Source organism: Vulpes vulpes, chromosome 3, assembly GCF_048418805.1.
Source record: "Vulpes vulpes isolate BD-2025 chromosome 3, VulVul3, whole genome shotgun sequence".
In the NCBI taxonomy this organism is placed as follows: domain Eukaryota; kingdom Metazoa; phylum Chordata; class Mammalia; order Carnivora; family Canidae; genus Vulpes; species Vulpes vulpes.
The window spans coordinates 114253712-114523840 of NC_132782.1; the positions used below are offsets into that span (position 1 = coordinate 114253712).

The 270129-nt window shown below is 59.1% G+C and overlaps 14 protein-coding genes and 1 pseudogene across 102 annotated transcripts; 8 read left to right on the forward strand and 7 right to left on the reverse strand.

Moving 5' to 3' along the window:
- Positions 1-307: 307 nt before the first annotated feature.
- IFT140 (intraflagellar transport 140) lies at positions 308-81959 on the forward strand. Of its 31 annotated transcripts, none has more exons than XM_072754120.1 (33): positions 504-932; positions 1739-1846; positions 2434-2450; positions 3816-3922; positions 4570-4747; positions 8943-9164; positions 15332-15453; positions 15624-15766; positions 17615-17790; positions 18858-18949; positions 19530-19636; positions 20288-20433; positions 23570-23773; positions 23892-23964; positions 25824-25915; positions 34686-34813; positions 37055-37172; positions 39223-39353; positions 40695-40863; positions 42266-42397; positions 45811-45998; positions 68910-69087; positions 69586-69776; positions 70019-70114; positions 70424-70556; positions 70632-70775; positions 71540-71668; positions 71743-71925; positions 74687-74893; positions 75159-75371; positions 75452-75618; positions 76668-76809; positions 81511-81959. In XM_072754120.1, the coding sequence occupies exons 5-33, from the start codon at positions 4601-4603 to the stop codon at positions 81715-81717; spliced, it is 4380 nt and encodes a 1459-aa protein (XP_072610221.1). In that variant the 5' UTR covers positions 504-932; positions 1739-1846; positions 2434-2450; positions 3816-3922; positions 4570-4600; the 3' UTR covers positions 81718-81959. The 31 variants fall into 31 exon arrangements, with proteins under 31 accessions (XP_072610225.1, XP_072610243.1, XP_072610244.1 ...); XM_072754127.1 differs by having other exon boundaries at positions 1739-1841; XM_025984852.2 differs by having other exon boundaries at positions 1777-1846.
- Positions 48658-64162, reverse strand: TMEM204 (transmembrane protein 204). The gene is made up of 3 exons (XM_025984863.2): positions 63271-64162; positions 59384-59539; positions 48658-49419 (listed from the first exon to the last, which is right to left on the reverse strand). The coding sequence occupies exons 1-3, from the start codon at positions 63548-63550 to the stop codon at positions 49175-49177; spliced, it is 681 nt and encodes a 226-aa protein (XP_025840648.1). The 5' UTR covers positions 63551-64162; the 3' UTR covers positions 48658-49174.
- On the reverse strand, positions 65753-65860 carry LOC112909155 (small nucleolar RNA SNORA72; annotated as a pseudogene).
- A 323-nt stretch (positions 81960-82282) lies between the features above and the next one.
- On the reverse strand, positions 82283-93292 carry TELO2 (telomere maintenance 2). 4 transcript variants are annotated; one of them, XM_025984862.2, is made up of 21 exons: positions 92995-93292; positions 91952-92329; positions 91042-91319; positions 89634-89702; positions 89303-89450; positions 88910-89012; positions 88614-88682; positions 88299-88440; positions 88078-88214; positions 87601-87680; positions 87287-87388; positions 86917-87005; positions 86675-86766; positions 86413-86529; positions 86237-86308; positions 84941-85105; positions 84467-84558; positions 84039-84138; positions 83875-83939; positions 83519-83634; positions 82283-82567 (listed from the first exon to the last, which is right to left on the reverse strand). In XM_025984862.2, the coding sequence occupies exons 2-21, from the start codon at positions 92284-92286 to the stop codon at positions 82461-82463; spliced, it is 2478 nt and encodes an 825-aa protein (XP_025840647.2). In that variant the 5' UTR covers positions 92287-92329; positions 92995-93292; the 3' UTR covers positions 82283-82460. The 4 variants fall into 4 exon arrangements, with proteins under 4 accessions (XP_025840647.2, XP_072610263.1, XP_072610260.1 ...); XM_072754162.1 differs by having other exon boundaries at positions 91952-92358; positions 92995-93259; XM_072754159.1 differs by lacking the exon at positions 82283-82567 and having other exon boundaries at positions 82589-83634; positions 92995-93271.
- A 2617-nt stretch (positions 93293-95909) lies between these two features.
- On the forward strand, positions 95910-100160 carry PTX4 (pentraxin 4). Its single transcript, XM_025984864.2, is given in 4 exon segments — positions 95910-96078; positions 96693-97148; positions 97150-97336; positions 99174-100160. Coding segments are annotated over 4 exon segments (1425 nt in total). The 5' UTR covers positions 95910-95937; the 3' UTR covers positions 99815-100160.
- Positions 100161-104029: 3869 nt separating this feature from the next.
- CLCN7 (chloride voltage-gated channel 7) lies at positions 104030-129246 on the forward strand. Of its 2 annotated transcripts, none has more exons than XM_072754163.1 (25): positions 104030-104253; positions 110739-110810; positions 114736-114807; positions 114917-114982; positions 115398-115530; positions 115818-115927; positions 116507-116587; positions 117502-117564; positions 117654-117737; positions 118295-118388; positions 118608-118672; positions 119076-119192; positions 119860-119914; positions 120576-120636; positions 121122-121260; positions 122373-122466; positions 123836-124005; positions 125372-125423; positions 125680-125807; positions 125994-126079; positions 126316-126445; positions 126997-127056; positions 127126-127302; positions 127470-127550; positions 127809-129246. In XM_072754163.1, the coding sequence occupies exons 1-25, from the start codon at positions 104101-104103 to the stop codon at positions 127893-127895; spliced, it is 2430 nt and encodes an 809-aa protein (XP_072610264.1). In that variant the 5' UTR covers positions 104030-104100; the 3' UTR covers positions 127896-129246. The 2 variants fall into 2 exon arrangements, with proteins under 2 accessions (XP_072610264.1, XP_025840476.2); XM_025984691.2 differs by lacking the exon at positions 104030-104253 and adding an exon at positions 110153-110382.
- Positions 129247-130041: 795 nt separating this feature from the next.
- CCDC154 (coiled-coil domain containing 154) lies at positions 130042-137379 on the forward strand. The gene is made up of 15 exons (XM_025984692.2): positions 130042-130308; positions 130402-130591; positions 130692-130744; positions 130993-131088; positions 131445-131568; positions 133065-133166; positions 133243-133371; positions 133462-133586; positions 133815-133941; positions 134028-134165; positions 134912-135031; positions 135108-135184; positions 135427-135544; positions 135854-135940; positions 136233-137379. Exons 1-15 carry the CDS (start codon positions 130139-130141, stop codon positions 137229-137231), a joined length of 2655 nt encoding a protein of 884 aa, XP_025840477.2. The 5' UTR covers positions 130042-130138; the 3' UTR covers positions 137232-137379.
- PERCC1 (proline and glutamate rich with coiled coil 1) lies at positions 137348-138272 on the reverse strand. Its single transcript, XM_072754188.1, has one exon. It carries the CDS (start codon positions 138238-138240, stop codon positions 137470-137472), a length of 771 nt encoding a protein of 256 aa, XP_072610289.1. The 5' UTR covers positions 138241-138272; the 3' UTR covers positions 137348-137469.
- A 7466-nt stretch (positions 138273-145738) lies between these two features.
- UQCC4 (ubiquinol-cytochrome c reductase complex assembly factor 4) lies at positions 145739-146440 on the forward strand. The gene is made up of 2 exons (XM_025984913.2): positions 145739-145892; positions 145969-146440. The coding sequence occupies exons 1-2, from the start codon at positions 145861-145863 to the stop codon at positions 146318-146320; spliced, it is 384 nt and encodes a 127-aa protein (XP_025840698.1). The 5' UTR covers positions 145739-145860; the 3' UTR covers positions 146321-146440.
- A 264-nt stretch (positions 146441-146704) lies between these two features.
- On the forward strand, positions 146705-179032 carry UNKL (unk like zinc finger). 17 transcript variants are annotated; one of them, XM_072754173.1, is made up of 16 exons: positions 148691-148794; positions 149418-149524; positions 155386-155562; positions 155932-156065; positions 157954-158089; positions 158579-158696; positions 159568-159652; positions 160073-160164; positions 160339-160420; positions 164312-164374; positions 166902-167079; positions 174681-174773; positions 175157-175381; positions 175851-176053; positions 176155-176412; positions 176838-179032. In XM_072754173.1, the coding sequence occupies exons 7-16, from the start codon at positions 159590-159592 to the stop codon at positions 176991-176993; spliced, it is 1413 nt and encodes a 470-aa protein (XP_072610274.1). In that variant the 5' UTR covers positions 148691-148794; positions 149418-149524; positions 155386-155562; positions 155932-156065; positions 157954-158089; positions 158579-158696; positions 159568-159589; the 3' UTR covers positions 176994-179032. The 17 variants fall into 17 exon arrangements, with proteins under 17 accessions (XP_072610271.1, XP_072610272.1, XP_072610268.1 ...); XM_072754172.1 differs by having other exon boundaries at positions 148697-148794; positions 149315-149524; XM_072754170.1 differs by lacking the exons at positions 148691-148794; positions 160339-160420 and adding an exon at positions 146705-147494 and having other exon boundaries at positions 149315-149524.
- Positions 179010-195716, reverse strand: GNPTG (N-acetylglucosamine-1-phosphate transferase subunit gamma). Of its 10 annotated transcripts, XM_025984757.2 has the most exons (16): positions 195534-195693; positions 195392-195459; positions 192022-192151; positions 191841-191918; positions 188677-188746; positions 188411-188524; positions 187272-187354; positions 180678-180812; positions 180388-180442; positions 180230-180273; positions 180069-180162; positions 179863-179977; positions 179707-179789; positions 179499-179627; positions 179336-179417; positions 179010-179241 (listed from the first exon to the last, which is right to left on the reverse strand). In XM_025984757.2, the coding sequence occupies exons 7-16, from the start codon at positions 187352-187354 to the stop codon at positions 179144-179146; spliced, it is 918 nt and encodes a 305-aa protein (XP_025840542.1). In that variant the 5' UTR covers positions 188411-188524; positions 188677-188746; positions 191841-191918; positions 192022-192151; positions 195392-195459; positions 195534-195693; the 3' UTR covers positions 179010-179143. The 10 variants fall into 10 exon arrangements, with proteins under 10 accessions (XP_025840542.1, XP_072610285.1, XP_072610284.1 ...); XM_072754184.1 differs by lacking the exon at positions 180678-180812; XM_072754183.1 differs by lacking the exon at positions 179499-179627.
- A 47-nt stretch (positions 195717-195763) lies between these two features.
- Positions 195764-198001, forward strand: TSR3 (TSR3 ribosome maturation factor). Of its 4 annotated transcripts, none has more exons than XR_012000691.1 (6): positions 195764-195912; positions 196085-196304; positions 196397-196590; positions 196962-197138; positions 197287-197439; positions 197634-197765. XR_012000691.1 is itself a non-coding variant. In XM_072754185.1 (6 exons), the coding sequence occupies exons 1-6, from the start codon at positions 195801-195803 to the stop codon at positions 197812-197814; spliced, it is 948 nt and encodes a 315-aa protein (XP_072610286.1). In that variant the 5' UTR covers positions 195764-195800; the 3' UTR covers positions 197815-198001. The 4 variants fall into 4 exon arrangements, 3 of the variants coding, with proteins under 3 accessions (XP_072610286.1, XP_072610287.1, XP_072610288.1); XM_072754185.1 differs by having other exon boundaries at positions 197287-197350; positions 197634-198001; XM_072754186.1 differs by having other exon boundaries at positions 197287-197332; positions 197634-198001.
- Positions 197812-215010, reverse strand: BAIAP3 (BAI1 associated protein 3). 22 transcript variants are annotated; one of them, XR_012000681.1, is made up of 36 exons: positions 214615-215010; positions 212135-212226; positions 207266-207405; positions 206904-206991; positions 206696-206776; positions 206260-206367; positions 205809-205868; positions 205622-205688; positions 205320-205515; positions 204970-205014; positions 204760-204837; positions 204543-204645; positions 204147-204254; positions 203960-204055; positions 203728-203831; positions 203336-203456; positions 202889-203013; positions 202722-202812; positions 202540-202596; positions 202349-202446; positions 202197-202248; positions 201977-202107; positions 201595-201718; positions 201376-201519; positions 201173-201265; positions 200888-201079; positions 200749-200817; positions 200581-200660; positions 200405-200513; positions 200023-200094; positions 199870-199950; positions 199671-199791; positions 199465-199588; positions 199183-199388; positions 198751-199108; positions 197812-197985 (listed from the first exon to the last, which is right to left on the reverse strand). XR_012000681.1 is itself a non-coding variant. In XM_072754155.1 (35 exons), exons 3-35 carry the CDS (start codon positions 207394-207396, stop codon positions 199005-199007), a joined length of 3459 nt encoding a protein of 1152 aa, XP_072610256.1. In that variant the 5' UTR covers positions 207397-207405; positions 212135-212226; positions 214615-215010; the 3' UTR covers positions 197812-199004. The 22 variants fall into 22 exon arrangements, 6 of the variants coding, with proteins under 6 accessions (XP_072610256.1, XP_072610255.1, XP_072610254.1 ...); XR_012000677.1 differs by having other exon boundaries at positions 197812-198133; XR_012000678.1 differs by lacking the exon at positions 214615-215010 and adding an exon at positions 213026-213459 and having other exon boundaries at positions 197812-198133.
- Positions 215011-216812: 1802 nt separating this feature from the next.
- UBE2I (ubiquitin conjugating enzyme E2 I) lies at positions 216813-228952 on the reverse strand. Of its 6 annotated transcripts, none has more exons than XM_072754191.1 (8): positions 228802-228933; positions 226746-226993; positions 224396-224472; positions 224118-224201; positions 222955-223027; positions 219584-219693; positions 219388-219467; positions 216813-217413 (listed from the first exon to the last, which is right to left on the reverse strand). In XM_072754191.1, exons 3-8 carry the CDS (start codon positions 224459-224461, stop codon positions 217350-217352), a joined length of 477 nt encoding a protein of 158 aa, XP_072610292.1. In that variant the 5' UTR covers positions 224462-224472; positions 226746-226993; positions 228802-228933; the 3' UTR covers positions 216813-217349. The 6 variants fall into 6 exon arrangements, with proteins under 6 accessions (XP_072610292.1, XP_072610291.1, XP_072610294.1 ...); XM_072754190.1 differs by lacking the exon at positions 228802-228933 and adding an exon at positions 227195-227929; XM_072754193.1 differs by lacking the exon at positions 226746-226993 and having other exon boundaries at positions 228802-228952.
- A 24785-nt stretch (positions 228953-253737) lies between these two features.
- Positions 253738-255699, forward strand: LOC112908975 (mastin). The gene is made up of 5 exons (XM_025984640.2): positions 253738-253849; positions 253960-254140; positions 254282-254556; positions 255145-255302; positions 255424-255699. Exons 1-5 carry the CDS (start codon positions 253738-253740, stop codon positions 255592-255594), a joined length of 897 nt encoding a protein of 298 aa, XP_025840425.2. The 3' UTR covers positions 255595-255699.
- Positions 255700-270129: the final 14430 nt, after the last annotated feature.

Consider the following 270129-nt stretch of genomic DNA (forward strand, 5'->3'; position numbering starts at 1 on the left):
TCTGCCTCTCTCTCTCTCTCTCTCTCTCTCTCTCTCTCTGTGACTATCATAAATAAATAATAATAATAAAAAATTTTAAAAAAATGGGATCTTCCCTGTGCCTATATGATCCAGCACCCCAAACTGTCCGATCCAGTAATATCTGCACTTTCCTCTTTTATCGTTTCATCTATTTAACAATGGTACCTTTTCGCCGTAGCAACTTTTTTTTTCCTTTAATGACAAGACGCTCCTTTGTTATTCAAAGTCAATTTCGAAGTTGAAACCACCTGACGGAAAAGGTCAGGGCACACCTTGCAGCGCCTCTGGGAACGCAACCCGTCCCCGGAGTCAGGCTGGTTTCCGACCGGGATGCGATAAAGCAGAGCGTACCCTCCTGCCACCTTCTCGCCGAAGGAGTCCCTACACGTCAAGTTACCTGGAATCCGCTGGCTTTGCTCAGAAATACTCTCCAAGCACACCCTCCTCCTGGAGATGAGACAAAGTGCAGCCCAGCCAACGGTGTGCGGCGTAGAGGCCCAGCACGAAGGTGCACCTTGAGCTTCTGGCTGTCGGCGCCTCCCACTCGCTCGGACAGGTGTAGCTGCGGGAGCCGGTCCTCATCACACCTGCAAGGACGCCACCCGTTCCCGCTGTGCGCAGACAGGCGACTCCTGACCTCCTGGCTCCCGGTTCCGACCTGGCATCGTTGATTCCAGACAGCGGCTGCGACCCGGGGAGACGCGGGCGGCGGAGCTAGCAGCAGCCGGGGACCAACCCGGACGCCCGGGCCCTCGGCGCCTCACGAACACTCCCGATCGTCTTCGGCTCTTTCCGGCCTCTCGAGCGCTTCGGGCGGCCTCGGCGTCCGCCGCGCTCACCTTCGGCTGTTTCCGCGTCCGGCGCGCAGCCGTTGTCCCGGCAACGCGCGGCGGCACCTCCGCGCGGCCCGGGTGAGTGCGGCGGAAGGGCCCCGGGCGGCCCCGGCGGGGGAGCGCGGCCACGGCGCGGCGGGCGGACGCCAGGCCTGCGGCCTCCCGGCTCCTTTCCCCTCGGCCACTCGGCCTCGGCCGGGCGGGCGCTGGGCGCGGCGTCGGAGGTCAGCGCGGGAGGACGGCCACCGCGGGCGCCGTTGGGGGCGGGCGGGAGGGCAAGAGACAGCCGCGGGCCCTGCAGCCACCCCGGGGACAGCGACCGCGTCCGGCCGAGGCCGCCACCCTGCGCTTCCGTGCCCGGGGGCTGGGGGGCCCGGGGCGGCGAGCCCTCGTGCCCGCGCCCTCCCCTCAGGCGCCCCTCGCTCAGGACCCCCGCCCCGCGCCCTCCTCAGGCCCCGCGCCCTCCTCTCAGACACCCCCCCCGTCCCGCGCCCTCGCCTCAGGCCCCCCCACCGTGCGCCTTCCTCTCAGGCTCCCCCCACCCTCTCCTCTCAGACCCTCCTCCCCGCCGCGTTTTCCCAGACCCCCGCCGCCTCCTCTCAGGCCCCCCCACCCCTTCCTCACAGGCCCCCGCGCCCCTCCTCTCAGGCCCCCCACCCCTTGCTCACAGGCTCCCGCGTCCCTCCTCTCAGCGCCCCCCTCCCCGCCGCCGCCTCACAGCGCCACTGCCCCCGCAGCCCTGCGTCCCTCACACCTTCAGCCGAGTTCCTCAGGGGAGTCCAGTGGCGCTAAAGCCCTGGTGGGGGGGGGGGGGGGGGCGCCCTGCTGGTGGGGAGTTGAGCAAGTTGCTTAGAACAAAGGGAATTTTTGTCTTTTCCCCAAAGTTTATACGTTTGCCGAATGTTTTTGTTTTCTTCTGGAGACCCTGAGTTTAAGGAGAGGAAGAGCACGGGACTCTGCTCCGCCGCCACTAATCCGTGTGGTCAGGTGAGGTCAGTGTTGCCAGTCCTCTCTTCACGTTTGCTTTGGTAGCTTTTGTTCTTTGATCATGCAGGTGGTACTTCTTTGTGGTAGAAAAACGTTAAAACACAAGTAAAAGGAAGGACGAACAGTCGACTGCTGTGGACTCATGGGGCCTGGCAACTCCTTACAAAAACCTGAAGAGCATCCTTCCTTGCTAGTAAACGTCTTTATCATATTCGCATATGGGGCGTCTGCCCTCCCTCCGGGGATGCGGCCAGGGCCAACCCCTGCGGGGCAGGTAGTCCCTGCAGGTGCAGGACAGTCAACCACACTTTTGTGTCCCAGCGAAGTGCAGGGGTCTATGGGGACGCTGGGGAGAAGCCTAGAACAACCTAGAAGTGAAGTCACAGGGAGGCTTCCCGAGTATCTAAAGGTGGAATGTAGGGGGGAGAGCCTCTGAGAAAACCCCAGGCCGGAAAAAAAGTCACTTAAGGTCTGTTAGCATACATGCTTACTATAAAATGATGTTGGAGATTAAACCAAGTTTAACTTCTTTAAGCGCTATTGCAATTCTTTTTCTATCAGTCTAACAAAATTAACTTTACTTGTTTTTCAGGTGGATATCTGCATAAGGTAAACTTGTTAAATGTGAATACAAATTTCCCATAGCTCAAAATGTCGACCCTTGGTTGCCTGCAACACGTGAAATCTCGATTTGAAAGCTTTCTTTTGCTATATATAAGTGTCCAGGTTTTTGTGGGGTTTTTTTTCCATTTTAATGACTTTATTTGAAAGTTTGCATAAGTACTCTACTCCAAAGTGGGAGCTCAGGCCAGTGTAGCTGTCCCCTCCCACTCCAGCCAGTGCCTGGCTGCTCCACCAGGAACTCCCAATATGTGCCGTTTACTCTGTGGCCGTGAGAACACCACCTCAAAATGTGTGCCTTTGTTAAGTATTCAGCATATATATTCATAAGAAAAACGTCAGTGTCTGAAAGGTACTTGTTCATCCTTATCTACGTGCCTGTAGCTTTTCACTGAGTGAGCCTTCAAGGCCTCCTCTGGTAAAGTATTGCATGGCTAAAAGCACAAGTTTTTGTTGTGGTTAAATATACGTAATATAGGGATCCCTGGGTGGCGCAGCGGTTTGGCGCCTGCCTTTGGCCCAGGGCGCGATCCTGGAGACCCGGGATCGAATCCCACGTCGGGCTCCCGGTGCATGGAGCCTGCTTCTCCCTCTGCCTGTGTTTCTGCCTCTCTCTCTCTCTCTTTCTCTCTCTCTCTGTGTGACTATCATAAATAAATAAAAAATTATTAAAAAAAATATACGTAATATAAAACTTACCATTTTAGTTTTTTGTACCTAAACAAATCAGTGACATTAAGCACACTGACATGCTGTGTAAGTATCCCCCACAATCCTTCAGCAAGACTAACATGTTCTGAACAGAAACCCTGTCTCCATCAATCAGCAAAGTCCTATCCCCCAGCACCACAGGCCCTGGTACTCACCCCTTCACTTTGTGTCTCTGCGCATTTGACTATTCTAGGTCCCTCCTATAGGTGAAAACACACCATATTTGTCCCTTTGTGATCAGCTTATTTCACTGAACGTAAATATCTTCTCCGTTCATCCATGTTGTAACATGTCAGAATTTCAAGGTGGATGGTACTCCATTCTGTGTATGCGCCATATTGTGTTGATTCAGTCATCTGTCAATAGACATTTGGGTTGTTTCCACCTTTTGGTACTGTGGATAGTGCTGCCATGAGCATGGGTGTACAAGGATCTATTCAAGTCCCTGCCTTCAATCTTTTGGGGATATACCCAGATCTGGAATTGCTGAATCATATGGTAATTCTGTGTTGCAGTTTTAAGGAACCGCCATACTATTGTGCATGGCGTCTGTACCCCGTTTACACTCCCACTGGCAGTGTGCAAGAGTTCCAATTTCTCCACATCTTTGCCAACAGTTATTTTCTCTTTCTCTAATCACAGGTATCCTAATGGGCATGACGCTGAAAAATTTTAAATGAGAGCAAAGCAACCTACAAATATTCTCCTCTGCCAGTTAGGATCCCCAAAGTGCCTCCAGGGTATGAAAGGTGGGCAGTAGTGACCATTCTGTCACTCACCATCCTACCCCTTCTGCAAAGGGGCAATAAGCACATCTTTTCTAGGGAAGAAAGATGTTAATTTGGGGAAACTAATCAAGTTCAGCTTTCCTACAAGTGCCACGTCTTTGTTTTCTTGATTTTCTAACAAAGGAACCCTGTTGCCTTCTACCATCTGAGAGCCAGAGGTAGTAGATGGGCTTTGGTTTTCACGAATTGAATCCTAGCTTTTCCTATGTATTTCTGTGAAGCAGTTTTGCTTCTGCTTGGTGTGAAATTTTTGCTTAAAGGTCAGCTATAGAAATGCAAATTGTCTTTATTATGGCTGGAATGAATAATCAAGGTTTATGCACTAGGTAAACCTAGTGGACTAGGTGACTAGACTTTTTCTTACTATTTTGATGGCAGTGTTTTATTCTTTTCCATCACACCCTGCATCATTCAGGTCCAATTTCTTGATTCTAATTATACATTTTTAACCCTGTTAGAGATCTCTTCCACATCATCTTAAGGGGCATTTGTAAGTTGCAGTGTGTTATGATGGTAGGTTTGTGATGCTTCTCTTTCCTAATTCTATGTACAGTCATTTCTTCTTATTGTTCAAAAGCAACAGGACTTAGCTGTTTTCTTCCCTGTAGGTTTCAGCCCTGACTAGATCCGAGTTTCATCATGGCCCTCTACTTTGACCACCGAATAGAAGCCCCAGACTCTGTCGAGTCTCCTTCCCACATCCATTGGCACCCTGTTCATCCATTCCTGGCAGTTGCCTCCATCAGCAGGATCGCAGGAGGCAACGTGGATATATATCTGGAACAAGTGAGTCCTAGGAAGCCATGTTTCTGACTTCTGGGGCTTCTGGCTCTTATGTTCTTTTTGTTCTCCCATGTGTGTGCATGTGCATTGTGTGGTGTGTTCATGTGGGGAGTATGTACGTGAGTATAATGTATTGCAGTATGGGTTGTGTGCGTGTTGTGTGTGCCTTGTGTGTGGAGTACATCCATGCATGTGTGTGATGTCTGTGTCATGTGTGCCATGGAGAGGATATATTGTGTGTGTGCGCCTGTGTGTGGTGTGTAGTATGTGGTATATGTGTGGTGTGTGTCATGTGTGGTAGGGTACATGTGTGGTATGTGGAGCTTGTGGTATGTAATGTGTATAGTGTGAGGGGTATGTGATGTATGTAGTATGTGCTGTGTATGTGTCCTGTGTGTTGTATGTGGTATTTGTGGTGTGTGTGTTATGTATCATACGTGTGTTATGTGGTGTATATGTGTGTGATATATGTGCATATGGTCTGTGTTATGTGGTGTCTGTGGTAGGTAGTATGTGCCATGTATGTGGGATGTGGTGTGTGTCGTGTAGTATATGTGGTAATATGTGTGTGTCAGGTATGATATGTGATATGTGTGTGGTATATGGTGTGGTGGTATGTATATGTGTGGTATGTGGGACGTGTGTGGCATGTGATGTGTGTGGTATGTAGTATGCATATGTGGGTATGTGGTGTGTGTGGTATGTGTGTCATATGGTAAGTATGTATATAATGGGTATGTGGTGAGTACGTATGTGGTGGGTATGTGGTATGTACATCATGTGTGGTGTGGACAGTGGTATGTGTCACATGTGGTATATGGTATGTATGTATGTGGTGTTTATGTGTTGTGTGATATATATGTGTGTGGTGTGTATGTAGCATGTGGTACATGTGGTTTGTTTGTATTTGATGTGTATGTCACGTGATTTTGGTGTGTATATGTTGTGTCATGTGTCTGCTATGTGACTGTGTGGTATACATGTATGTGGTATACATGTGGTATGTGGTTGTGTGGCATGTGGTATGTCTTTAATGTGTATTTGGTGTGTGTGTGTGCCATGTGTGGCATCTGGTGTGTGATATACATGTGTTGTGTGTGTGGTATATGATAGGTGTAGTGTGTATAGTATGTGGAATGTGGTGCTTGTATGTGTGAGTAGATGGGGTGTGTGTTTCATGTGTGGTATGTGGTGTAATGTGGTACGTGCATGTTGTGTGGTGTCTATGGTACTTGATGTATGTGTGGTGTGAGTGGTATATGTTCTGTATGTCATGTGAGGGAAATGTGCGATATGTTTGTGCATGTGTGTGGTATGTAGTGTGTATGCATGTGGTATGTGTGTCGTGTGATGGGTATGTGATGTGTATGGTGTTTATGTATGCTACAATTTGTAGTATGTGATGGGTGCATCCTGTTGTATATGGTGTCTATGTGGGGGCTGTGATGTGTGTGACATGTCATATGTATGGTATGTGGTGTATGTGCCGTGTGTTATATGTGTGTACACTAAGGGGTATGTGATGTGTGTGGTATATATCATGTGTGTCCGCATGTGGTGTATGTGTATATTGCATACGTGTGTGTGGTCTGTATGTATGGTGTATGTAGTACGTGGTATGTGGTGCATGTGTGGTATGAGGTGTGTATGTTATGTGGTACATGTGTAGGTATGTGTGTGCGGTGCATGTATGGTATATAGTGTGTGTTGCATATGTGACATGTGGTGTGTATATATGTGGACTGAGTATGGTGTGTGTTGCATGTGTGGTATGTGGTATATATATATATATATGTGGTGTGTATGGTATGTAATATGTGGTATACATGTATACGTGTGGTGTGAGTGTGGTATGTGTGGTGCATGTGTGGTACTTGGTGCATGTGTGTGTTATGTGTATCACTGCTTCCTGAGGTAGAGTCTCAGTATTATGAGTCCTATAAAAAAAAAAAAAAAAAAAGAGTGCTGTGATGTAGATAATTGTTTCAGCCCTGCTCCTTAGCCTTGGGGCCATATTTAGGGACATAAAATAGATTCCACGATCAGTCCCTGCCCCTAACCAGAAACAGCCCCTCTGTGCTGTCTGTGCACCCTGGTCCAGTCCTATTGGCCACACTGGCCATTGGAAACTCCTGGCATCCTGTGGCTGCCGTAACAAATTACCACAAGGCAGGTGGCTTAAGACACAAATGTATGGCCTTGCCATTCTGGAAGCCAGAAGTCTGAAGTAAGTCAGGGCCACGCGGTCTCTGAAGGCCCTTGGGGAGGACGGGTGCCAGGCCTTGTCCTGGATTCTTGTGGCAGCCGGCTCTCCTCAGAAGTCCTCAGCTGGTACCTGCATCACCCCGTGGCCTCTGTGGTCCCATGTGTCTCCTCTGTGTGTCCCTCTCCCTTTCCTCTCCTGATAAGGACGCGAGCCATCGGGTTTGGGCCCATCCTAATGATCACCTACAGAGACTCTTTCCAAGTAAGGTCAGGTCACAGGCACCAGGTTAGGACTTCAACACATCTTTTTTCTTTTTTCTTTTTTTTAAAGATTTATTTATGTACTGGGGAGGGGGGAATGAGCAGGAGGGGATGAGGGAGAGGGAGAGGGAATCCCCACCAGCTTCTCCACTGAGCGTGGAGCCCAATGCAAGGCTTGATCTCACTACCCTGAGATCCTGACCTGAGCCAAAACCAAGAATTGGACCCCTTTATTTATTTATTTATTTTATTTTTAATTTTTATTATTTTTATTTTTTAGTTTGTATTTTGTTATTTATTTATTTATGATAGTCACACAGAGAGAGAGAGAGAGAGGCAGAGACACAGGCAGAGGGAGAAGCAGGCTCCATGCACCGGGAGCCTGACGTGGGACTCGATCCGGGTCTCCAGGATCGCGCCCCGGGCCAAAGGCAGGCGCTAAACCGCTGCGCCACCCAGGGATCCCCTGGACCCCTTTTTTTAAAAAAAGATTTTATTTATTTATTCATGAGAGACACAGAAATGCAGGGACACAGGCAGAGGGAGAAGTAGGCTCCCTGTGGGGAGCTCGACGCAGGACTCGATTCTCAACCCTCTGCAGGCTCACTGTCACCCCTGCAACTTCAGCGAAGCAGCTAGGGTCATAGTAACACCCGCCTGCTCTTGGATCTTTATCTGATGTCCTCCTCCCTGCACACAGTTCCTCACTCTTATAAACTCTCTCTGGAACAGTCTGTAAGTGAGAGGGGGCTGAAAATAACTTCGGCCTTGCAGACCCTGAAAAAGCGCTGGGGGTCACCCAAGAGATTGCACTTAGAACCTTGGATCAGGGCAGCCCAGGTGGATCAGTGGTTTAGCGCCGCCTTCAGCCCAGGGCCTGACCCTGGGGGCCTGGGATCGAGTCCCACGTCCGGTTCCCTGTGTGGAGCCTACTTCTCCCTCTGCCTGTATCTCTGCCGCGCATGCGCGCTTTCTCTAGCTCTCATTAATAAATAAATAAAGTCTTAAAAAAAAAAAAGTATCTTGGATCAACAGACTTGACTTTTTGGCCCACTGCTTGTTTTTGGAAATAAAGTTGCGTTGGAAGCCATTAAAATGGTAGTTAATGGGCAGCCCGGGGGGCTCAGTGGTTTAGCACCACCTTCAGCCCAGAGTGTGATCCTGGAGACCCGGGATCGAGTCCCACACTTGGGGCTGCCTGCATGGAGCCTGCTTCTCCCTCTGCCTGTGTCTCTGCTTCTCTCTCTCTTTCTCTCTGTGTCTCTCATGAATAAATTAAAAAAAAAAAAATGCTAGCTAGCAACCAAGCCCTTGTATGAGGTCATACTCCTTACTAAGCTCGTCAGCGCGGTAGGTTGAGTGTTAACCGTGTGCCTTCAGAGCGTAGCTAAGGGCCAGCTTGGTGTTTCTGTGAAAATTAAGTTCAACATTTCTTAGTAAACAACTCTTTATAGGGGCACCTGGGTGGCTCAGTCAGTGAAGCATCTGCCTTAGGCTCAGGTCGTGATCCTCGGGTCCCCTGCTCAGCAGGGAGCCTGCTTCTCCTTCTGCCTCTGCCACTCCCACTGTGTGCTCACTTGCTCCCTTTCTCCATCAAATAAAACAGTAAGATTTTAAGAACAAAACAAAAACAGCTTTTTATATCTTCTAGCTGATTTCAATATTGATTAGCCAGAAATTCCCAAAATAGCTGTCTCTTTATAATATAGAATTTACCTCTTGCCTGTTGTAGGGTGAGCATGTGTCCGATACACATATTGAGAGGTCATTCCGGGTCACTTCCTTGTGCTGGCACCCGACACGACCGATCCTTGCTGTTGGCTGGGAGACTGGGGAAGTGACGGTGTTTAATAAGCAGGACAAGGAGCAGCATGCGGTCCCCCCGACACATACCACCGATATCACCGTTCTCAAGTGGAGCCCCAACGGCAACTGCCTTGTGTCAGGGGACAGGGTAAGCAGACGTGATTGATGCTAATGCCAGATCTCTACGCTTCCCTTTCAGTGCTCTTTGGGACACTTGTTGGGAAGGCTGTTAAAGACCAAAATTTTAGGAATATGTGGTTGCTGAGTTCAGTTGATCTTGCTGTATGTCATGGCAGATTCTGTTTCATATGGAAGCAAGGTTTGCAAATTGCAGTCTACCATCCCATGCTGTAGCAGAGGTGGGTCTGTAATTATTTAAGTTAACTTTTCTAGGAAACTATATTCATAAAGTCAGAGTGACTGTTTCAGGTATTATCACTTTGATGGCTCCCCTGAATCACTAGCTTCCCTAAGCTTGCTTCTTCATTCCTGGGAGTCCCTGGTCCTTGCTGTATAGCTCAGGGCTTCTTCCCCATGCCACTTTGCCCCCAGGGAACATTTGAGCCAAAACCAAGAAGATATTTTTTGTTGTCAGAGTGGTGGCGGGGCAGGGCATGTCCTGGCATCTAGTGGGTGAAGACCAGGGATACTGCTCAACATCCTGTAATGCGTAGGACAGACCCCACACCAGAGAATTTTCCAGCCTAAAGTGTTAATCATTGCCAGGTTGAGAAACCGTGGTCTCTAACTAAATTGATTCACAGACCTAGGGCAGAAATTTTACGACATGCTGATTCGTGTCACACGTGCCAGGTAGCACGTTTATGTGTCTCAAAGTCCGAAAAGTATGAAAAGGAATATATATCGTGACGAGAATCTCCAACCCCGCCCCATCCACTCCTTTCCCCTCCCACCAACTCTCTAGTGCCCACAGCTTCATGAAGCTTCTCCTGTTTCTTCAGATGCTCACCAGCACATACAAATGCATTCTTTCCTCAATTTCCAGTTTTGAAAAATTACAAACTTTTACAGTTATTGAAAGAATAGCATAGGGAACACCGTATATCCTTTATGTAAATTCACTAGTTGTTAACCATTTTGTTACATCTGTTTTCTGTTTTTTACCCTCTATTTTTTCTATTTCTCTCTACTTTTTCTATTTGAGTTTGTAACAGATATCATACTGCTCCCCACCCCAGTCCTTTGGCGTTGCTCTCTTAAGGACAAGCATCTCCACGTAGCTGTGCCATGGCTTTCACTTTCTGGAAGACTGGCACTAAAGTCGGCACCCAGCGTGCAGGCCACTTCCTAATTTCTCCAGTTGTCCTGTCACATCTGTGGTGGATTTTGTCCTAATCTGGAGTCTGGTCAAGGACCATGCCTTGTGTTTCACTGTCCATTCTCTTTAGTTTTCCTTAATTATGAACTGTTCCCTGGTCTTGTCCTCTCCTCCTCTCTTGTGTTTGGTCTTTGGTGACCCCAACATTTGGAGGAGTCCAGACTGGTTATTTTGTAGAATGTCCTTCAGTTGAGACTTGCTGGATCGTTTCCTCGCAGTCCTCTTTAGACGAGGCAGTTTGGGCTGGAAATACCACACGGAGGAAATACCACAGTCTCCTTCGTCTTCACAGAAGTGACAGTGCATGATGTGCACTGCCCTGTTTTCTGGCTTTTTCATTTTACGCCTACCTTGCACACATCTCCACATTTGTTCACTGTGAGCTTCCTTCCATCTGAGTCTGTATGTCAGTACGTGAGCCTGTTACCATGTCCTTTGCCAGCTCTTGCTGATAAGCACTTCGATGGTTTTCAGTCTTTTGCTAAACAGAGGTGCGGTGGGTAAACTTCTACTTATGTTGTTTCAGGCATGGGGGGAAGTTCAGAGAAACTCCTCAAAGTGAGGTGGCCGGGTCCCAGGGCATGAGCATTAGTGGTGGGTGCCCAAGCCTCCTTCTGTGGGGCTACTTCCAGCTCCCACCTACACACTAGTGTGTCCCCCACAGACAGCTGGACCCAAATTCAGAATCTTACAAAAGTGCCATGTTAGAACGTCCTAGTTTGCATTTCTCTTGCTATAAAGAGCGACTATTACTTGGAAGAGCCAGTTATGTATCCTTTCTGATCAAATTACTTGCCCATTTTGGTATCAATTTGTTCCCCTTTTTTCTAGATTTTTCTTGTTTTTCAGTTCAGTTCCCACTAATGACATTGCCTGCCCTCAGACTTCTAGTTCCTTGGTGATCTTTCCCCTCTCCCTGCTGTGGGACACTGAGCAGATCCTCTGTAGGAATGAAAGAACTCGATATCATCAAATTTTATCTTAATCTTGACTATATTAAGAAATCGCTTATAAAGCAGTTTCCTCAGGCATGCAAGTAAACCCAGGTTTGTGCTCTCGAAGCCCTTTGAGTCAACATATTTAAGAACAGAAATCCTGGTCCTTCCAAGAAAATCTAAGGTGGCACTAGTCCTGATTTAATAACAGGTTCAAGCAGGAAGAGAAGTAACAAATTAATGAGCACTTAGAGTGCTGCACCGCCGAGAGCCCTCCTTACCAGGCTTGACTGAAGGTCTTCATCTCCCACCAGAGACTGTTTTGGTTAGGGTGTGTTTGGTTACCAGTGAAACCAACCCAAACTACCTGAAGTAAGGGGGGGACACTTAATCTGAGGCCAGTGGAATGTCCCACAGTTTCCAGGACAGGAGGACAGCTGGCTTCAGGACGTCTAGACCAAGAGTGGGGTACCAGTGGGCATACATGTTCCTGCAGTGTGCCCCTTGTGCCACAGCCATCTCTCTCCCCTGTCTCACCCCGTTCACAAGGCAGCACCCTTAGCTGCTGGAAACTAAGGCATTCACCCTACCATCCACCCAGAGACACCATCCCCTCCTCTGTCCCAAACCCAGCTTGGGGCCAGTGACCACATGGACACAGTCAGCCTGGAAAAGGGGCACTGGGAGAATGCTGTCCAAAGTGTCCATTAGAAGAAGCTCCATAGTAAAGGTGAAAACAGCACCTGGAACAAGTCTTGTTTCCCTGCACACTCACAGAGCTGGTTGCGAGCATCAGGACACCTCGTACATGGCGATATAGCTCTGGACAGCTTCAGTGTAAACTATTAAAGAACTTCTTTTAGGTTCCCAGAGCCAGTTCCAGCATGGTGGCAGTTGGGATTCCTCAGATACCACGGGGTGCCCAAAGTTCAGCTCAGTCCTGACACCGTGCACCCAGAGACAGCATCAGCCCCACAGATGAGGGGCTTGGCCCCACCTAACCGCCCCCACCGCCACCCCAGCTGCCAGTCCCCAGTCCTGTGCTTCTGACTACAGGCTACAGTGGAAGACCCCCTCCTTAGGCTCTTCCAGTTGGGCTAGAGCGGCTCAGGCTCATGTTATCAGTTTATCAGAGGGTGGGATAGAGGAGACGAATCTACAGCTGGATGAAGAGATACACAGGGCAAGGCCTGGGGTGGGCACAGAGCTCCCAGGGGTCTCCAGGCGCCACTCCCCCCACACTGCCAGGTGGTCAGCTACCTGGAAGCTCTCTGAACCCAGTCCTTTTGGGTATTTAAGGAGGCTTCACTGTGTAGTCCTGATGGACTAAGTCATTGGTCATTTGCGATGGATTCAATGGGATGGGGTAGGGGGGCCGTCCCCTCCCTGGAGGTCAGGGTGGGCCTGAAACTTGAGCCCTCTGATGAGCAGTTGGTCATCCTGGCAGCCCACCCTGCCCTTGGGTGGAGCCCCGAAGTCCTCTTCAGTTGCTCTTGCATAGGGCTGATTTCTTGCCTTCAGGAGTAACTTTCTTGCCTTCCGGGGGGACTTGTCTAAGTCTGATTGCATAAAATTGTGTTGAGTAAAGTTGCCGTCAGGAGGATGAGACTCAGGGTTTGTCTCAGCCTAATCCTGGTTATCTAGAAACCTGAGGTAGAGCACATTCGACTCATTGTAACTTTTCTGAGAGATTTACTGTGCAAATTGCTTTTTAAGGCCAACGTTACAGTTGATTCTCATAGTTAATTCTCAAACAACTTGGAGGTTCAGGGTATCATCTCCCTCCCGGTCAGAAATCAGTAGAACTCTGCCCCCCCCCTGAAACTTACCTACTAATGGCCTACTGTTGACTCGAAGCTCTGCCAATAACATAAATAGTCAATTAACACATATTTTGTGGGGACACCTGGCTGGCTCAGTGGTTGAGTGTCTGCCTTTCGGCTCAGGTCATGATCCTGGGGTCCTGGGATCGAGTTCCGCATCTGGCTCCCTGTGAGGAGCCTGCTTCTCCCTCTGCCTGTGTCTCTGCCTTTCTCTCTGTGTCTCTCATGAATAAATAAAATCTTTAAAAAAACAAACACATAATTTGTGTGTCGCATGTATTACGTACTGATCTGACGATGAAGTAGGCTAGAATAAAGAAAATGGTAAGAACCTCATAAGGAAGAGCAAATACATTTAGAGCATTATACTGTGTTTGCCGCGAAAATTCCACATACAAGTGGACCCAGGAAGTTCAGACCCGAGTTGTTCAAGGATCATCTGCATTCGGAAACCACAATTCCTATCTGCGATACAGTCGTCCTCCCTGGCCTGCCTGTGGGGATGTTGGAGTACCTGCAGATTGAAAGAAGGGTAGGAGGGAGAGTGCAGGCACTCCTTTGTCCACTGACCTTGAGTGGGAGGAGCACCTTGAGGATCGCTTGAGCCTCAGAGCAAAGGGCCCCTTGCAAATGGATTCAGATGGAAGTAGTACTCTTTGGGAAAGTGTAGCTTGCATCCCAGCCGGAGGCCTCCCGGGCCGGTGCTGATGGCACTGTCTCTCCACCGTTACCTCTAGCGCTGGTTGGCATCCTCAGTTTGAGAACTTCATGACTTAAAAACTGAATGTGTGGTATACCTGGCACCCAGATGCTGGTTTCTTTGGGTTTCCTCCAATAACAGGAGCCAGGGCTCCTTGGAGAAATGGCTGATTGTAGGACTGGGGCCAGTGAGCCTAAAAGAATCTGTAGCACCAGAAAATTAGGAAGTGCTCGCAAAACCCTCAGTACGGGGTGTCAGAGGCCCACAGGAGCTAACGGAAGACCTCCAGTGGCCAAAGCTGGAACATCAACATAAACAAAGCAATGCTAGATTGTAACCTGAAGTCAAGTCAACGTCTGTGACATCAGTCATGCTATAACTGTGTGGTTTAATAATTAAGTCAGTGGTGGAGAAGAGACAGATCTCCATGCTGAGGAACCCCAAATGATTTATGTAGATAGTTCATGCCCGAGGAGGTGACTTCCTTCCAAACAGTACAGGACTGAAAGGAGGAGAAAGAAGAAGGACTTCACTGGGGCCAAGGTCACAGATGAGACCTCAGCCGGGAGGGGAGGGACAGCAGCTGCACAGACACGTCATGGCAACGACACCGATCCTGACATGCCGTGACAAGAAGGGCACGTGATCTCTGGCCTTCTCCCCAAACCCACAGCCCAGTCCAGTCGCGTGAGAAGAGCATGAGCCGAGTCCCAGTAGAGGGACGTCCGCAGCAGCCCTGTGCAGTCCTCAACGCCGGAGGGTCAGAGACGCTATCTCTGCCCAGAGAGGCCTAAGGAGATGTGACACCCCAATGTTCTGTGGCTCCCGAAGGGGATCCTGAGACAAAAAGCGGGCATTAGGGAGGAACTGAGGAAATGTAATTAAAGCACAGTTCTAGTTAATACAGTAGGTCAGTATCGGCTGATTGATCCTGAGAGCTGTACCACATAAGTACGGATCTGCTAATAAGAGAAGCTCAAGGTAGGCAATGGGACTTCTCTGAATGATCTTGCCACTTTTTTTTTTTAAAGATTTTATTTATTTATTTGAGAGACAGAGTGAGCGAGAGAGAGAGAGAGCAGATGAGCAGGGACAGGGGGAGAGGGAGAAGCAGACTCCTCGCTGAGCAGGGAGCCTAATGTAGGACTTGATCCCCCCTGTAGGACCCCAGGATCATGACCTGAGCTGAAGGCAGATGCTTAACATACTTAAGCCACCCAGGTGCCCCAACCTTGCCACTTTTTACAAACCTGAATCTATTCTAATATTGAGTTTTAAAAGCTGGACATGTGACTGTTGTTCTCTCCAGGGAATAAGGATAGCAGAGGGCACACAGAAAGGCTTCTGGTTTCTTCGTGGAATATTTTTTAATGATTTGTAGTCAGCAGTGCATGTGTAGCAGTTTTGTAGTTTTGTTGAAGAGGAACGAGCCTGTGTGCAGTGGCACAGCATAACTCTTGCTTTACACTGGTCACTCTGTGAGAATGTGTCTCCTCCCCACGGTGTTGGGTTTTCCAGCTTGGTGTCCTGCTCTTGTGGAGATTGGACCAAAGAGGTCGAGTACAAGGGACGCCCCTGCTGAAACACGACCATGGAAAACCCCTAACTCACTGCATCTTCCGGCTCCCCCCTCCTGGCAAGTAAGTAGAGCTCCTGTGGTGGCCTTATCTCTACTTCCCTCGGTGCTGGTGCGGGGCAGGCCGTGGCTCCTCCTTACCGAGTCATAGCCTCCTGCTGCTCTGAGCACATCTGTAGTGACAACACCTTCCTAGAAGGAATCCTGACTTCCCGTCATGTCTGCCTTTCAAAGGGACCTTGTTCAGTTGGCGAAGGCAGCTGTGAGCGGTGATGAGAGAGCCCTGGACATGTTTAACTGGAGGAAAAGTGGCTTTGGAAGTTTCCTGAAAATGGGATCTCAAGAGGGACTATCATTCTTTGTCAGCTTGATGGATGGTGAGAGACTTAGGTGGGGATTCTAGGATGAAGAAGCATTGTAGGGTCTGGTAAGGATTTTAAACAAAGAGATGATGTTTCTGCATCAAACAGAAGGCTGTGTGTGTGCCCGTTGTGGAGCGATGCGTTAGCAGCCCTCGGCGGCTACTTATCCAGTGTTCAAAGAAGGGCCTCACTTTGTCCTGATAGAGACGAATGGGCTTTGCTTGCATTCAAAGGGCTCTCATGACGGGGCTGCCCGTCAGCAGACTCCCTGACTGCTCACGTGGGCAGCTCCCGGCAGGACGGACAGTGCTGCGGTCCTGCTGCCCACTCTGCGTGATGGGGAAGCACCCTTACCTGTCATTGTTTGGCTGAGCTTGGGAGGGAGAGCGGCGGGCGGGACGGGCGCCGGCTTCATCTGCAGCCACCAGCCAGCCTTGGCGGATGGTCAGTGTCGAGTCCACCTTCTGGACTCAGAATCCTCAGCGTCAGCAGAGAGACAGGCCAGTGACAGCCAATAAGTGCAGTATGGGGTAAGGGGACAGAAGAGTGGTTTACGCTCGTGGAGGACACTCACACGTATGTGTGCTGCAGAAGCGAGATTAAGGAAGTGAGCTTCCCGAAGATGCTGAGCTTCTGGAGGATGTGCTTCCACGCAACTCAGCCCTGATGGGAAAAGAGAGCAGAGGATAGCTGCCAGGGGCTGGGGCTTTTGTCACTTTTCTTTTCTTTTTTTTTTTTTTTCTTTTTTTTTTATTTATTTATGATAGTCATACAGAGAGAAAGAGAGAGAGGCAGAGATACAGGCAGAGGGAGAAGCAGGCTCCATGCACCGGGAGCCTGATGTGGGATTCGATCCCGGGTCTCCAGGATCGCGCCCTGGGCCAAAGGCAGGCGCCAAACCGCTGCGCCACCCAGGGATCCCATTTTGTCACTTTTCAAATAGAGATACCTTTGTTTCTGGAGATAAGGGGACAGCTGGTGGAGAGAACTTTGAGGAAGTCCTGAGGGATAGGAGTGGGCATGGAGCCTCGGGCAGTGTGGGGAAGATGCTAGCACAAGGCCCCCCTGGCAAGGAGTCAAGAAGATGATGTGCGAAGAGGGCCCAGCAGACAGGTGTGCAGTGGGGACAGGCCTGGCTCTGGCGGGGTCGGTCCTGTCCCTTAGGCAGCAGCTGTGGGCTTCGGGGGCAGATCTCCCCTTGTCAGACCGCTGCCTGCAAGCTCACTGCAAATATCAGCTGCGTGAACACGTTGAGAGTGTGTCGCCAAGCCTGCCACCGATGCTCACTGAGGCAGAGGCAGTGTCGGCGTGGTCATGTCGTGCCGACCATGGGCCCCTGCACAACCTCGAGCCTGCCAGTTGAATGGGAAGCCAAGTATTCCCTGGAAACAGATAAGAGGAGGCCGGGAGAATGAGGATGTTTGAAAAAAACAAAAAAAAAAAAGGAGGTTTGCGCAGCCGAGATGAGTTGTTTCAGGCACTCCCAGGAGACTCCCCCCCAGATTCAGAAGCCCAAAGGGAACCTGGAGGGCAAGGAGGACCTGGCAGGCCAGGCAGGGCAAGGGAAGAGAGGCCTCTGGGGTGGGAGACGTGCCTATGGATACAAAGAGTGCCACCAGGAAAGCCAGCCGTGTGGGAGGGCCATCACTTGGGCCTCAGCAGGTGGCAACCCGGAGAATGGACAGCGGGGTGAAATGGTGGAAGTGACCTCAGAGACGGCCTGGGAGGTCATGTGCGGATGTTTTTAAAATGTTTTATTTGTGAATTTTTATGATGAGGATGTTTATTTTGCAAAGGTCTGTAAGTAGATATGAGTGCCGCAGGCAAGTGCCATGCCCCCTGGACTGACCCCTTTGCCCTTAGGGACAGTGCTCTACGTGGATGAGAAAGGGAAGAGCACCCAGGTGGCATCCACAGACAGCTCCATCCAAACACTCTTCTACATCGAGAAGAGGGAGGCCCTGGTGGTGGTCACGCAGAACCTGCTGCTGTCTCTGTACGCGGTGAGGCCCGAGGGCAAAGCAGAGGAAGTGATGAAGGTAGGTGGGACAGTGGGCAGCAGGCCTCGGCCAGGGCCAGGCCAAACCTGCCACACCACGCCGACAGAGCTGTCCAGTGGCATCACCTACACGGCGCAGTTGCCAGGAGCTTTGCAGGCGTCACTGGACAGGGGTGGGAGGTTCTGGGCTCGCTCAGGCCTGCGCCCCCTCGAGTGGCTGGCTCACAACCTGTATATTCTCCTGTGACACAGAAGAACCGCTTACCTTGCCATGGCTCATTTGACCTCGGGGTGGAAATAGGTGGGACGGGGACATGATCTGGCTTCCCATCTGTGCGTAGATGAGCGTCCTCGCTTCTATCACAGCTGTCCCTGGCCCAAGCACACACATAGGTGGTTTTGCCCGAGGGTCAGTCTCCCTCCTGGGTAGCAGATGTTTGGCTGTGGCTCCTGGGAAACAGTGAGACCCCCGTGCAGGTGCCTCTCAGCTCCGCCCTGGGCTCTTGCTGATGGGAGGATGCTGTGGGGCATGCCCCGGCACTGGATGCTGCTCGAAGTGTGCAGCTCACCAAGGACTGGTCCTCCCTGCCCTCCTGGTTCCCTGGTTTGTACCAGAGGAATCTGTGTTCCTCTGAGAATTCTGGACTTTCCCTAAAGATACTCTTGTAGATTACAGAGCTGATTGATTTTTGTAAGTCGGTGTTCACACTGGCATTTCTGTGTTCCTGGCACAATAGTTGGAAATAGAGTCCCTGAGTCCCGTGGACCTGGGTTCAGATCCCCTTGAGCCGCTCACTGGCCGGGGGACCCTGGGCAGGTTTGTTCTCTGCAGAACGGGGTCGAGACAGCTGCTCGAGAGATGTGGCCAGGCCCTAATTCGGCTCAGCTTGGTGGTCACTTACCAGGTGCCATGCCCACAGCAGCTGTAATTATTAACCACTTAATACCCAACAAAGTGTAGTACTGCAGAGTCAAGGCCACCTTCCCCATGTCCACACCCACGCTGCACCTGCCCAGCTGTCAAGTCTCCACCAGGGCACCACACACATCAGAGACACCGGGCTGGTGAGAGCAACATGCTTCTTTTGGGTTATTTCTCGTTATCAGGTGAAGTTGAGCGGGAAGACAGGTTGCCGGGCAGACATTGCATTGATAGAAGGCAGCGTGCTTGTGACCGCCATAGGGGAACCTGTTCTCAGGTAAGAGCCTGGCTCCTCAGTGAGCACTGCCATTAACATCCAGTCTCTTTGGAGTAATATTCTTATTGGAGTGTAGCATACATACAGAAAAATATGGATTATAATGACCTTTCACAAATTGGACACGTCCATATAACCAGGTCTGAGATTGAAAAGCAAAGATACCACAGACCCCAGGCATCCCCACTCTGCCCTCACAGTGTAGGCTCCTCACTGTCCTGATGTCTGTGTGTGGATCTTTGGCCTGTTTTTTTTAGCTTGGTGTAAATGGAATCATGTGTTGTGTTTACTTATCCAGCTGCTTCAGTTCTGTGTGATGTGGGGGGGAGGTCCCTCGTGTTACTGCATGTGGTTGGAGTTCCTTCATTCTCGTGAGCTGGTGTCACACACCAGCCCCCTGCTCCCTTTGATTACAAACATGGCATTGGATAGATGTAAACATATTGCTGGCAGTCCGTTCATATCAGAGTCCCAAGGGCGTGCTTGCTTCCGGATGGCTCTGCAAGTTGAGCAGGACCCTCAGGGCTGAGGGCAGCCACTGACGCGGTCCCTGAAGGGAGCTCTCTTCCTTTCATTGTAGATTCTGGGATCTAGAAGGTGGAGAGAATTACGTGCTGAGTCCAGCAGAGAAGTTTGGTTTTGAAAAAGCTGAGAATATAAACTGTGTTTCTTACTGTAAAACCAAAGGTGAGACTTCTCTGGCAGGTGCAAGAGTGGGAGGGAGGTGGCCTCAGCCTCGCTCTGGGGGCTGCAGAACGATGACAGGACTGCAGCTCTTCAAAGAATGGCGAATCGGTAGTGACTGTGAGTCACTTGAACAGAGTCACTCGGAAATGAGAAAGTGACAGTACAGCTTTGCTTGCATACATGAAGGCCAAGGGGCTGGCTCGAAAGGGTGACCAACCTAGTTACATGCAGTTGACCTCTCTTCTCTCTGGAAACCACAAGAAAAAGTGTGGGAAACATTAAAAATACTTGTGTATGTCCTCGTATGCATGGGTGTGTGCGCGCGCACGCGTGTATGTACAGAGGAGGCCAGAGAAACAGGAGAAGATGTGCCTGCTGAGCGCTAAGTGCCATGTTAGCCCTGGGGAAGCAGCCCCGAACAAGCGGACTGCCCTGGACAGGCAGACAGGCCCCTGGTCTCCTGGAGACTGACAGAAAATAGCACCAACACCCCCCCAGCACCATCCTCCCAGGTGGGAACAGGTACAGAACTGGAGGTCACTGGGCAGGGGGCTGATGCCCGGATATTTCAGAGCCATGGTCAGGGAAGAGAGATTTCCTATTGCTTTTAACCTTCCACTCAATTCCCGTGAACTTTGTTTTTACCGATAGGTCTTCTGGCAGCGGGCACCGATAAAGGGCGAGTAGCCATGTGGAGAAAACTGCCAGGCCCCCAGAGCAGCCGAGTGGCAGAGGGCAAGGACAGGTGGATTTTTCAGACCCCTAGTGAGCTCGAAGGCAACATCACACAGATTAAGGTACAAGCCACCAGGGTGCAGGGCGCTCTCATTCTGCAAAAGTAGAGGAAGTGATTGGTTTTTAACTATTTTTGTCAGTTATGCACCTTAAGACTATGTAAAAATAGCAACAATAGAATAAAGGGCTTTGGGCTTTCAGATGGTGGGTCTGGGATTGTGGCCGTGTAGTCATCTGTATCTTACCTGTGTACCCATCCCTTTATCACCTATCTACCTACCCTGAAAGCAGCTTTATCGAGCTCTGTAGCATACCTATTTTGCTCAACCACTGAGCCACCCAGGTATCCCCCAATTTTCTTTTAGTATATTCAGAGTTTTGCAGCCATCATAATGCCTCTTAGACCACTATCAGCGCCCCAGAAGGAGAGCCTGTGTGATTCAGCAGTTCCCCCACCCCCACTCTTCCTCTGTGCAGACACTCCTCTGCTTTCTGTCCCTGTGGGCTCACCTATCTGGGCATGTTGTAGACATGGATGCGTGCAATCCGTAGCTTTTTAGTCGGGTCTCTGTCACCGAGCATCATGTTTTCCAGGTTTGACCGCTCAGCAGCACATGGCAGCAACGCGTTGCTTTTATGGCTGAGTAGCACCCATGGCAGGGACAGGGATGGGGACAGACTACCTTCTGTTATCCTTCCGGCTGTCTGCAGACACTTGGGTTGTTTCCACATTTGGACTTTGTGAACTCTGCTACTGTGAACATTTGTGTACAACTTTAATTGTGGACTTAATGATTTTATTTCTCTTGAGCATATGCTTTTTTTCCTTGTAAATACTGTCTTTCTGGTGATGGTCCGTATTTGGGGGCCTTGGGCATGTGGATGGTCTCCTTTGGGGCATGTTGCCGCTGTTTGCTTGTTTATTTGTTTAGTGACTTGGTGGGACCACTGTAGTGGTGTTTCTTTCCTCTGCAGTGTGAGCCTCTGACATCACTTCTCACAGGGCTGGCCTTGGGCATGTGGATGGTCTCCCCAATGGCTCTGGGGGCTGACTGTCCTGTCCCCTGAGCTGCTAAGCTTTCTGCTTCCCCAGGTGCTGGCCGATGGCTCTATGGTTTCCTGCAGCACCCCTGGGCATCGCTTGCACCACAGTCCAGTCCCATGAGATGTGGGCAGGTGTGCTCTTTGAGTTCAGGGTTTATGGTTTGTTCTGACTGAGGAGGATTCCTCCTAGGTGTGTCCTTCTCCAGAGCCCTCTGATCAGTGGTCTGGCCTGCTGTGGAGTTTGTAGCGCTCAGGAAGCTTCCAGCCTCCTCTTCAAGCTTACCACCATTAAAACCTCCAGTCTCTTGAAGAGCATCCTTAGGTTTAGACTTATCCACATTGTGTTTCAAATGAGGTCACTTTCTTTGAGGAACCTGTCAGAGCTCTCTATTCCTATGGACTGCATCTCCCCTTGGGGGAAAAAAAATCTGAGTCACTGCTCCAGAGCTTGGGTATGGGGACAGTGGCCACTTGCCTCTCTGTGAGCAGGGAGCTGGACGCAGCAGCCTCTGGTCTTCTCAGGTAGCCTCTCCCAGCACCGAGCATCTGCAGTGTGAGTGAGCTGGGGCAAGGGCATGGGGGCCCAGTGTTCTCAGGCACCCTGTGAGCCCAAGGGACCCCACCCCCCACAGCATGGAGTTGGGGGAATGAGAAACGCTGCCCAGGAAGATGCTGTAGCCCCACCTGGGTGCTGAACAGGGAGCCGATCTCTTGGCCATGCCTGCCCAGGGGAGCTCCTGCATGCCAAGTGGGAGAGGCAGGACAGCGAGGGTCATAGACACTGTTCTTGCCAGATTTAGCAGATTTTCCTGAACTGTGTTGCCTCACACGTGATTTCTGGAGAACAAGGTGACTGTTTCCTCCTACTTTCCCCCAGTTCTGCCTGTTGCCACCTCAGGGTCCTCACCTGTCTCTCACCCCTGCTGAGTATAATCCTCTAAGACAGAATCTATTTAATCCTGCCGAGCCATGAAAGGAAGATGTACCTAGCAAATCACTGAGGGCACCGCAGAGCACTTTGAGGGTTACCTTTAGAGCCTCCTCTCAGGCCACAGGTAAAAATAGCTTCTGGACGAATTAGTTAAATATCTTAACTAAGTCAAAATAAATAGCTCAAAATAGCATAGAATATTAACAGATCTGTAGAGAAAGTACAACTTTCTCAGATGTGAAGTAATAGGAAGAGCCACACTAATTTTCCTAAAGGACATAAATGAGAAACCAAGTACAGGATGACACATGCATACCGTGTTCCTTAAAGAGAAGCTTCAGTTTTATAAGAGTGTTATTTCTTCCCAAGTAAATGTACAGGTTACTATACATCCAGTAAAAATAACAACCCTTTTCTTTTCTGGGAGAATTCAACAAAATAAACTCATCTAGGAGGGCACAGGGCCAAAGAAAAAAATGTATAGAGAATCAGAACGTTTCCGAATTACAAACCAGAATATATCTCGAAACTGTAGCAATTAATTAAAACAGTATGTGCTTACTCGGGAACAGATAAACATATCACTGGAATGGAGTAGGAAATCCCAGAACAGACTGAGAAAGATTTGGAAGTTTAATATGAAATTATGAAAGAGCATTTCACATCACAGGGGAGAGCCAGATAATTTAATACGTCATGTCCACTAGCTCTCCATTTGTAAAAAATAAACATCCCTAAATTAACAACCAGTAAGAACAGACACAAGACAGGGGTGCCTGGGTGGCTCAGTCAGTTGGGCATCTGCCTTTGGCTCGGGTTATGACCCCAGGGTTCTGGGATCAAGCCCCATGTCATTGGGTTTTCTGCTCAGTGGGAGCCTGCTTCTCCCTCTCCCTCTGCCTGCTACTTCCCCTGCTGTGGGTGTGCTCTCGCGTTCTCTCTCTCTCTCAAATAATTAAAATCTTTTTTAAAAAAAAAGACCGACATGAGACAGAAGAGCCATGTAAGTGTTTGCCCATTGCATTACAACTTGGGTGTTAGTATTATAAAATTTTCTAAAGTATGTATTTTATGCTAGTAAATTTTTAAATCAGTTTACACTGATGAGAGGAAATAGTGCCAGGAAAATTGTTGATGAACCCTGTGTTTATAACACTTTCCTGCCTGCATCTCCCTTCTCTTTGTTCATACCTTTGTCTCTGTCCCTGTGGCATGGAATGAAGTGGGGCTCCCGGAAGAGCCTCCTGGCAGTGAACAACATGAGCTCCGTGGTGATCCTCAGCGAGCAGGCCATGTCTTCACACTTCCACCAGCAAGTGGCCGTGGTGCAGACTTCCCCAAGCTTACTTAGCGTGTCCTTCCTGTCCACGGGGGTGACACACAGCCTGCGTATAGACATGCACGTCAGTGGAGTGTTCACCACCAAGGTGACTACAAGGGTGGCCATGGGGTTGACAAAGGACCTGGCCGGTTTTCTGGGTTGTTCAGGGTGGTAAAGGGTCTGGGTGGCAGGTCTCTTCTTAATTTCCATGATTTTTTTTTTAGGATGCCATTGCTGTCTGGAACGGAAAACAGGTGATGATCTTTGAGCCTTCTGGAGGCACATTACGGAATGCAGGTAGGAGTCTTGTTCCCTAGAGGGGGCTCATAGCAGCCTGCTTTATTTTCTGACCATCTAATAGGGGTATTGGTGCCAGTGCTGTGGGCAGGGGGTTGACAGAGGACCACCAGGAGCCCCTTGTGTCAGTCCTTCGACCTGTGCTCTGGCTCCATGCTGCTGGGCATCACCTTACTGAAGCCAGTCAAGGTGGCCAAGAAGCCCTCCCAGGCGCTGGGACAATGAAAGAGTCGGGAATTAAGGCTATATGAGCATAAACATCAACAGTGCTTGCCAAGGAAGGGGGTTGCTACACACCCAGCTTCTGAACTGCTTCCAGACCACGCAGAACAGCGAGCCCCATGGCATCTTGACTGAGGCCAGCCTCTGTCTGGAAGTCTGAGGATAGATTAGTCAGACATGCTCTATCAGCTTGCACCTCCTGTCTCTGTGGGCTGCCCTGACCCTCCCTCTTCAGCACATGCCTACAAGAGTGGCAGGGGCTGCCATACTGGGGGCGCAAACCAGACAGACATTTACTTTCTCACAGCTGTAGAGGTCAGAAGTCCAAACTCATGGTTCCCCAAATCATGGCATCAACAACTGCTCCACCTCCTGAGCTCTGGGAAAATCTGTTCCTCACTTATCCCTGCATTTGGTGGCTGTTGGCCATCCCTGGCTGGATCACATTCTTCCAGAGTCTACCTTCATTGTCACCTTGTTCCTGTCTGAAATGTACCTCCCTCTTATAGGGGCACTTGGGGTTGCATTTAGGGTCCACCTAAATAATCCAAGATAATCTCCCCATCTCAGGGGAGATCTCACCTTCCCATCTTTGGCCAACATAATTTTTTTTTTAGATTTTATTTATTTATTCATAAGACATAGAGAGGGAGGCAGAGACACAGGCAGAGGGAGAAGCAAGCTCGGGATCGTGCCCCATCTTTGGCCAATATACTCACATTCACAGGTTCCAGGGACCAGGACCTGATAGCTCCGGGGGCCATGTGCAGCCTGCCATAATGACCCTCCAGATGGGCCCCTCACCCAGCGCTCCTGCACAGTTGTACCATTCACCCACGTTGACTCCACAGGAATGGTCATCCGTATGCTCCAGGGGGCTCCCCCCATGGGTTTACAGAACAGCTCTCACCCCAGGGGTGCTTCTCCACTGGGGGTCCCTCTTACCATCCCTCCCTCCTTTTCACCTCTAACACTTCATTACCTACACTTGTCATACTTTTCCTGCTCTGCCTTGTGTTATGTCCATAATTAGTGTCTTCTCCTGCAGCGTGGACCCCCCCTGAAGTGAGGGTGAACTTCTAATACCCTCAGGAGGATAGCACAGCGGGTGCTCAAGTGCTCCCTGTCTTGTGTGTGTGATCATCTCCCGGGCTAGATAAGAACCCATCTAGGGATGGCTGGGTGGCTCAGTGGTTGAGTGTCTGCCTTTGGCTCAGGGTGTGACCCTGGGGTCCCAGGATCAAGTCCTACATCAGGCTCCCTGCATGGAGCCTGCTTCTCCCTCTGCCTGTGTCTCTGCCCCTCTCTCTCTGTGTCTCTCATGAATAAACAAAATCTTAAAAAAAAAAAAAAAAAAAAAGAACCCATCTAGAGAAAGACAACGGTTCGAGGTCTCTAGAGCACCACTGAAGGGGAACAGACAGCCACCTAAACACTTATACTGCAGTGCTGTAGTGCTGCGGCCGCACCAGACCAGAGAGGTGGCCGCGTCTGTACTCCAGCCCCTGGCCCACATGCTATTCCCATCCCTTAGGGCCTCACTGTCCTCACCTATGCAGAAAACGCAGCCCTCACAACACTCTGAGCGTGTAAGAAGAGATGGGCCACTACCTCATTATGTCCCTCTCTCGTCCTAGGAACTTTCCTGTGTGAGACTCCAGTGTTAGCCATGCATGAGGACAATGTGTACACTGTGGAGCCAAACCGAGTTCAAGTTCGAACCTGGCAGGTAAATCACTGCTCTGGAACGAGTGGGCTTGATGATGAAAGTCACTAGAACAGTTTAAAAGGCCATCTCTAAATCAAGCCAAAGCTGCTTACTGACCTCACGCAGCCAGATCACAGCCCCCCCTGGCCCGGTACTTGCCTGTGAAACTGGACTCTGGGCTAGTCTGTGCGCTGACTGCTGAGACCTGTGGATTCGGGAAATGGGGCAGGGCCTCGCAAGTGATGAGCGTTGGATTGCTGGCCCCTGAATGCACAGACTGGGAAGGGGGAGGGCATGTTTGCTGGAGTTCATGTGATCTTCAAGGCTGAAGGGCCATCAGTTCAGGAAAGGCCTTTCCCACTGGCTCTCCTGCAGCCTCTGTTCCCCCTGGTGCTTGGAGTAGGAGGCCCCTGCCTACCGCCATCCCAGATGCTGGCGGGAACCTGGCACAGACAGGGTGTAACAAAGGACCACACACTGGGTGGCTTAAAGCAATAGAAATTTATTCTCTTGCAGTTGGGGAGGTCAGAAGTACAAACTCCTGAGTGTAAGCAGGGTTGACCCCTTTAGAGGTTCTGATGGAGCATCCATCCCCTGCTCTCTAGCCTCTGGGGCTCCAGCCCGCTTTGGCATTCCTTGGCTCATAGATGCATCACTCCATTTGAGCCTCTGTCTTCTCCTTGTGTCTGTGTCTTATAAAGACTCTTGTCCTTGGATTTAGGGGCAGCCTAATCCAGAATGGTCTCCCCTTGAGATCCTTAATTATATCTGCAAAGGCTCCTTTTCCAAATAAGGTCACATTCACAAATTCCAGGTGGATGTGCCTTTTGGGGGCCACCACTTGGTGCAGTACCCACAGCAGTGCTCTGTTAAGGTCAGGAAAATCTTCACACCCCAATTTCAGGTCTTGGTGCCACTGCTCCCTCAGGGTCTGAATTGTGGGCTGAGATCTAGCCTTCACTTCTGGAGGCTGCTGGACACGTTTGCTCTTGTCCTCCTACCTCACATGCTGCTTCTCCTTCCTGCTGCCCTTCCCCAAGGGGCTTCCATGGAGTTCTTCCTGAGGGGGCTCAGTGTGGGTGGGGAGTGTCACTGGGGGAGCCCTAGAGTAGAGGCCTGATGTGGGGAAGGTGCCAGTTGGGGGCAGGCCAGGCTAGGCTGCTGGCCCCTGAGGTCCCCAGTCTGTTTGAGGTGGGAAGGAGGCTGGACCCCACTGCTGCCAACACTTGGTGGGGATATCTGCTGTGGACGTGAAGCTGGGGCCTGGCGGGCCCATGTTAACAACCCATGAAGGATGTCGCTATGTGAGCAAGAGCCCGCTGCAGGGCTGGGGAGGGAGGGTGAACAACCTGTGAGAAGAGGGCTCTGAACCGTAGATTTAAAACTACCCATTATTTTAGCTGCAAAAAATGGGTTTATCTGGGAATAGGAGAATTGCGGTCTGGAACAAGCAAGCTAAAGCTAAATCACAGCAAGACTGCAGAACCCAGGAGAGGAGGCTCTGCTGTGGAGGAGGCACCCTTCCTTCCTCCTGCTGGGATCACACAGGTGACCCCCATGCAGTCAAAAATCCACGTATAACTGGACTCCCCCAAAAACTGGCAGCTCGAATGTTTGCTGATAGTACAGTTAACACATATTTTGTATGTTTTATGCATAAAAAATATACATATTTTATACTATACTGTCTGTGCTGTCTTCTGACAATAAAGCAAACCAGAGAAATGGAAATTAAATCATAGGGAAGAGAAAATACTTTTACAGTTCTGTACTGTATTTATGAAAAAAAAAATCTGTATGTGAGTGTGTAAATGGACAGCGTAGCTCAAACCCTCTGTTCAAGAGCCAACTGTAGTGTCCACTTGCGCGGCAGGTCTCTGCAACCAACCGACAGGGTGTTGCAGAAAGCGCCCCCTGCTGGCCCCCCCAGCTCCATCTTCTGAATGAGGTTTCCCTTTATTAAGTTTCACATTTCCCCTTTTATGATCAAGATCTTTCTTTGAAAAAAAAAAAAAAAGATCTTTCTTTGAAAGCATCACAGATTAAGTCACGTTTTCCGTATTTAATTGTGGTGTCCCTCCGTGCCAGGAAGGGCCTTTTTTATGTTGTCATGTCCTACGTCAGAGGCGGAGTGCATAAGCTGTTGCAAACCCCTTAGGGCCACATTTGAGTAACAGCAAAAGTCAGGAGAGAGAAAAATCTCGGGTACTCCCACCTAATGGTTGTGTCTTTCCAATATTGTAAGCATTAGAGGGCAGCTCCTTATTGGGTACGTCCTTTTTTAAAAAGTTTGAAGAGGTAACAAAATACAAACCTTAGAATAATGATACGAAACAAGAAGTAACGTGATAATGCCAAATTGTATGATGGATCAGAACTAGGTGTGAAGGTAGCCAATGGAAATATTTACTGGCACTTACACTAACATAGCGGGGAGAGGGTCTCCCGGTGAAAGCAAGCCTGGAGTTGCATATGCCTCCTAAAATCTCCAGTTAAAGCAACCATGAGAGCAGAATAGTGGAGGCTGCAAAAGCAAACTGAAAGATTAACTGAGTGCATTTGGGAAGATCCAGTGCAGGTATTAAAAGGAAGCAATAGATGGTAAACTCTGCAAAACAGCAAAACTTCAAAGATGTTTTAAAACAGTATTGTTATCTCAAAAGAACTGTGTGGAACAAGATGTGTTCTCAGTAATACAGCTTATAAAGTTGTAAATTCAGACAACGATGAATTTGGATGGTAGTTCAGATGAAAAAAAGACTTTTGTAAATTCTGAACCTTCTAGCCCTTCAGAAAAAAAACAAGTGAAAGATGTCTGTCACAGAATAGTAATGAGGCTGTTACTGAAAAGCCATAACAGGAAAGGGTTTGGGAAATGCAGACAAGAGTATCTCTCTCCACGACAGAGAGAGAAAAGGAGCAGCATTGAGGAAAAGGCAGACGGGCCTGGGCTGGACATCTGGGGAAAGCGATCTCGTCAGATGTCATCTGCTTCAATTCCAGGAAATCTGTAGCTTCAGGTCACCAGATGGCGTGCGGGCCCAATCAGGGTTTGCCGCTTTCTTTTTTTTTTTTTTAATTTTTATTTATTTATGATAGTCACACACAGAGAGAGAGAGAGGCAGAGACACAGGCAGAGAGAGAAGCAGGCTCCATGCACCGGGAGCCTGACGTGGGATTCGATCCCGGGTCTCCAGGATCGCGCCCTGGGCCAAAGGCAGGCGCCAAACCGCTGCGCCACCCAGGGATCCCTGCCGCTTTCTTTAGATGCATCCCCTGAATCCAAGAGTCTATTTCTTGTAATTTGGCAGCACAGAGGTTACTGACCAGTAGCTGAGAAGAACCTTTTCAGTAAGGACAAAGAGAATCTCTCTGGAGACTTCTTTTCTAACAGACAAAACCTCCAGGTTATGAGGTTGATCTAAAATCATGGTCTCCTAAAAAGATTGCTTTACTATGGCCCAGGGCGCGATCCTGGAGACCCGGGATCGAGTCCCACGTCAGGCTCCTGGCATGGAGCCTGCTTCTCCCTCATCCTGTGTCTCTGCCTCTCTCTCTCTCTCTCTGTCCATCATAAATAAATAAATAAATAAATAAATAAATAAATAAATCTTTAAAAAAGAGATTGCTTTACTAAAAGCATGGTTATTTTTAATAGAAGCAGTCAGGCCTTTACAATGTTGAAGCGCATCTCCCTTGATCAGCTGTGGGTCAGAGGAGATAGGGGCCAAGTGCATTGGGACATCCTGTGACTAACTCAAAGGGTAAGAATCTCTATGTCCCCAAGGGGGTGGATCTGAGATTTAGGACTAACAGCAGTGCTTTAGGACAAGATAGTCGGAGGGTTTCTACACATTTTACCAACTGAGTATTGCTAGTGCTGTTAGGAAATTCAACTGACTGATCGCCAGTGGCATGTACGATGAGGGCCATAAACCAGCCAGACAGGCCAGGCTTACTGAAGCACGTGGTTCCCTGCTCACTGTGTCATTTGAGAGGGTGTTCCCAAGTAGGGTAGTGTCTTCTAACAGATTTTTAGCCACAGAGAAGCAATGGTCTGTCTGCAAGGGAAAACCTCAAGCCAGTGACAAAACATACAGACCATGACCAAAACCTATTTAGATCCATGAGATGGGGAAGTTTTATGAAACCCATTTGTATAAACAGATTTCTCTGGATTATATATTTTTGACAGGCAGGACAAGTGAGGTGGGCCCTTTTTGTGGCCTCATTAACGTTTTCCCACCAATGCTGGTTCGTGAACGCTATCATTTTGTCAATAAACCAGTGGTTTAAACATATGTTTGGTGGTAAGTAATGGGATTTTGGAATTCCTGGTAGGGCCAGATTGTTATTTGGTCCAAAGCAGAGTTCTCTCTCTCTCTCTTTTTTTTTTTTTAATCAAACTCACAATTGTTAGATTTCCACCATTGTCTTTTCTGGGACCAACTGTTGGGCATCTCTGGTCAATTTTTCCAAATTTGAAAGAACATTTCTTTGGAAAATGGCAGAGGTCTATCTATTGGTCTCCTTGACAGCAGCCTTTTTGGTGGAAATATCAGTGCTGTGGTTTCCTTTGGCCTCCAGAGAGTCAATTCTTGAATGTCCAGGAACCTTAATAATAGCCAGAGCTGTTGGGGAAAGTACGGCAGCCAGGGGTGCCTGGGTGGCTCTGTTGGTTAAGGGTCCGACTCTTGGTTTCAGCTCAGGTCGTGATCTTCGGGTCCTTGGATGGAGCCCCACATTGGGCTCTGCACTCAGCAGAGAGTCTGGCTGAAATTCTCTCGCCCTCTCCCCTCCTCCTTTCTCTTTAAAAAAGCATGGCATCTAATAAGTTTTGGACATAGGAACCATCTTACATTTATCCCCATTGGAGCTAAGGAACCCTTGTTGCTTCCTTAATATCCCCAAATCATGGACTACCCCAAAGGCCTACTGATAAATGTTTGCAGTTTTCCCTTGGCTGAGGTATGAGCTCCAGTACAGGCACTTAGCAGCCTATTGGGCTCAAGTCGCCAGGAGAAGAGGCGCTGCCTCAATGACCTCATAGGGAGTTGGGATAACAGACCCAGCAGAGTATTTACCATTTTTCTCCTTTAAATATGAACCATCAATAAACCATGAAAATGAGCATTGGTTAGAAGAGCATCCAGTAAATTGTCATGGGGAGTCAAAAGGTAACGTGGCAGCGTTCAGGGGTCACAAGGGCTTCCATCTGCATACGGATATAGTCCTCGTTCTGAGATTAGATGCCCAAAGCATCAAACCTGAGTTTAAGCAAAAAAAAAACAAAAACAAACCAAAAAAAACTGCAGTTTTTCTTCGGAGACTTTGTCTCTTTAAGGCAGAGTCTTAACAGGTGGATGCTGCCTCCTGGGAAGAGGTTTGGGAAGCAGGAACAAAGCAATTCATTTATCTCTTATAACAACCTAGAGTCTGCAGAAAGCTTTGTAGCATCCACATTGGCTTTTAAGTTTTGTGAAAAGAAGGACACCCCAGGGAACACGGGGGCGTTGCTGGTTATCTTTATCAACTGGAATATACTAGGAATGCACTACATAGGTCCTCTGTGCTGAACATGTTGCTTGGAATGGATGTTGGTAGCGCGAGAGGGTTGGGAACTACGGGAGCTGAGGGATAATAGCGTCAGTTACTGCTCGCAGATCTTCGGCGGGCCTCCGTCCCCAGCCACTGGTTTTTCTCACGGGTGAAATGGGGATGTTACAGGGACTAGTGCAGGGGATCATGAGGCCCTGAGCCTTGTAATCTGTTGTGGGCCAGATGCCTTAAAGAACATCTGTATTTAGAGGGTATTGTTCCGGAGAGAGCTTTTGAGGGATCTGTTTGAATCTCGGTGGGAGGTGCACTGTGGATTCTCCCAGTATCAGTTGAGGACCTTGCTTATAAAGACAGTAGCTCATCCAATAGGGACAAATAACCAGTGTCCCCAGACTCAGCTATGGTGCCATCAGAGAAGAAGCTAATAAAAGATGCCAAAGGGTCACTTATTTCCTCTTATTGGCTACCTTGATTACTATTGTCCAATTCTAGAATTATTTCCCCTTTTTGGGAGAAACTGTGGCATGATGCTTTTCTAAGAAATATTGACCCAAGAAATGAATAGGTCAAAGAAACTAAGGAGAAAAGGGTATGTATCTCTCAAAGGGCCTAGACCAAAGGGAATGGGTTCAGGGACAGGAACCTGTTAGGGTCTTGTAGGGGCCCCCATTATTTGAACTTAGTACTCTGAGACAGGGGCTGCTTTACAGCAGTGAAGTTGAGCAAGTATGTGGCTCTGGTGTCAATAAGGTCATAGAGTCATTCCCAATTTGGAGACTAGTTTCTCTCAGTTAGGAGGGAGGATTGAGAAGAGCTCCTATAGTTTCTCCCGAGTCCCATTAACTGGGAATTGGGAGAGCAGAGCGCAGGAAAGGCTGGCGAGGACACTGAAGGTGCCTGTGTGTAAGTTGGTAACAGTATTTTCCAGTGCCCTGACCCTTTCCAATAATACCAAAAAATAGGAGTATTTTCATTTTCATTTTATTTAGAGGCTTTAATTTGCAGTAGTTGAAAATTAAGAATTTTAGTGGTTTTCTTTTAGGTGACTTATCCAGGATGCAAGCTAGCTGGCTTGCCAGACTATTTGTGGAGTGGACACAGTTTCCTATTCCATTCTGGTTCTTTTAAGTAAGGGGAATGCCCCCGGCTCAATCCTTTAAATCAGCATAGAGTTAAATGCTACCCAGGTGGACTCAACATCTAAAGAAGACCAGAATTTTCTTTGAAAACAACCTGAAGTCAGTTGTAATAGTTACAAGCAGGTTCATCAGCCTTTTTTTTTTTTTTTTTGCCCCTTCAAATCTGAATTTTATTCTAATCAATAGGCTTCGGAAAAGTTAATATAATTGCTTGATGGAGATTTCCAGTGAGTGTTCTAGCACCTTGCAAAATGTTAGTTTTGTTTCTCTAAATCCCTTTCAGGATGTTCCCACTGGGCTAGGTTTATGTAATATTTGGCCTGGTCCTTACCAACAAGCGTGTGGACTAAATGAAATAAATGAGAAACCAGGTTGTTGAATTTGAATGAATGTTAAATTCTTCAGTAAACCTGTATGAGGAGGGTTCCCAGTCACGTTAGGAAACTCTCACTGTGGCTCACAATTCAGCCTTAGTCCAGGGAACATAAGAAATTCAGGGCTTACTTTATCTTCAGAAGGCCTAACTTTAAAGGGGTGGGTTTTAATAGCTTTGGGAATGGAGGGAGATTCAGAGGAAAAAGAAAGTCTGACAAAAGAGTTGGAATGAGGGAGCAGGAGTATAGCGGAGGCAGGGCAGTACAGAGGGAATTAGGGACAGTGGTGCCAGAGCTGGGGCCCAAGCAAAAGTGGCTGCACATCTGGGGATAAAGACCACAAGGGAGGGATCCCTGGGTGGTGCAGTGGTTTGGCGCCTGCCTTTGGCCCAGGGCGCCATCCTGGAGACCCGGGATCGAATCCTATGTCGGGCTCCCGGTGCATGGAATCTGCTTCTCCCTCTGCCTGTGTCTCTGCCTCTCTCTCTCTCTCTGTGACTATCATAAATAAATAAAAAATTTTAAAAGAAAGAAAAAAAAAAGACCACAAGGGAGAGGAAAAAGGGGCCTCAGAGCCATTTTGACTTATTTCAGTCGTGTATTTGCCTCAACTAATGGAGAAATGGCAAAGTTAGAATTGTGAAAACATTTGGAAGGCTCAAGGTATGCATCCCTATTCAGGTGTTTTGTTTGTTCTGAAGTTATTTTTGGTTTTTTGGAGTTGAGGCTTTGTGATTTGAGCAAAACAATTTGGGGAAGATGAAAAAAACCCCATAATGGCTTCTGAAGTCATGAATTATTTTTGGTTAAATTCCCTCCATTTAGTTAGAAATGCCTATTAGGAGGGGCCATTGTTTTTTATTTATTTTTAATTTTTTTAAAAAGATTTTATTTATTTATTCATGAGAGACAGAGGCAGAGGGAGAAGCAGGCTCCCTGCAGGGAGCCCAATCTGGGACTCGATCCTAGGACCCTGGGATTATGCCCCAAGTCCAAGGCAGATGCTCAACCGTTGAGCCACCCAGGTACCCTAGGGCCATAGTTTTTAAACATAAATCCAAGGGGCTCCAAGCCCCGAATGACAGTGACAGCATCCTGGATTGTTTCTTGGTTTTCTGTTATTTTGTCGTAGAAGATAACTTCATGTCTGTGTAGTGGGAAAGCCTGGGGAGGTGGCCACCAGTGAGGTCTGCAGACGTGGGCCTGGGCATCTGGCAGCTGAGGCCAGAGCAGAGGGGGGACAAGGCCGTGCTTGGGGGTGGTGAGCGCTGGGATGGCAGGTGGTACAGAGGGCAGAGCCAGTTCTCATGTGGTTGGGGCAGGGTTCCTCAGATACCACAGGGTGCCCACAGTTCAGCTCAGTGGTGATACAGGCCACCCAGAGACTGCGTCAGCCCCACCTGACACCCCATGCCAGTCCCCAGTCCTGTGCTTCCAACCCTTGAGCGGAAACCAAAAGTCACCTCAGTCACAGAACCCAAAACACCTCCGTGGGCCTTGTCCTGGAAAGTCCCAAGGGTTTAAGCAGCTGCGACCCCCAGGTGCTCCTGAGTCCCATGGAGCTTTAGAACCTGCAAGGTGCTGGGCGCACCCCGGGCCCTCGGTAAATGTTGAGTGCCTGCTTAGTGTACCCAGATGACCCGTGAGGAACATTCAGTAACAAAAGTGAAAGGCTGCACAGGCTGCTTTCCTTAATCCTCGTTCTTTCCTTTTCCTCAGGGGACTGTGAAACAGCTCTTACTGTTCTCCGAGGCGGAGGGGAGCCCATGCTTCCTTGACATCTGTGGAAATTTCCTGGTTGTGGGGACAGACCTGGCTCACTTTAAAAGTTTTGATCTTTCCCGAAGGTACAATTTTGTCTAAATAAAAGTACAGGCCTACCTTGGAGATCATGTGGGTTTGGCTTTAGAGCACTGGAGTAGAGCAAATATCACAATGAAGTGAGTCAGGTGAATTTTTTGGTTTCCCAGTACCTATAAAACTCGTATTTATACTTTACTGTGGTCTATTAAATATACAGTGACATTGTGTCTAAGCAAACAATGTCCATGCCTTGATTAAAAATTCCTTTTTTTTTTTTTTTTTGCTAAATAAATCACAGGTCACCATGGCAAATACAACAATAACAAAAACATCTGAGATTATGCAAAAATTACCAAAGCATGACAGAGACACCAAATGAGCAAATGCTGTTGGAAAAATGGTGCTTGACTTGCTCAACACAGGTTGCCACAAACCTTCAATTTGTTAAAAGACATAGTATCTAGAAAGTGCACTAAAGTGAGGCATGCCTGTGCATGTATTAAAAATTGCCTGAGACAATATGGTAGGTTGAAAAAGGATAGGAGCCAGAAAACTGTTGCTGTTCCCATTTTTACGATAACAGACCACTGAATTTTTTTTTGTAATGCCTTATGTTTTGGCATAAATCCTTTTTAAAAAAATATTTATTTATTTATTTTTAATATTTTTAATATTTTATTTATTTTTAAAAATATTTATTTATTTATTGAGAGAGCGAGTCAGGGGAGGGACAGAGGGGGAGAGAGAATCCCAAGCAGACTATATGCTGATCGAGGAGCCCGACATGGGGCTCGAACCCAGGACCCTGAGATCATGATGTGAGACAACACTTAACTGGCTGAGCCATCCAGGTGCCCCTTGGCACAAATTCTTAATCTTTACATACTGGGGGAGGAAGCAAACAGGAGGAGGGTTGAGCAAGTAGAGCACAGGGCAGTTTTTAGGTGGTAAAATTTTGTGTACAGTAGATAGAAGGCACAGTTGTTGTCAGAGCCCATGGAACTTCATAGCACGTGAGCCTAAAACATATGCAAATTCAAATTTAGGGGATCTCAGGATGGAATACAGAATATGAGAATAGTCTTAAGTGTGCTAGAAATGTGTGGAATGGTGTCCCTGGAAAGGCGGTGCTGACTGACATCAGCCCTTTGGGGATGGTGGCGATCTTGACAGTGGAGGCAGAGGGGACGCATACAACACTGCCCTGCAGTGCACAGAGCTGCCCCACACAGGGCACAGGGTGACCGTCCCACATCGGTGCCCAGCTGCACAGAAGGAAGGACTGAGCAGCTGATGCAGGTTTGGGGAGCTGGGACTTCACCATTGGGAGCAGGTGACATCAGCAGAGGGAGGAGGTGAGGAGGAGCCTCATGGTGATGGGTGAGTGGAAGCCACCCGGGTACACACAGAGGCATCTGCACATACACGTACCTACAGCAGTCGGTCTGTGCACCATGTCCTTGCCCTGGGTGGCGGCCGAGAGCCAGCAAGCACGCCTGGTGCCCAGATGCGGGTTTCCACAGCATTCTCTGTCAGAAGGACCAGGCTCCCGGGAGAAGTCCTAGCACTGAGGCAGGAAATGTGCACATGAGCCTGGAGTCCCAGCCCAGAGGAGCCAAAGGAGACAGGACCGTGAAGTGTCACGTGGGGCCTGGAGGGCCTCCTGGGACAGAGGATGTTAGGGAAACACAGAGGAAATGGGAATTAAGAGAAAACAATCGTGGCGAGCCACTGCTGTGCCCCCAGTACCGTCCATAGCAGCGATAAGCTAGAACCTGCTGGACGGGGGCTGCTTAAGTGCATTTTGGTTTCTGCGAAGCTCTAGCAAGTATGACAGCAGCACAGTCTGGCAGGATGAATGGCCAAAACCTGCCACACAGAGAGGAGCTGGGAGCAGAGCTGCTGCTTTTTGTGTCAGAAGGGTAGGGGAAGGGATATGCTTTCATATTTGTTCATTAAACCTAGAAACTTTAAAAACTCACCCAAATGTTGAATCATTGTTTACACACTGAAAGTAATACGATGTTATTGTCAATTATATCTCAATTTTAAACTTTTAAAAGTAAGATCTTAGCCTGAGTTCTGAGCTGGCCCCTCTCCCCGGGTGCACAGACCCCCAGACTGAGAGCCGCTGGGCCTTCCCAGAGCCCCGAGTTCTGTGAATGAAGGTTTCTCATCACTGAGACAGCCGGTGCTGGCACTGTGAGCTGCCCGCATGGGTGGGGGTGGGATGGCCCATGGATGGGCCTGCGCTTTGCCCTAAGCCTCTCGTGTCCCCCCTGCAGAGAGGCGAAAGTGCACTGCAGTGACAAGAACCTGGCCGCACTAATCCCGGGCGCAGCGGGTGTGGCCTCACTCAGGTGTAACGCCAGCGGCAGCAGGATCAGCATCCTCCTCAGCAAGGTGGGTGCAGGTGGGCGGCTGTGCACTCAGGACGCCGTCCTCCTTGGCCTCTGCCTCTCCTTTCGCCCCCAGGCCCAAGCCCCCACATGTGCTCAGCTCCTAATTCCTCTGAAACCGCAGTTCCTCTACGCACGACCCTGGACCACTTCTCCTTTCTGTCCCTTTTCATCAGCCTGCTGTGTTTCCCTTGGCACGAGGGGGTAGCAAGGACCTCTGAGCTCTGGCTTACAGAAGTAGAGGATATGGTGACAGCTGCAGGGGGGCTGTCTGCCTCTGCCCACCAGTGCTTGCCCGGGAATCCATTCTTTCACAGCCTTGTCACTGGTTACCTACCATGAACCAGGCACCCCTCTGGGTGGACGCAGGCCTACGGTCAAACAGGAGAGCTTGGCACCTCCCTGTGGGTGAACAGACACCCGTCTAAGAATGAGTCAAACTGTGGCGGGTGGTGCTGGGCGACCCACTGGTCGGGAGGCTCCTTCAGGAGGTGCAAACCCTCCAGACAAGCCTGCGGCAGCGGGGCAGCAACAGAGGCACCCAGGGTGTGAGCAGGTGGCAGAGCTGGGCCTGGACAGGGGTCTCCCGTCCCTGGAAGGGGGCGAGCCCGAGGCTGGCACAGTCAGCGGTCCAACACACAGGCACCAGCCTTGGCAGAGGGGCGAGGCAGGAGCATAATGGAGCATCTTCCTGCAGGGTGCTTCTCCGTGGTGGGGGGTGTGCAGAAGTCGGCTTGGTGCCCATCACAGCCACCCTGAGGGTTGGGGATGGGCTGGCGTGGGCCAGGATGGGCAGGGGCTGGTCCTACGCCTCGCAGCAGTGTGGATGTGGAAAGGGAAACCCGGGAAGAAGCCTTTATGGAGATGATGGGGCGTCCTGTTTCGATGTTGAGTTTGAGGCATCCGAGGGCAGCTGGTGGGCCGATAAAAAGGAGCCTGAGCCTCTGAAGGGGAGTCTGGCTGGGTATGGAGATCCTCGGGAGGAATAGAGCCACCTGTCAGTCTGAGCACCCAGGAGGGGTGTGGGCGGTGGGAGGACATGGGGAGGGCGCTCAAGCATGCATGCTGAGCAGCCCTGGGTCACTGACCGGGTCCGCCAGAGGGTCACTCGTGGGAGAAGTGGGGTGTGCAGTAGGAGAGGGCATGCCGGGACCTGGCACCGTCTCTGGGGTGCTGGCAGTGAATGTGCAGTGGGGGCAGGGACCGCACGGTGACTGCTGGCTCCGGAGGCCCGATCCTCCAGAGCAGTGACACTGAGGGATCTCGCCGTTTTGCCCATGGCAAAAGAAAAAAACGATGCAAAGGAATGGTTCAGGTAGCACAGGGGAGCTTGCGGTGAAATCAGCTGCACCCCCAGCCCTACCCCTTGGTGGGAGGTGTGCTTGGAAAGAGGGGTCTGCTGCAGGCCACCCGCCAGCCCACTCTCATGGGCAGGAGGCTGCGCCTTTGGTGTTGCTGAGGTGTCCCCAGTCTGTCGTGCGTCTTTCGTTCTGCAAAGGGTGTTCACAGTGACTAGAAGGGTGTTCGCAGGTACCCAAACCTACGATGCTTTTGTGATTCTGCTGCTGCTATTAAGCTTATAGTATGTTTTTCTGCCTAAAATTTGGACATTTGTTTCTTTGCCTTTCTCATGCTCAGGCTCACTTAGCATTCTACTCTCTCCCAGAGTAAAGCCTCGAACGGTCTATCCAAGTTCTTGGCCTTTGTTGCCCTGGCAGCGAAGCTGGCTCCCTTTCTCTCACTTCAGTCACCTGCATGAGAACTGGTCTGTTGGGATCCGGACTGCCCCATGTCCCCCGTGGTCAGTCCGCCTCACCGAGATCACGTCACTCAGGCCAGCACTGACCACGGCTGGACAGTGGGAGTCAGGCTTTCACGATGTGTTGGAATTTATAAAGTAGTGATTGATCGGTGGTCTCATCAGGATGAAGGTAAGTTGATGTCCACGTTAGAAATGCCAGGTGGCCGGCAGGTGGAGGACACCAGACGCTTGTTTTCAGACCCATGGCATGTCAGCCAGGCAGCTCTGTGAGCTCCGTTTTCTCTGCCCCCAGGTAGATAACAGCCCTGACTCCAAAATCTGCTTCTACAACGTGGAAATGGACATCATGACCATCCTTGACTTCAAGACGGGGCAGATCAATCGCAGGGAGGAGTTGTCCTTTAATGGGCAAGAGACCAAGAAGTAAGACTGTGGTTGGGAGGATTTCATTGAAAGAACACGGACACTGATGCTCAGTTAGTGGCCAGCTTCTGGGCAGGCTGCTGAGTTACACTTCACATGTCCGGGACCTCAGCAGCTACCAGTGCTCAATGCAGGCAGGAAAGCCAACACCCCTAGGCAGTTGGGGTGGTCCTGAAATTACCCAGCAGAACCCAGCTTCTGGAAGGGCAGTGGCAGCTGTGGCCACACGATGGCCCGAATCTCAGGGTGGGAGTGGCAGTAGCTGAGCTCTGTCAGCACCTGGGAAGGGAGGGCATCCATCTGGGGAGACACTGTATTTCTAGAGAATAACTGTCACTCTTCGGGGAGTCCGTGTTTGCACTTCCTTCTACTGCCCAGCGAATGCTCATGGACTGGAAGTGCTCACCCTGCCCCACTGAAGGTTCACATTTGATTCTGGCGGAAGTGACACCCGAGGACCAAGTGTGCTGCTCAGGACATGGGGTGGACGCCGCAGCAGAGCCCATGGCTGGCCTTGCCGGCGTCTGCTCCTTTTGCTCTGTTATAGCTCCCACCTCTCCACCCAGCTCTCATCCTTTTCCAGAACCTTCTTTCCCCCGGTAACTTAAACTGGTCACTGGGTAGCCCCACCTGAACACACCCATCCTCACTTCTTCCCAGCCTCACTCTGCTTCTCTGACTCCAAATGTCCCCTGGAATTTCTTGCTGTCACCTGAGCCCCATTCCCCAGAGACTGTTCCTGTCCACTCTGGTCTCTCGTCCTGGTCGCCTGGTCTCAAACCTCACAGCTAACCTTTCCCTTAGTCCTCCCGTCTGTGACTCATCCCGTCTTCCTTGTTTGAATTGTGTCTCAGACTCACACTTTTCCCTCCGCCCTCCACTTCTGAGCCACATCCAGCTCAGCCTGTCACTTCTCTGGTGGTGGTGGGACAGTGCGCAGCCACCCCTCCGATGCCTGTCCTCTTCTGAGGCCCGGTCCTTCCTCTGCCTCTGGACCCAGCTTGTCTGTTGGCCCCATATCACACACGTCATCCCGGTGGGACACAAAGTCCTCTCGGTGGTCCTGGCAAGTGCCCTCCGTGGAGTCTCCAGAGCCAAAGCCTCACGCGCTCTCTGACAAGACTGCACTGGGCCTCTAATTTTACTAACTTGCTTCAGTCTGAGAATTTCCTGAGGCAGGCTGGTGCCGCGTGCTGCGGGGAGGGGCTCCAGAGCCAACAGCCCGAGCGATGCACACCGGTCTGCTGATGCTGACCCAGCCCCCTGGCATGCATTTGCAGAGGCAGCAAACGCAGATGCACCTGTCAGTTCTCAGGACTCAGGACGAGCCTTCTCTTTCAGGAGCCACGCCTTTGTGGATGAGAGGCTGATGGATCTCATTCCTGTGAACCACTTCTGGGACCAGAACGAGCCCAGGCTGTTTGTGTGTGAGGCCATGCGGGAGGCGCCAGGAGCCCAGCTGCATTTCGGGGACAAGAAGCCGCCCACTGAGGACAGCCCAGTCCCCACGGTACCGTGGCCGCGCCGCGTTTATATCTGGTCACGGAGGCTTGGTGCATTCACTATCCTGCTGATGTGTATGGGCAAGTTAGAGGGAAGTTGGTGCCTCCCGCTGTGGGGCCCAGGACTCCCAATATTCTCCAAACATGTGGTTGGAACGTCTGGTGCTCCCTGGGAAAGTCCAGTGGCTGGCTGTGCCTCCTTGTGATGACCTTGCTCCAGGAGCAAGCTAGAGTAGGTTCCCAGCAAGGCAGCAAGGCAGCCAGCCCACTAACAGTAGCCAGACTTGTCTCCCTACCAGGGTGGTGAGAATGGGGGCCCCAAGATTATCAGCAGTCAGTGTCCATGTCCTGAGACTCTCAGAAGCAGATCCACTCCTTGCTTCTGACAGAGTGGTAAAACGCACAGAGGTGACATCTCTGTGACTGGAATCAGGGAAGCGACGTGTGCAGAGTTTTCTCAGGGTAGAGGGTGGCGACCCCCGGCAAGCGATGTGGACACTTCGCAGCACTCTGATCAGATGCCTCTTCTGGGCTCTTGTGAGGATGATGGGCAGTTGCAAGAATTCACACAGCAGGGAAAGGCTCTGGCGTCCTTGACCACCTGCTCGTTCCCGTCAGAAGGCGCTGTGGATGGTGCTGTAGCTCCAAATGGCACGCAGCGGGCCCCAGCAGGTCACCCGGCCTCTCGGCTCTGTGACCCCTCTCCCTTGAAAGCAGGGGAGAGAATCTCTCTGTTATTGTTGATTTTTTTTTTTTTTTTTTAAGATTTACTTCTTTTTAGAAAGAGTGCGAGCAGGGGAAGGGAAGTCTCTTAGCAAACTCCCTGCTGGGTGTGGAGCCCCAGGGCGGGAGGGCTCAGTCACACAACCCGGAGATCATGCCCTGAGCCAAAATCAACAGTCGGACGCTCAACTGACTGAATCTCCCAAGAGCCCCTTTGCTATTGTCGATTTTTAAGTCAGAGTCAAGGACCTGAACAGGAAAACTTTGAACTGGGATGGGAACAATTTAGTTTTTGCTGCAAGAAACTCCATCAATGAGAAGGGTCTAGCAGCTCTCAGATGCATGAGGCACATCCTTCCAGAAGGGGGAAGTTCATGTGCTCATCTTTTTTTCTCTATTGTATGTAAACATACTGGCATGGAAACAGGAATTTTTTTTTTTTTTTTTTTTTTTTTTATGATAGTCACAGAGAGAGAGAGAGGCAGAGACACAGGCAGAGGGAGAAGCAGGCCCCATGCACCGGGAGCCCGATGTGGGATTCGATCCCGGGTCTCCAGGATCGCGCCCTGGGCCAAAGGCAGGCGCCAAACCGCTGCGCCACCCAGGGATCCCTGGAAACAGGAATTAGATGCAAACTAGAAAATTTATCGCCAAACTAGAAACAACAGTGTTTCCCTTCTCTCGCAGGCGGACGTGCTGATTCTGTCCTTCTTCATTACGGAAGAGCATGGCTTCTTGCTTCAGGACAGCTTCCCACGGCCTCCCGCCTACCAGAATCTTCTGGGGATCGAAGCGCCTCATTATTACTTCATGAGAAAGGTGGGACCCCCGCGAGTGCAGGGCTGTGTTCTCGGGTCCTCTCCCCTCTGGCCAGGGGTCAGCAGGGGTCTCCTGGAGCTTCCAGGGCACCACTGCTCCCCTCCCCTTCAGCGAGGCAAACCATCTGCTCTCATTTGTTTCCTGAAACTCCAGCAGTTATGAGGTTTCCAGGTCAGGAAACTCTCAAGACTTGGCTCTGCCGTGCAGACAGAGAAGTGCTGATGTGGCACATCCCGGGACAAGTGACGATACAGAGGTGGCCACTGGGGATGGGCTGGCATGTGGCCTCTCAGGAGCATATTGCACACACACGTGTATGTTTAGTTGCGGCAGATGGGGTTCTCAGCACACAGGTGCACGCTCCCAGCTAGGTTGTGCTGGGAGTGTGCCTGCGTGGGCTTGGCCTCCGCATCACCATGGACCCTTGGTGTGTGAGTGTCCTGGTACCAGGCTATGTGGTGCTGCGGCTCTGTCCTCCTGCCCCTGCCGTCACACTGCCCCTGCCATCAGGCTGCCATGTGTCTGGACCTCATTCTTACTTAGTGCTCCTTAGGTTCTTTCATTTCTCCTTGGCTTGAGAACTCAGAAGGGTATGAAAGAGCATGTAAGGTCCTTTCTGTGGAGTTTCCCCTTGACTTTCCCTTCACAGACTGGTTTCTCCAGATGCCGATGGGCCTTCTCTTTCCCTTCTCCTTCTGGCCACCTATGTGCATCCACCATCCTCCTGGTTCCAGAGGGGTTGTGCATGGGGCACAGCTGTCAGCACTATGCCCCACTGACCATCTGTCCCTCGACTTTGCCATTTCCCAAGGTCTGTTTTTATGTGTTCTGAGCTGCAGTTGCCTGCACACGGGCCCTTTCTGCTCACAAGCCTCGGGTACCAGGCTTGGTGGGGAGCCTGATGTTGCAATGGCCCCTGTGCGGAAGCAGCAAGCCCACATCCCTCAGCAGCGCCCTCATCCTGGCTCAGACTGTGGGAGGAGCAGCTGTTACCTGATGTTTGTGATGCCAGAAGTAGTTTGTTTCCCTGGGTCAGCAATATAGGAAGTCTTATTCATTCTACCTCTGATGTGCTTGTAACAAGTAGCCGGGAAGCGTTGTGTGTCTTTAAAACCTGCCTTCTTCAGATTACTGACCTGTAGTCAGGGCCCTCAGAGCCAGGTTCCCCACCTGCACACTCAGGGGTGTGGACACAAGTCTGACCACCTAGGGTCCCCAAGTGAGGGCCCTTCTCTCAGAGATGAGGCTCCAAATCGAGGGCAGCGGTGAGTGCACGTGGCAGGTGACCCACAGACTCTCCTGTTTGTGAGAATCCCCAAGTGTGGCCACAGTGGGCCAGGTTCTGATCAGATCCCCAGCATGGCTGACCTGATGGAAGCAGGCCTCTGCCTTGCAAGCTCTGCAGCATTCAGCCTCCCTCTGACATGACCCTGCTGATGTTTATCCACGAGCCCTATATTCAAGCCACCTAGACTGTGGGCTGCCCCATGTCCTTATGTTCCACCCTGCCTGCAAGAGTCTTGCCATCCATACCTGGGTCTGACAGATCCTACCAGTGTTTTAAGGCCCAGGTCTAGTGCCTCCTAAAGTTGGGGACTGCAGGTGAACGTCAGACGGAGCCATGAGATGGGGGCTGCTGGGAACTGAGAGTGAGACAGGGGACACACAGCAGCAGCAAGGGGGAGATTGGGGTTCCTGGGCCTGATTCCACCGTGGTGAGGGGTTCCCTGCCACACCATGTAAGACTCCGCTATCACTTAGATATCAGCTGAGTGCCTGACAATTCTACTCAATTCTTTTTTTCTTCCCCTTGAAGTACAGCTCAGTTGACATATGATGCTGTATTAGCCTCAGGTGCACAACATAGTGACTTAACACTTGTATCTACAGCTCTGTGCTCAACATGATTAACTCAGTCCTGACACCGTCCACCCAGAGACAGCATCAGCCCCGCAGATGAGGGGCTCGGCCCTACCCAGCTGCCCCCACCGCCACCCCAGATGCCAGTCCCCAGTCCTGTGCTTCTGACCACAGGCTACAGTGGAGGGCCCCCTCCTCTGGGGGCTAGAGCCCCTTCCAGTTGGGCTAGAGCGGCTCAGGCTCACGTTATCGGTTTATCAGAGGGTAGAATAGAGGAGACGGATCTACAGCTGGATGAAGAGATACACAGGGCGAGGCCTGAGGTGGGCACAGAGCTCCCAGGGGTCTCCAGGCGCCACTCCCCCCACACCTCCAGGTGGTCAGCTACCTGGAAGCTCTCTGAACCCTGTCCTTTTGGGTCTTTTTGGAGGCTTCACTGCGTAGTCCTGATGGACTAAGTCATTGGTCATTGGCAATGGATTCAACCTGGGGTGGGGTGGGGGGGCTGTCCCCTCCCTGGAGGTTGGGGTGAGCCTGAAACTTGAGCCCTCTGATGAGAGGTTGGTCATCCTGGCAGCCCACTCTGCCCTTGGGTGGAGCCCCGAAGTCATCTTCAGTCACAGAACAGAAGGCACTTCTGTGGCCCTTCTCCTGGCTGTGAGCCATGAACCAGTGGTAAAGACTGGGTGCATGTGAGAAATATCTATTTGGTTATCTGGAAGACCAAACATATGCTTATAAGCCAATATCCCACCAGACCAGTGATGTGCTGGGGAAGCTGGGTCCAAGGAGTGACCATGACCCCCCCTTTACAGCAGGAAGCAGAACCTGCACAGGGAAAGGCAGGTGCTGCAGGAGACAGGGTGGTATGTGTGGACTCCAGTCCAGAGGAGACCAGCACCCAGCAGGGGGAAGGGACCAGAAGTTGAGGAGGATGGGTGCACGGGTCCTCCCAGTAGGCTGGATTCAGGCTGCTGGATAGAAAACAGCATCGAGGCTGGCTGGCCAGCACAGGAGTATGTTTTCCTGGGCTAGGACTGGGAAAGGGCTCTCTTCTTCTTCATATGCCTGTTTGGGGAGCAGGGCACTATGTTGATTCTTGTGAAAAACATCAGGGAGGTCACACTACTAATACAGGTTATTGGTTTGGAAAATTCTACCTGAAATCATATTGGGTCACTTAACTACAAGACTCTGAGGCTGTGTGAGTGTCCAAGTGGGTCATGAAACTTCTCTCCAGGCTTCAGAACAGCCCTGGGAAGGGGGTGTCTGCAGAGTCATTTCATGCCTGTTGAGAAGGTAGCCTGAGTGAGCTAGAGGCTGAACATGGGTCCCTACCCATGGACAGCCTGCGCTCTCCTGCAGCCTGAGCCTGGAGCCTGGGCTCTGATGACCTCGAATGCCCACACACTCGTGCAGCATTTGGCAGGGTCAGTTCATCCATGCCTGCCTGCAGACAGACCCAAGGCTGACATAGCTCCCGAGGCAGCGGCTTAGCGTAGGCATGCTCCTTCTGTGAGCTGACAACTAATGGTGTGGCCTTTGTCATTCAGCCAGGAGAAGCAGACAGAGAAGACCAGGTGGACTCAGGGTGCCCGTGCGTGGTCAGGAGGCCACTGCGAGACTTCATCGGGCTGGAGGGCTGCGATAAGCCCACTCGGGATGCCATGCTTCAGTTCAGTTTCTTCGTCGCCGTCGGAGACATGGATGAAGCTTTCAAATCTATCAAACTCATCAAAAGGTGAGGACTCTGCTCACTGGGATGGCTCGAGAGTCTTTGTGTCTCTCTCCCCTCCTAACGAGGTTCTGAGAATCAGTAACTCTTGTGTGAGTCTGTCATGGTATATTTCATGGTTTGTCACCCACGGAAACACTGCAACACATGGGGACACCACGGCAGCCTTGGCATGTTATGATGCAGAGCAGGTGTGTTACGGCGGCGGCGGGGCAGACGGAGCACGTGAGCCTGGCTCTCCTCTCGGGGCTCCGAGTCTTTTGGGCTGCTGTTTTTTTGTTTCATTTATTGTAAAGTGTTCTGGATTCTTCCTAGTGGAAAGTTCTGTGGTTGCTAAATATTTGTAATACCTGTTCCTCTGGGAATAGTTGCTACTAAACAGGAAGGTTTGAATACCAAACACTCAAAATAGTACAGTGAATATGCAATTAAAATTGCTCTAAGTGGGACACCTGGGCACCTCAGTGGTTGGGCATCTGCCTTTGGCCCAGGGCATGATCCCTGGGTCCCAGGATCGAGTCCCACGTCGGGCTCCCTGCGGGGAGCCTGCTTCTCCCTCTGCCTGTGTCTCTGCCTCTCTCTCTGTGTCTCTCATGAATAAATAAACAGAATCTTTTTTAAAAAATTTCTCTAAGAGAAAACTTTTTTCTAAAAGGAATTTTTAAAAAGACTTACTTCTTTTAAAGTTTTGTTTATCTGAGAGCAAATGAGCAGGGGAGGGGCAGAGGGAAAGGGAGAAGCAGGCTTCCCGCTGAGCAAGGAGCCCAATGTGGGGCTCTATCCCAGGACCCCGGGGTCATGACCTGAGCTGAAGGCAGATGCTCAACTGACTGAGCCACCCAGGTGTCCCTATTTATTTATTTGAGAGAGAGAGAGAAAGCATGTGTGTGCATAAGCAGGGGGAGGAATAGGGGAAGCGGACTCCCCGCTGACTGCGGAGCCTGACTGGGTCTGACCCCCACACCCTGAGATCATGACCTGAGCTGAAACTGACTCTGCCACCCAGGCACCCTTTTTCTGAAAGAAGTTCTTACCCACAGGCTGTCTACAAGCAGCCTCCCCTCCATTCCTGAGAGAATTCAGCAATTCCTCTCAAGAGCATTTGACAGATTTTAATCTCCAAAGGATAGAAAAATTATTGCAGAATAAAACTGAAATGAGAAGAAAGAGATGAGAAATTCAGTCACCTAAAACAGGCGTCCCTCCTGCCCCACCAGGAGATGGCCCCTCCTTGGCAGTGATCGTTTCTGTAACATTGAAGCACCTTTCAGAATAGTACGGCAGCCCTAGTCCCTCGTCTTTTTTCTAAAACAGTGAGGCCAGACCTTGTGTGTGGGAAGAGCCTTGTGCACACTGGCGGTGGATGTGGACAAGAGGACTCTTAGTTTGGGAGGTGTCTGGATGCACAGCCCAGCCTTCCTCTGGTCGCTTTTCATGTGATATAAACAGAGGCCATGATCGACCACAGGGTCAACTTGAATACTGTCGTGTACTCTCAGATGGTTCTAAACATAGTACTGTGAAACGGCATATCCTAAATACTTCATTACTCTTTTAAAAGACTATTTTTTTTTAGCATGTGATTCAGAATCGGGAGAAGCAGCTCAGAGGGAGAAAGGTCAGACTTGAGTGTGCTGATATCAGACATAATCTGATTATTTCTATAGCATGTGATGGGTTTATTATAAATGGTCAGGTTGTAGCTGCTCTTCAGTCATTCTCAATTCTTTATGTTTTTTAAAACACCAATCCCAATCCACTGTTCTTACTAGAGACAGGCTCTACGCTGACCACTTCGCACTCTCTGGGGGGGAGGCAGCCAGCAGGCCTGGGATCTGACCCACGGGCCCCGGTGCCACGTTCCTGGTGATCACTGTCACCAGGTGGCACGGGGCCAAGCACTGTAGCATCCAGGACGCGTCCAGGCAGCACGTCCTCACAGATGTGCTGAGGCATTGTCAGGGTTCTCGGGGGTGGGGCTGGCTTTGAGCCCCTGAGATACAGCTTTCAATGCTCTGCATTCTACCTGGGGCGTTATAGCTGATTCCCCTTTTCCAGATTTAGGACCAGGGTTGTTTGGAACCCATGTAGTATCACGAAGGCCTTCTGTACACTGCCCAGCATTCGGCTGAAGCTAGGTTGAAGATTTTTTAAAAATATTTTATTTATTTATGAGGGACAGAGAGAGAGAGAGAGAGAGAGAGAGAGAGGCAGAGACACAGGCAGAGGGAGAAGCAGGCTCCAATGCAGGGAGCCCGACATGGGACTGGATCCCGGGTCTCCAGGGTCACGCCCTGGGCCGAAGGCGGCGCTAAACCGCCGAGCCACCCAGGTTGCCCAGGTTGAAGATTTTTATAGGGGAAAAACATACAACAGTCTCTGAATTTTCTTTAAACAAATAGACATTTTCCCCTCTTATGCTGCCAGCTGTTGGTCTGCTGTCACTCGGCCACAGTGTTCAGTCTGTAGGAACATGGGCTTCAGAGACTTGGTCGAATGGAAACGTGAGTAAGGGCATGAGTGACCCACAGCTATATTCCCACCAGGTCTTGAAAAATGCTTCAAGCCTTCTCTTCCTGCCAACCCACAAAAATGACAGTAAAATACCAAATTCTTTTCACCCATGTGGCAGTGTGATGGATAAAACACAAGTTTTACGCAATAGTGAGAAGTTTACATTTTATTTTAACTTAGAAAAATAATCAGGAACAAAACAGACATTACTAACACGATCCTGTCATAAAGCCGTAACCTTCTGGTTGTAGATTCTGAGTCACTCGAGGAAGATCACAGACAGTTCTAGAAAATCTCCCCAAGTATTCTGCTTTACCAAAGTAAATATGACCAAAGACCCACTGCTCAGCAGATACAGAATAAATTAATCCGAGACCAAGGTGCAGAGTGAGCTGGCCACCGCCGTCCATACACCTCAGGCACTCGTCTCCTCCTTGGAATATGCGCAAAAGTGAAGCCGAGTCATGGGTACATCAGAAGGAGGGTGGTGCAGGCAATATATAACCACGTAATATATTTATATATAACATAGTAAACATAGCTATGTATCGTACATGTATATATAGGAAACCATACGAATCGCCCACACAGACAGCCGACAGCCCTTCGGTCTCTGTGCTGTCGGGTTATAATGATCAAGTCCGGAGCAGGCTTCTCCCCAGCAGCCCTCAGCATGGTGACTCCACATACTCGTTGTCCAGCCCACGGCGAAGCCGCGCAGTCAGGGAGCGGCTGATGACAATCACCCGGGGTGCAATGCAGTCCTCTCTCCTGTGAAGAATGTTCCAGATGAGCATGGCAGCTGCCAGGGTGGCCAGAAGGCAGGCGCCAATGTTCAGGTAGCAAGACCAGGACAGGTTGGTATATGGGCCAATTCTGTAGAATGTCACCAGCCCAATGACCAGGACAAAACCTGCAAATGAGAGAGGAGTGTTCAGAAAGCCTTACCTGGAGCCAGGAAGAGGCCAGCAAACTGGCTGTAGAGCCCTACAGAGGCGCAGCTCCCATTTCTTCCTGCCTCTACCTTTGTCAGGCCCTGCGGTGGTGGCCCAACTCCGGGCTGTGCTTCAGCACCGAGCTGCCTTGCTCAACTGACTGAGCCACCCAGGTGGCCCTATTTATTTATTTGAGAGAGAGAGAGAAAGCATGTGCTCGATGCTTTCTGTGGGCTTTTGTGACCTTTGGGTGGCTGTGGAGGGACAGCGTATGTCTACTTACTCCTGGCACAGAACAATATCTGGGAGGCGCTCCATGAGAAAACAGCCCGGTCCCAGTGTGCTCTCCCTTTGGTCTACCAGGGCTGGGCTGTGTTCTTAGCCACCTTCCTCAGGGAGGTGACACTGCTGCTGCCTGTCCCTCACCTCCAGAAGAACCCAGCAGCAGCTCTGTGTGAGCTCCTCACAGGCTCACCTAAGTGCTTAATTCACTCAAGTGAAAGTAGATTCAGGAATTATCTAGATCTTACCTAGAAACAGCTCAGATCAGTATCTACCTCAGTCCTGTTCTTACTGTTCACGGCTGGAGCAGATAGAGATTTTCTCTCCATACTCTGGTGCACCCAGCGCCCACGTTGGGGAGGGGCAGACTCCGGGGCTGCAGGCACATCCAGGTCTCCTGCTGTTGCGTCCTCTCACCTCCGCACCCTGTACCTGGTCCTACACTTTCCCTCGCACCCCCACGTCTCCTCCTCCTGCTTGATTTCCCTCTGTAGCCTTCTCTTCTGACTGCAGACAGAGTCCCGAGCGGACCTCAGTGAGCACGGCTTGCTCACGTTGTTAGCACATAGCACCATGGTGTCATTTCCATTCACGGTTTATTAGTTCTTACAATAGGAAACCCAGGATTTCGTGCCCAGGACCTGTCGGCTAGGATAACAGGACATTGATGTTTGATACAGTTCAGGGCTGAGTCTGGGCTGGGAGCCCCGACTGGGAGAGAAGAGAGGCCCCACCATCCCACTGCGCAGGAGGCTGGTCCAAGGCAGCCCTCCAACCCGTCAGCCAGGAAGAGCCGGACGAGGCAGGAAGGAGGCGCAGTGCCGAGCGGGAGCCCTGGCTGGCGAGGGTGAGGGGGCCGGGCAGAAGCAGAGGCCAGGGAAGCCTAGGGGGCCCATCTTCTCCAGCAGCACCCCACCTTCTGTGGTGGTGACCTGGGGGGAGATGTCTCTTGGAACTCAGGGTACCTGAAAAGGACAGAGTCTGTCACAGTGGTCCAGACACAGGCCTCCAGCTGGACTGTCCCTGTCCCCTGCTCTGGGCTCTGGCCAGGGCAGCCTTTCACTGCAGTCCCTCCCCCTGCCCTGCACTGTGACATCCATCTGTCTGTTCATGCTGGTCCCTCTATTCCCCACGGCCTCCCCTGCTTTCCTCAGGAAACCAGATCATGCACAACCCCTGTGGCCCCAGAGCTGGGCCACAGTGGTGCCAGCTTGTGGTTCTGGAAACTCTTATAAATTAGTGCGGGAGTGAGGGGTGGAGGAGGCCTGAGCTTCCACAAGCACAAGCGGTACAGTCTCGTCATCACTGCACCTTCCAGAAAGTATGAATTAAACATTTATCCACCTCAATCGTGTGGTAAACAACAGCGGCAGTGACTAATCTCCCTCTTAATGCTCTGCAGTCCTTTGTGCAGCTTTTTACACTCAGAAAGCTTCTGGATATTTTTTGTTTCTGTAAAAAATAACTAATTCTTGTCACACACGTTGACTAAAGGAAGCTCCTGGCATTTCTCTCTCTCCCAGTGAAGAGCATGTCCCTTGCTCACAGTTCTGTGGCACCAAGTTTTACATTCATGGAGAAGGGAGTTACAGTCTGTTGTGCCATGAAAATGAAAATACTTTGTGTGTTCCCTCATCTTTCTGTGTCCTCGGGCATGTGGTTAGCCGAGGAGCTCGTTGTGCCTGTGTCAGCAAGATTCAGCAGGACGGGAGGGCAGGGAACAGCACGAGAGCCTGCCAGCTTGCTGCCCGGGCTTGATGTTTCAGCAAGGAGGCGCAGACTGAGGGACAGGCATTCGCCGCAAGGCTGGCAGGAGCCTCTGGGCAGGGAGCCTGGCCTAGCAGAGGGAGGATGCCAGCAGGGCAGCAGCCGTGGAGACCAGAGCAGTGGGAAGGAAGTTACCCCAATGGCGGCCAAGCATCCTTTGGAGTTGTCGGGTTACAGGAACATTTAAAAATCTGATATGCGGCCTGAGCCCCAATTCTGCAACATCATCGGTTGTAGGGGGCATGGAGGCCGAGTGCAAGGTGGACAGCCTCTCCCCAGCCCTGCAGCTTATGGGGGTCAGCTGACCGCACTGCCGAGTATATACAGGGGACCGGGAAGTCTGTCATGGTCATAGGGACCATGAAGAGTGGTGCAGAGTGGGCCTGCAGCTGGAGGGAGCTGCGCACCCTTGCTTGGCAGAAGGGAGAATGCCCCTGTGTCACCCAGGTGTGGGGCGCCGTCAGCTGTGTGCCTTTGCCTGGCCTCGAATCTCTGCCCCCACCACTTGTGGCTTCCCATCTCCATCTGTTTCACGGTGTGGCCACGCTGGCCACCTTGCCGCTCCTCCAGGATGCTAAGCTCCATCCTCTCTGGGTCTTTGCTGCTGTTGCTGCCCCTGCATTTAACCAGCCCTGGGGAGGAAGGCTGCCGATAGCACTTGGCCTGGACGTCCAGTCACCAGTCAGGCTGCCCCAGCTCAGTCTCCACCGCTGGCGTTCCTGTGGCTGGAGGGTGGCCCCCCATCCAGCTTGGCCTCCCAAAGGGTTGTCCAGGAATCACCTAGTGAATTACTTGAGACAAACCCAGATAGATCCCAGGGTAGCAAGTTGAATGTAGTGTGGGCCTCTGGGGAAGGAGATGTGATGAACAGCAGCTTTATAGTGACCAAGGCCATCAGGCGGACAGGGCCTGTTAGCCATGATTGTGTCGCTCAGTGCTGGAGCCGCAGCAGGATGTGCAGGTTCCCACACTGTTCTCTGGTTTCCATGCGCATGTGTTCAGCAGAGCTACTCACTCTCCACGGGAGGGCTCCAGCATGTGCTTGGCAAAGGCATGCTTAACCCATCCTTGGGGAACTGACATTCTTCTTGGAGTGGTGAAGATGAAATTCATCCCCACAGGGTGGTGCTCCAGGTAACGGAGGCACCCAGGTCCAGTGTGGTGAGCACAGGTGGAGGAGCACAGGCGGGGGAGCATAGTGGGGCAGGCCTGTGTAGACCCTGATGGGGAATGGTGTCAGCTGGGTTTTGACACCGAGAGACCCCGTTGTATGGACACTCTGAACTCCAGGCAGTGAAAATGTTAGCTCATGGGACCAGGCCACAAAGCATGTGGGCAGAGCAGCTGCCAGCTTCCAGAACTCCATTCAGCGCCACTCACCATCCCAGCTCCGAGTGGCAGAGGGACCTCAGGCCCACACAAGGGTCTGTCCACAGGCAAGATGTGGGATGCACCTATTTTCACCAGCACCACACTGTTACTTAATTGTCTTGTTTCTTATCTTCTAAAGATCAGTATCATATAATGGAATATTTCTGAACACAGGGTAGGCTATTATTTTGTTGCCGTCTTAGTCTGTTTATTACTTCCTCCCTTATGTGTGGCTCTATTGCCTGCAATATGCACGGACTCGGGTATCAGAGCGTGTCGTTGCTTCCATGTTAAGAGTAAGATATTTTGTATTAAACATGAAAGAACGTTCAAAGGGGTGGTAGATCGATGAAAGAATGTGAATTCACAGGTGCACAAACAAGCTGAGGTAGCTACCTACATCCCGCAAGGTGATGGAGCCTGACAGACAGAGCTTTAGAGAATCTGTCTGTCTAGAGAACAACTGGCCGTCTGACAGTAGGTGGCCCTGGGCAGGTTTTGAGCACAGCCTAGGGTGCGTCTCATTTCTCTGGCCTGGTTCAGAGGCTGCACCTTACTTGGCTCTTTTTCTAGAAGTGGGAAAGAAAGCTGAGCTCTGCATCATTGTGTGAAAAAAAGGTTTAAAAAAATTCACATTTCCGTGGCCTATTCTGTGTTAAGACTAGTGTTGGCTTTTGTTTTGTTTCTGTTCGACTTAGAACACATGTGGTCACAGAAAGGGCTTGATTCCCCAAAATTGAAAATATATATAGTTAGGAAAAGCCTCTCCTCACCAAGAAGATACAAGGGACCTACTAGAACAGTGGCACAGGCGTGGAATTACAAGAAGAGCCCTGGCTCCGCAGGTGGATGTCCTGTCAAGGCCATGCAGGGACAGGTGGATGCCACCCAGGCCACTGAGGGCAGTGGGAACTGCACAGACACGTGGAACATGATGACCTCTCGTGTGACCTCTTGTGTGTGCTGTGTGTCAGCAGTGATAACCCGCAGACACACTGACAAGCAGCAACATGTTCGGGCCCATGGCCTAGCTGACTGCCTCCAGCCTCCACCCTGGCGCTGGGTGATTGCCGTTATATAGACAATCTTCTTGCTGTTTGCCTTCATGAAATTCTCCTGCTGGGGGAGAGAGGATGGCCGTAGGAAGCAGACCCGAGCCAGGCTGCCTTAAACCTCGGGCTTGCCCGTCTCTGGGATCCTGGTGTGGAGACCCCCTCAGAATTATCCCAGAGACTTCTCTCCCAAGACTTTCCAGTGATGTTTGTTTTGTCCAGCAGCAAATACAAGGGGAGACTTTGAGCAAACACCCTGGATTCGGCCTGTGGACTCAACTCCACCTCATGAATTTCTGTTTCCAAAGCAAACAGCCCCTTCCTGTGAGCTGGCCACACGGGCGCTGTGAATCACAGCTCAGCCTGCTGAGTGTCCCTTTCCTCTTGCTTCCTTCCTGCCTGCTTCCGAGGGCTTCAGTGCCTGTCACAGGGCTTCCTGTTGGAGTGACGGTCAAGCACACGCAGGTGGTCCAAGGAGAGACCGTGGGGCTGAACCCTGAGCCTTCACACAGCGTGTCTGCCTTGCATTGCACCTGTACTCAGGTGTCATGACCACTTCCAGAGTATTCACAGAGCAGACTGGGACATGGCCGTGCTTGGGATGTTCCAGCACCTGTGAGCAGCAAGGTGATTCTCCTTGTGTTCCTCCCAGAGGGAGGGATTCTGGGAAAGGAAAAGCTCGAGGGACAGCGGATCTGGTCATGTTTCCACAGAGCTCGAGCTCCCAAGTGCTGCCTGACATGCTGTCACTCTGAGCAGCACAGAGGACATGGAAGTGAAGGGAATAATGCACGGTGTGGTTGGGGTGCAGACCGGTGCTGGGGAAGCAGGCACCAAAGAAAAGCATGCCGTCCAGACCAAGCTGAGTCCCGCCTTATTGTGAAAGTTGTGTGTTCCTATGAGGAGATCCCTGAGCCTATGAAACGCGAAGCTCATGAGACACCAAGACACCTGCAGCTTATCAACCTGACTACCCGACGAGTGCTGATGACATGAGCATTCTCAGGGCCACAGAGTACCTCGTATGTTTGTAAGTTTTGCCATCATAAGAAAAAACATCGTGACCTCTAGACACAGAGAGAAGCAGCCAGAGATGGAGCCCCCTGGAGCTTCTGCAGTGATTCTCCTCCACAGTCGTCCAACTGGAGCTTGGGAGGCTTCATGCCAGGAGGAGCGCCAAGCTGGGAGCAGACTAGCTCCAGTTGGCATCTTCTGGCAGTGGGACGGGTGTGCGGGGATGGCTCTCTGAGGTGCCACGTGCCAGCGATGAAGAGGGTGAGGGCCAGAGCTGCACGCCTGTGACTTCCCTCGCTTGGGAGTGTGGTGTGAGCTCAAGGCTGCTGGTCAGCCTCCCCAGAGGAGGTGAGGAGTCATGCAAGGGGGTTCCCAAGGAGAGCCTCCTGTCACCTCAAAGGTACTGAGAATGATGCCAAGCAGAGGCCTCTGGTGAGTTGGCTGTATGTTTGTAGTTGAACTAAACCAGTTTTCAGTTGTGATCGCACTTCAGAAAGAACCATGAGTCTCAGCATGCTGCAGTGTCACTCAGATGATTGACAAGGAGCCAAGGCTAAACTTCTGCAAAGATGGAGGTGAGGGGTCACTTGAGATCAGAGCTGATAAAGTGTAAAGCCGGACACTTGAGAGGCAGGAGAAGCATACCTCAGTAGGTTTGTCACCAGCAGACCCAAAGCCAGGTTATAAAGCAGGTGGTGCGCTTGGACTACCAGGACCCCACTGGGACATCACAGAGGCGACTGGACTTCTCCTCAGTGCCCCAGGTGACCCAGACACAGGTGGGCACATCCTGGAACACCCCTAGGGGCCCTGGATGCCCTGGTGAGGTCGAGGGGAGCGGGTCTGGAGGAGGGAACGGAGGAGAAGCCTGGCCCTCAGGACCCACTGCAGGCAAGCCACAGGGCAGAGCCTGCCAGCCAACAGGCATTGACGGGAAGCCACGTGGGATGCCAGCTGCATCACCAGCCTGAATGTGTGTGTGTGGCCATGGTGCTCTGGGGCCATGTAGGCAATGGCCCGGGAATTGCCCTTCAAAGATGCAGCTTGACCCTCAAACAGAGCCCTGAATAACCATGAGATGGGCCCACCTAAAATTGTTATCCTGGGACCAAATTTGGTTAGTCCTATGCAGCCGACAGCCGGGGCCCAGGGCCTGTGAACCCCTGAAGAGCCACAGGAGGGTCACACTTAGGAAATTTTGGAGTCACCCACTGGGGCACTCCTCACACCTGCTGGTGGTGCAGTGGGGAGTGCTCAGCTCTGACCCTGAGCAGTGATGACACTGTGCTGTGGGCCCCCCCAGCAGGCCAGGGTTCGAAGTCAGGATAATCACAGCAACAGGTGTGACGCAACCAGCACCTGCAGGTTGGCAACCACCATCCAGCTGCGTGAGAACATAAGGATGGCGTGGCTCGTCCAGGGCCTCAGGACCTGCTGCATGCCTAGATGCCCCAGGAAAAGCCCCGGGCATGCTCAGGAACCCTCCAGAGCGAAGAACCCTCATCCCAAGTTGCCCACCAGGCAAGCTGCCTGCCAAATCCACCGTCCACTATCATCTGTTCCAGGCGTCACTCAGGTGTCTGACACAGGGCCCGGCGGCATCTGCAGAAATCGGGCCAGGCTGAGCATGCACCTTCATTTGCCCCATGGTGAGACCGGACTCGGACAAGCAGAAGTTGTCCAACACATGACAGTAAAGGACAGGGGACCCGGCTGCAGAGCCAGTGACCAGGAGCCTGTACAGGCACATGGCTGTGGGACGGGGTCAGCTCATCGGTCGCCACACTGGCAAGTTCTCATCACAGATCCTCCCGGCCTTCACAGCCCAGATGGGAGCTCTCATCACAGGGACAACATGGGGGTGGCATGGGAACGTTCAGCTTGCGGAGGTGGAATGAGGGACGGCAAGAAATGTTTTCAGCTTTATGGTCAATTGAAATTACACTTGGAAGGTTGTGCGAGGGAGCCAGCGGCCACTGGGTGTGACAGCGTGAACGGGGCAGAAGAAAGCCGGTGGAGTGGCTGGAGCTGACCTGGCTGCGAACCAACGGCAGCTCCAGGCCCCCATGGCCCTACGGCAGGGTCCTTTGCAGGAGCAGGTGTGAGGAGCAGGGCCCAGTGCCCCGAGGGGAAGGGTGGCGGGCAGGGCGGGGCTGTCCCTGCTGGTTCCGGCTTGTTCAGCAGCACCTTCTCTCCCCACTGCCCACCCTCTGGCCCCGGCACTGGGGACTGAAGTTTCACTTGCATAACAGGTACCAGCAGGCATTTCCTCTCCTGGGACAGGATATCCCGGCGCCCTTCAGTCTCCCCCTGACTGTTTAAAGCAGACCGGAGCACAGGAAAAAACCTAACTCTAAAATTAGCAGTGTGGTGGAAGAAAGGCCCACGGCTGCATTCTGTACTGTTTGTCAATGAAACAAGTCTAAACAGGGCCCAAGTGCATTTCCTTTTTGGGCAAAACAGACCTTTGGGCGTGCCGGTGGGACTCCTCGGAGAAGCCTGCGAGGCGAGGGGCAGCCCAGCGCTCGGTGCTCCTGGGCCGCCCGTGGCCTCTGCCCGTCTGCTGGCCTGGACGCCGCCAGGCCCCAGGGCGCCCTGGGGTTGCTGCCAGCCGACTCGGGCCTACTGAACATATGGCTCCCCCATCTCGGTTTGTTCAAAACTGTTGTTTGGAAGCAGCGCTATCTTGTTCTGAGATGAGGGTTCGCAGGAAGTAAGATGTCCGTTTGACGCCAAGCCCACAGTCTCTCTCCCGATAATTCCATACAAAAAGCGCCACACTCCCATTTGTTCTGCTGCAAGGAGCTATTTTCATAATCCAGTTCTGTTCCTTTCATGTCTTTAATGCCCGAATATCTGAATATCTGTTCCTAATCTTCCACTTCCTTCTGGAAGGGATGTAATTTCAGATAAGCCCATGTGATACAAATGGGCAGCCTCAGTGCAGCCGAGGACCCATTTCTGCTTTATGGTCCTAAGGTCAGCAGAGGGCAGAGGAGTGATTTTCTGAGCGGTCACTGTCCTTTGTGACAACCGTGTTTTTATTCACAGCCAAGGCGGTCAGAGATGTCAGCTCACCCACCTCCTTAATTCTCAGGGCCAGCCTGGTGGGGACAGACGGAGGTGCCAGGGGGCTGGCAGTCTGCCCCAGTTCCCATGGACTGCAGGTGACAGAGCCAAGGTGCATGTCCGGCTCCCTGGGCCCCACAGCTTCTCTTTCCTGGAAACTGGTCGGCCCTTGGCGCTCCCAGTCCCCACAGGTGACCGGGCTGTGGGGAAGTGACTGGCCCAGGACCACCCGCCTTCTATTAAAAGGCATAGGAAGGCCTGTTTCCAATTCCTGATTCCGACCCGGGTCACTTTCCAGCATGTGAATTCCTGCCAGTCTGTCGGCCTCGTTCTCCAGAAAGATAAGGCCGGGGGCCATTATTCCCGGAATGATTCACTTCAGACTTCCTGCCATTTCCTTTACTGGGTCTGTGGAGCTGTACCTCAAGTGTTGGGACATGCTGCCGTTCTCCACCAGCGGGAGGGGCAGGTGGGTTGGCTGATAACATCCCCACACCCTGGCCCACGTCATCCCCGTCATCCCTGGATGGGACCGCTGACCAGATGTTCCCCCGCGCACAGCAGAAAACCTGAACTACTCAGGTTTCCACAGTCGTAAAAACTGAGCCGGTGAGAGGGAGGTATGGTGGAGAGGCAGCCGGCAGAGAAGCCCCTCTGCTCCCGGGGTCACGTGGACAGCTTCTGTGGCTTCCACAGCCACTTGTGCAGAACTTCCCAGAACAATCCTGTTTCTCGTTTGCGCTGCCGCTGCCGCCCTCTTAGCCTTTCGAGACCATGCACCCATGTCTGCGCCCTTTCTCGGGTCACCCTACTGCCACCCCGAGGCCTGGCCACTCTGTGGCCTCCCAGCCCGCTCCTCTGGCAGCACCGGCAGCTGTGTGGGAGCCAGGACAAGACGCGTTTGCTCCGGTGCTAATGTGTCTTCTGCATGTTGTGTCACTCACGAGGAAGGGCCTGCCTCTGACCCCAGTCAGGTCCCAGGAAGCGGCATTGGTCATGGAGCCTGCAGATGAGCCAGGCTGGAGCCTTGTGCTCACCCTAATGTCCCCGTTCACCCGCGTGAGCGAGGATCGTGGCAGAGGCAGTCAGGTGGGGGCTCTTCCTGCCCGGGCCGCCAGCCACATCGGCCACAGACGGGCAGAGAAAATACCAGATACACATACTTTGGAAAGCCAGCTGGTGAGCCTGGAGCGTGTCTTACAGTGGGAGAGGGCGGAAGCCCGGGGAGCAAGTGGAAACCACAGCCAGGTGCTCCCTACGTTCTGTCTTGCTTCTGCCCCGTGAGAGGTGGGAGGGGGAGCCTCAGGGGTGCAGTGACATCAGAAGACCAGCTCCACAGAGCTGAGGGGAGAGTCGCCCCGCCCACCCGCGGCCACAGAGCACTCACTTGCCAGCTGGAACGCGGCAGCCATGGCCTCCTCCCAGCACTGAGAATCGGGCGACATCAGCGGCAGGCCCGTCAGCCCCAGGACGTAGGTGAGCTGCCCCACAGCAAGTGCCGCCGTGGCCACCAGGTTGCAGGCACGCATCATGTCAAACTGCACTGAGAAAGACGGGAGAAGACAAGTGGTCAGCTCCTGCCTCTGCCTGCACCCTGGACCTCGTGGACCTGCTCTCCCTGGCTCCTTGCTCCCTGCTCCCCTCCCACACCCCGCCCCAGAGCTGGGCACACGGGAGATGTGCTGCCAACATTGGGGAGTCGGGGCTGCTGCCACAAGGGGCCCAGGGAGACACACAACTTCCCCGCTGGATAGCAGAGCGCCAGGCTGCACGAGCGCACCTGCCGAGAAGTCAGGCCCTTCCCCACAAAGCCCCTGCCAGGAGAGCAGGGCGGACCCTGGCCTTCAGGCCTTCCCCACCCAGCCCCAGGTTGCACAGTGTCTGTGACTGTCGCCCATAGCCAGGCAGGCCTTCATGCTTCGTGCCAGAGGAGCCCAGAGTGAGCCGAGGTGGTCCACCGCGTCCTGCCACTGCGTGCGAGCAGCTTCCTCCTCCCTGTTGTCTTTCAGAGGCTGAGGGGTCTTGCCTTTTGCGGATCCCAGGCCAGTCCCTGAGGCCAGCACTGACACGGGAAGGGCTGCAGCAGCAAAGGCCTGGTTGCTAGGAATCAGGGTGGCCTTGAGGGCAGAGAGGGGCTGCTGGAGGATGACAGTCCCCACCTGCTGAACGTCTTGCAGAGCCAGGGGACTGGCTGACCTGCCTGCCTTTGGAGGCCACGCTCTTATGCTCTTTCTGGGGTCTTCCCATCCCGTTTTCTGCGCAGTTTTAACAACATGTGATCACATACAGGTTCTGATGCCCTCAAAGATGGTCGCGCTGGGGAGGTGGATGTGACCTTAGAGACGAGGGGTGGTGAACACAGTGGGGGCACTCAGGTTCAGAGCCGGCCCGAGAAGTGCAAGATTCCCCAGCGCAGCCATGCGGGCAAGGAAAGTCACCCACGTGCACGGAAGGGTCCTGGCCCCGGGGCCAGGACCCCGCCCTCCCCCTTCCGCCCAGCTGTGTGTCCTTCCTGGTGCTTTGAGCACACACCCCAAGCCACATGCCCTGGCCACCCACGGTCCCCCGTGGCATTCCCCACCCCATCAGCCTCCAACCCCGCGGACGTGAAGATGTCGGAGGGTGAAGGATAAGCACTACTGCCCACAGACCCACCACCTGCCTGAGAAGACTGCCCTGTGAGCCACGCTACCTCTGCCAGTCACCTGGAGGGGACCAGCTGGCGGAGCATCACCATGCGCGTTACGGGCTGTCATCACCATGTGCGTAGCCTGGGCAGTAGCACCCCACGAGAACATGGCTAGGGGCTCTGTGGCTGCGCAGAGCGTGATGCACACCCTCCCTCCCTCAGCCCCAGTGCTCTTGGCCTCCTTGGTGAGACACCTCGCCCCCCACGGGGCAGAGAGCAGTGACGCCCTCAGGGCAGGGCACCCAAGGTTGAACTACATGTTTACTCACCCCCAACCTCACTTTAGAAAAGGAGGTTGGGGTGCCCGATGGAATGTCTGGAATCTGGATCCGTGAAGAACGCCTGGAGGGTAGGACTGACGGGACAGGGTTGTGAGGTCTCCTCCGGAGCCAGAGGGAGCCAGAGGACGACCTCCCATGTGCCTAGTCCCCACCCCTCCTCCAGAGGAGAGCCACCTGAGCCGTGAACCATCCCCATGGCCACACGCTGCCCAGGGCGGCAGGCAGGAAGATCCTTGTGGTCCTGGGGGACAGGACCGCCTGTGCCTTGTCACTCGAGACCCCTCCTGCTGAGTTCACCATGTCAGCTGGTGGTCCCTCAGCACGCTGGCTCCATGAGCACGGGGTGGCTCTGACTCTGAGCCTTCGGAGTGCTGCCAGGACCCCGGGGGCAGTGCAGACAAGCACGTGCACCATCCCCGGCTGCTGGTCCCACCCCCTGCCGGGACCTCACCAGTCTCTAGGACAGCCTGACTCTGGGGCCTGAGACGGGGAGCTCGGGATGGATCGTGTCGGGCCTGTCACGGATCAGGATGATTGTGGAGCCTGCGGCGTGGTGTGGACGGGTGTTCAGTGCTGAGCCAGCACCACCCACTCCCTTCTCCCCCGTCCCTCCACCCAGCCAAGTGGCAGCGCACCAGGGGCTGGGGTTTTCCCTGAGAGCCGGAGACTGCATGCTGGCCTGACGTGAAACGACAGGTGCGGGCCCAGAAACAAGATGTTGGGAGTCCCTGCGCCGGGAGGACGGGCAGCGTGCAGATTAGCCCAGCTCACAGCTCCCGTGGTCCTACTGCTCACACTACACGGACCAGGTGAGGAGTGTGTCGGCAACTCCGTCTCCCTCACGAGAACCTTCCATAAATGTGTCCCTCAGTTGGAGCAAATGTCTGATGCTCTGAAGTTCAGGAAGGATCAGCTGCCACAGATGTGTTACCAGTGGTGAGGACATTGTAGAAGTCCTACAGGGAGCTTATCACATGTTCAGGGAGGGACAGCGGGTGGATGGCCAGGACACGTGGCTGGCCGGACAGGAAGGAGGGTCACACCTCTGGCGGCGGAGCACATCCCGACCCTCTATCCTCCTGGCCTCAGCAAGGGGCAAAGGGTATGGACACCTGGGGAGCGCACCTGCTTGACCGTGACCCCCGGGCAGGGGCTGGGCATCTCTGGGACAGGGTGACGCAGAGCCCACCCTAGAGCCAGGGTCACTGGCTTTCATGACTCCTCGGGGCGGTGCCAGGACCCCAGGCCACTGCTCTCCACCAGCAAATCCCCCTGGACCCAAGCTCAGCTGCACCGACTTTTGAGAGTGTGTGGAAAAGTTTGAAAGCACTTCTTGCCAAGGGGGTGGGGGGGTGCTGGTGGGCACAGCCCCTCCCCGACAGAAGAGCCCCACAGTGCAAGGGGCTCTGAGTGGACAGACTGGGCTTGCCTCCCCCAGGGACCTTGGCCGAGCACGTGTGTCCTGCAGCCTCCACCTCTGTGGAATTGGACGCCACCCTCCCCACCAGCCCCACCCCCTTGAGGGTCAGGGCTCCAAGCACATGGCAGGTGGGGACACTCACGCACCGAGCACAGAGCTCACATGTGCTAATTGAGGACTTTGTTGACACTCTGTGAGAGCAGTTAGCAGTGCCCCTGCTATGCCCTCTGGTTCTCTAAAGGACAAGCTGTCTCCTGCTGATCTGTGAGTTAGACCCTCATCCACTGCTTCAAAGGGAGACCTCTGCCTGTCAGGCACTGTGACCATGCAGATGACACGTTAGGTGACAAGGGCCTTACTGTGAGCCTTCGCACTTGCACCCTCAAACCTGACCCTGCGGTCAAAGCTCAGTTCCCACCTTCCAGAGCAGTAAACAGACCCCCCGTCAGTGACCAGCCGGGGCCAGGACAGGACAGCGAGGGCCTCTGCTCTCCGGAGCCACTGCCCTGAGCCCCTTGTCTGCCCCCGTGGCTGGTCTCCTCCCGGAAGTCCTGCCTCGATGACCCTGGCAACTGTGGAATGAAGTCAGAACTCAGCCACGTGTGTTTAGGCTTCTTGGTTATTGTATCACTAACAGGGTGTCTCTTCCCCCAAGAAAAGTGGATCTTCCTTGATCTGGTAAATGTGTCTGCCCTCTGCTGTGTGTGGAGGCAGAGAAAAGCCCCACACCCACACAGAAGAATTCTGTCCTAAAGGAGCCAGGCGCGGGGCTCAGGGCCTGCCCGGTTGCCCATCACCAAACTCATGCCCCACGCCCAACCTGTGCTGTCAGAACTAGTGGGCCCTGACCCCCCTAAAGGAGGCATAAAAATAAGCAGACTTACGTTTGACGGTGCCTCGAGCTTCCTGGAAGCCTGCCGCCTCAGAACCCCAGCCCAGAGCCTCACAGTCCCGTGCCTCTGCCTGCCCTGGCCGGGGCCCGGGGCTCGGCCCTCCCCGGGCCCTGTCTGCCAGCCAGCAGGACTTCCAGAGCCCCACGCTCCGCTTGCGCCCGTCCTCCAGCGTCTGGTATACCCAGTTTGGGGTGAAGGCCGCCACGTTGTTGAGGACAAGAGAGACCAGGGCCACCAACACTGCTGTGGCCACCAGTTTCTGGACAGTCATCGCTGACCACTGTGCTGTCTGCTTGTCGTGGAGAAAGTCCCAGCCCCGGTCAGCTGCTGTGGCCAGGGAGAGCCGAGACCAGCTAGGGGCTGCTAGAGGACATCACCGCTCATTCTCAGAGGCATCGGGAAGGCCCACGTGACAGGTGCAGGTGAGCTCACCTCGGGCCCTCCTTACCCTCCCTCCTGCACCTGGAGCACAGCCAGGCCTGAGCTGCAGCCAGCCTCTCGGCCCATCCTGGGGACGAAGCCGGGACACCAGCGACAGCCCAGAGTCGTGCGTGCGCCGTCTTCCTGGAAAGCAAGGCCTCTTCTCCCCACAAGAAACCAGAGAGGTGGGTGGCAGCACGGAGATTTGTGCCGCGTCTCTCCTTTGAACCGGCTCCACGAAGCAAACCAGCAGCCAGGCTCTGAGCAGGGCCGGTGGAGCTGTCCTGGGGAGCCGCTCAGCCTCTCGCTGCAGGAGCCCCTGCCCTGTGCCTCTGCCACGAAACAGCGGGTCCTGGAAAGCAGAGAGCCTGCTGCGGGGAAGCGCGCGCGCGCGTGTGTGTGTGTGTGTGTGTGTGTGTGTGTGTGTCTGTGCATATGCGCGCGCGCGTGTCCCCCCCCCAGCAGAGAGGAAATGGTTGTTTTTAAGGCTGTTTTTTGTGAGCTGGATGGAGGGCGTAGCCAACTGCAACAAATAGCGGCTGGGCCGCAGCAGCCAGACACTAACAGGATGTGTTTCCTGATAGGAAAGCAGGGAGGCCTTCTGAAGTCCTGCTCCAGGACCCTCCTCCCCTGCCCTCCCCACCTTCCTTTCAGAAAGGGAAGGCCAGGGCTGCCAGCCCAGAACAGACCATGGTCCCACCTGCCTGTCCTGGGCCCACCAACCTGGCCCTCGGGTACCAGAGGAGCCGCGGAGGCAGGCATGGCCCCAGGGCCTGGGCACAGCTGCGTGCCGCTCAGAGTGGGCAGGGCGCTGGCGGCTGGTCACCCACAGCCATCCTGTTGTCCCCCCAGTGCATGGGTGCCGTGGGCCTGCCCTTGTCGCAGGGCTGCACAGACAGTGCAGGAAATGGCTGGGCACGGTGGAGAGGGCCCTGCTTCCAACCCAGACATGGCACATCGGGCCCACACCTGCACAGCTGCCAGGCCAGGGCGTCACCTGGGGGTCCTGGATGGCGGCACAGGTTCCCTGGCGAGGTCTGAGGCCCGAGGGAGTGTGGTTTGTGCTGACTGCATCCCCCCAGCCCTTGAGCACATATACACTGGGGAGAGGCCGTGCCGCCCACTCTGAGACCCCACGCCCAGCCGGGGCCCACAAGCAGCCGTGCGCCTCTTTACCAGCACACACACCATGGATGTGTGCAGTCAAACCTCGTGGGCCCCGAGCTGGCTGCTCATCACCGGGCGCCCCCATCTCAGGGGAGGAGGCTGGGGTATGGGGAGGCTGTGCACCTGCCCAGGTCACAGAGGTGGTGAGATAAGCCCAGCTGTGCAACCGGCCTGGTCCCCTCAGCTGGCCTGCCTGCCTGTACCCCACTCACCCCCCCGCTTCTGGAACTCCAGAGAGGTCTCGTGACTTTGACGCTGAGCCCTGCGCCCTAGAGCCTCTTTACTTTGTGGGTTTTTCGTTTGGGGCTTTTAACTTTTTTTTTTTAACTTTTGCAATACATTTAATGACAACTGGTAATCAGATTAACAAGTTATCTCAGGTTAATGACGCCTGCTCTAGTGTCATTTCTCAAGAATGATATCTAGAGTCACAGACATCTTCCTCGTAAGATGCATCAGAGGGGCGCCTGGGTGGCTCAGTGGGTTGAGTGTCTAGCTCTTGGTTTCAGCTCAGGCCATGATCTCAGGGTCGTGGAATCGAGCCCCACATCAGGCTCTGTGCTCAGCCCAGAGTTGGCTTGAGAATCTTCCATCTTCCTCCACCCACCCCAGCCCCTGCGCATGCATGCTTACACTCTCTCGTGCACTCTCTCTCTCAAGTAAATAAAACCTTAAAAAAAAATGCATCATATAAATCAGACTTCATCTATCACCAGTGTTGATAAAACCAGATGCAGGGAAAGAACTAGGTGTGTGGACACATAAGTGTTCTTTTCTTTTTTTTAAGATTTTATTTATTCATGAGAGAGGCAGAGACACAGGCAGAGGCAGAAGTAGGCTCCCTGCGCAGAGCCCGATGCGGGACTCGATCCCTGGACCAAAGGCAGGTGCTCAACTGCTGAGCCACCCAGGTGTCCCACATACGTGGTCTTAATTTAGTGAATGTTTACCTGCCCAGATTGTTACAAAATCAGAACAGCAAGAATATTCATGGCCCTCCATTACTTTTTTTAATTTTTATTTATTTATGATAGTCACACACACACAGAGAGAGAGAGAGAGAGAGAGAGGCAGAGACACAGGCAGAGGGAGAAGCAGGCTCCATGCACCGGGAGCCCGACGTGGGATTCGATCCCGGATCTCCAGGATCGCGCCCTGGGCCAAAAGCAGGCGCTAAACCACTGCGCCACCCAGGGATCCCCCCTCCATTACTTTGGATCACTTGTTTGTAGGGGGCTCTGCAATTGCAGCAGGCAAGGTGTGGCTCCCTGCCCCACCAAGCCTGTGTCCCCGAAAGGCAGGGGGTCTTTGGAGAATCATCTTCCCTTCCAGTCCTGGAGGGATCTGGCCTATTTCAGCATTTTTCCCAGCCGAATTTGTAGCAGATGCGTCAGCTGAGTTCTTGCCCCCGCGTCCTCTCCTTAGCCTGTGTTCCGCTCTCCTGTCTCTGCTCCAGTGTCCTGAGGGCTCCAGGGGGACACCCATAGCCCTCTGCACATGGCCCCCTTCTCCCCAGAAGACTAGGACCACTGAGTCCCTAAGCACAGGGTGCAGCGGGTCACCTCTGCAAGGAGGCTCTCCCAACGCCACCACCATAATTTATTTAAATCACTTATCTTTGGGGGGGTCTTTGGTGCCTGCTGGATCAGCTCCATCTAGCTCCCTTGCCAGGTGAGGCCGGGAGGCCCTGCCTACAGAGGAGAGAGGTGACCCCATGTGGGCTTTCACTCATATGTGACCATGGGGCCCACCAGGACACCAAACCTCCTGAGGGTCCTCCCCGTCCTCCCGAGTTGTGCATGTGGGGCACCGGGCGGGCACAGTGCAGCTGCAGCACCAGGGCGCCTGCCCTGTTCCTGCACAGGCAGTGGGGCGGGCAGGAGCTTTGTCTCGGGGCAGAGACGCTCTGGCTGCTCGGTGGACGGGGAAGCCGTGACCCTGCAGGCCTGAGATGAGGGGCCTCCAGGGCTGGTTCTGGCAGCTCTCAAGTCAGAGCTTTCCAGAAAGGGGGCCGTCTTCAGGCCGGGCCCCTCGGCAGCCTGCGTGCTCTGGCATCTGCAGCTCTCACGTTGATGAAGTGCAGATGTGAGATCGTCGCCGGCAGGACGACAGGAAGGGCTGGAGCTGTGGGGGTGGCAGCTGTTCAAAACCCCATCCTGCAGCGGCGGGTGGCGGGGGCCCTTCCCCGGTCCTGGGTCTCTGGCTACCGCTTCAGGGCAGGCTCCCTCCAACCCCCCACCCCGGGCGAGGGGATGGCCACTGGTGGTTCAGCTCGGAGGGTGGCACGGGAGCAGCCGGGCCGCTCCTGCACACCGCAGGCCCAGGGACACACAGGGAAACTGAGTCAGGGAAGGCTCTGGGATGGGCTGCTGAGTTTCTCTGCTTATTCCAGTTTTCCACTTGAAACGCATGCAGATATCAGCCGTCTGTTTTCTGGACTGTGCAGAGGGTGGGGAGAGGGTGTGGAGGCCTCGTCCATGCCCCCACGTGGATACTGGGGCAGGGGGCATCTTACGGTTCCCAGGCAGAACCATCTGGAAAGGGAGAAGGGAGGGGCTTGTCCCGGCAGCGCCTGCTCCGCAGCACTTGCCCGCCCGCCCGCCAGGGGACTGGCAGCTGTACATCTGTTCTGTGAGCGAAGAGCCACCTCCTGAGTCCAACTGTGACCAGGGCACCCTGCTGCCCCCACTTCCCCCACCAAAAGCTTGCTGCTGGGGAGGGAATTGAGGGCAGAGAAGGTGATTCTTGCCCAAAGCCTTGGCCGACAAGGGCAAAGCCAGCCACACAGGTTTCATGGGGCTTCTGCTCTCAGCCGCTGCCGCTGCCTGAATTCCCGAGCGAGTGCCAGGGAAGGAGGCTGGTACCGGGTAAAGTGCCCACGGGGCTGAGGGGGGCCCTGTGCTAGGTCACCAGGGGCATTGCCACCCAACGGTGCATGGGGTCCCCTCACCGACTGTCTTTGCCAAAGCCCACCGGTCTCCCCCGCACTTTCCTGCCATCCCTCCTGTAAGCAGTGAATTAAAGTTCTAGCAGGACCCAAAGGAACCTACCACCGTGTACGTGCGCTCGCGAGGAAGGGTGCCTAGATGTGCACTTGGACCATAGGCGCGCCTGCGAGTGCTCCGGGCCAACTCCTGGGGCTGTCTTCACCTGGCTCCCATGTGTCAGGAAATCTGAGAGGAGGTCTGTCCTGCCCCAAAGCCTGTCCTGGCCCTTCTTTGGCCGTCAGGCTCGTCAAGGCTGCTGGAGCCCAGGGAGCATCAGACCCAGCCGCCCGTTGTCTTGACTGCATTGTGCAGAGTCCACACTGTTATATTTAGAGAGCATCGGGTCTGAGCACAGGGTCTGCAACCCCAGGACCCCTGAATTTTGTGGAGCGTGGTTTCCCAAGGGGTAGCAGCTCTGCAGCAAAGGTTTTGAGACTCACAGGAGACTGCGACCTTCAGGGAGGTCGCGAGCCCCCCCATCCATGTTGGCAGCAGGCAACTTGCTAGAAGGCTAATACCGGGGGGACGGACCTGTGTGTCCAAACCTCCCCAGTGGGGCTGCGTGGAGCCCTGCGGCAGCCCGTGAGCACAAGAACAAGGATGGAGTTCTGGGCATGTGTGGGATCATCCCCAGGACCCCCACCTCTGTTCAGCCCAGGTCAGGGGCACACCAACAGACCCCATACCAGGCATCCTGTGCGGGTCCTCAGGGGCATCGGGGCTGGGGCTCTGCTGGGGTGTGAAGGCCCTACGCCCCTTCTCCCTGTGGGTCCCCTGCCGGAGGGTCCAGCAGAGGGTCCAGGCAGGTGTGGTGCAGAGGAGCATTTGCCAGCCAGACAGCCATCAAAGCAGGGAGGCAAGTGGTATGTGGGTGGCCTGTCTGAGAGGGTCCATCCCCATCAGCTGCAGGGGACCCACAGTGGCCCTCAGCCAAGGGGGGAGTGGGAATCTGGTTTGCCGTGTTGCTGTGCCAGTGACGCCCATCTGGCACATGTCTCAGGGGAGCTGGGAGTGCAAGGGCTGTGAGCTCACAGAGCTGCCGTGTCCCTGACACAGTGAGGCTGTCTGGGAGAACATGGCGCGCATGTGCGTGAAGACCCAGCGGCTGGATGTTGCCAAGGTGTGCCTGGGGAACATGGGCCATGCGCGTGGAGCCCGAGCGCTGCGGGAGGCCGAGCAAGAGCCGGAGTTGGAGGCCAGAGTGGCCATGCTGGCCATTCAGCTGGGCATGCTGGTGAGTCGGGTGCCGCCCTGGAGTGGGCAGGCCGGCAGACGGCAGAGGGAAGGGCTTCCCAGCCAGTGCTTGTCTGGGCCATTCGGTAGCAGAGAAGAGAAACCCCCCTCAAGCTAGCTTGAGCCAAAAGGCAGAGCAAGCCCACTGCAGCGCCAGGGGCCCTCTCTCCTCTACCCGAGTCCTCCCCGTCTCTTGCACATGCATGGAGCTCCTGACTCATGCACCCAGGGAGTGGGTGGGATGGGGGCAGACCCCCTGTAAGAAAGGGGACAGGCAGGCACCCACCCATGTCAGCTCCTGCGCACCAGGCCCTGCAGCAGGGGGGTCTCCTTGCCAGCATGGAGGGGTGGCCCCCCAGCCTTCCTGGCTGACACATCAGTCAGTGTTGCCTTTTCACTGTGGGACAGTGCCACGTTGGCGTGTGGTGTCCCTGCTCACCGAGGAGCACGGGCAGCTCTCCTGGAGCGCAAGTGCTGATGCGGGCTCTCCCATCTCCAGGAGGACGCCGAGCAGCTGTACAGGAAGTGCGAGCGCTACGATCTCCTGAACAAGCTGTACCAGGCCTCTGACCAGTGGCAGAAGGCCGTGGAAGTCGCAGAGCTCCATGATCGCATTCATCTGCGCACCACCTACTACAACTACGCCCGGCACCTGGAGGCGAGCGCCGACCGCGGCCTGGCCCTCAGCTAGTAAGTGTGGAGCCCCTTTTGGACTAGGGCACGGGCTCAGGACAGGTGGCGGCCTTCCGGGCCTGCAGGTGACCTTGAGCCCAGTCTCCTCAGGAGAACGTCAGACACAGCCCCCCTCCCAGCCATTTCCAGGTTGCAGCTCTCTGGGGAAGCTGGTGTGCCACCTCAGTGCCATGAGCAGCTGGGCACTGCCACAAGTGCTGAGAGCATAGGGAGGAGCAGCTGTTTCTTTCCTCTTGCAGCTATGAGAAGTCCGACACCCACCGCTTCGAGGTCCCCAGGATGCTCTCGGAGGACCTGCAGTCTCTGGAGCTCTATATCAATAAGATGAAGGACAAGTGAGTGTCACCACCGGACCTCAGATGGCCAGTGGATGGACGGTGGGTTTGCTGTGGTGCCCAGGGGCCTCCTTCTGTTGCTTCCATGGGAGCAGGTGAGGCACGGATCTCCCTTGGAGCTGGTCCCCAGCCTGCTGGGGTGGGGCCTTTCCTGTAGACCCCAGGACCTCGCTCCTGGCCCTGTTACCCAGCTAGCACACTCTCTCCTGGCAGCTGGCCTCATGAAGGCACTATGAGGGTGGTGCTGGGGACCCAGGGCTCCTTTCCAGGGGGCACAGGGCCTGAGTGGGGCATGCGGGCTCCTCCCAGGACCCTGTGGAGGTGGTGGGCCCAGTACCTGGAGAGCCAGGCTGAGATGGACGCTGCCCTGCACTACTACGAGCTGGCACAGGACTACTTCTCCCTGGTCCGCATCTACTGCTTCCAGGGCAACATTCAGAAGGTAGGAATATCCCGGGGCCCCACTGGGTGTGGGGAGGCGGATACACAGCCCCAGGGCTCCCTGCTGTCTTTCTAGGCTGCTGAGATAGCCAACGAGAGCGGAAACTGGGCCGCGTCCTATCACCTGGCCCGTCAGTACGAGAGCCAGGAGGAGGTGAGGCAGGCCGTGCACTTCTACACGCGGGCGCAAGCCTTCAACAATGCCATCCGCCTGTGCAAGGTAGGCGGGGCGGCGGCGTGCAGCCTCTGCTGGTTAATGCGGGGCAGGTGGGGAAAGGGACCCCTGCTGTTGTCCACATTCTGACAAGAGCATTTCAAATAGAAGAAGAGAACTATATGGTGAGCGCCATGTCCCCCCCGACCGCTGAGGGCCTGTTTCCACCATGCCCCTCCTCCCACTGGTCTCAGTCCCCCTGGGTGTTTGCCGAAGAGCAGAGTTCTCCCTGAGAAGCCCTGTAGCCGCCGCGGCTCTCCAGCCGGCACTCAGAGTGGCTCCTTTCTCATGGCCTGTAAAGAGCAGGAAGGACCTTCTGCATACGTCAAAGTGTTCCAACCCGGAGCTTGGAAAGCCCTCATGTCACACACTTCCTGCAATGTTCCGCTAACACAATAAGAAGGAAGCTCCCCAAAATTCTGGTACACAGACCACGTGAGACATTCTGATAGTGGTTAGAAACCATAGTCATGGGGGCATGTGAATGGCCCAGTGGGTGAAGCATCTGCCTTTGGCTCACCTCATGACCCCAGGGTCGAGCCCCACATCAGGCTCCCTGCTCAGTGGGGAGCCTGCTTCTCCCTCTCCCGCTGCACCTCCCCACTTCTCACTCACTCTCAAGTAAATAAAATCTTTAAAAAAGAGAAAGAAAGAAAGAAAGAAACCTTAGTCACATGGACCAGCGGTGTGCCAGGGTGGAGGCAGTGGGCTCCCCCAGGGCACCCAAAGCAGACCTGCACAGGAAGCCCTGGGTATCCCGTCCCCCACAGGAGAATGGCCTGGATGACCAGCTCATGAACCTGGCTCTGCTGAGCTCCCCCGAGGATATGACCGAGGCGGCGCTCTACTACGAAGACAAGGGGGAGCACATGGACAGGGCAGTCATGCTGTACCACAAGGTGAGCCGGGGGCCACTCGGGTCTTCGCGGGACCTGGGGCTCGGGCAGCTGCTCAGAGTACCCGCCGTCCTCAGGCCGGCCACTTCTCCAAGGCCCTGGAGCTGGCCTTCGCCACCCAGCAGTTCGTGGCTCTGCAGCTCATAGCAGAGGACCTGGATGAGAGGTCGGACCCCGCCCTCCTGGCCCGCTGTTCGGATTTCTTCATCGAGCACAGCCAGTACAAGAAGGCGGTGGAGCTGCTGCTGGCCGCAAAGAAGGTATGGTTGGCAGCACCCGCTTGGCACCCACTCGGGCCCCGAAGCCAGGGGGCCACCTTTTCCAAAGACAGTACATGTGGCTTCACCATCTCTCATGGTTGCAACTTCACGAGAAGCCTGTGGCTCCCACCTGCCCTGGTGAAGGAGCACTAGGGACAGGCTTGCCTTATATGGCCAGTCCAGGTGTGCGGTCACTGCCCATTTCATGAGTGTCTTCACACCATGACCAGGGAGGCAAACTCACCTTTTCTGTATATGTGGTAAAGTACACACTCTGAAATGTGAGAATGCAGCTCAGTGTTGTCAAGTACGTTCACGCTGTGGTGAGAGCCATCTCTAGGCACCTCCTTTCATCTTGTACCACAAGCACTGTCCCTGTCAACCAGCTCCCCAGCCCCTGGCACCCTCCACCTGCCTTCTGTGTCTATGAATTGGATGACTCCAAGGACTGTATATAAGTGGAGTCATACAGGATTTGTCCTTCTGGGTCCCTCTTGTTTCCCTGAACGTCCTGTTGTCAGGGTTCATCCATGTGGTAGCAGGTGTCAGGATGTCCTTCCACGGCCGTGGGCAGCCTCCACCTCTTGACTCCTGTGAACCACGCTTCTGTGAACACAAGAGTACACATCTCTCTTCAGAACGCTGTTTTCCATTCTTCCGGGTGTTTACCCAGAACCAGAATTACCACATCGTCTGGTAACTCGGTTCTAGTTGTTCGAGGGACCCCCAGACGTCCTTCCACCCAGCTGCCCCGGCATATATCCCGACCCTAGTTGCACCCCCTGATGCCACCACATCCTCACCGGCACTTTCTTCTAGCATTCGAAAGAGGCTGTCCTCATGTGCGGCCCTGACATTGTTTAAGTAGATAGATTCTCCCGATAGGCACTGAAGGAAGACATAGGAGATTGTTAATCATGCAAAACTAGCCTGTCAAAATTGTAAGGTCTTTCTCCTGAAGCCAGAATTATGTTTATAGTTTAGTGCCTCACTGTTGAGCAACACAGAATTCTTGAGCACGTGTTCCAGAAAGACCTGAAAGATACATGTGTCTACCCTCCCTAAGGCAGCCCCAGACCTAATCTGACCCCAGGAGAAATACCACAGGGCTTTCTCTAACCAGATAAGTGGATTCTATAGTTTTGCAGTGAAAACCAGATAAGCCACCACAGCCAGGAAGAATCTGGAAGATTAACGACATGATTAAGCCTCCAGATTGTAACATACATGACAGGTAGAACGATTGGTATGTGATCAGCCCTACGGGTGAGTGGGAAAATCTTAGAAAATTCAGACATAGAGCCACTTACACATGCACGTCGAGTATGTGAAGGGGAGCATTTCGCAGCAACGGGCAGGGGGTGACCCGTCCAGTAAATGGACTTGATGCGACTGGGCAGCCGCTTGGGAAAACACAAAGGTAAACCCCACTTATCTCCTGCATCCCAGTAAATTCCAGCTGGGTCTGAGACTTAAGTGTGTCAGCAAAACAGCAGCTGTTCCACCAGAAGCCACGGATGTCTTATACGATCTCAAAAGAGGAAAGGTGTCTTCTAAATACGATTCAAAAGCTAAACCCCCAGGGGAAGGACTGATCCATCCGGCCAAATGTAAATCTGAAAATAGCACCTAGGAAAAGCACCATAAAAAAGTTAAAGTTAGGGATCCCTGGGTGGCTCAGCAGTTTAGCGCCTGCCTTTGGCTCAGGACATGATCCTGGAGTCCAGGAATCGAGTCCCGCATCGGGCTCCCTGCATGGAGCCTGCTTCTCCCTCTGCCTGTGTCTCTGCCTCTCTCTCTCTCTTTCTCTGTGTCTCTCATGAATAAATAAAATCTTTATTTTAAAAAGGTTAAAGTTAAATAATAAAATGGGGGAAAAAGGTATCCTACCTCCGTCCCAAATTCTAATTTTCCTAACATATATGGTGTTCCTATGAACCAGTAAGAAATTTGCCAACAACTCAAAAGAAAAGGACAAAGAATATGGACAATTTATTTTAAGAAGAAAATGTGGGCGGTTCCAGAACATCAGATACTTAGCCTCATCCGTAGTAAGAGAACTACAGATCAAAACTCACAGAGGTCCAATTTGCCCTAAATTAGGACAGTAAAGGTGAAAAGCTTGGCAGACCTGCCAGCCTGTCGTGGGAGCAGACTCTACAGGCAGTGCCTGTCTCCATAGAACTTACACATCCCTCCACCTGGCGCGTCCCATCCTTGGGATCCGTCTTCTGCACATTTGCACGCGTGGGGTGGCACACACTCGATGGCTGGACCAGCTCTCTGCTGCAGGCAGGACCACTGGGGACGTCCCTGCTCTCGCTGTGGCGGAGCACCAAGCAGCCTCTTACATACGGAGATGGGATTGCCTCCAGGATATATGTTTGTTTGTTTTTTTTGTCTGAGACATGTTATTTAGTGGAGGGCATAAAATTTCTCTTACATTTTTAAGAAGATTAATCAAAACCCTTAGCCTAAAAAATAGAAAAGCAGTGTAGGAGAAAATTGGTTTCTAGTTTCTTTTCCTCCCACAACCAACACAGTATTCTTTTGAGCTCCACGTTCCCCTCATTGCATCTCAGGGTGTTAAGAGTGTGAATCACATGGCTGAGTGTCAGCCTGTGCCCGGTGAGCACGTCCCATCCTTGCCCTTTCACGTGCACGGCGGGCCGCAGGCAGGGGCTGCCCCTGGGCTGAGGGCCTGGCCTCCCCTGCCGCCCGGCGGTAACTGCCCCTTGCTGGCTTCTGTGGCGCCCTGCAGTATCACGAAGCCCTGCAGCTTTGCCTGGAGCAGAACATGACCATCACCGAGGAGATGGCCGAAAAGATGACCGTGTCCAAGGACTCCAAGGACCTGTCTGAAGAGTCCCGGCGCCAGCTGCTGGAGCAGATCGCGAACTGCTGCATGCGCCAGGGCAACTACCACCTGGCAACCAAGAAGTACACGCAGGCGGGGAACAAGCTGAAGGTGAGCGCTGGCCCAGGCGGCCCGTCACGTCAACCAGCGTGTGGCTTCCACCACCAGTTGGGAGCAGTGTCCCCACGGTTGGGTTTCCATCTGCCCTGAGTGCAGCCCTTGGGCATGAGTTTCCCCAGCCAGGGCTTCCCAGGACACAGCGCACGGAGGAGCCCTGAGCTCCCTCTTGTAAAATCCTGTGTGATCCTTGGGGGAGGGCTGGCGGACCTTCACCACAGGCTCTGAGCCCAGCCCTGTCTTCCTCTTCCTCGTCTAGGCCATGAGAGCACTGCTGAAGTCTGGGGACACGGAGAAAATCGTGTTCTTTGCAGGCGTCTCGAGGCAAAAGGAAATCTACATCATGGCTGCCAACTACCTGCAGTCCCTGGACTGGCGGAAGGAGCCGGAGATCATGAAGAACATCATCAGCTTCTACACCAAGGGGCGTGCCCTAGACCTTCTGGCCGGCTTCTACGATGCCTGTGCCCAGGTACAGAGCCTCCTCCCAGAGCCAGGACCCCCGGGAGGGTTGTGGAGCCCTGTGGGCCCTGACCGGCCTTCTCCATGTAGGTGGAGATCGATGAGTACCAGAACTACGACAAAGCCCACGGGGCGCTGACCGAGGCCCACAAGTGCCTCTCCAAGGCCAAGGCTCAGAGCCCCCTGGATCAGGAGACCAAGCTGGCCCAGCTGCAGAGCAAGATGACGCTGGTGAAGAGGTTCATCCAGGCCCGAAGGTGTGTTCACAGCAGAGCGAGGAAGCGGGGATACAGAGTGGGCTACACCTCGGGCCCCGTGGAGCCCCCGGACCCCTCTGTCTGCCGGGGACCAGACCGGTTTCACTTCTAGTGAGTGTTTCCGCAGAGGAGCCCCGTGGACCCTAAGTAGGACACACGGACATGATGTTGCCTCCTTTGTGCTGAGCTCCTCCTGGGGAATCCCCCAAACCTGGGCACACTGCCAGGAAGACCGTTCCAGAAAGCGAAGTCTGGGGTGGGAGCGGTGAGGCAGATGCAGGTCAAGAGAGTGGATGTCTGAGAGGAGCCCGGGACCTGCTCAGGTGTGAGCGGGCCTCCAGCTCAGTGGTTTCAAGCAGGTGGGCCACTATGCCACCTGGGACCACAGGACGGAGGAGGCTGGGGGCAGCACGGTGTTGCTATTTCAGGAAAGACCATGCATCTAAATTTGGACATGAGGCCAGTTTTTATCTATTGGCAACTCATTCAGCTTTTCCAATAGCCCGCTGTGTGGGCAGCAGAGCTCAGCTTCTGCCTAAACCAATGAAAGCATTTTCCTTATCTGGGAACAAGCTTTTGGAAGAAAAGATCCAAAACTATATTGAACTCTGTTGTATAAAGTGGGGCTCCCTGCTTGGAGGTTTAAGTCCTGGAATATCTGCTGAGCTGGGCTGCAGGAGGGCTGGCGGGGAGAGGGCCGATGGGCGGCAAGGACTGCTCACCCTGTGCCTGACTACCTCGGGCAGGGTGCCCCGTGTCCCCCCTGCCTCACAGTGTCCCCCACCAGACTGGTAACCAGGCGGGGCCTCGGGTGACGAGCTGAGTCTAGCGCAGTACGAGGACTATGATTTATTAGTAAGTTTTTATTAAATGAATCAGTGAGTTTATGAATGAACTCATTAATGAATTCATTGCATTCTCGGGAATTGACTTTACAAAAGTTTGGTCCCGCCAACCCCAGAGCTGCTCATTTGGGCCACAAGGCCTCTCTGAGCCTTGACACACAGCAGTGTTCTGGGTTTGGGCTTCACTGACTCTGTTCTCGACAGGATGTACCCCGAGGACCCCAAGGAGGCGGTGAAGCAGTGTGAGCTGCTCCTGGAGGAGCCGGAGCTGGAAGGCACCATCCGCGTGGGGGATGTCTATGGCTTCCTGGTGCAGCACTACCTGCAGGGGGAGGAGTTCCACGTGGTGAGGCTGCAGCCTCTGGCTGCCTGAGGGCTTCAGGGTGCTCCAGGGTGACTGTGGGAAGGCTGCACCTACGGCCGTCCCCACTCTCTGAGCCCAAGGGAGCTGGGAGCTCTTGGTGAGGAGGTGCTTCTCCTGTTCCTGTTGGGCTTTGAAATCATTTCAAACTGAGAAGTTTCAAGAATAATAGAACCCAGATACACCCTTTACTAGATTTGGCACTTTTTAACATTTTGCCACACTTATTCTATATGTATGCTTTCATATTTCTATTTTATATGTAAAATGGGTATTTTTTCTGAGCGATATTTGAGTTGCAGCCATCTTGCCTTCCCCCTTAGTTCACTAACACTTGGTTGGACACCCAGGGCTGGGACGGCGGGGTCATACGGCTAGTGTGTTTCACATTTTCTGAAACTGACAGACTTTCCTCTAGTTTCTCTCTTGTAGAGTCTCCTTTGTTGTTGGTGTCAAGGTTATTGTAGCCTTATGGTGTGTGCTCGGGAGCGTGCTTGCCTCCTGTATTCTCTGAAAGAGTTTACCTAAGATTGTTCTTATTTCTTTCTTCAGTTTTGATAGAATGCATGAGTGAGCTGACCTGGGCCTGGAGCTTTCTTTGTAGAAGGATTTCTTTTTTCTTTCTTTCTTTCTTTTTTTTTTTTTAAAGATTTTTATTTATTTATTTATTCATGAGAGATACACACACACAGAGAGAGAGGCAGAGTCACAGGCAGAGAGAGAAGCAGGCTCCATGCAGGCAGCCCGACATGGGACTCGATCCCAGGGCTCCAGGATCACGCCCTGGACTGAAGGTGGAGCTAAACCGCTGAGCCACCCAGGTTGTCCCTGTAGAAGGATTTTGATGATTCATTTCAGCACAGCGGTGCCCAAACATTTTGGTCTCAGGACCCCTTTGCACTGGGACACCAAGTAGGAAAAGTAGCATTGTTTTGCACGTTTCCAGGTCTCTGTAATGTCTTAGAGGACAGCTGGAAGGACTCTCCATTTCTGCTTCTGCTCTCAATTTGGTCAAATGGATTTTTTAGCTGAAATACATGAAGAAAATCTAGCCTCACACCAGTATGCAGGTGAGAGAGGCCGGGCCCTCAGATAGTCGCAGGCCACTTTTGAGCCTACACCAAAACTCAGCCAGTGGGGCCTCTTAACAGCTGCCAAGTCAGGATGCTGTTGTAATACTCTTACATTACAGCTCGCTGGTCCATCTTGAATCTTTTACACACACATCATTTTATAACAGCAAGTTGCTCATCTGGAAAATATGGCTTCACCGAATTAGCAAATGTTAACATGTTTCATTATAGAAATCAAAAAATCCTGTTTGCTGGTATCACCATCAACCTCATCAGAAAAGTCTTTAGGTTTTGGGAGGATATCCAGCTCTTGGTGGCTGATACCTAAGGTTTCTGAAATTCTTCTTGTGAAAGCTCCCATTCTATCCTGAGTGAAAACACGGCCCATTACTATTTTCCTTGAAGTGGTGGCTGCCTTTGTTCATTTCTGAGAAAACATCTGCCACAAACCCAGGCCTGAGTAAAACCACAACTGAACTTCAGTCACATTTTCAAAGATGGTGTCCCGTGCGGAAGGGACGAGTTGAGCTCACACTCTGCACTGGTGTGCTCCCTCATCTCTGCCCACACTTGGTATGATGGGCCTTTAATGCCCACGGTCCCAGTGGGTGCAGAGCGAAGTCTCTATGTGGCTTGAGTGTACCCTCTCAGGGACTAGCAGCGTTGAGCCCCTTGTCATAGGCTTATCTCCTCCTCTGAGTGTCCGAATCATCCCCCATTGTTTTGTGCAGGGTTTGTCTTCTTCCATTGCTTGTGGCCCTTGTGAATTCCAGGTACTTTTCCGTGACTGGCAGATGCCCTGCCAGTGTTTTCTGCCCATCTGTGGGAAGTCCTCTTCTATCTCTGTGTCCTCTCTCTATGGAACTCCAATTATCTGTGTAGATTGTGTCTTGGCTCAAATGATTCTCTTCTCTCTCTTTTCATTTTCCAGAATTTTTTCTGATTTTCATATTTGGCCCTTGCTTTTACTTCAAGTTCACAAGTCTTGGACAGTATCCACTCTGATGCTGCTCCTGTCCCTACTTTTCACCAGGCATTAAAACTTGCCCTTCTAGTAGGCTCTGGATCATGTCCAGTTAGTCTCTATGATTTGTCTTGTCTTTCGAGTGTAGGTCGTGGTTTTTCTGTTGCTTCTTGCATCCAGCAATTCTTTCATGTCCCGGACACTGTGGACAAACCAGTGTTGAGACTCTGGATTCTGTTATGTTCCTGCAAAGAGGATATTCCTTCCTTCCTTCCTTCCTTCCTTCCTTCCTTCCTTCCTTCCTTCCTTCCTTCCTTCCTCCCTCCCTCCCTCCCTCCCTCCTTCCTTCCTTCCTTCCTTCCTTCCCCTCCACTCAACTTAGAGACCTAGCTCTCCCCCGTGGCAGCCAATGGCAGGACTCGCTGCTCAGTACATTAGCTTGAGTGGGACTTGAAGTCAGCCCCCATCACTCTTAATTTTGCCAGATTCCTTGCTGTCTTGTTTGGATCCTATAGAACTTAGCAATCTTAACCTAAAAGAAAGAAACAGATTTGTGAGTGGAGAGGAGGTAGGCACACCTAAGTGTCCTCTGATGGGGAAAGAAGGTGCCTGTTCCTGCTCCACATCTCCCACTGCCCCCTCGCATTCACCTAGCCACTGCCACCATGCCAGAGCCCAGCCCTGATGCCCTGACCCTAGACAGTGGGTGTCCTCAGCAGCCAGGACAGCCAGGAGCACTTCTGTGTTCATCACCCTTCATCTGTGTCTGATGACCACGCCTTCCTTCTGGAAACTGCTGCCTTGCCCATTGTGAAACCAGCTCTGCACATGGGGGGGCGGGGGATACGCCCCATGCCATGGTACAGCGCCATGGTCTCTGGCAGCTCCTTGCTTCTCCATCCCCAGCCCTGAATTCCGCTTGCTCCCCGCAGCTCCAAGCCTTGGCTGTGATCCACTTTCCTATGTCCTGGGCACAGCACCTGGCTCACAGCAGCTAGTCTCTTCCTGTGTGGGTGTCCCTTCTCCCCCGCTTGAGAGCACCTGGGGGCTTGCACTCTGCCCGTCCTCCGTCCTTCCAACAACCATAGCTTTTCTGTGTTCATCTTTATCTCTTACTTTTCATATCTTAGTTCTGTTTGCCCAAAATAAAACTGCTCTGGAAATTTTATCATCCTTAAGAATTATTAAGATCTTAATGATAATCTTATCATTCCTTGTGTAAAAAAAAAAAAAAAAAAAAGTTGAGCTCCTAGAAATTTTAGTCACATCTGAACTAATATAAAGTGTACTTTGGCAGTAAGCCTTAGAAACCACACGAGACCTGCTCCTCTCCTCATGCTTAGGTGTGGGCAGGTATAGCAGGCATGGACACATGTGGGCAGGTATAGGCAAGTGTGGACACATGCAGGTAAGTGTAGGCAGATGTGAGCCAGACAGCAGGTGTGGGCAGGGGTAGGCAGATGTGAGCCGGGACAGTGGGTGTGGTCAGGCTTGGACAGGTGTGAGCAGATGTAAGGCAGCACAGCAGGTGCAGGCAGGCATTGGCATGTGTGGACAGGTGTGGGCAGGTATAGGCAGATGTGAGCCAGCACAGCAGGCATGGGCAGGTGTGGTCAGGTATAGCAGGCATGGGCAGGTATGCGCACACACAGACAAGTGTGGACACATGCAGGCAGGTGTAGGCAGATATGAGATGGCACAGCAGGTGTGGGCAGGCATAGGCATGTGTGGACAGGTGTGGGCAGTGTGGGCAGATGTAAGTGTGGTGCTCTGTGGGAGGCTCAGGCTATCCTGCCTTGGATCCCCCGACCCCAGCCTCTCCCACTTATGCCCACTGGCAGAACCAGAGAAAGTTCCACAGGAAAACCACTGACAGTACCATGGTTTACTTCCTTAAGTTCAAGAACCACACAGATATGGGAAGCCTGGGTAGCTCAGTGGTTGAGCGCCTGCCTTTGGCCCAGGGCATGATCCTGGAGTCCCAGGATCGAGTCCCACATCGGGAACCATACAGATAAGTTCTTTTTTTTTTTTTTTTTTTTAATTTATCTATTCATGAGAGACAGAGAGAGAGAGGCAGAGGGAGAAGCAGGCTCCCTACAGGGAGCCCGATGCAGTCCTGAGCCCAAGGCAGACGCTCAACCGCTGAGCCACCCAGCGTCCCGCACACATTAAGTTCAATCACAGGCCCACCTAGCTGGGGTAGATATGATGCTCTGTCAAAGTAAACAAGACAGACCATTTACATACTGCCGCCTGCCCTACTACCCGACAGGCAATCTCCAGAGTGAATGCATCCTTCCTTTAGGTCTCCCTGGGTGCGTCCAGGTAAGCAGATCTACAGGGAGCATGGCCCCCAAACACTTGGGTCCTCGTACACAGGCCGCTCACAGGACTTCCCAGGGAAGCTGGCTGTACCTGCTCAGCTGTGAGTGCTAATCACAGCCGACAGCACGGACGGTCAGAGCCTGAACTTTGGACACCACCAGCCCTTGGAAAGGCTGGGCGGTCACAGCCAGTTGCCCCCAGGTCCCTCTTGTGAAGCTGTCCTTCTCATGGCCTCGGGGGTGGGCGCCCAGTCCAGGATCAAGGGGGTGGGCTCTGGGGTTTTCGCTGTGAACTAACCTAGTAACGGCTGTCCCGACACAGGCCTACAAGTATCTGGAGGAGATGCGGAAGCGAGTGCCCTCTGCCAACATGTCCTACTACGTGAACCAGCAGACTGTGGACGCCGTGCACCAGGGCCTGGGCATCCCTCTCATGCGCACTGTACCGGAGCGGGTCCACCACAACAGTGCAGAGGACCATAAGGAAGTGGACGAAGAGGTGCTAGAGGAGGTGGAGAACGACCCCTGAGAGCCACTGCCTTCAGCTCCTTTGGAACTTTCCAGGGTTTGTAGCAAGAGCCCGACTTTCTTGTTGAAATAAAAACTTGGGTTTGACGCTCCAGGGCCCTGGCCACCCTGCTTAGAAGGGGCCAGTGTATGTCCTTCTGGCATCCTGGCCCCTGAGGTCCCTTTACTATGAAGGGTGTTGTCCCATTTTTTTCCATGACAGTCTCCCAAATCTCCCAGATTATAAAGCCTAAAAAACTAGAACTCGATGTTAGCATATCACTGTGCCTCGTCCCCAGCACATGGCAAGCACCTAAGCACACTTCTGAGTTTCCAGCAGGACGCACACATAGGGAAGGGGAGGCTCTGCTCAGGTGACATGGTGACCAGTCGGGGGCCAGGGCCTCCACAAGGCAGCCTCATGCAGCAGTGTCACCAGCTCCCGCTGAAGGGCCAGCCTTGTGGCGGGTCAGAGCCAGGTGGGACCTTCCCACCCCAGCGCCTCCCAGCAGCTTCCAGCATCTGTGTCCCTGCGGACCGTGCCGAGCAGCTCAGAGCCCTGAGGCATGGGGTTGAGCACCTGCAGCTTTTTCTTCTCCTTTTTTATTTTTTTTAAAAGTCTCCTGCATTTGGGTGAGGAAGGGGCTTGGGGACAGTCAGAGAATCAGCCCACAGGGGCCCCAGCAGCTCCCTCCCTCCGGGGATTCCGTGTCCGCGGGGGCAGTGCCAGAGGCCCTGGCGTGGACCACTGCTGGAGCACTCAGGCTAAGGAGGCGTCAGCGGGAGGAGTGTGTCTTTGAGCTTCTCCAGGAGCAGCAGTGCTTTCACAGCCAGCACCCTGCAGTCCTCGTCGGAGTCCTGCTCCGCCACATCTGCCAAAGACGAAAAGAAAGTGGGCCGCAGCAGTGTCACATGGCTGGGCAGGCCTGCCGTCTGTGGTTTCCTCAGGGAAGTCTTCCTGCACAAGCTCATGGGGCCCCGTGTGGCCCGGTGATCCCCACCCCCTCCCCATGGAAGCGAAGGGCTTTACTCTGTCCCTGTGCGGGGGCAACGTCCCGCTCCCGCTGCAGCGATGGTGGCAGGGAGGCAGTGGGATGGAAGAGACCCACTGTCTCTGTGGGGAGGACACATGTGCCCAGGACAGTGCGACCTGTCCCAGGACGCAGGATGCTGCCACACACCGGCAGCACTGCCCACAGCCGTCCTGACACGTGATCAGAGCCCCATTGAAGGGTGCTCTGCAAACCCACCAACATGACAAAAGGGGCCCGGGACAACCCGCACTGGAGGGGCCCTGCCTGGACCCAGGTCTGGTAGAAAAGACAGAAATAGGCCTTCATCAGACCCTGGGCATCCACGCGGGGCAGCAGGTCAGACCCTAGAGTCCCGGCCATGAGCCCCGGGGGTGGAAATGCGTGCGCTGCTCTGGACAACTCCAGTGCCTGCAGACGGGAGGTCACGCTGGCTCCAAGAATGTTGACGGGGGATAGTGTCAGAACACTCACCGGCCGACCTGGTTCCGTGGTGCTCGCTGTATGGTTCTTGTAACCGTGACAAAGTGTTGGAATATTCCACAAATACAGACCTCATCCCCCACCTCAGAACGCCTTCCCTTGCCCCCCCCCCCCGCAAAACCCCCCAAAGCAACCCAGTAACAGCCACGTCCCCATCCCCTGCCAGGGGCCGCTTCGTGCGCAGACAAGGAGCGACAGGACAGCCCCAAGGCCTCTGCCATCCCCATGCCCTGGCCCATGACGATGCTCCGGGCCACACCAGCCTCCTCCCGCCCGCCTCGCCAACGCAGCTGGGGGCCCGGTGTTCACCCGCCAGCCAGGGCCGGGCTTCCAGCAGCTCGTCTGGCAGGTCAGTCAGCAGCCGAGCAGTCGGAACGCTGAGCAGGACAGCGGAGACCGCAGACAACAGGCCTTGGCGCACGTAGCTGAAGGCAGGAAGGCCGAGTCCTGACGGAGCCCCGGGCCACAGAGACCCCACATCTGCTCAGGGTTACGGCAGACCCACAGGCCACCAAAGCACACCCAACCCCACCCTCCCCTTCCCACTCACAAAGTGCCAGGCCAAGCTAGGATCGCCCCCGCCTCTGCCATCCACATCACAGCAGGATTTGGAACCCCATCTCTGTCCACATGGGACCACTGCCCTCAGCCCCACAGCCACTCACGCATCACCGTGGAAACGAAGGGTCCACACAAATTCCAAGAGGGCCTTGCCCATGGGCACAGCCACCTGAAACAGCAGAGGCCATAGGCAGGGGTCGTGGCACCCAGAGATCCCCACCCTGGAGCCTGTGCTGCGTCCCAGGTGAAGCTGCCACTTCCAACTCACCGTGGTGTTCACAGCCAGGTACATCAGGGCTCCTAAAGTGTGGGCCAATCTCCCAAGGACCAGTTGGTCCTCTCCCAAAAGGTCAAAGGTCACCAGAGGCCTAAAACAGAATCCTGTAATGTGCAGGCTGGGCCCTCGGAGCTGGCTCCCAAGACCTGGGCCACCGAGGGCCACCCAGTACCCGGACGCTCCTCACTGCCTGTCCCCGGGCAGCACCCAGAGCCATGTGAGGTGTTGGACAGACGCAGCATGGCCCCTGCCCGCCAGCCAGAACCCACCACCTGTGACAGGCTGTGGCTCTGGATACCCTCACTTCACCATTTAAGCTTTAGACGGCCACCACCCAGATTGTGACCCGCTGCTGGGACCGCAGACCCCACCCCGGGGGAAGCCACTCGTTGGCAGGGATGTGCAGGCCTCCCGCTCACCTGTCAAAGTGCTGAATGAGGGGGAAGAAGAACCAGCCAGCTACCAAGCTGAATTTGTTGGGGCCAGCATCCGGTCCCTGCCGGGCAGAGCCCTGCAAACATACAGTGCTCACAGGCACCAGCCCTCCCCCGTGCGGGACTCAGCTGTGGGCACCCGGCCGTCCTGTGCGCCGCTGGGGGTGAGCAGCACCCGCCCCCCATGACAGCCTGGCCCGAGTGGACCCTGATGACACAGCACACACCCCGTCACTTCTTGCTGACCTAGAACCTCTAGGGCCTTTTTCACACACACGTGCACAGTCACGTTTTGGAACCACTCCACTTTGAAGCCCCACGGCACCCGTCCCGTCGCTCAGTTTGTACCCAAACCCCCTTCACAGGAAGGACCCTAGTGTGGGCGCCATCCTGGTCCCGACTCGGCCCCGCTCAGTGCAGGCGGCAGCTAGAGGTCACTGAGCACGGGTCCTGGCTGACCTTAGAGAACCGCCGGGTCTTGTTTCTGATCCGCTCTTCCACGACCGCCCGCCAGGCGGGAGCCTCAGTGCTGCTGGACGGGGAGGCGGGACTCGGGGAGCTGACCTGGGCAGCCTTGGGGAGGCGCCCCGGCCGAGACAGCTCCTGGGCCGCCAGGGTCAGGACCTAAAGAAGGGGGAAGACCAGGACATTGTTGCTGCTCTAGGGAGGCATGGTACTTTCTAACACTCCGGGTAAGCCAAGTGCCCTTGAGCCCTCCGCTCCCTGGGCAGTCAGCCCTCACGGGCGGCGTGGAGGACGCTCAGGGACCACGCAGAATGTCAGTTCCAAGCATCACAGGATCACTTCACGCATGTGCGGACAGGAGGGAACGTGGCCGTGCTCCCTGGCAACAGGCCAGCGGCCTTGCTCCTGCACCCAGAGCCCCTTCTAGTCCAGAACCTCATCCAACCTGGCACCCAGCCACCTGGGAAAGGGAATGAAGTTCTGACCCAGACTGCACACGGGGGCAGACGGGCCCAGAACAAGTGCAGGAAGCACTGGCAGGGTGGCAGAGAGTAGCCTGGTGCTTGCAGGTGCCAGAGCACGGGAGCGCGCGTCATGGGCTGTTCCTCTGAGGGCAACACAGGATGTAGTCACACGACACTATCCAGGCACCAAGTGCCACTAAACTGCAAGCACCGAGATGGTGACCTGTGCAGTGCCATCTCTGTCTTCCTGTTTCACCACATAAGATGCACACACTGTCACACTTGCCGTCCTGACTGTTGTGCGTGCCCAGCTCAGCCGCAGCACGTCATTCACATCACGTGGCCATCGCCACCATCTCCCAAACTGGAGCACGGTCTCCGTGAAACACACCCTCTCCACCATCTACTTCCTGCCTATATTTTTTTTTTCTGTCTGTGATTTTGATGACCCTAGAGACCTGCCTCTCGTGACCAGCTTTTCCCACCGAGCAGTGTCCAGTAGGTTCACCCACACCATGGCAGGTGTTAGAACGTCCTTTGTTTGTAAAACCAGATAATGTTCTGTCACATGGACGGGGAATCATACGGCAAGGGAATTTGTCTTAATAAACCTTTTGTCTGAGGCAAAGGACACAGCCTCCACGGAGTCCCACGCACTGCTAAGAAAGCCCCAGACAGGTGCCAGTCCCAGGCCCTTGGGTCCAGCAACAAGGGACCAAGAGAGGCCTCTGGTTCCGACCACGTGGCTTGTGGCAAGTACCCGCTCCCCTCCCCTTACGAGGGCCGCTTGGGCCTGGCAAGCGGGACACGGGGCCCAAGCACTTACGTCCAGGATGTCCATGCGCTGCCGGAGGCTGAAGTTGATGGCGTAGAATTGTGAGGTCAGATACTCCGCTACCTAAGCCAAGCATGCGAGAGGCTGCTATGAGCCGCCACTCGGGTTGGGCCCCAACGCAAACGCCGCCCGGGCGGCAGGACCATAGCACCGCCCCAGGGACTCACCGGGGCCGGGTCTGTGACCACGACGGCCACTAGGGCTCGCTGGCGCAGCTCCTCGAACCCCACCACGCTCATCTTCTCCTCCAGGTGCAGCAGCACCTTGGCCAGCTCCACGCTCACCTGCACGCAGGGGTCAGAGGCCTCAGCCCCCGCCTGCCCTAGGCCCCCGCAGCCCTCTGCCTCCCCATCCCAGCCATGGGCCTCCTGGCCAGACACATGACCACTGAGGCACATGCCCCTCTTCGACATCACCTGCCCCACTCACCTCGCGAGTGGAGGCTGGGCGCCTGACGATCAGCCCCTCAACAGCTTGCAGAGCTGCCTCCCAGCGCTCCCAGTCCTCCGAGGAGGTCAGGGCTGCACAGAACAGACGGGCCTGCGCTGGTCCTCAGCCCTGACCTCGTGCGAGGCAGAGCTGGCGACCAGGGACTGGGAACAGGCCGTTCCCGCGGTGCAGCCACCCCAGGGCAGGTGCTCGGCGGGGCTCCCGCGGGGGAAGGGGCCCACCTTCCACACAGTCCCGGAGGTAGGCAGGCGCCTTACTGCTCTTCAGCTCTTGGTCCCCGGACATGTCATAGGGGACAAGGTCGTCGTCACTGAGGAAGCAGCAGAGGCCCATGGGGCCCACCTGTCACCCAGGGGCAGGCAACAGGCGGGCCGTGCTCCTGACTCACTGGAATTCACCCTAAGTCCCCGAAGCCTCAGGAGCCGCAGACTTTGCTATCAGGGCGCTCGCAGAGAGTGGCAAGGCTGCAAGGCTGACCCGCGACCTCCAGGCAGCGTGGGCTGTCCACTCCCATGCTCACGTGTGTGGGGCTCTGAGACCAGCCCAGGGCTGCTCCCCCCTCTGCCGTTTCCACCTGAGATCAGCCCCTACCTGTCCAGGTCAGAGCCCGCACCCTCCGCCTGGGCCGGAACACCACCACCTTCCGTGCTCCCTCTGTCAGGAGCCTCTGCAGCCACTGGAGCAACAGCCGGGCTTTGGAGAACAAAGAAGGAACCCTAGGGGAGGCCCCACACAAGCTTCTGGCCCCAGGCAGTGCTTCCCCTGCCCCTACCCGATGCTTCTTTACTCAAGTCTCAGCAACTAGAACCCAGGATAAGGTAAGGGAGTAGCATGCGTGCAGGAATGGGCCCTGCCCGGCCCCCCGAGCCCAGAGCGCAGGGACCATGGGGCTTAGGGACCCTCACCTCGCTTCCGAGGGGCTGTCAGCCGCAGGCTGGGCTGCCACCAGGGCCAGCAGCTCTCGGCTCAGTTCATCATCTTCATACTGAAAGGCACACAGGCTGGAGCTGGCGGGGAGAGTGATGAGGGGGCAGGCCCGGGGCCCCCAGAGCCTCCACCACGGCTCACAACTTCACGAGTCTCCGCACAACAGCGGGCAGCGCTGGATGTGCAAGGTCAGGGGAGCCCACCCTCCAGAGGGGCTGGAATCCCAAGACATCCCAGGGGCTCAGCAGGTGGACAGGAAGGGACGCCTGTCCGCTTTGTCCTGCCCAGAGAGAACACTTCCAGATGCCCCAGGGAATCCACCTGGGGGCATGTGTTCAGGACCTGCTGAGGGGCTATGACCCCGTCTCCTTGGGGCCACCAGGGCTAGTTCCATGCCAACACACAGGTTTATGGGCCCCGGGCTGGGAGACACTGAGGGTGCAGGCCTTGTTCACCTGGAACCTCAGGGGAGGGCCCTTGGGGTGGATCCGGGCACTGGCTACTTCGGCCACAATCATGCCCAGGTGGCGCACGGCAGGCAGGCTGCTGTCCAGGCGACTCTTCACTCCCGCCATGAGGCTGGCCAGCAGCTCTAGAAGCAGTGACACCCACAGGCTGAGTGCTGCGGGCGTGCTGGGCAGGGCGGGCATGGGGCAGGTGCCCACGTCCTGCTCACCGTCCCGGCTGTCCCGGAGCTCTGCCTCCCGCAGGTGCGCCAGGCAGATGAGGACAGCCTTGCTGACGTAGCGCTGCTGAGGCAGAGGCGCGTGGCGGATGGCACTGCTGCTGCCCCACGTCTCCAAGAGCTCCTTCAGCGCCTGGTGGGTGGCACAGCCCGGCCCGGTTAGACAGCTCCACCGACCTCCCCAGCAGGGCACGGGACCGCGTGGCCCTCGGCACCACCATCCTCGCCCACGACCAGCCCGAAAGGGGCTCTGTTCCAGGCAGAAGTGTTGGGAGCGGCAGGGATGGTGGGCCGGGCCACGCTCACCTGTACAAGGAGTGGGCGCCGTTGGCTGTCCATGGCCAGGTACCCCAGCAGGCTCTGTAGCATGGGTGTCTGTGACAGAAGCCGGGCACCATGTCACCTTCTACCGAGCCAACACCCACTGGCCACATGATGGGCCAAGGACCGTCTGGCCGGGGGCCCCAGAGCAAGGTCTGGGATGAGGATCAGCAGGGTTTCCTGAGCGACTGAGCTCCGCTCCGCCTGCTATGGTCACGTCTCCCAGGCCCTGGGGCCACCCTCAGCCCTTGCCCTCGCCCTTGCCCTCACCACACTCTCACCGAGTATCGATACTGTAGGAACAGAATTTTTCGGGTCATCACAAACCGGGCCTTCTTACTCTTCATCACTAGGTTCCCCAGCAGCCTGGAGAGGACTTCAGACCTGTGAGGCACAGTCGAGGAGAGAGGGCAAAACGTGATCTCCAGAGACCTCAGCAGGCCGGCCCCCATCCGCCGGGCTCTGTGCTAACCACCAGGAACCCAGTGCCTGCGCCGCAGCTGAGCCGGACCTGAATTCTCCCTCCCAGTGAACGTGGAAACCAGAAGAGCCCCGCACCTCAACACAAGTGGACTTCCCCTCCCTGGCCTAGCCGACCAAGGAGACAGCCTCTCCACGGGAGCTTGGACTCGCTGTCCCTGGAACCCCCACCTCCTGCCCTCCTGGCTCCTTACCCCGAGGTAGCCTCCACCAGTCCGGTTAGCAGAGCCTCCATGGCCCGGTCGGGCACACACTCCACCAGGCGCCAGCAGACCCGCTGCCAGAGGCAGTTGCCCTGGGTGAGGGCCATCAGCTGCGGCACCAGCACGCCCAGGATCTCCTCTGGGGGAAGCACATGGAAGCCTGAGCTGGGGGCCCAAGGGCACCCAGGGTCTACGCTGGGGGGTGGGGGTGTAGGCCCAGGTGACGGGACCATCCTCCCGCCCCCTCCAGGATGGCAGACACAAAGGATGGGGAGACAGCTAGAAAGCACTGGGGGCTCCTCCCAGGACTGGAAACACTCACTCTGTCTCCCATGGACACAGGCTTTCCCCAGCACCTGAGACAAGAAGGAGATGGAGCAGTCCCAGCCACCTGGCACGAGAAGGAAAGGGGGCAGTCAGGGGCAAGGCCACAAGGCAACTCCCGACTAGGTGCAAGCAGACCTCCTATCTGGACAGGGCATCTTTGTGTCATAAAAACACCACTCGGGCAGCCCCGGTGGCGCAGCGGTTTAGCGCTGCCTGCAGCCCAGGGCGTGATCCTGGAGACCCTGGATCGAGTCCCACGTCAGGCTCTCTGCATGGAGCCTGCTTCTCCCCCCGGCCTGTGTCTCTGCCTCTCTCTCTCTGTCTCTATGAATAAATAAATAAAATCTTTAAAAAAAAAAAAAAAAGAAAAACACCACTCCTCTCCATCTAACTCCAACTGAAATCCCAGTAGCACTGTTTCTAACCGGAAGCACCCATCATAATTTCAAACAGCCTTTCACCCTCCTGCTCGCCCAATCACCACGGAGTAGGGCCCAGTGTGGTGGCACAAGGAGGAGGCACCGAGGGGTGGCCCAGGCAGTCAGCCACATGGTGCGGGTGGCAGGCGTCTGAGCCACCTGCAGGAAGCGACAGGGCATGGGGACACGTGAGGATGGGCGCACCAGCTCCACCAGAAGCGCCAGGAGGACGGTCCCCAGCATGAGACAGGACGTGCATGATGCAAACGCAGCATCTGCCACCTAAAGAGGGGGTATCCGAGGTCCTACAAGGACGAGGATGCAGCCGCCCAACGGAAGCACATGTGGTCTAGATCTGCTCTCGACTCATTCAGAACATGCTGGGGGCTTCTCCCAGCACAGACGAGGAGGCGGGGCAGCCCGGCTAAGCCGAGACAGACCCCGTGGGCTCAGCAGACACAGGCATGCCTTGCCTCAGCCTGCTCCCTCACCCAGTACAGTGGCAAGGCCTCCCTCGTGGGGTGGCCACGGGGGCCACGTGAGCACAAGTGAAGGGAGCGCCCGCGCATGGCACCCACTGCACAGCCTCAGCTGCTGGGGCACTGGACACACAGGGGCAAGACCCTGTGCTCACCCCACAGCGGGAGAGCAGGTGGTCCAGACACCAGGGCCCACCTGGGGCGGCGGAGACTGAGCGATGTGGTCTTTAAGCCACGCGGTGAGTGGCCCAGCAGTGAGCAGCCCCACTGGGTCAGCTTCACCAGCAGCCCAACCAGGAGCTAAAGGAATCAAGGTCATCTCCATCTCCAAGGTCAAGAGCCAAGAAGCTCAGCCACTGTGACCAGTACAGGTCCCTACCAGCCCGCAGACCTGCCAATGGCATCACCCAGAGAATCCCTTCTCCAGAGGCCGTGAGAAGCCACGGGGGGGTGGGGGGCAGTGGCCAGAGAAGAGGGCTGGAGGACAGCGCGGAGGGCCCCGCACCTCGCAGAGAGTCCACCACGGCCTGCAGCACCCGCAGGAGCTCCTCGCCGAGCAGAGGGAAGTAGTTCTGCGGAAGGAAGGCAGCCAGGTTCTCCCGCTGCAGGCGGTTGCCTAGGTGGTCGGGCAGGCCCACCAGCTTGGTGAGGAGCGTCTCCTGGAGCAGCGGGAAGGCCGGCTCGGCCAGCTGCCGACACTGGCCCTCCATCACGGCGGCCACCCTGCCGGCGCCCAGGAACCGGGCCAGCAGCTGCGCCATCTTCATCAGACGGAAGCTCGGGCTGAAGCAAGAGCAGGCGTCATGCCCACAGGAGAAGCCGTCATTACACCCGCGCAACCCACAGCTCACCCCGCACCTAAAACCGATGGTTTAAATCCCCCTGGCAGCCAGCCATTGCAGGGCGTGAGCACCTGCTGAGCCCAGGGAGCCGCCCCGCTGGGACACAGGACGCTCCACACCAGCTCTGCGCTCCACACCAGCTCTGCGTGTATCTCAGCAACCGCAACCCAGCTGTGCCACGACCCAGGGCCACGTGCAGCCCCGCACGACGCAGCGTCTGGGAACCGCCTCGAGGAAGGTGTCCCCATGAGTTTGCTGTAGAGCCGGGTGGCTCACTGCACAGCAGAGAGGCACGGAGGGAAGGAAGGGGCCCCACGAGGACAGCAAGGGCCACGGCCTAAGCCACTGGGATGGGAACGCTCCTGCTCCCTCCCTCCACCAACAGGGCAGGACCCAGGGCAAGGGCCTCTTCATTGCCAAGGAGATTAACACAACCCCCTTTAAATCCTCCGGTGCGGGCAAGTCCTACTCTCACCTTTCAGGACACCGAATTCCCGCAGCTACTGGAGAACCTGCGGGCCCGCAATCCTTTGCATCACAAGTGACCACATAATCAGACCGAGTCCCACTCACCCAGCCGTGCCCTCGATGGACTCCATCAGCACCAGGAAAGCTTGGTCTGCAGGGCCCTCCAGAAAGAAGCTGGCCCACAGCGCCTCCAGCTGGCCGCCCGGAAGGAGCTCCAGCCAGGCAGGGCTCAGCCTGCCCACCAGACACCGGAGCAGGGCCGAGAAGTGCATTCTGGCAAACTCCTCCTGTTCCCCAGGAAGGGCCGGGTTCTCCGCTCCACCGAGATACCGCTTCAGGGACCCCAGCGTGGAAAGGATGTGGTCGCCATCCTCGGAGGAGGAAAGGGTGTGAACTGCTTCCCGGACGGTGAGCCGGACTGCAGAGACAGCTGGGTCCATCCTGGAGTCCACAGGAGACGCAGGGGAGAAGGCCACGGAGCCCCTGGCAACCACGCGGGACCCGCTGTCAGACTAGAGTGGGTTCCACATTCTCTCAGAACCCCCATCCCCTGGCCCCTCTTGTTAGGCGGCTAGGGACCCCATCTCTCCGCACCCGCAGGATCGTCCCCTGCCAGCACCAGCCATTTCTACCAAGAGTTGGTTCCCAGCTCAGGGCCCTCCTGGTACCCTCTACAGTAGGTCCACTGGACCTCAGGGTCACAGCTGGGGTGCTGCTGGCATCTAGTGAGGGGGTGGGAGAGGCCCAGGATGCTGGTCAACGTCCCCTATGTGCAGGACAGCACCCACCACAGGGGATTATCCTAACTCCTGCGTCGGCGGCGCTAAGGCCGGGGACCCTGGACCCCCGCATCCTAGCTTCTCTCCCAGGAACCCGTGTCATCTGCAGTATTTCTGGTCAGGCCCCTCTGCGGGGTTCAGTACCACTAGGTAGGTGGTCTGTCCGCGCACCCGGCCACTAGCTAAGGCTGCATCGGGGCGGGGGGGGGGCACCTGGGGGACGGGAGGGGGGCCTCCGGGGCGGGCGGGGGACCTCGAGGCCGGGGGGGGGGGGGGGGGAGACCTCGAGGCCGGGAGGGAGGGCCTCGGGGACGGGAGGGCCCTGGGGGGGCCTAGGGGGGGGCCCGGGGGTCTCGGGGAGGCGCGCACCCGCTAGGTCCCGGAGTCTCCCCACGCGCTCCCGGCCGCCCCGCCGCTGCTACCCCTCCGTCGATTCGGCACGGCCGCCGAGGCCCAGTTCCGCATGCAGTTCGCGGCCTAGACCGTGAGACCGCGGGGCACGAGCTCCCCACGCGCTGGCAGAGCTGCCACTGAATTTTTTCGAGTCCGTGAGGCCGGTGCCCACCGGCACATCACGACGAATCTGCAGCGAAGCCCGGGACCCGGAAGAGGCGTGGGGCGGGTGGCCGTGTCTGCGCCTGCGCCGGGCGCGGCGGGGCGGGGCCTCGGGTGGCCGGGGCCGTGGGTGGGCGGGGCCGCCAAGGCTGGGTGTCCCCGCCGCAGGTGGCCGCTTTCCGAGCGCAGCTCCGGGTCCCGGCGGCCGTGCGGGGGCAGCAGCGCCGCGGGCGGCCCGGGAAGGCCTCGCAGCGAGGCGCCCGTCCCGCCTCGGCTGCCCCCCGGGGAAGTCTGGGAAGATGCGTTCCCTCCGCGCGCACTCCTTAAATGCCTGCTGCGTACAGCCAGCCTCTCCAGGCCCCCGCTCGCGGGTCAAGGGCTCGCATGAAGGACAGGCGCCATCCGTCCGCGAAGTCGGCAGGGGCGTTAGGCAGGGGAGCCTGCGGCTCCGGCTGTTGAAGCTCGGGTCACGGCTTTGGGGCGCTGGGGGGGTCCGGGGGGACCCCGCGCTGGCGGGGAGCCCCCTGGAGACGCTCCGTCTTCCCCTGGTCTCCCTCTCAGATCCCGTGCGCTCGCGCGTTCTCGCTCTCTCTCTTCCTCTCAAATGAATAAATAAATAGAATCTTTTTTAAAAATGTAAGCAGAATGAGGAGCTCCGATTTGGACGTTGCGCCCGGCGTGCAGGCGGGAGGAAGGGAGCAGGGGCGGGAGCATAGGTGCAGGGCAGGGCTGGGCCAGGCGGGCCGCCCCTGCGGAGTGGGTGTGGGGTGCGACGGGTCGCGGGGAGTCCAGGACGATGCCCTCCTGGGCCTCTGGGAATCCCCCCGAGTCAGCTCCTGGATTGGAGCCCGGCTCTGGAGCCCGGACTGCAGCTCCGTTGGGCCTGGATCCCTGTGTTGAAGCATGGGAGACACACCCCCAAAGCCTTTAGGTGTCCAAAAAGTGCCTTTGTTGTTTGCTCCAGGCAGCTTCACATTTGAGCTAAACAAACAATTTTAAGTGATAATAATTTTCACTCAGAGACGTTGAGGTTTGCTCCTGTATTTGGCAGCCAGCACTCAGTTCTGGGAGGAGAGTCCAGTCGTTCCCGTGTGACCCAGTTCTTCCTCCACCGACACTTGGAGACTCCTCAGCCATGGGGTTCTGACACATGACAAGTGGCCCTCTCTGGCACGCCGTCTTGAGACTGATGCCCTCGGCCGGGAACCCTTCCCAGACTACCTTCCCGTTTTCTCTTCTCTCACTCTGTGCTTGCTCTTCATTGGATTCCCCTTGAAGGCTATACTTTCTCTCTCTCTTTCTTTTTTTTTTCCATCTCTCTGTCTTTTTGCCCTGCTTTCTGGGCAATTGCTTAGATCTTGCCTTTCAGCTTTCCTGATTTAATTATTTTCTTTTAAGATTTGTTTATTTGTTTGAGAGAAAGAGAACAAACGGAGTAGCAGAGGGAAAGGGAGACACACGCTGCCCGTAGAGCAGGAGCCGACGCCGGGCTCAATCCCAGGACCCTAGGATCATGACCTGAGCAGAACACAAAGCCAGATGCTTAACCCTCTAAGCCACCCAGAAGCCCCTAATTATTTATTTGTTTGGAAAATCCTTATTCAGAGCCTTGGGGAGAAGCGGGGCCCTGGGACACCCTGACCTTGGACCTGTACTGGTTACGGGTCATTGGTTGTGGCCTGGGGACACTGACACACATCCTGCCCCTGCAGGTGGGGAGGCTCTCTCTGCACCTCCACCTGCCCTGCCCTTGACCTGTCACTCTCCCAGGCCACATTGGATCCGTGCATTCAATGCTGTCTCCCTCCCCTAGAGTTCTCCTTGGCCCTGGGTCCCTTCACCTTTGTCCTTTTGCTTTTGCTGGAGTCACACCTGGGAGAAGAGGAGCCATTCAAGACTGTGCACGGCCACTGCTATAACCAGTGACTGCTGGATGTCCCAGGGCCACCCACTCCCCAAGGCCCCAGGGGAGGACCCTTCCTGCCTCCTCCAGCTCCTGGCTTTCTCTGCACCACATCACCCTGGCCTCTGCCTGTCTTCCTACGGCCTTCTCCCCTGTGCCTCTGCTCTTCTGTCTTTTGTAAGGACACCCAAACTCAGCATGGTCTCATCTCAAGATCCTTAATGATATTTGCAAGAGCCCTTTTTTTCCAAATAAGCTTATATTCACAAGTACAGAGGAATTCACAGGGTTGGGATTTGGACCTACTATTTCGGGGACCACCATTCAGCCCATCATACAACCTATACCTCAAAGTAAGTTAAGGTGGCTCCCAACCCCATTTCCCTTGCCATATCAAAGGGAGAGGGATGGGCCTCACAGGACCCTCTGTGCATGGCCTGCACCCTGGGCCCCACGGCACACTTGGCTCTGGGGGCTCCTTGGCCCTGGCCCGGCCCTGGCCAGCTTCAACTTCTGTCTGGTGGGAGCATGAGTCCATGTGCCCCTGCTAAAGCAATCACCTCCTTCTGCCTCTGAGCCAGCCAGACCAAGACTCACACTCAGAAGAATTGTTTTCCAGAGAAACTGTTTGCATCTGTTTTAAACTTGTGTCCTTGGGAACCTCCATCTCTGCAGAGATCACTGGCTGGAAAGCGAATGCTTTTCATTAAGGTGGCAGGAAGTACCTGAGTCCCAGCCAGTGTGGAAGAGGGAAAGGTCCACTGGCTAGCGGGGAGTGGGGGGGTGGGGGCGGGAGCGGCGCAAAGCAAGCTGCCTTCTCCTGCCGTCCGGGCCGCTCTCCGTGTGTCCTCAGGATGGGCTGCCCGTGGAGGAAGACCCTGTGTCTCTTCCTTATTTTCGCGCCTGTATATCTGCATGGGGCTTTGTCACAGGAAGCCAGCCCTGCAGGGCAGAGAAAACCATTTTTCGAGAGGCTCTGAAGGCTAGAAGAGCAGGTGAGTATACCCACCACTCGGGGCAGTTGTGTGTGTTAAATTCGACAGCCCATGCAGAAACGGCGTGGTGAGCGCCCACGCTCTGGGGACACAAACATGAAGTGTGGGGTGACACTACTGTCACCTACAGTTGGCAGCCAGCTGGGCTCTGCTATGAAGTCAAACCAACTGACAGTGAGGACTGGCTGGGAGGTGGGGTGGAAGGGCTGCGGAGTGCCCCGGAGGGGTGCTGGGTGTGCTGGGCATGGGGCAGGAGGCCTCAGGCCCATGGGGCTCTCTGCAGGCGCTCCCCGCTTTGATCCCCACAAACCACTCACAGAGCCCACCCTGCCCTACATCCACTCAGGGGTGAGGGTCACGGGCGAGGCCGTGGCAGGGGGGCAGGGGGGCGTCGCAAGCCCTCAGCCCACAGAGTGCAGCCCAGGGACCTTGGGTTCCTTGCCCACATCTCTGAGTGAGGCCACAGTGGGCTGGTTGTGATAATGGGCCTGGCCCTCACGCAGCTGCCTGCAGGTCAAATCCATGGGGATCACGGCCGGTGCATGGGCAGGAAGGCTTGTCCTGCGTCCTCCCCAGTCTTCAGCCCCTGTGCCTGTTGTGTCTCCTCTCTACAGTTCCGGAGGTTCCAAGAGATGACCTTAACATACCTGCAAGGCCTTGCCAGTAACTACAACCTGTCCTACAACATTGACACTCGGTTCCAGAGCCTGGCCCAGGACACCCAAGCGGTGGTTCTGGCGGTGAACCAGTCGCAGGCCGCCCTGCAGAGTGACTTGAGCCACCTCAAGACCTGGATGCAGAAGACACGGCGCAGAAGCCGGAAGGTGGACTCCAGGCTGCTGGCCTTGGGTGCCGCCCTGAGTGAGAGGGACAGGCAGCGTACCCAGGAGGGGAAGGAGCGGGAGGCACAGAGGGACGCCCTCTCCAGCCTGGCTCTGGACCTGAGGGCTCTGCAGGATGCGCTGGCTCGTCTCACACACCTTGTGCAGGGCCAGGGTGCCGGGCTGGCTGCTCTCGAGGGGCGGCTGCAGGTGGCTGGCCCTGGCACTGTTGCCCCGGGGCTGACCCCAGCACAGCCCCCCCCTGCCTGGGCACCCAAGCCCCAGCTCCCCAAGGCTGCAGAGGGGAAGGCAGGTGCTCAGAGCTTCACCTGCGACTGGGGACCCACCTCAGGACTTTGCTGGCCATCCGCAGGGGACACGGGCACCTCCTGGCCCAAGCAGCCAGTGGGCATGGCCCCCCGAGATCCCAGGAGAGAGTAAGTACCACAGCCTGCCCTTACCCCATTGGCCTCCCCTCTCCCCATTCGGGCCTCCTTGGGCCTCTGCTCCCCTCTGAACAGCCTTCCCCCTGGAGCTGTGTGGAGAGGACGCTGGCTTCATGGCCCCATGTACCCCCAGAAGGAAGAGGGCCCATGCAGGTCATGGCCCGGCATTGGGAGTGGATGTGTGCGTACGGCTGAGGTGCCGCAGGGGCGGAGCAGTAGATGACCCCTCCAACTTGGTGGTCACTCGTGTCAGGGCTGGCGGGATATTACTACGTCCTCAACCGTCACCAGCACGAGCCTCCCAGGCAGGCCTGGACCTCAGCCGCACCCCGTGGGGCTTGTGCCGAGAGTGGAGGCCCCGCTGCGAAGCTGACTCTGCTTTGCCATCTCGGATCTCCCAGGACAGGGTCTCTGGCTGCAGCCCTCCTGACATTTGGGGCCAGTGCGGGTGTCCCCAGTGCGGTGGGGGTTTAGCAGCAGCCCCTGCCTCTATGCGCACAAGGCCAATCCATCTTTAACCTGCGTTTTAACTAGGTTGTTTCTGTGTCTGGATCAGCAGCTCTAGGGCCCCACTAATCTGAAGAATGGTTTCCCTCCACCCGGGTGGCTCTGGTGGCCTCACCAGTGAGGCAGGGCTGACCAGCTGGCCTGTGAGGAAACACCAGGGCTCCCAGGATCCCAGGAAAGATTTAGGGGTCCCCAAAGCTCTGACAACCAGAACTACAGATATTTCTAGATGTCTTCAAGGGGGGGGGTTGATCATCTCTGGTGGCATCTGCCCTACGTTATCATCATATCATCATCATCATCATTTTAGAGAGAGAAAGAAAGCAAGCAGGGGGAAGGGGCAAAGGGAGAGAGAATCTCAAGCAGGTTTCCCGCTGAGCACGGAGCCCGACATGGGGCTCGATCCCATGACCCTGAGATCATGACCTGAGCTGAAACAAGAGCTGGATGCTCAACCAGTGGAGCCCCTGCAGGTGCCCCCTGCCCTGCATTAGGACAGGGGTCCCTGAGGTGAAGACAGGGGCTGGGGGCTGCCCACAGAACACTCTCCATCCTTGAGTCCAGTGGGCAAACAGGTTAGAAATGTAGGTCCCCAGCCTGCCACTCGGAACCTGGGACCAGGTACAGCACCCCCAGGCCTCCCAGCCCATGGACCCTCTGTCAGGCAGACCTGGAGAGGGCTGGCCCCAAAGACATCCACATCCTGATCCCTGGACCCTGTGGGTACCCTCACATGGCAAGGGGACTCTCCAGCCACGAGCACAGATGCTGAGATGGGAGGGGATCTGGGATTAACACCGGGGTCCTTGTAGAAGAGGCAGGGAAGTCAGGGTCCGAGGAGCTGTGCCCAGGGATGGAGGGAGAGGGATGTGCTTTGAAGACGCAGGAGGGGTTGTGAGCCACGGAGCGAGGGTGTCTGTGGAAGATGGAAGGGAGGGAAGGATTCTCCCTGGGGCCTCGGGAGGGAACCAGCCCTGCCTGCCCCATGATTTTACTCAGGGGCCCCGTGTCTGCCTTCGGACCTCCAGGAACAGGAGATACTGTACTTGTGTGGTTTGGGGCCTGCAAGCTTGTGGGGCTTCTCACAGAGGCTCGCTCCCGCCTAGGCTGTAAGACTGCCCTGGCTCCCAGTCTTCCCACCTGGAAGATGGGCTGATGGTGCAGCAAGGACCATGGGGACCCTGCACGGCCAGCCCCACGCTCCGTGCTGATGCAGGTCAGCCACGGGCTCTGAAGCCCACAGCCCAGAGCAAGGGCAGTCCTGCGGCGTGGACGCTCGTGCCTCTGCATAGTGCCGGGCCAACTGTTCCCTCTGTTGCAGCCTGTGACGTGGGCCCTGTGCTGGTCTTCCCAAACGCCTCCACCCAGAACGTCGCCTTCCTCAGCCCTGGCTTCGCCTCGGGCCTGCGAACCCTGTCTGTGTGCAGCTGGGTGCGCATGGCCTCAGGCCACTTGGGCACCCTGCTCTCCTATGCCACTGAGGAGAATGACAACAAGCTTGTGCTGCATGGCAGGGACTCCCTGGTCCCTGGCTCCGTCCACTTTGTGATTGGAGATCCAGCCTTCAGGGAGCTGCCCCTGCAGCCGCTGCTGGACGGCCGGTGGCACCACGTGTGTATCATCTGGACATCCACCCTGGGCAGGTACTGGGTCCACGTGGACCGCAGGCTAGTGGCCACAGGCTCCCGCTTCAGGGAGGGCTACGAGATCCCTCCAGGAGGGTCCCTTGTGCTGGGCCAGGAGCAAGACAGCATGGGGGGTGGCTTTGACAGCTTTGAGGCCTTCGTGGGGAGCATGGCAGGCCTGGCCATATGGGACCGGGCGCTGGTCCCTGGGGAGGTCGCAAAACTTGCCACTGGGAGGGAGGTCCCGGAGGGCACCATCCTGACACTGGCCGATGCCCAGTGGGTAGGCGGATTCGTGCAGCGGGCGAACTGCAGCTGCCTGGAGCTGTGTCCCTGAGGCCTGGGCACGCCGGCTGTGTCACGCTCTGGGCCGGACAGGAGCAGCCTCAGCAGCACTCAGCACCCTGACCCCTGCACAGCCCCTAGAGGGCCCCTCTTGCAACTGGGGAGGGGACCAGGCAATGCGGGAAGGGAATGGGCAACAGGTGGAGTGGGGCCGGGCAAGGACGCATGCATTGCCTCGTGGAGTCCTACGGGCTGTGCCATCATTCAGGCAGGGAGCGCAGGACCCCATTGGGGCCTCTCATCTGCGCTGCGTTTGCAGCAGAGAACCCCATTTTCCTGGAAACCATGTGGGTGCATTTGAGCTGCTGTGGCCCTCCCCTGGGTGGCTCGTGAAAGTGTCCCCCTTGCTCTCACATCCCTCAGGAAAGGGACCGGGAATCCATTTCCTGCCCCCAAAGCTACCACGCTCTTGGCTGGGTGCCCTGGGGGTTCCCCTGGGGGTTCCCTCGGTGGCTCAGGAGCAAGCTATTCAGAAACAAACATGGCCAGGGGGGCAGTGCCCTCAGCTGCCCCGCGGGAGCACCACTGGAGCACGCACCCTAAGGCCCACCCGTGAGACCCTATAGCGCATGTTTTAGCAAATTTACCGAGTTGTGCAACCATCATCACAATCCAGTTTTAGAGTGTTTCCGTGTCTCCCCCCCCCCCCCAGTCATACCTGTTAGGGGCCGCTGCTGTGCTCCCAGCTCCGGCGACCCCTGACGGCTCTCTGGGCTAAATGGCCTGTTCTGGGCCTTGGACGGTTCACCTAATGGAGTCACATGCTGTGGTCTCATGGCGCTTCATCCCTGGTGGGTATTTGGGTTGCTTCCAGTCTCTGGCTTTTGTGAATAAAGCTGCTCTGAGCATGCTCGTTGCAGCCCCTTGTGTAGACACAGGCTCATTTCCCTTGGGGTACCTGGGAGCCGAGTTTCTGGACTCTCAAGGAAACCGCCAAACTGGTTTCCAGAGCAGCTGCCTCCCACCAGCCTGTGTGAGCACACCTGCTTGGCCGCGGCCTTGCCAACACTACACGTCGTCGGTGTGACATGTATTTTGACAAATCCGCACGGTGGCCCGTAAAAGAACAGGCACCGACAACAGAGGCTAAGTTTCGGGGCGGTGAACAGCTGCGGTTTCGGGGACTCCCAAGGAAGAACCAAACACAAGCTCATGGGATCAGGAAGGAATGGGGGCAGGCAGGACAAGAGGGTATTCGGGTGGGGGGAGGGGGCAGTCACGGAGTTCAGAAATAGGCTCAGTTCTTAGGACTTCCCCCTCTGTATTTTTCAATTTATTTTTATTTTTAAGGACTCCCCACACCCAACGTGGGGCCTGAACTCACAACCCCGAGATCATCACATGCTCCACTGACTGAGCCAGCCAAGTGCCCTGAGAACCCGCCCCCCATTTTATTTTTTTAAAGATTTATTTCTGTATTTATTAGAGAGAGAGCGAGGGCGTGTACAAGGAGCCTGGGGAAGGGCAGAGGGAGAGAAGAGTCTCAGAATCTCCAGCGGACTCCCGGCAGGGCGCCCCACATGCGGGGGGTGGGGGGGTGGGGAGGAAAGGGCCCTTGATCATCTGACCCTGAGATCACGACCTGAGCTGAAATCAAGGGTCAGAGAGGACACTTAGCCAACTGAGCCACCCAGGAGCCCCTCCTCCCCTTTTTAAAATCCAGAAGACAAAAAAAGAAAAAATCCAGAAGACAAGCAAGAAAAGCCCCACCCCGGCCTGCCCAGCCCTGCCCAGCCCTGGTCCTGGTTTCAGCCCTGCAGCTGCCCCATTGGGCAAGTGCTCTAAAGGGCCCCCTCGGTCTCTTGGCGCCTTCCCATCTCTGCAGAGCTGTGGCCCCAGCAATCCGGAGCCTCCCCCCACATGTATTCATGAGTCAAGGTCAGAGGAGGCATTCTAGAACTGAAACCCCCCTCGGTGGCCCCATGAATGCTCCCTGAATCATGGACTTCTGCTTCCTCCTGCACTTCCCCAGGGCATGTGCCCCCTCTTGGCTCTTCTTTCCTGGGCACCTGGGCCTTTCTCTGGAGCTCTTCTCTGTCCTACTCTGCAGTTGGAGGGAGGGATGACGTGCTTCTGTGGGGAACACTGGTAATCCGACTATTTCTGCAGGGCCAGCAGGATCCCCAACATAAAAGGACCATACAGGGCATCATTTCTGACCCCTCCCCTTCTTTGGGGTGCTTATAGCACCTGGGCAACCCACGATGGCCCCCCATTCATAGCAGGATTCCCCTACAAGTCCACAGACCCTGGAGCCACAGGAACATGGCAGAGACTGCATTGCTGTAGACTGCCCACATCCACACTCAGGAAGCTTCATGGGGTGTGGGATTCCAGGAGGGCAGCGCAGCCTGGGGATAGGCCTGGAGTCAGGGCTGAGAGCTTAAACTTAAGGGGGGGGGCTCTGGTCACTGAGACTTTGGAGCCTGGGCTCTGTCCAGCCCGACCAGGGAAGCCATGTAGGGTTTGAAGCAGGGCAGTCTGAACACGAATCTCATGCGATCGGCCGTTCCTATGGGGTCAGTGACAAAGTCCTCCCCTGTGCATGAGCCACCTGTCATCCATCAAATCCCACCTATGCCCTGAGTCTGTTGTGTTTCTGGATAAGGAAGACAAAATTAAAAAAAAAAAAAAAAAAAAAAAAAGGAAGACAAAATGACTCAGAGATGCCCTTCTCATGGGGGCCGAGGCCTGACCCGGCCTGGGGTCGGGAAACCTGACTGGTTTCTCCTTTCCCCATCCTGCCCATTCGTCCTCTAGAAGGGCCACTGGTCCAGCAGGCGTACAAGTTCATGCACCACACAGTGCTGGCCTTTGGGACCAGCCTTGCCCTGCCTGGCCATAGAGCTGCCCCCACCCCCGGCAGGACTCCTTCATCCCACGGACTGTCCTCTCTTCCCTGTCACCCTGCTGGGCACTTCTGCCTGCCTGGATGTCTTCACAGGAACCCCATCATCCACTCCACTCCGTGAAACACACCCAGTCCCCACAGGGCCTGCTCCTCAGGTGCGCACCAGCCCGCGAGCACCGGCCCACAATCTAGGCTCTCGTCCATCACTACAAAGGGCGAAACCAGGTGACACTTATGAGAAAACACCGTTTTCGAAAGAAGGTTGTTTTTAGAATTTTCCAAACAGCATTGCACAGTACTTGGGAAAATTCCACACCCTGCCAGACTTCTCTTATTTTTATTTTTAGTTTTGTTTCTGAGTTATGTGGGGGGAGGGGCTCCGTTGTCTTCTCAGCCTCAGAGCCTCCAGAAAACTTTTAAAAATCGCTTCCTTTTCTAATAAGGTATTTGGTAAAAGGTATTTGGTATTTTCAAACCAAAAATAGTAGTTGCAAGACAGATACACTGCAGGTCATAGGTGTTTGGCCTGGACTGCCGGGGTCAGCCTTCCGCCACATCTCCTCCCCTCTGGCGCTGGCCACCTGTCCTGATGGCCAAGCTGCACACATCACAGCCCATCCACCTGCACCTGCCGGGTGTCTCCTGAGAATAAGGACCTGTGCTGCCTGACCCCAAGACATGCTGGGCCTTGGGCCATCCTACCACCCGGCGCGGGCGTGCCCAAGCTCTGCAGGTTGTCCCAGGGACTCCAGGAGCCTTCCGGTGTCCTGTCCCTTCAGTCCGGTGCAGAGGGCAGCCCGTGACGGCCACGCAGCTTCTGCAGCGATGGGCCAGGAGCCCCGTGTCCTCGGCACAAGGGCCCGGGACGCCCCGGGGTGCTGAGCCTGAGCCCGGCTCGGGGGGCGTCCGCTGGCCCCCCAAGATTTCTTTCCTTTCCTCTGATAGGGAACCTGCAGGGGGACGACGAGGCCGCGCACCGGGTCCGCGCGCAGCAGGCCCGCCCCGGCTGCAGCGCGCGGGGTGCTCATTCCTCCGCGGTGGCGGGGCGGCCAGAGGTCCGCGCGTCCCACCTCCCGCCGATCAGGCGGCCGGCACGCGCTCCAGGGGGGGCTCCCTGCCCGCCCTCCTCCCTGTTCCTCCTGTCCCGTCCGCCCGGACCCCGACTCCCTTCTCCGGTCCCGCCGTGATCCGTTCTCGGAGACTGGGCACCCGCAGGTCACCCGAGCGAGCGGCTGCCGAGTCCCCTCCGCCCTAGGCAGCGCCGGGCGCCGGACTACAACTCCCAGGAGGCGCCGCGCGCGCATACCTGCGCGGCCGCCGTCTTGCGTCACGTGGACGGGCCTCGCGGGTCACGTGGCGGCGGCGAGGGTCACGAGAACAAACACGGGGCCGCCGCGCTCGCCGGGCGGGTCGGGCCGCAGCGGGCCATGGCCAACGTGTCCAAGAAGGTGTCGTGGTCCGGGCGCGACCTGGACGACGACGAGGCGGCGCCGCTGCTGCGGAGGACGGCGCGGCCCGGGGCGCCGGCCGGCGAGAGCGCGCCGCTGCTGAACGGGGCCGGGCCGGCGGCCGCCCGCCAGGTGAGGCCCGCCGCCCCGGGGAGCCCGCGGTCAGCCTCGCCGCCGCCGGGAGCGGCCTCGCGGTGCGGGCCTGGGCCGGGCCTGCTGTCCGCTCCGACCCGCGACGCCCGGCTCTGCCGGGATCGTGCCCGGGAGGCGGGGGATGGGCCCTGGGCCGTGCCTGGTGGGGTCCGAGCGGCGGGCCGCGCTCGCCGCCGCCCTGCCCTGGGCCTGGCCCTGCCGAGGTCTCTGCTGCTCCGCGGGCCGGCCCCGGGAGGTCGGGGGAGTCACAGGCGTTTGCTCCCACGTTCCCTCCGCGATTAGTTGAAATTGGAGCGTGCGGGAGGCCGGCGCGTGCGAGCAACAGGTCAGGGGGTCGCGGCGTGTCCCCCGCGGCGGGGCGGTCGGCGTGTCAGCGAGTGTATGTGGGTCGTGTTAATTTTGAGTTAATGAGCTGTTTTTATTCCTCGCCGGGTCTCGGTCTCCTTTTGCTCTTTTCGTTCCTGTCTTGTTTAAACGTTAGAACAGCCTTTAAAAATTAGGAAGGACGCCAGCTTGAGGCTATTTCTGGGGGGGCTTATCTTGAGCTTCCCCATCCTGTCGAAATGCATCAGAGACTGACAGCCCATGTCCGCCCTTTGAGGGAGATCTCATGCCGAAATGGTTTCCGCATCCACATGAGCAGGGATCCAATCTGGAGGGAGGCCTTGGGAGCGCTGTTACTTTCTCCTTGGAACATATTTTTTCTTTTTTTAAAAAATATTTATTTATTTATTCATGACAGACATAGAGAGAAAGAGAGAGAGAGAGGGGCCGAGACACAGGAGGAGGGAGAAGCAGGCTCCATGCTGGGAGCCGGATGCAGGACTCGATTCTGGGACTCCAGGATCGGGCCCTGGGCTGAAGGCAGGCGCTAAACCACTGAGCCACCCAGGCTGCTCTTCTTAAACAATTTTTAAAAATGTATTATGCACCTATTGTGCCTGGCTGCGTGCAGTTTGCCTGGAACACAGGTGCAGAAGCAGCTTCATTCCTATTGGCTGCGGGCTCATGGAGAAGCATGCCTGGCGCTCTGTGAACACTGTTTGCAGGGCTCCCAGGGCTGCGGCTTGGAGAGTGCAAGACCCACAGGTGGGCCAAGAGATGGGAAAGGATGGAGAGTGTGTTTGGGGGACCTTCTGTGGGTTTGGAAAGTAGATTAGAGTGGGGTGAGAGGTGGGTCAGACCTATCGCAGACAGCTGCTGGCCTTGAATTTGCCTTTATCTCAAGGAGAGCCCTGCAGGAAGCTGCATCAGAACCTGCTGTGTGTAGACTTTCTGCGGCGGTGGGGGGGCAGAGACTGTAGGTGCTTGAGGTAGGAGTCCTGCTGCACACCCGAGGAGGCAGGCCTCGTGGCCTCTCATGCCTCAGGGTCCTCCCCAGCAGATCAGTGAAGGTGTGCGCTGTGCTGAGCTCAGGGCCTGTCCCAGCTGGTCCCACTCTCAGGGGGTTAGTATTGGAAACAGTGGCATGAAAATGACTGGATCGTCGTTCACAGAGTGACTCTGCTGGCAGCTCTCCTGTGGGGAAGGTGTGCCCTGGGCCGGCAGGCTGAGTTCAGTGTTGGGCTCCGGGGGACACCCTGGCTCTGCAGCAGAGGGCGGCCTGTAAGCTGCTCTCAGTCCAGGCCCATTTGAACTAAAATGGCAACCCAAGCAAACGTCCACCCTACGGGAACGTTCTAGTGGATCAGACGTGGGAGCTTGTCGTGGCCATCTCCTGGGCCTTTGGAATTTGTTGCATGATGTCCAGAGTTGGATCGTGGTGGTGTGGCCACCTTGGCACAGGCACAGCCTACCAAGCTCCTGAAGTAGTTGCTGTGGGCAGCGTGTGCCATGTGGCTGCCCTGCCAGACTGCTAAGTGCCCAGCGGGGAGTAGGCACAGCCCTGGGCAGGATATGCTGGTCACCACTGAGCTCAGCCTCCATCTGCCCAGGAGCAGGCCGTTCCCTTTGTCAGGCCCCTGGGCCTGTTGTGCTCAAGTGTGGGGTGATGCCGAGTTATCAGCGAGTCACCCCATTCTGCCGCTGGGACAAGGAGAGGGTGAGGTCAACCAGCAAATCATGGTCATATGTATGGGCAGTGGGAAGCAGGGCATTTTAAGATCTCAAGGGAACTCTGAAGCAGAAGCAGATGCTCCAGGGGTCGGGGGTGGGGGGTGGGGTGTGTACAGTATTTGTAAATGCAGGACATATCCAGGGACCTTGGCTTTGAGAAGCTCCACCTCGGGGTCAGGGGTAGGATTCTCAGGTTAGCGTTTAGAATCAGTTCTAGGGATCTTGCTTTTCTGGGAACTGGGTTTCCTCTGTGTCCTGCCCTGATGACCTGGAGCCACAGACCACAGCCTGAGAGTGCTAGGGACAGGGGAGCGCGTGTTCAAGAGCCCCTTGAATTCTGCTCTACACAAGTGAGCTCCCCATCTTTCTCCTAGGTGGCTCTTCGCACTGGGCTCAGCCCACCTGGAAGTTCCTCTGCCTAAGTGTCCTTGACCTATCCTCCTCTCTCTGTCCACCCAGCCACAGCCCTACTTTGTAGGGTTCAGGCTGGCTGTCCCAGTGCCCTCCCGAGGGCTCCCCAGATCTGTGTCTTTCCTGCCCCTAGTCCCACCGGTGTAGGGTCAGTGGGGATGGGACAGATCACCACTGCAGCAAGGGCATCGTGGACTCTGGAGCTGATGGACTAGACTGGGCCCAGGCCTAGACAGAGGGTGTTGGGAGCCCCCACCCCGCACAGCTCACTTCCCCCCCTCATTGGGGTTCAGCCCCTACAGGCATTGTCGTCCACTTGATCCAGTGTGCCTGGCCCCCCCAAGCTTCCTCACGTTTGCACTTACCTTGTGTACGGGCAGCTGCGTGCCTGGCCTGGAAGCCCCTGGCTGCTGGAGCCCTCTATCCTCCGTGCTGAGCCCTGAGCCTGGCGGCTGCTAGAACACACAGCAACAGAATGGGGCAGCATGCAGCCTTTAAATTGTTTTTAAACTTGGTTTTGCTTTGAGTGAAAATACAACAAAATTTACCGTCTTGTCTAGTTTTAAGCATACAGTTCAGAGGGGTTAAAGGCATTTGCATTGTTGTGTAACCCCACCACCGGCCAAGGAACTGGTTCGTCTTGCACAACTGAAATTGTCTCCGTGAAACGCTCAGCCCTAGACCCTGGTGCCCACCCTTGTACTTCCTGTCTCTCTAAACTTGACTGTTCTAGAAACCTCATACTGTGGTGTGAGTGGAATCAAACAGTGTTTATCTTTTTGTGACTGGCTGCTCTCTCTTAGCATAACGTCCCTGAGATTCGTCTGTGTTGTAGCATGTTGCAGAAGTTCCTTTTTTAGGCCAGACGAGCTTCTGCTGCACGGGTAGACCGTAGTAGGTTTATCTGTTCATCTGTCAGGGGATACTTGGGTCGCTTCTACCCCCTGACTAAGGTGAATCATGCAGCTGTAAGCATGGTGTACAACGGTCTCTTTGGGTTCCTGCTTCCAGCTCTTTTCAGGACACACCAGGGGTGGACTGCTGGCTCACATGCCCTCCTGTGTTTAATTTTCCAAGGAAGTGCCACACTGCTTTCCACTGCTGTGCACCCCCACCCCGCTCCAGCTTCCCAGCCTCCCCTGCACGCCTGCTGCTCTGTGGTTTGGTGGGGGCCATTTGGACAGGTGTGAGATGCTGCTTCACTGTGGTTCTGACCTGCATCTCTAATCCTGATGATGCTGAGCATGTTTTCCTGTGCCTGTTGGCCATGTGTGTGTCACCATTGGAGACATGTCTTCAGGTTCTCTGCCAACTTTTTTAATCGGTTGTTGATTTGTAGGAGTTCTTTACATGTTGTGGATGTTAACTCTTTCAGATATGCGATTTGTAATATGTTCTCCCATCGTGCAAGCTGCCTTTTCCCTCTCTTGTCTCCTGTGATGCATAGAAGTTTTTCAGTTTGATGCGGTGGTTCCATTGTCATGTATGTAAGGTATTTTGTATTTATTCATGAGAGACCCAGAGAGAAAGAGCAGAGACACAGGCAGAGGGAGAAGCAGGCTCAAGGCAGGGAGCCTGATGCAGGACTTGATCGCAGGACCCCGGGGTCATGCCCTGAGCCCGAAGGCAGATGCTCAACCACTGAGCCACCCAGGTGTCCCGCGTGTATGTTTTTTACATGTTTACAGAGAAGTATGGATTTATGGGACCTTGACAAGGCTGTACAAAGAAGGCCCGTGCACCTTCCCTGGGTTCCTCCGTGGCTTCCTCCCACAGGACGATAGTGCCAGGCTAGCACCAGGACGTCGACGTCAGCACGTGTGTGGCTCTCCACCCTTACATCATGTGTCTGCATCCACCTAAGCGCTACCGCAGCCAGCATGCCGAGCACGCGCATTAGCACAAAGCACTCTCATCCTTCCTCTTGTGGTCACCCCTCCCTCACCCCGATCTGTTCGCATTCCCCCAGGCCTGGTGTTTTGAGTGTCAGGGCAGCTGTGCAGTGTGTAATCTATGGGATTGGCTGCTTTGACTCAGCAGCATGCCCCAGAGATTGCATCTAGGCTCTCGTGCATGTCCATAGTTTGAGGAGCTGGTACGTAATCTTTCTCTGCTCGAGAGGAGAGATGCTCGTGTCAAGTAAATCATTGAACTCTAAGTGGCTTGTTTGACCGCGAAAGAGATTTCCTGGAAGATGTGCTTAAAGCTAGAAAAGAGAAGTGGGGAGCTTGAGAGGCCAGGGGAGGGAGGGGCTGCCACCTGGCAGCATGACCTCGCATTTTCAGCCAGGAGTGCTCTGTTGGGGCGCAGCTGGCATCCTCTAGTCGGGCGCTGAGCACCTGCGTCACCTGAGCGAGTGAGCCCGTGCCCACAGGACCATTCTCGTCACACCTCCCCTGAGGCGACATCTGCCTGCAGCCTGGCCCTCGGAGACCGTGCAGACGCCAGAGGAGATGCACGTGGGCCCTGACTTGGGGCCCCTTCCTGCAGGGGGATGCCTGCCCGGGTAACCAAGCTTCCCTGCTTCCCTCCTGATGGCTGGTGGGTGGGAGGGAAGCAGGCAGTCTGCCAGGGCAGAGGGCACACCTCCTCCTCCCGTGCCTCGCACGCGTGGACGGTCGGCACCACCCTGGCCTTTCTCTGCGCCTGTACGTCTGCACACGTGTCTGTTGTTGCTCTGGCCAGGCTTGTGGCCGCGTGGTGGCCGGAACTCCTCCTGATCACGTGTCCTGTCTGTGGAGCCGAGGCGGCAGTGGGCTTGAGAACTGGGGTCCCTCGCCAGGCCAGCCCGGTGGCCAGGGGGGCCAGCGCTTCCACCCCAGGCTCGGAGCTCAGAGACCCACCCTGTCTTCCTCAATGGATCAAGTAGCTTCGGGGCATCGTCTGTGTTTTTAGAAAGAAACAGACAGGGACGCCCAGGTGGCTCAGCAGTTGAGCATCTGCCTTTGGCTCGGGGCGTGATCCTGGAGACCCGGGATCGAGTCCCATATCAGGCTCCTGCATGGAGCCTGCTTCTCCCTCTGCTTGTGTCTCTGCTTCTCTGTGTCTCTCATGAATAAATAAATCTTAAAAAATAAAAGAAACATTTTTCTCCATAACCCCCATTTTACTGGTGCTCAGTGCACACACATGGAGAAAAGTGCCCGGCTGTGCATGTGGCGCGGGAGGACCGTCCTGTGAGCACGCTGCACGCTCCTCTGCCCTCGTCCTCGGAAGCTTCCACCTGTTGTGGGCGAGTGTGGGGCCAGGAGCCGGGCTGTGCGCTGTTTCCTACAGGCGCCCATCTCGGGGGGTGGGGGTGGGGGGGGGACTAGGGGTGGTGACTAATAACAAGGTAGAAGTTGTAACGATACAGTGTAACAGGTTGTGGGAATGCACACCCCCTCCCCTGCTCCCGCGAGACTGAGGCCCCACCTTCCCACGTGACATGTGCAGAGGATGTGCAGTGGGGCAGTGGCCCCTGGTGACGCAGCACTAGGCAGCTGCTGAGCTGCTGACCAGTCGGGAGAAGGGTCACCTGCTGCCTCCTGCGTTCGAAGCCGCAGAGAAGGGGGAGGATCATAGACACTGCTCGTCCGTGGGCCCCCGTCCAGCCAGCTTGGGGGTGACCGATCCTGGAACGCGTTTCTCTGAAATGCAGAGGTGGCTGGGGTCTGTTCTGTTCCCGTGCGGTGCGCAGAAAGCAGTCACGGGCCTGCTCGTCTGTCCCTGGTGGCTGATGGGAGTGTGGCCACCCTCCGTGGCCCGAGCCCTCAATCTCACGATAGGACGTGGGTGGCGTGGGGTGTGGGATTTGGCAGATGCTGGTGTGGGCGTCCTACAGAACTTGGTCCCCAGGGCTGGCGGCCGTCCAGGGGCTCAGGCCGAGGACAGCGGGGCCTCCGGGCTCGTTCGGGGGCCGCGCGCCCTGGGGTCTGGCGCTGGCCTGCGGGAGGGTGGTGGCGCCCCCGCAGCGCGGCCCGCGGCTGAGCACCCTGCGATGTCTCTTATGCTTCTAGTCACCACGGTCAGCATTGTTCCGGATCGGACAGATGAGCAACGTGGAGCTGGACGATGAGCTGCTCGACCCGGTGAGTGTAGACTCGTCCCCAGCCTCTCCGCTCTCAGTGCTCACCCGCCCCCAGGGGGGCAGAGGCCAGCTGTCGTGTAGGTGCTGCCTGGCAGAGCACAGGGAGTAAATGCTGAACAAGAGGGTGGCGGACGGGGCACGGGTGGCTCAGTCGGTTGAGCATCTGCCTTCGGCTCGAGTCATGATGCCAGGGTCCTGGAATAGAGCCCCCCCCCTCCCGCCCATCAGGCTCCCTGCTCAGCGAGAGGTCTGCTTCTCCCCCCCTCTGCATCTGCCCCTCCCCCCTCTGCCTCTCCCCCTGCTTGTGTGCACATGCTCATTTTTCTCTCAAATAAAATCTAAAAAAAAAAAAAGGTGGTGGATTGCAAGCAGGGCCATGCAGAGTTCTGGGACAGGTGTGGACAGTTTTGTGCCAAGCAGGAGGGCCGGTGTGGACAGTTCCTACAGAGCAGGAGGGCAGGTGTGGGCATTTCCTACAGAGCAGGAGGACTGGCATGGGCAGTTCCTACAGAGCAGGAGGACAGGTGTGAGCAGTTCCCTACAGAGCAGGAGGGCAGGTGTGAGCAGTTCCTACAGAGCAGGAGGGCAGGTGCGGGCAGTTCTGTGCACAGCCCCGGGGCAAAATTGGAACAGACCTCGGGGCCCCAGAATGTGAGCAACCAGGAAGTCAGCTCTTTGAGTTGGTGTCCCCTTAGGCTGAGCCACATGAGCAGAGGAGGGGGTGTGCATCTAGGAAGGAACAGTGAGCGTGTCCCGTGGAAGCGAGGCCAGGGCAGCAGGGCCCCTCTGGGGTGAGGGGCCTTTGTTGTCCTGTCCTCCTGCCCCATGCCAGGCTGTCTGGCAGCTGCTGGGGAATGTTTCCCGAGCCTTCCCTGCTCCCCGACCTTGCCTGTGAGCTCCTCCTCTGTGTTGTGTGGTTCTCACCTGCATTTTTCTGATGGCTGATGATGGCCAGTCGATCTTTCCCTTGCTGGTGGCCACCCTGATTTCTTCTTTGCAGAAATGTCTGTTGAGATCTTGTGCCACTTTAATTGGGTTGTTTTTATCATTGGTTTGTGAGAATTCTTTGTATATTAGACACATGTTGCATATCAGGTGTGTATTTTACAAAAATGTTTCTCCCTTCTCTGGGTGGTTATCTATTTGACGGTTTCCTTGGAAGCACAAAAGCTTTAATTTCCTTTTTTCTTTGTTTTTCAGAGACATGGAGGTGGGGTCAGGGCAGAGGGAGAAGGGAGAGGGAATTGTAAGCATGCTCCACACCTAATGCAGAGCCTGATGCAGGGCTTGATCCCATGACCCTGAGATCACGACCTGAGCTGAGATCAAGAGTCAGCACTCAACCGACTGAGCCCCACCCGGGGAGCCCCACAAAAGCTTTTAATTTTGATGGAGTCCAGTTGGTTCTTTTTTATGGTGTTGGTGTCACACCTAGGAACCCACTGCCTAGTCTAAGGTCATAGAGATTTTCTCCTCTATTTTCTTCTGAGCATTCTGTAATTTTAGATCTTTGATCCATTTTTCACTAATTTTGTGTGTGGTGAAGATAAGCGTACCACTCCATTCTTTCACGTGTGGGTGTCAGTTTCACAGCACCATTCTCAGAAAAATCACCTTTTCCCCTAATGAGTTGGAAAGTCACTTGGTCGTAAACGTGAAGGTTTCTCTCAGGCTCTGTGTGTCTTCACCCATCCCTGCGTCTGTTGTTGCGCCAGGGCCACGCTGTCTAGAGCTTTTATGGTGAGTTTCGAAACTAGAAAGCGAGAGTACTCCAGCTTTGTTCCCCTTTTCAAGGTCGTTTTGGCTGCTGGAGACATGTTGCCTTTCTGTGTGGGTTTTAGGACCAGCACGACAGTTTCTCCAGGGACGCCGCTGGGGTGGCCCGGGGCTCGCTGCTGCTCCCTGCCTGGGTACCTGAGTCTCTTTATTCAGATCTCCTGTTTCTCTCCACAGCGTTTTGTGGTTTTCAGCACATACATTTTACACCTCTTCAGTTACGCGTTTTTTACGCTTTACTTGTCATTGATGCTCTTGTAAGGACAGTTTTCTCAGTTTTCCTTTCTGGCTGTTCCCTACGGCACATAGAGAAGCCTTTCATGTTTTTAATTTTTTTTTAATTATTATTTATTTATGATAGTCACAGAGAGAGAGAGAGAGAGGCAGAGACACAGGCAGAGGGAGAAGCAGGCTCCATGCACCGGGAGCCCGACGTGGGACTCGATCCCGGGTCTCCAGGATCGCGCCCTGGGCCAAAGGCACGCGCCGAACCGCTGCGCCACCCAGGGATCCCATGCCTTTCATGTTTTTAAACCAATTTTCTATCTTTCAATCCTATCGAATTTATTAGTTCTAGTATTTTTTTTAGCGTATTTTGGGGGATTTTGTGTATATGAGATCACGTCGTCTGCAAATAGTGTTTCATTTCTTCCTTTCCACTCTGGATGCCTTTGATCTCTTCTTGCTGGCCTGCCCTGGTAGGACCTCCAGGATGGTGTGCAGTGGGAGTGGCCACAGCAGGCATCCTTGCCTTGTTCCTGATCTTAGGGGAGGAGCTTCAGTCTCTCACCATCAAGTGGGACACCTGGCGTGGGGCTTTCATAGGTGCCTTGATCAGGGTCAGGAGATTCGTTTCTTTTTTTCTTTTTTTTTAAGATTTATTCATTCATGAGAGACACAGAGAGAGGCAGAGACACAGGCAGAGGGAGAAGCAGGCTCCCTGCAGGGAGCCCAACACGGTACTCGATCCCAGGACCCAGGGGTCACGACCCGAACCAAAGGCAGACGCTCAACCACTGAGCCACCAGGTGCCCCAAGGAGGTTTTTTTCTGTTCCTAATTTGTGACATATCTTTGTCATGAATGGATGCTGAATTTTTATTAGATCCTTTTTCTGAATCCATTGAGATGATCATGAGGATTTTGTCTTTTATTCTGCTGAAATGGTATTGAGCTGCTTTTACTCACAACACGGGCTCCAACGCATGGGGTGTCCTCAGCCAGCGATCCTCCTTCTCCGCGGGCACCGAGCATCCTACGATTCCACTCAGTCCTGACACTGTGTGCCCGGCTCGAGGGCAGGCCCCCGGGCTGAGGGCCCTGTCCCATGAGCCCGCCCCCACCTCAGAGGCCACCCACAGGTCCAGGCTGTCAGCCGTGCTGCTGGCCGCCCCAGCTGTAAGTCGGGGTTCTCACGACCCCCTTCTTGGGCCTGTAGTTTGCTGACGGCTCTCAGATGTCAGGAACACCTCACTTAGGTTTCCTGGTTCATCATCAAGGGTACGACTTGGGAACAGCAGCTGAAAGACACCCATGGGGGGTTGGGGGGTGGGGAAGGGGCGCCGAGCTTCCAGGCCCTGCCCCTCCCGGCACCTCCACATGTTCCCACCCGAGACTCCCGAACCCCTGCACCTTGGGCTTCTGTGGAGGCCCCGTGGTTGACCAGGCCCCTGGTGCTGGGCAGGGGTCTCTAGCCCCTCCCCCTCTGCAGAGGTTGGAGGTCAGGGGGTGGGAGCTGAGAGTTCTACCCTCTAATCTAGATTTTTTGGGCAAGCAGCCCCCACCCCTCAGGAGCGGAAGATACCCTCCAGGGAGGCCGTGTGCCAGCATGTGGGACGCAGACCAGAAGTCTATTTCCCACAGTTCCACAAACACGTCACTTGGTTTTTGGATGCATCCCTGGGATAAACCTGACCTGGCTATGGTGCCGAGGGCGCCGATCTGCTGGTTCCTTGTCCAAGCTTTGTGTCTGCGTTCCCAAGGGCTGTGTGCCCGCACTTCCCTACCTGTGGCACCTTGTCCAGCTCTGGGGTCCAGAGACTACGGACTTCATGGGACAGATGGACATGTGGCCTTTCCCCTTCTCGTTTGTGCTCCGTTCTTGCATGTTCTGGGTTGTCAGGTGCGTGGCTCTGCCTCTTCCTTCTGCAGGAGATGGACCCCCCTCATCCCTTCCCCAAGGAGATCCCGCACAACGAGAAGCTCCTGTCCCTCAAGTACGAGGTGGGCCTCCTCCCTCCGTGCCCCCACCCCAAGCAGCCCCTGGGCACCTTGTCCCCCCTCCCCACCTTTGCCCAACGTGAACCTGGAGCCGGGGTCCTGTGTCCTGCAGAGCTTGGACTACGACAATAGTGAGAATCAGCTGTTCCTGGAGGAGGAGAGGCGCATCAACCACACGGTGAGTCGGGGCTGGGCCGTCCACGCTGCTGCTCGAGGCGTCCTAGAGGCGTCCTAGTGGAGCTGCTCCTGGCCTACATGCGGCCCTCTCACTCCTCTCTTTGATTCTGGAGCCACCATCTGTTCTTGTGGGTTTTATCCTGGAGCAAGAGACACCTATGCAGGACGTGGCGCGGGAGTGGGCCTGTCGAGTCAATGTGATAGAGAAGTCCGCTCAGTGCTCGGCGTCAGCGCCTGACTGTGGGCGAGTTGGGAAGGCCCACCGCCCGTGAGATGTTGGCCAGAGGCTGCTTCCCTGGGATGCTGTTCATGGTGGTGGCCCACGGAACGCCAGGAGCTGTTTGCACCAACTCAAGTGGCCTGTGAGTGGAGGCCTCCCCTCCACCCTCACTTGTGACGGTTGCCCTCCCCTACAGGCCTTCCGGACGGTGGAGATGAAGCGCTGGGTCATCTGTGCCATGATCGGGATCCTCACGGGTCTCGTGGCCTGCTTCATCGACATCGTGGTGGAGAACGTGGCCGGCCTGAAGTACAAGATCGTCAAGGACAGTATCCTTTGTCCATGGTACCCATGCAGAAGGGAGCACAGGCTCCACCACAGAGCCTTCAGGTCCCACAAGTGGCCGTGCAGCTCTCACTGGCCAGCGGTGAGGCCTCCAAACCAGGCACGTTTGCCATCCAGGTGGGGGAGGCGTGGCTGCCTGCGTTTTTGCATCTCTGTCACAGCTGGGCTGTGATGTGTCTGGGGTGTGCGCGTGCCCGGGGGGATGCTCTGGGCTTAGGAGTGGGGCAGGTAGGCTGGGGTGAGGCTGCCAGTCATCCTTGATGAGCACCAGATATCGACAAGTTCACGGAGAGGGGTGGGCTCTCCTTCTCCCTTTTGCTGTGGGCCACGCTGAACTCTGCGTTCGTGCTCGTGGGCTCTGCGATCGTCGCCTTTGTGGAGGTATGGCTGCCAGGGGGTCACAGCAGGGGTTCCTTTGGGTGGGAACCCTGAAGATCCTGCCGGTGAGGTTTGCATGGGGGCCGCGGGTGCCGGCGTTAGATGTTCAGTCCAAGTGGAATGCGCCCGGGCCCCGAGGTGCCACTCCTGCCCCATGCAGCGAGGACTGCGGGGCATGCCCAGCGTGTGCAGGGCCTCAGCAGTAGGGCTGGTCCACCTGGAAGAGCCCCCTTCTTTCCAAGACTTCTCCCAGTAGCCTCCCTTCCTGTGGCCTGCCTTTGCTTTGCTTCTCCCTTGTCATGGGTGTAGTATCCAGAAGCATCTATCTGGGGTGCATTGTGGTCCCCCCCGGGGGGGGGAGGCACTGAATCTCCTTCCCACTCCATTCCTGGCCCCTCTCATGTCCTGCCCTCCCTCCACTACCCATCATCACTGGCTCTGGAATGAGGAGTGGTAGGAGCTATCCATGGGCAGCTGTCCCTCCCCTGCCTTGGGCACCGCAGGGCCGTGTCCTGGGCCGGTGGTGGCTGTAGTACCTCCCTTACTCGACCTAGCTCAATGCTGGTCTTTCTCTCCTTCCAGCCGGTCGCCGCTGGCAGCGGGATCCCACAGATCAAGTGCTTCCTCAACGGGGTGAAGATCCCCCATGTGGTTCGGCTCAAGGTGAGGCCGGGGGTTGCTGGGCTGGGAGCTGTGGGTTTGCCTCCATGCCCCTCTGCAACTGGCCCAGGTCCACTCTGTGCTGCCCACAAACATGTGTTTTGAATTCACATAAAATTCCTTTGGAAGGTGGTGAAATTTTCTTGTACGCATTATAAATCACACACAAATGCTTAAATGGGGCGTCTGCTGTGATCACGGCCACATGGAACACATGGGGTTAATATTTCAGGCTGAGAAAAGCCCTGTTACGGTGGTAGGTACACTAGCCATGAGTTTTTTCCTGTTTTTAGGGTTTTCCTTGATGTTCCTTATACTTTACATTCTCGATAATGCTCTGCATCTGAGATGGGGCTGTCAGGAGCGTGGCTTCTCCGTGGCAGTGTCCAGGTGTCGGGTCAGCTTGCCTCAGCCGGAGGCTTCTCTGGGCCCGTCCAGGGAGGGGTGCTCCCAGGGGCCTGCAGCTGTGCGCCAGGGGTGCAGGGCGGGTGGCGGCACCCTGAGGGGGCAGAGCGGCCTCGGGGAGGGTCAGTGCCCTGCCATGGACAGCAGGGTCCACCCTGGAGCCACTAGCAACAGCATCTGCCCTGTGCGCCCGTGCGGGGTAGCCAGATGGTGGGCCGTGAGCAGACGGGTGGGCGCAGGGTTGGGAGATACACCTGGGGTGTGTGCAGAGGAGCAGGGGCTGCTGCTCTTGGCTCTCTGGAACACACACCTACTTGGGGTAGAAAATTAGAAGGTTCATGAAGGCAAAAAAGAATTGGCCAGAAGCGCAGCACCAAGGATGCCCCCTGCGGGTGCCCTGGACCTCCTGGACACCTTGCTTGTCACACGGGTTTGGAGCTGGGTGCATAACCAGATTCCCGGACCGCCTGTGGCCTTTATTCAGAGACAATGTACCTTCCTTTGTGTTCTAGACCCTCGTCATCAAAGTGTCTGGCGTGATCCTGTCCGTGGTGGGCGGATTGGCAGTGGGGAAGGTAATGGAGCACGTGTGGCTCTGCCCACACCCGATGGCTCTGTGACCTGAGGCCACGCTGGTCTGAGGACGGCTGTCCTGTGCTTATAGGAGGGGCCGATGATTCACTCGGGCTCCGTGATCGCCGCCGGCATTTCCCAGGGGAGGTCAACGTCACTGAAGCGGGATTTTAAGGTGAGGCGACCCCACCATCCTGGGGAGCTGTGCGGGGACCACACCTCTCCCATGGCCGCCCCAAAGGCCCACAGGGCCTAGGTCAGGAGCGGCTCACGTGCAGACTGAAGGTGCTTCAACTTCAAGATCAGTTTCAGAGGTTTTGTCATGTTCGCCCCAGAAGCCACCAGCACGTTCTGACTGGTGCTGCACTGGCTTCACCTGGGGACTCAGAGACGCTTGTGGTCTTTACATCATGAACGTGTTTTTAGTGCCTCATCCGTTTGGCTTTTGTCCCATCTTCCACGGGCTTTTGAGGTGTCTGGTGTGTCTCCTGCGTGGTCTGGAAGGTTAATCATCATCCCGTCAGTCTGCGAGGGCGCCTTCAGGGTGCGCTGCTGCGCCAGTTCTGTGGTCTTTGTGAATCCACATTGGTGGGCGGTGCAGAGATCCCTCCATGTCCCTGGTCCATGTTGCTCGGACCCTGTCTCTGCGGCCCTAGCTGACCCTGCCCTGTGTGAGGGGCGTGCCCCTGGGGAAGCGGGCTGAGGGCCTCTCCCTGTGTGCTTCTGTTGCAGATCTTCGAATACTTCCGCAGAGACACAGAGAAGCGGGACTTTGTTTCTGCAGGAGCTGCGGCCGGCGTTTCTGCGGCGTTTGGAGCCCCTGTGGGTGAGGAGGGCAGCGTGGGGGGGAAGCTGTGTTCCTCCTGTGTGGAGGAGCAGCCTTGCTGTTTGTAGATGTTGAGTGCGGGGTGTGGGCACAAGTCCCCAACAGGCCCCGTGGCTGCCTCGGCCAGGCTTGGCGCCTGGGGTCGTGAGGTGTGAGGCTGCAGTGGCATGGGGTCTCCTATGGCCTGGGTGAGCACGTCAGGGCTGCTTGCCGTTCCAGGTGGAGTCTTGTTTAGCTTGGAGGAGGGCGCCTCCTTCTGGAACCAGTTTTTGACATGGAGAATAGTAAGTGCCTGCAGAGGGCCGGTGCCCTGTGCAGCTCAGGGGGTGCCTTCCCAGCCCACACCCCCCGTGGGGCTCTTAGGGCCAGCTCTACCTGGCATGGACCTGAGCTGCTAGCCCTCCTCCTGCCATGTGCACCTCCCCTGCCAGTCATGGGCCTCGTGGGCACCCTGTTACCCTCATCGGGCCCTCTGCGCTCCCCCCGCCCCGCCCCACATACCTCCCTCGGCTCCATCACTGGCTCGGCCCCAACCCTCATCCAGAGGAGGCTGCGACACACTGGCCCAGCCTCAAGGGCCCTGGCACCTCCTCAGTGTTGTGGGGACCCTTCCCAGCACCCCCAGCCTCGGGGCTCCTGCCAGGCGGGCTTGGTTCTGATGCTGCTTGTTTTTCTCTCTGCCCATAGTTCTTTGCTTCCATGATTTCCACGTTCACTCTGAATTTTGTCCTGAGCATTTACCATGGAAACATATGGGATCTGTCCAGCCCAGGGCTCATCAATTTTGGAAGATTTGATACAGAGGTAATACACTGTGTTCCCTCGTTCTTTCTGGTTCTTTCTCGGCATGAGGCCAAGGCCGCGTACATAAGGTCCGTCCTGAGAACGTGTATTTCTGGGAAACAGTCAATCTTCTCTACAGGGTTTTGCTCTAGTTTGTACGTGCTGGGGGCCAGGAGGTGACTCAGGAGAAGCCACGTCTGACCTACCCACCCAGCTTGGGACGCCTGACACCTGCTGGGTCCTTTGGGGGCACCTGGCACCCTGGCATTCTGTGGACTGTTGGCCGGGGTGCTCATACAGTCGCTTCCACAGGGCACATGGGTGCCTCGCATTGGGGCTCTACCCCCAGGAGGCACCACACACGTGGACACAGGAGCCCTCAGGTCACTTGGGGTCACAAAATGTGTTCCTGGGGCTCTCCCTCACTTGTGCCCCCCTGGCTCCCATCTGCCAAAGGCTCAGGCCGTCCCCACCTTTAGGGGGACGGAGACACGGCCAGGAGCAGGCAAAAGCCTTGCAGGGAGCATGGTCTGCTCAGGAGACCCGGTCCCTCTCCCGTGGACTGCACACTCGGGTGCGTGGTGCCCGAGGCCTGTGCGCTCCAGCTGACTGCAGCTCTTGTCCGTACTTGAGTCTGAGTGGAGAGTGCTGGTGGGGTTCTCACGGGATGCTCCTTCTCTTTGTGCAGACGATGGTGTACACGATCCACGAGATTCCCATCTTCATCGCCATGGGCGTGGTGGGTAAGGGCTGTCCCGTGAAGGGACACTTCCCGTCCCCCTCCAGGTGGCAGTAGGTGACCTCTGACAGGGTCAGCGTGTGGTGGGGTCAGGGCCTGCCAGACCCCAGGCCTGGCCTAGCTTTGAAGCGGCCGGAGAGGGCTGTGGCTCCCACACCTGGGTGCTGTCCGCCTACATCCTGCCCTGTGCATGCACCCCCGGGGGGAGCCCACGGCTGGGAGGCCGGAGCTTTACCTCTCTGCTGGAGAAGCCCCTCGGCGGGGAGCTCTTCCAAGAAATAGAATGAGTGGGGCGCCTGGGTGGCTCAGCGGGTGATGCATCTGCCTTCAGCTCAGGTCACCGTCCTGGGTCCTGGGCCCTGGGATCGAGTCCCACATCAGGCTCCTTGCTCAGCGGGGAGCCTGCTTCTCCCTCTCCTCTGCCTGCTGCTTCCCTTGTTTGTGTTTGCTCTCTGCCAAATAAATAAATACTATCTTAAAAAAAATTAGCATGAGCTCCGGACAGTGCTTTCTACTCTGAAAAACCTTTTTTGCTGGAAGGCAGGCAAGGTGTTGGAGCAGTCAGCCTGTCCGCGAGCCGGGGTGTGCTGACTTTGAGCCGCACACAGCGTTGCCCTCCTCCCCTTCCCCCCCGTGTCCCTCACGCTGCCCCTTCCTGCTCGTAGGTGGGATCCTTGGCGCCGTGTTCAATGCCTTGAACTACTGGCTGACAATGTTTCGAATCAGGTGAGAAGCCTTCCTTTAGTGGACCTGGGGCCTCTGAAAGTGGGTGTGTTCTGGGCTCTGGGCCCGTGGGGCTGCGTGGAAGACTGGGTGCCAACACGCGTCCTTCGTGGTGGTTCGTGTGGGCAGGGACAGACCAGCCCTGGCCAGGGCCATGCGAAGCCGGGCTTGGCTGGAGGCCGGGAAGGTCTTGACCCAGGGGACAGTCAGGCCTGCGGAGGCCCTCTCTGCAGAGCACTTAAGGGAGCTTTCAGGTTTCTCTCGGGCAGGTCATAGGCTTCGGGAAGCACTTCTTCCTCTTGTTCTCTCACCCGGACGTAAAACGCTGTCGGGGAGCGCCCAGGAGATGACCTGGTGATTGCGTGTGCTGTATCACCACCAGTCGTGTCCTGCAATGGGCTATCCTGAGGCGCACGCTCCAGTTGCCATGGCAGCTACTCAGCCATCCAGCCATCCTGAGGCCCGGTCCATCCTGCTCTTTGTTCCAGATATATCCACCGGCCCTGCCTCCAGGTGATTGAGGCCATGCTGGTGGCTGCGGTCACGGCCACAGTCGCCTTCGTGCTGATATACTCATCTCGGGACTGCCAGCCCCTGCAGGGGAGCTCCGTGTCCTATCCCCTCCAGGTAGGAGGCCCAGGCGCCGTGAGCGGGTCCCCCAGGCAGGATGTGGCAGGAAGATGGCTGACACAGCTGAACTCTGGGCCCAGGCGGGCTTCATGGGCCTGCCGGGCACCAGGAGAGGGGACGTTATGCTGGGCGGGGTCTCCCCTGTCCTCCTCCCAGAGCGGCAGCCTGCCTAGGGCCACATGGGGACTTGAGGAGTTGGGCTCGTGAGTGTGGGCCCGAGAGGCACAGAAACCCGCATACACGTGCTCGCTGCAGCACGGTCACGGCCCACCGTCCATCAGCCCCAGTGTCTGCCGGTTGGCAAAAGGTTCAGCAGAACAGGATTTGTCTGTAAATGGTTTTATTTGGCCGTGAAACGAGTCACAGCCTTGACATACTGCTACGTAGGCGAGCCTTTAAACACGCCATGGGGGACGGTCCCAATGGCCCAGCGGTTTAGCGCCGCCTTCAGCCCAGGGTGTGATCCTGGAGGCCCGGGATCGAGTCCCACGTTGGGCTCCCTGCACAGAGCCTGCTTCTCCCTCTACCTGTGTCTCTGCCTCTCTCTCTGTTTCTAATAAATAAATAAAAATTTTAAAAAATATAAATAAACACGCCATGGACAGGAGCCAGACACAAAGTCGCTGTTTTGTGTGATGCTGTGTGTGAAATATCCAGAACTACCAAATGGGAGGCAGAGCAGACCGTGCTGGCCGGGGCAGGGGGAGGCACCAGTCAGTGAGCACCCACAGGGGTGGACATAGGTGTCACGGAGTGGGTCTCAGTCTCCCATCGGCTGACTCTGGCCACCCCACTGGGGCTCGGGCCGCCAGAACCATGGTCTGCTCAGCCTGGGAGGGCTGGGCCCGCCAGCACCAGTGCTTGGGTGCCAACTGTTGAGCCCCAGAGTTCTGTGCCCCCAGCAGCAGAGTCACCATCTGGCCAGTGTCCTGTGGACTGGCCCCTGCAGACTGGACCTGCCTCTGGGGCCCTTGCAGTCCCTGGCCTGGCTCTGCCTCCTGCCTCCCCGAGGCCACAACCTGACCCACCTGTCGTACGATTGTACCCTGGCGCTGCGCAGGCTCTGACCAGTCTGCCCCACCGGCCCATTTTCTCTTCCAACCTTGCAGCTCTTCTGTGCAGATGGCGAGTACAACTCCATGGCTGCAGCCTTCTTCAACACCCCAGAGAAGAGCGTGGTCAGCCTTTTCCATGACCCCCCAGGTATGTGTCTGAGCCCCGTGCCGTCAGCCACTCGTCTCCACGTAGGCCTCGATCCCTGCAGGCTACTCTGTGACCCACTGTCCCTGGGCCTGGGGATCCCCTCCTGGGCAGCTGTGCTGAGGGTGGAAATCACCACCCTTGCAGTGGCGGGCCTGGTGGCACACGGGGCTTGCAGGCCCAGAGGTGGACTGGTGGTGAGCACCTGGGAGGGGGTGGGCGGCTTCTGGGGCTGTCTCCCTCGGTGACGACGTTCCAGTCTCCCGCGGAGGTTTCCTTCTGGTCGCTGCCAGCACAGGGCCTCCTCCAGCCTGGTGACAGCACTGCCATGCAGCCTCTCCTAACCACACGTTTGTTTGTTTGTTTGTTTGTTTGTTTTTAATATTTTTTAAGTAATCTCTAGCCCCACCATGGGGGCTCAGTTCAAAAGTTGGAAAGCTTGTCCAACTGAGCCAGCCAGGCGGCCCCAGCCACATCCCATTTTTAGTTAAAAAAAAAAAAAAAACAAAAAAACTGCAGACTGCTGGTTTTCCGCACACACCTTCCATGGCTCTGATCTGGGCACCACGTGGGCAGCAGCCTTACCCCCGTCCACAGCACACAGGCCCACGAGAGCGCCTACTGTATGCACCTGTGGAAGCCGGTGTGTGGCTGTTGTGCGACACACTTCACATTTTCCATTTGGGGGTCTTTTAGGCCAGCTCTCATCTCACAACAAGGTCGCTGAGAACTCTCTAGTCTTTTTTTTTTTTTTTTTTTTTTTTTTTTATGATAGTCACACAGAGAGAGAGAGAGAGGCAGAGACATAGGCAGAGGGAGAAGCAGGCTCCATGCACCGGGAGCCTGACGTGGGATTCGATCCCGGGTCTCCAGGATCGCGCCCTGGGCCAAAGGCAGGCGCTAAACCGCTACGCCACCTAGGGATCCCAGAACTCTCTAGTCTTTATGCTCCTTTACACTTACAACAGGAGTCCACGCAACTCCGCAGGAAGGCTTAGTAACCGTGGGGCGAGGCTGAGCCATTGGTACAGGGCACAGGAGCGGGGGCCTCCTGGACGTTTTGGTCTCGGGCTCCGATTGGTATCTTCCGGCGTCTGCAGTGGCTTAGTGGCTGGCGGCCTCTCTCCCTGACACCCAGGGGTCTGCACACCCTTCCCTCGGCCTCAGGTCAGCGTCCTGCTGGCGGCACCAGGCCCCACCTGCCAGGCGGCCGTCCTCTGAGAACTATGCCTCTGAGATCTGCGCCGTGGCCCCGGAAAATGGGGCTGCTTCTGGGGGCCAGGGTGCGACCAGGAGTGACGGGGCAGCGGGGAGGGCGGCCCCCTCACGGTGAGTGCACGTGGCAGGCCCTGGCCAGCCCCCTCTCCTGTAGGCTCCTACAACCCCATGACGCTTGGCCTCTTCACCCTGGTCTACTTCTTCCTGGCCTGCTGGACCTACGGGCTGACCGTTTCCGCCGGTGTCTTCATCCCGTCCCTGCTCATCGGGGCCGCCTGGGGCCGGCTCTTTGGCATTTCCCTGTCCTACCTCACAGGGGCCGCGGTGAGTGTGGGCTTCCCCGGCACCAGGACCCGGGAGCCAGGGTTCCCAGTGTGGGGAATAGGTGCATCTGAGCACCTGGGCGTGGCTGCTGCTGCTCGATGCAAGCATGGGATCAGCATGGCTGTCCGTGGATGGAGCAGAGAACCGTGCATCGGGACTGATGCTCAGAGTTCCCAAGGTGCACAACTGAGGCACGTGTGCGTGGCCTCCAGGCGCTAGGCTTTCATTTTTTTGTATTTTCCTTTCTCATTTGAGTCACTGAAACAAGATTTCTAAAACTGTGAGGGCCCGGGGAGGGTCTCCCATCCGCCCTGCTCCCTTTCCCAGGTTCTGGTCATCCCTTCTGCGTGTTTCCTTCCGGGCGTGGCTTTGGGTTTTTCTTTCTTTTTTTAATTTTTTGATTTTTTTTTTTTTTTTAATTTTTACCCATTTATGATAGTCACAGAGAGAGAGAGAGAGGCAGAGACACAGGCAGAGGAAGAAGCAGGCTCCATGCACCGGGAGCCCGATGTGGGATTCGATCCCGGGTCTCCAGGATCGCGCCCTGGGCCAAAGGCAGGCGCCAAACCGCTGCGCCACCCAGGGATCCCCGGGTTTTTCTTTTTTGGATGAGAGCCAATTCACATATCATCAGCCTTCTCTCCCCCCAGAAGCGTGTGGTGTGGCAGTTCTTTAGCGCACTCCCGGGGTCGTGCCATTGTCCCCCGTGTCACCACGTGCCTAGTGTCCTGCACAGCGTTCTCCTCTCCCCGAGGACTCTGCCTGCTGGTGGCCACTGCCACCTCCCCCCTAGCCCCCGCAGCCCCTTAACCACCTTCCGTCTCTAGATTTGCCCATCCAAGGCCTTTCCTTTTTTAAAAAAAAATTTTTTTTTTTTTAAATTTTATTTATTCACGAGAGACACACAGAGAGGCAGAGACACAGGCAGAGGGAGAAGCAGGCTCCATGCAGGGAGCCCGATGTGGGACTCGATTCCAGGGCCTTTCCTGAGTGGCGTCCACACTGCGTGGCCCATGTGTGGCTTCTCTGGCCGAGCACCGTGTTGTGTGTGCCGGCTTCTCTCTCTGCACCCACCTGTCCCTCTTCCTCCTCCACACGTGGAACGCTTCCTCCTGCCGTAGCTGCCAAGCTGTCCAGTGTGTGGATGAACACTGGAGCCTTTGGAGCCTTCCTGGGCAGGGCACCCCTAGGCTGTTTCCAGGCTTCTGTCATTCTAGGTGCTACCACAGGTCATGCTGACTGCCTGTGTGTGTGAATTGTAGGATTGGCTTCCGGGGCTGGAATTGCTGGGCCCAGGGGCCCCTGGTGGTACCCCACATCTCGGTGGGCTGCTGGCCCTCTGACACCTCCTCTGTCGTCCCCACAGATCTGGGCAGACCCTGGCAAATATGCCCTGATGGGAGCAGCTGCCCAGCTAGGTGAGTCCTGATTACCACTTGGGCGGCGTCCCAAGGTCAGGAGGGGACTCATTCCCCTCAGGGAAGTGGAGGCCGTGAGTTCACTCCATTGTGGCGTGCAGGGTCACTGTGCCCACTCGGTGCAGCCTTCAGGGCTAGACCCCCTGGGTGAACGGGTGGGGGCACAGGAGCGCGCAGAGGACTCGGGCAGTGGGGGTGAGGGGGCGCACAGAGTGGCCTGCAGAGGCTAGACCCTACGCCCAACCTCCCTGGGCAGGTGGGATCGTGAGGATGACCCTCAGCCTGACGGTCATCATGATGGAGGCCACCAGCAACGTGACCTATGGCTTCCCCATCATGCTGGTCCTGATGACTGCCAAGATCGTGGGGGACATCTTCATCGAGGTGTGGCTTGTGGGGAGAGGCCTGCCTGCCCTACCCTTTGCTCCGTGCAGCTCCCCCCGTGCCCCTGGCTGGAAGCCTGAGCCTAAGGGCTGGGAGACGGCCACAGAGGCAGAGGGAGGGGGGTCCTACGGAGATGCGGCCCCAGCGGCCTCTGTGTCTCAGTGTCACCCGCCTGCCCCTACACAGGGCCTGTACGACATGCACATCCAGCTGCAGAGTGTGCCCTTCCTGCACTGGGAGGCCCCCGTCACCTCTCACTCGCTCACTGCCAGGTATGGCTGGCAGAGAGCAGGGGTGGTGGGACAGCGGACACCCCGGGAGGTTTGGGAGGGTGTGCTTGTGTCTGAACGTCCACACGCTGGCCACCCGGCGCCTGGTCCCTGGATTTCCTGCATCTGGCGACTTCTTGCCTGTTGAGCTTCAACTTCGGTATAAAGAGAGTGTTTGGGAAGCTCCCCTGGACCACACGGTCAGTCACAGCAAAGGCGCAGCAGATGCTCTTCCTCAGGGAGGTGATGAGCACGCCGGTCACCTGCCTGCGGAGGAGGGAGAAAGTGGGCGTCATCGTGGACATACTCAGCGACACCACGTCCAATCACAATGGGTTCCCGGTGGTGGAATTAGCTGGTGACACGCAGGTACCCAGGCCCCTGGACACGGAGGGCCGACCTGCACATGCACGTGGCTTGGGGTCAGCTCAGGGAGGCTGAGGTGCTGGCCACGTGTATCGGGCAGGGTATGTGGGGAAGTCTACGGGAACAGGGGAACCCCACGTGTGCACGTGCAGCTCACCTCCACTAGCTGCAAAGGAACCGAGTCGTGTGGCCTGGGAGGGAGCCGACCGCTGGTCAGGGGTGCCATGTGCTCGTGTGCAGGCCCCTGCCTCACACGCACCGTCACCCAGGGATTCGTGGTGGTGACTTGTGTCGGGAGCGTCCAGGTTGGATGTGCCCGTGTCTCACCCGGGCCTCCGGCCGCCTCCCTGGTCCCGTCCTGCTGCCTCCCCCCAGACCCTGGGGAGTGATGAGCTTGTGACGGTGGACCACCTGCGGCAGGGCTGGTGCCCAGAGATGGGGACCATGTGTCGAGAGGGAGCCCGGCAGGGTGTCCCCACAGCAGATGCCAGGCAGCAGGGGTCTCGGGTCAGACCTAGGGCTCCACCCGCAGCCAAGGGTCCGTCTTCCCACAGCCGGCCCGGCTCCAGGGCTTGATCCTGCGCTCCCAGCTGATCGTCCTCCTGAAGCACAAGGTAGCTGCCAGGCGCCTCAGGATGGCGGGGGACGTGGGCGGTGCAGGGCTGATGCACGGCCACCCACAGGTGTTTGTGGAGCGCTCCAGCATGGGCCTGGTGCGGCGGCGGCTGAGGCTGAAGGACTTCCGGGACGCCTACCCACGCTTCCCACCCATCCAGTCCATCCACGTGTCGCAGGACGAGCGGGAGTGCACCATGGACCTGTCCGAGTTCATGAACCCCTCCCCATACACGGTGCCCCAGGTGCTTGCCCGCGGCCGGAGGGCAGCTTGGACACATCACGATGGGGGGCGTGCGGGGAGGGGCTCACTAGTGGACCCGGCTTGGTCGTCCTGCCTCTGCTCTGTTCTTTGGGGCTGGGGGGCAGCCAGCCCAGCCGGCGGCTCCCATGAGGCCCGTCCCCTCTGCAGGACGCGTCCTTGCCACGGGTGTTCAAGCTGTTCCGGGCCCTGGGCCTCAGGCATCTGGTGGTGGTGGACAACTGCAACCAGGCGAGTGGCTGGGGAGGGTGTGCCCTCCGCACTTTGTTTCCTGCCCACGAGAGCCCTTCACCCCCTGACCTGCCTGCCCTGGTCACCGGTAGGGCCTTGTCCTCAGCCCCTGGGGGACCTCCAGGTGTGGGACCTGGAGTGGCCACGTGCCCAGCTCCGGGGCTCCTCCAGACTGTGCTGCCCCCAGGACGCGGGACAGGACTTTCCATGGTGGGAGGAGCTGCCGCCAGCCCCACTGACCTGGCTTTGCTCCCACAGGTGGTTGGACTGGTGACCAGGAAGGATCTAGCCAGGTACCGGCTCGGGAAGGGGGGCCTAGAGGAGCTCTCCCTGGCCCAGACATGAGGCCCCGGCCCCTCCCTGGGGCCCCCACCTCACTCCCCGGGCAGCAGGATCCAGCGTCTGCCCCCCTCAGCGCCCGGGACCTGTGTGTGTCTGTGTGTGAGTGAGGCCACGTGTGAGCCGGCCCCCAGGGCGGGGCCCCTTGCCGCCTCTTTGCCGTCTGCCCCCCTGTGGGCTGGCCCAGGAGGACCCCACGGCCTGTGCTGCAGCAGCCAGGGCCTCTGTGACACACAGCTGCTGCAGAGGCCTGGAGGTGACACACGGCGTGGCCCTCCGGATTCTTGGCCAGAGAGAGACTTGAGGACCATATGTGACCCGAACATCCCCATCACCCCAAGCTCTCGGGAGCCGCAGTGCAGACCTAGCAGCTGTGGGCGGCGTGCATGACACTGAGAGACTGGCTCTCCTGAGCACATGGGGGCTCCCCCTGGCCTCTGAGGACCCCTGGCCCAGGCCACCTTCCGTGGCAACTCTGGTCCTGGTCCCAGGGCAGGCGGGCTCTGGGATGGGCTGGTGAGCCTGAGCAGTGATATTGTGCCCCTCCCTGGCCAGGTGGGGCTGGATCTGGTGTCCTGTGTCCCCAGGGGACCTTTTCTGGAGGTGATTCCTGGCCAACTCAGGCAAGGCTACTCGGGTGCTATTATGGCAGCCCGGGGGTCGGGGGCAGTTCACCTTGATTTGGGCCTCTTTCAAGGGAGGGGGGCCACAAGCCTTCCCTTCCTGGCAGGAGCCCTGTGGGGGATGCAGGGAAATGAGCATGGCGGGGCTCTGGAAGAAAGAAATAAAGGAATCGTACCCTGATGGCCAGTGCCGGCTCCCTGGTTCCTGCCCAGCACGGGCCATGGTCCAGCAGTCAGGGGTTTGCAGGGCCACCGAGCGGGGGGCATCTGGGACAGGGCTGCCTTGACCCCACTGGACGGGGACAAAGGCAAGAGGCCCAGAGACCCACGCGAGGAAGCAGTTGTGGCCGATGCACGCCTGTGGGACATGCTGGTGCTGGTCCCTGGGCAGCTGTAGGGCTGGCAGGGACAGGGTCCTCCCCGGGGCCCTCTGTCTGGACACCGCTCTGGGCTGTGAGAAGTGTGATGTGGCTACGGGCCGGGCCCTGTCGTGGCGGCTCCAGGAGGGCCCCCGGACAAGGTCCTGGGGAAGCCCCAGTGAGTCCCCCAACGGGCAGGCCTGGATGGCCAGACGCGGGGGCATGGGTCCACACTGGCCTGACGCACACCGGGAAGCACCGGGCTGGCTTCCAAGACCTGGTGCCGGAGAGCGGGACATCACAGCTTGTGTCGATCAGGCGTTGAAGCAGCCTCGTGTTCCCCAGTTGGGTCAAATAAAACACTATGGAAACTCGCGCCCGCCTCTGTTTGCTCTCTTACTGTGGCCACAAGGCCCCTGGAGGCCCCGCACAGCCTGGCTTGCGGCCTGCACCCCTCTCCCGCTCCGCTCCGGTGCGCCCTGGCTGCCATCCCCCCCATTCCCTGCGGGCCCCTCCCACCTGGGCCGCTCAGTGGCGCCCCCTCAGACCTTTCCAGAAACAGGCAGTTGGGAAGACCTTGCAAGGCCAGGAGTGTCGAGGGCCCAGGTTCCACTGGCAGTTGGGCCCTAAAGCCAGAAGGTTCTGGTGAGGAAACGCTGGTTCCAGAAGAGCTGCTGCTGCCCGGCTGCCATGCCCGCCTCGCTGTTGTCTAGAGGAGAGCTGTGAGGGCAGGTGCTCTCTCTTCACCCCCCCATGTGCTCCCCGAGGCCTGGAGCCTCCCAGCCGCCCTGGTGTCCAGCTCTGGGCAGCCCAGGGATCCAGGTCCAGGGACTCTGGGCAGTGGCTGATGCCGTGTAGGTGAGCCTGGGCCACAGCGGTGGGGCCGGGAGGACAGTGTAGGGAGGGGCCCGCACAGGGCTGTGGGACACGGGGTGTCCTTGGTGCCCAGGGGCCTCCTCGGGCTGGGCAGGCAGGACGCTGTCCTGCTACTGCGTGTGGGTGCTGCGTGTCCTCAGGCCAGGGCTGGGGCCTCTGAGCTGCATTCCCTGGGGTCGGGCAGCCAGAGCCAAGCTCTCCAGGGACCAAGCTTTGTGACTCCGCCAGACGGGCCAGGGTGAGCCCGGTGCACAGGCTCAGTCGCCGCAGTGTTTGGGGTCTCGGTGCCCTAAGCTCCACCGGAAGCCAGCCCCCTCCAGCAGCCCGGAGGCACCTTCTTGCGGAGCTGGCTGCTAGCAACCCCTCGTCGGGGGCTTCACCCCTTTCCCAAATGAGCACTGTCACCCTGGGGGACCCGGGGCTCCCCCTGGAGGAAGAACTGGCCAGCCCCGAGCTCCTGAGCCTGGAGATCTCCGAGAACTATGAGTCCAGCCACCTGGCATCCGCCACCTCCGTCCCGGAGCAGGACTCGCCTGGGCACTGGAGGCAGCTGGAGCAGTGGTGAGCCTGGGCGGGGGAAGGAGCCGCATCACCCCCCGACCCCCCCACCCCCCAGCACGCGAACCCAACGCGGCCTGCTCCTCGCCCTGGCAGGGTGGCTGACCTGCAGGCGGAGGTGGCGTCCCTGCGGGGACACAAGGACCGCTGCGAGCGAGCCATGCTGAGCCTGCTCCGGGAGATGCTCCAGCTGCGGGCCTGCGGGCAGCTGCAGGGCGCAGAGCTCAAGAGGCTGCAGCAGGATGTGCGGCAGGCAGCCCAGGCGCCCGACAAGGAGGCCCTGGAGGTGAGCTGGCGCCGTGCATGCCTGGGCTCCCCGGCTCCAGGCCCAGGGCTGGTCTGTGCTGGCCGGGCTGCGAGTCTCCACCCCACTGCCTCCCTCACAGTGCCCTGGTGCCCAGAACCAGAACCAGAACCACATGCAGACCCTGGACAAGAGGTACCTCCCCCCCTCCACCAGTGGCGCAGGCCTTAGTGGGGGTCGCGGGCCTCGGGAAAGCAGTGGCCGCGTGGGACCGCAGGGCACCAGCCTGCCCCCTGCTAGCGCTCTCGCTCAAGAGTGCAGCCGGGGCCCCGCTCGGAATGGGTGTGGACAGCGGCGGGAGCCGCCAGCAGCGCCCCTGGGCACCTGAGCCCCGAGGGCAGCCCCAGGGCAGGCCCCAGGCGGCAGCGGCTCTTGTGTGCCAGGCTGGTGGAGGTCCGGGAGGCGCTGACTCAGATCAGGAGGAAGCAGGTGCTCCAGGACTCTGAGCGGAAGAACGCGGAGCAGGAGGCCAGCCTCAGGTGGGCGCCGCCCGCCTCCCTCGGGGGGGGGGCTGGCTCTGGGCCCTGCGCGTGCGCTCGGCGGGTGGGAGTCCGCGGGGAAGGCGTCCCCTCGCCCTTGGCGCTGGGCGGCTGGTGGACAAGGTGGAGGGCTCAGACCCCCCTGCCGTGGACACTGTGGGGAAGAGGCTGCAGCCCAGGGTCCCCACCCCCGTCCGCTCCTACCTCCCCATAGGGGCCCCCTGCCTAGCTGGCCTGTGGGTGGGCCCGGGCCTGGGAAGGACTCCAGTGGCTGACATCCCCGCCACCCTCCCTGCTGCTCCCCAGCCAGGCCCCCTGGCCGGCTGCACTGCTGTGACCTGCCGCCGTTGTCCTAGGTGGGCCGAGCTGGCTGAGAAGCTGGAGCAAGAGGAGCAGTTGCGGGAAGCGGCCTGCAGCGCCCTGCAGAAGAGCCAGGACGAAGCGAGCAGGAAGGTGGACCGTGAGGTGGCCAGGATGCAGGTACCGGGGGGGCCGGCAGGGCTCTGGCATCTGGGCAGCCAGGCCAGCGAGCGCCCCCGCCCCGCCCACGGCATGGGACCCAGGGGTGACCCCGAGGTCTTGTGCGGTCCAGCACGAGGCCCCCAGCCACGAGTGGCCCCATTTGGTAATCAGTTGAGGTTTGAGGCCTCTCGGTCACAGAAGCCACACTTCAGGCACCCAGCGGCCACGCCGACTGGGGCAGCGCCAAGACAGAGCTCATCTTTTATCCTGGGAGCTCCCCCATTGGCAGCATCTCCGCCACTGGTCCTTGTCCCCGTCCTGTGACCAGCACCCAGATCAGGAAATAGAACAGCATAGCCCTGAAGCCCCTTCGTCAGTCGCTCTGGGGGCTGGCCCTACCCCTGGGCTGCTGCAGGTTCCCCTCCTGCATGAGACCCCGGCAGGCAGGGCAGGGGACGGGAGGCAGCCTCCAGACGCAGCCCCCACAGCTCTGCAAACAGAGGCCAGGGACAGCGGTACGCACATGAGGGCGGGGGCGCTGGCCGTGCTCCCCAGCTGCTGCCTACATAGCTCGGCTGCCTGGCTCCCGTGGCCTCCCCCTTCCCGGTGCCTGTCGGGAAGCTCATGCCTTGGCTCTCTTGAGGTATTGCCCACCGCCGCAGCCTGGAGCTCCAGGAGGCGCTGGGCCTGGGGATTCCTGGCGCACCAGGATGCATGTGGAGAGCTTGCCTCTTCCCCACGTGCCCTCCAGGCCCAGGTCAGCAAACGGTGACCACCACCTGTTTTCATAAAGTTTTATTGGCACGTGGCCACACCCACTCACGTCCACTCCTGCTTTGGCAGCGTAAGCACAGAGCCCAGGAACTGTGACACAGACCCCACGTCCCATAAACTTAAAACATCTGCCCCTGGGCTCATCACAGAGATGGCTTGCTGCCCCCCTGCTTCCTGCAGACCACCCTGCATGGGGTGCCAGGCTGGTGGGGCCTCGGAGTGCCCCTGCCCTGCGGCCATGTGAGTGGGTCCACCGGCCTTCACGCCTCATCTCCGGCACACTCGGACCCTTGATGCAGCTGGAAGGGGGCAGGCGGGGAGGAGAGAGGGGCCCGTTCTGGTCCTGGAGCGCGAGGGTGTGGTATGTGCGTGTGCGTGCACTCATATTCACTCAGCTTCCCCGACTGAGGCTCCCGGCTCAGGCTGCTGTGACCCCCTCCCTGGGTGACATCTGGCGGTCCGTGTGAGCACCAGGCGTATCTGGGCCCCACATGACCTTGGCCTGGCCCTCTGGGGGGACGTGTGGCCCTGGCCTTGCCTTCTTTCCGCCCTGGGGAGGGTGTGGTGGGCCCAGCTCTGCTCGGCTCGGGGGCCGCGGGGGACACAGCGCCCAGGGCCCTCCATGACGGACGTGGTTGGGCAAGAAAACAAGTCCCGGATGGCACGGGGGCTGGGGGCGGGCCGGCAGGGGACAGACGAGGACGGTCAGACCACATGGCGACCGTGCTGACCTCCCACAGGCCCAGGTGACCAAGCTCGGTGAGGAGATGAGCCTCCGCTTCCTGAAAAGGGAGGCCAAGCTGTGCGGCTTCCTGCAGAAGAGCTTCCTGGCCCTGGAGAAGGTAGGGGCCTGCGGGCCTGTGGCTGGACCGTGCCCCCCACGCCCCTGCTCACCACGCGGGGCCCGTCTCCCCACAGAGAATGAAGGCCTCAGAGAGCACCCGGCTGAAGGCGGAGAGCAGCCTGCGGGGGGAGCTGGACAGCAGGTGGCAGAGGCTGCAGGACCTGGCGGAGGAGCGTGCGCAGGCCCTGCAGGGGCAGCAGGAGGTGGGCAGCTCGGGGCCCTGCGGGGGCAGCGGGAGGCTTCCAGGGGGTGGCTGGGGGCCCCGCGGGCTCAGGGCCACCCCTGCCCAGCAGCAGGAAGAGTGCCGCCTGCTGGAACAGTGCCGGGACCTGGACCAGGCCGTGATTCAGCTGACCAAGTTTGTGCGCCAGAACCAGGTGTCACTGAACCGCATCCTCCTGGCCGAGCAGGAGGCCTGGTGCGTGTCCGAGGCCCCTTTCTCCCCTGAGCCCGGCCTCCTCGCCCAGTCCCGGGGCAGCACGGCCCCTGGGGGGCCTCCTGTTCCCCCGTGGGGGAGCCTGCATGACCCTCTGCTCCCTGGGGTCCCCTGGACGGTCTGGAGCCAGCTGTCAGGCCCCATCCTTGGCCCTGCCTGTGAGGGGACAGCCTCAGCTGAGGGACAGTCCATCTCGGCACTGACCCACAGGGACAGCAAGGGGCAGGCGGAGGAGAGCCGGGCTGGAGAGCTGGCTGCCTACGTGCAGGAGAGCCTGGCGGCCGTGCAGCTGGCTGGCGAGCTGGCCCAGCGGGAGGCCCACGGCGCACTGCAGCTGGTGAGGGTGTGGGGCCGGGTCAGTCTCCCCGCGGGGTGCCCCCTCCCCAGGCGGCCACACTCAGCCTATCCCCACCTCCCCTGCAGCTCCGAGAAAAGAGCCAGGCCCTGGAGGAGTCGCTGGCTGAGCTGGGGAAGCAGGTGAAGGACCTGAGTGACCACTTCGTGGCCCTGAGCTGGAGGCTGGACCTGCAGGAACAGATGCTTAGGCTGCGGCTGAGTGAGGTGCACGCGGGGGGGCGGGGGGGAGGGGGACGGCAGCAAGGTAGCCCTGCCTTTGGGCTCTTTCCCCTCCTTGCTACCGTGTCGTTGACCCGGAGTCCCCGCGCCTGAGCATCCACCCTTGAAGCGTGGGGCTCGGTGGCTCCGCATGAGCTCAGGCTGCACCACTGCCTGCCGTGTCCCTTGCCCATCTCTGGTGCCGCACGGGAAGCCCCATGTGGCCTGTGGGCACAGCCCACCCCGCGGCCCCCGCTGCCCGCTGCTCTGCCTCCTGCTTCTGTGGATTTGCCTATTCTGGATGTTTCCTACAAGGGTTTCCAGACAGTGTGCGACCAGTTTGTTCGTCAGCTGACGGACTCTGGGTCGTCACCTTGCTGGGCAACGCAGGACGTGCTGCTGCGCACGCATGTCCACTATGACCTTGGGGCGGGTGCCCCCGGCCTCCCCGAGGCCCCTCTCCTGCGGTCGCGGGCGGGCTGGCGGTCCCAGTTGCTGCTGACTCTGGGTGGCGGGGGCCAAGCCAGGCCTCACGGATGTGGTTCTGCTCAGCCTGGTGGTGCTGCCTGGAGCAGCCAGGTCCCTAGAGAGCAGCTGGCCGCACTGCCCCAGCATCCTGCCCAGACCGTGTGGAGCGCTCGGCTGCACAGGTTCCACCCTGCTGGGTCCAACTCTGGCTCCAGGAGGCCCCATCCACCTGTCGGCCCCCCTCCGGCCCCCAGCTTCGGTCCTCACTGGTGTCTGTGTTCCAGGCCAAGAAGGAGTGGGAAGGCTTGGAGCAGAAATCCCTGGAAGGCCTGGCCCAGTGTCAGAAGGAGGCCGAGGCGCGTCTCAGGGAGGTGTGGGAGCGAGTGGACAGCCTGCCCCGGCAGGTGGGTGAGGGCCAGGGTGCGGCCCCTCAGCCCTGCTCCGCCCCGGGGCCTCCCGCCCACCCTGCGTCTGTTGCAGATAGAGGCCGTCTCTGACAAGTGTGTCCTGCGCAAGAGTGACTCAGACCTCAGGATCTCAGCTGAGGGCAAAGCCAGGTGAGGCCCCAGCTCGTGGCCCGCAGGGCTGCAGCGAGCTCTGCTGGGCTCACGGCCTGATGCACCCCAGCCCTGGGAACCCCCACCAGGTACAGCCCACACAGACCCCTGAGCTTTGCGCTCTGTCCCCTGCTGGGGACCTCCAGGTCCCCCTGCAGAGGAGGCCACACTGAGCCTGCACCTCTGCAGGCCTGCCCTCCTCCCCACCGGCCGCACCCACGCAGAGCCTCCTCTTCCCACAGAGAGTTCGAGGTTGAGGCCGTGCGGCAGGAGCTGGCTGCGGTGCTCTCATCTGTGCAGCTGCTCAAGGAGGGAAACCCCGGGCGGAAGATTGCTGAGATCCAGGGCCAGCTGGCCACGGTACCCCTGGAGCCCCTGTGCCCATCACCCCCAGCACTGGGGTTCCTGGGGGCCCCAGACACCCGAGGTCAAGGGGCTCACAGAGCCAGCATGAAGTGGGGGCACCTGTCTGGCCTGCAGCCACCGAATGCTGGGGGTGGGCAGTCACAGGACAGGAGCCGGCCTGAGCGCTGGCCAGGCCCCTGGTCCCCACCGGGGGGCCAGGGCCACGTGTTAGAGGCCGGCTCCTGCCCCCAGTGACTGGGCGGGGGCCGCTGACAGGCGGGCAGACTCGCCGCATCCGGGCCAACACACAGCGGCTGCCTTTAGTTTCAGAGCCAAATAATGAAACTGGAGACCAGCATCCAGGACAACAGAACCATCCAGAACCTCAAGTTTAATACAGAAACCAGGCTGGTGAGAGGAGCCCTGTGCCCACCCCCCCACCCCCAAGGCCCCGGGGGCTCCCAGCTCCTCACCCCTGCCGGCCCGGCACCCACTTCTGGGCTTCCCCACGTCCCTGTGTCTGCGCATCCGGCCCCAGCAGGGTCTCCTGCTAGATAAGAGCCTGGTTTTTCCGGAGAGAGAAATCTTGCTGGCCGCCCCGTCCTGCCCCGTCCAGTCCCGCTCTGTCCCGTCCCATTTTGTCCCATCCGGCCAGATTCCTGCATTCCTGTGCGGGCCGCTCCTCACGCGCCCTTGTCCGCAGCGCATGGAGGAGATGGCCAGCCTGCGGGAGAGCGTCCTGCGCCTGCAGAGTGATGAGGGTCCGTGGGCCCTGACGCTGGGCAGCAGGAGGGTCCTTGTGTCCCTGGGGAGGCAGCAGTTCTTCATCAAGGACTCGGCCCTGGGAGAGGCGGTCTCCGTGAACCGCTGGGGCATGTATCAGACCGTGAGGTGGGCAGAGGTGCAGTGGGCAGCCATCTTCCGGGGACCCCTCCGGGCCTGGGGCGGGGCTGGGGAGGCCCCCAGGCCGGTGGGCCTGAGCTGCGTCTCCGGGCAGGTGGCTTCAGTGGAAGGCGGTCCTCATGAGCCTGGTGGCCCCGCGGAGGCCCTTCGGCTGGGGGCCTGCCCGCCGGTTCACAGCCTTGCCCCTTTCTCAGAAATAAATGTGCCAGCTCTTGTACCTGTCAGAGTGCCGAGCTCGCACCCAGGGCTCAGGGGCACACGCCCAGCGTCCCGCAGCTCCCGCCTGCCCGGGCCCCGCCCAGCCGCAGGCCGTCCTGCCCAGGCCTCGGTGTCCCGGGGCCCCACCCGCTCCGTGCAGCCCCCTGGAGGGCCAGCAGGCACAGGCTCGGGGGCCCTCAGCCCCTGGCCCTGGGCCGCCAGCTGTGCCCTTCACACCTGCATGGTGGCCAGCAGAGGAAGTGGCTCTTCCTGCCCTAATCTAGGGAGCAAACAGCGTGTTTGCTCACACACTCAGGCAGCACCCCTGTTCCTGCCTCCAAGAAAAGCCTTGCTCATCCCACAGGAGCTGGCCTTGCCACCTGCCATGGGGCCTGGAGGAGGGGCCGCCCTAGGACCAGCCAGGGGGGCAGGCAGCAGGGAGAGCTTTGCTGCCCACCTGGGACCTCGGGGCTGCTCTGGGAGGCGCATGGGCCTTGCACAGAGCGGGTGGCGTGTAGACCCCCTGAGCCCACAGCCTCTGGGGGGCGGGGCTCCTGCCCGCCGGGTCCTCCCCTCCTGGGGGCAGAGCTCCAAGGGCTAAGGGCCGGGGTGCCTGGGACTGCAGCTCCTGCCGCTTTCCTGCCCGGGTGGCCTGTGGTGATGGCAGCTCCAGGCCCCGGACGGCCCAGGAGGCCCCCTACCTGAGCTGACTTGTCCTGCTGGCGGCCAGCATAGTCGCAAGGCCCCTGTGGCTCCAGAGAGAGCAGTTGACAGTCCGCAAACCTTAGGGAAGGCGACGTGTGCCGCCCCCACACGCCCCACAGAGCCTGGCCCGCTCACTAGGCCTCGGCCAGCTGCGCACCGTCCAGGGCTGGGGCCCCTCCCCTGGGCAGCTCGGGGCCCGTCTCCACTGCCCAGCTGGCCAGCAGGTCGCTGAAGTCAGGGGTGCCGGGGCGGAGCAGGCCCAGGGGGCTGGGGGCCGGCTCCTCCCAGAAGGACAGAGGCAGCTTCCTCTGGGTCATGGGGACGATGTGGCCGTACTTGCGCTCCAGCCTGAGCCGCCGGCCGGGCGCCCCGGGCCCTGGGTACTGCCGCAGCCCGTAGTCGAAGAGCTCGGCCAGGGGCCCCAGCCCGCGCGCACACCCCTCGGGACCCCTGGGGGACAGGACCCCGGGCTCCGTGGCCTCATCGCTGTCTGGGGCCCCCCTGGGGGCCAGGCGTGCCGCGTCAGCACCCTGGGGGTCCTGGGCCGAGCTGTCGTCAGCATAGATGTTACAGGCATCCAGGTCCTGCCCCCTGTCCTTGCGGCCGAAGTACCGCTGGATGTCGCCACTGATGAGCTCAGAGAAGCGCAGCAGCTGCAGGGGCGTCTCGGGGCTGCTGGGCCCTGGAGGGGCTACTTCGGGGGCCCATCCCGAGGCCTGGAGCGCCGGGCTGCGGCCCCCCAGCCCCTCCGCCTGCAGCTGCTCCTCCTCCTCCTCCTCTTCCTCCTCCTCCTCGTCCTCGTCCTCAGAAGGGCCCTGGGGCTCCGGGTCTGGGGGCAGGAAGGGCCGGTGGGTGGACAGGGGCAGCTGGAAGTCACAGAGAGGCCGGATCACGCCCGCGGCCATCTCCTTAGCCTGAGCTCCGGGGGCAGCAGGTGCGGCTGTGGAGGAGGCGGAGGGGGGCAGGTTAGCTGTCGCTCCCCCCTGCGCTTGGACAGCGCTGTGTTCAGAAGCCCCGGGGTTCAGGTTTGGAAAGATGTTGGGGGGTGGGCGCCGCAGGGGTGCAGGGATGGTTCTGCATCCAGGGGCCTGCCCCCTGAGGTGGCCCCTGGGAGCCGAGCCTGACTGCCTCGACCAAGGCACTAGGTCCAGGATCCAGAGCCTTGGTGGCCTTGGAGGCCTCGGGGGTCCAGGACAGGCTCAGGGCCGCGGGGCGTAGTGAAGGCAGTGCCGGCCCCAGGCTTCCTGCCCTCCCTGCCCAGGCAGGTGAAAGAGACCCGGGACCCCGGGGTTTGGAGGGGCGGTGGGATTCAGGGAAGGTGTGTGGGTCTGTGGCTCAGCCAGGGCGAGGTGGGAGGGGTGGCACTTGGGGGAGGTGACTGTGGCTCCTGGGGACGGGTGCCGGGGCAGCTCGCAGCCGGGACACCCCCATAGCTCCCTGGCAGGAAGGAAAGAAAGGTAGGGCGCTGAGGAGAGGGAGAGGGGGCTCCCAGCTTGTCAGAACCTCCACCCAAGGGAGGCTGGGCAAGTCCCGGCGTTGCTCAGAGTCAGGTGACCTGGGGAGGGCAGGGCCCCCTCCCGCCGTCTCCCTGTGGGGGAGGGGGGCTTACCCCAGCCTCTGGCTCCCTCCCTCCCCAGCCCCGCCCCTTGCCTTATGCGCACCCCCAGCTCCACGGGCGGCCGTCCTGGGGGGGTCCGCACAGCCCATCTGGCCAGGAGGCCCCGGCTTTCCCTGGAGGGGACGGGGGTGGGGGGCGGACCCCTGTGGCCAGTGCCAGCGCCCTCCTGGCCACGGCCCAGGCCGGCTCCTACCTGCTGAGGCCTACAGCTCCCGCGGGGCAGGCCCACCTCCACCTGGGCCCAAGCATTTATAGCCGGGCTCTGCGACCGGCCGGGCTGGCAAATATTTGGTGACGGCATTGTCATCGCAGACTGGGCAAATAGAGCCCGTTTGCTTTAGCGCCCAGCAACCAGGGCCCTGCGGGGGGAGCCCCAACCTGCCCGGGGACCGTAGAGTGTCTGCTGCAGGTCCAGCTGGCTCACACCCGGGGCCGAGGACCCTTATCTCAGCCGCTGATGGGGACCCAGACCAAGCCTTGTCAAATAGGCGGAAAATTAAATTTCATGCTATTTTGACTTCTGGAGTAGCCTTCTCTAGAGGACATCCTGCTTCCGTGGTTCTCTGGGTAAACGGTGCTCCATGCCGGCCTGGGAAGGGAGGCCTCCCCCAGGGGCCCTCCCAGCACCGGGTCCCCCCAGGTGCTGTGGCCCACCCCGCCCCAGGCGTGGCTGTAAGGAAGACCCCGCACCACTGACCCCCCTGCATCCAGCCTCCTGTCGCTCCCCCCCCATCCAGAGCTGCAGGGGTGTTGCGGCCTCAGCTCCCCCACACAGGCTTCACCCCCGAGGTCCAAGCTGGCCCCCAGTCTCTTTCCCTGGGCCTTGCAGCCCGCACCGCTGCACCCCCTCCTGCCGCTCACCACCTTCCACGGGACCCCGGGGGCCTGGTCTGGACAGGGAGCAGGGCTGTACCTCGGTCACTGCAGCCTCTGCCTGTGTCGGCACATGGCCATCGCCCGCGTGAGTCTGGGCCCACCCGGGTCATCTCAGCAGCAAAGTCCCTATGTGATGTTCCATTCCGAGGTTCAGGTGGACATAAGCCTGGCGGGACAGCCCTTCACCGGACATGGCCTCTGGGAGGTGCCTCGCACCCCCCTAGCAGCCCGCCCGGCGCCTGAGGCGCCTGAGTCCCGGCCTCTGAGGCTCAAGCGGCGGCTGCTGGAGGGCCGCCCGGGATCCGCGGCCAGGACGGCAGCCCCCCACTCCTGGCATGCCCCGGTGCCCCATCTCCCCTCCAGCGACAGCCTCCCCCTTCCAGGGCTGCCCCCCGAGCCCTGCCTGGGCCCTTCAGACAGGAGACAGCTTCCCTCCCACCTGGTGACACCCCGATACACACAGGGTGCTTGGAGGGCCCAGTGCAGGAGCTCAGAGTCAGGACACCCAGCTTTGGGGACGTGACAGGGAAGAGGAGCGTCTACCCCCAGGCAAGGGACCCACCTGGGCCAGGCTGGTGACTTGCTGTGGTGGGTCCTTGAAGCTGTTGGGGTCTGACACCCGGTGGTCTACCTGGCACAGGGCCCACACAGGGAGACCCCAGGGTTGTGTGGCTCACTGGGCCTCGCTGCGGCCTGTGGGTCACGGCCCACTGGTCATCACGGCTCCTTCCCCGCGTCCCGGGGTGAGGCCGGGACTCCAGTCATCCACCCCAGGGTCCGGGCCATGTGTGCACCTTGGGGCCCAGAACCTGACCTCGGGGCCGCCTCAGTTCTGCCCCGAGACGCAGGGCTCGACGATCCTGTGGCGCTGGCCATAGGGTGTTGTTCCCCTCTGACCCGGCTCAGCCCCACATCAGCCCTGTAGGGACAGCCCAGGACCCCAGGGAGCGGCCACAGCACCCTTGCTGCTCCTCTGCAAGGGCCGGGCCAGGTGGGGGTGGGCCCTTGGGTGCTGGTGCCATTGGCTCGGCTGCCCAGGGAAGGCCGCAGGGACCCTGGGGCACCATCTGGGTGGGGGCTCCAGCCCTCGTGGAGGCCCTGCCCAGCTGGACAGCGTGGGGGCTCTAAGGTGAGACGCGGCCCTGCCCTGGAGAACGTCCCCTCCTGTGGGACCGGCGGAGGTGCTTCCTCCTGTGCTTGGCTGGTCTGCTGGCGCGCAGGGAACAGCCCAGCTCACCAGGAGCTGGCACCCCTGTGCCTGGGGCCCGGCACATGTCCTCACTCCAGTCCCCAGGGACGGTGGACATGCCACTTCGTGCAGCAAAGGCCGCCATCGCCACCGCAGGCCCTGGCACGGCAGCTGGGGGCTGTGTGGCACGCCGGGGCTGGTCCAAGCCCTCCGCCTGGGCTCAGCAGCTGCCGGACACCCCCAGTGCCAAGCGTCTGCTGCAACGTGGGGCCAGGTGGCCATGCAAGGGGCTGTGGGTTGGCCCTTCCTGCAGCCGCGGGAGCCCGGGCAGCCCGGCCATGCACCTGTGCCCCTGGGGCTCAGGCGAATCTCCGGGTGGGGATGGGGCTCTCCCTAAGAGGGCTTGCCCTTCCCAAGGGCCCGTGTCCCCCATGCCCCCAGGCCGCCTCCATCCTGGCCTCTGCCGCAGGCCCGCGGTCGGTGGAGCAAGGGGACCTGCCCTGGCACAGCCATGGGAAGACTGGCCTCAGAGAGCCAGGCCCAGTCCGATCCTGCGGGCACAATCTTGGTGCTTTTTTCTGCCTGACCAGAGACCAAGTAGGAAACCCCAGCCTAGGACAAGGAAATCTTGTTTTGTTTTAAAGATTTTATTTATTCATTCATGAGAGACACACAGAGAGGGGCAAAGACACAAGCAGAGCGAGAAGCAGGCTTCATGCAGGAGGCCGACATGGGACTCGATCCTGGGACCCCGGGGTCACACCCTGAGCTGAAGACAGATGTTCAACTGCTGAGCCGCCCAGGCGTCCCTGGGACAGAGAATTTTAGAGTAGGGGACACACCAGAGCAGATAAAGGTTTAGGAAGAGGAACGTGGGCAGCGCAGTGCGGGGTGGGCGTCTGGACGAAGGAGGCCTGAGCCTGGAGACCAGGCAGGGTGCTACTGCACTAGTCCCAGCCATCAGTGATCGGCCACAAAGCACAGCCTGAGGGAGTAAAAGAGGGAGACGGGCATGAGAGGGATCGAAGCAGCAGATGTGAGGTCTCAGCCGGGGTGTCAGTGAATCGTCCCCACCCTGGCCCCTCCCGAGCCCGAGCTGCGTTCAAGGTGAGCCCAGGAAGGAGTCCAGCAGGTAGAGGCTGAACTCTGGCTTTTGTCACTGACAGGGCTCGGTTGGGGTACGACGCCTGAGGGGACCCTGGGTTCCTGGAGAGATCCATTCCCAGAATCACTGCCCTTACAGGTCCAGCCGGGTGCTGGGGGCTGGGGCCAAGCCAAGGGATGCGGGTGTCCTGAGCCTCCTGCGGCCCGCTGGGATCCCTGCAGTGGGGCTGGGGAGACTGGGGCCCTTGGGCTGCTGGGCTGCGCCCCACACAGGCCCCGGCACCTGCTCCCGGCCAGCTCCACTGTGGGCGGTGCCAAGCCCTCTGGGGCTCCCCCACCCCAGCCCTGTTGTCAGGCCTCGGTCCCCAGGAAAAACGCTCTGCTCTTTCTAAGGCCTGGAGCTGCCTGTCCCCACGCCCCTGTATTGATCTTCCTGGGGGAAAATCAATAGCCCCAATATGTCAGCTCTCAGGTGGCACTACCGCCAACCAGTCCTGGCACTGGGCACGCCAGGGCTGATCCCTCCCTGCCCGTCAGCGAGGCATTAGACCCCAGAGAGGTTCGTCTGTGTGCTTTGAGATAATGAAGGTCGAGGTGTTGGCTAGGCTCTGGGGGGGGTAGTGCAGGCTGCAGGTGGTGCTGGCGGCCGGGGGCACCTGTCACCCAGCACCTGCCGGGGGCGCCTCAGGAGCAGGGTGTCGGCTGAGGGGCTCCGGCCTGGGCTGCTTGCTGCCTGCACCCGAGTCCCGGGCTGCCAACACGGAGCACCCGCACCGGGCATTTCCCACAGTGGGAAGCGCTGCTCCATCGGGGGCCAGGTCCGAGGTGAGGGTGTGGGCAGGCCGCCCTCCGCAGGCCCAGGGAGGCTCCACTCCATTCCAGGCCTTTCTGCCCGCCTTGGGGTGGCCGGCGATCCCAGCTGCTCCCCGGCACGTCTCCGCCTGCCGGCCGTGGCCTCCCCCACGTGTGTCATGTCTCTCCTCCTCTTCAGAAGACAGCAGTCCCTGGGTCTGAGCCTGCCTGGCCCCGGGGACCTCCATTGACCTTCCCCTGCAGAGACCCTATTTCCAAATAAAGTCATGTGCTGAGGCTCCAAGTGAGCATGAATTTGGGGGCACAGAGCTCAGCCCAGTACAGCAGCCTGTCGCGTCCCGCGTCCCACCTGGAAGGAGGCTCCAGCCTGGTGTGGGGGGGGGGGCGGCATCCCTCCCATTGGCCGGCACAGGGGGAGCTGCTGGGTGCCTCTGGAGTCTGGGCTTGTCCGCACCCTTCGGGTTCAGAGGCGGCTACGGAACAGTCGGCTCTGTCGCGAGCCTCTGTGGCCCCGCGGTGGCCCAGTGCACTGCTGTCCTTGCAGGCCGCTTCCATCCCACAGGAGGGCCCGCGGCCAGCCCCAGCCCAGCATGGACTCTATTTCTACCCCCCTCGTGCTCTTTCAGGTAAATAAAATCTTTAAAAAAAAGAAAGATGCTACAGGACCTGTCTCTCGCATAGTGCTTTCACCCACCGCTGAGGCCAAGGGGCAGCAGCAACTGGGGACAGAGGAGGGGTCATTTGGACACATGGATTTGCTTTTTTTTTTTTTTTTTTAAGATTTTAGATTTATTTTTTATTTATTTGACAAAGAGACCACAAGCAGGGGGAGCAGCAGAGGGAATGGGGGGGTGGCAGGCTCCCCACGGAGCAGGGAGCCCACTGGGGAGTCCATCCCAGGACCCCGGGATCACCACCTGATTCCCCCAGGGTCCCCCTTGTTAAGATTCATGTACTTGGGATCCCTGGGTGGCGCAGTGGTTTGGCGCTTGCCTTTGGCCCAGGGCGCGATCCTGGAGACCCGGGATCGAATCCCACGTCAGGTTCCCGGTGCATGGAGCCTGTTTCTCCCTCTGCCTGTGTCTCTGCCTCTCTCTCTGTCTCTCTGTGACTATCATAAATAAATTAAAAAATTAAAAAAAAAAAGATTTAAAAAAAAAAAGATTCATGTACTTGAGAGAGTGCACACGCGCACATGCGCGGCAAGGGGGGCAGAGGGACGGGGAGAGGGAATCTCAGGTGCATTCCCTGCTCACCAAGAGCTTGACCCACGGCCCCGTGGGTGCCCCCGGATTTGCTCGCTCTGGACTGTGAGCATGCCCCACCCGCTCCTCCCAGAACCTAGTCAGGGTGCCGCGAGGGCCCGCGGCAGTCGGGGGGCGGGGGGGCCTCCGCCGCCTCCAGGCCATCCCATCCCCCGTGGTACGGGGATCAGCATCCCCAGGGAGCACCCGGCAGGCCAGCCACATCTGCGGACACGCAGGCTCAAGAGGCTAGGTCACCTGTCCCAGGTCTTGTCACCCATCCTTCCCTCCTCCCACCCCGTGCGCCCTCCAGCATCCCCCAGGCGGCCGCTGCAGCCTCAGGGGGCAGCTCCACCAGAACCTCTGAGCGCTGATTTCCGCGCTGGCCCTTCCTGCCACAGCCCGAGTCCCCCCTGCAGGGTGCCCGGCTTTCTTGGGCACCACTCGGCTCGGCGGTGATTGCAGGTGGGCTTCCGAGGCCGAGGAGACAGAGGAGGTCCCTATAAAGACCTGATGCACGCGGGGAGCTACCTTAGAGGCCTCCCCAGTCAGGACGCCTGCCCACACCTGCGTCACACGTGTGCTCTGTGACCGAGGGGCCGCATTCCTGTGTTAACACCACAGCTCTTGCCTATACCTTAACCTGCAACCTTCGGAGCTTTTTACAAGATCTAAACCTGCACAGGACTCGTGCAGACAGTTCACTGTGCAGCGCACTTCTTCCCCCCGAAGGTCCGCTTCCCGGCAGCTCTCCTAACTCGGATCCGGATCAAACTCTTGATTTTCTTCTTATCGTGGGCTGCTCTCTCTGGCAAGGCTGCGCTGCCGGGGTGGAACAGGTGGGGTGGGGCCCAGGGAGGGGGACCCGGCACACAGGTGCCTCTGTTGACACAGCAGCTCCAACACGGTCCTGGGCTGGGAGCGGAGCTGCCGCGGGCAGGAGGGGCCGTTCCGGCGTGCGGGGGCCTCCCAGATGTTGCTGAGCTGGGAACATCTCCAGCCGCCACCCTGGCCCCTCAGTCCGGGCTGTCCCCGGGTGGGGGCGGGGCCCGGGCGCAGGTGCAGGAAAGGGGAGCTCCGGGGGCACGGATGCCGCGTGCGGACGCAGCGAATCTGCTGGGGACACCGAGGCACCCCCTGCACGACTGTGACGATGCCCGGACGCCCCGCGGGGTCTTCCGCCAGGAAAGCGCAGCAGAGCCAAGGCGGGTGTGCTCCGAGGACGAGAGCTCCAGCAGCCCCCCTCGGCGCAGAGCGGGAGCCCCGGGACAGCCCGCGGCCACGGTCCCCGCCCCCCCCGGACCGTGCATGAGCCTGCTGCAGCCCGGGCCCGGCCCGAGGTGGAGCACTCGCCTGGACGCCGTCCCGCAGCGGCCCGGGACTCCGGGGTGCATGTGGCGCCCGCGACCTCGCTGCAGCCGGACCCAGCACCCGGGCACCGCAAGGCCCCGTCCCCGCCGGCTAGCGGGCGAACTACATTTCCCGGCATGCCCTAGCGGCCAGCCGGGACGGCCGGCTGCGACGGAAGAGGCCGCCTGAGAGCGCGCGTCATTTCCGCCGCGCGAGGGGGCCCACGTTCGGGAGTCGTGAACGGAGGCCTCGAACGGCGTCCGGTTTCCGGTTTCGCGCGTCGGAAGTGACGCAAGCGGGCCGCGCCGCGGAGTGCGGAGGTCGGGTCGCGATGAGCGGCGTCCTGTGCGCGCCGGCGGCCGGGTGAGTGGGGCGGCTCGTCCGGGGCGCCGAGGGCGGGGGCGGGCGGCGGGCGCACTCACGGCTGTCTCTGTTCCAGGGCCGTCCGGGCGGCGAGGTTCGTGCGCTGGGCTTCCCGAACCCCGCGGTTGCCGCGCGCCACCGAGGGCGACGAGGAGGACGAGGCTGACCGCCCCATTCAGTTCTCGTCCAGTAGGGCGCACCCGGCGCGCTGGTCGGTGCAGCACTCCCTGGGGCAGGGGCAGCAGCGGCCCTGGTGGCGGGTGCTGCCCTTCAGCCTGACCCTCATGGCCCTGGTGGTCTGGTGCTTCCTGCGGCAGGAGACTGGCACCGACCGGTGGTTGAGACGGGTGCTGGGCGAGGAGGCGGCGGAGCCCGCAGACGGCGCGCGGGAGCCCGGAGCTGCGGCCGGGGAGCGGGCGCGCAGCTAGCGGGGTGCCCGCGGAGGCCGCCCCGCGCGGACCGAGCGCCCCGGCGTGGGGCACCCGAGCGCCGCCCGGCGCCCGCGGCCGAAGGACGGGGCCTTTTCAGATCCGCAGTGGAGGTTTTGCCCGCCTCGTGTGCTGCCGGGTCTGCGGCGCGTCCCGCTGCAACAGCATCCCGTTTCCAGAGCCAGCCGGGTGACACTGGGGAGCCAGGTGGCGCGTCACCCGCCTTCCGAGACCGTCGCGGGCCGGACTCACAGCTGTCGGCCTACCGGAGTGCGTAGATTGGATGTCACTTTCACGGACTAACAACCTGACACTTTTGATTTGGTCACGTGGCATTAAGCCAGTCCTCTCCTCCTCCCCCTTTTTTTGCATCTTATTAAAAAAAAAAAAAAACCTACACACACCAAAAAACCAAAAAGGGAGACTTTTTGAGGCCTTTCCAGTTCCTTCGTTTTTTTTTTTTTTTTCCCCAGAGTAAGTAGGAACTGAGCAAAGAAGTCTCCGTTGTATTTGTGGGATTTACACCTGATCTTAGCCAAAAGGCCGAGAAGCGATTTTTGTGGGATTTACAAACGGTGCCAGAAATGATTAACTTTCTCAGCTCTACAAATTTTTTATTTTTTGTTTTTAGCAAGGTAACAGTTTTCTGAGTAGAGTTGAGACTGAGAAGTATGTTTTTTGAGAAACTGCAGGGAGTGTTTTTAGGCATCTAAATGATCACACTCTGAAGGACTGCTTAGTAAGAAACTGCAATTGTGAATTAAATGCAAGATGCACACAAGGAAGCTTGTATTTGCTTAGGCCTCTCGTGGAAGGCTTCTTGTCGCACATCTCTGGTGCCAAAGTCACCTGGAGATTTCTTTTCTTCAGGTGTGTGAAGCTGCTGGCTTCCCCGGGGGTCTCTGCATCCCGCCCACCTCATAAACCATGCTTGGCAGGGAAGTGGGATCCATACAACTATGTCCCTTACTGAAAGACAGACTAAGGTGTGGAAAGATTGACCTGACGTAGCTCAGGCTGCATTGTTTTCCTGGCAGGAACAAATATCCGAGCCGTCCCTTCTCTACGCGAACATGTGGTTATGTTTGATGGGGAACTGTTCTGTTTGAGCAACAGTCATTGAAACCTGAACCCTGATTTTTCTCTCTCTGGTTCCTGCAGAGAATAAAAAAAGGTCAGACCTAATAAAAATCATTTTTTGTTTTAATTAAAATTCTCATAGGACAACAGCCATGTGATTTATTTGGAAAAGTTAGACACTGTGATAAGCAAAGGAAGAGAATCGGAAACGGTAATAATCCTGCCACTTAGAGAAAACCACGTGGAAACTGTTGTTGACTTTTCCCGATTGTTTTTTGTGTGTATAAATACATAGCTTTTCAAAGCACTGGGGTGGGTAGTACTGCTTTTGGTGCTGTAGGTGGGATTATGTGGTTTGGAACGTGAAGCTCCAGACGTGGGTGGGCCTTGTCACCAGCCAGAGGAGGCAGAGGAAGACTGAGGCCAGCTGGCCACAGTGAGCCGGCCCCCCCCAAGGGGCAGCAGCACAGCAAGTGGACGGGTCACTAAATCCTTTTTGTCTTTCGTCTGTTTTTGTACTCTGCTCATCTTGCTCAGCCACGCGGTCTTCAGGGTCACCAGCATTGGGGGTTTCTGCTCGGGACCTGTCTGCCCACTCCATGGGCTCTAACTTATTTTAATTTGCTTTTTAAGAAAAATTTTAATTGCGAGCCAGGTTGAACATTTTCAAAACCGTCTCCTGCCACATATTCACCAAACTGTGTCCTGGGCCCGTTGAGCCAGGACCTTGCAGCTGGGGCTTGCTCCCCTGCGAGCCCCCCACCCTCCCGCTGACGCCACCTGGACCCTCGGCCGCTCGCGGTTTTGTTGTTTTTTTTTTTAAGAGTCCGCCTTATTGATCCATAATCCACATGCTGTTCCGTCGCCCACTTAAAGTGTACAATGAAAAACAGGTTTCGTACGCTCACTAGGGGCAGCCGAGACCACGATCTAATTTCGCACCCCTCCGAGGACAGCAGGGTGGCCCTCGGCTGTGGCCCGCGTCTCGCACACGCGGCCCCAGGCAGCCGCGTCCAGCCCCTGCGGCCCCCGCTCCCAGCCGGGCTCGGGGCGCGAGATGCCCGCACGGGGGGCCTGCCGCAGGGCGCTGCGGGGCGAGCCGGAGCCGGGGGAGCGCGGGGGGAGGGCCGGCCGGGGGCGCAGGGCGCGGGTCGTGCCCCGAGGGCGGGGCGCGGAGCTGGGGGCGTGTCCCCGCGCAGCCGGACGGTAGCCGGGTCGGTGTGGGGTCGGCGGGGCGGGGCGGGGGCGCGGGGGGAGATCCGGAGGGGCGGGGGCGGGCCCGCCTGGCGCATGCGCGCTGCATTGTTTTGACTGAAAATGCCGTCGGTTTCGAAAGCGGCGGCGGCGGCGCTGAGCGGGTCCCCCCCGCAGACGGAGAAGCCGACCCACTACAGGTCAGTGGCCGCGCGGGCCGCGGCGGGGCGGGGGCGGCCCCTGCGCCTCCCGGCCGGCGCCCCGCGCCCCTGGGCCTGGGGCCCCGCGCCGCCCCCGCCCCCGCCGGGCCTCCGAGGGGCGCCTGCCCCGGGGCGGGAGACGGCACCGCGGGGTCGCACCTTGGGGGGCGGGGGGAGCGCGGCCGCCTGGACTCGGGCTGCCTCCCCGGGTCGCGGCGGGCCTGGGTCGCTGTGCGGCGCCGGGGCCCGGGGGCGGGGTGGGGGCGCCCGTGAGTCGAGGAGGGGTCGCACCTCGGGCCCGGGTGGCTGGCTGCGCTCGGGGTCGCGGATTGTGCCTGCGGCCCGAGGAACGCTCCGGGACGGGAGCGGCCGTTTGGGGTCACCCGCCTGCAGAGGGGCGGCCGCTCCTGAGGTTGGGGCACCCGGCTTGCGGGGTCCGGTCCCCGCCCTCGAGTCCCCGAGGCCGCCCGCCGGCGGCGGTGGCGGCGGAAGCGACCCGCAACGCTGTTTGTCTTTTTAGGTATCTAAAGGAGTTTAGGACAGAGCAGTGCGCCCTGTTTGTGCAGCACAAGTGCGCCCAGCACAGGCCATTTACCTGTTTCCATTGGCATTTCCTAAATCAGCGCCGGCGCAGACCGCTTCGCAGGCGGGACGGCACGTTCAACTACAGCCCGGACGTGTACTGCTCCAAGTACGATGAGGCCAGCGGCGTGTGCCCCGACGGCGACGAGTGAGTGAGCGTCGCGCTCCGCAGCCTGCCGGGGCCGCCGGTGGGGGGCAGGCTGTGGCTGCCTCGGGCTGCAGTCTGGGGGCCCCCTTGCAGGGTGCACAGCCGCTGCCCCGCCCACGTTCCACCCAGTTCCCCATTCCTCACGTTCTCCGCCTCGGAACCCACCCCGGTGAGGCGCACCTTTCGGCTGGTCGGCTGTTTTCCGGCCAGCGAATGTGCTGGAATGCTCGCTCACACCGCGCCAATCGTTGTCGTGATCGTCATCTTTCCTGCGGGTTGCGTATCTAACCTCTTAAAGATGGTTGGGACAGTTGTCTCCTTTGAGGGCTGTCATTTCCTGAGCGCTCTTCGAGCCTAAGAAACCGAGGTTCTGTTTTGGTTGGCTTTTTTCTTACAAGTTTCTTCGTGGTGTTACGAACAGATGTATTTATTTAGCAACATGGAGACTGGGAAACAGGCAAGCGCAGTCAGTGTGTGCTCCTGAGCGCGCAGGATTCGGTGGCCCGAGCTATCGCTCTTCTCTCCTGGGCTGTTCATGGCTGAGCTCGGCTGGTCGGTGTGTGGGGCCGTGGGGTAGCCACACCCGGCTCCAGGGCTCAGAAGCAGCTGGTGCCCTTCTGTTCAGACCCGGCGCTGGTGTGGGGCATCTGTGAGGCTCCCCTCCTAGCCTGTGGCAGGAGCTGGCGCTCCGGGAATGCTCCCCGTCCAGGGCTGCTGTCCCCTGCTGAACGGAGAGCAGAGTGGTGTCCCTGGCCCTTTGTTTTCCAGACTTGCTCGGGGCTGGGCAGTAACCTTTTCATCCCTGATGGTGTCATGAACTGTATGTGCTTCCTGAGCGATTTCTGGTTCCACACCGGATAGTTAAATGGGCTCGTCGTCAAGGCAGCCTGAAGCCTGCTGAAGTAACGTGCTCAGCTCCTCCTCCGTTAAGACTGTGTTACGCTTCTGTGAAGTTTTAAAATTTTATTTATTTGACAGAGAGAGAGAGAGGAAGAGAGAAAGAGGGGGAGCAGCAGAGGGAGAGGGAGAAGCAGGGAGTCCGATGCGGGCCTCCATCCCAGGACCCCGGGATCATGACCTGAGCCGAAGGCAGACGCTTAGTGACTGTGCCACCCACGCCTCCGCTTCTGTAAAGTTTTAAAAGGTTGTTGTTTCATTGCTTCCCAACCTGATGTTTTTTGAAAATGCGTCCTCACAAGAGATGTGTTTGCCTTGCTGAAGCCTGGTATCAGTCACCCCCCGACCCTTGGGTCCCGAGTCACTGATGGGGGGGGGCCACTGCTGCTTGACCCTTGTGTGGGGATTTAGCCACTGGCATGTCTGACCCCATCTCCGAGCCCAGTACAAGGGACCGACTGGCAGTATTCACTGATGCTTTTCATGTATGTGCACAAAGCATGTCTGGACAGCTGTTCGGGGCTCCAGAGTCTGGATGTCCTGGTATTGACTCGGCCCCTTTGCCGGACATCAGGCGGCATCCAGTCCTCGCGGGATGAAGCATCTGCAGCCGACACCCACCTGCATGGTCGTTTCAGCCGGGCTCAGTAATTGAATAATACGGTTGTTTGTTACAGAAACAGTAACCTGTGGTCTAAGTGACGCGGAGGCCATCACAGAATCAGAATGAGTGGAAGTGCGGTGCTTGGTAGACGTTTTGTTTTGCGGGTGCGTCCTGTGGGCGTCGGTGCAGTGAGAGAGGCACGCGAGTGTGAGTAGACTTTGCCAGTTGTCCTGAGCCTCAGCCCTTTAGGAAGTGCCTGGCAGGGCGATGCCTCCCCTCTGGATCTGTCCTTAGTCACTGCTGCTCAGCTCCATGGGAGAGGGACTTTCTCATCCCCCGCCGTGGGGTGGCCCCAAGTTTGACCCATTGGTCTACGTATTCTGATCATGCAGTATCGTCGGGGAATTTGTAAGTAGATGCTCCCTTTCAGAGCCAGGACAGAACCTTCCCCTTGTTTCGGTCTGTGGATTCTCGAAAGTTCCGCCTGGGGCATATGTTTTACTAACTGTTGTTTTAAGACACGATTAGTACAAGAGAGCAAAATCCTCCAGTGTCGTCCGTGATACAGCATCCAGTGTTGTTCTCGGTGCAGGCTGAGCTGTGGGGTGGGACAGGATGCCCCCAGGAGGTTTGGGGCCCCTACCAGCTCCACCTTCACTAGGCTGCCAGTTGCCTCCCCTTGCTGTCACCCCTTCCCTCTCACCATCACCCCTCCCTCCAGGGCCCCCCTCACCCCCGTGGCGCTCCCAGTGTCACCTTGACCTCCCGTTGTCATCTCCCCTCGGCAGGGGCGCCCCTGCCATCACCCCCTTTTCTTGTTGGGCATACCCCCTTTGGCCAGGCTGGCCCTGGCTCCCGGCGCCTCCCTGACTTGTTTTGGTGGACCCGCCCCTTCCCCCCGGGACGGGCCGTGATTGGCCATGCCCCCCCCCCCCTTCAGGGCCCGCGATGCCGGCTTCCCCTGCGAGTCCATGCTGCAGCTGCGGGCTTTCCCACCTGTGGGACCCATCTCAGGTACTCCTCGGCCAGGCTTCAGGGAAGGTGACTCCTCTGCGGCGGGTTTTCATCCTCCGGGGTGTGGCTCCGTGCTGGAATCTGCTCGGGGACAGCCACTGCGTGCCGACGACCCCAGCCCCCCCCCCCCCCCAGGGCTGGTGCGGGTGGTCGCACCTGGAACCCGGGTGTACTTGGCCCTCCGGCTGGCCGAGATCACGCGTGCGCCCCCGGGAGGGTCAGGTGCCTTCTCAGAGGTGGGCTCCGAGGGTAAAGAGCGTGGGGCTGCCCAGGGGTCTGCGGGGAGAACAAGCCCCCCCAGCCATTTAAGGTACAAGGTGGTGACCTCCGCCGACCTCCTCCTGCACCCCGTCCCTGGCCAATGGCCCTCCAGACCCAGTTACAGATCTCCTGGCCTGGGAGGACGCGGGCCCAACCCCTGCCCGTGGCCCTGTCCTTGCAGGGCTCTCCTGGCGGGCCTGGCTCTCCCCACAGCCCCCTCCTCCCTGCCCCTGGGGTATCCGGGGACACAGGCCCTGGGCCAGGCCACTCTCTGGGTCACAGTCTCCCGCGCCACCCCTGCCTCCAGGCTGACGCTTGTTTGGAAAGGCGCCCTTGTGTGCGTGGTCCGTGGCCCTCGGCTTTGGGCGCATTTCACGGCAGGGTAGCTGGTCTTACAGGAGAACTCTGCTCTGGCCTCTGGGCTGAGGCGAAGGCCAAGGGCAGGTCCTGAGCGTCAGCCGAATAGTTGGCAGCCCAAGGCGGGGGCGATGTGTTAGCCAGCTGGAGGGGATTGTGGTGAGAGAGCCCTGGAGAGTGGAGGCACACGGGTGGAGGAGGTGACCGGAGGAAGCCCCTGGCACAGCCCCCCCAGGCCAGTGGAGCCTCAGTCTTCCAGGGCGGTGGCAGCTTTGTGGGCACAGATGAAGGACATGGGCCTGCTGCTGGCCCTGAGGGTCCCTGTTAGGCACTGCCCTGGCTTGGGGGCCCAGAGACGGGGTGCAAGGCTGAGGGGACTGGCACGGTCAGCATTCTCCCCAGAAGCCCCAGCTGTCTACCCCCTGGCTCCTGCCCCCCGTTGTCTTTGGCCCACGGGCCTTCCCTTCGTTCGGATTTGTCATCACCCGTGTTCCATGACCATCGGGCAGCCTGACCTGTTCCATTTTGCACCCCAGTTATTTTTGTGCTGTGTTCTGGTGTCTGTCACCTCTGTGTGAGCCCCTTGGGTGCCGGCAGGGAGTCGGGTTGCCCTTGAGTGTCCCTTAAAGCCCAGCAGCACCGCCCCGCCATGGTGGTCCCGGGACACCAGCAGCAGCGTGAGCTGGGATCCTCCTGCAGGTCAAGAGCCGTTTCCGGGCTCTTGACGCGCACCCCTTGTGCTCTGGGCCGGTGCTAACGCCCAGTGGGTGTGAGCTTGGTGGGCCCCTCTGCCTTGCTTGGCCGACCCACCTTGGCGGTTCTTCTCTTGTTTCAGGCAAGGGTTGCCAGAGGGAGGGGGACAAGCTTGGGTCCCCTGGAGGTGTGGGGGCAGTGTTGAGCCTCTGGTCTGTTCGTCCCTACAGCCCCAGCCCGGTTCACGGTTTCCAGAGCATGTGCCCCTACATGAGGCCTTTGATGGAACCGCATTTTAATTACACGGGGCCACCAACCGTGGCAGCTGGCTTGAGAACCAAGGGCCTCGCCTGATTGGTGCTGGGTGGAATGAGTCACACCCGGGGAGATCCTTCAGGGGTGGGGCTGGGCTTTGGGCTCTGTGAAAGCAGGGCAGATGGTCCACGTGGCACCACTTTTCATGACAGCCTCAGCCACTTGGCTGCCCCAAACCCAGTCACAGACCAGGGCGTTGTGCACACGCAGGGGAGAGTGAGGAGGGGCGGTCAGGGTGCAGCAGAGCCGGGCAGGGGGAGAGCAGGGGTGGGGGGATCCGGGCGCAGCCGAGCCGGGCAGGGAAGGTGGCCTGGACCCCGGACGCCTGCACGGAGGAGCTGCTCGCACCCGCTGCCTCTGCTCCCCGGGCACGCAGTCCCATCTCGGACCTGCAGGTGTGCCGTGGTGATGCCTCTTCCGATCTGCACAGCGGGGCCTCCCTGCGTCCTCCCCTGCCCTGTGTCGTGTGGGTCCCTGGGGGGCTGCCTGCTATGCATCCGCCGGGCCCTGGGCCTGCCATCCGAGGGCGCCCCGTCCGTCCCCCCGGGTCCCGGGTGCAGTGTGTCCGCTGTGACCGGCAGCAGCGCCCGCTGGGATGTGTGCCCGCTCCTGCCCAAAGGGAGCAGATCCCCGCTCCTGGGCCAGCATCCGCTATGTGCTCCACGCTCCACCCGCCGGTCCGGGCCCTGTCCCCCAGCCGCCCCGAGAGTGGCCGCGTCCAGCGTCTGTCCGTCAGCACGCGGCTTCTCTGTGCGCGAGCGTCCTCAGGCTGCATCGCGGTGTAGGACGTCAGGGTTTCCTCCTTTCTGAGGCCGGGGGGTGCCCTGTAGACACCCTCTCGGTTGCTGACCTGCTCCCTGGTGCACACGTGGCCCCAGCGCTGCTCATCCTCCCAGCAGCCCCTCCGCTGGCCTTGCGGGTGGGTCCCCGGCCTGTGCGCACCCCAGGGCTCGGGAAGGTCTGTGGCGCCCCTGCCCCTGCGAGGGCCGGGCCTGCCTTTCCTCATCGTAGGGGCGAGGGGCTGAGAGTGAGCGTGGCCGCGTGGTGGGACTGGCCGCTGCTGGAGGGGACAGGCAGGGACAGGCTCCCTCTCACTTCTGCGTGCTCATCCCCCTTCCGTGTCTATGGCTTCCATCTGGAGGTACCGACCTGCAGGTGGGCTTGGGACCCAGCTCCCCGAGTGCTGGCCGCCGCCCCCCTCAGCCTGAGCCCTGTGCTGCCAGGGAGCCCCGTGGACCCCCCCGGGAGTGAGGGGCTGGTGCCCCCCATGACCCTGCCCCTCCCCTGCTTCACCCTGGTCCCCCCGGCATCCCCTGCACCTTGCCGGCCCTGCCTTCCCTCAGGGGGTCCCCAGAAGCCCCTGTGTGGGATGGGGTGACTGCCGACCGGTCATCGGATGACGCTGACGCTGGTCAGGAAAGCGAGGGGCACGGCTGCATCCAGGGGCAGCTTCGCATTCCCGCGTTCAGAGCCCAATTAGGGAAGATTTTCGGAGAAGGTTGGGGTCGTGTTTTTCTTCCGTGTATAGTTGAGGGCTCTGTGGGGGTCGAGGTGCCCCGGGGACGGGCCCTGAGTCTGGCAGGGGTCTTGCCCAGGTGGCACTCCTGCCGTGACAGCAGGCGTTTGGCCAGCTTCTGACGGGGAGGGGGCAGGTCGGCGCGGAGGGCGTCCCCCTACCCTGAGGCCTCAGGTGGTCCGTGTCCGCCTGTCTGCCTCCCAGGTGTCCATACCTGCATCGGACGACAGGGGACACCGAGCGCAAGTATCACCTGCGCTACTACAAGACGGGCACGTGCATCCATGAAACGGACGCCCGGGGCCACTGCGTGAAGAACGGGCTGCACTGCGCCTTTGCCCACGGCCCGCTGGACCTGCGGCCGCCCGTGTGCGACATCAGGTGTGTGGGGCAGGGGGCGCCGGCCACCCCCCGGGGCTGCAGGCACCGCTGCCTGAAGCCGCTCCGTCTTCGGCCTTGAGCTGGTCCCTGACGAGAAGGTGTCCTTCCCTCGGCCTCGTTGCTCCGGGAGCTCACGGGGCTGAGCGCCAGGCGCCCTCGGGCGGGGAGGGGGGCGAGTCCTCCCTAAACAGCTCCGACGGCAGTGGATCCAGGGCGCAGACTGTGGTCCCAGGTCAGGGATGCGCCCCAGGGCCACTGGCCCTGTGCCTCTCGGGCGGTCCGCGGCGTGTCAGCCCTGCGCGTTCCCTCCCCTCGGGGAGGCCAGCTGACTCCCCCCCCCCCCCCCCCCGCCGTGTGCTCTGGTTGCAGGGAGCTGCAGGCCCACGAAGCCCTGCATAACGGCCAGCTGTGCGGCGGGGATGGCGTCCCGGATCTGCAGCCTGGGGTCCTGGCCAGCCAGGCCATGATCGAGAAGATCCTGGGCGAGGACCCCCGGTGGCAAGGTAACCCCGAGGCCACCGTGGATGGTGGGCAGGGGGGTGTTCGTCTGTCTGGAGGGTAGCCGCACGGTGGGCCTCGCTGCCTTCCCTTGTAGACCGGATGGGGAAACTGAGTCCCCAGTGGGGTACGTCACCCCGGGCCCTCGGGGAGTGGCGGCCGGGTAGGATCTGCACCCAGGCGTCTGGTCCGCACGGTTGCCCTGCCCTTCATGCTGGTGGAGTCAGCTGCCGCCCAGGGAGGGGTGGTGCAGCGGGCAGAGCACCTGCTGGGCCTTCCCATGCGGAGCTGGGCTCACGTGGACCTTGGCTTTCTAATCGGCAGGTTTCATTTTGGGGGCTTAGGTTTAGGGAAGGCTGCCGTAGCACAGGGCTCCCCCCCACCCCGTTTGCGCCCACCTGACACATGTTACAACCAAGGACCCGAGGTCCATATGCTGTTACCAGGTGGCAACCGCAGTTTCCCTTGGGCAAGCCTGTCGTGCCCGCCCGAACAGCGACCTCCGGCTCGTGCTGCCGCCCCAGCCACTGGTGACTGCGGGCCCTTGGCGCTGCTCCAGTGGCTGTACCTTCTCCACATTATCATGCGGCTGGAAACACCGGGGCGTAGCTCCTCAGACGGGCTGCTTCGGGCCAGCGCGGGTGCCGGGCTCCTCCCGGGCATCGTGGCGTGCCCGTCCCTTCTCACCCTTCTCACCTTGCTCGGGTGTGTGCAGAGCGCAGACGCACTGCCCCTGGGGCCAGAGCCGTGGCCGCGACAGCAGCGTCGCCCGCACCAGGGAACCCGTGTCTCCTGGTTGCTGCGAGCGGCTCTGCGGCCTTCGGGGAGCTCGGCAGACCCTGTATCCACACGAGGCACGTGGTTGACACTTGGGAATCCGTGTTCTATGATTTCTATTTTCTTAAAATGGCCTTTTTTTTGTCCCCCAACCCCCTCCGCCCCTGTTCTGCCCTGCGGTTTCCCTCTCTTGTCCCGGGTGACACATTTCAAATTGAACTGGTGTGGCTGAAGTTGGAGAGGGCCGCTGAGGCTCCAGGCGGCCGGGCAGGGCAGCGGGGGTGGCAGGAGCGGGGGGGGGGGGGGGGGCGGTTGTTAGCCAGCCCCGGAGTAGCACGATCTTTAGGAATCTCCTCTCATTGTTTCTTGCTTTTAAACAACCCTGGTGGTTTTTTGTTTGTTTTTGCTTTGATAGAAGTTGCACCGAATGTGAAATTAACCATTAAAAAAATAGATCTAGGGACGCCTGGGTGGCCCAGCGGGTTAGCACCACCTTTGGTCCGGGGTGTGATCCTGGAGACCCGGGGTGGAGTCCCATGTGGGGCTCCCTGCATGGAGCCTGCTTCTTCCTCTGCCTGTGTCTCTGTGCGTCTTGTGAATAAATAAAATCTTTTTTTAAAAAAGTAAATAAATAAAAAGTAGACCTATTTTGGAGGCAGTTAGGTTCCACTAATGGGAAGGTGCAGGGAGTTCCGTGTGCACAGGTCCCCAGCACAGCAGGACATCTGTCCCAAGCCGACATGACATGCCCTCATTGCCCAAAGCCCATCATCTACGTCAGAGTTAAAATGCACCATTTTAAAGTGTGTGTGTCAGGGCTTCTCGGTATGTTTGGTGTCGTGAGGCCTTCCTGTGAGCAGGTGTGAAGCCCTGTCCCCCGTCCCTGGCATCCGGCAGCTCCCGCACCCCCGCGTCCTCCTCGCCCCACGGAGGCATTGCCTGGTCTGCTGATGTCTGAGCGAGCCCTGCAGTCCTCAGAGCTCCCCAGGCCGTAGCGGGTGTGGGCGCCCCACTCCTGATCGTGGCCGTAGGCACTTCCTCTGGGTGGCGCGAGCTGGGCTGCGGTGAGCTCGCCGGCTCGCACGGCCGCCTTCCCACGCGGACCCCGTGTTTCAGACGCCAACTTCGTGCTGGGCAGCTACAAGACTGAGCAGTGCCCGAAGCCCCCGCGCCTGTGTCGCCAGGGCTACGCGTGCCCGCACTACCACAACAGCCGGGACAGGCGGCGCAACCCCAGGAGGTTCCAGTACAGGTGAGCCCCCCGGAGCCCGCACCCCCCACCCGGACCCCACGGGGCGAGTTCTCTCCGCCGGTCGTTGAGGGCCAAGGGGGCGCAGATCCGTAGCCTCCAAGGGCTGCGTCCCGGAGGTCGGCTCGGGAGGGCGGGAGGAATTCGCCAGGTACCAAAGGGAGAGCGGATATGCTCCGTCATCACCGTTGTCCCGTTTCCCACTGCGGGTGGTTTCCCCTGTGAACCCGAAGCCGTTACAGCAGCACCGCCAGCAGGCCCTGAGCAACGAGGATTTGGGCTGGCTTCCCACCGAGGGCTCAGATCCAGTGTGGACGTACCCCTGGGAGCAGAGGGGGGTGCTCCGCACGGGGCGGGCCCGACCCGTGTCCTCCAGGCCGCAGGAGGCCCGCCTGCCTCCCCATACCGTCTGCACATCGGTGTGGGCAGCTCTGGCTCAGCCTCACTCTGTGTTTTGTAAAGATGAAGACAGGCCCGTCCCTGTGCCCCCAGGTCCACCCCGTGTCCCAGCGTGAAGCACGGCGACGAGTGGGGTGAGCCCACGAGGTGTGACAGCGGGGACAGCTGCCGGTACTGCCACTCGCGCGCAGAGCAGCAGTTCCACCCCGAGGTACAAGCCTGGGCCACTGCGAGTCTCCTTGGTGTGCCCGGGGGTCCCTGGGACCACCCACAGGTCCCATGATTTGCTAGGAGGACTCAGAGCTCGGCAGGGCTGTGTGCCCAGGTAGGGCAGAGGTCAGCGGAGGGCGGGGTCCTGCGTGGGGTGGGGTCCCTGGGAGACTGGGCACCCGCTCCCAGCTCTGTCCCCAGGGAGGCGTGTGGGCACCGCCCGTGGCCATGTGGCTCTGAGCAGGGGAGCCCCCGGGCCCTTGGGGTTTATTCGGGGTCATGTGGACGAGCCGCCCTTGGTTGCCAGCCCTCCGGGGGCTGAGCTGACGGTGGGCGGCCCGGCCCCCACTACAGCGTTTACTACCCCGTGTGGTCCAAGCCGGGTAAACGGTCACTTTCCAGGCAGGCGTCCCGGGGCCCAGAGGCCGCACCCCCGGAGCTGCTCAGGGCCAGGCCCTCCTTGGGAAGGTGCAGGTGGGGTCAGCTGATGTCTGCTGAGCAAACCAGGGCCTTGGATTCGTGTTGGAAACAAAGCAGCAGGGCCGCCGGGCGACTCAGGAGCCCCGGGCTCCAGGTTGTGGTCCTGCCTCAGTGACCCCTTCAGGACCCCAAGCTTTAGAACAACCAGCTCCCTCATTTTATCTAATTTTTATTCTCATACTTTTTTAGAGCAGGGGAGGGGCGGAGGGAGAGGACCCCAAGCAGACCCCGTGCTGAGCAGGGAGCCCATCGCAGGGCTCGACCTTGGGATGCTGAGCTCGTGACCTGCACCGAAACCAAGAGTCAGATGCTTAACTGACTGAGCTGCTCAGGCGCCCGTTTCATTTTTAAATTTTATTTATCTCACTGTTGTACGTCCGTCCGCTTCCTAGATCTACAAGTCTACAAAGTGCAATGACATGCGCCAAACTGGTTACTGCCCGCGCGGTCCATTCTGCGCCTTCGCGCACGTGGAGAGTAAGTGCCTGACGCCTGACAGCTCACGGCCCCTGCCAGGCTCCCCGCCCGTCTGGAGGGGGGCCAGCTGCTCCCCGACCTGCCCCGTATGGTACCCTGGCTCCCCAGCCGGAGGCCCCCCACCCCATAGGACGTGGCTTCTGGTTCAGCAGGAGGGTTGCAAACTCATTTGTGTTTTAGCCATGGCGGGGTGGGGGCTAGTCTTATTGAAATTTCCTGTGCTTTTCTGGCTCTCGAGTCGTCGAGAACCGAGCTCACGCTCTCCCAGGGCTCAGTGCCATCCTGTCCCTGGTCGCTGGGGAAGACTGTTGTCACCAGGCCTCCACCCCGGCGTGGGGGCTCCTGGAGCTGGGCCACCCTGCACATGTTCTGTTTCCAGCCAGAGGTCGTGCAAAGCCTGCAGCCTCCCTTTCTTGACAGAGAGCCTCGGGATGGCCAACGGCTGGGCCTGCCGAGACCTGGCCCCCGCCGCTGCCAGCAGCTCCACGGCCATCAGTGGCCAGCCTGCACACGTAAGTGGACGGCACCCCGAGGAGGGCCGTGGGGGTGGGGCGCTTGGGGATGCAGACAGAGGCGATCTCTGGGCGACGTGCTGGCGGGGTCCCCCGGTGGGGTGGGCGGCTCCTTCTGTCACAGCCTGGCCGGCTTCAGCCTCGATGGGCCGACCCAGCTGTGCCGCTTGCCAGACACGCACGCTCCGGCCATTCAGGAAACATTCATCAGGCTGAGCCTCCAGAAGGGCCCGAGTCCGGGGCGGACGCCTCACAGGTGTGTGTGTGTGGGGTGGCAGGTCCCCTCCATAGAGGCTGGGGCGTGGGCCCCGCAGTGGGGGCTGGGGGCTCAGGTTTGGGCGCTCGCTTCAGGGGGTGGATGGCGCCCCTGCCCCCGGCAAGGCCCGGGGGGGTGGGGGCGCCGCGTGTCTACTCTCGCTGTTGGCGCAAGAGGGCAGGCAGCCCGGGCGTCGGTACCTGCCTTGTGCTTCTTTTAACAAGAGAAGTTAGGAAAGGCGAGAGGAACCTGGGTGGGATTTCCTTGCGAGGAACCAGGTCGCTGTCTGTCTTGCGCCGGCGGGGGGGGGGGGGAGGCGGCCGTGGCTGCGCTCCAGGTGAGTCAGCGCGCCACGGCCCCTGTGCATGGGCACTCGCGTCGGAGCCCAAGTGGTGGAGCCTGAAAACTGGAGGGTTGAGTCCCCGCGGTCCTGGGTGTGACGCACGGGTGCCCCACCTGATTCCCCTCGCCCCATGCTGACAGCACACGGGCACCCCCTAGCCCCCTGCATGGCCCAGGCCCCACACCCCTGAGCCCCCTTCACGCCCAGCCAGGCATCCCCTGGGGAGACTGAGCAGAGGAGTTTCCCACCACCGATTGGCCAGCAGCCTCGCCGGGCCCTCCCTGCCTCCTCTCAGTGGCTCCCGGGGGACCGCGGCAGCCGTGGGCTCAGGTGGTGGTCCGAGGGCCACTGGCTTGGCCTCCCTGAGAGCCTGGGCTGAAGGCAGGTGCTGGGGGGTGGTGCCCGGTGAGACCAGCTGCGCGGGAGCCCCAGGCTCTGGGGGAACGGTGCCAGGACAGGGCGCCTGTGCCTGCAGACGAGGTCTGGTAAGGGCATTCCTTGTGTTTTTTTTTTTTTTTAATTTTTTTAAATTTTATTTATTTATTTATTTTTATTTATGATAGTCACAGAGAGAGAGAGAGAGAGAGGCAGAGACACAGGCAGAGGGAGAAGCAGGCTCCATGCACCGGGAGCCCGATGTGGGATTCGATCCCAGGTCCTGGGCCAAAGGCAGGCGCCAAACCGCTGCGCCACTCAGGGATCCCCATTCCTTGTGTTTTTAAAACTCTTCTGCAATTTAAAGACTCAGCTCTTTAGGGTGCGGGGTGGGTGCTGGGGTCTGGGCGAGCCCCCAGCAGGGTGGAGACGGGAGCCATGGGGAGCTGGTGGTTGCACAAGCTGGCGACGGGCTGAGTCCCTCGCTGCGGAAAGCTTACCCTTGTGTCACTTCATCTTAATTAAAGATTAAAAATGAGCCGGCGAGCGCTGTTCTGTGGGCTGAGTCTGAGTCCTGGGCCCCGTGTAGGGACCATCTTGCTGGTGCCCCAGCGGCACCGCCATTGGCTGCTGGGTCTCAACTGGACGGACACACGGACACAGCCGAGAGCCCTGGCTTCGCCTCCCTGGGGTCTCCTGCTGCAGTGGCCCCAGGGGTGGGGGCCTGGCGGGGTTGTGGCCGTGTCGGTAGCCCCTGGCCGCCCCGGGGCACCGGGTCAGGATGAGGGCGTGCCGAATGGGTGCCATGCGGGGGGGGCAGGGGGGGGCTCCGCCTCTGCCTCCCAAGCAGCGTCCTCTGGAAGGATCAGCAGCAAGCCCCAGATCTCGGTCCATGCGAGCATGTTCCCTGCTCCCTCCCCTGCACCGTGAACAGAGTCTGTACACTGAGGGCCTCTGCATCATCCTTAGACTCGCCCCTGTCTCCTGACCCCATCGTTGTGTCGCCCACACCCGAGGAGGAGCCCCCGGGGTCCCGTCATGTGTGGATGTGGTCCTGGGTTCGAGGACTCCATCTGGGGTTGGAATCTCTGGTTTACGAGCAGGGGAGGGATGTGGTGTCTCCACCACAGGCTCCCCGTCCGCCCGGAGCACACGTGTGCTGCTGTCCCTCAACAGGACGACGTGTGAAACTGTGGGAAACGTACACGTTGGTCTCTGACCCCAGCTCCTGGCACAGCTCCTGAAGCCCTTGTGATTTTGGGGGTGATAGAAACATGTTTTGAGGAGGTGACTGGGTGGGCTCCTCGTGGCCCCTGGATGGGGGCCGGGCACTGGAAAGGTCAAGGCGTGGTTAGAGGCGTGGGACTGTCTGCCGCCCCGCATGGCCCAGGGGGCCCGGGGGCAGGAAGGGGCTGGACGTGGAGTTAGCAGGGTGAGCCCCTGTGAGGAGCCCCCAAGTGCAGGCCGGTGACGCCTGGGTCCGGGGCTCCTCTGGACCTCACCCGCTACATCTCTGGCCCTCTGTGCTCTTGGCTGTATCGTTTGTTACATGATGAATCAGTGAACGTAAGTGAGCGCTTTCCTGTCTTGTGAGCTGTTCTAGAAGGTGGCTGAACCCGCGGAGAGCAGAGGCCAGTCAGAGCACGGGGGACGGGCGGGGGGTGGGGGCTGAGGTGGGGCCGTCTCTGAGGCCGACCCCAGGCAGAGGCTGTTGGAACCGGCACAAGACAGCGGACACCTGGTGTCAGAAGTGCTGAGTGGTGTGGAGCCGGCCCTGCAGGGGGGCCGGGGAGGGGGCCATGGGGGGCGGGGGGTGGACACGCCATGGGGTCCCCCGCAGGGAGCCATGTGTTCCCAAGGCAAGCAGAGTGGTTTCAGGATAACCTTGCTTTCTTCCCGGTATCACTCCACCTGGTCAGGTCAGTGACCATGGAGGCCCTCACCCCCCTGCAGGGGGCAGGTCGCTCCTGGAGGAGAGATGCGGGGGGCCCACAGATACCAGGTTGGCCTCCGGGCTGAGCCCGTGGCCACGTGTCCTATAGTAGGAAAGGGCCTGGTCAGCGCCTGCGTGGACGCCGTCTTCCTCCACGCTGGTGATCACTGCGGGTTCTTTTCCAAATTCAGAAACTTAAAAAGGAAAGAAAAAAGACCAGGATGCCCTGAGCCACTGCTGCACATTCACTTACTGCAAAACTAGTGAAAATCACAACACTCTTTAGATCTGAAGGCAGAATCTGGTCTGCGGGTTTTGCTTTTTTTTTTTTTTTTAAGATTTTATTTATTGATTCATGAGAGAGACACAGAGAGGCAGAGACACAGGCAGAGAGAGAAGCAGCTCCATGCAGGGAGCCCGATGCGGGACTCGATCCCGGGACCCCGGGGTCACGCCCTGAGCCAGGGGCAGAAGCCCAGCCGCTGAGACCCCGGGCGCCCCTGGCCTGCGGGTTTCGTGTGTGAGCTGGGGGAGTGCTGGTCCAGAGCTCCGTGAGCAAAGCCTGCCCTGGGCAGTTTCCCTGGCAGGTGGCTCGTCCGACACAGGATTTCTATACGTGTGGGGCGGAGAAAACGTCTTCCACTGCCCTGGGGTGCAGCCTGGGTCCCTGTGCATTAGTGATCAGAGGGAAACAGGAGAGGAGGGTCGTTTCCCACGTGGAAGGCTTCCTGGAGAGGGAGTCAAGACCCAACGAAGCAGTCGGACCTGGCGGCCTAATGTCTTTCTAAGGAAGAGCAACAAACGGAGAAGCCCCAAGATGAGAGAAGAGGGGCTTGTTTCCAGGGAGGAGACCTGGCTGGTAGACACGGGGAGGGCACGGTGTCGGGTGAGGGTGATCTCGTGGGCTCGTACGTGCACATGAGCCGTGTGCTGCCTGGTGGGGGGCGGGGAGGGCTCGGCCTCACTCTTCGCAAGACCTGTGCCAGCTCCCGGGGCTCAGCCTGACGACCCGTGGGCTCGGGGGGTGCAGTGCTCCCACCCTTGGCCCTGCAGACCGGCCCGGAGGCCGGGGATCCGCAAGCAGGGGTGACAGGTGGTCCAGACCTGACAGAGGGTAGTGACTTGAACACCTCTTCCGTCCCCGGATTTGCTCGCGGACGAGGGAAGCTCGGGTCTCTGCATTTGCAGCCCCGCTGCCTGCTTCCCACCCTGCTTTCCCACGCTGCTTTCTCTGTTGCAGGCGAAGAGGAGAGAGTCCCCTGCCGAGGGCACCCACAGGGCCGGGGAGCAGGACAGCAAGCAGGTACTGGCCTCGAGGCCTCCGTGGCACGGCGGGGCGGCCCTGGCGCTGGGACCCACGCGTGTTTCCTCCAGACCCAGAGCTGCCCGCTTGTTGTCCTTTGTGGCGTCATTACAGTTTCACTTCTGTTCTTCTCATGCTCGGCTGTTGCACGTTCTTTTGTTTTCATGTTCAAAAACTATTTGGCTTGCACTGTGGGAGCCACGACACCAGGTCCTCCCTGCGCATCCCCGGGGGCTGCCTGCCCACGGCCACCGACGCCCTCACTCCCAGGGCTCCAAGGTGCCCGCCACTGCGAGTCCTCCCCCCCGCCTCACACTGTCTCGTCTGGTGCCCCCCCGCCGGGTCTGTGCACATCTCCCTTTGCCTGAGGACTCAAGTCACTGGGTAGGACTGGCCGCCGCTGCTCTAGGACCCAGGACCCGGGTGCTTCCCCGTCCCCGTAAGACGGCACAGCTTGAGCATTAGCGCGGCCGCAGCTGGCGTCCCCCTTTGGCCAGCCCCGTCTCTGGCCTCTGCTGTGGTCTTTACCCCTAATGCCCTGCGGGCCAGGTGCCCGGCCCCCAGCTGCCCTAGTTCCCTCGGCGCCCCCCCTTAGGCCCCCCCAGAGGACTCGCAAAATGTTCAGGACAAGTGGTGCGGGTTCCTCTCCCAGGAGCTTTGGAATTGGCAGAAATGGAGTTGAAAGTAGAAATGTGACTTAGTTATTTTCTGACGTGTCCTGGAGGTTAGGATGGCGGAGCTGTTCCTTAAGAGCCCGAAGCGGGAAGCGTCAGAAGGCGAGTGGCCAGCGCTCTGGGGGCCAGCCCCTTGCCAGGTCCAGACACCCCTGGAGAGGCCTTGTAGGTGCGTGGGCCTCCCCGGGGACATTGCGCTGGCCTGCCGCCCGGGGTGTTCTCACGCGTGCCAGCGGCCAGGAGCCAAGCCCCGGCTCACCCAGAGCCAGCCTCCGGGGGGAAGGGAGCACCCTAGGGGGCAGGTAGGAAAGCCAGCCTGGGGCTCCCCCGGCCGGCGGGGTTGCTGACAGTATTTCCCTGGGACCCTCAGCTTCAAAGGCCACATGGCTGGAGGCTGGTGTGGCGATGCCTTGGGGACGCCCTGGGGATGCCATCCTTACCTCCGGGCACCTGTTGTGTGCCGTGGCCAGGGGATGGCGCCAGGCCCTCCATCCCCGTAGGCCCGGCGAGGGTGTCGCCAGCCTTCAGGATGATGCGTCACCCGACGTCTTTGATGTCTGTCTTCGAGGGACGGTCCTGGCGCTGGGACAGGGCAGGTGGAGCCACAGCAGGCTCCACGCGGGGGGGGGGGGGGGGGGGGGGGGCGGCGCGGCAGCTATCTGGGTGGTGTGTGCACCTGGGACCAGGCAGCCCGGAGGAGGCGGCAAGGGGGACCCTCTCTGCCCTGGGGACTCCATTCCAGTGAGTGTAAAACAGCCTGCACGGTGGTGGGGCACGGTGGCCTGCCGGGGTCCCTGCGTGCCGCGGGATGGGGGGCTGCCCCTGGGCCTCTCTTGAGCTAGGCCAGCACCTGGACAGTCATGCGGAGGAACTGCCCTGTGTTGCGTTCCTCTCTCTCTCCCAAAACATCATTTTTTTTTTTTAATTTTTGAGGAGAATTCCCTGGTGCTGACAAACCAGTAGGAACCCCCCCCTTATGGTTGGTCTCGTAGCCCCTGCCCCCAGGGAACTCCTGTCTCCATTTGAAGCAAAAACCAGACGCCACACACGTCCCCTTAGCAGGGTGTCTAGCACCCAGTGATACGGTGACCCGGGTCGCGCCTCCGCCACAGCCGCGTAGACAGCCTGAGCCCGGCCCGCGGGACTGTCGCCGGGCCTCTTCCCCAGGGACAGTGCTGTCCGCACACCACTCCCGGACCGCGCTGGTTCTGATCCGCTGTCTACCAGCTGCCCCGCGCCCTCTGTTTACCTTTCTCAGGTAACAGGCTCATGCAGTCACCTTCCTGTTTGCAGGAGCAGCATTGGCTCTCTGCTTGTGCCTTTTGGGGTTGTTTTTTTTTTTTTCGTATCATGTCTGCTCTTGAAACCCATTTTGTTTTTTCTTTTCTTTAAAAGAGTTTATTTATTTGAGATAGAGCATAAGAGAGAGAGAGAACGAGCCAGGCAGAGGCAGAGGGAGAAGCAGGCTCCTGCGGGGGGCCTAATGCGGGACTCGATCCCGGGACCCCGGGGTCACATCCTGGGCCAAAGCCGGACCCTTAGTCAGCTGAGCCCCCCAGGCGCCCCTAGGAAACCATTTCTGCAGAGCAGCTCGCGGAGACGACCCTTCCTAGGTGTGTTGGTTTCTGTCCCTGGACGATCGGCAGCTAGTGGGTCTGCCCGTCCGGGTTGTCGCGACCGCCTGCCCTCCAGGCCCCCCCAGACCATGCAGAGGAGCCGAACCTCTTTATGTTTTGCTTTGGGGACAGACGGTAGCCAACCATCCCGTCCGTGAGGCTTCAGGTGCCCATCCCCCCGTGTCCTCGTCACTTGCTGTCCTCTCATCTGCTCACCTTGCTTGTGTCTTTGTGCAGAACCACCTCGCCGTGTCAGCAGTGGCTCACCCGCTCGCCCCCAGCGTGGGGTCCAGCGTGGCATCCAGCCTGGCGTCCAGTGCCGGCTCCAGCAGCTCCTCCCCGACCGCCCTGCCCGCCTTCCCAGTCCGGGCGCACCCGCTCGAGTCCCCAGGTGGTGCTGCCGAGCCCGCCCCAGGTAGGTTTAACAGCCCCTGCCTGTCACCCTGACTCCTCTCCGCACTGCGTTGTGTCTTTCCAGGACGTGCTGCAGAAAGCTCCTTGTAGAAAAACCAGGTGTGTTTGCTCACCTATCACCTCACTGGGCCGCCTGGGGTCTGGAAGCCCGCCCCTCACCTCTCTGGGAGCGGCAGGCTGCAGCGGGGCCAGGAGCCCATGGGCCAAGGCAGGAGTGGAAGGGGTGTGGGATGAGGCCGGCCGCAGGCAGGGCCACTGCTGAGCGCCCCTTAGCTGCTGGGAGTCATCGAGGGTTTGGGGGGACTGGCAACCAGGGGAATGGAGCCAGGCCGGAGGGAGGGGGGATGGGCGGGGAGCTGGAGGGGGGGCCCCTGCATGCCCTGCAGGTCCCCAGGCCCTCGGCCACGTCTGGGTGGTTGCGTGAATGGCGGCGCCCGCGAAGGGCCTGCATCCCTGCCCCGGTACAGGGAGGCCCGGCAGGAGCGCTGTTGGTGCCACTTTCGTGGTCTCTGTCCGGGGTTGGCCGGGAAGGTGTGGCCGTTGGCAGGACGAGGAAGCCGCTCCTGGGCAAGGCCCGCTCAACTCCAGAGCTGTCGTCCCGGCGCTCGGGTCCTGGGGTACCCCCTCTGTTCTGCCTTCTCTGCTGGGGCGGGGAGGTGGGTGCGGGCTCTGCCCCTGTGTACCTGTGTCAGGGCACCACTCCCCCGCCAGAGCTGGCCAGGTGGCCGCATTCGAGGTGGCCTGTACCTACCCAGAGCCAAACATCCTCGGGCGGCCACCAGGGAAGCATAGTCACGCTGCCTGCCATGAGGCCCGTGCTGAGACGCAGGTTGGGGTGGCACCAGCCCCGGCGAGGGTGGACAGGGTCTATTTCCAGTGGCTGTGTAGATGGCAAACCCTTCCCTTGAGAGGGCCATAGAGCCAGTGTCGTCGCTCCTGCCGCCTGAGGGATGCCTGGCGGGCGGGCGCGATCCTGCTCCCGAGTCCCGGCCGACTCCTGGGGCCCTTCCACGTGTGCGGCGTTCTCTGCTCCCGGCGCGGCCTGGCCTTCCTGCCCCATGCTCACTCTGAGTCAGTTCTTCTAGAACATTGGAGACCTTCTGTGGCCGCGTGGGTCTTCCCACAGCCCTGGCGCTGCTGCGTGGGCTCCGCTGTGGAGCTGCTTCGTGTGCCCAAGAACTCTAGAATGGAGCTTGCCCCGGGGTGTGGGGGGGAGCCCCGATGTCCTTGCCTTGCTAGGCATAAATCTGTGGCCTCCGTGGCTGTGCTCCGGTGTGTTGTGGGAATCCCGTCCGTGGGGGCGAGAAGGCTGGCAGCCAGCCCCACTCGGGCCCCGCCTGAGACAGGGGAGCTGGTTCAGGTGTCGGGTGCTTCATCGGGAGGATCCGTGTGTGTTTAAGTGAAAACACACACGCGTACTTTACCTTGACATGGAGCTGGGCTTAAACGAGGTATCCCTCCTGAGCCACGAGGTCCGAGGGGAGCGCGTGGTTCTGCATGGATTCAGGTCACCACCGGTGGGTGTAAGGACTCAGCCGGGCAGAGACCCCGAGGCCAGGGCCGAGGCATCAGGGCCCGTGGCCAGTGTGCGCTTACATCCGAAAAGCAGCAGTAGGTGGCCACAGCCAGTCTGGCCACCGAGCAGGTTCTCTGCCCTCTCAGGAGCTGGGTACTTAGGAAGGAACCACGGTGTGTACGGTGTGTCTGGAGGCAGCTCCCAGAGAACGTTACACCCAAGGCCTTTGGAGACCTCACACACCTGGCTGAGCACGGGGTGGGCGGGCGTGCCGGGCAGTGCGCGCTGCAGCCCTGTTTCCACTCGGGAGGGAGCTGGAAAGCCATTGCTATGCAGGGCATGTTTGACTTTACTGTTCTGGGTCTTATGTGTAAAACACAGAGGTTTTATTATTTTTTATTTATTTATTTATGATAGTCACAGAGAGAGAGAGAGAGAGAGAGAGAGAGGCAGAGACACAGGCAGAGGGAGAAGCAGGCTCCATGCACTGGGAGCCTGACGTGGGATTCGATCCCGGGTCTCCAGGATCGCGCCCTGGGCCAAAGGCAGGCGCCAAACCGCTGTGCCACCCAGGGATCCCAAACACAGAGGTTTTAAAAAGAAAACTTATTTCTCCTACTCTAAAGGTAGTAATAGTAGGATTTGAACATAACAGGAGAGTCATTAGGAAATGAAATCCCTGCCCGTAAACAGGTGACACCACACGAGCTCTGCTCACCTGAGTGAAGCGCTCAGTGCACTTCTGCTCAGAAAGGGGGCCTCGGGGCACATGCGGGGGCTCCAGGGCGGGCCATCCTGCCGTCAGGGGGTCCTCGGCCTGTCTGCCTGTGTCACTGAGCATCTTGCAGTTCCTGCTCTCATGGACCTAAATGGTCCCTGAACCAGCCCCCCAGAGGTGACAAGGTTAACCCCTTTTCAGAGTCCATGTGGCCTGTTTGCAGATAGTACAGTTTGTTGCTGCTGCCGCTGCCACAATTATGAGCCGCTGGCATCCGTGGGACCCTCCGTGCTCTCTGACCCCCTCTGAGATGGCGTGTAGAGTCATAGCCCAGTAATATGGGCCGTTAGGACTCCCCAGGACTGCCTTGTGCCCCGGGACGGCCCCAGCCAGCCACCTTTCTGCTGCTGAGCCGCCCTACCCACTGCGGCTGTGGGCTGCGGTGTAGACTGGTGCTTCCTTCCTCCAGTGTGGCTCAGGTTACCTCCTTACCAACACACTGCGTGGGAAGAATGAGTAAACTCTGCAATAAATAGGTGCTGTTCCCAGAGTCATTGTGTAGTTAATGGATCCAGGGCAATCATTTCAGGGCCATTTGGCAGATTTCCTTTCCTTCCACTTCACAGGAGCAGGTTGCAGGTTAAAAAAGGGACCGTAGGAATAGTCCCCTGCGGAGCTCATGGCCGGGAGCGGCTGGGGGTGAAGGGTGGGAGAGCCTTCCTTCCAGACGGGCTGTGGGGACGGAGGGCCTGGCGGGGGGCTGTGGGCAGGTGGCTCGCAGTGCCCTCAAGGGCAGAGGTCGTCGTGGCCTGTCATCCTGACCACGGCCTGCCCGGGGCGCTCCCTTCTTTCCCTGAGCCTCCGCGCGCATCTGGACCACGCCGCCGCCAGGAGGCCGGAGGGGCAGGTGCGGGTGTCGGCAGGTGCGCGCCCCCTGGGGACCCACACGCGGGCCTCGGAGGACTCCCGCCGGCGGGTCCCGCCCGCCCCCACCCCTGCACCTGCTGAAGGGTTGCGTCACCCGGGGGCGGGTCGAAGGGTTACGTCGCCCGGGGGCGGGGCCGGCGCGGGGCGGGTCGAAGGGTTACGTCACCCGGGGCGGGGCGGGTCGAAGGGTTGCGTCACCGGGGCGGGGCTGGCCGAAGGGTTACGTCACCCGGGGGCGGGGCGGGGGCGGGTCGAATGGTTGCGTCGCCGGGGGCGGGGCCGGCGCGGGGCGGGTCAAGGGGTTACGTCACCCGGGGGCGGGGGCGGCGCGGGGCGGGCGGGGCGCGGGCTGCGTTTGAATCGGCGGCGGCGGCGGCGCGGTGGACGGTGAGTCAGCATCGGCAGCCCCGCGCCGCCCGGCTGTGGGTCGCGGTCATGCGGACCCAGCTGTGCACCCCGGGCGAGGTGAGAGCCCACCCCCTCTGGACGCGCCTCCCCAGGTGCGCCGTACCCCCAGGTCCCCAGGTGCCAGCCTCCCCAGGTGAGGTGCGTCTCCCTACCGCCGTCCCCCCCAGGTGCACTTGCCCTCGTGTCCAGGTGCTCCTCGCACCCGTTCAGGTTGCCCGTGGCCGGGCCAGGTGTTCCAGGCAGGGCCCGGTACCCGGCTCCTCGGAGGCTGTGCGGGGATGTGATGCAGACGTGCCCTTTGTGGAGCCTGCTCTGCAGAGGCGCCCGCCGGTTCCCTGCGTGGGCCTGAGCCGGGGGCTCAGGGGCCTGCATCGCCGCGCGGGGGGGTCTGTGGCTCCGCAGCGAGGACGGGTTCCCGCCTTGTCCTGCCCGGGGATGGTCGCCTGCGCCGTCGGGAACCAGGCCGGTGGGTGAGTGGGCTTGCCAGGTGCTGGTGCGCCCTGCGCCTGGGGAGGACGGTCCTCCGGGGCCTCCGCTGGGGGGCACCCCGGCCGCAGGGCTGCCCCGTCCCAGCCTTGGATTCCGTGCACCATGCGCGTTGTCCCCGTGTGTCCCTTGACCCCAGAGGACTGAGTGGCGCCGAATGTGCTGTGTCACGTCGGGATCTGGGGACTGCCAGGGTCGTTACTCAGCAGCTATCCGCTAATTTCTCACGAACGTCTGGGCGGTTCCTGGGAGTTGGACGAGGCGGGTTCTGGGGCAGATGGCACAGCTTACATAATTGGGCTCCAGATTTTGAGTGTTAAAGTCCTTTCTTTTAAAAGTCGGCTCTTCTGAGAGAATGTCCTGGAAAACCTGGGTCTGACTCAGCAAGGAGGTGGAGTAGGCAGGGTCGATCTCCCAGAGTAGCCAGTGCGCCCTGCACGCGGGTGCTGTTGCGGAGGGCGGCCCTGTGCGACCCCTCTGCTCCTGAGGCTGGGGGAGGGGGCGTCTCTGCTGAGTCACGGGGTGGGGGTGGGGGACCTGCACAAGATGAATCTTTTCCAGGTGAGAAAAGGCTCCCGTTTCAGCGTGTTTTCCCAGATTTATCAGTTCATGTGTCCTTCTGTTATTCAGAAAGTGTTTTCTACAACTTTGTCGAGTTTCAAGTACATCGCCTCTAACTGGGTCCTGAGGGGCCGAAGGTTGAGTCCGAAGATTAAGGCCACACCCTGAGGCCTGGCTGACCTGTGGACCCCAGGCTGAGAAGGCGTGCGGGCCAGCACCCCAGGAGTGGGGTTGGGCTGCCCCCGCTTTGGCCACAGCGGAGTGTGGGAAGGAGGGGGCAGGGCACGTGGGGGGGGTCAGTGCTTGCTTTTAGCAGATGGGTGTGCACGCAGGCGGGTGCCCTGAGTCTGGGCTGGAGCAAACCGGGGGTTTGGGGCTGAGCAGAAGGTCTCCCGGGATGGGACTAGGAGCCAGGCTGCAGGGAGACAAAGGATGAGGGGGGTGGCGGCGGTGGCTGGAGCGGCCACCAGGGGGTGGGTGGGTGGGGGGTGATTCTGTCTGGGAGGTAGGGCTCCTGGCCCAGGGCCCAGCATTGTAGAAGGGTTACTCCTGGGATCGCGCTGCTGGGGGCTGAGGGGCAGCCTGCCGAGATCACAGAGCTTGGGGCCCTCCCCGCTGCGGGTTCGGGGGCAGGGGCGGGGGGGCTCCCGCTGGCCTTCTGCTGGGTGGGCGGGCCTCTGACTCCCCAGAGTTTGAGAAGCCTCTGATGTCAGGCCTCTCCCTGTTGTGCTGGGGGCCGTTGGCAGGTGAGGGTTAGGGCTGCTGCAGCCCAGCATGTTGGGGCCTGGAGGGGCCGCCAGGCTCCCCAGGGAGGGCAGGGGGCATGGGTGCGGGGCTGGAGGGCTTGGCAGTAGTTTGGGGGAGGTGGAGACAGGATGGCAAGAAGGGGGATGGGCCGCAAGGGGTGGGTTTGGGTGCAGGGCCTCGGCATGGGCGGTGTCTTCCCTGAGCCGTGGAAGTTCTATCGGCCCAGGGTCCCAAAGTTCTGAGGTCCCAGTGAAGCACAGGGTGCCTGGGAGGGTGGGGTGTGCTGTCCACGGCTCCCCTTCTTGTGGGCAGGATTCCGTGTCTCAAAGGGTATGTCTCTGCCGAAGCTGCCTCCTCCAGGGACGTGACTTTATCAGGAACAAGTCTTTGCAGGTGCTGTGGGGGTAAAATGAGGTCATTGGGATGGGCCCTAACCCAGCGGGGTGTGGTTATAAGGAGAAGGTGACATGGCACAGATGTGGAGGGGCGGCCGGAGGCGGGGGGCCGCGGGGTGCCAGCAGCAGGGTGCAGGCGCACCCCCCCTGGGTCCGCACAGTGAGAGCGGATTTGTCGGGCTGCCTCCTGTGCTGCATGGTTCCAGCGGCCCCACGAGGCAGACGCCTGGCCCCAGGTGCTGGGCACAAGCTGCCCGCAGGTGGGCAGGAGGTACCCGCTGAAGGTCCAGAAGCATGGGCTGGGGCCACCCAGGGGAAGGGGCTGCGCGGGCTTGTCACCCTGGGCGCGGGGCTGCTGGTGGTGCTGCTGCCCCCAGAGGACCAGGCCCGCCTTGCACTCGCAGCTCCTCGGCTGCCTTGGTCTTCAGAGTGACAGGGGTGGCGAGGTTGGGGGGTGGCAGCCACCACCTCGCACATACACCTCATTTCTGGATGGGACCCTCGAGAGTCCCTAAAACCTTGGAGGAGCGTTTCCCCGGAGCGGGTAGGTCTGAGGCCAGGGCGATGGGCGGGGAGGCGGGCTGGTCTTGGTGGTTCCCCAAGTTCTCCTGTGGCCGAATCCGATTCCCTGCTCCCAGCCACGCCTGCCGAGCGAGTGCACCTCCCTGGTGTCCCCGACCCCGCGCGCCCACGTGTCCCCTTCACATGCCGCAGAGGCCCGAGCCAGGGGCCCCGGACGCGAATGTGGGCCCACGTGCTGGAACTTAGCATTCGGCCACCACCCGGGGGAGGCGCAGCGTGTGTGGGCTTGGTGGGCTTCATGGGCTGAGCGGCGCCCAGCAGCCCTGGGGACAGGGAGGGATGGTGCAGCCAGGCCCCCCGTGGGGCCAAAGGGCAGGTCTGCTCTACACCCACCCGCTCCGTGTGCTCGGCCTGCCCGCCCTGGGGACGTCTCTTCACCCACACACCCGGCTGTGTCTCCCTGGAAATTATGGTAAAGGCCTCTCATTTCAGAGGACAGCCCGTTCCCTGCAGCACCGGCAGGTGGGCCTTCGCTCCCCGGACCCTAAAGCAGGGATTTGAAGCGCCCGGATCGATCGGCCTGCTCAGCTGCTGGTCTGACACACCCAGGGGTCCCAGGGCGGGGTGTGGCCAGAGATGAGCAAAGGTCCTGCAAGGGTCTTTCTGACTTCCGTGTCACCCTACAGACGCTGCACTAGGCAGCTGGGGGCAGGGCAGAGGCACGAGGCCACGGAAGCCGGGCTCACGCACGGGACAAGCGGGCCTACACAGAGCCCCATGATGCACCCGGTCCTGGGGACGGGGGCTGCTTCGTGACCTCTGGAGATGAAGCCTGATGCGCCTGGCTGGCATGCTGGGGATAAGGCTCGGCGACTCAGGGAAGGCCCACCTGCCTCAGGGAGGCGCATGTGGGGGATGGCAGCGTGGGGCCGAGCAGCGTGGGGCTGAGCTCCTTGCCCTGCCTCCAGCGCCGCCTGGGCTTCTGCAGACCCTGGGCGGGAAGACCGCACCCCACGCTGGGCCCTGTCCTCTGGCCTCTCCTTCCCTGAGTGAACTGCCATGCAGCTGCTGGAATAGGAAAGCTTGGGGGGCCGGGGGGCAGTGTAGGGTGGGGTCAGGGTGAAGGAGGGGCTTGGGAGGAACCCTGGGGAGCTGGGGAGCCCACGCTGTTCATGCCTCTGCTCCCCTGATGGACCGGCCTGGCGTGGACCAGGGTCCCAGACACTCAGGGTGCTGCGGGCCGTGGTTGGGGGGACAGCTCATCTCCCGCCTGGGACCGGGCCTTGGTGTGGCCCTGCTCTCACTCATGGCCGTTTCACCAGGTTTTGCACTAGAGCTTCATCTCCGGGACAGCAGCCTCACAGCCCTAGACAAAGAGCTGGATGAGCATGACAGCGGTGACCCGGGCCCGACAGGTAGGGGTGTGGAGCCCCGGGAGAGCCCTGCGGAGCATCGGGGGTGGGTTCCCGCAGCTGCTGCCACCCCCCATCCCTGCATGAACCTCCATCTCAGCACCGGTCTCTGCAGACACCCTGGCACGACCACCACGGCCCTGGCCGAGGAGCCGCTCCAAGCTCCACGTGGGCCCACATGCGACCCTGGAATGTTTTCTTCCCCAAGTTCATCTCTTCTGATGTCCAGGGGGCATGGCTGCCTCTGATGTCCAGAGGGCATGGTCATCTCTTCTGATGGGCAGGGGGCGTGACCATCCCTTCTGGTGTCCAGGGGACAGGGCTCTGGCCGGAGTCCTTGGTGGCCTGGCCCCGCCCCCGCCCACTCAGCGTCCTCCCCTCCGCAGGTCCGAGGTCGCTGGGGGGCTCGGAGCCCGTCACCATCCCGGGCGGCCTGCCCCGCTCCCCGTCCTTGCACTCGTCCTCGTCACTGTCCACCTCCCCGCTCAGCTCGCTGTCGCAGTCCCTGTCAGGGCCACTCGTGTCCTCCACCATGACGCCCCCCCAGCAGCCGCCCACCCTCAAGTCCGAGCCCGGAGCGCTGGGCTCGTCGGCCGCATCCTACTCCCTGGGTGAGCGGGCGCGGGTGCGACAGGGGTGCCCGGGCCGGGTGCCCGGGCTGGGGACCCGCCATGTCCTCCGACATGCGGCACGGCGACGGACAGGATGGTGACAGCGCTGGCTCTGCCTTTATTTTTCCATTGGGAAACGTTATCTTCGATAGCTCCTTGGGCTTTAGAAGAGTATCTTTTAAGTATCGTTTTGCCCCCTGCGCCTCTGGCCAGCTCTTGGCTCTCCCGGGCCTGCAGACTCTGCGGCCAGGAGGGCTTCGGGCGGGGTGGGTGGCCGCCGCCCGCCCGTTGCCTGGGTGTGGTGACAGCTCTGACCTCGTTTCCACTTTAATCCGGGCGGAAGGATCAGGGAAGGATGGGGGAAGGATCAGAGAAAGATGGGGGAAGTATGGGGGGAAGCATGGAAGGATCAGGGAAGGATGGGGCAGGCGTCAGCACCGTGGTGACTGCCCCCACCCCCCCACCCCAGGGCTGAACGGCATCCCCGGGAGCATCTGGGACTTTGTCTCTGGCAGCTTCTCTCCCAGCCCATCCCCGATCCTGAACCCCGGCCCTGCCCCTTCGTCAGGCGCGAGCCCCAGCAGTGCAGAGCTGGCCCGGGTCAGGCGGCAGCTGGACGAGGCCAAGAGGAAGATCCGGCAGTGGGAGGAGTCCTGGCAGCAGGTGAAGCAGGTGAGTGCGGCGGCGGGGGGGGGGGGGGGAAACGACACACCAGTGCGCCCGCGGGGGGAGGCCCCCCCTTGCCCACCTGCTGCAGCCCCCCTGGGTTTCAGGCGTGTGACGCGTGGCAGCGGGAGGCCAAGGAGGCAAAGGAGCGGGCCCTGGCGGCGGACAGCGCGCGGCGGCTGGCACTGCAGAAGAAGGAGGAGGTGGAGGCGCAGTTCCAGCGGCTGCAGGAGGAGCTGGAAGGCCGCGGGCTGTGTGCCGCGCTGGCGGGGCTGCAGCGCTGTGCAGACCTGGGCGCCGTGCCCCTTCCAAAGCTGCACTCCCTGCAGAGTCAGCTGCGCCTGGACCTGGAAGCCGTGGATGGGGTGAGTGCGGGTGCTGCCTGGCCCCCCTCTGCCCACCGGGTGCACCCTGCCAGCTGCCCCCACCCCCACAGGGAGGCTGCCCCGGGGTCCCTGGTGGGTGCTCTGCCTGCTGCCCCCGTTGCCCTTCCTGCCCCCGCTGCAGCCCCCTCTCACGTGGGGCCTGTCGTTAGAACCTGGGGCGTCTGGAAGGCTCGTCGGCCCCCCACACTCTCCTGCAGGGGCCTGGCCTCTGAGCCGCAGACCGTGGGCGTGGGTTGCTGTCGGGCTGCAGCCAGTGGGGCAGGGCAGAAGCCTCTGCTGCCTGGCCTCCCTCCCCTCCCCTCCCCCGCGTGGCAGCCCCGCCCACGGCCACGGGGACCTCTGGGACCCAGAGGCCCTGTGGGCTTTCCCGGGCCCTGCCCCACCTGCCCCGTGTCTCCCCGCAGGTGATCTTCCAGCTGCGCGCCAAGCACTGTGCCGTGTGCCGGGAGCGCGCCCGCGGCGGTGTCCTGCAGCCCTGCCAGCACCGTGTGCTCTGCGAGCCCTGCGCCGCGGGTGCGCCCCCCTGCTCCTACTGCGAGGGCCAGCCCCTCCCGTGGTGACTGCCGCCCAGCGCCCCTGCCCGACCCCACGGGGCCCGCGGGCCTGACGGACTGTGACCCCACCAAGCACTTTGTACGCAGGGGGACTGGGACTTCGTAGTTTGCTCTAAGCTGCTTTCTAGGTCCGTGGTTTTTAATATGCGACATGAAGCTTTATGTGTACTGTGAACCTCCGTTTCTTATCCGCTTACTGTTCGTTCATGGTATGGTAAAGACTTAGATTTCCTATCCTGAAGTTAATACGAAATGAGCGTTTATTTAGTAGTGAGAGATGCCTAGGGTTTTTTTATAGTTTTCAAATTAAGTGCAAATAGTATTTATAGCAGTGATACTGAAAGACACATTTAGAGGTTTTTAATTTTGTGAAGGGGACTCTCCCAATTGCGTGCACGTGCACATTACTGGAGTTCTAGATTCCAGGACCAGGAAATGGCGTCAAGCCCCGTCACGCTCCGTGACCTGTGGCCACTTTTCTAAGTGCCTGAGCCTCGCCGGGGGTGGGGGGGGCCGCCTTCGGCCTGTTTCGCTCCCCCAGTGGGAGGCGGGGCCCAGGGGCTCCATGGCGCCAGCGATCCTATTATTTCAGAGCCGTGTCTGAGTCTCTGCAGCCTTGGGAGCCCACGCAGAGGGTGACCCAGCTCCCACTCGGGACCTGAGGCCAGAGACTCGCCCATGGCCAGGCCCACAGCCGGATGCCAGCCTCCAAGGGAGAGGCTCCCAGGCTGCGCCCTAGGACCCTTCAGGCGACCCTCCGCTGCCGACGGAGCCTGGCCACCCGGCCGTGGCACAGACGCTCCTGAGAACGGGTCTGGTATTGGTGATGACTTGAATCCTCTCTGGTCCACACCGGGTGGTTTTTCCTAGAAATCTGGGGGGAAGCGAAGGGTGTCTGTAGTTTACGCAGACTTTGCTCTCCGCAAGGCTCCCACCAGCGGCTGCCAGGAGGGCGCCCCGAGTCCGTCGCAGGGGCGGAGACAGGTGCCCCTCTGGCCTGGACGCGAGCGCGGGCGCATTTTGGACACCCGTGGCTTTGCCAAAGACTTTTAATAGCATTTTGTAAAGTGCAAAGTGGCTTGGTAAAAATTTTTATTAGTAACCAAATACTATAGTAAGAGGTTTAAAAACCTTTTTTTAATGTAAAACAAACTGATAGCTCTGTCATTTTAAAGGCGGACCCATGACGTTCTGCAGCTAGTCCACGACTATGGGGGATTATTGACTTGTTTTTAGTGAATCTACTTTGTTTTTAATGATAGTGATGATTTATTAGCTCTTAGAAATGACGTATATTTTGTGCTGTTATCACCGTTTAAAATTCTTTATTTTTATTAATATTTATGCACTTGTTTCCCATTTCAGGCCTTTGGTCTTTTTTGGGAAACAGGACAGTGTTTATTATCAGTACCTAGCCTAGATATTTTCAAATTATAAACTAAGGATAATTAAGCTTAAGGTCTATGTATAAGCTACTCTGGTCAGTTCTTGCCGTGCAGCAGGAGACTGGAGCTGCGGCATCTTGGGGACCCCCCTCCCCTGCATGTGCCCTGCGGCCGGGTGTGCCACCAGGACCCCCCCAGAATTGCCCACGTGGAACTCCAGGGGTGCCCAGGGGGCTGCTCGTCTGGGTCCTTCCTGCCCCGTGTCTTGGGGGAGCCTTCCCCACCCTGCAGGCCTCGGGGTCCTGCGGGCGGGTGACAGCAGCGCCAGGCGCAGTGCTCCCTCCGGCTGCCTCTCGGCTCTGGTGCCCTAGCCCTGCTGTTTGTGACTGGGGCCACAGGAGACCTCGGCTCACTGTGGACGCATCATGTGGATTAATTTATCTATGTTTGTTCGGAGTATTTAGATGAGAATGTTACTGGAATGGAACTCTCTTAACTTGGAAGGTAGTTATTTTTAACGCATAATCATTTACTTGTAGTGAATTGTTTCAAGTTAACAATTGTTTAAATTTTTCTACACTACGCATTTATGCAATGCTTTACAGAATTCATGGAATTATTTTTATCAGTACAGGAATTAATTAAAACTTTGAATCTTTATTTGTCTGCCTCTTTGAGCTGAGCCTGGGGGCCCACGGGCCAGAAGGCAGAGGATGCACGCCCCAGGTCCCCCATCTCCAGTCTGGTGCTGCCCTCTGGCCCTGTCTCAGGTCACAAGGTGTTCCCACGCAGTCCCGCATCGCCTCGGAGCTGTTCTGCAGTCCCATCTGTGGGTGTCTTGGGGCCCATGTGCTCAGGGCTGGAAGTTTCTGCCAGAACACCGAGCAGCAGGTTGGCACAGGGCCTGGCCCCCAGGCGGTAGGTCCCAGGTGGGCTGGGGCCCCGCACCTGCTCATGACTTACCTGCAGGCTTCGTGTAGGGGATGCCGTGCTGTGTCAGCACACTCCTCAGTCTCCTGATCTCCTTTGACAGCTCTTTATGTGCCTGGAACAGAAGAGTTCCAAGGGCAGCCGGGAGGCTGAGGGGAGGCCACCCTGGGGCTGGGGCGCCCTTTCCTGCCTGCACCTCACTGCAGTTCTCCAAGGTCTGGAACACTGGGGCCTTAGCCCCTCCTTCCTGCACCGATTCACTTTCTTCCAGGGTCTTTAAGTAGCCTGCATCCTCAAAAAGCGCCCTGAGCAGCTTCTCATGGCCCTGGAGGTGGGGGAAGAGGGCTCGCCCGGTTCCCGGCCGTGCTGAGCCCAGGCCCGGGGCTGCCCACCCAGCCCCTCACCTGGGCCGTGATCAGCTCGTCGGCCAGGTCCTGCTCCACCTGGTCCCACCTCTGCTGCAGGGCTGGGGGCAGGGCCGGGTACACTGCGACCCAACAGACGCAGCCTCAGCTGAGCTGCTCTGTCGCCCCACCCGCCCCCGCCCAGGGACTTCCTACCTAACAGGGAGTGTGGGTGGCAAACCAGAGGCGTCTCGAAGGTCAGCGCGTACACACAGGTGCTCGGCTCAGACACGCGGGCCAGGCGGTGGCTGCTCCCGCAGGCCAGCTCCACCTGCAGGCACAGCCTCGGTGGGCACAGCCTCAGGGGACGGGGGGGGGGGGGGGGGGGGGACCCGGTACCCATGCCCTCACTGCCCACCCACCTTGCTCTGGCGGTTCCGGGTGCGGCAGGAGTCACCGTCCCTCATCCACATGGCCTTGAAGGTGTAGTTGGACAGCTCCCACTCGTGCCAGATGCTGCGGGGCACAGCACGTGAAGGGGGGCAGGCGGCCGGGCCCAGCACCCCCTGCCCACCCCACTCACCCCAGAATCCCGCTATAGGCGTTCCAGCGGAAGGTCTGCTCGTGCTGCGTCACGTTGTGGAAAGGACAGAACTCGTACTTGTACCTGGGGGCACAGGTGCATCAGGGGGCCCGGCATCCGCCCCCCACCCCCGCCCCGGCCCCTCCCCCCACACTCACGTGGACTCCACCAGGCTGAAGCACTTGCCAGAAAGCCTGAAGAGGTGCGCAGGCCCTGGAAGAGAGCACAGGGCTGGAGTCGAGCGTGTGCTGCAGGTGCACAGGCCGCCCAGTGACGCCCCTCCTGGGAAACCGAGGTGGCCTTAAACTTGAGAGGTGGGGACGCAGGAGCCGAGTGACGTCAGGACACGTCAAAGAAACCAGCCGAACAACCTCGTGGGAGTCTGGAGCACCCAAGCCAACCCCAAGCAGCCTTCAAGCGGGTGAGGCCAGTTTCGGGGCGTCTGTACCTCCCACGGCCCCTGGCGCGGCAGGAGGACAGGCCAGCTCTGCAACCTTCCGACCGGCTGGGGCTGCCCCTGCCCTGGACTCCGTCTTGCCTAACTTGGATCTCAGGCAGGCAAGGTGGGCAAGGCTCAGGAAAGCTGCAGGGGACGGAGAGCCTTGTGGGACTTATGGTGGGGCACCCACAACAGCACCCTGCAGCCCCGCACACACAGCTGACAAGGAGCCCCACCAGCAGGAGCCCAGATCCCTGCAAGTCCTCACGACATGGACGGAGCAACAGCAAAACATGGCCCAGCCCGGGGCAGGGTGACAACCCTCCCGGGAGAAGCCCGGACGCCAGACTTAACGAAGAACTAAAGGAACACGGACAGAGAAATTACAGGAAGAGGGACACCTGGGTGGCTCAGTGGTTGAGCGTCTGCCTTTGGCTCAGAGCATGATCCCCGAATCCTGGAATCGGGTCCCACCCACATCGGGCACCCTGCGTGGAGCCTGCTTCTCCCTCTGCCTGTTATCTCTGCTTCCCTCTATGTCTCTCGTGAATAAATAAATATTTTTTTAAAAAATTACAGGAAGAAACCACAAAAGAAATGCTGGAGCTGAAAACTACCCCCCAAGGCAGGATTAGCAGGAAGGCTCCAGCCCCTCGGCCCACGGGAGACCCAGTGAGCCATGGCGGGGCGAGCCCAGGACAGAGGCCTCCTGCCTGGATAGAGCTGGGGACTGACCAATCCGAGCAGCTCGCCCCGAACCTCCCCCGCCCCCCCCCCACCCCGCGGCAGCTCGAAGGACCCCGCCCCACCAGGCTGATCAGTGTACACCGTGCACCCTCCCCGTGGGCCGCCGAGGCCTTCCTCATCCAGACGGAATGAGGACCGTCTCCTCCCCAGTGAGGACGCGAGGACCGGAACGAGGACCGTCTCCTCCCCAGTGAGGACGCGGCCAGACTGCAAGGCCACGGAGGGTCTACGTTTGACTTGAAAATGCACAGAACTCGAATGACGGACGCATAAAGCATCACCCTAGGCCTCTGCCACTGGGCACAGCGTCCAAGGAGGTCGCGTGCGAACCCGGTGACAGCGGGGGGAGGGGCAGAGCTGCAGTTTTGTACATGATGAAAACTGACAAAAATTCAAATTAGAATTGAATAACCTCCCGTGCCCTCCGCCCCAGTGGTTACCAGAGAAAACAGACCCGAAATATACACAGGGGCGATGAGCACGAAATCCAACCTGTCACCTGGAAGAAGCATCAACAGCCACAAAGATGCAAGGGACAGAGAAGCCACAAGGCTGTGCCGCCTTGGTTCCCGTGAGCCTGTCCCCTAGGGTACACCAACGGCACCCTGCATCTGGAGGCACGTGCCAGCGACACACGGCCTGCGCGGGGGGGCCCCACACAGGGCAGCCCCTAGGCTGGAAGCTGCCAGGAGACCAAGGGCCCGACACGAGGTACGCCCGCACACCTTCCTTCCCAATCGCGGTGGAAGTCCGAAATCCCAGCAGCAGCAGGTGGGGGAGGTTCACAGACTTACAGGAATTACCTCTTGACCACTAGGTCAAATAGGAAATCGCGGAAATCAGAAACTACTCTGGGACACGGTGACAGCAATGCTAAAGGGGGCTCTGGTACGGGCGACAAGGGAGACCTCACATCTTTACACTCTCAGGAACTAGACAAAGATCGAACTAAACTCCAAGCTAGCAGAAGGAAGAAAATAATAAAGACTGGAGCAGAGACAAAAATAAATCAGTAAACCCGACACTGGTTCTTTAAAAAGATCAACAAAATCGACAAGCCTTTAGCTAGATTCACACACACACACACAAATTCCTATAATCAGCTACGAAAGTGGGGACGCTGTGAGTTCCGCAGAATTGAGAGAACAGAGCACCATGGGAAACGTACACCCCGATGACCTATGTGACGTGTACAGCCCCCAGGAACACGGTGTCCCTCCGCAGGCGCTCCTGGAAGCTGCCCCTTCACTCTGTGAGGCCAGCCTCAGTGCGTGACCAGTCTAAAAGGTCCATTATAAACGTTCATGCGGGAAATCTGCAACGGAAACACCAGCAAATGGGCTCTGATGGCACATTAAAAGGATCCCATGCCCTCACCAAGTGGGGGTCATTCCCAAAATACAAGGATGTTCAAGATCCCACAACGAATGTAATCCAGAAGAAGGAACGGAAGAGTCCATGACCATGCGGTGGAGGCACACAGCAGCACCTGCCGGATTTCAACCCCTTTCATGCCAACACTCTACAAACCAGGAGGTCAGCCGGCCCAGGACAGGCCCTGGCCCACTCCGCGAGCCTCTTCCAGCCGGGGCGCACACAGCAGGATGAGCAACAGCAGCCTCCACGCTGGAAAGGAAGAAATACCACTACAACCGCGGTCGTGTGTGCAGAAAACCTGATCCACAGAAGTGTGCCAGCAAAGCTGCAGGACACGAGGTTGGCAAACACCAGTGTGTTTCTCTATGCTAGCAGCAATCCAGAAAGGAAATCAAAGAAAACAATTCCATTTACGATAGGAAAAAAACACTTGGAAATAAGCCAAAGATGCAAAATACGTGTATAAACTACAAAACGTAGCTGACAAACTAAAGATGTAAATGAAGTAAATGGAGAGATGCCCTGTGTTCATGGATAGGAAAACTTAAGATGTGAACACTACCCTAAAAGACTTAATTCAATCTATATCAAAATGCCAATAACTTCAATTTTATTTTTTTTTTTTGCAGAAATAGGAAAAAAACATCCTAAAATTAAAATGGAAACTCAGGGATGCCTGAGTGGCTCAGTGGTTGGGCATCTGCCTTCAGCTCAGGTCGTGACCCCAGGGTCCCAGATTCGAGTCCCACATCAGGCTCCCTGCAGGGGGCCTGTTTCTCCCTCTGCCTGTGTCTCTGCCTCTCTTTCTGTCTCTCATGAATAAATAAAGTCTTAAAAAAAAAAAAAAGGGGGATCCCTGGGTGGCACAGCAGTTTAGCACCTGCCTTTGGCCCAGGGCGTGATCCTGGAGACCCGGGATCAAATCCCACGTCGGGCTCCCGGTGCATGGAGCCTGCTTCTCCCTCTGCCTGTGTGTCTCTGCCTCTCTCTGTGTGACTATCATTAAAAAAAAAAAAAAAAAGGAACTCAACCCCAAATAGCCAAAACAATCTTGTAAGAGAACAAAGTTGAAAAACTCAACCGCTGATTTCAAAACGTGCTTCAAAGCCACAGAGTAAAACAGTGTGGTGCTGGCATACACACGGACAGGTGGGGTGACCGAGTGGAGCACCCACAAATAGTGCTGGACATATATTCATAAGGTCTGACATGGGCGTCAAGACTGTTCAGCTGGGAAAGGAAAGGACCATCTTCTCAACAAATGGTGCAGGGAAATGATGTCCACACACAGAAGAATGACACGGGAACCCCACCTTACACCATATACCAAAAAAAAAAACAAAACCCCACCAAACCTCAAAACAGATTTGAAGCTAAGCCTAAAAAGCTGTTAGGAGAAAAACACAGGGAAAATCCTTAGGACATTGGCTTTGGCGATGACTTCTTGGCTATGACCGCAAAGGCACTGCGAGAAACAAAACAGGTAGAGTGGACTTCAAAATTTAGGACTTCTGTGCATCGGAGGGCACTACCAAGACAAAGAATGAGACAACCCAGAGAAAGCAAGAAAATATTCGCAAATCACACTTGTAGTAAGGATAACAGCCAGGACATGCAAAGAACTATAACAAAAAAAATCCTCAAACAACCTCATTCAAAAATTGACTAGAGTTTTCTCTGAAGAAGCTCTACAAAGAGCCCGTATAACACGGAGAGGTTGGTCATCAGGGAAATACTATCAAACCCACGATGAGAGCTCATTCCACACCCACCACCAGGAGGGCTGTTCACACACACACACACACACACACACACACACACACACACGCAGGAAGGTAAACTGGCAGGTGTGGGGAACCCGGGGCCTCTGCACGACTGCTAGGACCATGTCAGAGTAAAAAGCTTCTGTGCAGTGAAGAGACCAACAAAATGAAAAGGCAGCCTACGGAATGGGAGGGAAGATCTGTAAGTCCTCTATCTGGTAAGGGACTAACAATACCCTTAACATACAGAGAACTCCTTCAACTCAAGACCGAAAACCACAGTCTAAGGCGGGCAGTGGGTCTGCACACGCAGAGGTGCTCGGTATCACTCGCCACCATGGAAACGCCCCATAAAACCATGACAAGTGGGATCCCTGGGTGGCGCAGCGGTTTGGCGCCTGCCTTTGGCCCAGGGCGCGATCCTGGAGACCCGGGATCGAATCCCACGTCGGGCTCCCGGTGCATGGAGCCTGCTTCTCCCTCTGCCTATGTCTCTGCCTCTCTCTCTGTGTGTGTGTGACTATCATAGATTAAAATAAATAAAGATTAAAAAAAAAAAAAAACCATGACAAGTTATCCTCACACCTGTCAGAATGGTGACCTCAACCATGCAGGAATAGCAGGTGCTGGCGAGGACATGGGGAAACGGGAACCTTGTGGACTGCTGGCGGGAATGCACACTGGAGCAGCCACTTGGAAAATTGTGTGGAGGGTCCTCAAAATATAAAAATACCATATGATCTGTGGATATTTATTGTGATGTTTATCTGAAGAAAATGAAACCATCTGAAAAAGAAATGTGCACCTCCGTGCTCACAGCAGGATTATCCACAGCAGCCAAGACATGGAGAGGACCTAAGTGTCCGCTGATGGGCGAAGAAGAGGTGGTAAACACGGATGCAGCAACTACCACGCAGCCATATTCAGCCATAAAAAAGGAAATCCTGCCCTCTGTGACAGCACGAATGGACCCAGAAGCCACTACACCACCATCAGCACAACAAATACTGGATGAGGTCACATGTGGAATCTAAAAAAATAAAATACCAAGCTCCAAGATACAGAGAACAGACTGGTGGTTGCCAGGGGCGAGGGCTGGGCCAAATAGTGGGGGTCAAAGGTCACAATTTCCACTTATAAATAAGGCATGGGAATGTCACATACAGCATGGTAACTATAACTAATGATACTGTGTTGTATATTTGAAAATTGCTGAGTACGTTTTTTAAGTTTTATTATTTACATATTTTTAGAGAACAAGAGTGTGTGCATGTGGGGCAGGGACAGAGAGAGAATCTCAAGCAGGCTCTGTGCTCAGTGCAGAGCCCGACTCAAGGCTTAATCCCACCACCCCAAGATCATGACCTGAGTTGAAATCAAGAGCCACGTGCTCAACCAAGTTACCTAGGTGCCCCAAGAGAGTGGATTTTTTTTTTAAGGATTCTTATTTATTTATTCATGAGAGAGACAGAGGCAGAAGCAGGCTCTATGCAGGGAGCCTGATGTGGGACTCAATCCCAGGACCCCAAGATCATGCCCTGAGCCGAAGCCAGATGCTCAACAGACTGAGCCGTCCAGGTGCCCTAAGAGAGTGGGTTTTTTTTTAAGATTATTTATTTATTCACAGAGTCACAGAGAGAGAGAGAGAGAGAGAGAGAGGCAGAGACACAGGCAGGCACCACGCAGAGAGCCTGATGTGGGACTCAATCCAGGGTCTCCAGGGTCCCCAGGATCACGCCCTAGGCTGCAGGCAGTGCTAAACTGCTGTGCCACCAGGGCTGCCCAAGAGAGTGGATTTTAAAAGTCTTCATCACAAGAAAAAATCTGCAACTACATAAGGGGACAGATGTTAATTCCACTTACTGTGGGGATGCCTGGGTGGCTCAGTGGTTGAATGTCTGGGTTTGCCCCAGGGTGTGATCCCGAGTCCCGTGATCGAGTCCCATATTGGGCTCCTCACAGGGAGCCTGCTTCTCCCTCTGCCTAGGTCTCTGCCTCTCTGTCTCATGAATAAATAAAATTTTTTATTCATTCATTCATTCATTCATTCATTTATTTATGATAGACAGAGAGAGAGAGAAAGGCAGAGACAAAGGAGGAGGGAGAAGCAGGCTCCATGCCGGGAGCCTGACTTGGGACTGGATCCCGGGATTCCAGGATCGCGCCCTGGGCCAAAGGCAGGCGCCAAACCCCTGAGCCACCCAGGGATCCCCCAATTTTTTTTTTAAATTACACTTACTGTGGCGATTACTTTGCAGTATGTACAAATATTGCAGCAGATAATTGTACACCTGGAATGATTTTAACGTTCTATATCGTATCTCAATTTTTTTTTAAGATTTTATTTATTTATTCATGAGAGAGAGGCAGCGACACAGGCAGAGGGAGAAGCAGGCTCCATGCAGGGAGCCCGATGTGGGACTGGACCCCGGGACTCCAGGATCACGCCCTCGGCCAAAGGCAGACGCTTTAACACCTGAGCCACCCAGGCATCCCCATCTCAGTTTTATAAAGGACCAACCAGCGGGCCCCTCAGGGAGCACAACGTAATGGGATGAGACAGAAGAGCAGACCGAGCCCACCTGTCTCTACAGGTTTACATGTGAACTGTATGAACCCGTTTATAGGTTCAAAGTTAAAATGATGACTGGAAGTCCCTACAGCTAAACTCAAAGCAAGCAATCCAAGCTGTATACACTCAGGAACATGAGCTCACAGGAAGAACCGCTCCAACTGACTTAAGAGCACAGACTTGCACAAGTTCACAGGAAGGGCACGGGAGAGTTCTGACATCATCATCTGTGTAGAAAAAAGCAAAGAAATTACGTGCCACCAGGCTGCCCCTCCTGCTGGGAGGTCCACTCCCAAGGTGGCTGGGCCCAGATGAACCCCACCCCCCCAGTGTCCGGAGCAGAGAGACAGGGAGGTGACCCAGCAGCTGAAGGTGGGGGCAACACAGGAAGGCAGTAGGCCTCAGGGTAAGCCCCCAGAAGCCCCCAGCTGTTTCCTGGAGGCCACTCACAGGACACACAGCAGTCTCCGAGCTCGGATCGGATGGAGGGACTACTGAAAACCATTTACAGTGAGCGCTTTGCAATCAGCCTCCAACTCTTTGAACTCCAAGAAAAAGCCACGTACTTGAGAGAATTAAGCCAGAAGAACCAGGGAGGGGAGCCTGTCTGCACAGACTGGACCCCCGCTGGTGCCACCTGCCGACCCCACAGGACCCCGTCGTGCTGCTGTATACACTTGCTAGGCTCAATGGTTTTGGGTTTTTTTTGCTGCTGCCATTACTGAGCACAAATGGACAAGTGAAGTCATGGAAACGTAGAGACTTTTGCTTTGTTGGCAATTACACAACTATGGAAAAGAAAACCCTCATCTCCAAACTCCCAAACTGCAGGCACCGGTGTCTGAGAGCCAGGAGAGCACACACACGTGGCTTTTGAAAAAGAAAACATCACTGGTTTTAGGAATCAACTTTGTAATATTCCTCAATATTCTTCTGCAGAGGACACTTCAGTCTTTATTAAGTGGTCCTATCGTTTACTTTGATTCAAAAATGGAATCTGAGGGGCTCCCAGCCCGCTCAGTCAGAGGAGCTTGCTTGCAACTCTGGATCTCAGGGTCCTGAGTTTGGGCCCTGTATTGGGTGTGGAGATTAGTAAAAAATTTAAAAATCATGTTTACTTTTGGAAACAAGTTAGATGAGCCTGTTTAGTTGCATCTGTGAGGAGGCAGCTGGCTTACTGTTGTGTGCCTCTTGCTTTGAAGACCTTAATGTCTCTGATATTTTCTGTTGTCTCCTGCTGGAAAGCACCAGAAAGCCCCCCCCCCCCCCCCCGGGGCGCTCACTCTCCCTGCTTCGCTAGGACTTCACGGCCCTCAGCGCCGAACCATCTGGGCAAACGACTGAATGTCGCCAGTCTTCTGTGCTAAAGACAGGAGACCGAGATCGAAGCTCACGTTCTGGAAGACATGGAAAATCTGAATGTGAGCTCTGGGTTCTGCTTCCCACAGAGCCCGGAGCCCGTGGGACGTGCGGCAGCTGTGCGTGGGCCCTGAGCTCTGACCCCTGCCGGGCTCGGGCTGCGAAGGTAGAGGCACGCTTCCCCACTCACCTGTACACCGCATCAGGTAGTGTTGAATCCACGATTAACTTACATTCCCTTTAGAATTATGATTTATTTGCTGAAAGAGATAGACTTTTGTCAGACTGAATGAGGGAAACTTTTCTCGTAGACCTTTTTCAATATTTGTTGTGTACTTCACTTGGAACCATTTTTGTTTATGCGCGTTGTACGTTCTCAGAATAGTCGTCTTTAAAAATTAAGAGATTGGAAGCTACCGTGTAACCGTCATGATCTTTGTGCTGGTTTTCACTTTGTATTTTAGATGCCAGGCTTTAGAAAACAGCCGATCATCGTTAGAGCCACTGGCTCTCTCCCAGGCCTCTGACCTTCTGAGTTTTGATTTTAATCATTAAAGAAAATCCTCGCACAATTTTCATTAGAGTCAAGATTCTCACGTTAAAGGTTCTGTTTTGGAAGAAAGAGTAATAGATTTTAAAAAGCAAAGCTTGACTAACAGAATTAGCTTTTCCTGAGACCACTTTCTCTGTGCCTGTCACTGCGCTGCTCAGATGAGAATTAAAGTCACCCAGGGATACCGACCAAGCCCTCCCCTTCCCTTTCTTAAACCAACCTTTGCATACCTCGCTCTGGGAAAGCTGCTTGAGTCAGGGTAAAGGACACACACATCTAAGTGGGGAGAACTGGTAAAACTCCAGAGTTCTGCCCTAATAAGCTTTAAAGTGTTTTGAAGGAAACTATTTGAGCTGCGTAATGTGGACAGGTCAAGCGTCCAGGGGCCTACTCTTGTATCCGTACATGTCGCAGATCAGAACCCTTCTGTCTGCAGCATAAACTGTTAAAGCAACCTCTCAGGAAAGGCCAGCTAGCTCTTTTGAGAATACGTGACTTAAAGCCTTAGCCTGACCTGGAACCACACGGACGGGGCGGACACTCCCTCCACTGAGGGCAGCGCGGCCGTAAAGCTGCTGGTGTCGTTTCCTTTGGCCCGCTACAGATTTTTGGCTTCTGTACTCTGAACATTTTTAGAGACTATACGCTTGTCCAATCACGTTACAGCTGGTTTAGGAATAAGTATTTTCTAAAAAGGGATAGTCCTGAAAAATCAGTTTATGCAGTTTCTGGAGTCACAGCGAAGACACGCAGCCGGGCCACTCCTGCTGCAGGCCCCGGGCGCCTTGGCTCCCGTCCCCCCACACCCCCCCCCCCCCCGGATTCCTGGACCTTCTCTCTGTGTCTTTGGAAACGACTACATAAAAAACCTTATTAATCAGTAGGTCAGTAAAGCTTAGCTGTTTGCCTTCTGAACAATGTTCCAGCGAGGTGGACTGAGACGCTACTTCTGCCCGACTCGCATGTGCTCTCTGCTTCCCGGGCATACTTTGCAGAAAAATAATTTGACTTTGTAAGTTTTGAGCCAGGAGGGCCCATTTAAAAATCTTAGAATAACTTAAGATCTGCCCTTTACACCTCTTTCTGAAAGCCTTCACATTTTGTTGAGTAGTTTTTTTTAAAGATTTTATTTGCAAGAGCATGCGGAGGGGTGATGGGAGAAGGGTGGGGCACTCCCCGCTGAGCAGGGAGCTGTAGGTAATTTTTCCCAAGCCATGAATATAATCTACCAAACCATGTTTATGCTATCCATTCTGGTTTGTTGGTTGGGGAAAAAATATCTTAAAAATATTATATTTAGGGCAGCCCCGCTGGTGCAGTGGTTTAGCACCGCCTGCAGCCCAGGGGGTGATCCTGGAGACCCGGGATTGAGTCCCGCATCGGGCTCCCTGCACGGAGCCTGCTTCTCCCTGTGCCTGTGTTTCTGCCTCTGTGTGTGTCTCATGAATAAATAAAATCTTAAAAAAAGTATGTATTAATAAACGTTTATTTTTTTCAAAGATTTTGAAAAAAAAAATCAGTTCAATCACTGAGCCACCCAGGCATCCCAAAAATTTAAATGTAATATTTTTACCCTAGGGGCACCTGGATGGCTCAGTTGGTTAAACATCCAACTCTTGGTGTCAGCTCGGGTCATGATCTCAGGGTCCTGAGAACGAGCCCTTTTGCTGGGCTCTCTGCTGAGTGTAGCGATTGCTTAGGATTCTCTATCTCCCTCTGCCCCTCCTCCCTCCTTGCTTGCTCTCTCTAAAAAGAAATAAATAAATCTTTAAAAAACATGTATATTTTAGGTAGCCCAGGTGGCTCAGCAGTTTAACGCTGCCTTCAGCCCAGGGTGTAATCCTGGAGACCCGGGATGGAGTCCCACGTCGGGCTCCCTGCATGGAGCCTGCTTCTCCTTCTGCCTGTGTCTCTGCTTCTCTCTGTGTGTCTCTCATGGGTAAATAAATAAAACCTTAAAATAAAATAAAAATATGTATATATAATCTTAAAACAACGAAAGAGGAACGGGCCACAGGGCAGCCCCTAATGTACGGCTCCCGGCCCCCATGCCTGCACACATGGGGGAGGCCGCCGAATCCAGAGACCAGACTGAGCAGGGCTGGCAAGTGGGCTCAGTGAGCTGACTGCCTAAATAGATCAATGCTTTTCAAAGGAGCACAGCCCAGGGACACCTAGGTGGCTCAGTGATTGAGTGTCTGTCTTTGGTTCAAGTCATGATCCCGGGGTCCTGGGATAGAGTCCCCCATTGGGCTCCTCCCTGCATGGAGCCTGCTTCTCCCTCTGCCTGTGTCTCTAGCTCTCTGTGTCTCTATGAATAAATAAAATCTTAAAAAAAAAAAAAACTTACTCCAGAAATACGAGACGTGTGAGCAAGTAGGCAGTGAGACCCATGCCCCCCCCCCAAAAAAACCCACTGCAGGTCAACCCCCACCCAGTGTAGATGCTGGAAGCAGAAGAGAATTTTAAAGCAGCTATTACAACTATGTCCAAGGGAGTAAAGTAAAATATGAAGAATAAATAGAAAATCTCAGCAGTCATGTGTAAAATAGGAAAAGGTGAAAGAAATTCTAGAAGAAAAAAGAGGTCAGAAATAATTAGCAATTTAAATCCAGCAATAGATAAACCGTTTGTACTCATCATGACCCAGTGGGGTTCATTCTAAGGACAAGACTGGCTCAACATCCAGAAATGCATGCTCGTCACTGTATCAACAGTATAAACTGTATAAACAGCCTGAGAAAGCAAACTCATCACCTCCAGGTACAGAAAAGCACTTGAGCAAATCTGCGTCAACTCACAGTGCACACTCAGGAAGCAGAAGAGGGACCTTCCTCTCCCAGCCCAAGGGCCACCCGCTCTCCAGCAGCACAGGAGGCCTGGTTGGAGCAAGGAGCAAGAAAATTGGTAAAAGGCACTAAGATTGGAAAGGAAGAAAAACCAACAGCCTTGGGACGCCCGGGTGGCTCAGCGGTTTAGTACCTGCCTTCGGCCCAGGGCGTGATCCCGGGGTCCTGGGATCAAGTCCTGCATTGGGCTCCCCGCAGGGAGCCTGCTTCTCCCTCTGTGTCTCTGCCTCTCTCCATGTCTCTCATGAATGAATGAATAAAATCTTAAAAAAAAAAAAAAAAAAACAGTCTGTACTCCACCTAACATGAAGAAGAGATGTTAAGTTCCATGGGAATGCAATGAACAAAATTCAGAACGTGGACAACAAATTACCCAGCTTCTTCAATGAAGAAATTTCGAGAACAGGGAGGGGAGCAACATGCACAAAATACTCATGGGCGCAGCATACACACCTGAAACCTTGAGTCGGACAAACCAGCTCTTAGATTTGACACAATTAGGGATCCCTGGGTGGCTCAGCGGTTTAGCACCTGCCTTCAGCCCAGGGCAGGATCCTGGAGTCCTGGGATCAAGTCCTGCACTGGGCTCCCTGCATGGAGCCTGCTTCTCCTTCTCCCTGTGTCTCTGCCTCTCTGTGTGTGTCTCTATGAATAATAAATAAATCTTAAAAAAAAAAAGGAGTATGTTAATATATTTTTTTTTAAAAGGGATCCCTGGGGGATCCCTGGGTGGCGCAGCGGTTTGGCGCCTGCCTTTGGCCCAGGGCGCGATCCTGGAGACCCGGGAGCGAATCCCACGTCGGGCTCCCGGTGCATGGAGCCTGCTTCTCCCGCTGCCTATGTCTCTGCCTCTCTCTCTCTTTCTCTCTCTCTGTGTGACTATCATAAATAAAGAAAAATTTAAAAAAAATTGACACAATTAGAAATCTAAAGCACCAAGGGTGTTTTTTTTTTTTTTTAATTTTTCTTTATTTATGATAGTCACACAGAGAGAGAGAGAGGCAGAGACATAGGCAGAGGGAGAAGCAGGCTCCATGCACCGGGAGCCCGACGTGGGATTCGCTCCCGGGTCTCCAGGATCGCGCCCTGGGCCAAAGGCAGGCGCCAAACCGCTGCGCCACCCAGGGATCCCACCAAGGGGGTTTTTAATGAAGAATTAGTGCTTTTTAAAAAAATGTGATGAAGATGATGTTCTAATGCCCTTAGGACATCCCACCAAGATATTTACAAGTGAGCTAAGTTGTGAGAAATTTGTTTCACAGTAACACAGCTGTGGGGTGAGGGCCCAGGCTGAGTGCAGGGACTTGGGGTCTCACATGTCCTTCCCTCCACTTCCCCACGTGCTCCAAATTGGCCCTATCACAAAAATTTTTTAAATTGTATTTATTTATTTATTCATGAGACACAGAAAGACAGAGACACAGGCAGACGGAAGCTCCATGCAGGGAGCCCCATGTGGGACTAGGTCTCGGGACCACGGGATCATGCCCTGAACCAAAGGCAGACTGAGCCATGCAGGCATCCCATAAAATTGTTTAAAGTCAAGTAAAAATTGGGGCGCTTGGGTAGCTCTATCAGTTGAGTGTCCTACTCTTGGTTTTAGTTCAGGTCATGATTCCAGGGTTGTGGGATTGAGCCCCATGTGGGGCGCCATGCTCAGTGGGGCGGTTGCTTGGGACTCGCCCTCCCTGTGTCCTTCCCCACTCGTGAGCGTTTTTCTCTATATAAAATAAATAAATGGTCCATGTACCATCGCCCAGCCTCTCCTAGTCAGTCCTCACCTAACTCTGGTACATCACCCAGACCAGGAAATCGAAACAGGCGCGACACAATCAACCAGAGACCACACTCATTTACAGTTTTTAATATGTGCTCGCCAGTAAGAACAGTGAGACACACCTGACAACGTGTATGAATCCAACACGAGGCCAGAAAGAAACCAGATGCAGGATGGCGTGCTCTGGGGCTCCATTTAGCTGGAGGCCAAGCACAGAGGAGGCTCCTCTACAGTGACGGACACCAGGCTGAGGAGGAGGAGGAGGATTTGGAAAGGAACACACAGTCATTTTCTGGGTGGTGGAACTGTTCTCCGTGTTTTGGGCAACAAGGACATGAATTGGCCAACTGCTACGCTTCTTCAAATTGAACACGTCCACTATGGCTCAATAAAAATAGAACTTAAATCTCAGCTGATAATTATCTTCAAATATAAAAGAGAAAGGAAAAGAAAGGAAGGGTCTTCTCTATCAGAGACCATAGTAGATGCAGATGGCACGAGAGAGGTAGAAGGTGGGCACGCACTCTCCTCCTCCTTTGGAATAAACGTGAGGCTACTGGGCCATGATCAGAGGCACAAGCCCATCTCGACAGTGGACAGACGCTGGCAGCCCTGCCCTCCAACACGACGCCCCACGATGAGCTGCCTTCCTGTGAAGGATCCCTGCCCACCCTGAACCTGACCACCTGACTGTAATCAGCTTCCAAGCCTACCTTCCCACTCACAGAGCACACACCAAAGAAAGCAGAACAAGGCAAATGACATAACCCAGACCAATCCAGGAAATCATTGTCAGACACCTGGCCTGGACTCCCCAAAGTCAAGGTCATGAAAGCCCCTATTTTTTTTTTTTAAAGAGCAAACAGGGATCCCTGGATGGCACAGCGGTTTGGCGTCTGCCTTTGGCCCAGGGCATGATCCTGGAGACCCGGGATCCAGTCCCACGTCGGGCTCCCTGCCTGGAGCCTGCTTCTCCCTCTGCCTATGTCTCTGCCTCTCTCTCTCTCTCTCTGTCTGTCTCTCTCATGAATAAATAAACAAAATCTTAAAAAAAAAAAAAAAAAAGGGCGAATAGTACAGAGGTACCTGTTCCCGGTCTATGATACAGACACCTGATTAACCAAATGCACGTGAGACCCTTGAGCAATCCCGGGCAGGATGGGGTGGGACAGCTGTGGAGGGCACGGAGAGGCCTGGGGGGCCTGGACTGCTTCCATCACATACTTACTGCTAACCGCAACTATCAGCGGATAAAGTGTCACAACGTCTGTAACCTAGTTTCAAACGTTGCAACAAAGTGGACGTTCAGTGCTCAACGTAGAAAACATCCCTGGCTTTTTACTGCCGATCTTTCTCATTTAGCGACCCAGCAAGTCCACCCCTGGGGTCCTCCCTCTGGAAGCAAGAGGCAGTCCGGGGGAGGGCTGTCCCCACAGCAGGGCTTGTCCCGGCCAACAAGCGGACAGGGTCGGCCGACCAAGGCGGGCGGCGCCATCCTCCGAGGCCTGAGCACCGAGGGCGCAGGGTGAGGGCCGCGGTCCCCCGCGAACAGCGCCTCGACACCGCGGGCATCGGCCGCAGCCGAGCGGGGCCAGCTCAGCACCGCGCAGAGGCAAACGCAGGTCTCGCAAACGAGGCCGGAGGCGCACACCGCCGCGCGAGCCAGAAACGCCGCGGAGCGCCCCCGGCCCGGCCCGCACGTCCGCGGCCAGGGCCCCGCGCTCACCGGACACGGGCGAAGGCTCCCTCCTGGGCTCCAGGCGGCTGGTCTGGGGCAGGAACGGGTTATTGAGCCTGCGAGGAGCGGCAGGGTAAGGGGGGCCGGGCTCTGGGCGCCGCGCCCCGCCGCGCCCCGCGGCCCCGCTCACCCGAACGAGTTGGGCTCCTCCACCACCTTCATCTTGGCGGCAGCGGCGGCGCGGAGGGCGCACGGCAGGGGTCCCGGGGCGCAGGGACACGAGCCGAGCGCCAATAGCCCCAGCAGCACCAGGACGCCCGCTCGCCTCGTCGCCATCGCTGCGCCGCGGCGGGGTCACGTGGGCGCCGCCCGGTCACGTGGGCGCCGCCGGGCCGGAAGTGGCGCTCGGCGCCTGCGTAGACCCCGCCGCCGGGTGTGCGGGCCTCGGCTGCCCGCCATGGGCCGGAGGAGGGCGGCGCGGGGGTCGGGCGCTGGCGGAGGGCGCGCTCGCCGCCCCGCGGGCCGCTCTCTGGAGGCCTTCGCGGAGGACGTGGGAGCCGCGCTGCGCGGTGAGTGGGGCACGACCGGGGGCGGGGCCGGGGTGGGGTGCCGGGACCGAGGGCCAGGGTCGCGGGCGGGACGGGGGCGGTGGGCGGGGTCTCGGGCCGGGGGCGGGGTCGGGGGCCGGGCCGGCCCTGCGAGCTGCCCCTGAGGCCTGGTACCCTCTGCGCTCCGGTGTAGCATCCGTGGAGCCAGAGGCGGCGGAGGAGGAGGGCGGCTCGGGCCCGGCGCGGCCACCGTGCCCACTGGCCATGTGGGAGCTGGGCCACTGCGACCCCCGGCGCTGCACTGGCCGCAAGCTGGCCCGCCTGGGCCTGGTGCGCAGCCTGCGCCTGGGCCAGAGGTTCGGCGGCGTCGTGCTCAGCCCCGTGGGCTCCCAGTACGTGTCCTGCGCTGACAGGTAGGAGCGGAGGGGCAGGGCGGAAGGATGTGGTTGGGTCCCTAGGGAACGCGGTTCTCCTCCAGAGCCTAGCCCACCTTTGCTCCTAACAGGCAGCTGGTGGCTCAGTGCGGGGTCGCTGTCATCGACTGCTCCTGGGCCCGACTGGATGAGACACCTTTTGGGAAGATGCGTGGGAGCCACTTGCGGCTGCTGCCGCACCTGGTAGCTGCCAACCCGGTGAACTATGGCCGGCCCTGCAAGCTGTCCTGCGTAGAGGCCTTTGCTGCCACCCTTTGCATCCTGGGTGAGCGCTGAGCCTGGTAGCGGGATGGCGCCGCACACAGCAGTGTGTTCTGTACTGGTCGTCCCCGGAGCAACCAGAGGGCATGTGGGGTGGTCAAGGTGGGAAGGCCAGGGTTTCCGTCCCACTTGTCACCCCTCTACTTGCCCTGAGAGAACCTAGGGTCCTAGTGGAGGCTCAGATAGGTGGCCCCATGAGACGTGGGTAGAGGGCCTCAGGGGACGGTGGAGGCGGGTGAGCAGGCTCACTGGACCGGCGGAGGGCGTCTCATGGGGAGTTTCAGATGTCGGGACAGCTTTGGGGGTGCTGGGCGTGCACCCAGGATGAGAGAGGGATTGTCAGCATCCTTGGGTCTCTGCTTTCCTCACCGTCAGGCTTCTCAGACCTTGCTATCATTTTGCTGCGGAAGTTCAAGTGGGGCAAGGGCTTCTTGGACCTGAACCACCAGCTCCTGGACAAGTATGCGGCCTGCAGTGGCCCGGAGGAGGTGCTGCAGGCAGAGCAGGAGTTCCTGGCCCATGCCAGGGAGCGCCCCGAGGAGGAGGAAATCGGTGAGGCCTGGCATACACACAAGCCCCCTGGTTGGGTGCCAGGCCCCTCCAGGCACAGCACCTCCTGTGGAGAAGCCGGGGCTGTGGGAGGCTGGTCCTGCTCTGAGCTCACTCACAGGTCCCTTTCTCGCGTGCTTTCTCTCTCCAGATCCTTTTGACGTGGATTCTGGGCGGGAGTTTGCAAACCCCAACAGGCCAGTGGCTGGCACTCAGTAGGTCCTTGGGCTTCCCGGTCTTGAGACAGCTCAGACCCAGGCCTCTCCGCTGCCCCTGGCCTCAGCCTTTCCTGCAGATGGTGGGGGTGAGGAGGAGGGGTGGGTTCCTAAACACAACAAGGGTTTTGTGACTGGGAAAGGGAACGTGAAAATCCCACTGGAGAGAAGAACTGTTGGTTTTGAGAACACAGGGAATAGAAGAATCTGCCCTCAGGTGGGGGCTCCTGTGAGGGAGTGTGCCTGGGATGAAGCCCTTGGTGAACACACCTCTCCCTTCCAGGCTGCTCCCAGACAGTGGTGACAGCGACAGTGAGGATGAGTCCAAGGAGCGGGGACCTGATGCTGAGGACAGAGGAGAGAGCAGCAGCTGCCCTGAGGAGGAGGATCCTCTGGATCAAGGGGCAGAGGCCGGGGCCCCCCGAGACGTTTGGAAAGGAATCAAGAAACGGCAGAGAGACTGAAGTTTGCAGACATGTGTATTTCTTCACGACAGAGCAATAAGGAACTCAAGATACAGCAGGACTCGTGGGGACACAGACAGGCCTGGCAGCCTCAGCCCTCATGGCACTGGACTCTATCCCCATGCTTCTGACACGGTTGTGCTCTGGGGCCGCCGAGCCCGCCCAGTGAAGCTGCAGGCCAAGGACATCCCGGTGTGAGCTTGTTTCTTTGCACTTGGCCAGGGAATTGGGGGAGGAGGGGACGACGCTCAGTCTCCAGTGAGGCAGGCCCTGCCTGGGGAGGGTCTGGACTGTGGGGGTGCCGGGCGTGGAGCAGGTCCTGCGCGGGCATGTGTGTGTGGACACAGAAGGAGAACACGCTGGAGAGCTGTGTGGCCAGCACAGAGCTTACACTGACCCATCAACTTTGCGTCATGTCCCCAGCCTTACAGTGATGCCACGGGACCCTCTCTCAGGCCGAGGAGGTGGGGACCTATGCAGTTCTTAGCAAACATGTCTTATACCCTCTGGCGAAGGCATCGGGGTGCCCACCTTCCCCCTCTGCCAGGGCCACTGGGAGCTGTTTCCCGCCAAAGCTTGTCCAGACTCAAACCCCACCTTCCTGGCTCTTGGCCTTATGGGCCTTTCCACATGCCCCAGCCCAGAAAGAGAAGACAGAGCTTCCTCCAGGTGGGCTCTGTGCGGGGGCACCAGGAACACTGGGGAATGGCCTGTTCTTTGCTGAGGGGAGGTTGCCATGTCCGTAACTGTAGGACCTCCAGCAGCATCCCTGGTCTCACTGTCAGTGCTACTAGCACTCCCTCCAGCCTGTGGTTCTGAGCTCCAAAAATGCCTCCAGACTTGGCCTAACGGCTCCTGGGGAGCAAAGCCACCCCGCTGACAGCCCTGCTCTAAGCCCTGTGCCCGCCTGCCAGGGGAGCTGATGGGGAAGCTCACCTGGTGGTCGGGCGTGCTCTGCTCTGCATCCAGGGGGACAGCTGCTGGCCAGGCCCCACTGAGTGAGCCCCCAGACCCAGAGTGGGAGTGCTGCTGGTAGCAAGGGGTTCACAGTACACGCCACGCAGACACAGCCAGGGCAGAAGGGAGCTGGAGGACCAGCCACAGCATGCACACGACATGGCGGGGTCGGGGAAGGAGCCCTGGCTGCACAGAGCTGCCCGCAGGGCAGGATGGGGGCAGCTCGGGAGGCCTCAGGGGTCCGCCTCCATGGACTTCTCCAGCTCCTTGAGTCTCTTGACAAACTCCTGTGCCTCCTTGCTGCTGCGGCCCTCCAGCATCCTCAGCGCCGACCTCACTGTGGGCAGGAGGGGCAGGGCCAGGGTGAGACCGGACCCCATCAAACCCACCACCCCCCGGACCCTCACTCACCCTGGGCTCTGGGCCGCCGTAGGTGCAAGGTAACAGGCTGCCTGGCCCTCGTGCTCCCTCCCACCTGGGGCCGCGCGATGCCACCAATACTGCCCAGGCCGAGGGCCGCCTCCCCTGCGAAGTCATTGGTGGACAGCCAGTCATGGTCCATGACCGTGAACAGCACGCAGGCGCCGCGGCGGCGGCATGCCTCTGCCGGCACAGAGCTGCGGGCAAAAGGCGGTCACTTGGAGCCCTGCGCCCCACTCGGGCACATGGACGGGCTGATGGGTGGACACTCACAAGTAGAAGAGCTCATCATACACGGGGTGCAGCGTCCGGCTCTTGACCTGCGTCCTCTGGCTGCGGACCAGCGGGAAGAGGTGTGGTGGGCCCAGCTCCACGATCACGAAGGGGTCACTCAGGCCTGAGGGGCACGACCGCGAGCAGCCTGTGAGCACTCACCCAGCAGTGCGGCGCGGGTCCCTGTCGGCACCGCGGCCCCTCACCGTTGGCGTCCAGGGCGGGCAGGTCCGCTGCGTGCAGCACCTCCACCACCAGCCTCTGCTCTGCTGCCTCGTAGTGGCAGCGGACGCTCAGGCGCCCGAACCGGTTCTGCTCCAGCGACCTCTGTGGAAGGGCTCAGGCAGGTGACCCGGGGCTTGGGGACTCTGGGGGAGAGGCCACGTGCCGGGCTGGGCACCATACCTGCTTGAGCTTGTCCAGGTAGTACTGCTCGATGCACTCACGGGTGGAGCACTGGTGCAGGCGCAGCTCCTCCTCCAGTTTCTGCGGAGCCCACCGGGTGCTGAACGCAGGCCCCCAGGTGCCGCCCGCTCCCTCCCCCGGGCCAGGCCTCACCTTGTAGCTTCCGTCCCTCAGGCTCTCCAGGGGCAGACCCTGCCCCTCAGCGTGGAAAAAATTCACCAGGGCCTGGGGCAGGGCAAGGAGGGAGAGACGTCAGAGGCAAGGCGGGCCTGGGGTTAGTGGGCTGGGCAGGTGCGCTCAGGTGCCACACCTCAGGAGCCCCACCCCAGGAGCCCAGGAGCTGGGGAAGAGGCCAGTGCCCGGGGCCAGGTGACTGTCCTGACTGGCGGCCGGCAGAGAGAAAGTGCTGGGCTGCTGGAACCCCAGGGGAGCGGCTCAGGTGGGAGGGCCTGGCCGCGTGGGGCAGTGGGCACAGCCAGCTCGGGGAGCTCGGGGCCGGGCCGAGGTGCAGCGGGGGCTCCTCGTGCAGCCCTACCTCCAGCGTGAAGTGGAAGCGGCCGTAGAAGTCGGCGGAGACGTCGAGGTTGGCGCCCAGTGCCTGCAGGATGGTCTGCAGGAGCAGCTCCCAGAGGGCCTCCAGGACCCTGGAAGGGACGCCAGGCATGTGTGGCTAGCCCCCAGGCCGCACCCTCCCCCCGCCCCGCGGCTTACCTGCTCAGGTTCTCCTTCACCAGCGAGGCATTCAGCAGGGCCAGCTTCTCATCCAGGTACTTCAGGAGTGGGGCCACGGCCTGCGGGCAGTGTCCTCAGCCACACCGTCCCTGGGGCCCCCACACTCCCACCCGCGGCACCCCAGCCCTCAGCCGGCCAGGCACCCACCTCTTCATTCTGGATGGAGTCGGGCGACAGACTGATGTGCTGCACATACTTCCTGATGTCGGCCACCATCTGCGGAGGGCAGCGCTCAGCACCGGGGGCGGCGCTGGGGCAGCCCGGTAACCTCCCGCCCGCTGCCCACCTTGGAGGTTAGGTGTGCTGTCACGGTGTGGACCTCCTGCTGCAGGTCCTCGTCCAGGGCCTGCGTACAGCTGAGCAAAGGGCGTGGGAGGCCGCCCTCCAGCGCCGAGGGCGCCTCCGGCCATGCCAGCCCCCGCAGCACTTGCCCCGCGGCCTTTCGGAGAAGCTCCACGTTGTTGAGGACCACACAGAGCTGGGGAGGCATGCCAGGTGTGGGTGGGCGGCGCCACTGGCCTCACTGGCCCCACCCCGGCCTGCCCACAGGCCTGCCCACCGGCCTGCTTACCGGCTCGCTCACTGCCTCGCCTGCGGGCCCGGGCTGAGTGTCCACCTTCTTCCGCAACAGCTCAGTGTAGAAGAGGGTGGCCTCGCACAGGTCCTAGAGGGGAGACAAGGGCTCTGGACCTGTGGGCTGTAGTCCCTGGTCCTGCTGCCCCTCCAGACTCCTGTCTCCTCCCAGACTGTGCTCCCCAACCCACAGCGACACACCTGGCTGAGCTGGGTCCCCAGCGCCTGGGCCTGCACAGGGTCTGGCCACGCCAGGCGGGCCCACAGCTCCTGGATGTGACTGAAGCAGAGGCTAGCAGTGGCCGCGGAGCTGCTGTGCTTAGAGGAGACATCCATGGGCTCCAGCTAAGGCGAGAGGAGGCCTGGTTGCAGGACAGCCCTGGCTGAGCCCGGCACCCTCGGGCCCGGGTGCTCACTCACTGTGTCCACATTCACAGCTCCCTGAAGTCTCCACCTGGACTGGTCTCGCAGCACCTGCAGCCAGAGCTTCACGGCGGGCAGGAAGGGGGCATGGATGCCGGCCAGAGCAAGGGAGCGGATGTCACTGCAGCAGGAAGCCTGTCAGAGCTTGCCCTAACCCAAACACCTTGAGCCAGCATGTCCGGTTCCCAGCCTAAAGGGGCAGCTGGAGAGCCTCCCTCAAGGGGCCCTCGGGATCCCGTCCCAGAGACCTTCTAGAGGAGGCTGCAGGACAGCTGGGGCAGGGGGACAAGCAGGAGTGGGGACAGGTCTGGGGGCAGATAGAGAAAGGAGACTGACGGGGGTGGGGTGGGGAGAGAACAGGTTGTGGCAGGGCACCCACCGGCCGGGGATGCTGCTCCAGAAGCGCTGAATGTCTGCCAGGGTCAGGTACAGCTCGAAGAGCCCCGAGGCCACCTCCAGGCTCATCTTGGGGCTCAGCTCCTCCGTCAGCACCCATGCCTCCTTGGCCACCTGCTCAGGACGGTGGATTCAGGCTGCCAGCGTCAGGGAGACCCAGGCACCTACCCAGCCCGGCAGCTCTTCCCCACTCCTCTCCTCACCAGACGCTCCAGCTGCCGGAAGGTGAGGGTGAAGAAGTCGATCTCCACGATGCTGCAGGAACAAATTCCACACACCTGCTCGCCCCACCCGTGACCTGACGGCACCACCGACGGGTCAGGGCAGGAACGGCAGCCAGCGCCTTGGGCCCCACCTGTGGAAGAGGCTGGCGTAGATGCCGTAGCAGGCCTGCAGGTCCTCGTAGACGGCGTCAGCCAGCTCCACCAGGCCGGCGAGGCGCTGGGGCCCCGGCTGCGAGGAAGGCCCGGGTCACACTGACCTTCCGGTCTGCAGCCACGTGCGATCCCCTGCTCCCCCTGCAGCCATGCCCTCCCTGAGCGGCACCTGCTCGCGAGGACTCTTGGTGTTCAGGAGCCTGTCATACCACTCGTGGTTGCCTTTCTGCAAGACAAGCCAGAGAGGCCGCGCGGTGGGTGTGGGAGGCCAACAGGGCAGCAGGTGCTAGAGCTGGCCCAGAGCGGGGCCAGGGTGGGGGCGGCACCTGGCCCACACCTGCCAGCACACACCTTCAGAGCAGCAGCGATGTCCATGTTCAGCTCCGCCTCAAAGGGGCAGATTTCGAAGGACGGCTGGAAGACCTGCATCTTGCTGAGACACCTGCACAAGGGCCGCCCGCTGACCGTGGGCCGCCCGCCCGGTCCCCCCCACCCCGGGCACCGCCGGCTACACCCACTTCAGCAGCAGCTCCAGGCGGTAGACGGCGGTGCTGTTGGTGGCTGGAAAGTAGTCTCGGAGCTGGCGCAGCAGCCGCAGCCCAAACTCACAGAAGGCAGAGAAGCTGTCAGCCAGGCTCTTCTCCTGCGGACACCCAGCGTCAGAGCTGACCCTCACCGCCCTCCCCACGCGGTGGGGGAGGGAGGCTCCTGCAGCCATCTGCGGGCCTGGCCCTGCTACTTTCTCCCACACACAGCCTCAGGGCCTTTGCACTGGTCCCCCCCAGCCAGCGCCCACTCCCTGGGTCCCTCCCCCAAGTGCAGGCCACGACCTCCGCCTCCTGGGATCCCAGCACATGCCCTATCTCAGCATAGGCCGCGCAGGCCACGACACTGGGACCCCGCCCTGTGTGCCCACCGACTCACCCTCCAGGAAGCGCACTTGCCGCCAGCCTGGGCTAGCTCACCTGCTCTTGGGGCAGGGAGGACGCCTCCTCCCAGTGTGCCTGGATGTCCTCCAGCAGCCCCAGCAGGTAGCCGTAGTCCAGCGTGCAGGTCTGATGGTGGCGGCTGCTCACCACCCAGTGCCTGTGGGGACCAGCCCCGCCCACGGTGAGGCGCGGTTGGGGCGGGGACCCCCTCGTGCCCTCGGGCCATCCCCTCCCGGCACCGCCCCAGCACCGCCCCCGTTCGTGCCTCCCCCACTCAAAGCACCCCTTCCCTGCCCGCCCCTCTGCCCCGCCCACCTCAGGCCACGCCCCCTCCCCGCCAGCTCCGCCTCCTCTCAGCTGCTGCCACTCACGGCCCCGCCCCTCCCGCCCGCGCTCGCCGTCCTAGCCGCGAGGCCCCGCCCACTCACAGCACCGCCAGCTGCAGCGCAGACAGGTTGCTCTGCGCGCCGTGGAGGCAGAGCACGGTGGCCGCGGGCCCGCTGAGCTCTCCGCGCCAGCTGCTCGAGTTGCGCTGGAGGCGGGGGGGGCGTGGGTGGAGGGAGGAGCCGCCATGCCCTCCCGCCCGCGTGCCCAGCCTCCCCGGCTCTCCCCCACCCCCCAGGCGCCAGGTCACCACCCCGGTCCCGAGGGTGGGGCTACCTCCTCGGGTCGGTGCTCGAACTGCAGCAGCCGGCCGAGCAGCAGCATGTAGGACAGGAAGCCCGAGCGCCCGCGCCGGCTCATGGCCGTGTCCCTCTGGAATTCAGGCCCGCCCATCAACTGCCCTGCCCCAGCCCCTGGCAGGGGTGCGGCTGGCCGCAGGGCAGGGGACCCCACAGCTCCCCACCTGTGTGGTGATCAGCTTGAGGACCAGCTGGCAGTCTCCCTGCACCCGGGAGGCGCTGGAGCGCGGTTCCAGCTTGAACCAGCGGTCTTCACCCGCCACGGGCACCTCCTGAGGGGAGGGGGTTCATACTGGCAGTCCCTCCCCCCCCAGACTCTCTGTGGGACCAAAGAGACCACACAGACTTCTGCTTCCCACCCCACCCGCAGCACACAGTCGGCCGTTGGGCGGGGTGGGGGGGGTGCCTGGACACAGGAGGCCCCAGGAGGCCGGTCCTTCCCTGACCCCTGAGCACACAGCCCCACCCGGCCCAGGAAGGATGGGGGACACAGGACCTAGCCACCAGGGGCATCCCCGCAGGGTGAGCGCTCTGTGACTGCAGCCCTGGCCCCCACTCACCCGGATGGGTATGTTGAGACACCCCAGGAAGTCATCCGTGTGGTCGTCCGTGGGTCCTGCGGTCCCGTTAGCACGGGCCGACTTGACAATCTGTTTGAAATACCTGGGCGAAGCAGTGGGTTCCCACCTATGGTCCCTGGGGAGCCACCACCGGCTGGCCCACGTGGCCAAGCTGCAGGCACAGTGTCTGGGGGACACAAAGGTCCCATTGTCATACCTGCTCATGCCCTTCAGGCCGATGACTTCGTTCAGCTTCCTGCACGCTTCCACCAGGGACACATCATCATCATGGTCCCTGGGGGGCAGGGGGCAAACCTGGCTTGTGTGGAGCCTGGCTGGGCCCCGAATGTTCCCTCCCACCCCCACCCCCACCCCCCAGACCAGGTCCACCCACACCCTCGGCCCTACAGGGCCCAGGGGCCTATACCAGATGTCCAGGTGTAGCTGGTCCATGCTCACATCCTCGATCTCACTGTAAGGAAAACAGAGATAGCCAGAGGGGCCGGACACTCCTCTGCCTGGGGCTCGGGGAGGGGCCATTTCGGGAGCTGCAGGAAAGGGTCCATGAGCTCCAGCTGTGAGACAGGCTGCCTGGATTTGAAGCCCGACTGTGGCCACCAGGCCTGGCGCCTCTCTGAGGCTGTTCTGTCCTCTAGAAAGTGGTCCTGTGACCAGCCCCGCTTGGTTGGCTGGGCCAGGCTCTGACACCAGGTACATCCTGGCGCAGCACGCAGCCCCCTGCCCCCACCCCGCCCCCATCTGGAAGAGGGGTCTTACAAGAGGAAGTTCTCCTTCCACACAGGGTTCAGGGTGCTGCTCTTGACCTCGGTGACCTGGATGCACTTGGCCGGCAGGGGCCCTCCCCGCTTACTGCCTTTGCGGAAGCTGAAGCGCTGCTCCTTATGCGAACCCGGCACCTGGGGGGCGCCCGAGGCCGGCAGGATGCCCAGCATGCAGTATGGGTCACTGAAGCCTAAGACACGGTGGGTGGGTGGCTCAGCGCCCGGCCCCAGGCCTCCCCGGCCCTCCACAGCCACCAGGCCTGGGCACAGCCAAGCTCCAGGATGGTCCCCACTCACCATTGGGGTCTTTGGCCAGCAGGTTCTTGGCACGCACGACAGAGACTTTCAGGGCGTATGTGGGGGCCTGTGGACAGAGGGTGCCGAGGGGCCTCTTGGGGGAGGCTCCGTGTGGCCATGCCCTGGCCCCGCCGTGTCCTCTCCACCGGGCTGGCCGGCACCTGCCTGCACTGGGCGGCAGCCTCACCTTGGCCTTCTTCACACGCTCAATGGCCTCGGCGTACTCCTCGGGGTTGGTACCAAACACCTGTGGACAGCGGGCCAGTGTGAGGGCACAGGTGCCCCCAGAGCGGGGCTGGCCAATGTCCGGGGAGCCTCACGGAGCACAGGAAACACATGAGGGGGCAGGGGAAAGAAATACTGGCCCGTGGGTCAGTTTGTCCTTTGTACCCTTCCCTGTGTGTCCATGTGTCTGTCCCTCACTCTATCCTTTTGGGCACACCTGTCAGCCTGTGTGTGTGCCTGCCTGTGCACACCCATGTGTGGGCATGGGTGTGCCAACGGCGGGGCCGACCTGTGTTATTTGGGTGATGGTCACATCACCAGGCAGAGAGGAAAGGGTTGGAACGAAAGCAGTCTCTGCTCCCCAGAGCAGGGCGGGGTCAGGCCAGCAGGGAGGGTGGAACAGTGGGGCTCACCTGCTGCAGGTAGCCCAGTAGGGTCTCCTGGTCATCCACCTGGTCGGGGCCCATGGTCCCCGCACGGTAAAGCACCGTGTACAAGGCTTCCTCGTACAGCATCTCCACCTGCGAGGGGGGGGGCGGGGGAGCACACCCTGGGTCCCAGCCACCCCACCCCTGTGTCCCTCAGCCCTGGGCCCTGAGGGGCTCTCAGAGGGGTCCAGGCTCTCCTGCATCCCAGCCCCCACTGGCAGAGTCCAGTCCCAGCATCAACCTTTGCACCTGCTGGGCCCTCCATGGGTTCGACCCCTGACTTCTGCTCCTTACTCGCTTCTAGGGCCCCTGGCCCTCTCACCCCTGCCACCTTTGCTGTGCACCTGTCCCCAGAACCCAGGCCTGGCACACAGTAGGCGCTCACAGACTCTCTGTGGGGCCAGACCCCGGGCCCCCTTACCTCCTCCTGGGTTAGGACTCTCAGGCCACGGTTGGGGTCCACAGGCTCGGCAGGGGCTGGTGCCCCGCTGCGCAACAGGACCTGCGAGGGGCACGCGGGTGAGGGCCTCCTGCAGGGAGGACTCCAGGGAGGGAGGGAGCCTAGTGTGAGGGCTGGAGGCCGGCTGTCCAGGGGGGTGGCGGAAGGCTGAGCTCTGAGCTGCCCTCACCTCGGGGCACGGCAGGCCCTGTCGGCCTTCCCCCTTCTTGAGGATGAGGCGCATCTGCGCGAAGAACTCCACGCCATCACCAGGTTTCCTGCAGGGACAGGCCAGGCTGAGGTCAGGGAACCCCGCCACTCACAGCACGCGCCTGCCCCCCCCCCCCCCGGCCAGGACCAGCCCCCGCCTGCACACCTTGAGGCGATTGCCTGGGCCTCCTCCGTCTGGGGAGGGTGCCCTCCCACTGGGCCTGGGGCTCAGACCCCCCCAGGCTCCCCTGGGGGGCCGTGCTGGGGCAGCAGGAGAGGGGTGCAGTGAGAGAAGGGAGGCTGGGTGCATGTGACGGCACCAGTGAGGCATGGGGCACCCACCAAGCCCCTGCGGCAGGCTCCTGGGGGTCGGTGCCGGTGCTCCCTGGCTCTCCCTCGGGCCTCCGCCGGAAGGACGGGCACACCTGCACCTGCCTAAGCACGCTGCTCTTGATCTCCAGCAACGTCGTCATGGTGGGGACCTGCGGGCAGAGCGCACGCTGTGGCCCCCGGGTGCCCCCCGGCCCGGCGGTGCTGCCGTGCCGTCCCCAGTCACCACATGTGCTGCACATCCAGCAATGACAGAATCAGCTGGAGCCCACAGCAGCGGGGTCCTGGCAGCCGGGCACAGCCTCCCAACTGTGCTGCCCGTGGAGCAGGAGGGCACACCTGCGGGAACGGGGGCCGCTGGGCACACCTGAGGGGGGATGGGGGTGGGCCTGGAGCTCAGTCCCCAGGCTGGACGGCGCTGGGCACCCAGGGGGCCACGGGCACTCATGCTGCTGACCTGGGGCCGGTCCCTTGGTCTAAGTCTTCACGACCCATCTGCACAATGGGGCATCCTTGCAGGGTCGCTTTGGGGACGAGACAGGGCTGAGAGATGACGGTACAGTCCAGTCTGCGCTCCGTCGCTGGGAGCTGCTGGATCCCGCTGCGCCCAGGGCCACACTCCCCCCTGCCACCCAGCCAGGACTGGGACCCCTGGCTGTGCCACAGCAGGTGCCTGTGTCTCCTGGGGGCTTTGCTAAGGGGACAGAGTCGTGGGGGAGTGGTGCCCGGGTCACCCAGCCTGTATGGTCCCTTCTGGAGCCAGGGCAGGCAAAGCTCTCCCCGGGACCCCGGAGTCCTTGTCCTGCAGAGGAGCTGGGGCAAGAAGAGGCCACTGTGCCTGGGGCCTGCCCGGGGACCCCGGGACCCTGAGTGGCCAGCACAGAGGGTCGCTGGGGGTCCTTGCCCACCAAGCACGGCCAGGGGCAATGCCCCATCCTCTCCCCTGGGCCCACCCTGCAGAGAAGAGCACACTCCCTGTAGTCAGTAGAAATGAAAATGTACTGCAAATCCTGCCCTTTCAAGAAGTTTGGGGTGCAGGGCCACCACTCCGTCTCCCTCCCCGTCTGTGAAACTGCCCCCCGTCACCATGGAAACCGAGCCACAGTGGTGTCCTTGTGGCAGGGACAGAGTGGGGCCTTGTCGGGGGGTGGGGGCCTCCTGAGGCCAGCTCAGGCCTGGCCCCTCTGCTCCGTGCGAACAGGCGTGGACTGCACGGCTGCAGCCCGGGGAGGAGCTGAGCCGGTGACCTCAGGGGAGCCTCTCCAAGGAATGGGGGACAGCCCATGGGACTGCCCTGAGGAGTGTCACTGCCCAGTCTCTCCTGGCCCTGCCCGCCTGCACCATGGAGGAAGGCCAGCTCCCCGTTACGCCTGCACACCTCCAGGGGGCCTCAGGGTCCCTTGCAGACCCCAGGAGGAAGGGCGGGGGACAGCTAAGCTGCTGTGAGCTGTCCTCCTCACGGCACTGCCCGGCCCAGGCACCCACCGCTCCCCTGGGTCGGGCAACAGCCTGTGCCTCCCCCAAAGCCCCAGGGTGGTCTCCCTGTGCCCCCGTTGGAAGCCATCAGGGCCGACCCCCTCGCCACGCTGACTTTGCCACTCGGTGCCCGCCCCTCAGCCGCCCTGCCCCAGGCTTGGCAGCCAGCCTCTGGCATACAGGACACGTCACCCTCCCCAGGTGTACCACAGAGCCTTTGGACTGGCCGCTCTGGCCCCCTCGGCGGTGCTCACTTGCCCATCACAGAGGGTACCTCTAGGCCAGGCACAACCTGCGCAGGGGACGTTTCACTTGACGGTGTAGGAAATGGGGACTCGGCTGGATTCAACTGTACCTGCCCCGGATCTCACAGGGAAGTCGGCAGGGGCAGAGCCAGGTTAGCCCCAGGCCGTGCCCACTGTCCACGGACCATGCCCGCAGCCTGCAGGTCTCCCAGTTGTCTGTCTGTCTTTCAGTGGCCCTGGGGCTGCCATCCCTGCTCTGTACCTCCGACCAGCTCAGGCCACCCCACAGACAGCACCTGGTTCCTGATGCTCCAACCTTAGCCCTATGGGGCCCCGGGGAATGGTGGGCTCAGAGGGGCTCACCTGACCAGACCCAAGAGCTGAGGACAGACGGGCAGCTGGCTCACACCCTGAAATGAGGCCCCACCTCCCTCAGACTGGCCACTGGCTGCCCCTGGGAGCCTCCCTGCAAAGATGGGGGGCATGCGGAGGGGGGTGCTGCAGGTGGCCAGGTAGGCCTAGAAGCTGTCGCCCCTACCGTCAGCAGTGAGTTTCCAGGGGGCCGGGCATCAGGCCCCCCTTCCCTTCTCTACCTGTGGGGAGGAGGCTGCTACCCCCGCGGTCCCCTAAAGCCAGGGGAGCAGCCGCTGCTTGAGCTGTTGCCAGGGCAACTGCCAATTGCGTTGGCTGAGTGACAGGGGCTACAGGGGCTCACGGTCCCAGAGACAAACATGACGCAGGAGCAAGCGGCCTGAGACACAGAGATGGGGTGGCTGTGAGAATAAAATGCTCAAGACAGAGGAGGAGCCACCTCCCCTGATAATATCAGCCCCAGAAAGGGGGTACTGCTGTTCACGTCACCCACAAGGAGAAACTGAGGCCCCGGGCTTTGGAGCTTACTCAGGGCCACAGAGCCAGCAGGTGGCCGGGGATGGAGGCGGCCTCTGACGATGGCATCCAAGCTCTAGGTCCTGGCACCTCCTGAGTTCTGGAGTCCAGGCGCCCCCCCACCCCGCAGAGCTCCCTCCCTCAGCCCGCTGACTGGATGGGGGGGGCGGGGGGGGCGCAAGTGGCGTCTGGGCACAGGTGTCGGAGAGGTGGCTCATCCCCGGGGTGCCCAGACACTCCTCTCGTTTCCCTGGAAACCCTCCACTGCTTGGCTACTGATATTTCTGCACCCATGGCCTGGGAACCCGCCGGCACCTGACCCAGAGCCGCACCAGCAGCGGGTGTGCAGCTGACCCCCAGGAAGCACGTGCTGGCGGCAGGGGCCCTCCGTCCGTGGGATGGGCCCCAAGGGAACTCCCCCATCCCCGTCCCTCCTGGGCCTGGGCAGCGGCACAGAGCAAGAGGCGCCCGCATCCTTGCTCACGCTTGGCCACCAGGCCCAGAACCGCAGCTCCCATTTGTCCAGAGAACAAAGCGAGGCTGGCCAAGGAGCTTCGGCCACCCTGGCACCAGGGCCGAGCCATGATGAACAGGTCCACCCCGTCCCCTGGCTGTCCCCAAGGTTCAGGGTGAATGGGAAGTTGCAATTCTGCAGAGTGGATATTGGGGTTGCATTTCACACCGGGGGCGGGGGGCTGGTGTAACCTGCCTGGAGCCGGGGCTCTAAGCCTCCGTGTCTCCTGCTGGCCCACCTGGGGCTGAGCTGGCCCCACAGCAGGTGCACCCCCACCCCCAGATCCAACTGCTGTGGGGCCAGCTGGACTGAGCTGCTGGGGCCACCCACATGGTGAACAAACACCTTGCTGATGAGCACCTCAGAGCACAGCTCCCTTCTTACCAAAATGTGGTCCCTGGCGACTTGGGGGGAGGGGTCCACTGGTGCTCCCCTGTGTGTGGAGGCGGAGCGGCAGGATGTCCCCAGGTCACCGTCTTGGCCATCTATCCCCTGCCCAGCCCCCTCGGCCCCCCTTCACTTCCTGCAGCTCTGATCCCCGTGACTCCTTAGACAGTGCTCCCCAGCAGGGAACGCAGCAGCCGCAGCAGCGTGCATTACAAATGCTGCTCCCCGAGATCCAGTGGGAGCCTCTTCCCTGGGGAGGGCCTGGGAATGCGCATTTTAAGCAGCTCGACACTTGGACCTAAAGCCCTAGACAGTCGCCTGGGACCCAGTGTAAAGTGCTGCCCAGATGCTTCTAGAAGGAACGCATGAAGAGCGAGCCCTCCGCCCCACGTTCCTCCCGGGCTCCCCAGGGTCTCTACTCACCTGTCTCCACCGCGACATCCCTCCCTCCCGTCCCTCCCTCCCGGTGCTGCCCGCGGGAGCCCGGCCCTGCGCCCGTCGAGGCCTTTCCCTCCCCGGTGAGCCGTGGCCTGCGGGCGGATTGGAAGCGGGGCGAGTGCGCACGGTTTTACCGGCAGGGATGTGGTGGAGACGAGAGCCCCGGGGTGGGAGGGACGCGGGGCGGGGGCATCTCCCCGCCCCAGCGGGCAGCCCGGAGTCTCGGCCCGACCGCCCTGCGGGCTCCGCGGGGAGGGGGCGCCGGTCGGGGGTGTCCTGCTGCCCCGACCCTCCGGGTGCGCGCCGGCCTCAGTTTCCCTAGAGCCGAGGGCGCGTCTTCCGCGCCCCGGCCGCCCTCCTCCTGGGGGGCCTCCCCGCGCCCCTCGGGGTCCCCCATGGCAGGCGCCGGACTGGGGCCGTCGGGACCCGCGCACTCACCGGGGTGGGGCCGGGGGCGCGGGGCCCGGGGCTCGGGGACTCCGCGCTCCGCACCTGCTCCGGCGACGCCCCGCACCGCGCTCAGCTGCCGCGCCTAAGCCTGGGCGCCGGGGGCGGGGCCTGGCCGCGAGCCCCTCCCCACCCCTCCCCTCCCGCCCCGCCCCTCCTCCCGCCCCTCCCGCGACACCGGGGGGCGCCGAGCCACGAGCGGGTCCCGCAGGGTCAGGACCCCCGCCCCCGCTCCGGGCCCTCGAGAAGCCCAAGTCGCCGACGCCCAGCAGGGCCCGCCGGGCCGCAGGGCAGACGCTTCTGGAAGGGCTGACCTGGCCTCCCGGCCCCCTGGGTCCACTGTCCCCGGAGCGAGGGGTGCGGCGGGCATCGCCCCAGGACGCCCCGCGTCCCCCCACCCCAGGCCTGGGCGCCCCCCACCCGCTGCGCTCCCCAGCACCCCTCCCTCCCCGCCTCTGACACGCGAGCCCTGTCCACCCCCCTCACCTCGCTGCGCCGGTGCCGGCCTGCTGGTTCCAGAAGTCGGGGCAGGGGCCGCCGTCTGCATTAACAAGGGGCTCCTGGTGTTGCTGGGGGGCCTGGGAGAGACAGGGAGCGGGGGCTGCTGTTCAAGGTGGCCTGGGTCTCCAAACCGGCCTTACCTTGGCCCATCCCGCAGGCCGTCAGAGTACCTGGTACTTAGGGGATCCACCGATTTGGGACATGTTTAGTCCACGGGACCTCACCTCCACTGGTGAGCCCCGTCGGGGTGGGACACAGTAAGACGGGCCCAGGCCAGGACGGTTGCTGGGAGGAGGCCAGGGGCAGGGCGGCGGGGGGGGGGGGTGGGGGGGGGGGTGGGGGGGGGTGGGGGGGTGGGCAGGAGGAACAGGACTCAGGGGGAGGTGCCCGCTATCCCTATCCCTATCCTGCTGTGGAGAGTGGGGGTGGGTGGGGAGGGCGTGGCCATGGCTCCCGGTCAGTGAGGACCCTGTGCCTCCCCCATCACCCCCGGATGGGGCCACCACCGGCGTCAGCTCCTGGGCCCAGCCCCACACGTGTCCAGGCCGCCCTGCGTCCATCTGTCCCGGGGGAGACACAGAACTACGGGTGGAGGGAGACAGCCCTGCGGGGTGGATTCTCCTTCCAGAAGCTCTGCCTCCAGGCCCTGCTTCCATCCTGGCCCCGCACAGGCGGACAAACGTGGAGGCGGGAGGACAGGCGCCGCCCCAGGCAGGAGAGAAGCAGGGGATGGGGCACCAGCGACCCCTTGGCTTCCTTCTGCACAGGACAGGAGTCAGGAGTCCCCGGGGCACTGGCGGGTCCTGAGCCGAGGTCTCCAGAGCCCTCGGGGCCGGGGCCCCACACCCCTGCCCTCCTTCCTCAGGTTCCGCCAACCTGTTGGAACAAACACCCGCCTCGTTGCCATGGTGATCATAATGGCTTGGGGGTGAAGAGATGAGATCCTGCAGCTGCTATAAACAGGAAGTTAGGAGGGGCAGCTGCGCACACCCACACAGCATCCCATGCCCTTTGGGGAGCAGGGGGCGGGGGCCAGCCGCACGGAGCCATCGGCCCTCGAACTGGGATCCGTTGCACCCCCCCCCCACCCTCTCTTATAGATAAGAAAACTATGACCTGGAGAGGGGACAGGCCCTTCCAGGGCCACACGGCAACTGGCTGGGTCCCAAGCCCTGCCCTGAACCTCAGTTTCCCCAGGAAAAGATCCCCAGGCCCTCCATCCACAAAGGGCTCCTGGGGAGGGAGGGCCGGGCTTGCCAAGACCCGTGTCACACCCTCTGCCGCCCTTCCGTTGGTGAAGTGGTCACAGCAGGAACCTGGGCCCGGCGGGAGGGTTGGGCCCAGGCAGGAGCTCACGCCCTCTAGGTCCACGTGGGATGGGCCTGTGGCCATGACTGGCCCCCGGGTCTCAGCTCCTGCCCGCAGATGGGGGGTGAGCCCACAGTAGGAGGGAGGTGGGGGGGCAATGTGGAGCACCCACGTGTCACAGCAGGAGTTAGGGCACAGAACCCCTCACCCAGAGGGGTCAGGATGGGCCGGGCTGGTGAGGGCGTGGGTTCACACCCCCTGGGCTTTGGGCAGGCAAGGGGAGTGGCGTCCCCTCCTTAGGGCCAGGAGAACACCCCAAGAGGACAGCACAGCGGTGCGGACATCCCCGTAAGGCCACACCAACCCTTGAAAGCCACTCGGGGCACTGGGCCGGCTCCACGAGTGGAGTGCACAGCTCTTGATCTTGGAGTTGCAGGTTCGAGCCCCACATTGGGGGCAGAGATTACTTAAAAAAAATCTTGGGGTGCCTGGGGGTCCATCGGAGAAGCCTCTGCCTTTGGCTCATGTCGTAATGTCAGGGTCCTCGGATTGAGCCCCGGGTCGGGCTCCCTGCTCAGCGGGGGGTCTGTGTCTCCCCATCCTCATGCTCTCTCTCTCTCTCAAGTCAATAAATAAAACCTTAAAAAACCTTAAATAGGGCAGCCCGGGTGGCCGGATTGCTCAGCGGTTTGGCGCCGCCTTCAGCCCAGGGCCTGACCCTGGAGACCCAAAATCCAGTCCCGTGTCGGGCTTCCTGCGTGGGGCCTGCTGCTCCCTCTGCCTGTGTCTCTGCCTCTCTCTCTCTCTCTCTCTCTCTCTCTCCCTCTGCCTGTGTCTCTGCCTCTCTCTCTCTCTCTCTGTCTCTCATGAATAAATAAATAAAATCTAAAAAAAAACAAACAACCTTGAATAAATAAGGATGGCTGACCTCCTGTCCTCTGGTGGCAGCCCCTGGAATTGCAGGCAGAGCCCCTCGGTGTCAGCGCCGCCCCCCCCCCCCCCCCCCCACCTGGGCACCTGTCAGAGGTGTGAAGAGGGGGCATGGCCAGGGCGCCTGCCAGGGCAGGTCTGCAGGAATCTGTCCTGCTGCCTGTGGCATCCTGGGTGGTTCCGCCCGCAGCAGGGGTGGCCAGGTGGGAGGGGGTCTGGCCCCTCACCTGAAACGCTCGCTTCTGGGGCGATGTCCAGGAAGCCCACTGGGGTCCTGTCGCCAACACCTGCACGGTTGTAGCCTGCACCGAGCCAGGGAGGTCTTGGGCCTCAGGCCCCGGGGGGCCCTGCAGGGCTGAGGTTTAAGTGGGGGCTGGGAGCGGGGAGCCGGGCCACACAGGGCTTCAGGGCTGCGGGCGGGGTGCAGGGCAGGGGTGCAGGGCCGCCTCCCAGCAAGGCCCCTCCGGACGTGACCCGGCGACACAGCCCCTTCCCGCCCCACGGCCTAAGCCCAGCCGGGCCCCGCTGACGGGGCCACAGTGATGGGTCGCCCCAGACTCAGCCTGGGGGCAGCTGGGGACGGACTGCGGACCAGCATCTCCCAGGCCCCTCCCTGCTGGAGCAGGCTCAGACCGGTTCGAGCCGGCCCAGGTCCGCGCTCCGCCTGGCCCTCCAACCCCGCAGCTCGTCGTCATGGCAACCTCAACATGGAGGTTCCGGGCTGCGGAGGCTGCACCCTGCGGGGGACGCGTGGGGGGCGGCTTCGGCCTGAGCGGGCAGGGGGGCTCCTGGGACCCTCGGCCGTGCGCCCGGCTCTCCCGGGGCCCCCAGGCCAGGCCCCAGCCGCAGCCAGGCCCCACCGTCAGGGCCCGAGCAGGGGAGTCGCCTGCACCCGGGTGCTGCGAGGACTGCGTCGTCCGCCCCCGAGGAGGCCCCTTCCAGGGGTCAAGGGCAGCACGGGTCTGGGTGATGCCGGGGCGACTTGGCGGCACCGGCGTGTGCCTGGTCCCCGGGGACTGCAGGGGGCATCCCACCCTGCTGCAGGGTTCCCCCCGCCCCCCCCCCCCCGCCCCCCCCGCCTCTCCGCCGCGGGTCCGGGTCTGACAGCAGGGGGGTGGCCTGCGTGGCCTGCGTGGGGTGGGCCGGGCAGCAAAAAGACACACCCTGCAGGTGGCAGTTTGTGGAAACGTTTTTAATCAGGATTCTTAGATACAGTGGTTAATGTACTGCCCACAACTCCTTCCTAACCATCAGGCGCCTCATGCTGGGAACACACTCTCTTCCCTCACATCACACGGGATGGCACATCCCATACTCCTCCTGTTACAAGAGTCACATCTTTGTCAAGCCAAGGACTGTGGCACAAATGGACGTTTCGTTAGTCGAAATCATGACAATTTGCTAGAAACATCGATTACTTTAGAATGCTTTAACTAGAAAATATATTGAATTTCCATATATATTACGCATATACATGTGCAGCTGTTACTATGTGTAGCTCAGTCGTTACAAAATAAGACATTCTGGGAGAGGCTTTTGCAAACACACAAGCCAGGAGTCCCCGGAAGGCCCTCTACGGCAGAAACAAATCGCGGTCACCAAACGTTCAGCTCAGCTAAACATGCAGCTGAGCGGGTGAGCAAAAGGCACTGGAAGCTCCGGGCCCCGCAGGTCCTGTGGCCAAGGTGCCGCGGGGGGCGCCTCCACGTCCATCGCCACGTCCACCGCCGTCCTGCCGCCGCCGGGCCGCGTCTAGGGGCCCTTCCCGCCCGAGGAGGGGGCTGCCCGCGGTGATGGGCGGGGGCAGGCCCGGCCCCTGCGGCTCATCCCTGTCTCCGTCTCTGAGTCAGGCCCCCGCCGCGCCCAAGGCTGAGGGGACCCAGGTGCATTTCCCACCGGGCTGGCGTCGACTCCGGGAAGCTGTGCGGTGGGCTCAGGTTTCAGGGTGCTTTCCGAGGAGCACAGCTCCGCCGGCGGCCCGGGCAGAGAGTCCTCAAAAGTGCCCGTGCATGGTGGCCTGAGATGGGCCTCCAGGCATCCAGGTGCCGGGCCCCTTGCGCCCAGGGCAGCTGCAGGCCCCGAGGCAGGCTCCGGCCGTGCCAGGAGCCAGGGGAGCCCCTTGTGCAAGGTCCTCCCCGGGCTGGTCCTGCCCATGCCAGCTTTAGGAGGCTCCAACGCCAGGTGCAACCTGACCGCAGGGGCTCTGTGCACAGCCCAAAGGCCCGGGCTGGGGGGCCGGCGCTGGACACGGGTGGCCGACCTCGCTACAGCGCTATTTACAGAGGACCCGGCGGAGCGCCACGTGGGTCTGGGCGCCGCAGGGCACGGCAGCGAGCTGTGCTCCACGGACCTGCAGCTGCGGGGGGGGCCAGGCACCGAGAGGCCGCCTCCTCACGCTCTTAATGACGATAATGCAACAAAAACCTTTATATAAACAGTTTATTTACTCTAAACAGCAACACAGACAAAACGCCATATAAACACAAAGGAAGTGATGCGGAAACGAGACGCCGGCTGCCTTTGGATCTGAGGCTCATAAGCAACACAACCCGGGGTCTGCGGGAGCGAGGCGGGAGGGGCCGGCGGGGGCTGCGCAGCTCTGCACGTGGGTGGGAAGCATGCCTGCATCCGCGAGCAAAGGAAACTAGCTCCTCGGGGCTCATCGAAGTATAAAAGTTTATAATTTTACAGCAGTTGAAATACTGACATCAATATTAAAATAAAAGCAAGTTTTACATAACAATCAAAAATACAAAAGACTGAAGGAAGAGACCCTGTATGAAAAACCGGGCAGCTCAGCAAGTCGCGGACTGCGTGCCAGTGGCGGAAATGGAACATGGCGCCCGCCCACCCTCCCAGGTGACTAGTAATTGGACAGAGCAACGTTAGATTTGCAAAAATGTTGTAAACAAGTTCTTGCCAAACCAATCCCTTCCTTCTTACGCTGCCGCACGGTTGCCACTTATGAAGGTGCGAACTTCTTGGCTTGTGCTCGAACCCTCTTCTCGTACTCCACTCTGTTTTGGCTGAGGAAGGAGGTCGAGAGAGACAGGTCAGCGGGTGCGGCCCTCGAGGGGGTCTGGGGGTGCCCATGGCATGTCGGGGTGCACAGCGGGCTTGGAGGGTGGCCTCGGGTCAGGAAGGCCGGGGGGGGGGGGGCAGCGGCTACGTGGGAAGCCATGGACATCGTTCCGGAAAGAAAACCCAGATGGCTGGGCATTGGTTGGCCACAGGCGCACGGGGCCCAGGGCTCAGGAGCGGGCTGTGCCTGGGGGGGCACCCACCTGGGGGCATGGGGTGTCCCTCCCCAGGGAGCTAGGGGTCCCACCGAGCCGTGCTCCCTACACGCATGCCTTGTAGGGCGCTGCTCCGGGGCCCCTGTGCCCAGCCCTGGGCGTGCACAGGCGCCAGTGCTGGCGCCATGAGAGCCAGCCATCTGCTCGGGCCACGGACAGTGGAGGCGTCCAGGCCACGGGACACACAGCTGGCTCCCTGCTCAGCCAGTGGCCGGGGCCTGGCCCCGAGGTCCCAGGGCAGAAGCGCTCCAGCGTGTTCTCAGAGGGGTGCTGGTGGGAGAAACCGTGGGAACGAGGAGCCCGGGTGCGTGAAGACACCCAGTGGACCCGCTGCGACTTGACAGTGAGCCCTGGGTGCCCGTGGCCACCCCCAGCCACCGCAAACATCACCCCTGCGACAAGGCACACGCCAAGGCAAGCCAGCTCTGTGAAGGTCACACAGCCGGTCGAGGAAAGGCGGCGAGTCCTGAGTGGCCCCGGACACCCAGAGGCAGAGGTCAGCGCCCAGCTTGGGGGACGGCAGGCCATGATCCTGGGAGTTGCCAGTGCTCAGGGGCCATGTCCCCTTTGCACAAGGGGACACGTGGCCTCCAGCGGGGCCCACTGGGGACACGGGCCTCGGGCCTGCTTGGCAGGGTCCTGCTGCCCGGAGCCAACACCAGGCTGGGCCTAGGGCCCTGAAGCCCCTTCTTGGGGGAAATGCATCTCCTGCAGCCCCGCCCTCCCTCAGATGGCCCCTGGACGGGCGGCCGGTGGCCGGCCACTGTCCATGGCAGCTACAGAACAGTCTCCGCCCGACTTTGACCCTCGGCACCACGGATTCCAGACCCGTCCCCTGGAAGGAACAGCCCCATCCAGCCTCCCCAACCCCCGGATGGTGGCCCCACCGTGCAGCAGTGGGTCCCCCACCCAGCCCAGCCCAGGAGGCTGGCTGGCACGGCCAGGGGACCCAGGACCCCCCACTGCAAGGCCTCGGTGTGGGGCCAGGCTGTCCCTGCGGCTGACCTGGCCAGGCCCACCATGCTGGGTTCAACCCTGTCGCTCCCTGGGAGCCGCACCAGACCCTTGTCCCTCAGCGCAGGTGGTGGGCACCACAGTGCCACGCAGGGAAGGGCTGTGACAGGCGTGATGGCCTGGCACCTGGTGGGACATCCCAGCCACTGGGTGACCAGAACAAGCCAGGAGGCCCCGTGAGAAGTCTGGGGCCCCTTGGGGAGCCATGCTACTGGACACGCCTCCTTTGGCGCCCACACCTGGGGGCTTTCCCTCGGAGCTGAACTGGGTTCCGCCAAGGCTGATGGCTTCCCTGGCCATAGCTCATCAGGGACAAAGTGGCCAACAGGAGCCCACATCACCTGACTTCCACCTCCTGAACACCCCCTACCCAACAGTGCTGTGGCCACACCAGCCCTGGTCACCCGTTCCTGCTCACCACAGGCCCTTTGCACATGCAGCTTCTGCTGCCTCTCCAGAGCCTGCTTGTTTGCGTCCTGCCCTCAGATGCTTCCTTTGCCACCTCACTCAGTGTCCCGGTCACAGCCCGTGTCTCAGAGCCACCCTCACAGGCTGCCAGGGGCGACAGGGACTGCTGCCCAACTCACAGCCTGCCTGCCGCTATCCTTCTCATGGGCAACACAGACGGGACTCCCAGGAAGTGTGTGCAAATCAGGGCGGCCACAGCGAGGGGGCCAGACCACTACTAACCAGTAAATCGTGTAGGCCTCTGCTTGAGCTGGGTCCTGGATATTTGGTTCATTTAGAAGTTCCTGTATTCCTAACAAGATCTGTGTGAGACAAAACACGGAGCTCAGGGGTTTGAAAGGCAAACTGTCCCAGGACGTTGGACTCGGCTTTGCAGTGAGACCATAGTCCTCTGGCCCCGCGCACCCCGGCGCCCTACCTGCTTAATCGTGATGGCTGGCCTCCAGTCCTTGTCCTCCTCGAGGATGGACAGGCACACTGTGCCCGAAGGGTACACGTTCGGGTGAAACAGCGGTGGCTCAAATTTACCTGGACCACAGGGAGGAAGCAAATGCGTTTCTGGTGGCAGCTGCTGTCCGGCAGGATGACGGCCGCTCCCCTGCCCTGGGGGGCCCCCACCCCTGGCCGCCCCCACTGCTCCACACCCCTCCCCAAGCCAGGATGATTCAGGAGGTGGAGAAGAGCCGTGGCCGGTGAGGACAGTCCTGGGGTACAAATGAGGGCAGGAACCCTGAGGCCCCCAAACAAGTGGCTGTTTTCAGAGCAGATCATCCTGCTTCAGAGAGGCCTGTAGGACCCCAAGCACCCCACTTCACATTTTTTCTTTTAAAGCATGAAAGTAAAAAAAATAAAATAAAAAAGAACACACGTAAGAAATTATGAAACATAAAAGAGCAAGAAAATTGCCTTGAGCCCCCCTGGGACTGTTACCTGCAGCTGACGTTTCAGGGCACACCCCCCTTTACTGTAAATGCCAATTACCCCCAGAAAGGTCCAACGGCTCAAGAGAAGCCGGACGAATCCCCAGTGACAGACGCATCTGGAAACACCCCCCCAGTACACGCTGCACCTCTCGAGGGCTCTGGTTGTGTGCGCAGAGCCAGCTCTCACGGTCACGCATGCTGCGGCAGGTGGCGGCCACCCACCCCCAGCTCGCCGGGGGCCCCCAGCCCACCGACCGCCACGCCGGAGGGACACGAGTGACTACAGACAGCACTGTGACAGGTCCCTGGGAGTTGCTGGTGTGCGCACGTCAGACCAGAGGAGGAGCTGCCCGGTGCCGGTGGTCCCGGAGCAGAGCCACCCGGCGACTCCAGGGGAAGCATCCCTGTTCACTGCGACGCACGGTCTACTCGAAATTCCTGTGCGAGTCTCTTGTCCGTCTTTGTCCCAGGCCGTCTCTGGGCTCACAGGAGCACCACGCACGTTTTGGACATAGGCCATCAGCTGCACTTCTCGAAGGGACCTTCTCCCACTCTGTGCACCCTTTCTGCGTCTCTAATCATACTTCTGGGTGAGGACAAGTCCTTAATTAAATGAGTGGTCGGCCTTGCTTCTCATCTAGGAAGGCGCAGCGGCCTCCCCCAAAGCCTTGACCCCAACTTTGGGTCCCGCTGGCTTGCTCTGCTCGGAGTCCCCTCCTGTCACAGGGCCCGCTGCCAACTTCCACAAGGAACCCGGCCCTGACCGCTCTATCTGGGAGACTGGCCGTGTTGCGCACGTCGGCCCTCTGGCTGCTGGGACCATCTCCCATGGCCCAGCCCCTGGCGTGTTCACGGGCGCTCGGCTGCCTCCAGCCCTGCTTGCTGCATACGGGGCCGCCCCAAGTTCAGCCTTCGTGGACATGGCAGACGGCTTTCCAGAAGAAATATTCAAGAGGCACAGTGTCTAGAGGCCCCCCGGCTGGCTGTGGCTTGCAGCGTGTGGGGCCCAAGGCGGGCAGCTTCTGCTCTGCGAGTGGGCCTGAGGGGTGGAGGGCCTCTTGGGCAGGGCCTGCTGATGCGATGGCCGCTGCCTTTTCCTGATTCGCAGATGCCCTTTATGTGTTGAGGAAAGTGCCGATGAACCTACAGACCCTTCTCCCCTCCTCACTCCCACTGGGGTCTTCTGGTGGAGGCAAGGCCCACTGACTGGCTTCCGACCCGCAGGGGCGCCCTATCTCCTTCACGGGTCTACCAAAGCGATGGAGAGGCCGCCTGCCCGGGTCTTCCTCTAAGAGCCGCACAGCTCCGCCTGTTGGGCATCAAGGTCCATCTGGAAGGCTGTCTGGGGAGCAAAGGAATTCCCGTCTTCCGCTAGGATACCCCATGGACGCAGGCCTCTCACTGGCCCACCCTCCTGCCTCTTGTTACTTTGGTCAAGAACTGAGCCCCTGTACACATGGCATGTGTGGACTCTGCTCCGCAGGCCCATGTCTCAATCACCATGTCCCTGCGTCCAGGCTGCCCGGCTCCCATCCTGCTAATGGGGCTGAGTGCCCTCTACTGACGAGCCTCCGCCCTGGCCTCCCAAGCACCCCGGGCACCCCAAGGGCCTCTGGGCACTTTGCACTCCTACACGTTAGGGTGTGCAAGGCAAGTTCCACAGAAACGTGCCTGCATTCTCACTGGGTCCCCAGACGCTCCGTAGACTGGCTTGGAGAGGATGGACATCTTCACAGTCTCGGTTCCGGCCTGTCACGGGGGCCAGGTGGTGGGTCACTGGCGCCATCCTTGGCTCCTCTCAGCCGGGCTCCGGAGTTTGCAGTCTGGAGGCCTTGAGCCTCTGGTTGCATTTATTCCACAGTATTTAATGCTACTGTAAACAGTCTGGCTTCAACAGTTTCATTTGTTGCTACTTTATGAAAACAGGTTCTCACATATTCATCCTTTGGCCCACAACCTTCACAGACGGGTGTCATAAAGCACGTCTGCACACTGTCTCCCTTTCCTGCTTTTCTGTGGGGATTTTCTTCTTCCTTATTGCATTTGCTTGGAATTCCAGCATCATGTGGCACAGAAGTGAGAAAAGCAACTCTAACTTGTCTCATTTCTTAATTAAAGCAATTATTTAAAGTAACACCTGCCAAGTGGCAAAAACTACTCAAACAGCAAAGAACCACCCGAAATGAAAGCGCCCATCACCGTGGTTACCCAGCTAATCATTAATTTTTAAAATTCTTCTGGTAGATGCCCTTATAATGGAAAATGTACGCTACCTTCTGAATTAGTAACCCCAGTGTAAACATTTACACACGGCCTTGCCCGGCCACGGACCGTGCCGGACGCTTCTACACACACACACACGCACGTTAGCTCACTGAATTAACCAACTGTGGTCAGGGTTTGTGGATCTGCAGCTACAAGACCGGAGGGACTCAGTGCCTGCCTGGCCCCAAGTTTTGCTAACTGCACTCTGGTGCTCTAAGTGCAGCCTTCTCTGGCCGCTTTGGTGTGCTATCTGTCCGGGGGCGCCTGCGGCCACAAGCCAAATAGGAAACTGTCACCCACAGGTGGAGCACCAGCGGGGGAGGGAAAGGAGGCTGTGAGAGGCAAGGCTCTGCACTGCGGTCCTTCTGCGTGCCCATCCCTGCCCGGGCTGGGGGTGGTGGCACCTCCTCCCCAGGAAGCGCCCGGGAGCCGTCCAGGGCATCACAGCCAGGGCCTGCGACTAGGCCCATTACGTGCAGCTCCCAGCACTGGGCGCTAGGAACGGGTTCAGATACATAGCCAGCTTCGAGGATGAGTGCCCCTGGAAATGCCCCCAGGGAACACGGGACTTCCGATCTCCGCTGGACTTCACTCTACTTACATTTTGGGGGTGAGGATGGATAATCGTCTTTGAAAAGCATCCGTAGTTTAAACAAGCCTCCTTCCCAGGGAGTCTGTTGGGAAGCAAAGCTGTAGTTAGGTGTGCTGCTGGCCTCTATGGTGGGCCGAGCCCAGGAGCAGCTGGCTTCTGTGGCAGGTCCCCCAGCACTGCCCCCACAGGGAGGTGGGCTCCTACACTGGCCCAAAGATCAGCTGTCCCCAAGACAGGACTGTCGGTGCCTCCGTGGGCCCCAAGGGGCCCTGGGAAGAGCCCTCCCAAGAGAGGAGCAGGGCTGGAGCTGGACTTCTGGGAAGACAGGCAAGGCCTGGCAGGCTGTCCCTGGTGACCCCAGGATGAGGGATTGGGATCTTTACTTGAGGAGCTGCTGCGAGGCCCCCCACTCCAGCTCCATGACCCTCCCCAGCCTCCTCTGGAAGGGAGATGGCCACACTGTGCCTGCCCTGGCCTCAGACGAGAGGCCAGGAATGGTCTTAGCAAAAGCAGAGGTGCAGGCTGGGTGCTCAAAGGTCGGAGAACCCAAAGCACATCATCTTACAGACAAAGCCATGTCCTAATCCCATTGGCTTAGCAGAGAAAGGAGACTGACTGTTGGGAACCACCAAGGCTGAGCTCCTGGGACGGTCATCGTGAACCATGGGAGGAAGAAACAGAGGCGATGAGGTGTTGGGCCTAATGGGGACCCCTTAGGGGCCTCCTCTCTCTTTCAGGGTCTCCCGGGAAAAGCCAGATGTGGGGTTGCTGGAGATCCTCACTTCCAAATGCTTCAAACACGCCCATCCTAACCGGCCTGGCACACGTAGGCCACACATGGCTTTCCCAGGGGGCCCACGTGGGACTTCCACACCTGAGGGCCAACAGCCGCCCTGGGCTCAAAGACCACCAGGACCCAGCATCACGAGGCTGATCCTGAAGGAAAATGAGAAAGCCCTCAAGGCTCCTCTTGCCCTAGAGATGCAGCAGGTCTGCCCCCCAGGCTTGGTGGGGGTGCCCAGCCACCCCCTTCCTCAGGCCAGCTCCTGCTTTCTGAATTACAGCTGCCCTGGGGGGCTGTGTGTGTCACACGTCACCTCGGTCTCCTCCCCACTCCTCCAGGAGGGCATGGGGCCCACACACGGGGCGAGCCAAGGAGCAGCACCTCTTACCCCTTTCTTCCCTGGAATGGCACACTCCCAGTTCATGAGGTTCATCGTGCCGTCAGGATTCTTTGTCGGGACAGCCACAAAGCCCTGAGAGAAAACAACCACACAAGCACATCAGCGCCGCGGCATCTCGTCTCACCCGCTCGCAGAACCATCCCGTGACCCCCCCACGGGCCCTCCGCACAGAGGATGTGACAGGCCCGGGCTGGACGGGGACGTCCCGGTTTCCATCAGGAGAAATGGATCCACTCTGCTGTGTGCAGAAATAAAGCTTTCCTTACAAACGGGTGGTCCTTTCTCCAGGCTTTCCTCTCCTGGGCGAGTCTGCTGAGGGCGATCCCCGACATGTTCAAAGTCCCTGGAAGAGACCAGGCAGGGCATGCGGTTAGCAAGGGTTGGCCTCAGGCTCCTCCGGCCCCTCCGCTCTCACAGCTCGCTGCACACGCACCGTGCTCTCAGCGAGCCACCCCGCCTGGGGGCCCCACGGGGCTGACCCGGCCTCCCCCCGCCCCCAGGGCCCCCACTGTGGTCTCCATTTCCCAGTGACCCTGAGGTGCAGGGAGGTGAAGGCACAGGCCTGGGGTGCTGCACAGAAAGGCCTGGCCAAGCACTCCCGGCAGATGCCTGCACACCTGTCCCCTTTGCCAGTGCCGAGGTGGGGGGGGGGCGTTAGGCCCGCGGTTCAGAATCTAGATTCCGGTATGGTCAGGAGAACCACCCTTATTCTTTTTTTTTTTTTTTTTTTTTAAGATTTTATCTATTTATTCATGACACAGAGAGAGAGAGAGAGACAGAGACACAGGCAGCGGGAGAAGCAGGCTCCATGCAGGGAGCCCGACGCGGGACTCGACCCTGGGGTCTCCAGGATCACGCCCTGGGCTGAAGGTGGCGCCAAACCCCTGGGCCACTGGGGCTGCCCAAACCACACTTATTCTTGAAAGCAATTGAGTACAAAGGTGCCCCAGGGCGGACAGTTCAGACCGCATCATGCGCAAGTCCCTGGACGGCACCCAGCCTGCAGCACCCAAGAGACCCACCTCTCACCAGGGCCCCGGGTGCCACCCACTGCCGCCTCCACTTACCCATCCCACAGCCACCCCCTGCCCCCAGATCCACGGCTGCCCCACAAGCAACAAATGGATCAAGGCCTGTCTCCCATTTACTCAGGGAGTCAGCAGGAGGTGAGTGGCCAGCCTGCAGCCTGCCCAGCGTCCACCTGTCCTGGGAGCGTGCTGGCTGTAGGAGACGGCTGCTCCGAGCCCCCAAGGCCTGGTGCCTCTGGCTGTTCCCATCAGTGGCCTGGCGCCCGCTGCGCACACCTGTGCGCTGCCTGCAGGTGGAACAGACTCTCTGGGCTGCCGCTCACCCAGCAGAGAACAGGCCGGGGCACCCCCAGCTGCCCTTGGCTCCCTCCTGCCCTCGGAGAATCTCGCCCTAAGTCTGTTTGCTGCTCTTCAAAGTCCATGGAAACATTGAGGACTCCTAGAATCCAACATTTACCATAAACAAGGCTTTAATAAGACAAAGAGGGTGTCTCCTGGAAGGGGATGACAGCAGCCTGCCCCAACCCTTCAGGCAGGCTTCCATGGCACCTGGCGACAAGTCTCTGCTCTGCTCTTATGGGGTTAAAGGTCCAACAACCCACACTCCTGAGTACAACGCGGGGTTCTCCACAACTACCAGGGTTTTCAGGTGGGTTCAGGAGAACCACCTCCCAGCCATGTTCCTGGGCTCAGATTCACCTACACCCCTGCTTCCCCACCAGGCTCGACAGACCTGGGAACGACCAGAAGGTAGGGCGCTGGCTAAGTGTGGAGCCTCAACTCAAACCCAGCTCACGCACCCTCAACTGCCCCTCAGCAGTCCAATCCATATCATGCTCTCTGCCCCAACACCCACCCCCCACCCCAGCCACCCCCATCCCGGTCCCTGAGCAGCACAGTCCCATGCCCAGAGCCCACACCGTCATGCGGCAGGGGTGAGACCAACAGCTCAGTGGACACAGGCCCTGGACCTTGCTATCTCTGGCTCTCCAGGTGTGGCCCTGGGTGCCTGTCAAAAATGCACGTTCCAGACCCCTGTGGCCATACGTCAGAACTCTGGGTGAGACCTAGTGCCTGGGGTTTGGGAGGCTCTCGGTCAATTCTCTTCCCAAGAAGTAAGCCAAGTAGGAAGAAGGGTCTGGGAATCACCACTGCAGAACACGACTGTAGTCCCTGGAGTCATGCAAGAGACCAGGTTTCAGGAAGCTGGCTGAGTTATGACAAACTGCCAGACCAACTAGATGGGGTCCCGTTTTAAAAACCATGTACTTAGCTTATAAGAAAAACAAAGTCAAAAATCACAGCCCTCCATTCAGAAAACATGACATGATGATGACACCCCCCGCCCCCAGGGCTGCCGCCTGCAGCTTTGGCACCGTGACCCCAGAGCACACCTTGTACGAGGTTCTGATCTTAAATGACCTCAAGACTACGTTCGATATAGACAACAGCATGCTGACCCAGAACAGAACTGCAATTCACCACGTGATCCCAGAATCCTAGTCTGCCCCCTTCATCCCCATCCCTGTACGGACCTGGCTGCCAAGAACACCTGCCAGGGGGAGTTTGGGACCGGCAAGGTGCATACCTGCCCAGATCTCCTTCACAGGACAGCACACTCGTCTGGAATATTTGTTTGGGCCGGAGGCGGGGGCCCAGCAGTGCAACAAGGGCGAGCGCTGATCCTGAGGAGGATTAGGGCTTGCAGGAGCGCAGGCCAGTCGACCTCCCAAGTGTTCTCTGGTTAGAAGCAGGCAGGGACCCTGATGCCGGAAGATGCTTCACTTCTACAAGTTTCTCAAAACCTTCATTTCCACTGGTCCTTCTCCGTGGAATCTGAGCCAACCCCAAGCCCTGGGTCAGTGGAAATGCCCTTCCCTGCAGGAGGTTCGAGGGCACAGCACACTCCTGCCTCCGAGCTCCCCGGCGCACACACCCCAGCACACACAGCATGATCACCGGAGCACCCCCTTCACCCCCCCCCCCCCCCCGGGAAGCAGACAGCGCAAGTTGGCAGAAACCTTCTGCTGAATTTACCAACACGGAGCCTCAGCGACCAGACAAGCAGCCTGCTAAGCAGTTCTGTAGCTGAGGTGCAAGGTCCCGGGTGAGCCTAAGCTCCGCCAGGCATCCAAACAGGTTTCTGAAGCCCCAGGCTGGAGCTCCCCAACACGGGGCGCTCTGTGGGGGCTGGGGGCAGGCCGTCCTGAGCGCTATCTGCAAGCAGACCCGTGCCACAACCCTGCCACCTCTTCCGCCCTGAAGACTGGACAGGACCACCCATGGAGGCACAGGGCCTGTGTGAGGGTGTCCCAAGTTGGGGGAGGTCAGGAGGGGTGGTCGCAGGAGAGCTCCTGCCGCGGGGGTGCTGCTGGGCCAGACCGGGGTGGGTTTCAGCCGGCGGGGCAAAGAGCCACAGGTGCACAGCTGCCCTGTCCCCAGCACACACCTGGGCTCAGACATGCTCCCACTCCCACCAGCCTCCAGTTTGCTACATTTCAAACACAGCAGGGAACCTCTCGTTCAGAATCCCGCTTAAAACCACATCTCCCAGGGACAAGCTCACAGAGAGGCACTCAGGGGGGCGGTTAGGTGCGAGCCAGACGCTGCGGAGCAGCAGTCGGGAGATGGTACGACCCATCCCTGGGCCGGGAAGACAGCCCCAGGACGGGAGCGGGCCCTCCAGGCACAGCCACCTCCCGCCAAGGCTCCCGCAGCCGCCCGGACTCTCGGTGAACTCCCCTCGCGCTGTGCTCCGCGACCTGAGGGCACAGACCTCAGGGCCGCTTCCTGGCTGCCCGGGTTTGGGCTAGGCGCTCATCTCCCCGCCGGACGATTTCTGTCTCATCTGTGAAATGGGCGCAGCACTGCGACCCCTCGGGCCTGTGCGGGCGCAGACACGCTGCGGGTGGGAGCCCCGCCCGGGCCGTCCTGGGCAGCGCTCCCCGAGGGGGGCACCTGCTGCACCCGGCAGAGGCACCTACCTGGCCGCCCGCCTCCCGACAGCTCCCGGGACCCCGGGGACCGACTCGGAGGCCGGGTCCCTGACCTCGGGGCTCCCCAGGCTCCGACCGCCCGGCGCCCCGCACCCCGTAAGCAAAGCAGGAGCAAGCCGGGGTCCGCGGGGCCGGGGCTGCCGACCCCTCCGCGGGCCCCGGGGTCCGCAGGCGCCCCGGCCCCGGCAGGTGCAGGCCCGGCCCCCTGCGCTCGGTCCCAGGAGACCCCGCGGGGCTCGGGGCGGGGGGCGGCTGGCGCGTCGGGGCCCCGCGCACGAGCTCCGCGGCCGGCGGGCAGTGACCCCGGAAACGGATCCCGCGGGCGGCGGCGGGCGGCGGGCGGCGGGCGGGCTCGCGTCCCTGTCAACCGCGGCCGCAGCTCCGGGGCCGCGCCGGGCACGCGCCGGGGGGCCGTTCTCCGCGCTCCCGGCCGGGCGCGCGCGGGGCTCGAGGGGCCGGCGGGCCGCGACCCCGGGGCGGGGGGGCGCACGCCGCGGTCCGAGGCGGCCCGGCTCCGGGCGGGGGGGCGCGGGGCGGGCCGGGGCTGGGGGGAGGCGCCCGGCCGGGCCCGACGGCGGCGGAGGCCCCGCGCCCCGAGGCCGGCCCCCGCCCGCGCCCCCCGCCGCCCGCCCGCGCCCCCGCGCTCACCTCGGGCGGCCGCGGCCCGGCGAGCGAGGCGGACGAGGCGGCGGCGGCGGCGGCGGCGCTCCCTTTGTCTCGGGACTTCCCTCCCGAGCCCGCTCCGCGCGCAGCCCGAGCGCTCCGAGGACCCCGGCGGGCGGGGCGGGGCGGGGCCTACGGGGGCTGCCCGCCGCGCGCCTGCCCCTCGCGCCGCCGCCGCCTTCCCGCGCCCCGTGCCGCCCCGCCCGCCGCGCGCCGCCCGCCGCCCGCGCCCTGCCGCCGCGCGCCCCTGCCCCGGGTGAGGTTCCGGAGCCTGGGTCGGCGGAGGCTTTCCCGTCGGGCGGCGCCGCGGACACCTGCGCCCTTAAAGGAACCGCGTCCCCGACCGGAGGGAGCGTCTGCAAACTCCCCCTCGCGACGCGCGCGTCCACCCGAGGACACGCCGGCGGGCAGCGGGGGCCGGCGGAGGCCGAGACCGCCGAGGGCCCCCCGGATGCCGCGCGGGCAGCTCCCCGCGCACGGGCCCCGGAGGTCTCCTTGGGGCTGGGATCAGGGGCCGGGGGAGAAAAGCCCACTGAGGCCTAAGGATCCCCGAAGCGTCGCAGCGCGGTGTCGGTCCCCGGAGCACGGCGGCCTGTGAAACCCCTTGCGATTGGCCAGCTGCGGGCCCGGGGCGGGGCGCCCGGCGAAGCCGCCCAATGAGTCGACCCGGCACAGGAGGCCGAGCGCCCGCCCGACCGACGGGACCACAAGTGCTGACGCTCCCTAACCCGGGGGCGGGCCGGGGTGGGGGCGGGGCGCCGGGGCCGCGGGCGCGTAAGGGAGGGCAGGGGAGGGGAGGGGAGCGGACGGCGGGCGGAGCGAACCGCGGCCCCTCCCGGTCCGCCGGGCGTCTCCCCGTCGGGCCCGCCTCGCCGCCCGAACCCCAGGTGTGGGGGGGGGGGGCGCCTTCCGAGGTCAGCCCGCTGCCCCCGTGGGCGCCTGGGGGTCAAGCATTGGTGGGTGTCCCGGCCCCCCCATCCCCGCGCAGGGGCCGCTGGAGGGCATCGCGGCCCCGGGCTGCAGGTCGCGGGTGGGGCACTGGAATGCCGGAGCGGCTGGCCTGTACGCTCCCCTCCCCTCCCTCCCTCCCTCCCTCCCTCCCTCCCTCCTTCTCCCTTTCTCCCCCCTCCCCTCTCTCCTCCTCTCCCCTCCCTCCCTTCCTCTCTCCCCCGGGGCCCCCTAATTGGCACCGTGCTCAGGCTTCCCCAGGGGCAGGGACCACAGGCCCCGTGTCCAGCGGCTGCTCAGGGCATGCAAGCCGCGCCGCTCCCAGCCCTCCTGTTACTTGGGGAGTAAAATGAGGGCGTCCCCCGGATGCGGGGCCTAGGCCACCACCCCACCCACCCCCACCCCGGCCAGCAGTGGCCTCTGGGGCTTGGCTAGAGTGACCGCCGCCCCGGTGACCAAGGCCAGAGGGCCTGGCCCCCGTGAGCCAAGTATAAGCGGTCACGCCCCGCCAGGCCTGAACTCCGCAGGGGCTGTCCGCTCCTGGATTCCCAGGGCCACCCCCATGGGCCGCTGCTGCCCTGCCCCTCTCCCAGGCAGCTGCAGTTCTGCACCTGAGGGTGCCAGGACCATCTGGGGCTTATCTGAGACACCTGTTCCCTGGGGCCTCTGATTCACCAGAGCCCAGGGGTCCTGCGGGCGGGAGTGTGTGTTTTAACGAGAACCCCAGGAGAGCCTGCTGCACGGCCCACTTTCTAGTGGCTTACTGCCAAGGAGCATGGGCTTCGGGCCCATCCTTGTGCAGATGCCAGGAGGTTTGCACCGGGCTGTGTGGGGAAGACACCTGACAAAGAGCGGTGGCCGCTGCTGGAGGCAAGAGAGGAGACCCAGGGGCCTTCGTGGGCTCTGCACAGATGGGGCAGAGAGGGAGCAGGGGTGTCGTTCCGGGAGGCCGACCACCGAGGGTGGCCTGGGCCTGACCCTGTGGGCCCTGGGGAGCCATGGAAGGTTGCAGAGAAGGAAACTAAGAGCAGGTCCTGTCTATGCGTTGGGAGGGGATACCCGGAGATGGGAAGTGCGGCCCCTTGGCTCTGACGGCCAAGGTCCAGCCACAGCAGGAAGAACTGCCCTCCTAGGGGAAAGCTGTCCTCATGCTGGGGAGAGAGTCAGGATCGGAGGAGGAGGGCAGCCCCGATGGCCCAGCGGTTTGGCACCACCTTCGGCCCGGGGTGTGATCCTGGGGACCCGGGATCGAAACCCACGTCAGGCTCCCTGCAGGGAGCCTGCTTCTCCCTCTGCCTGTGTCTCTGCCCCTCTCTCTCTGTGTTTGTCATGAATAAATAAATCTTTAAAAAAAAAATTGGAGGAGGAGCATCGGGCATTTAGGTGGAGGAGGGCAGGGGGTGCGCAGGAGGCGACCTCCAGGCTTGCGTCCTGGGCCGCTCCTGCGCTTACGGGCTGGCACACAGGCTGTCGGGATCATCACGTTTGTCCAGCCCTGATGGGAGGCGCGCTGACCGTGTAGACTGGGCCGCGGGCAGGGAACAACGGGCGGCCTCTAGAGCCCGCGAGGGCCACCGCCCCCACGACGGCCAGCAAGAAAGTGGGGACCTCAGGCCTTCCACAGCGGGGGACTGAGCTTGCAGGAAGGCCCGAGCCTCAGCTGAGGGCCGGAGAAGGCAGCCCTGGCCTGTGACACTCAGCCCCGCTCCTGACGCAAGAAAGGGAGACAGACGACCGCAAAGTGCCCTGTTTAAAGCCGCAGGGCGTGCGGGGAGCAGTCGTGCAGCTGGGAATACATCTGGGTTAGACGGTGCCGTCCGCGAGGTCTCTGATGGGGTGATGTCCAAACGGGCCTGAAGGAGGACGGGGACTGGGCTGTGGGGAGGCAGGGGGACCGGTAAAGGCCCGTGTAGCCGTGGCAGAGCCAGAGCGGGAGGGCGCCGTGGGGTGAGGTTGGAGGCAGTTGGACTGGACCTCACGTGACGTTTCCAGGGTGCTGGGGACCTTGCTGTGCTCATAGTGCAGCAGTCCCCATGGGAGAGACAGGTGGGTTGGGTTCAGTTCCCTGGGTACAAAGGAGAAGCTGAATCTTGGAGAAGGTGAGGCCTCTGCGCAGTCAGTGGGTCTAAGACCCTGAGGAGGAAGGATGCTGGCTGCCCGGCAGGCCCTACGCCCCCACCCCATGAGGGGGGGGTACGCCCTGGAGCTGCCTGGAGCCTCCCCCACCCGGGTGTCCGCCCAAAGCCACACTGTGGGAAGGGGGTCTGCAGGCAGGGCCGCCAAGCCAGGGCTGGCTTGAAAAGCACATCCGCAGGCAAAAGAAGGGAGCTGGACCCCTTACCTCACACCACGCACAAAACTCAGAAGTCCTAACTACACAGGAGAGCCAAAGCTGTGGGCGCCTGGGGGCTCGGGTTGAGTGTCTCCCTTCGGCTCAGGATGTGACCCTAGGGTCCCAGCATCGAGTCCCATGTCAGGCTCCCTGCCTGGAGCCTGCTTCCCTCTCGGCCGGTGTCTCTGCCCCTCTTTCTCTGTTTTTCTCATGAATAAAGAAATAAAATCTTAAAAAAAAAAAAAAAGAGCTAAAGCTGTAAAATACTCAGAATAAAATGTAGGGGAAAGTCCTCACGACACTGGATTTGGCAATCATGTCTTGGATTAGGACCCCAAAACCACAGGCAAGTGAAGAAGAAAAAGATAGACCAGGCTTCATCATGGTTGAGAACTTTTGGGTACAAGAGGGACAAATACTCCTGGAAGGGATCCCTGGGTGGCGCAATGGTTTGGCGCCTGCCTTTGGCCCAGGGCGCGATCCTGGAGACCCGGGATCGAGTCCCACGTCGGGCTCCTGGTGCATGGAGCCTGCTTCTCCCTCTGCCTATATCTCTGCCTCTCTCTCCTCTCTCTCTATCATAAATAAAAAAATAATAATAATAAAATAAATAAATAAATAAATAAATAAATACTCCTGGAAGGAGGACGCCTGGGGCTGCAGAGGCTGCACCTGCCTTCCCGGGCTCAGCTCCCGTCTATCCTGAGGATGACGGATTCAAGGGGGCACCCTGGGGCCCCCTCCCCACACCAGGCTGGGTCCTCCACAACCTCCTCCCCTGGGCTGTGTGTCATGCTGTCCCTGCGCTTCCCGGTTCCTTCAAGGACACCCTGTGTCTCTGTTGGGGGAGTCTCCTTGCTAGGCAGAGCCTTTCCCAGGTACTAGAGGCCTGGCCGGGACACTGGTCCTCCTGCCCCCTTCAAGGGGCTCCCTTTGCAAGCTCTTCAGAGGACTAGGGCTCCCCAGCCCCTGCCCTGGCTGCAGGTGCCACCTTCTCGCCGTCCCAAGCTGGGATCCCGGGGCCACGTGAAGGTGCAGTGCACCCTCCGCATCCGGTCTGTGGTCCCCAAGCTCATCCCTGTCCACCGGATGGTTTTGTACATTAGAAAGAGTGGGGCCCTGGGGTGGCTGTGTCAGGGAAGCATCTGCCTCCAGCTCAGGTCATGATCCCGGGCTCCTGGATCGAGCCCCGCTTTGGGCTCCTTGCTCAGGAGGGAGTCTGCGTCCCCCTCTCCTCTGCTGTTCCCCCCGCCTGTGCCCTCTCTCTCTCTCTCTTAAATAAATAAATACAATCTTTTAAAATAAGTAGAAGGAGGAGCACAGTCTAGGGACTGTCCTGCTCGCCTGTGCTGACTGGGTTTTATGGCTTCTTCCTGCCTTGAGTGAGAAAGGAAGGTGGTCTTCAGACGCCCAGCACTGCCAACCACCACATCACCCGCGTCACCCGAGGGAGACGCCGAGACCAGGCTTGGCAGCAGGCAAACCTCCTGCCATGTGTCCCTCTGAGCCACTGGCTGGTGCGGACTGTGAGCGGGCGGGTCTCTGTTTCTGCTGTGACGGGGCCAGTGACGAGCTGAGTGACCAGGGTGGAAAACACCTGGTTGTCTGAGCGCCTGAGGAGTAGATGGCAGGTGGGGCTGCTGGAGCCGGGAGTCCCTTGCTTCCGCGTGGAGGGAACCCGCACCACACAGTTCCGCCCCCCCAGGAAGCCCGTGGGAGGGGCTGTGGAGCAGGGTGCATGGGGTGGCCCCTTCCTGCCTGGTCACGCAGGTGTGCATCCCTTCCCTGTTGTTGGGCGTGGGGCCAGGGTGAGGTTCCCTGTCTCTGTGTCACTCTAAGATGGGGACACGTGTTTGCTGCCGCTGGAGACCCAAGGGGCCCCATCAGCTGGACACGCCGTGGAGGTACTTGGCTCCTGGGTCTGCGGGTGCGCGCACCGTGGAGCCGCTTCCAGAGCCCTCGCCCAGCCTGAGCCCCCATGTCTAGGCGAGGGGGGTGTTCTGAGGATCCCAGAGCCACTGCCAGCCCGTCCTTGCCCACCGGGGCAGATCGGGGCTGCTCCTCCTTGTCGTAAACTGCAGCTAGCCTGCCTCGACCAGGAGCCCGCTGCTCCCCGCGCACCTGCAGCACTGCCTGCCTCCAGACCCCAGCAGCAGCCAGGGGACTCCCTCCCGCCTCCCCCGCCTCCCTAAGCGCCTGGAAGCCCCCCCCCACCTGGCCCAGGTGCCCCCAGGTCCCCAGCCTCATGGCAGCAGTGAGCAAGGCAGGTCTGAGCCTGCCCCACGTTGAACCACGGGCGCCCCCTGACCTGGCTGGCCCTGCGTTTGCTCCCCATCTAGGTTAAGACGTGGTGTTGAGAGGGGGCTTTCCATTACAGCTGGTAGGACAGCCCCCGGAGCCTTGCACCCCCATAAATGCAGCTCAGGCCTGGCCCCGCGCCTCACTTGCAGCGGGATAGAGTTACCTGCCCAGATTCTGTGTCCACAGGTTCTTTCTTGTTGGGGTGGGAGTGGGGGAGGGGGTGCCGGGGCTTGGAGAGAGGTGCCGATAAGCACAGGAGCCCAAAGGGGGGCCCTTGTCTTCATTTTCATCAGGAGGATTTTACTGGGAAGTGGAATGCTGCCATCTGGAGGACTTGATGCAAGCTCCTCAACCGTGTCCCCTGTGCCCCACTCAGACATTCCCTCAGCACAGCCATGTGCTCCAGGGCCGCCCTCCCACTCCCACTCCCGGTTCCCTCTGTCTCCACATTCCTGGTGGTGCCCAGGACTGGGGAAGTGTGTCCCTGCGCGGAGCCAGGTCGTGGTCGCTGAGGGCCCATCCCCGAGCAAGGGGACAGAGTCAGAGGGGCAAGACGTGCTGCCCAGAGCCCCGAGGCAGGGAGGACGGCTCAGCCGAGGCTCGGACTCCCTGCCACAGGGCCACCCCCCCCCCAACCCCGGTCCTCACTGTTCCCAGGGCCCCTGGCCACCAGGCCTCTCCCTAGCCGGCCGAGCGCCAGCTTCCACCTGGCAGGCCACGTGGCTGACCCTGCCGAGGTGTGCCTTGGAGGGGGGACCGCCTCCAACCTCACGTGCCCTCTGGCCCCTTCCACACAGCAGCCGCTCCTGATCCTGAATGTGTGCTCGTGCTGGGGGCACACCCAGGAACGGGGTATGGGGGGCTGCAGTGGGGACCGTCTCTGTGCTTCCAGGGCTGACAGTCTGGAGAGGCGATGGCTCAGCAAAGGCGGCCGGCCACACAATGAGATTCGCACACCCGGGGGGTAGAGGAAAAAAGGCCCTAGTGCTTTTTCATGGGTCCAGGCAGGCTTCCTGGAGGAGGCAACAGCCAGGCGGCCGCTGGGGGGGGGGGTCCAGAGGGAGATGGCAAGGGACGCAGTTAGGGAGGTGGGGCCGGGAGTGATTAGGAAGGGTCAGGGTAGGAGGGCAGGGGAGGGGGACCAGCAAGGAATTGTTTATCCCGTGGGAGAGGGGCGATGGGAAGCGTGTTGGTGACACGGGTGGGCGTGGGTACGAGGTGGATCACAGGGTGTGCACATGGTTTGGCGAGGGCGGGGCCAGCCCCGAGACCAGCTAGCTGGCTCCTGGCAACACCTGGGGGAAGGAATTTGGGGGCCTGGTCACGGCAGAGGAGAGAGGCTGACAGGTGGGGGTACGTCCAGGGCTCGTCTTGGGAATGGGAAGAACAGGGCGAGTCGAGGGGGCCCCCCGCCTTGGGGTTGGGCAGCAGGTGGCTGGCAGTGCCCCTGGGGAGGCTGGGTCTGCAGTCTGGGGATTGGGGGCAGGGAAGCCCAGTCTGGGGCCCACAGGACGCCCCCAGAGGTGCAGACCTGGGCATCGTCGTGTGCAGGGATGGCGGACGCGAGCCCTGGGGACGAGGCCTGCACCGCGACGCCAGCACTGCGGCCTGTGGCCCGGGGGCCTGTGGACGAGCCCACAGCGACGGGCGCCCAGGCAGCTGGCGAAGGGAGCCGCGCAGGGGTGCGTAGGGGAGAGCCGGAGCCCAACAGCGGGGAGAAGGCTGCTGGAGGGGCGGTGGGGGGGGTGGCCACACTGCCGCGGGGCGGGTTCAGCGTTGAGTCCCTTCCTGTGACATCCCGAGGTCCACTCCTGGGTGTAGACTCCAAAGGATCACAACCGGGCACTTACACACGAAGGCTCGCAGGTGTTCACGTGACTGTTCACAGCGGCCACGGTGGGGACGACGCCCACGCAGGTCCGTCCACGCGGGTCTGGCTATTGGTGCACAGCCGCGAGGCCACACAAGGGCACGAGGCTCCGCCGCCCGCCGTGGATGAACCGTGACGGCGTGCTGGCCAAGAGAAGCCAGCCGAGGCCACGCCACGTTGGATTCCACGCATGTGAGATGTCCGGGGACAAGCGCAGGTGGGTGGTTGTGGGTGGGGGCAGGGGGTGCTGAACTGCAGGGGGTCTGTGCTTCGTGGGCACAGCTTCCCTTTGGGGGGAAGCGCATGTTCTGGAACGAGGCAGCGGTGGTGGGTGCACAGCACCGAACCTATCCCTTGACACTGGTTACAATGTCAGGCTTTATGCTACTGTGTATTTTTACCAGCATAGTGATAACACCACAAAAGCTCTGAAGTCTTGCCAGGACCATTGGTCCTTACCAGTGGGGGTTACTGGTGGCTTGGGTAAACCGGCCACTGGACTTTGGGGTGCCGGTGGGAGGGGAAGACTGGAAACCCGTCCTGTAGACCAGAGCCACTGGCTGGGCAGCAGGGCAACGGGGTCACAGAGGGAGTTCTGTGTGGTGTTTACATGGGAGCAGTTGCAGGTGCCTTGAAGTAGTGCTGATGACTAGATCACTAAATGCAGTGCATTAAGGAAACCCACATTTTGGGGGTCGCCTGGATGGCTCAGTCGTTAGAGCACATGACCCGACCTGGGGGTTGAGTTTGAGTCCCACATTGGGTGTGCAGATTACTAAAAAATAAAATCTTTTTTTTTTTTTTTTTAAGATTTTATTTATTTATTCGTGAGAGGCAGAGACACAGGCAGAGGGAGAAGCAGGCTCCATGCAAGAAGCTTGATGCAGGACTCGATCTCAGATCCCGGGGTCATGCCCTGAGCTGAAGGCAGACGCTCAACTGCTGAGCCACCCAGGCGTCCCTTAAAAATAAAATCTAAAAAAAAAGGAAAAGCTAAGTAACTTTAATTAATAAAGTCCTCACCAACACCAATTAGAAAAACACCAAAGCCTGAAAAGCTGGTTGGCCGAGGCTGACCAGAGGCCAATGACTCATAGAGGATGGATCAAGATCAGGGACAAACAGACGGGGAAACTGAGGCCCGCCCATGGTAAGATGAGACCATGGGCGTAGAGAAGCAGGGCAGTGCCCAGGGGGTGTGGGGCAGGGGTCCTGCAGGGCAAGTGAGTGACAGGAGAGTCTGGGGAGTGGATCCTAACCCTGTGGCCCCTGAGGCACTTGCTGCCCAGGTTCCGAGGTTGGTCAGGGGGCGCAGGTGGCCCAGTTGGGGATGCACAGCATCTGCATGGGATCGAACTGTGTCCCCCAAATCCACGTGTTCAAGCCCCAACACCCCAGTGCCCCTCTATTTGGAGGTAGGGCTGTCAGGAGGTAACTAAGGTTAAGTGAGGTCCAGGCTGGGCCCCCGATCCTGCTAAGAAGAGGAAGAGAGAGGTCCCCGTGTCCCTCCTCCATGTGCACAGTCTGCAGGCCAGGAAGAGACGCACCGGAACCCGACGACCCTGGCACTCCCATCTCCCCGGATCTCGCCCCAGGACTCCAAGGAGTGCTCCTTGCTTAAGCCCCAGGCTATGACATTTGCTGTGACAGAGGGCGGACCCTGAGGTGGAAACGGTGCCTTCTGGCAGCCGATGGTGGGAAGCGAGCGAGCGGGCGGAGCCGAGGCCTGGGTGCCTGCCCCCAAGGAGAGGGGCAGGCAGGTGGCAGAGGGGCCGCCCATCTTCTTCCTTCCCGGCGGCTCACCAGTCGGTCTTTTGGGGGCTCAGTTAGCGGCAAGAGCCTTAGGGCAGGCCTGCAGAGTGAGCCAGTGGTGTGGGGCTCTCAGACAGGAGGGGTCCACCTGAGAGGGCTCAGAGCTGCGGGAGCCCCCGATGGGTTGCCACAACCTCCAGGAAGGAACCAGGCTCCCAGAGCCACATAGGAGGAACACGGAGCGGAACTAGGAACATTCTGCAATAGCCAGATGCCTGAGGCTGAGAGCCAGGCCACGGGAGGGCCCTGAATGGCTTAGGACAGGCTTCCTGGCTGGAGTTAGGGGGTGCGGTGGGGGCGAGCCAGGAAGCCCAGCCTGTGCCCCAGCCCCAGGGATCCAGGCTGTGAATGATCCAAGGTGTGTGTGTGGGGGTCTGGGTGGGCCACAAGCCTCAGAGCAGAGTTCTACTGCCAAGTGTACCCCCGACTGGCCGCGAGACCCCAGTAGGATCAAGTCATGTAGCCTGGGCGCTGGGTCAGCTGTGCTGGTTCCTGCTCTGGGTGCCCCTGGAAACCAGCAGGGTATCACTGCCTTGTCGCCTGATAGCTGGGTCAGAGTAGCAGCCCCTAGAGCAGTATAGACGGCTTCCAAAACCCAGAGGTGCCTCCTTTTTGGTGGCAGGAGGTACAACACATAAGGTGTCCTTTATCCTGGAAGGTATGCCTCCATACGCTCCAAAGCGCCAAATCCTGAACACTCCATCAGTGAATCCTGCCCCTGGCAGGCGTGTGTCTTACCAGGGACTTGTGCATTCGGGCCAACAATCATGATGTCATCGAGGTGGAGGACCAATGCGATGCTCTGCGGGACGGCCAGGTGACAGTGGGCAAGCCCGTGAGTGCCCGCTGCGTTGCTCCTCCTTTCCAATGACGTTTGAAAGAACACATTTGCCAGGATCCTAGCACATTCCAAGTGCCCAGGGCTGTTGATCTGTCCTTGTAAAGACACCAGCACAGCATCTATGGTTGAAGTCACCGAACATCCACCAGGACCCACGTGGCTTCTGTAGCAACTATCCTGGAGAATCCGGTGGGGATACGAGGACACCCGCCGCCTGGTGTCACCCACTGTCTCTGAGCACGACTCTATCTTTGCCACTTCCCGGCTTGTCCCGTTGCCTCTGATTTGCAAACTCAGACGGGGCCTGGAGACGCATTTCCAAGGGCTTCTATGTAGCCTAACCCAGCGTAATGGTTCCAGGGCGCATTGGAGAGCTCCCTCCCGGAAAACCAGGGACTTCCCGAGCCCTGGGCCTGCAGGAGGCCTCAGTGACCCCTTGACAGACAGAGGGACCTCAAGGTCTGGTGACAATACTTGGTTTTCACCGTGCTAACTCTTGTGTTCCTATTGATGGCAAGCGACTCTGGTCTTCCATTTCTGCTAGCGCACCATACAGCTTTTGTGCTTAGACCAGGTCTTAACTAAATACATCATCACATTTAAAGAGAAAAGGTGGCGCCAGGAATGGTGCAGGTTTGGGGCGCCCAGGGTCAGGACCCTCCTCGGGCAGCGGCCCTGCTCTCTGCACCCCCTGCAAGCCTGGCGCCCTCACTTGGGGGACAGTCTTCTGTTCGGGCTGGGGGGGGTGCAGACGGGGTGCCCACTCTGCACCAGGTACCACCTCCACCCGTGCCCCCGGGGTCCCGCGTCGAACCAGAGATGCGGCCCTGCCCTCCAAGGGCCCCTGGAAAGCTGGTGCTCTGGGGGACAGCGGTGTGGCTGCCCCAGGCCGGGTGCAGCAGGGAGCTGGTAGGCACCCCTCCCGGGGCTCTGGGGGCCTGAGCCCAGAGCAGCGTCGGCAGGTGGGCTGCGGGTGGGGGGACATGGGGACAAGCTTCCACCAGGACCCGGGGCGCTGACCTCAGCTCCCATACCTAAGTGCCCTAACCTGCTCTTCTCTGCGCCCAGACCTCTGAGCCCTGACCTGTGTGTCTGGACCTCTGCATCCTTAGCTCTGCACCCTGACCTCTGTGCACTTGCACTGACCTGCTGCTCTGACCTCCGCTCCCTAACCTGTATGCACTGACCTCGGCGCCCTGACCTTGCGCACGCTGACCTCTGCTCCCTGACCTCTGCACACACGGTGACCTGTTGAGCTTAAAAAGACTGGCCTGCAGTACCTCCCTGTGGCCACACAGGGGCGGCAGGGCCCGAGCCCGGGGCAGGAGGGGCGTGGCTAAGCTGGGTTGCAGGTGGGACCAGGGTCCCTGACACCTGCCGTGGCCACCAGCTGCTGGGCTCCCAGAGCGGCGAAGGGAGTGGGGGGCCGGCGGCGCCGAAAACTCCGTCTGCTGCGACTCGAGCTGCTCCGTGGGGCTTCAGGGGCCCCGGGAGCTGCTCACGTTTGTGTGCAGGTGTGTGCCCAGGGAGGCAGCTCACTCTCACTCAGTGTCAGGAAATGCTCGTCAGCCTCTGGGAGGCACAGGTGGAGGAGGCCAAGCAGCCTGTCCCTGGCTTGTCAATCCTGGCTGGGCTCCCACACCCAGGAGGCCAGGGACGTGTGTCTACTTGCTGCTTCATATCTCCAGTCCCCAGACGGGGCCGGACAGAGGTGAGTGGTTATGGGATGAATGAATGAGTGTGCACGGAGCCGTCCACACCAGCAGACAGGGGCGTGGGGGGATGTAGGCTGTAGAGTCCCACCGTGACACCTACGGTTCTCACGGACACCCGTAGTCGCGAGCTATGCTCGGGGATTCCACGATTCCTCCCACCCGAGGAAGGGAGACCAAAAACTGAGGGTCCCTGCTCGTTGTGCTGGCTTCTAAGTATTGGACTTTATTTTTTAAGATTTTATTTATTTGAGAGACAGACAGAGAGCACGAAGGCAGAGGCAGAGGGAGAAGCAGGTTCCCCGCTGAGCAGGGAGCCCGATGTGGGGCTCGATCCCGGGACCCTGAGATCATGGCCTGAGCCAATGGCAGACGCTTCACTGACGGAGCCCCCCAGGTGCCCCACGATTGGACTTTATCTCCCCGAGTGGTGTCGGATGAGCCGATATCCCACCTTCCTGAGCCGCGGCCCTGGTGGGAGCCCTGTCACCACCCACCTGAAATGCCAGAGGCGTTTGCTCTGGGTCCTCACCTCGGATCAGCTTCCGCCCCAGCAGAGCTGCAGTCGGGGATTGTGGGTCAGCGGATCCCTCCCTTCCCTGCACATGATGCCTCTGGGGTCTTGCTACGTGGCCGAGTGGATGCCTGTGTTGCTGCTTCCTCTTCTCCAGGGTACTCTCCTGGTTCTATCCAGGGTCTCCTCCTCCCTCCAAGAACCTTCTCTGTGCCAGGGAGCAAAGGTCTGGGCCAGGGCCCGGGTCCTCCTCAATCTCACCAAGCATGCTGCACGGTTTTCCAGATCAAAGGTGGGTGCTCGAGCCCGCTGCGCTGTCCAAGTTCCACTGGTGGCCCCGTGAGGACACACCCACATCCTCACCGCTGGAAGCAGCGGGAATCACAGTGCACGACACACGTGTGGGGAAGGGTCTCGATAGGAGGATTGTCCGTGGGCCTTAGATTCAGACACACTTGGGGACACAGAGGCAACGTGGGGGCAGGGCCAGGGACGACAGAGACGTGGCCCGCGCGCCAACAAGGGGGCGGAGGAGAAACACACCCTTCCGTCGTACTCCGCTAGGCGACAGAGCGAGGTCCCCGGTCCTGGCCTCCGCTGGGGCTGCCCTCGCCAAGCACCACAAACGGGCAGCTTAGAGGAACACAAGGGTCCTTTGTCACGGATCTGGAGGTGGAAGTCTGAAACGCAGGTGCTGCAGTGGGCTCTCCCGAGCAGCTCTGAGGGAAGACCTTTTCCAGCGTGTCCCGGCTTCTAGCAGCCCCACCTGTGGCCACAGGGCTCCACCTGCACCTCCGGATCTCCTCTTCCCAGGACACGGTCATTGCAGCTCGGGCCTCCCCGACTCTGGCCTGACCTTGATGTAGTGACAGCTGCAAAGACCCTATTTTCTGAATCAGGTCACATTTTGAGGTTCCAGGCAGATGTGATTAGGAGAGGACACCGTTCCAACCACTGCATCCAGGAAAGGGAGCTGGGAGCTCAGGTGCACCTGTTCCCCACAGGTGGAGGCTGCACCTGCACCGTCCTTTCCTGAAACCTCTTTCTGCTTCCATTGGCTAGAGCTGGCTCAGAGGCAGAGGGCGGCAGAGGGGTGGCATGGATAGGCACGATGAAGGGTGGCCCACAGTAGGGTGTAGGATGGGTGAGGGTCCAGGAAGAGACCTGCCCTCTCCCTGCAGGTTTGCACCACCTCCCCGTGGGGTCTGTGATGCTCCTGCACACCTGTGCCGGTGGGCACATGGCTTCCTGCAGGCCGGACCCCCTGGCTGTGTGGCCAGGGCATTGGGGGGGGGCAATTTGTCCCTCTGCTCTGGTCTCCCCACACGTGCGGCACGAGTCTCAGCCTGTGGATGCGCCCTTGGGACGTGCTGGGTGTCTTCACAGATACCAGACTGTCCTGTCCTTCCTTTGTCTCCCCTGGGAAGTGACGCCCTGCAGACCTGGGGTGGCCAGCGCTCTGTCCCGCGGGCATGGGGGCTAGAGAAGGAGCCCTGCTCCCACCGCCTCATCCCGCTGAGGACTCCTAGCAGCCTCTGCCTCCTGTCTCTGGCACCGACCCGCGGAGTTCCTGCCCTCGCTCTGCAGCCTCCTGCAACCCTCCCTCGTGCCTTGAGCCCATCTCACACCTTCTTCTTTTTTAAATAAGTTATTATTTTTATTTATTTATTTTTAGAGATTTTATTTATTTATTCATCACACACACACACACACACACACACACACACACACACACACAGAGGCAGAGACCCAGGCAGAGGGAGAAGCAGGCTCCATGCAGGGAGCCCGATGAGGGACTCGATCCCGGGACTCCAGGATCATGCCCTAGGCTGAAGGCAGATGCTAAACCACTGAGCCACCCAGGGATCCCTCTAATAGGTTTTTAAACATGAAAATAGCTTTTATTGGGCAGCCCACGTGGCTCGGTGGCTTAGTGCCGCCCTCAGCCCAGGCCTGATCCTGGAGACCCAGGATCAAGTCTCACATCGGGCTCCCTGCATGGAGCCTGCTTCTCCCTCTGCCTGGGTCTCTGCCTCTCTCTCTCTGTCTCTCTCTCTCTCTCATGAATAAATAAATAAAATCTTAAAAAAAAAAAGAATAGCTTTTTTTTTTTAACACGTTGTTTGGTTCATATGTCCGGTTCTCATGCGCAGGGTTGCCCCACTCGGAACATCTGTCATGCGTGCGCTACATTTGTTGCCGTCGGCAAAGGACAGCGATACAATCTTACCAGCTACGCCCAGCTCGTTGGGGTCGCTATCTGTGTTGTGTCTCCTGGAGGCTCTAACAGGTGTGGAATGACACGTGTCCCCCCCTGCCCCCCGCTGACGTCCCCACCATGCAGGCTCCCGCTGACCCTGGCAGCCCTCGGGGATGCGTTCCCATGTACGGTTCCAGGCTGATGGTCACAGAGGAGCATCCTGTTGAGAAGGTCCCGCTTCAGGCTTGTCGGGGGGCCGGGCCCTCCGGAGAAGAGACGGAATAGACGCCCTGCAGAGCTGTCTGGATGGGGTACAGACCCCTCCCTCCCCGCCAACTTCCTAGACTCATGGTGATGACACCTTGCAATAGGAGTTTCATTTTTCTCTGGATTAAAAAAAAAGTACCCGGAGAAAAGCAAATGGAAGTTACACAGACCCTCACAGGGGAAGGGGAGCCGAGAGCCGCAGAGAGGAGCCCTGCGGCCCGTGGGCACTCACCTGCAGCCACAGCCTCCCTTTATTTCCTCCCTGCTCAGCCAGGGTGTCCAGGGGTGTCCCGGCAAACACCCAGGCTGCTCAGGCTCTGGGTTCTCTTGGGAAGAGCTGGCTGTCCTGACGGGACCTCACTCTGCTTGGTTGGGTTTGTGTCTGGCTGCACCTGTGACACCAGCACTGGTCACCTGTGGCTTGCAGGTGGCCAGCGCCTAGAAGCAGGGAGCCCAGCCAGACTGCAGAGGGTGTGTGGGGAAAGAGAGGGGCTGGGGCGCCTGCCCACACCCCCGCTGTTCTGGGCTGCTCCCTAACTGATCCCAGACTCCCCACCTCTGGGCCAGGGGAGGTGCCCAAGCCCCTTGGTGAGAAGGACCAGCCACTGTCCGTCCTGAGCTGGGGACTGTGCTGTCTCCTGGGGTCTCGGGCTGCACCGGCCGCAGGGCCTATTCCCGGGGGCTGTGTGGCTCTTGGTGGCTGTGGTGCAGGGGGACCTGGCGGTGGGCAATGCCCACGGCCGCCTGCTGATTAGCCCGTCCACACACCGTGCCCGGGGCAGGGTGGAAGGGCATCGAGGGAACCTGAGGGCCCCCAGGGTGGTCTCTGTGAGGGGAGCTGGGTCTGGGTGTAAAGTTGGGGGAGCCCATGAACGTCCTCGTAACCTCTCTCGGTCGGGCCCTACGGGTCCCACTACTGTTTCACATGTCATATGACACTGACCGGCGTGTTGGTGGAAAAACCCAATCTCAGCGTTTTCGGGGCTCTCGTGTCTACCCGGGGCACTTCGAACGCGTCCTAGGCAGAGAGAAACGTTCCAAAACGCCCGCCGCCCTGATACAGCTGAACCGCAGAGCCAGTGCTTCCTCTCCGTCCCCGGTCCTGAGACCCTCCTCCGGGCGGCCTCCTCCAGGCAGCAGGCCGCACGCTGGAGACGGGGCCCTGGGGACATCCTCATCCCCAGCCCCGAGCCTCCTGTACCCTGGGTGTCCTTCCATCCCAGGACAACTGGTGACCCCAAGTAGGGGGGGGAAGGGAGATGGGGAGGCAGGAGCGCCCCACTCTGGGAATCAGGATGGCATTCTCGGCAAGCATGGGTCAGGCGCCTGCCGGACCCCAACTCTCCAGAGACACCTTCCCTGAGACGGAGCCTGGGTCACGCACAGCCCCCCGGCCCCCGCTCCCTGCTGTGTCGCTTCGTTCTATTGATCACTATGTGGGATGATTTTATTCCACAGCCCAGACGAGGGCCGGCACTATAGGCCTCTTTCACCGGCTGTGTTCCTGTGACTGGGACTGTGCTGGGCTCAGTGCGTGTTTGTTGATTGAATGAAAGACCAGGAATCAGCACTGGTCCCAGGAAGGGGAGGAACTCAGTACCCTCCCTCCACCAGCTTTACTGCAGGCCATCTGCCGAGCCTTGGGGTGGGGGAGACAGGCGCACAGAGGGCTAACCTGTGCCTCAGCACCGTGCCCTGGTGCCTGCCTAGAACCCAACAGTGATCCCGGTGATGCTCGGCCTGCGTGGACGCCGCCCACAGCCAATCTGACGGGTCGAAGTGGAAGGAAGCACGGCCTCACCATAGTGTCGTAGAGGGTCCTGGTTGACAGCAAGGGTGTCCCTCCCTCCCGTGGTCCTTCGGAAGTGCCCACGTTATTGTTGGCTGCTAGTCTTCTCTGTTACTTCTCACCCAAGTCCATGAAAAGGCCCACCTGGGATTTACATCGGAATCACATTGACTCTGTAGGTATGAACACCTCCGTGGCCTGCTGTCCTCTCCCCCGGATCACCGCACATCCAGCCACACCGCTCACGGCAGAAGCAAGTGGATCGCCCGCGGACAGGTACGCATGAGACACCACGTGGGCCGGGCCTGCAGGGGACAGCGATTCTGCCTGGAAGGGGCCAATTCTGACGCCCGAACCCAGAGGACATCACTATTATTATTTCTTTTTTTTTTTTACTATTATTATTTCAATACGAAACGAACCAGACACAGACACAAAAGGACAGACTGTGCACAATCCTGCTTCTGTGGGGTCCCTGGAGTCATCAGATCCATAGACGCGGGCGGGGGGGGGGGGCAGGTGCCAGGGGCAGGTGTTTAACGCAGAGCGTCTGTTTGTGAGATGAAAAAGTCCTGCAGGTGGATGCTGGTGATGGTTGCACATGATGAATAGATTTATTTATTTATTTTTAAAGATTTTATTTATTTATTCATGAGACACACGGAGAGAGAGAGAGAGAGAGAGAGAGAGAGAGAGAGAGGCAGAGACCCAGGCAGAGGGGGAAGCAGGCTCCACGCAGGGACCCGACGTGGGACCCGATCCCGGGTCTCCAGGATCACGCCCTGGGCTGAAGGCGATGCTAAACCGCTGAGCCCCCTGGGCTGCCCAGATGAATAGATTTAACGTCAGAGAACGGTGCCCTTAAAATGTTAAAGACGTAGATGCATATGTAAGATTTGTTTATTTGAGACAGACTGAGAGAGAGAGAGCAGGGGAAGCAGCAGAGGGAGAGAGAATCCCAATCCCACAGTGAGCTCGGCGCCAGACAGACTTGATCCCACAACCCTGAGATCACGACTGGAGCCGAAATCAAGAGTCAGATGCTCAATTGGCTGGGCCACCCAGGCGCCTAAGATATATTTTATTTTATGTGTATTTTACTATGATAAAAAATCAGAAAAAAATCTAATAATCTATTATAACTTCCCTTTCTAGAATCCTTGCACCCCTTTGAACAGATGATTCCTACAGATATGAAAATGGCATCTTCTCATTAGAACTGCCTGGGGTAAAAAAAAAAAAAAAAAAAGAACTGCCTGTGGTTTGCTGGTGGTACCGAAAAATGTCACAGGCTTGTTTTTTTCTTTTTCATTTTTTGTTACACTAGCTACAGGTTGACTGCAATATTAAATGAAAGTCAAGGCCATACTCCCTCTTGGCTTTTTTTTTTTTTTAAGAGGATACTTCTAATCATTATCCATTTGGTGTCTTATTTTTATTGATGTGCTTTACTTAAGGAAAGGAAATTCCTTCTCATAGTCTTTACTAAGAGATTTATTCTTTTACCTAATGAATCAATGTTGAATTGTTTATTGAGATGATCATGAGGTTTCTCTGAGTCTCTACGGCGACGTGCATTTATGGATATTTTTAAAAGATTTTATTTATGTATTTATTTATTCATGAGACACACACAGAGAGAGGCAAAGACACAGGCAGAGGGAGACACAGCTCCATGCAGGGAGCCCGACGCGGGACTCGATCCCAGAACCCCGGGGTCATGCCCTGAGTCGAAGTCGGACACTCAGTCACTGGGCCTCCCAGGTGCCCCTATATTTATGGACTATATAATGATAAACTGCACTGGAGTCCATGATGCAGCCTGCTCGGTCAGTGTCCTATCCCTTGTATACTGGGCTGGGTGTGAGCTCTTGATTTCTGGAACTTGATGCTTATATTTTCCTTTCCTTTTTTTTTTTTTTTTTTAAGTAGGCTCCACACCCAGCGTGGAGCCCAGCATGGGGCTTGATCTCACGACCCTGAGATGAAGACCTGAGCTGAGACCAAGAGACGCTTCACCGACTGAATCCCCCCAGGTGCCCCTATATTTTCCTTTCTTATAATGACTGGTCTGGTGGTGGCATCACTGTCACAGTGGCTTCTTAGGAAAAAGTGTGTGGGTTTCACTCTTCCATTCCTTTTGGGGAAGATCTTGTTTAAAGCTGGGCTGATACATGGCTTAAAATTTTAGGTAGAACCCATCTGTAAAATAACCATACCTGGGGATCCCTGGGTGGCTCAGCAGTTTAGCAATTGCCTTTGCTTCGGGGCATGATCCTGGAGTCCCGGGATCGGGTCCTGCATGGGGCTCCCTGCATGGAGCCTGCTCCTCCCTCCTCCTGTGTTTCTGCCTCTCTCTCTCTCTAGGTCTATCATAAATAAATAAATAAATAAATAAATAAATAAATAAATAAATAAATCTATCTATCTTAAAAAAAATATCCATGCCTGGTGCTTTTTTTTTAAATTATATTTTTTAACGGTCCTATTTTTCACGATGATCTCCACAATTGTCGCCATGCTCCTGCTGCAGGGCCAGGTGATGCAGGTTCGATCCACATCAGTGACATCCAGCCCCACTGGTGTGTGGATCTGTGAGCGCTGACAAATGCACACAGTCAGGGTGCAGTCACCTCACTCTGGGAGGCTTGCCCTGTGCCCCTCTGTGGCCAACCCCCCTGTCCCCGGCCTCCGGGGGCTGGTGATGGGTTTTCTGCCTTATAACTGTACCTTTCCCAGAATGTCATGCACATGGGACCACACAGCGTTTGTAGTCTGGGCTCCTCACTTAACACTGCATTTGAGGTTTATTCATATCACAGCCGCCCTGACTCACTCTTCCTTCCATTGCGTGGATGCACCACTGCTTACTTATCTTTTTTCTTTTTCTTTTTTTACTTTGAAGGGGTCTTTGTTGTTGTTGTTTTTACGTGTCGCAGGGTGTGTGTGCTGCTGAAGGTTTTTTGGTGATTTTGCATAAAGTCAATCCACACGTTTGGATCTGGGTTTCTCTGTGGATGCAAACTTTCATCTCCCTCGTTCACGCGTTTGTCTCTGTTTAACTTTGTCCTCATCGGCTTTGGCTTTGTCAGGTTTTTACAGTACTGTTTTCATAGGTGTGCACGTTTTAATTTGTATTTTCCTAATGACTGATGACGTCGAGCACTTTGTCGTGTGCATGTTTGCCATTCGCGTGGCTCCTTTTGTAAAGCGTTTACATCTTTTCAGGATTTTTTTTCCATTGGAATCATTTTTATTTTCTTATTTTTATTTTTTTGGAATCATTTTTAATATTTAAATACAAAAAGTGTGCGGATCCCTGGGTGGCTCAGTGTTTTAGCACCTGTCTTTGGTTTGGGACGTGATCCTGGAGTCCCGGGATCGGGTCCCATATTGAGCTCCCTGCATGGAGCCTGCTTCTCCCTCTGCCTGTGTCTCTGCCTCTCTCTCTTTCTGTGTCTCTCATGAATAAATAAATAAAATATTTTTAAAAATACAAAAAATGAGCCCTTACTTTTTTTCTTTTTTAGACAGACAGGTCTCTCATAGCCAAAATGGGCAGAGGAAATAAGCTGCTGCTCTGTCCTCCAGAGCCCCCATCCTGCAGCTGAAGCTGCTGGCCGGCCCCCCTCCTTTCCAACATAGAAAGTTCCAGTGGCTGCTTTACACCACGGCTGTAATGCATGATGTATTTCTTTTTTTTTTTTTTAATTTTTTTATTTATTTACGATAGTCACAGAGAGAGAGAGAGAGGGGCAGAGACACAGGCAGAGGGAGAAGCGCAGAGGGAGAAGCAGGCTCCATGCACCGGGAGCCCGACATGGGACCCGATCCCGGGTCTCCAGGATCGCGCCCTGGGCCAAAGGCAGGCGCCAAACCGCTGCGCCACCCAGGGATCCCGCATGATGTATTTCATAGTGTGCATGTTCCTTCCCAACATCTCCATGCTTATAAACAAAAATGGTGTGGGGTACGTCCTTCCCAGTGGCATCAGTTCCTACACCCCAAGGGGATAGTGAGGTCCTCCAGTCGTAAGTGATTTAGGGAGAAAGGGGCGGGATGGCCAGAGCTGGAGCAACCGTCTGCCTTGCTGCACTCTGCTATCAGAGTGAGAACAGAAGAAATGGGACTGCGCGGAGGGCACAGTTGCAAGTTGGGAGTCCCCATGAGACACTGAGAATTCTCGCCACCAGGTTTACACAGATCAATGTGCCAAAGCTAAAAAAAAAAAAAAAAAAAAAGGAATCCAAATAATCAGCAAACACTATTGAATTTTCAAACTTGTCCCACCAAGACAAGTCATGTAGCAGTAGCAATCTAGATTTTTCCAGGATTTTTCTACCTTTTTTGGAAGGTAGAGCCACTGGCATTCCGGCTGAGAGCCCTGTGTTGGGCCCCCAAACTATCTGCCTCTGCTGCACTTATTGCTGCCACTCCACTTGCAACTTCTCAGTCTCAAAGACAACAGGAAGAACCGGGATCGTGAAGCAAGTGGTCCCAATCCACGAGGTTGCCCTGGAAAACCTGTACGTTGTTTGAGCCACAAAGAGGGAGACATCAAAAGTGGTGCCAGCTGCGGGCCGGACCCTCTCTGGAACATCTCCGTCAGACCCCACAGTCTCTCTGATGGGGTCTCATCTAGCTCCTCGCCGTCTTCCTCCTGCTGCTCCTCTTCGGTCTTCTCGGCATTGCCTTTCGGAAGCAATTTGTCCGGGGACAGGGGTGTCCCAAGGCCACCAGCAGGCTGCAGGGGAACCCTCTTCAGGATTTTTTAGAAGAAGATTTTGTTTATTTATTTGACAGAGAGAGAGAGAGAGAGCATGAGCAGGGGCAGGGGCAGAGGGAGCGGGAAAAGCAGGCTCCCCGCTGAGCAGGGAGCCCAAAACGGGACTCAAATCCAGGACCCCGAGCTCATGATCTGAGTGAGCCGAAGGGTGACGCTTCACCCTCTGAGCCTCCCTTGGGACACCCCTTGGGATTTCTTTACTTGGATTTTTCTTTTCTCATTAGAGAAATTTGGGTAATTTCTTATATGTTCCGGGTATGAGCATATTGTCTCTTGCAGATGTCTTCTCCCAGCCTGCAGATTCCTGCTCTTCCACTGCCTTTTGGTGTTTTGGGATAAGCATGCTTTTAATTTATTTTTGAAAGATTTTATTTGGGGATCCCTGGGTGGCTCAGTGGTTTAGCGCCTGCCTTTGGCCCAGGACTCAATCCTGGAGTCCCGGGATCGATTCCTACGTCAGGCTCCTGGCATGGAGCCTGCTTCTCCCTCCTCCACTCTGACTCACTCTCTCTCTCTCTCTCTCTCTGTCTATCATAAATAAATAAATAAAGTCTTTTTAAAAAAATAAATTTTATTTATTTATTCATGAGAGACGCAGAGAGAGAGAGTGGGAGAGACACAGGCAGAAGGAGAAGCAGGCTCCATGCAGGGAGCCCGATGTGGGACTCGATCCTGGTACTCCAGGATCATGCCCTGGGCTGCAGGCAGCACCAAACCGCTGAACCACCCCGGGGTGCCTGCATGCTTTTAATTTTGACAAAATCCATATATATATATATATATATATATATATATATATATATATTTTTTTTTTTTTTTTTTTTTTTTTACAAAAAAACTTAATGAATCCTGCTATCTCGTGTCCAGCATTGGCCTGTAATATCTTTTTCTTCCCCTTCTCCCCTTCAAATTCTGCTTCAGTCTCATAAGCAGCGTCCATCGGGATGTGTTTTATGTCCACCTTCCATGCTGGCGTCTTTGCCAGTAAGTTCGCTCACTTATTTTATTACCAATGTGCTCAGACCAATTCCCACCACCTTAGTTTATTATTTTTATATTGTTCAACTACGACTGGGTTTTTCTACTTTTCTTGCCTGTCCTCTAGAACAGATGCGCCGCAGGAAGGCAGGACCGAGTGTGACTGTCCTAGTTCCCTCACATGACGGTACCGTCTGGACTGCTGATCGTGACTCACTGTGGGTATATCTCCTCGTCTTTGATACTATCTTTCACAAAAGATAACAGTAACCCTTATCACGATACTTGATTTCTTTTGCTGAATATCTCTCTTGCGACATTTTCCTATAAGAGTTTTATCTCAACTGTTTCGAGGGCATCCAAGGCTGGCGTGCGTGGGCCCACCCGCGGATACACTGACCTGGCCCGGGAGCAGAGGCCTGCCCGGTGCTGACGACGGCTGCGCGGGGGCTCTTGCCAGCAGGGCGGGTGACCCCCGAAGCAGAGCCCGCGGCTCCCTCCAGGGCTGCACTGTCACCTGCTCACACTGAACCAGCCAGTGTGTACCCTGGGGTGCAAGCCGGCGGGCAAGGTGTGCTCTTCTCAGAAGAGGCCTCCATCCCAAGGGAAGGGCCCGGGCGCCGGCGGGCACCAGCCCCAAGGCCCTTGCGGGCGCCTCCTGCCCTGTGCTAGGGGCTCTGCTAAGCAGAGAGCCAGGGCCTGGCCCATGACGACAGTGGCCGTCAGTCCCGCGCCCTCCCTGCGAGCCTGGGGCTCCCCAGCGCCTCACGCGTGCTTCTGGCCGTGGCCCTGCGTGTTCAGCTGCGCGCGGGCATAGAAGCAGCCCCCCCCCGCCCCCCCACATCCTGGTCTCAGGCGGCCTCGGCTCTCACCCCTGCCTCTGCGCCGGGCGCCTCCCATCCCCTGGCCTCCCTCCCGGGCTCGGCGGGGGTCATTGCTCCGTCCCTGGGACTCTGTGGGGTCCTCAGGGACTGGCGGAGGAGGTCTCAGACACAAGACACTGGCGGCTTGAGGACCCCGGGCGTGGACGCCGCTCACTTCCTGGTGCACATGAGGTGCACACTTCCTGGTGTACACGAGGGCCGGGGCAACGTCCGTGAGACAGCAAGCCCAGCGCAGGCACTGTCCGTGCATCCAACACAGCGGAACAGGTCCCCCAGGGGCCTCAGGGAGCTCGGCGTCCTGGCTCCACGGTGACCCCCCCCCCAGCCCCGAGGTGCTGAGGGGTGCTGCTCGGCTCAGAGCACCCCAAAGCCCACAGGGCCGCCCCAGCAACACTGGTCCCTTCTCTCCTACTCCTGCAGGCCACAAATCCGTGGTCGGAGCAGCCACGGCTGGCGCCACTGAGGCCTCTGCTGTGCCTGCGGACATTGCAACCTCCTGTGTCTCCCCTGTGTCCCCCCTGTGTGCTCCCTGCAGCTCCCTGCATCCCCTCTGCGTTCCCTCCTGCATCCCCCTTGCATTCCCCCTGCATCCCCCCTGTGTCCCCCCTGCATTCCCCTTGCGTTCCCCCTGCATCCCCCCAATATTCCCCCTGCATCCCCCTGTGTGCTCCCTATATCTGTCTTACATCCCGCCCTGCGTCCTCTTGGCTGGTCCCTCTGTGCCCATCTGTGTCCTCATGGCCTCTCCTGTAAGGACTCCAGTGGATTAAGACCTGCCCACGTGGCCCCATTTTACCTAAATCACCCCTTGAGAGACCCTGTGTCCAAATACAGTCATATCTGAGGTGCGGGGGCGGGTCCTTGACATGTGCATTTAGGGGACACACTCAGGTCATGACGGGGTCCCTCCTAGTGGAACCCACAGGCCGCCGCCTCTTTGGGGAATTGGGAGAAGCACCTCCATCCCTCCTGAGTCTCATCCCGGAGGCCCAACCCTGTCCCCCAACATGTGGCAAGGCTGTGTGGATGTCGCCGGCCGCTGGTGTCCGGGCAGTGGGCACAGGGCGGTCAGGCGCCCAGAAGGCTGTGCCCAGGCGATCCCATGGCCGTCTTCCCGGACTCTCAGCCATCCCACCCACCCCATGTGGCCCCAGGTGTGTCCCGCTCCTGGAGCCATGGTCGGGGACACCCTGACCACACTGTCCCCTCAGCTCCTTGGGTGATGACGGAGGGCCCCAAGAAGGCCGAGTGCCCAGCATGCCCGGGACCTCTGGCGGCCCGGCCCACTCCCTTGGGGCCAAGACTGTCCTGGGGCCTGGAATGGAGCCTCCAGGAGCCGCCCCTTCACAGTCAGTAATGGTGAGTGCTGGGGCCATGGGGAGAAGCCTGGGGAGGGGGCATCAGCCCCGGAAGCGACTGAGGCCCCAGAGGCTGGACCGAGGGCTGGGGTGACCCCCTGGCTGAGATAAAAGTTCATCTGTGCCTCAGCCCGAAGGCCCTTCCGGCCCCTCCACCAGACTGCTCACTCTCCGCACGTCACGTTCGTGACTGTCCCTCCGGTGGGCAGAGGACCGCAAAGCTGTGCCCTGTCACCACCAGCCCCCACGGAAGGAGAAGGCTGCCCCCCACTTCCTGTGTTATGAGGATAAAGGAGGGCCCTGGGGGGACGGCCGGGGAAGGAAGCACCATGGACAAAGCCAGTGCTGGGACGGCCTGCACCTCACCAGGCCCCCTGCTGATGCTGTGGCTGCTGGTTCTGACTGCCCCCTGGCTGGGGGGTTCTGTGCCCGTGAGCCCCGGTGAGTCCCAATCCCTCCGATGTGCCCAGGGGGTGTGGGACTGCCCCTTAGGGAAGAGCTTCCATGGTCCCCCCCGAGCTCTGGGGAGGCCTGTCAACCTGTTTCTGCAGACCCCGGCCTGCGACGTGAGCGGGTGGGCATCGTGGGGGGCTGCAACGTGCCAGCCAGGAGGTACCCGTGGCAGGTCAGCCTGAGGTTCCACGGCATGGGTAGTGGCCAGTGGCAGCACATCTGCGGAGGCTCCCTCATCCACCCTCAGTGGGTGCTGACCGCGGCCCACTGCGTGGAGCTGTGAGTGGGGCCACCCCATCCCTGGGGCTTGGTGGGGAGCCGCGGGCGCGGGGCGTGCGTGGGCACGGGGTCCTCCTGCGGGAGGCCGCCTGCTGGGACCCCTCCCCAGGCCTGAGAAGCCCCGGGGCCCCTCTCCCCCAGGGAGGGCTTGGAGGCTGCTACCCTCAGGGTCCAAGTAGGGCAGCTGAGACTCTACGACCATGACCAGCTGTGCAACGTGACCGAGATCATCCGCCACCCCAACTTCAACATGAGCTGGTATGGCTGGGACAGCGCGGACATCGCCCTGCTGAAGCTGGAGGCCCCCCTGACGCTCTCTGAGGACGTCAACCTGGTGTCCCTCCCATATCCCTCCCTGATTGTCCCCCCGGGGATGCTATGCTGGGTGACCGGCTGGGGAGACATTGCAGACCACAGTAGGTATAGGGAGAGGCACAGAGGGTGCGGGGCTGGGGTGGCTAGGCCCTTCCAGAGAGCGCCTCGCTGCATCGCCTCCCGGGACCCCCAGGGTCCGGTGTGATGCCAGGGTTTGGACAGGAAGTTTCTGGAACAGACCTGAGGAGCTGGGCACTTGCCCTGGTTTTGGTTCAGAGCCAGTGGTCGCCGCATGGACTCTGGCCACCAGGGTCTGAGGGCACATGGGGGTCGTCGTGTCATGAGGGGGATAAATCCAGGCTCGCTGAGTTTGGGGACCCACCAAGGTCCCGGGCTCCCCTGCTGCTGAGGCAGTTTCCCCGGGGAGCCTGTGGGTCCAGTCCGGGAGCCCAGACTCTGGGGAGGGAGGCCTGGTCCGGAGCTTGAGGTGTCCCGCGGCCGGGTCCCAGTGTGGTGCATGTGGGGAGATGCACCGGGTCTGCGCTAGGCCCCCGGGTCAGGGCTGGCAGTGGGGGGTGCTCTGTGCACCTGGTGACGGGGTGGGGGCGGCCCAGCACAACCTGGAAGGGGCATGTGTGGTGACGGGGACGAGAGGAGCCCCCGATGCTCACCCAGCGCCCCCCCCACAGCACCGCTGCCCCCACCCTACCACCTGCAGGAGGTGGAGGTCCCCATCGTGGGGAACAGGGAGTGTAATTGTCACTATCAGACCATTCTTGAGCGAGACGACGAGGTCATCAAGCAGGACATGCTGTGTGCCGGGAGCGAGGGCCACGACTCCTGCCAGGTGAGGCCCCGGGCTGCCCAGCCACGTCCTCCGTCCCCTTCTAGCCCAAGAGCGTGGGATCTGCCGGCCCCTCAGCCACAGGGCCATGGAAGCTCTAGCTGAGGGCCTCTTCGTCCCACAGATGGACTCTGGGGGCCCCCTCGTGTGCAGATGGAAGTGCACCTGGATCCAAGTGGGGGTCGTGAGCTGGGGCTACGGCTGCGGTTACAACAACCTCCCTGGGGTGTACGCCCGCGTGACGAGCTACGTGTCCTGGATCCACCAGCACGTCCCTCTGTCCCCTGGACCCTAGAAGGGACACACATCTGTCTTCCTTGTCTCATCACCACGTGTTCCCTGCACGGTGGCAGGGGGAGCGGGGAGAAGTCCAGGGTCTCGGATGCCTGCTTGGAATTGGATTCTTATTAAACATGATGGGAAAACCTCCCAAGGCTGCGCCCGTGCTTGACTGTTGTGCGTCTGGGGGCCCAGGGAGGGCTGGTGGTGGCATCCCTGGCGCCGGCATCTTCTGGCCAGGCAGAGATGGACAGACGGAAGGATGGACGGACGGACAGGTTCCAGAGGCAGGTTTTTGTGCTTTCTCCCCAAAAGAATGTCAGCGGGGACGAGGGGCTGTGGTCCATGCCCGCCCCTGCGGCCCCCCAAAGGCACGGTGGAGGCAGGGCTCCGGGTCCGGGGGCTGCCCACGGGGGTCCTCCCCCCACTGATCTTCAGAGCCCCTCCTCTCCAGGCAGCACTTCAGCCGGTTCTACAGACCCCTTCCGGCCTTGTGGCACCAGGTTCTTTTCCGGATGTTCAGAGTCCCGTCTGACGGGTCAAAGTGTCCCTGGTTCGCTCTGAAAACACGTCCCGTAAGCCTGGGCCCCAGGAGCACGCTGTGCGTGCATCGCCCCTCAAGGACCCGCTCCCAGGACCTCAGCTGGTCCCTGTCCCCCAGGCCCCACCACCTTCAACCACATTAACGTTAAACTGAAAGCATTTTGACAGAGAGCACAGTGCTCCCGCTCCCGATGCGCTCGCAGCCACTAAACCAGGACCCAAGTGCCTGGAGATGCCCCCGAGACGTGTCCACAAGCGGCTGGGGTCTCTTAGGCACCCCTCCCTGCACTGGGGGAAGGGGGTCTAAGAGGGGCCATCCTGGGCTTAGCCATGGGGGGCCCACGCCCAGCTCCTCCCGAGGTTGGGGAGCCCCTCCTGGGGGCTCCAGGGGCACTGCTTTCCCATTGCCCGGGCGTGGGTGTGACCTGGCTGAGCGGGGGCAGGAGCGCCCACGAGCAGATGAGGGCGTGGGTGGGGATTGGCCGTAGGGGTCGGTGGGGGTCCGGGGCAGCATGCCGGTGCTGCAAGTGGCTGCTGGGGACCATGTGGTGGGACAGCTCCGGGTGGCCCCTCGTCCCTTGCCTCCCAGGTTTCAGTACCGCGTGGGGTCACATCCAGGGTCGTGATGACCGGACCCTTCCCCGGCCGCAGCGCCCTCACCTCAAAAAACCTGGGGCAAAAAAAACAAACAACAACAAAAAAAAACCTGGGGCAGCCTTCTCCGAGGTGGGCTGGCCCAGGGCGCATCCAGTCCCGGGTGTGGGGGGGGGGAGGGGAAGGGAGGGGGAGCAGGACAGGGATGGAGGATGGGGAGGGGGGAGGACTGCATGCTGGCCGTGCTGGGTCCCCACGGACCTCCCTGTGCCTCGGCCTTGCCGGCTCAGGCCATGTTCCTGGAACTCTTGTGTGGCTGCCTGGGGGAGTTGGGGGTCCCACAGGGCTGACCTTCCTGGGTGGATCCAAGGGGGAGGCCTGGACCTAGGGCCTAGGGCTGGGGAGACCGGCTCAGGCCTTACCCCTTGGGTCTGCACTCTGATGAGGCTCCCGGGTTAGGCCTTTCCTGGCCCCGGGCACCGCCTGTCCCCACGGTGCCACTCGCCACCACGGAGAAGCTCTGTTCACCCCAGGATGGACATTTGTCCACTTTGGCCACAGCGTCCCCAGCACCGAACCCTGGGCCAGCCACAGTGTGTTCTCTGCAAACGCTGATGCTCTGACCCCTGGGGGAGGGGGCCTGCCCCCCCAGACCCCCCAGCTGTCGCCCCACCCGCTTACCCACGTCAGGGCGGGGGATAAAGGGCCTCAGACGCCCCAGGAGCAGAAGGCAGAGGACCTGGAGAGGTAAGGGCTGCGCACACCCCTGCCCTCCCCCCACGCAGATGCTGGGGCTGCTGTTTCTGACCCTCCCCTGCTGGGGGGCTCTGTGCCTGTGACCCCAGGTGCGTTCTAACCCCGAGCAATAACCCTGCTGTCCTGGGGCCCCTTGGTGATCTCAAGCCTGTGCCACCCTGGGCTGGGACAGGCGGTGACCTCCATGTGAGGACAGCCGTGGGAGAGACTACGTGTGGGAGGCCGTGCTGAGCTCCAGGCAGGGGCATCCGGGGCACTGAGGGCTCCCCACTGTGTGGCCCCAGATCCTGGCCTGGGGGCTGAGCCAGTGGGTGTCGGGCAGCAGGATGTCCCCGCCAGGAAGCAGCCGTGGCAGGTCAGCCTGAGGATCCTCAACCAAGAGAGTGGCCAGGGGCAGCTCACCTGCGGGGCTCCCTCATCCACCCCCAGGGGGTGCTGGCCGCGCCCCACTGTGCTGGACCGTGAGGGGTTCCCCTGGTTGCCCCCTTGGTGGGGCGGGTGGAAGCACGGCCAGGAGAAGGGCAGAGCCACGTGAGGACGGTGGCCTGGGGGGGACTCAGATCATGCAGCTCTGGGGGTCCCGGGGGGGGGGCCTTGGAGCTCTGAGCCCCTAGAGACATTCCCAATGCCTGTCCCGCAAGGTGCCCAACACCATCCGCCACCCTGAGTTCAACGTGAGCCTGTGTGCCCGGCGAGGTGCAGACATCCCCGAGACACTCTGGGGGGGGCGGGTCGGGCCTGTCACCCCGATGCTCATCCCCGGAATGAAGCGCTGGGTGACCGGCTGGGGCACCTCTGGGGCCTACGGTAGGATTGGGAGAGGCCACAGGCAGGGGCGGGTGGGGGCCACACGGCCAATAGCCTCAGGAGGGTACGGGCCCTGGTCACAGACGCCGGCAGGATTCCTGGCCGCCAGCTACCTGCCAGGCTCGGGGACGCATCTTAAAACGTACTCGTCTGAACTTGGACAACATCCCAGGACCCACGGGTCATCTCTGTCTGCTGCTCAGGACGTCGGTTGCTCGGGACTTGGTCTCAGGAGAGGCGCTGTGTTTTCCCAGTAAAAATTGCTTAGGGAGAACAGATTCCCTCATTTCCCTGGCCTATTCCTGTTTACCCAGGTTGTTTGCCCCAGGGCGAGGGGGAGGTGGGAAAAACAGGCACGGGCTCTCGATCACACAGTGATCCTAGGAAAGGCTCCTTCTCCACTCTGGCTCTTGGCTCCAGAGTGGGTGTCGCTGGCCATGGGGCAGCCCCCCCGTCGGGGCCTATAAGGTGAGTGGGAGGGCACCTCCTTCCCCCGTACGGCCCCGTGTGCTGATCAGACCCCAGGGAACCGCGTGGCTCCAGACGCCCAAGGCCCAGCGCCAGTTGCTCGCTTCTCATGAGTAAAGTCGCAAACTCCTCAGAACACGGGCCGCACGACTGTCCACCCGTCACAGCAGGGACTTTGCTGTGGCTCTTGTCACACGGCTTTCGTCCTCTTTCTTCAAGCCGGGCCTCGACTTCCACAGAGTAGCTTTCAGAGCCCGACGCTGCACTGGCCATGACTCCCATCCTTTTTCTATCCAAGCTCTGGTGTCATGTGAGTATGAGGGGCGCGGCCCAGGTTGACTGCAAGGACACGCCCCGTCCCAGGGACGCCACCTGCAGGAGGCCGAGGTCCCCATGTGAGCAACCAGGCCTGGGGGAAGACCCACCCCGGGGCTCCTGTGGCAATGTCAGCATCTCAAGCAGAACATGCTGTGTGCGGGGAGGAAGTGGGGGCTCCCTCCAGGTGAGACCCAGGCCGGCCCACACAGGGTCCTGCAGCCACATGCCCTGTGACCACTCTGTACGAGGTGATGCCGGGGGCCCCTGGGCCGTAACTAGCTGGACACGTGGATCCAAGTTGGAGCGCTGAGCGGGGGCGCGGCCTCCGGGCACATCGGCTGTCCTGGGTCTACACCTGAGGGATGAGCCACTCATCCTGGATCCACCAGCACGTCCCCCTGGAGCCGTGATGGACGCATGTGGGCCAAGGAGCCGGACACCCCCGCCGCTTCCCCCAGCAGCAGCACCGGCTCCGCGGGGGCCCTGTCCTCCTCTGACTTTGGCAACACCCCCCCCCCCACCCCCCCCCCGGAGGCAGGCGGGTTGGGTACGGAGCTCCGGGGGACCTCGCCTCCTCCCCACTCCCTGCGGTCCTATTAAGCCTAAGCCGCATGCAAAGCAGCCTCAGGATTTCTGCGTGTACTTGACCGTGCAGAGGGTGCCTCCTGGTGGGGGTTCCAGGCGCTGAGAGCCTCAGGGACAGCCTGGACCAACCGCACTGGTGGGCAGGGCCGGGCACACCCTGGGGTTACTGCCCTGCCCTAGGCGGCGCTGTCTCCAGGAGGCCACGTTCTAGGCTTCCCCAGGAGCTCAGCATCCCTCCCCAGGCTTCTCCCCCAAACCCCAAAGATGAGACAAATGTCCTCTCCCAGCACCCCTTCTCCTGGTTTGGACAGTGTCCCCTGTCTGCACCGTTAGACCCAGGTTCCCTTGGAGGCCGGACACCAAGAAAAGGTGACAGGTGGTCCTGTGCCCGGTGCCAGGAAAGGGGTGGTTGCTCCCGCTCCCCCAGGACAGCCTGGACCCACCCCTGCCGACGTGGGGCCCTGGGAGCACACGCCACGTACACACGACTCAGCTAAGAGTGAATTATGTGAAAACTGCCGTCCTCAGCGTCACACACGGCACGCCCCGGATGTAGATACAGAGACACACGATCCATTGTCCTGGAAGGTTCCACGGGGCGTTTCTGTTCACAGTTTAGAAAGCGGACTGCAGCCAGTATGACCCAGAGGTGGAGGCGGGAGGAGAGCCCTCCTCTCTGGCTGGGTGGCCGCCCAGCTCCCCGAGAATGCAGCTCCCTCCCTGCTCCAGTCTCCGAGCTCCTCCCTCCAACACCTGACTCCTGCTTCTCCACCTCACAGGGTCCTCATCCTGTCCGCTGCTCCTTCCTCCCTTGTACTGAGGAGAGAAATGGAAGCTGCTTTGAATGAGGCTGTGATTAGGAACAGCGGGGTCTGTGGCCAAGTCTTCGTTTTCTTTCATTAAGCTGCTAGCAAGGCAAGGTGCCCAGTGATTTCTTGGGGGTGTGTGTGGCGGGGAGCAGCCCAGCGACCCCAGGGCTTCCTCACGGGGGTCCATCTGCTCTGAGAGTTGAGCTGGAGACATTGCTGCTCCAGGCCGGACCCTGACTGGGGGTGGTAGTGGGGATGGCAGGATGGAAGGGGTGCAAGAGGGAGGAATTCTCAGTGACTATTCCACTCCTGGGGGCCCCTGCTTGCAGTCTGCCCTCCACTAGAAGGCCAGCCTCATGTCAGCATTGCAACCACAACCATCCACCCACCCACCCATCCACGTGTCTATCCATCCACCCATCCACCCATCCGTCCATCTACATGTTCATCCACCCAACTACCTGTTCATCCATCCACACATCCATCCACCCACCCACTCACCGACTCACCCATACATCCATATATTCATCCATTCATCTATCCCCCCACCCATCTACACATCTATCCACACATCTATAGATCTACTCACTCTCATCCACCCATTCACACACACACACATCCATCCATCCATCATCCATTCACACATCCACCCATCCACCCACATATCTGTGCACCCATTCACACATTCATCCATACATCCATCCGCCCACCCATCTACACATCCATCCTCACACCTATAGATCCACTCACTCTCTCATCCATCCATGTATCCATCCATCCACCTGCACACTCACACATCCACGTATCCCTCCAAACATCCATCCATCCATCCATCCATCCATCCATCCATCCATCCACACATCTATCCACCCACCCACCCATCCTGAAATGCTCTGTGTCAGACCCTGGGCTGCATATGGAAGATACAGATAAGAATAGAACATGACATCTGCCTTCCTCAGTCCTCTAGTCTAGCAGGAGGTCACCTTTTAAACAAATAATGACTACAGCATGTGGCATACAAGTGGCACCCCAGAGGTAGATCCGGTGGCCGTGCTGAGGACCTGAGCAAGCTTTCTAGAGGTGTCAGGGGAAATGCTCCAGGGAGGAGATGCCTGCCTGGCGCTCCAGGGAGAGATAGCATGTCCCCTGGTGGACACGCTACGCAGGCTCCCCACTGCCAAATGCAAGGGGCGTGAGCTGGTACAGGTTACCAGCAGGCATGCACCTGGAGTGTCAGCTTGAGGCAGGATCTGCAGGGCACCTGGGTGGAGGGGAAAGCAGGGGCCACACAAGAAATGCCACGAATTGGCTGGGAGCCTGTTTGTGGATGGCTCACCCGATGCCATCTCAGAGTCACTCCGAGGGCTTTGTCAGGTCTGCAGGGCCGTGTCTCCCCTGCCCGCTCCCTGACTTGTAAGGCTGCTTCTGGAGTGTCCACCTCACGGACTGCTTGCCAGGGTGCACAAGGGGGTTTGGCACCACAGCATGGGTCGGGGCCTGTGTCCACCCTGGGACCGGGTGCCGGGCCAAGAGGCTGCTGGGGGTGTGGGCAGCACGGGGCAGCCCGAGCTGCCTCCCCTGCTTCTCCCTCTTACAGCTGTCACCCGGGGGTTGCCACACCGGAGGCCCAGGGGGGCTGGTCTACACCCCATGTGCTGAGGAGGAGTGGCTCTGGGGGGGGCACAGGTGCGGGAGGGGCCTTCCCACTCTCCCATGGGTGAGGCAGGGAGGACCCCAGTCTTCCCTGGAAGGTGTCTCCCACCCACCCAGGCAGGATCTCTGTGCTGCAGGCAGGGTGAGGGCCTGAGGGGCCCCCGTGTCTGCGAAAGGGGTGGCGGCACAGAGCGAGGGTGGCGGGGGTCCGGGACGGGACGAACCAAGCTCCACCAAGGGGAAGCCCACGGGCTGTCTCCTGCCCCCGCCGCCGAGCCTGGGTGTCACTGCGGCCACACTGGAGATGGGACAGGCCCCTGACGTCCGACCCCGTGCCCACCTGTCCGCGGCCGGCTCTGCGGCACGACACAGGCTCCCCTGAGTCTGACGGCCTCCGGCTGGCTTCTAGGCTGACTGGCTCCATGGGGATGGCCCCGGGGTCCCCTCCGCCACGGCTGCCCTGTCACCAGCCCCTGGCCCCCTGAGGTGCCAGTCTGTGACTCGGGCCTGTGCTGAGCTCCACCGTGACCACCATGTCCTGCAGCGCAGCCGCCCTTGGGTCCCCGGAGCGCGTGTCCCTGAGGCCTGCTGGACGTGCTGTCCGCCGTCTGTCCCAACCCCGGGGACCCGGGCCCTGCCCCGGCTGCGCTCCGCTAGGGTGCCAGGCTTGCCTGTGCTCCCTGGCGTCTGCCCGGCTCATCCTGCACCCCCAGTGTCCCGCTTCCTTTGTTGGTGTGTTTTCCCCTGAGGTCACTGGGTTTCCTCGGCGCTGCCCCTGGCTCCAGGGCAGGGATGGGGAAGGGAGGCCAGAGGCTGGGGCCCTGTGTGGCCCTCACACAGGGGCTGCCCTCCCCGTGGGTCTGCCCTCCCCGTGGGTCTGTGGCTCTGGGGGGGGCACAGGTGCGGGAGGGGCCTTCCCACTCTCCCATGGGTGAGGCAGGGAGGACCCCAGTCTTCCCTGGAAGGTGTCTCCCACCCACCCAGGCAGGATCTCTGTGCTGCAGGCAGGGTGAGGGCCTGAGGGGCTCAGGCAGCGCAGCCGCCCTTGGGTCCCCGGAGCTGCCCGGGGCTGCCCTCCCCGTGGGTCTGTCGCTGGGTTGTTGGACCGGGAAGGTCCAAATGCCTCCAGCAGAAACGAAGTGTCTGGACACATGCACGGCCCATCTGCACGCACGGGCGCAGCGAGGCAACTTGGCCGGCCTCCCGGGTGGCCTGAACTTCCCGGGAGGCTCCTGGGGATGCATCTTTAGCCGCTGACCTGGGGCGTCTGAGGTCAGCGCCTGGAGGCACCCTCAGTGAGCACCTAGCCTGCCCTCTGCTCCCGAGCTTGCGATTGCCTGGTATCCAAAACCAAGAGCCGGCGACGTTGTTATTTTAGACTCGCCCACTTTTATATCAGATTCCGGACACAAACTCCCCTGCATTTGGAAATTAAAAAACACTTCCCAACAAGGCCCAGGTCAGAGATGTGCCGTCAGAGTACGGGATGTTCAGAACCAAGCGCAGCAGGCACAGCCTGCCGACACTCACGGGGATTGACGCGGGCGCCTGCGGGGATTCCTGGGTCATTCCCGGGTTTAGGAAAAATGGGATGACACAGAGTGCAAGGTTCAGGTGACGAAGTGAGACGACAGTAGAGGGAACCGAAAGGAAGCATCAGGGTGGAATAAAAGACAAGATGACTGAAGGAATAAAGGAAAAGTCAATTTAAAATAAATAAAAGAGGGGGATCCCTGGGTGGCGCAGCGGTTTGGCGCCTGCCTTTGGCCCAGGGCACGATCCTGGAGACCCGGGATCGAATCCCACATCGGGCTCCCGGTGCATGGAGCCTGCTTCTCCCTCTGCCTATGTCTCTGCCTCTCTCTCCTCTGTGACTATCATAAATAAATAAAAATTAAAAAAAATAAATAAAATAAATAAAAGAGGGATCCCTGGCTGGCTCAGCGGTTTAGCACCTGCTTTTGGCCCAGGACATGACCCCGGGGTCCCGGAATCGAGTCCCACGTCGGGTTCCCTGCATGGAGCCTGCTTCTCCCTCTGCCTGCGTCTCTGCGTCTCTCTCTGTGTGTCTCTCATGGATAAATAAATAAAATCTTAAAAAAAAAAAAAAAGAAACAAGAGGGGGTGAACACATGGTTTAGCCGAATTTGCCAGCAGGTGCAATGGACGGCACGGGAGGTGCAAGAAGCTGAGCCCCGCCCAGACACAGGTCTGCGCCAACACGCCAACCCTTCCAGAGCCCGGGAGACACAGCAGAGAGCCCAGGAGACACAGCAGAGAGCCCGGGAGACACAGCAGAGAGCCCGGGTGGGACTCGCACAACCTGGAGAGAAGTCCTGGGCACCCAGGATAAAGGACACTTTCGGGCCACGTTCCCCGACGAACAGCTATTCGAAACCCGATAGCAGGCGACCGGACCCGGCGCCAGCTGCGTATCTCAAACACACGACCAACCAGCGGAGCGCGTCTGAAGCAGGATGTTTTGACGCCCAAGAAGTCTCCCAGCACAAGTGACCACAGCAGCGGAGGGACAGGCGGCGACTGTGCGGGCGTCTCGACATGGGAGGAAAACGCATTTGATTCTTTGGGTTGATCAGTTCAGCTGCCGTGCTGATATCACGCGCATTATAAAGGTCTGAGCAAACTCAGGCGGCCGGGGACCTCGTAGATTTGATAAGAGGCATCTCGCCAGCGCCCAGGCGCCTGGTGTCTCCCGGAACAGGCCCCTTGTGGGGACGGCAGGCCATGCGGGGGGTGGGGCAGGGGGAATAAGGGAAGGGAGCCCACGCCCTGGCACCCGCCCACCTGGAGCCTAAGGGGTGGTGGCCCTCCCTGGGCTGTCACGTGCCCCCGCAGGTGTTCTCAGCACCACATGGCTATGTCAGGACTGTGTCCTCCTCGGAGCAGCCTCTGGGTGTGGAAAGGCAAGTGGAACCCCCATTCCAAGGATGGGGAGGGAATGAGGAGCCTCCTGTCGCCCCGATCCAGCTCCCGGGTCAGCTGGCCAGGGTCCCCCTGTCTGGCCCGGCTCCGGGAACCTCAGCTCCTCTTCGTGCCTCTGCAGTTTCCTGCACCCGGACCCCCGGCCGCCTGCCCTTCCGTGTGGACGAGCTTGCCCCCCGCCAGGCTTACGAGGACCAAGTCCCCTTGGGCACTTCCTCGTGTAGGGGCGCGGGTGGCTCAGGCTCCGGTCCCGATGGGGGGTCCAAGGGATCCGCGGGGCGTGTGGCCCTCGTCTCCCCGCCCCCCCCTCGTGACCTCGCTTGTGCTCTGTCTCAAATAAATAAATACAATGAAAGAAAATAAAGCTCCTCGCGTAGATGCTCTCTGTGTCCCCGGCTTCCATACCCCGGCGCTTCCCCGGTCCCGAGGGCCCCTCTGTCCGCTTGGCCCTCCTCTACCCGCTCTGCCCTCGGTGCCCTGGTGTCGGGTCCCGGAGGGAGGGTTTGAGCAGTGCGGCCGCCGCCTCATGGGCACCCAGGGGCCTGGCCCTTGAGGACGACGCGACCCCTCCCGTCCAGAGCCCACCTGTGGGCGACTTACCGTGTCCGCTGCTCCCTGCCTCCCGCCAACTTCCGGGGTTCCTCTCGACCGGAAATGCCACCTGGACCCGGAGCGCCGCACCTGCTTGCAATGGGTACTTTATTTGAACACAACAGTGAGAGCTCCTGACGTCTTTGCTCCTGCTTCTCCACACCTGTGCTAGTCCCCGGGCCGCGGGTTGGGTGGGGCTCCTACAGCAGACGCCACTGCAGCCCTGGGCTGGCGGTGGAGGTCGGGGTGGCCCTGCAGCCCCGGGGCCAGGGGTGGAGATCGAGGTGCCCTTGCAGCCCTGGGGTGGGGATGGAGATCGGGGCAGCCCTGCAGCCCTGGGGTGGGGGTGGAGATTGGGGCACCCCTGCAGCCCTGGGCTGGGGGTGGAGACCAGGGCGGCCCTGCAGCCCTGGGGTGGGGGCCGAGGTTGGGCACCCCTCCAGCCCTGTCTCTGGAGCCCCGCCAGCCCCTCTCCTGCGTCTCCCTGTGTCCAACCCCCTCTCCTTTGTCTTTTAAGGACGGCCGTCACCGGTTGCAGGGCCCACCCTCAGTCCGAGATGACCTCATCCTAAGATCCTCAACTCAATCACACCTGCATAGACCCCGTTTCCCAATAAGGTCGCAATCGCAGGTCGCAAGGGTAGGAGGTGGACGCGATTCAGCCCAGCGCCCCGCTATGTCCCAGGGTTCATGTGTCCCCCTGTGGGACACCGAGCCGCCCCCCCACCCCTCCACCCGCCTCCAGGAGTTAAGGGACGCCCACAGGCTGCTCCCAGCCCCTAAGGACCTACGTGGCTGCCAGGGACTGCTCCTGCTGGTGCACACGTCGGGCTGCATCCCAGAGCCGCCCAGAGCCGCTCCCGACGGACCGTGTTCCCGCGCTGCCCCCTCGGCTCAGGCCTCACCCCCATCCTGACGGCTGCCGTCCCTGCCTTTCCGGACCCCCTAGTGCGTGCTCCGCAGGCCGTCGAGGGCGGGAGGCCTGGTCTGGAGTCTCGGGGTGTGCTCTGCGCCCCGGCCTGAAGCGCTTCACCTCCACACCACCTTCCCCTGTGTCTCGGGCCCGAGGCGCCGCTGAGGGGTGAAACTCCAGGCTTGTCCCCGTGTCCCCTGAGTCTCCTGTGGAGTGGGAAGGGGGCAGGGCTGGCACTCCAGGGGCCTCGGGCCTCAGGGGCTGCTGTGCCTGCCTCCTTCCCCCGGGATCCGTGCCCCGGGGACCTGCTGGGATTGTCACACGCTGGCTCTTGCACACGCTGGCTCTTGCACATGCACAATGAGACTCCTGATCCAGAGAGACGTGCTAGGCCCCCTTGGTCGCCTCGGCCCCCAGAAGTCACTGGGCCACAAGGCGGGCACGGGCGCTGGGAGCCTGGCCGTTTTGGAGACGCGGGTCCCAGGCGTTGGCGGGGCCGCTGGACGGTGCGCTGTCCCTGCATGCAGCCGACGTGTGGCACCCGGCACCCGGCACCCGGCACCGGGCGGGATCTGCTGGGTGAACAGGCTGGGCGCTGGGCTGCGTCATGGGCTGTGGCTTCTGCGCCCCCAGCAAGGACCGAGCGCCAGGCCTCCCCTGGGGGGAAGATTCAGTTTCTCCGGGTGCCCAGGGCCGCCTGCCTCCTTGGCCTCCGGGACTCACCCCCAAATGGCCGCGCCTGGACCGGGGCCATTTCAACCTGGGCCCTGGACACGAGGGCCTGACGACCGCGTTGTGGGGGCTGCCGTGCGTTGGAGGGTGTTCAGCGGTGTCCCTGGCCTGTGCCCAAAGGGCCCCTAGACCGGCATCCAACATGTCTCCGATGTGTCCAGTGGCCCCGGCTGAGACATGCTGGTCTGGACGGGGCATCCAGCTGGTCCGCTGCATCTGCCCCGGGAGCTGCTCTGGGCCCAGCCAGGGGATGGACAGGCTAGGGCTGGGGCAGGGCCCTGACCGCCACGCTGGTCGCAGCGGGAGCGTGGCACCACTCTCCACCCCGGGGGGAGGCAAGTCTGGCCAGACCCCACCCACTTCCTTGGAAGGAGAGATAAAGGGACTCCCAGGGAGGACAGAGGGGAGGGCCGCGGGTCCATCCGCGGTGAGGATGCTGTCAGACCCCTGAGGCTGGCTCTGCAGACCCTGGGATCTTGCCTTGGTCTCCTGACGCCAGCCGTCCCCCTCCCCTCTCCCCTGCAGATGCCCTGGATGCTGTCCTTGACCCTCCCCTGCCTGGGGGGCTCCGTGCCCGCCAAGGGCCCGGGTGAGTCCTAACCCAGTGCAGTGCCCCCTCTCCCCGACCCCAGCCCTGCCCCCAGGCCAGCTGGCCGTCTGACGAGGTGAGATCAGTCCGGAAAGCTCCCGGGCTCTGCAGGATGGCACAGCCGTGTCCCTGACCCCTGCCTGTTGTTCCCCCAGCGTCCGTCCCCAGCGGGCATCATCGGTGGTCACAATGCCCCCCAGGGGAAGTGGCCACGAGGTCGGCCTGGAACACGAGTACCCCTGGGCCTCCCAGGTGCACCACTGTGGGGGTCCCTCACCCGCCCCCCCGTGGGTGCTGACCGCCGCCCACTGCATTTCCCACTCGCTGCTGGGGGGCTGGGGGGTCAGGAGGTGTGAGATCTGGGCTCAGGCAGGATGCGGGCCACAAGTGCCAAGGCCAACCCCGTGGCATCCTGGGCCTCAGGCGGGCGGGCAGCTGCAGGTTCCAGAAAGGAGAGAAGGGGCCTCTGGCTCCTGCCCACCCCCCCACCCCATGCACCACACTGGAGAGATCTGACCCCGAGGTCAGCCTGGAGGGTCTCTGACCGGCTGGCAGCCAGTACTGGGACGGAAAAATGAAATCTTTATATTTTACAACTTAAAAGAAGCCATTTTGGGGGGAAAAAAACCAAAAAAACCCTCATCTCTCTATTGTCTTTCTGGTCCTTCCATCAGCAGAGTCTTAGGAATTTAGAGGTGGATGGGGGGGCCCTACGCCCTGGTGCCCACAGGGGCAGCTGTGCTCTGCGGGGACCCTGCCAGCCTCGGGTCCCCTCTCTCAGAGCTGCTGCCTCTGCCTGACCCCCCGCAGCAGGTGGGAGTGGAGGTGGTGGGGAGCCTCCTCCACCACCAGCTGTATCTTGTTTCCAGGCACCGCCCGGTGGGATCATCTGGGAGGACATGCTGCATGCGTGGAGTGAGGGCTTGGACCCTGCTCCGGGAGTCTCTCCCTGTCCCCCTCCCCCTGCCCCCACTCCTCCCTCGAGGCCCCCTGGTCTGCAAGGTGAGGGGCGCTTGGTACCTGGCGGGAACAGTCAGCTGGGGCTACAGCCGTGCCCTGTGTGACATTCCCGGGGTCTACACTGGGGCCCGGACCTACATGCCCTGGATCCAGCAGCAAATCGGGGGGTGCCGCCTCCTCCTCCCTGTGTCTGCTGCTTGAGCCCTGGCCCCCTGGCCCTGGCCTGGGCGCCACCTTCTCTTCCAGCCTTCTCAGCGTCAGGGGCTTCCCCACCGCTGGGGGAGGGGCAGCAAGATGCAAGGGAGGGGGTGAGGGGCTCCTGGGGTGGGCCGTCCTCTCTATGTGGTCTGCGTCAGATTAGAGAGCTTGGGGGAACGCCCAGAGTGTGGCCACAGCCATTCTGGGATGGGCTGGCCCCGGGCAAGGTGGCTTCCCACAGGAGTGTGTCCCCAGGCCCATGTGGTGACTGTGGTGCAGGACAGAGCCAGGGGCTGTGACCCATGAGTAGAGCTCACACTGACCCTCACTTGCCCTGTCCAAGTCTGTACGGTGGTGGTTCCAAGGGGCTTGACCCAAGTCCCAGGATTAAATCCACCACTCACCCACCCATCCCTCCCTCTCTCTGTCCCTCCATCCCTCCCTCCATCCATCCCTCCATCCCTCCGTCCCTCCATCCGTCCCTCCATCCGTCCATCCATCTGTCCATCCATCCATCTGCCCATCCATCCATCGGCTCATCCATGTGTCCATCCATCCAACCATCCATCAGCCCATCCACGTGTCCCTCCATCCCTCTATCCGTCCATCCATCTGTCCCTCCCTCCCTCCGTCCCTCCATCCATCCATCCACCATCCATTTCTCCCTGCATCCATCCATCGGCCCATCCATGTGTCTATCCATCCATTTGTCCATCTGTCCATCCAACTCCTCTTGTGAGGCGAGGTCTGTCCTCTGAATTAACCAGTCGCCATGTAAAGGTGGCCTGGCTATGATGCAAATATCTCTTCCTCCCTACAGGGGGGTGTCTGCTTGTCTGGGTACCACTCAGGTGACAGCCTTTGCTGACCCTCCCAGGTGCCTTCCCTGGCTGGGCTGAGTTCCAGATGCCAGGCACAGCCAAGCAGAAACGCCCATAGACAGCTGAGTGTGGGGCTGGAGGCAGAGCAAGGGGTCAGGAATCAGACTCAGTAGAGCTGCGGCACGGGGCCCCGAAAGTGGAGGGGCAAGAGGAGGCCAAAATGTGGGTGTGCTTTCCCGGGCTGCCCCACAGCGGGCACCACGGCCAC

What these genes read in the sequence shown, in the direction of transcription:
- IFT140 (XM_072754124.1), top strand. Translation starts at nt 4,601, where the DNA reads ATGGCCCTCTACTTTGACCACCGAATAGAAGCCCCAGACTCTGTCGAG. An exon ending in CTTTGTCAGCTTGATGGATG is followed by an intron (nt 15,767 to 17,614) that starts GTGAGAGACTTA and finishes CTTTGCCCTTAG; the next exon opens with GGACAGTGCTCTACGTGGAT. An exon ending in TCTACGATGCCTGTGCCCAG is followed by an intron (nt 75,372 to 75,451) that starts GTACAGAGCCTC and finishes TTCTCCATGTAG; the next exon opens with GTGGAGATCGATGAGTACCA.
- TMEM204 (XM_025984863.2), bottom strand. Translation starts at nt 63,550, where the DNA reads ATGACTGTCCAGAAACTGGTGGCCACAGCAGTGTTGGTGGCCCTGGTC. An exon ending in AGCTCGAGGCACCGTCAAAC is followed by an intron (nt 59,540 to 63,270) that starts GTAAGTCTGCTT and finishes CGTCTTTCTCAG; the next exon opens with TGCAGTTTGACATGATGCGT. An exon ending in TGCCGCGTTCCAGCTGGCAA is followed by an intron (nt 49,420 to 59,383) that starts GTGAGTGCTCTG and finishes TCTCATTTGCAG; the next exon opens with GTTTTGTCCTGGTCATTGGG.
- TELO2 (XM_072754159.1), bottom strand. Translation starts at nt 92,286, where the DNA reads ATGGACCCAGCTGTCTCTGCAGTCCGGCTCACCGTCCGGGAAGCAGTT. An exon ending in CGTGGTGGACTCTCTGCGAG is followed by an intron (nt 89,703 to 91,041) that starts GTGCGGGGCCCT and finishes TTCTCGTGCCAG; the next exon opens with GTGGCTGGGACTGCTCCATC. An exon ending in AGCGCATGGACATCCTGGAC is followed by an intron (nt 85,106 to 86,236) that starts GTAAGTGCTTGG and finishes CCCCTTCTTTAG; the next exon opens with GTCCTGACCCTGGCGGCCCA.
- CLCN7 (XM_072754163.1), top strand. Translation starts at nt 104,101, where the DNA reads ATGGCCAACGTGTCCAAGAAGGTGTCGTGGTCCGGGCGCGACCTGGAC. An exon ending in AGTTTTTGACATGGAGAATA is followed by an intron (nt 118,673 to 119,075) that starts GTAAGTGCCTGC and finishes CTCTGCCCATAG; the next exon opens with TTCTTTGCTTCCATGATTTC. An exon ending in TCTCACTCGCTCACTGCCAG is followed by an intron (nt 126,080 to 126,315) that starts GTATGGCTGGCA and finishes GCTCTTCCTCAG; the next exon opens with GGAGGTGATGAGCACGCCGG.
- CCDC154 (XM_025984692.2), top strand. Translation starts at nt 130,139, where the DNA reads ATGAGCACTGTCACCCTGGGGGACCCGGGGCTCCCCCTGGAGGAAGAA. An exon ending in CCCTGCAGGGGCAGCAGGAG is followed by an intron (nt 133,372 to 133,461) that starts GTGGGCAGCTCG and finishes CCTGCCCAGCAG; the next exon opens with CAGGAAGAGTGCCGCCTGCT. An exon ending in TTAATACAGAAACCAGGCTG is followed by an intron (nt 135,941 to 136,232) that starts GTGAGAGGAGCC and finishes CCTTGTCCGCAG; the next exon opens with CGCATGGAGGAGATGGCCAG.
- PERCC1 (XM_072754188.1), bottom strand. Translation starts at nt 138,240, where the DNA reads ATGGCCGCGGGCGTGATCCGGCCTCTCTGTGACTTCCAGCTGCCCCTG.
- UQCC4 (XM_025984913.2), top strand. Translation starts at nt 145,861, where the DNA reads ATGAGCGGCGTCCTGTGCGCGCCGGCGGCCGG. An exon ending in CTGTGCGCGCCGGCGGCCGG is followed by an intron (nt 145,893 to 145,968) that starts GTGAGTGGGGCG and finishes TCTCTGTTCCAG; the next exon opens with GGCCGTCCGGGCGGCGAGGT.
- UNKL (XM_072754177.1), top strand. Translation starts at nt 148,718, where the DNA reads ATGCCGTCGGTTTCGAAAGCGGCGGCGGCGGCGCTGAGCGGGTCCCCC. An exon ending in GTGTGCCCCGACGGCGACGA is followed by an intron (nt 149,525 to 155,385) that starts GTGAGTGAGCGT and finishes TCTGCCTCCCAG; the next exon opens with GTGTCCATACCTGCATCGGA. An exon ending in GGGAGCAGGACAGCAAGCAG is followed by an intron (nt 164,375 to 166,901) that starts GTACTGGCCTCG and finishes GTCTTTGTGCAG; the next exon opens with AACCACCTCGCCGTGTCAGC.
- GNPTG (XM_072754178.1), bottom strand. Translation starts at nt 195,679, where the DNA reads ATGGCGACGAGGCGAGCGGGCGTCCTGGTGCTGCTGGGGCTATTGGCG. An exon ending in CCCGGAACCGCCAGAGCAAG is followed by an intron (nt 179,978 to 180,068) that starts GTGGGTGGGCAG and finishes CTGTGCCTGCAG; the next exon opens with GTGGAGCTGGCCTGCGGGAG. An exon ending in CCACCCACACTCCCTGTTAG is followed by an intron (nt 179,790 to 179,862) that starts GTAGGAAGTCCC and finishes GTTGGGTCGCAG; the next exon opens with TGTACCCGGCCCTGCCCCCA.
- TSR3 (XM_072754185.1), top strand. Translation starts at nt 195,801, where the DNA reads ATGGGCCGGAGGAGGGCGGCGCGGGGGTCGGGCGCTGGCGGAGGGCGC. An exon ending in TGCCACCCTTTGCATCCTGG is followed by an intron (nt 196,591 to 196,961) that starts GTGAGCGCTGAG and finishes CCTCACCGTCAG; the next exon opens with GCTTCTCAGACCTTGCTATC. An exon ending in CCCCGAGGAGGAGGAAATCG is followed by an intron (nt 197,139 to 197,286) that starts GTGAGGCCTGGC and finishes TTCTCTCTCCAG; the next exon opens with ATCCTTTTGACGTGGATTCT.
- BAIAP3 (XM_072754155.1), bottom strand. Translation starts at nt 207,396, where the DNA reads ATGACGACGTTGCTGGAGATCAAGAGCAGCGTGCTTAGGCAGGTGCAG. An exon ending in TGGAGCAGCATCCCCGGCCG is followed by an intron (nt 201,719 to 201,976) that starts GTGGGTGCCCTG and finishes TTCCTGCTGCAG; the next exon opens with TGACATCCGCTCCCTTGCTC. An exon ending in TATGATGAGCTCTTCTACTT is followed by an intron (nt 199,389 to 199,464) that starts GTGAGTGTCCAC and finishes TTTTGCCCGCAG; the next exon opens with CTCTGTGCCGGCAGAGGCAT.
- UBE2I (XM_072754193.1), bottom strand. Translation starts at nt 224,461, where the DNA reads ATGTCGGGGATCGCCCTCAGCAGACTCGCCCAGGAGAGGAAAGCCTGG. An exon ending in GGAGAAAGGACCACCCGTTT is followed by an intron (nt 224,202 to 224,395) that starts GTAAGGAAAGCT and finishes GTTTTCTCTCAG; the next exon opens with GGCTTTGTGGCTGTCCCGAC. An exon ending in GAGGCCTACACGATTTACTG is followed by an intron (nt 217,414 to 219,387) that starts GTTAGTAGTGGT and finishes CTCCTTCCTCAG; the next exon opens with CCAAAACAGAGTGGAGTACG.
- LOC112908975 (XM_025984640.2), top strand. Translation starts at nt 253,738, where the DNA reads ATGGACAAAGCCAGTGCTGGGACGGCCTGCACCTCACCAGGCCCCCTG. An exon ending in GGGAGACATTGCAGACCACA is followed by an intron (nt 254,557 to 255,144) that starts GTAGGTATAGGG and finishes CCCCCCCCACAG; the next exon opens with CACCGCTGCCCCCACCCTAC. An exon ending in AGGGCCACGACTCCTGCCAG is followed by an intron (nt 255,303 to 255,423) that starts GTGAGGCCCCGG and finishes TTCGTCCCACAG; the next exon opens with ATGGACTCTGGGGGCCCCCT.